Source organism: Manacus candei, unplaced genomic scaffold, assembly GCF_025592945.1.
Source record: "Manacus candei isolate 608988 ecotype Guabito, Panama unplaced genomic scaffold, ASM2559294v1 h1tg000056l, whole genome shotgun sequence".
NCBI classification, from domain to species: Eukaryota; Metazoa; Chordata; class Aves; order Passeriformes; family Pipridae; genus Manacus; species Manacus candei.
In genome coordinates this window covers 10569798-10858155 of record NW_026138104.1, presented here as the reverse complement: position 1 = coordinate 10858155, position 288358 = coordinate 10569798, and the positions used below count along the sequence as shown (strand labels likewise).

At 39.5% G+C, this 288358-nt stretch overlaps 3 protein-coding genes across 7 annotated transcripts; all 3 read left to right on the top strand.

Annotated features, from left to right (window-relative positions):
* The first annotated feature begins 73434 nt into the window (after positions 1-73434).
* LOC127477614 (collagen alpha-1(I) chain-like) lies at positions 73435-75502 on the top strand. Its single transcript, XM_051802122.1, has 3 exons — positions 73435-73575; positions 74650-74826; positions 74999-75502. The coding sequence occupies exons 1-3, from the start codon at positions 73435-73437 to the stop codon at positions 75500-75502; spliced, it is 822 nt and encodes a 273-aa protein (XP_051658082.1).
* A 70-nt stretch (positions 75503-75572) lies between these two features.
* On the top strand, positions 75573-188477 carry NRP1 (neuropilin 1). Of its 4 annotated transcripts, none has more exons than XM_051802327.1 (17): positions 75573-75715; positions 78940-79114; positions 121547-121728; positions 126284-126511; positions 133686-133841; positions 136598-136764; positions 153941-154096; positions 156769-156913; positions 158351-158682; positions 163159-163303; positions 166244-166327; positions 169916-169975; positions 177074-177211; positions 181010-181281; positions 181762-181855; positions 183437-183496; positions 184717-188477. In XM_051802327.1, the coding sequence occupies exons 1-17, from the start codon at positions 75649-75651 to the stop codon at positions 185001-185003; spliced, it is 2748 nt and encodes a 915-aa protein (XP_051658287.1). In that variant the 5' UTR covers positions 75573-75648; the 3' UTR covers positions 185004-188477. The 4 variants fall into 4 exon arrangements, with proteins under 4 accessions (XP_051658287.1, XP_051658288.1, XP_051658286.1 ...); XM_051802328.1 differs by having other exon boundaries at positions 181007-181281; XM_051802326.1 differs by having other exon boundaries at positions 166244-166348.
* Positions 188478-243020: 54543 nt separating this feature from the next.
* ITGB1 (integrin subunit beta 1) lies at positions 243021-287341 on the top strand. 2 transcript variants are annotated; one of them, XM_051802370.1, is made up of 17 exons: positions 243021-243201; positions 262920-262989; positions 263234-263319; positions 264838-265060; positions 266891-267061; positions 267377-267615; positions 268886-269041; positions 269992-270087; positions 270924-271013; positions 271733-271873; positions 272002-272204; positions 274139-274377; positions 275726-275948; positions 276748-276980; positions 278736-278902; positions 279658-279738; positions 286126-287341. In XM_051802370.1, the coding sequence occupies exons 1-16, from the start codon at positions 243193-243195 to the stop codon at positions 279730-279732; spliced, it is 2421 nt and encodes an 806-aa protein (XP_051658330.1). In that variant the 5' UTR covers positions 243021-243192; the 3' UTR covers positions 279733-279738; positions 286126-287341. The 2 variants fall into 2 exon arrangements, with proteins under 2 accessions (XP_051658330.1, XP_051658331.1); XM_051802371.1 differs by lacking the exon at positions 279658-279738 and having other exon boundaries at positions 243022-243201.
* The last annotated feature ends 1017 nt before the right edge of the window (positions 287342-288358 follow it).

Sequence of the window (288358 nt, the reverse complement as noted above, 5' to 3'; positions counted from 1 at the left end):
AAAGCAAAGCTGAAGAAAGTGGGTGACATTTTCCACACTGTGTACCTACTTTAGAACTGTAAACCTGTTTTTTAAGTGGTTTAGATGCCTATAAGTGACATGTTTAGGATGGAGACACTAAAAATTGTGGATGTGCACCAGCGAGTGCAATTTCAGATCAAATATATCTACTCCTGAACCCAGGTGGAATCCATGTAAGGGAGGTTTGTATGAATGAAAAAAATTAAGAACAAAACTCTGGTTGGGGTTACTGCCTTTGGCAGCCTGCTGCACCTCAAGTGCATGGACAGCTGCTCTTTGTAAATCAGGGCTCGACACTACAGCCCTGCTAAGCAAACTGGAACTGGAGACAGCTTCCTCCTGACCATGGGCTCCACTGTGCTGTGGACAGGCAGCTGACTCTGAAAAGGAGCAGCCATCCATGCAGGGCAGCCTGGCAGAGAGCTGACGGCAGCAGCAGTCTCATCCAACCTGTGCCCTCTGCACTTGGACTTGTCGCCTGTGACTCACAGTGAAGTTTGGTCTTCTTTCCCAAATACGTTTTTCTTTCACTAGAAAAGCTGAAGAGTCAAATGCTTTATCCAAGTCAAAACTTTACTTTTGGTAGAATTTCTACATGTATAAAATGTACACAAAAGTATTTTTAAAATATGCCTTCATTTAACCAGAAAAGTTACTATTCTGATTAACTACACAGCCTGTCTCCTAAATACCTCTGCCACTTTATTGTTGTTAGGTTTACCTTGGATATTTTTAAGTTTAAATTGTTTAAAATTAATACATGATGCATTTTTATGGCTCTACCTTAAAGTCCTGTGCATCTCTATCAAGACAGCTACAGAACAAAATATACTGGAGTGGGGAAAAAAAAAATGCTGGCATCCGAATGATCTGTTCTCTACTAGCATGTGGGAGAAACAGGTTCTCTTCCAACCCTCTTGTTCCCCAGGCTGTCATGGGCACCGAGTGCTGCAGAGATAGCAGCAGCAGCTTCTCCAGCTGATTAACCAGAGACAGTGACAGACTTTAACAGGAGTGCTACCCAGCACTCCAGAGCCAGAGGAATAGTTGCCTCAAAATAGAAGCAGATGGATCTGCACAAAATGATGGGACTTTGGAATTCAAAAAAGTGTGTTAGTGGGGAGGGAAAGAGGGAATTGTGCGTCTCATTTTAAAAGGAATATGTACACTCTGTCTCTTACTATCTTTTCCAGCAGGAAGATAAGGAGGTCAAGCTGTACTGAAATATAACGAGCTGTGATAAACCATGATTTTAAAATACGTTGAAACCTTTAATAGCAACAGTAGAAGATATTTACAAAAGTACCATGTATAAGTTATTTATACAGGGCTAATTATCCTGGTAATAAATAAAAATAGAAACGAACACAGGGTTTTTTTCATATTTTGGACAAGTCAAGTGGTCTATGTGAAAAACAGAAATGTCCTATTTTACAAATTAGATCCAAGTATGGATCTGAATTTAAAATTTGTCAACAAGATTTCCTGAGTCTCAAAGACATTTTTTGATGTAAGGATCAAACCCCAGAGTCAGTAGGCCTGATTTTTACACCAGGGTAACTCCTTATACCTCAGTGAAATTACTCTGGTAAATGAAAACAGAATTACCCTCAAAGGATAACTTCCCATCAGTTTATTGATCTGATTCCAACATAGTAAATCTGCTTCCTAAGGCCATGTTGCAGAGTTTTAGGGTTGCTTTATGCTGCTCTGAGAGGAAGTCACTTGTTCTCCCACTATATCACAGGTATGCTGTAACGTCCTTCAAAACACTAACTACAGTTAGCACAGGATTCAGTTCATCTTTGGCTACAGACTTCTAAAGATTCACACTGTATTAGAAAATTAGAAAAGCCAGTGGGACTGGACCCATTCTCCAACTCTAGGCTAACTTTTTTACATCCACATGATTAAACTCCCTCAGCCTGTAAAGCAGACTGACCGCATTTAACACGCTTATTGAGGATGTGTCAGGCCCATGCTGAGCCCTGAACTGTGTGTGGGCACTGTCTGGGGGAGTGCTGGGCTGCTGCTGACGGTGCTCGCAATTTGACCATATGGATGGTCATGCACTGGTGCACAGGGCTGTGTGATAGCCTGGCTCAGTTTAGTGGTGTAAAAATAATCTCACTGTCTAAGCTTGTCTTCTGCCTCTTACATGCCCTTCTTAGAAAAATTGACACCTAGAGATACCCGTTTCTCCTCACTGAGTTTGGAAAACATCTACGGTGACTAACTCAGATCCAGACTTTGACTTTCTCATGCCTAAAGTGAAGGTGCCTGCTAACCAGAGTGTTTCAGGGACACCATGTACATCAAAAAAGAAAGATAAAGAAGGGCAGATTCTTACTGCATGTGCCTGGATTTAGTATCTGGTAAAGCTGAATCTTCAAGTAAAGAAATAAAGAGTGAAAATAAGGCAGTCTCTGACACATGTAGATCGATGCAGAAGCAAGCACTCACTGAGACAGGCCAGATGCTGACACCATGTTTTTCTCCTGTCTGCTCTGTAAGCAGTATAAACAGTAATAGGCATTGTATCATTTTAAATTGCCTCATAGAATGTAATGCTGATTTTAGACTGTTTCGAACCTCCTAGCTACCACGGTGCAGAGAATATTTACTCGCATCTTAGAAGATTTTACCTGGCGAGACAGAGCAAACAGCAGTCAATACCATTAGAGTGAGCAAGACCCTTCTGCACTCCCAGTAATTCTTCAGGGCACAGTCCCTGCGGAGCCCTGAGGGATCTCAGACTCCAGCGGAAAAACAGAGTAATGGGCATGTGTCAGCACAGTGATCAATCATCAGTCAAGTTAAAGTTTGGGGGACACACAGACACTTACCCTAATGTAAGGAGAGTATGCTCCCATTTACTGCCCTTGCTACCTAATGTTTGACATGGCCTCAGTGCTCAGTTAGATCTGGCAAAGATCCAGAGAAAGATGCTGATATTCAAAGCTGCAGTTACCAATTCTTTGAGTGTCCCCTGATGCATCTGATTAAAGCAAATGATCGATACTAAACTTTGAGAAAAACTAGTATGGGGATGTTACGGATGACAGCCCATGAATAAATAACTCTGATAATGGCATTTGTCTTACTATAAAGCTCATTCATAATTTAGCAAGAATAATGCTCATTAAAGAACACCTAGAATGATCACTGCCAAAATAAAGAGTTAATTGGTTTTTATCTTCTGGGAACTCCCTCATAATAAGTTCAGTATGGAAAACCGGCTATGAACTCTATATAGTGATTATAAAAGTATCTACTCTCCAGGTTACCTCCTCCTCATTTAGTCTTTCTGCAGTACTTTTTGGACATCTGCTTTTGATATATGTTCTCTAAGTTGGAAAGGAAAAATTTTGAGAGACGTCCTATCTCTTTTTCACAAAAATAAGGAAGAATTTGACCCAATTGCCACTGAAGTAATCAGAAACTGATTTGGGTCCCAAAGTAAATATCATGGGAACCTTAAAGTAAATATTGCTCCTTATTAAGCAAATAAATGTTGCTGTATGCTAAATTTAGAGTAAGAAATAACCCAGTTATGTCAGAGGAGTTATGTACTTTAATAAAATGTAGCTTGAATATTCATACTGTACGGTCATGTAATGCCTATAAAATGTTTCCTGCCCTACTACCACAAAAACGGTTTGCAGATGTCTTTTAATCTAGAAATACTGTCTGTCTAAGGCAAGGGGAGAATGCCAATACCAGAGCCTTGCTCTAACAAAATACAAGTGGTTTGTATTTTCACATAAGGATTGTGCATATGCACTGGCACATCTGTTCACTACGCAGTCCTGCAACCTGGAATGGATAACACTGACTTTGGGGATTAATGCCAGCCTCACTTGAATAACAAACACTTGTACTCTAACAGTCTTTGCAGCACTCAAACAGGATATACTTTTTTGGATGTTGTGTCAAAATGCAAAGTACCATCTGATCCTGCCCTCACTGGGCGATCACCTGTTTCTATTTAATGCTTTCTATTTAACAAGTATAGTATGATGCTGATGGAGCCAGAGCATTTCAGAAGCATCCTGGAACAATACTCCATGTGGAAAATGATGGTGTCCTGTAGTGCTTCACATCTACCTCAACTATATTAAACACTACATAAAACAATCTGAATTCCAGACGTTCTCTCTAGATATTGTAAGTAAGCTGCGCCAATATTTATGAGATCAAAAACATACCAAGGTTTTAAATCCATGATTCTGAATAGAAACTTTGTGTTTCATGCAAAACCGAACTCTCAGCATACTGCTGCCCTCCCCTCAACATGCCACAGCCTCAACCTTGAATTTGATCCCAAATGTCACCACTGTCACTTCTCTTGAGTCAAAAGACAGAAGAGCAGGAGGGTATATAACAGTGTACTCCAGAGGTCCACTTCTAGAGACCAAGCAATTCAGGTATTGACATCCAGTGACTCCCTACAATTCATCTGATGCCTCTGCACCCAAACCTGGCAATGACTCTTCTGATTCTCTATGTTGGTCAATATCAAAAAAGAGCCATTGCTAATTGGCACTACTTAGCAATCAGGATGGTACGAGAAATGGTTTCATAGGCCTGAAAGAAGAGACCAGGGAGATGTGTGAGAAGGTAGGAGAGGCAGCCCATCTCCCCTCAGGCCCATTAGCAACAAGCTTTACCATGATCTTAAGCAATGCCCAGGGTTTGCACTGCTAAGTCCCTTGCACCATTATCTCTCACATTGCTGAGATTTGTCCTTCCCCTTCCTGGCCATTTCAGTCTCCTTTACCTGCTCAGATCTGTAGGAGTGCAAAGAGCAGGGGCCCAAGGTGCCAGGACAGATGGGTGGAGCAAAAGACAAATCAGGGCCAAGGGTGAAAGCTGCTTGTCCTCAATGGAAAAGTGCTCCCATAGTTCTACCCAGCTGGACAGAAGTACCCTAGGACAAGAAACCACCTGGCATAATGTGAGGGGAACCATCACAAGGCACCTGCACTTACACAAACACACACACAGACACACAGAGGTAGCTGTTCTGGGGGGAAATGACACAGATTGGAGTCCCTTGAGCTCAGGGAGTTTCAACTCAGGCCAATGGGCTACATCATGTGGGCAGTTTTACGGTGGTTTTTCTTTTTCCCAAGGGCAGATGGGGGTTTCCTGGAATAATATGTGTGCACTTCCATGTGCTGAATTACACTTTTCTCCTGTGGCTATCCAGAGTGAATTGTGGAGGGCTGAAGCATGCTAATGTGGAGAGCTTGCACTGTATATACTACACGAGCCGTTCTGGGGAGATTTTGGTCTCCAAGGATAGCAACCCAACATACTTAATGAACACCGTTACCTTCTATTATTTCCTGTAAGAGAAAGTGGAGAGAGATGATTCACTAAGGAAATCTGTATAATTAGGGTCCATCATTTCCTACAGATGGGAACATCACAGGCAAAGCAGAACACTACCCCCCTCCTTTTAGCAATTCTTCTCAAGTAGCTGTTAGCTCCTCCACCTCTGGGAAGGGAGAAAGAAGAGCTAATGCCAAAGAAATCTTCACTAGGAGAACTGCTTCCCCCTTGCTGCAGCTGTCACTGCTCCCCAACTTTCTAACTCCACATAGTTTCTGCTTAGGAAATGTTTGGTTCAATTTCATTTTCTCTCATGATATGTGGTTTTTATGTTGATTTATAAATCATATACTTAACCACTAACTGAATTTTGGTCTGGCAGCTCAGGTATAGTATGTCAGTCTGCTGAGGCCTGGTTTTTGCCATGGGAATGGCACAGGCTGCCATCAAATCAGTCCTTGAAGAAGAGCAGTGTCAAATTTCTGCTTTGTCCAGCTTCACATTTTGCTTTGCCTCTGTCCCCCAGAAGACAGGGTGACCCTGTGTGAAGTTCACATGGAAGGGATTATTCAGCCAGTGGTCACCAAGTGGGGAAGAGGGAGGAAAGGGGGATGCTGAAGTTCAAAATGGTGAGAAACGTAGAATCAAAATTTATATATATTGTATTACCTTGCAAGAAGTTAGTGGCATGAATTTCTTAATACTAAATTTCTAGATAGTCCTGTAGTATGAGGAAAGATTCACTGCTACCAAAAATAGTAGACTCCCCCTCTACTCCACCCTTGCCAGATGCGAAACACTGCGTCCTGTTTAGGGCTAGCTATGGGACACATTTGGACAGCCCTTAACTCACTGCTTGGGCAGAAGACTAATTCAAGGAGGGTGAGGAAAGGGAAGGGAGAGGGTTAGGAGAGAGTTAGATTTCTGTTGGCTCAGTGAGTGAAAGCAGCCCAGGGACACATCTGAAAAAGGACAGAGCAAGTGTAAAGGAGAAAGTAGGGCCATAGGACTAGGAACAGGGCAGGGGAAGAAATTGGAGAGGAGATTAGTATATTTCAATAGCAGACAATTCTTTTATAGTCTAGATTGCTCTTTGAATAGCACTCTTTCTATCAGCATGAAGGTTCAAAATACTACTATAGGACAGCTCTAAGTTAAGCATCATCAGAGTGGGTTTGCTTTTAAAACCACTTATACATAAAAATCATTGGTTGGTGGTGGTGACAGACTTAAAATATGAAAATCAGGCCTGAGTTTACTTTCCTTCAGAAGGTCTGAGCAGCTTAGCAACATCAGAGGTGGAATGTCACACTTCAGGATATCTACTGACATGCTCTACCTTCAAAACTTTTACCATTTTTTCTCATTTGGGTGTTTGCATTTATATTTTGTTTTATTCTGCTATTCTTATTCTGCAAACTGATAGTAGAGGCTTGGAACCTGGATTGCTTGACATCTTTAATATAGTGGTTTTAATTTTGGACAGGCTTTTAAAAGAAATTTTATGACAAGTGAACAACATAAAACTCTTCAAAAGAAAACCCTCAGAATATTACACTTTATGTTGAGTTGATCAAATTAGGAGAGCAAACAGATTTGCTAAAAAGTGTTCTTGTGACAACAGATTATCATAATCTCAATTTGCCAATAAAGCACATGGACTGTATACTTTTCGGTTTGCTTTTCTTTTTTTCTTCTTTTATGTGTGCTAATATTAAATTATTTTATCTCCCATGTTAATCCACCTTTCTCTGATTAGTAGCTCAAAATATTATTTAAAGAATCATTTTGCACAGTTCCACACTCATTTCCAGCAAAAGTGGGAAGTTTCATGGATCATGTGAGGAAGCCTTTCCTTGTAAGGGTCTAAGACTTAATCAGTCTGGATGTGTTTTGTATACAGTCATAAGCACCTCATTTTTTGCACTAAACCTTCAAAAGTTAGAAATTAGCCCCTCTTCCTTCCACCTTTTAAAACAAGGATAATTACCCTCAGCCCTACAGTAGCTGGAAACCTTAAAGCTACATCTAAAACCTGTGCTGCATCTAAAGACAGATTGAAATGTTTTGTGCTTTTTTTTCCTTCAAGTAGTGTTAATATTGCTACTTCTTTGTAGATCAATAGTAGCTGTTCCTAAATGATAGCATACTTCATAAATCAGGATGCGCTTTTGGGCAGTAGTAAAAGTTCAGCTTATGTTACCTATTTTTGTGATATGATTAGTTTATCATAAAGCATTCACCAGCACACCTCTGTGGGAGGAGAGAATTGTGAAGAGGGCTAACAAATGGCAGTGTCACTCACAGAAACCACAGACGTCACTGATTTGCCCAAAATGCAACTGCCTGAGGTTTCTTATCTCTTCTAAAGTTTCACACTAAATCGAAGAGCTCGACAGGAACTTCCTGTTCCCTTGTAAAAGCCCCTCACCTAAAAACTGCTGGAAACTCGTGACCTTCAAAGGTGAGATCTGAATATCAGCTCTCCCCCTGTGCCACTTTGCAATACAAAGGAACCTCTGAGCTTTAATTGTCAGACAAAAGACTCTCTCTTATCCTACACAGTCTCTTTAATTAGGGTCTGCAAGTGTATACATCACTGACCTTTAATGGCAGGCCATTAGCACCTTTAAACATTACACCCTGATTGGTTTAGTGTCTGTGTGCAGAGAATGTTTTCGGTATTAAAGGTCTCTTTAATCTAAGGGAAGGGATAATAGTACCCATTTCTTGGAAACAAAAGTCTGCAGAATTTTGTACCTGTTCCTTTTACATTGAAGACACTTTAACACTGAAAAACCTTCTCCAGGTGTGGTCTCAGAAGTTAAAGCCCCTCAGTGTTGAAAAAATTAAACCAGTAAAGAGTGGTAAACATCAGGAAAGGAGTGTAAACTGTAGAGGTGGAATACATCTGACCACAGAGCTGTTTATGACTCGGTTAACAGAGCTCAGCTGAATCACTGTAACTAGCTCTCCCCTGGGGCTCCATTACACTCCATGGGGCTGGATTCTTTCTCCAACCCTTAGACCAGTGCTACCACCGGTGTTTGTGGTGCTACAGACTGAATTAAGCAAAGGAAATAACTCCGGGGAGGGGGAGGCAGGAAAGGTACAAAAAACGCCAGCCTAGACTTCTGAGTTGGACCAAACTAGATTAATTCATTGATCTGCTTTGTGGCAAGACCACAGCAACCACTGAACCCACAGAAGCAGGAAGAGTGTCCTGAGATACAGGGTGTGGAATCAGTGCTGCGGGCTAAGTACCACAGTATTGCTGCCAAGCATTTAACTTTGTGTTCAATATGTTGTTTTGCAAGGTGAAGTGGTCTAAACATTGAAATTATCAGCTTAGTTATATGGAAAAAGTGCATAGCAAAAACCAGTAAAAGCCTAAAAGGTTAACCTCATTTCCCTGGCCAGGCCTCCTTCTGCTAGAGGATTTTCATCACCTGCAGCTTTCCAGTAAGAAACCCCTCCGTCTGTTTATTGCCAAATTCTAGTAAGCATTATCCTCCATGGTCCTGGTAACCATGTCTGTTATGGTGATGCTTTTTCAGGCCTCTGACTAGGAAATTGTTTACAGTCCATTTAAAAGGAAGTGATCTGAAATAAAAACAAAAGGTGGGAAAAACTTAGTCCCAGTTGGATCAGGAACAAATTTACCACATCAAAATGTAGTAATTGTTATTATACCTGATCCTCTTCTAATTCACCTAATGATTTCCATAATAATTTACCCACTCCTCTGCACCCTTTCAGGACAGGCCTATCTGGTCACCTTCTGTTCTCTAACACTCTGATGTCCCAGAGACTCTCATTTCCTACTTCATATTCTGGCATAGAGGCACATTTTCCATCTCCACAGACATTCTAGTGATGGGGACTCTGGGATCCCACTATGCCTTTACCTCCCTGATCACTGTGAGTATTTAATCTATCCCTTCAGGGCACCTTATAAAGACTTTCAAACTCGCCACTTAGGAGAAAAGCAAAGGCCTAGCAGACCTTAAGACATGGAGTTTGCCAAACCTATTCCACTCCAGGTAGATGCCAGAAGTCCTTGAGCAAGGACTTAGAGGAGTTCTGAGGTGGATAAGAGATACTAAACATCATTTCAGTGTGGAAGGTGCCACCACCACCACTTTCAAACAGGAAGCTGGTACAGACTGCAAAGCCATCATCTCAACTCACATTTTGCTGCAGATTATGCACCTGACTTGGATAAGACTGGGAAAAACAGTGTATGTGTATCCTCAGGAACCAGAACTCTGCCAGCCAGGAGTCTTTTCAGGATCCTGATCCTGCACAACCATTAGATGACCCTTCCTGCCAACACACAAACAGCTGGAACCGCTTAGATTATTGCTATCAGATGTGAGAAAATGTTCCTTTACCTTCCTTTGGCTTCTTATTTTCTTTTCCATTGGTCTCCTCCTCACATACAAGCTGTTGCCCAAACCTACATACAAAGCTCTCCTCCCTTCTCCTAGACTTGTTATCTGGCTTAGGCAGACACCCAAGTCCCTCCATACTTCTAAGTTTTCAGCAGGCATGCCAAGAACCAGCTGTTTTGTGCACTCCTTCTCATCTCAACCTTCCCCTGACTTCCCCAGGCTGTAAAACTCCAAAACAGAGTTTTCAGTAATCCAGAGTCCAACTGTTTATTACGACAATACCCACCAGGGTTCCTGCAGGAGTCCAAACGATGAGAACCAGCATACCCATTTACTACCATAAGCACTGGAGAGAGCAAACATAGGTTGTCTCTTTGAGAGAATGCCCATGTGATGCTGACCCTGCCAAAGCCCAAAATAACTTTTTTTAGGAGAGTAAAAACACAGTTAATCACCAGTCCCTGCAGATAAGGACTTGTAATCTGACAGTGCTGGGTCATGTTTGCTGAGGAGATAAGTTGGAGGCTGAGGCACAGGAAATGCTTTGGCCAAACTGCAACATTTTGTGGGGATGCCTGGTCTGTCCCCAATTCCTGAATTAGCAACATCCCTTTTTCAACCCTGCAAGACATCTGGTGGCACCAGTCTAACCAAAACAGGGCAAATCTTTGCAAAGAGTTCATTCAGCTGACACGGTAAAGCACAATAAAGTGCATATAGAAATCCAAAAGGATGGTCTGCACTCAATTAGAGGGTGCAAGTTAAAAAAGAAATTATATATTTTACACTGTGTGGTGAAGAAAGTAGTCCTACCTTCAGTAAATAAAGTGACCTCACCTTGACTACAACCTCTTGAGGTCATTTCACCCATAGGCAATTGTGCGCTATACCACTGCTGAGATCACAGGTTCTCCGTGGCAGGTAGGGACAATAGCAGTGTCACTTCTAAACATGTTTGAAGAATTGCTTTTTCAGCATTCAGGGTGCTTGTTTGTTCGCAGTACAATCTCTTCCAGCAAATCCACCTTTATTTTCTGTATCCTGAGCAGACCAGAGAGAATATCAATGCAAGACATCTTCATTAAGCGTCTGTTTACATTCCCGTCTTTGGGCAGATTGCTATCATCCTCCCAGAAAAGGATGCAAATGTCTCGTAAATTGTTCCAGAAATCTCCATCTTGGCCCCTTAATCTTGGAGATTTCTGGTTAGACACCTTCAAATATCCCATAAACACTCAGGAAAACATCCCATATTACTGTGAAACAGATAAAGCATAATTCATGGGAATTTTTCCTTCAATTTGAACAGATTTTAGTTCACATCCAATGCTTTCAAATGGAATTACAGTTGGACAGTTGTCCATTTCCATGACATTTGCTAGTCTGGGATATAAGTGGAAAACATCTTAGATATTTGATTTAGTGGCTAATTACTGCTTTGACTAATTTGTCCATTTGAACTCACCAGATGCAAATTTGGACATTTCAGAAAGCACCTGCTGTCTCCAGGGATATTTGTGAAAATGAGGTGCTGTCTCTCTTGAGGCTTATCTTGGCAAACAAAACTCAGTAAACCAAAGCCCAATATTGCAAAACATCTCTAAGTCTTTTACATGTCTGCTTTTGTTGGCAGTGTTTTTTTTTCTTTTTGTTTTTGTTCTTTGGCTTGTTTGTGCTTTTTTTTAAAGTCTATGAGAGCAAATAGATCCTAATTAAGTTGAGTCAATTGAGAGGGGCAGAGAGAGAAAAGGAAAGAAGAATATTTCAAACAAGCTATTTTTGGTTTTGCCTTCACAAAACTCTTTTTCTTCTTCTCTCTTTGTTTATATGGCTGGGCTCAGATTCAGCTAGAACAGCTGATTCCAATAAAGAAGTACTGGCAGCTTTCAGACCTGCTTTCCCCCTTGAATCTAAGAGAAAAACAGAAAAGAGTTTGCAAACTTTTCCAAGTGGACATGGAGGGGCTCACTTTCTAGAATTTGAATGTCTGGCAAAAGAACTCATGCTAATTATAACATCTCAATGCTCTCAGCTTCCCAAACCCTTTCCTGGTCTTTCCCCTGAGCAGGAGAAGGAATGTGCAAGACTTGTATTGCCAGTGAACAGTAAAATCAGAAGCCCCCATTTCTTCCCTTTCTCCAGCTGAACCCACACCTGCCTTGGACAGGTCCATCCATAACAGATGTGAATTGCATGTGTCATCCTTGTAGCCCGGAATTGCTAAGATGTGAGACCACAGCAAATTGAAAGCCTGTATCCTGCTAAGACAATTTGTCAGTCTTCATTTATAGCAAGCTGTGTGGCGATGCCACTGCTAGTTAAAGGGTCAGTATGACTTTCATTTCAGATTACCTGTTCTTTCTGAGGGCCTCTCTGCATCCTCTTGTGGGATATAGAATTCCTTTTGCAACAAACCACGGATCTGTCTTGAAAAGCTAAGCCTATAACAGAGTGCTTGAGAATGCATGCAAGGATGACTTGATTACCTGCTCTTTATTAGGGACTCTATCTTGCCCATGGCTGCATTGCTGCAGGGAAGAGAAGGTGGAAATCCACCGTATATTTTCAGACTAAACCTTTCCTTTGCAAAGGCAGACTGGTTATGAGCAAATATCTAAATGGTTTGGGCTCCTTAAATATTATCCATAACAATGCATTATAAAGGACGTGATTTTTGAAGCTGGCCAAACAACAAATGAGTTCATTGCGAGAGGAGAATGAAGAATCCTGCTGTATATATATTTGGGGAAAACTAGGTACAGCAGGGATACAATATGATTCTGGGAACAGATGAGCATTTCCCCAGGGACTCCAGTTTGGTCTGGGACTGAGTTGTCCTGAGGAAGAATTACACAGCTGGCCTCGCTTCCTTTTCCAAATGTAACTATAGCACATCATCCAGTGCAATCCCTTGGATGTCAGGATGCACCTGTATGCCAAGAGAATCTGCAACTGCCTTGCCAGGGATGCTTTTTACAGCTCTTTTTTTACAGCGGAATAGTGGGTGCCATAACTTGACCCAGAATGTTAATCTTGTAAAAGAATCTATTGTTCAAGTAGAAATTGTACAGTTTTTAAAATATTTCTTAACTATCACTTTAATTTAAATATTATGCCTTCTTTCAAGACCTAGTAGTTTATTTTTCATGTTATGTTTTAACTCTGAACATTGTTTTATGTCCATTTACTTCTCAAGTTTCCCCTTTTTTCATGGTTTTGTATGTGGAATGACATATATTTAATGAAAATGGAAAAATAATTGAAAATGAATATATAGCAAACAATGTTTCAACTGCCATGTCAGAGGGGAAATTGAGAAATCAAATAAGATGGTATTATCTTCTGAGACCTATAATATTGATATATATATATATTTGTATGTGTTCTTCACCTTTTTTGTTGTTCCTACCTTCTGATATTTGTTTGTAATTTGTGTCCTGGACTCCTAATACGTTATTCAAACAACAAGTATCTCTTAATTTCCACTATCTTCTCTGATAACCTTGAGCCTCTTTTTATCTCGAAAACTCAGCAAATGAGCCTGGTTTATTTTTTATATGCTGTTTGCTGACTCTCAGCTAAGCTTTTGGTTTGAAATACTCAGACTTGATGGAACCACAGGTTTGAACACAAGCAAGTTAATCTTTCCAACACAAAAAACTGAAGTGGAACATTGTTCCTCAATGAACAAATTCTTTCTGAAAAATCACACCCAAAATTACAGGCTTTAAATGGACACATTAAAATCAGGTTTTCTTAGAGGCCTTCTCAGAGAAGATGAGTAAGTTCTGAAACCAGAGCCCCTCATGAGTCACAAACTTCCACTAGCCAGCTCTTGTTTTATAGAGCTCAGAAGACAAAATGAGGGTCTGCACAGATTTCTGCTGCAGGAGTACAATACAAAGAAAAAAGTAGTTTCAAGGGACAAATTAAGCCAGTTAGTATATTGTAAATCCAAACCAACACACTAAACTCCACCCAAAAATCAATAAGCAATGAATGTAAATCACAGGGTACCCAAAATATAGTAATCTCAACATTCCTCCAGTGAATAGCTGGAATCCTTTTCTCTGCACCAACAAAATTATTCCCCCAGATTTAAGAAGCATAGTTTACGTAGATTATTGTAGTGTGGGTTTGCACCTATGCATGAAGATTGCACTTGTCCAAATCAAAAGGCAAAAAGGCTGTTCCAGCTGCTTCTGAGGCAATCGTAGAATAACTGAGAATCAAATCAGACTAGTCACTGGTAAACAAAAAAATCAAATGGCCAACAAACACCTGCAATCCAACAGAAAGGTACATTCCCCATAATAATCCCTTTTTTTTTATTTTTGTCTGGTTTGGGTATGAGACAGGATGACAAACTGGCTACAGTGGGACTGGGTCTAGACTATTTTTCTAAAAAGAAATCCTCAAAGACAAAACAAATACTGTTTTTTGGGGGGAAAAACAAACAAATCCCCCAAACCCAAAACAAAGACTAATGCAACTTTTCAAATAGAGAAAATGAAGTAACCAAGAACAAATTAATAGGATTCGGTTTTGTACATAACCCCTTCGCTAATCAACTACATCCTTGCTGCCAGGCAACTCCTTTAGTATGCAGTAGAAACAAACTCTTCCCTGTACAGGGCTTCCTGAGAGAAGCCCTTCTCCCAGGGCTTCTTCTTCCTTTTCAGAGGAAAGAAACCAACTGTCTAATGTGACTCACAAGGACTTTCTCTGGGTAAGGAATAAGAGCAGACCATTGCACACCACTGAGGTTTATAGGCATTTTAACAGTATCCTGTGAATAACCAAATGGATATGCGTAACTCCTTTGACTTCTTCCATCAGTAGAGGAAAAGTCATCTGCCAACTCAATAATGTCAGTCTTCACATTGTGCCCTGACAAGCTTTAATTACATATATATGTGTATATTACATTTGTATATGTGAGAGTATACAGATATAAAACCTGTAATTTTTGTCTCACTGTGACCTTGCCAGTAAGCTTCTTATCCATATAAGCTTCACGAGCCACATCACTGCTGCTTTAAGCAAAGCTACTGGCCTGGGCTCTTGAAGTAACTGTTTCATTTGCACAGGACCTGGTGCCTCCTGCCAGGATTTAATAGCTGTGAAACTCATGGTTTCAGCCTCCAAGTCATGACCCAAATGTCACCAATCTCTTCTGTACTATACAGAGCATGACAAGGAAAAAAATAAAGCAGAAATATTGTAGCATTTCTGCTGGGAAGCTATTGCACTAACTCCACAGCAGCAATGTCCATCTGAAAGCAGTCCAATTTTTCTCACAAGCATCTCATGTCAGTCATGGAGTAGAGCCAAGTAGGACTTTCCTCCTAGATACCTGCAACCTAAAGCAACTGGGAGATTTGGTATGTACTCTAAGAAATTTCTTTGCTTCTTTTATCACATTTTTGCTGCAGTCAGGTAGCTTTTGCTTGACAATCCTCCAGTGAGGGCACTGCCTGCTTTCTGGGACTCTGGAACTGCTCTGGATCATCCCAATCACTGTGATCTCCAAGGGAAAGGTCACAGAGCCAGATATCTTGGAGCCAACTCTGAGCCCAAATCCACCAATAGAGTGCATGAAGGAGTAATTATCTTCCTCAGGATCTAAACAAGAGTTTCATCTGTTTTTTAGAAGAAGCCATCAAAACAGGAATCCAATGCTGACCATAGAGCCATGACTGAATTTCTGATCACCAGCCTAGTCAGTGTCCAAACCTGATCTCAAGTGGAACAGCCCAAAGGTTCTTGAGTCTCCAAATAGCAGCTGACTTGCACCACTGGCTGCCAGAAAGCCCTGCACCGTAGTGAAGCAATGAAACAGAAAGCTTCCCAACTCCTATCCCCTTTCTCCTGTGGCTCCCCAGCTGTAGAGACTGAATGAATCCCCAGCCACCTGTCATGTCGTGCCTTACCTCCTGTACTCTTGGCACCTCGTTCTTTTCTTCCTGTCACAGACGTGCCAGCAGAGTTGGCCACCCAACACCTTCTGCTGTGAGTCATCCCTCTGAAAAATACTGCACAATACTTCTGATCATTTTAAAGAGCCTTGCAATAGTTCTCGCAGTTGGTGGTATTTTTTTAAGAGCCATGATTTTTTTTTTGTTGGTTGCTAATCTGCGAAGAAGGTCAAACCCTCCGTGAATATATACACTGTTGAAAGTTCTATTGCTGGTGTATGTTTAAGTTATCATAAAGACCTGTGAGAGGGGAAAGTGTCTCAATTTCTAATTGCAAAAGCAAAAATCTTCAGAAGGAGAGTAGCAGAGAAGATCAAGGAATTTGGCAGTGTATATATTCTGGAAACAAATGATTTTCATTTCTTTCAAGGGTGAATAAAAAAGAAATATTACAGGGGAGAAAAACCCCCCATTTTACAATAACTTGAGAACCTATACCTCATCCTATTGTTTCAGTAATCAAATACTTTATCAAGCAAAAAGAGATTTTAATTTGCTATTTTAAAAGCTCCCCAGCTGGAAATAGTCTAATCTCTAAAGGAAGGAGTGCCAGATGCATAGGACAAGAACAGTAAAAGCTCTAACCCAGCAGTCTTCCTCTTATCTTCACTGGTAAGAGGAAATGAATGAGTCAGCAGATCAGAGAGGCAGAAATGGAGTGTGTTGCTCCAACAGTTCTAAAACATGAACCCAAGAAAATGTCTGAGTTATCAGGCAAACTTTTAATATCAGTAAAGAATTTCATTGGAAGTCAATGGAAGGATTTCGAGTTTGACAGCATAATAAGCCAGTTTCTTTGTACTAGTCATTATTTTGGTCCTTGGTTCAATAACAATACCTAATCCTCACATAGAATTTTTCATCTTTAATCAGAGACTGCTTTACCAAGGAGTTCAAAAAAAAGGCATTTCAAGAGGTACAGGGCAGTGCCATGTGATCTAGACTAAAAAAAAAAAAAAGGCACAAACGAGTTTCCATATTTGCATTTGATTGATTAGATTGTGCTGTTCTTGCAATGATAAACATGTTAGCTAAGATTGTAACGTGTTTCTTAAATGGCAGGAAACTGTCAAAGACTCTAAGAATTCTTTGACTAAATTAACTTAGTATTGAAAAAATGTTTGAAAAGAAAAACATTCAAGGAGTGAAATAACCAAAGTTATTTTATATAACCAAGTTAAAAGTAAAATTCCAAATGTTTCAGAAAATGTTAGATAAATTTTCTACACATTAAAGGCCAAGCCATTTCTTTTAGCCATAAATCTGATTGTAAAGCTTCAAATCTCAGAAATCCTCACAAGATTTCAAATACTAGTTGCTTTCACACAATCTGGAATGTTCTCAAAATACAAGTCTCTTTCAAAGTACTTTGGCGTTTTCACTTGTGGTCATAGATGCATGTGTTCATTAAAAAAAAAATTCTTCCACTCTGGATTAAAGATATAAATTAAATCACATCAAACCTGCTAAGATAGTTGAATTTTTAGCCCCCCTTCTGTTTATTTAACCTTGCACTGGTAGAATGCAATATATTTCTAATGACCTGTATATCATAGGTAGCTAGAATGAACTCAAATAAGGGCTCTTACCATTTTCCCATATTCCCACAGTAAATAACTTGAAAGATTATTACTAGTTGACCAACTACAAACCTAAATATTGTAGGAGGTTCTTATAATTTGTAATGTCATATTTTAAATGGTACTCCCTAGAAGAAAAAAAAAGTATTACAGAAAATAAAAAATGAATAATCCAAATTGAAAAGGTGACTTCATGAGGCATGCAGAATTTTTAGCTTGCTTTGGTAGCCTGTGAGAAGCTGAAATCAGACCTCAATAGTTTTCATTTTGCTGTGGACTGGTTAGAGAAGCATGCCACAGTGATTAGAGCGTGTGAATTGCTCTGACATTCAGTGCACATGAGAGGAGACATCCTAGCCCCTGTTGTTACACAACAAGGCCTCAGAGATGCAGGGTGAAATTCTCCTGCTTTGCAAAGAGTTACCAGGCAAAAGCCACCAGCTTTTCCAAGACAGTGTTTTCAAGAGCTTGTAGAGGACTCTGTTACCTACAAAAATAAGAGCATTTATATCTCAGCTTGTTTCAACCTTCTGCCCGAGATCTGGTAGAGATCATGGTATTATGCATGGTGATTGCATTGACATTGTGCTCTCTGTGCATGGGTTCCTGTCTAGTTTCACTGGAATCACACCGAGCAGGTACATTTCCTTTACTTAATGAAAATATATAGGTCCCCCCTGCCTTCGTGGTGCCCACCAGGAAAGGTGGCTGTCACAGAGAGAGGACGCTGCCTCCCTGCTCCCCCTGCTCCTTCCTTAGCTGCATTTGCTTGACTTTCACTGGCAAAGTCAAACGTGGAAAGTGTGGACCCATTAACAGATTACTCTCAAGTTCTTACACAGAGAGTCTAATAAGCATTAGACTGGAGAATCATTTTAAAATAGCAGCTCCTGGACACACCATCACCAGTAGCTAATTCTCATTCAAATGAAACAACATGAATGAGGCTCTGGGCTGCTTTATTAGGAGTAGAATCACTCAGGCATGGCATTCAGCTTGGGTCCCAAACGAGCTTTCTCTAACAGAATGCCTTGCTTTAGCAGGGTAAACAGTGACCACCTGCTATTCTTTGAGCTGCAACCAAAGCACAAGGACCACTTTTTTATTTTAACTAGCTTGCAGCCTGAGTTGCATATCCCCATGTATATTAATCAGCAAATTTAGACCTGTAGTGCTATCAAAAACTGTAACATTTTAAATTTATTTTCGTAAACTACAGGGTCAAAGTGAATGTTAATCTTTAACGGGATGAAAATATGTCATTTTCTTGCGGGAATTAAAAAGTAGACACAATCTATAACTGACTTATAAAGTAGACAATAAGGCAGTCAGCTTTATCCAGCAATAAAATATTTGGCATTTTAGAGGAGTATTTTCTATGAATTATTCAAAACACAGATAGAACTACGCCTTGGCTGTGAAATTATTTCCTGGCATTCGTCAAAGCTCTTTTCCACTAATTAACTAAATATCTTCAATCAGTGATTTCTGTGTTTATTTATTAAATAGGCCACAATACATTGTAAGACACATTGCCAAGTTGTCTTTTATTTTAAAGAAATAATATTTAGAAACCAAATCTGGAATTAGAATTCATGCCTCTGAATTTCAGGGTGCAATTCAGGTATTAGCAGAAATTACTTATCTCAGTGTTTCTATCTTACTCTTCTGCTACCTGTGGTGAGATTCCCACTTTGGAATTCAGTGTATTGTCTCTTAGATCATCTCTCTATTTACAAAACAGAAAAATTATTTACAAAACATGACACATGCTTTAAACAACTATTTGATTGGTCATTGTTTTTCTATGGTTTCATCTTTTATAGTGAAATAGGCAAGGAAGTTTAAGAGTCTCTGTATTTCCTGTAAAGAAAGAGAGCATCAGTCCTGACATGTAGTAGGGAAACTTTTTAACTTTAATTATATTATGCAAATATAAAACTGGAGTGGTAGTGCCAGTTACTTTCCCTCGTTTTAATTATGGTTTAGGTGAAATGATTGATTCAGGATTTGCTAGTGAGACAAAATGTTTGTGAATTGTTATTTATTAAGATAATACTTCAAAAGTTTGAAATACTGCAAAAAAATATACACTTCTGTATAGAAATCACTACGTCTTTTCTGACAAATGTTAGCCACTTTTTGTGTAAAGACAAAGCTACTGTTCAACAAGGTACAGTGTTGCTTCACAACAGAATAAGAAAACTGAGGACTCGACTCTCCCTCTTACAAAAAATAACCTGCTTTCATGCCCATTTTGTTCTGCCTATTTGTCTTCATCTTCTTTTGTCTTAAGGTTCAGTTTCAGATGTTCACAGGCCACCACTGCTTGGGACTTCAAGTTGGACTTAGGTTGGAGAATGTGATTTTTTCTCAGGGTAGTAACATTAACCGAGTTTTCCCTGACTCTCTTTGTTTCGTATACATGTTGAGAAAGTAAATGCGGGTGCTGGGGAGCTGTGGCCTGCCTGGAGAGGGGCTGGGGACTGCAGGGGCTCCTCAGGGGTAGGCAGGGAAGGACCTGGCAACTGGGCCCCATCTCACCAGCCCAGCCAGTGAGCAGGACAGCCTCTGTGGGGATGGAGATGGAGATGGCCAAGGCTGGGCAGGATATCAGCCATGAGGCCTTCCTGGGGCAAGAGGCCAGTCAGGACACAGCTGTAGCGGGGCTGGAGACAGCACCCCATGGATGGGGCAGGACCTGATGCCCTGGGCTGGCCTGAGGTGGGGCCAGGGGAGAAGATGTGAAGGCCCATGGGTGCCTTCAGGGCCCTGATGATACAAAAGCTTTTTATGGAAAACAAAGGGAATTAAAATTATAATTATGTTGTTAGATGTTTTTAGAACAAATATTTCTAGGTGAAGCATGAGCAGAAAGGAGACACGAGGGTGAGAGTCTTGACTACCCAAGGGCCAATGCTCTGCTTTGTGTGGGCTTCCAGACCGCGAGGAGCATTTACAGACATCCCATTCTAGAGGCAGGAGGCACAGGCTGGAGACACTCTCACGTGCCTACCAGCTTCAACCAGAATTTGGAAAACCACTTTGGAAAACAGATAAGGAACCTCAACGTACATTAGAAAGCATGGATCTCCAAGCCAAGGAATGACTGGATGGACAGAAATTTTTTGAAAGCAAAGAACATACCTATCTAATTTTATTGAGTACATTTCCACCATTACGTGGTATTATTGACTGATAATCGGTGTCTGTTCTGCTAAACCTTTTTTCTTTAAATAAGCAGGATACTTTTCCAGCTTTGGGGTAGGTGACCTAAAGTGTTCTTGATAGTTTTAATCCTTTTTTAAAAAAATGTGTAAATTGGTCAACTTAAAGAGAAAGACTTTTTTCCACAAATTTTGTTTTGCTCAATCTTCTATTTACCTTTTCCAATGTCATTGAGTATTAGGTTGATGCATTCAGAGAACTACCCACAATTATTATATCTCATAAAAATGTGTTTATAACCCATGACAGTTTACCCGGAGCAAAACTTACTTTTTTGTGCACACTTGCCTGCTTTCACTGACATTGAATTTTATATTGATATAAGTTGTTCTCTAGTTGTTCATGACTTTGAGATCCTTTTGTAACTCTTCAGAGTTGACTTCAAAACAGACTATGCCAAAAATGTAGAGACTTACCAGCGACTGACAACAGATTCATCCTCATTTTCAGATCCAGACTAAATTGAACTTATATGTCTCATGATCTTAAGAAGATTTTGCAAATTTTTGGGTACCTAACTGCTCTCCATTTATCTATTGTATAAACATGTCATTTGTTTCTAACCTTCTTTGATCACTCATTAATCCATAAGAAAAATTCCTCTGTTATCTCAGGAGTGCTTAGTTTCTTGAAAAGAGATGATGTCAAATGCTTTTTGAAAATCCACATACATTGTATCCTTTGGATCAGCTGTATCCACAGGTTCATTTATTCAAGTATAATAAAACTATGACTTTCAAAAAAACCTATTCTCAGATATGTCATATTCCTCACTGCATTACTAGATTTATTCATTATCAGGTTATTTAATTTCTACATTTTTTAGAAATCAGATTTACTGATTCATATTTCCCAGAATCATGAGTGGAGCTTTACTTCAAAGTTTAATGCCATGTTTCCCATTTACCTTTCTCTGACAATAAGACGGATATAAACAATAATCACAAGTGTCAATTAGCATTTCAACACTTTTATATTTACCTTTTTTTAGAATTCTAGAGACAATTCTAGTGATTTGTCACTCTTAAGTGTATTAACTTATTTTAAAACTCTTTCATTGACAGCTCAGTTTGAAACATTTCCTCAGGCTCAATCCCTTTAAAGAATGACTGCGATGTGGGAATGATTCAGGCAGCCTGTCTGCAATCACTATATGTGACACAAATATTCTTTCTTAGCCATATCTTGGAACTAGGCTAGGTTTTTTTTCTGATAGGTTTGTATAAAAAGCAGCTTCTCTGTCACTAAAGATTAGTTTCTCCAAAATTTTTGGCATGTTTTTTGTCATTTTGGTTTGTCAAGGATTATGGTCCTTTCTAGCCTTCTTTCCTGGGCATCTTTTTCACATTTTGATTTTGAGATTGATTTCAGGATTTCGCTATATATTTGTACTTTCTTTTTTTTGTCCTTTATTCTAGCTTTCTCCTTTCTTTTAAAATTAATTAATCTTTAAAACATTCCCTCTTGTTGCCTTTTTTAAAACTTCCAAATTACTTAAAAATTTAGGAGGTGAGGGAGAACTCTTTTTCCTCTCACGTGTGAAATTTGAATACCCAAAATTTCTCCAAGAGAAAGGAGATCCTTTAGGGTTTTTACCTGAGTAGAGATCACACCATCAACAGGTTTATTTATGTCTTCAGGTATGAATGGAGTACCTTTAAGCAAGGTCTTAATCCATTTATGGAAATGAATTAACAGTAGATGACCTCAACAAAACTTAAATCTCTGAGCTGAAACACAAGAGTCAAGCCACTTCTAGTGTCACATGATTGCTAGCTTAAAGAGAGTGGAACCTTATTCATTCCTAGTTTTCCCATTCACCTAAGCCTACTCAAATAATCAAGTTTTTATAGCTTTCTGTATAATTTACAGCCTGATCTCTCACATGTGATAAAACTGTAGAATTAACATAACTAACAGATATAATGGATTCTTTGATTAATAGTTTCCGTATATCTCTGGCAATATTTAGCAGGCAGCAATTAGTATACCGCTTTTTAATTAGCACCTACTAAGCAGAATTTTTTCCATTTCATATTATTATGATTATCATCCATATTAGTTTTAGGGATGAAAACTTCAAAATGTTCAACTGTCTTGTTTTGCAGGAACCATAAGATTACCTGAGAGCGTCCCAGTATTTTTCTGGTTCTTCTACTAACTATTGTCTTCTGTCACACATGTCTCTCAAGGAAGGTTTTCTTTGTCCCATAAAATTCTCTACTCTGCCTTTGAGCACTAGTCTATGTCTTTTTGTCATATTTTTGACTTTGTCGTTGACCTTGAAACCAGCTGTGCCTATTGGTGGAATTCTAAATTCAGTAAGCATTTTGACTGACTCATGCAGAGTCTTCCAATTGCTTCCAACCCTCTTTCAAGGCTTCTCTTTCGCCCTTTGCCACACTTGCCTTCACACAAACCTCACTGAGCTTCTCATCTTTGTCCCACCATACCGTCTGTGTGACAATAAGAGATGTTGTGAAGTCTGCATAATAATATTGAACCTGTATATTTTTTTGCCCTAGATCGCAGTGCATATGACATTGGGCATCAACAGCCAGCCAAAAGCTGATTCCCTTTATGGGTAAGGCCCTTCAACAGAGGGGTCTGGGTTGAGGGAATGTCTGGGTCAGAGGGAAAGTCACTTGTGGGAGGTGGAATTAGAAAACGATTCTTACCAGGGCAGTTATAGAAGCAGGAGGTTAAAATTTCTACTTCAACCTACACTTGTGATTTTTCCAAGCTAATTTTTCCCTCCCTAATTAATGCTAAGTCATGAGCGACATTATAGAGTGCCACCACTTAGGATAATGCTAGTATCCCCTTACCACACATCTATAAAAATTCCCTCTGGGTCAGAGGGAATTTAGCCTTTTGTGCTGCAAAATACAATATTTGCCACTCTGACAGCCTAAAGGTTGTGTTTAATTTGCATATACATCTAAATATATTTGCATATACTTGTTCTACTAATAAACATAAACCCCAATACTTGTTATTAATACTTAACTGAATATAGTAGGTAACGGTTGTATTTAATGACAAAAGAAAGAAGACAAGAAGGAGAGAAAGTTATGCTACTATAAAACTCATACAATGTTCTTTCACAAAATATTTTATTTACAAAAGAATTCTGGCTATTCTGAGGATGATTCCATAAGGAACATTCACAAATACATTCCAGATCAAATAATTTATGCTTAAAATGGACTCAAATGTACCTGGTATGTTACCAGAAGTTATGGATTTTCAATACTATTCACCAATTCTAAACAAAGTTCTTCTTTAACATTATTTCCAGCAAAACACAACAAACAAATAAACAAACCAAACCAAACAAACACATGAAAATAGATACAACTTGTCTTTTTAATTTTATTTTTTCTCTTTTCTTTTTTCTTTCTTTCTTTCTTATTTTCTTCCTTCTGTTTCGTTCTCACTCCTTTATTTGAAACAGCTCTTACACTGTTGTTGCAATTTCAGCATGAGAACATGTTGACATTCCTGGGTAACCACAAGAATATTGAGAAGAGAAAGGGGCATCTCAGAAAAGCAAAGCTCATTATAACAGCCTGTAGTGAGCGCAGGCAGGACCATGCCCTAAGAGCTGCATGTAAATGGCTCTTCAGAACACAGTTTTCTTCCTCCTGCAGGGAAAGGCCGCTTTCCAGAAAGATACCCACAAAACAGATGTGAGCCAGAGCTTGGGCTGCAAACAACGGGTCCAAAAGAATGTGCACTGATGGCTTATGAGCTTTGTAATAGAAATGTAATAAGAATGGATAACATAATACAGTGCTCCTATAACTCATCACTTTATACATTTGGTGATCCCTTAACAAAGGTGAATGTATTGACCTCCTAAGGGAATTCTGGAGTTGCTTGGAAGAAGGTTAGTTGTACTTGATGGTCATTGATTGATGCTTGCTATAGCATAGATATTCCTGTCAGGTAAGCCTCTTTCCACAAGATTTCAGATGGATCACTCAGACTTTTCCCCAAAAATAGGCTTGTGACCTGCTTTCCTAGGAGAACAGTTTTACTTATCTCTTTCTACAGATTTCCTCATGGGAAAAGACAGTAGAAAAAATGCACTTTGTCTTCAAGTTTCATGTTCTTAATATCCTTTGATACCCTCTTAATACCCATTTGCTTTGCTTTACATTGAATTTTAAGATTTAGATGCATGTTTACTTTCACATAGGTAAATATATCTATAGAGTGTCAGCACAATATATCTGTACAGTCCTGTAAAGATACTAATAAAAACAATATTGTTTTCTCTGTCTCAGTCTATGAATTTAGTCATGGACTTTATTGTCTTTAGCTGATAAATGGCCTCTTCCATAAATATTGCTTTCATATATGTCAAGAACCCAAGTCTTACCCATAACATTGACATTGTCACACAGAGGAGAGATATTTCACTTTCAGCAAGCAATGAAGTTAGTGATTTTGTTGATGTGACTAATTAAACTTTTGCTATATTTATGCTGCAACTGAAGTATCATGATTTGGAGATAATTGTTTGAGCCAGTCAGTTTTATTTAACATTCTTTAAACACAGTCAAAGGCATTCAGAGTTTGAGACTGGCATTTATTTTGTTTTGTATTCTCAGATTGTTGTAAATCTGGAGTAATTCCACTGAAAGCAGAGTCAGATCTGTATAAGCACACTAAAAGTAATTTCTTCATTGCTACATTCAATGTCATGCTATGAACTTGGAAAAGACAGATGAGTCTCTGTTTTCCTTAGTGGTAGTTAATAGCACCTTCAACAAGCATGTGCACCTCCACAAACATTTTCATATTTCAGGTACGAAGATGTTCATATTAGCACTGGAATCTGAAATGTTCACAGTATGCTAAGTTTTCTCTCTAAAATATTTAATAATTGTAATAGTTACAAAGATTTTGTAAGGAACAATTTGCAATTCTTCAAAAATTTTGTTAGTGTTTTTAAGCTTTCTTAATCTACATTTCGGCAGATATAGGAACTGTTCAAACCCACATATTACCTTTTTTCAGCTAGAAATTTTGCTCAAATGGAATTTGAGGACTGTGCACACAATCATATTAGAAACAAGATTACCCTGTGCCCAACAATCAAATCAGAGCAGCAACAGAGTAGTAGAGAAATTCTGGTTATGTCCACAGCACGTATGGAGATCAAGAGGGCAGCACATTCATAGTAAGAATGGCCCATCCAGACAACACTGCTCCTCTTGCAAACATATTGAATGGTTGTGGGAGCATGTGAGCATAAATCACATAGATCAGCAGCTGCCAGGACCTGCTGGGCTCGTGAACTTCGTCCTGTCTGAGGAAACCTGGAAAACAATATGCCAGTGAGTCCTTCCCTGCATTTCTCTCACCAGTGATGCAAAGCACTGGGATTGGGAACTGTTCCTGTCCTCCTCTCTAATACAAAGCACAGGCAGTTCCCACAAGGTACAACCTTTGCGTCTGAATTGTCAGGGACTGGAGCACATGATGTGGAAGACTTTTTTCAGTGTCTTTCTTAGATGAATATTATCCAGACTACTAATTTGCACCTCCCAGAAGGGTGTCCTAACCATAGAACAAGAAATTAGTAACCTCTGAGCTCCTTAATGCAGCTCCCAGCCATGCTGGGCTGCATTAAAGCAAGCCCACATCTGTCTCCATGAACAGCAACCACAGTGGTCAGATTATTCAGCACAGTTTGACAAGGTGCCCGTATTTTAAGATTTGGATTTACAAAAGCCTTCTCAGGTTTTCTGTGCTTCCAAGGTACCTAAGGGACTGAGTCCCATAGGTCCCTGGGTATCACTAAGTGTCCAGTTCCCTGTTGCAGCTGATGTGGCTGCTTATGTGCATGTGTCAGTCTTGTATGTCTGCACAACTTATTCTGTTCTGGAGAGTGAGATGGGGTCTGGTATTGAATATGTATCAGGGACACATGGATCTGAGCCCATGGCAACCTTCACAGGAGTCCTGTGGAGCAGACAGAGAGACTGTCAGGCTGACACAGCCGAGTGCCTTGCATATTATTATCTGTTTCTTCCAGTCTCCAGCTGCCTCTTACTGACGTTGTTTGCCACTGGGGTTTAGATTTGTGACCAATTCCCCTTACCTCACCCCACCTCAGACTTCAAATCTATATTTTTGCAGTCAGTTTAGTAAAATGGTATTAAATAGGACCATGGCACCTCACACTTTCACCATTCCTTTATGTCTGTAATAGTTTCACCAGGGTCAATAGCATTTTTTAAATGACTTGCAGCAAATGTGGTAAGTACTTAAACAATAGGCTCCATCAGTTCCAGAGAAGCTGTTCTATTCTACTGCGTCAATTATCAGTAGTTTCAAAACTCCCTAAATAAGTAGTTGTCTGACAGATCATAATGGCTCCTTCTGTTACTCTATGCCAACTCATATACTGCTGCAGAATAATTTTTCTTACTCTTTTGTTTAGAATTTGAAAAACAATCATGTTGAAAGGAAGCAGAAGAAATATTATAATAATGGAATAAGAAAACAAAAGCAATTTTGGGGAAAATAAACTTCCTACTCTGAGTGTTGCTGGTATCTTTTAGCAATGCATTTTACCATATGAGCAATGGATTTAGCAAAGCTTTCAGTTCTCTGGCAGTCACATTGGCTGAAATCATCTGCCCCTTATCCCCATCAAATTGGTATTCACTGCCAGCCCCTCCAGCCCCTTTCACAACTGATGCGTAGCCCTGGGGAAACCACCTGGTTGCTTGTGATGTAAGGGAAAAACCTCACTTCTTGAATATCTTTGACGCCAAAAGCATTGATACTGGAAGTAACACTGCCAAAAAAAAAAAAAAAGAAGTTTCAGTTTTATTAATGGGTTCCCTTCAGGTGTGCTGTATCTTTTCACTTTCCATAATTGCTTTGGGGACTGAGCTTTGCTGAGTGTTCGCATTGGCCAGTCTTCAAGTCAGATGTGCAAGCGGCTGTGGTGCTTGATTTTCCAAGGTTACCCTGTAGGCTGTCCAGTCAAGGAGAGGAAGCAATACTACAAGATCAGTTGTGACTACCCAACACAGTCAGCACACACATTAAACATTAAGTAAACTCTGTATGGTCATTTGCCAGACATTCCTTGGATAACATCTGCAAAGCTACAGGATGCCCACAGATGTCACGGGCTATGGACAGGCAGACAGCGTCTGAGATGGCAGTGACTGGAGTTGTCAGCAGTTTCAGGATTGTGGCCAAGGGAGGAAATGCTGAGCAGTTCTGAGGCAGCAGTGATGTGCTTTTTGCAGCCTATGGTAGCATATAAACTGAATAAAGGCTCTGAAGAGTTTTCATGTGCTCTCCCAGACACAGGAAATTTCACTAATAACGAATGGAGATGCTTATTACATGCATAGCCACGGCCAAATTTTAGGTTGGGAAGAAGACACTGATTCCTACCTGTAGCAAGAAGACATAGAAGAGTGGAGGGTGGTTTTCCTTCCATTGACCATGCAAAGTATCCTGGACTAATGCGTGAGAGAAATTCAGTCATTTAATGAACAGAGGCACATAGTCAGGTTTGGCTCCTTGTCCAAATCATCCACCCCTTTCAGTCACCATTATTTCAGTCCTAAATGTCTCCTGTTGGAGCTACTGCATCTCTGGCCAGTATCTGCAGGCAGTGTGCAAATGATGTGGTTGGAGTAGTGCACAATGTGGCATCCATTTGGACAAGGATGCTTCCAAATACTGTTTGTTTGGACTTCTACCATCCGCTTTTAGTCAGCAAGGACCTGCTAATCCCATAAACTTAGAGGTGGTATAGTAACTGCTATCAAGAACATTATAAAATAAACTGAAATGAACATGTGGAGACCCCTGCCCAAGCAGAAATCCATTTCCAGTAGAATAATAAAAGAGAAGAAGTCAGTAACCACAAGTCTTTAAAGAATAGTTTAAGCTAGTTTCATCTGTGCTTTTTGTTGAGGAAAGAAAAGCAGGCAAAATTTGGGCCTGGTGTTTTTATTTAGCTAATACTTCATGTGCAGTTCACTATTTGCATTTATTTCATAATTATATTATCAGACAAGCCTTTCCCTCCCTGTATGACATATATTCCTACCGTCCAATGGTTAATTTCCAAACATTTCTGGCAACTCCTGGGTCAATTTGTGGAGAAGTTCTTGAAAACCCACGAGTTGCACTTGCAGGTTTGCTTTATTTGTCCTTGTCCTCAGAAATTTTCTCTCTTTCTGTGTGTATTGTGATAGGAGGAAACTGGAGAAAATAATGTTTCCTTCATTAAAATTCAAAAACAAAGTTTCTTTGATGCTTTACTCATTATTTTTATAAATAGCCATAAAGTAGTGCATTCTTTATCCATAATTTAACAGATCACTATGTTTATTTCCATGTACTTTTTTCTCCCTGCAAACTGCAGATAAGGAGTCACTCATATGTGGTATAAAGCTCTTTTTAAAAAAAATTAGTCATGGTGACTAATAGTTGGAATCTTTCAAACTTCTGGCTATTCAGCTACTGCATGATTGAGATGCAGAATCAAAATTCTTAAAAAATACCAAAAACCTTTTGTCAAACTAAGAAAAACAAACAAAGGTGTATGAAGTTGTACTATCTCAGGCACAGTGAGATAAACAGTGGCATACTCAAACACTGGAGGTTTTAAAAGGTTTAGCCAACAGTACTCAACGAACATTGCTTTTTCTTAAGCCAAAATTACTTGAAATATTTGGGAACACTGCCTAAGGTTACCTTTCAGGGCAAAAAAGAGGGGATATTGTATATTATTAGTATTGAGTTTTTAAATACATTTGACCACAGGCCATTGAAGCAGACAATAATTGTTTTTTTTTAGCATGAGCATGTTTTCCATGAATAATAAGCAATGATCAAAAATGTATAAAAAAGGAGTAGTCCAACAATAGGAGACTATTTGTGGGCTTTCTTACTGTAATGGGAAATGGATTTTTATTACTTCTCAGAATTTGTGACAAGGAAGATTATTTTTACCTACTTCGCTGTTGCAGTCCAAGTAACCTCTATGTGAGAGGCTGTGCTAATGATCTCCACACACATCTCAAAGCATCACTCTTTGGAAGAACAAATTGAATTTAGCTTGAAGATATCTGAGACACTTCTAAATTTTTTTTTTTAGTTGAATTTCCAACCACAACATAGTTGGATATTGTCTATGAGAACTGTTGTCCATTGACAACTAATCAGGCTAACACCTTAGGTGCTCACCTATCTTTCTGTCAAGACTCAAAACATTTTATTCTAAGACAAAACATGCTTCCTGGAAGAATATTTGAACCACTAGCAGGAGACTAGAAGACTTTCTACATTTTCTGAAACTTTTTCTTTTAAACATTTGGATGCCTTTCATGGAAAGGTGTTGAAATCCTCAGTTACATCTCATGAAACCAATCTTGTGTCAGAGGAAAAAAAACCGACAAACAAAAAACCCCCAAACATACAAAAAAACCAAACAAAAACCCAAACCAAAACCACAAAAACCAAACCAAAACAAAAAACAAACAATCCCCCCCACCCACCCAACAGCATTAGAAGAAACTATAGACTTATGTGATTTGTTCCTCACAGAAGCCCTGAAAGACACAATCCTCAGTGGTGCTCCCTGGATTTCCCTGCCTGAAACCTATTTGCACCTCCCTTAGCAGCTCCTCTCTCTATTGTGCACAGCCTTTCTCTGTCTACCCCACTTATAAACTTTTGCTCACTGCTTCTCCTGCTGGTTCCTCAGTAACATCACTACTTCTGAATCTGTTTTGAGGATTTAATCTCTCCCTCACATTTTCTCACTCCCTTTCTTTTCTTCAAGACGCTTGTATAACTCCTATTTTCCAGGACACTCACCCACCCAAATCTTCCCTACTTTTTGCATGGCACTTCCTTCTTATGCCTACAGCCATCTCCCAGCTCCTCATTCAGTCCAGCATTTTAAGAGCATATGTATCATCATTAACTTCTTGAGCTTGTCTCTCCCTCCTTGTGCTGCTCTGCATACATTGGCTGGGCAGCTGCAGAAAAGATGAAATGGCCATTCACTTCCTTGCCTGGGGGCAGAATTTATTAGATGCTGAACCTCAGAAGACTCGATTCTCTCAAGATAGTTCAAGACATAGGGCCAGATTGTCAAGAAATGGGTTTTGTGGGCCAGACTCCACACGAGCAGTGCTGGGGCAGGTGGTGTGGGAGGAATGCAGCAGCAGAGTCTCTCACCTCCTGCAGCAGGGTGCTTGCAGTGTGAAACAGAGGGGTTGCATTCTCTTGCTTCCCATCTCAACAAGCCTCATGGCTGAGGAGGTACAGGTTTTGTGCTTTAACTGTTAACGCTGTTTATGACACTGTATTGTGCTCCTCCAGAAAGCATAAAAGCAAAAGCCTTGGCTTTTTTCCCTAGGACAGAGCAACTTTCTTCATTCCCCTGTCAGGCAGTGCTGTAAATACCCCTGACTGACCCAGTCAAAGCATGATATTTCTGTATGTAAACCAATGTTTTAGAGTTCCTGTGGCTAAAAATCTGTTAACTGAAGTCTATTATCTGTATGGGCACATCATCTGCTTGCAAATATACCAGGCAAGATGGAGAAAAATATGAACCTAAACTAATGTACAAATTTAGATTAATACTTCCCCAAGCACTATTTCCATTAGTGCTAATACAGGAATGCATGATCATAAATTGTCCTTTCAGGCTCAGACAATTCTAAATTTAGTGCCAGTGTTAATTAAGCAAGAGAAAATTAGGCAATGCAACAGATTTGGGGAGCAGGCAGTAGAAGGGGAGAGATAGGTCATCAGTCTGTAGATTTTGGGAGGTAATAATTTAGTGAACAAATAATCATGAAGATAAACCTGAATATTTCTGTGTTTTTAATAATTTGTATCATTTAAGGACAGCAGATTATTTTTTAATTATTTGGATTCCACATAACTAGAGAGTAATCTTGATTTGCCCTTCTCCCGGCCTTTTCTGTGTTGACAGAAAGAGTTCATTTTTTACTCTGACATACGTGCTAATTACTATACCCATATGTACACACAGCACATTTTATTGACTACTGTATGAGAGAGATTTCAAGGGGTTAATAAATGTCAAAAAATCTTATGTAAACATTTTCTTCTCTTTTCTCTCATATAATAAAGGAGTCTGTTTAATAAACCCCAAATCACTATAAGGTCACGATGTGTTTGGCTTTAAAACTGAAGTTAGGGTAAGTAATTACAGAGGGTCCACTGTGTTCCTTATTTAGCTGCATATTACACAGAACTGAATGGGATGATTAATAATCATGTTCTATACTGAAAGAATGTAATTTATAAAAGTTTATGTAAATACAGCAGCAGAATTAGTTGTTCATTTACCATTGCCCCGTTAGCACATATGGGAATTCTAGCATTTTTAGAAAGCAACAAAGCCAAGATCCTCACAGGAGTTCTGTGCTTAAATACCTTAGAGAATGTGGGCCCAAGGTACTAAAATAGCTTAGCATTATTGAATGTTTAGTTAAAATTAGACAGAATACTGGCATGTGTAGCAATGTTTGCTAAGAAGTCTGGGTTATACTGAGCTGTGTTGGCAGTGGAAGAAGACTGGAGAGAATGAAAAGCTTTTACAAGATCACTGAACTAAAAATGAGCAAAATAAATAAAAATTAATCATCGGCATAGAATAAATTGCATTTTTTAAATGAACGTAACTCAGAATCCAGTACAGGATGTTCTTTTAATTAATTAAGTAATACCATACTTTTTATTTAAATTATGTTGATTTTTTTTTTAATTGTCATGACCTGTGAGAAGCTTGGGCAAAAATGAGGTGAAGAGCCTTTGTCCATAGCCCATGGTGCACCCTTGTGAAAACAGTGAATTGATACTTACCTGCAGCAAATACCAGCAGGTATGTACTGATCAGCAATGCAATCTACAGTAATGTTGCTCTATCATGTTTCTAATAGTAAGCTAGGTCACTAATTTAGAACACAGCAGATACATCTCTCTCACCTTCTGCATGGATGTTGTTATTACACACAGGTTCACTGAGGCTAGAAAGATTTTGGCTCCAAATATCTTAGTGGATCCAGCAGTTAGCAAGCACTATGTGCAAGGTAATTTATCTTTTGAGAGAGGAGTAAAACTTGCTTCACCATGTCCTTATAAAGACCAAGAACTAAATAGAAAGTATTCTATAATTTTTGCACCATGGCTAGTCTTTTATGAAGATGACCAGATCCTGGGTTGTACTACACTTTAAATTCATTATACTTTTTACTGCTATTCATAGAGGTTCATATTCAGGAAAAATAGCAGGTTTATATCTATTTATGTTTGAGATCATATTAAACTCCCAAATGTGGTTCATAAATAGTGCACTAAATGGGGTTGTTTCTTGAATGAAAAGCCCTTAGTAACTAATTGACCAGGTAATAAATGGAAAGTGCTTATATTCCATACTGAAAAGGCTGGATCATGCACTGCCACGGCCAGTGGGACTTCTGCCACTGACTTCAGTGGGAGTGCAAAGTGAGGCTGTTTTGTTCCTCATTCAGTTTGGTTAATAAGATTTGTACTCCAGGCCCTTTTCACCAAAATGCTGGCAGGCTTCTTATAACATTACTGGAAACTAGACCCTACACAAATTACTAAGGCCTTTTGTATTTTAATGTCTTTTTTGTAATGATATTCAGTCCTTCGGGGCACCTGCCTAAGAGAGACATTTGTCAACTTCACTTTGTTTTTGGGACAGATGAGCCAGAGCCAAAACCATAGACCTGAATAACTTGAAAATCCAGAGGAGTTTGGATCCAGATTTGAGCCCCACATTGTGAGGCCCTTGCTTATTAGTGGGCCTAAGTTTTAAACTCTCGTGGTGTGCTGTGCTTTAACAAACTGGGCTTGTGCTTGGAAAGGGGCTCAATATCTGCTGCCGGCATCATCAGGATTGAAACACAGGGCTCCCTAGCACAGTGACCTGGCTCTGACATTGCCCTACAGACACTGCCTATAAAAGAGTACAGAAACAGGACCAGCACGTAGCAATACTTCCCCAGCATAGACTCTTCATTTTCAGCAGCACACTGAGGTGTTGGCAGAGAGAGTCTGGCAGTCTTTGTCTTGGCAGAGAGAGTTTTCTTTGTTAGCACCAGCCACTCCTTTCTGTATTACCTACTGTTTCTCCTGCTCCTCTTGCTCCCAAGGCAAAGAGTTAGAAGGGAGAGCTTTTAAAATCCCAGTGCTGCTACATATGCATGTGAGAGAGCTGAGAAGGGCAGGTCTGAAATACAGATCACAGGGAAGAACACAGAGAGGATGGGGAATGGCTGCAGATAGCCTGTACTTGGAAAGATGTGAATCTTGGGCTTTAGGATACCCATGATAGCTTTTTCCAAAACTGTAACAATGTCCAGTTAGAAAATGGCTGGAATCAAATCAGTACAGCATTCTTGCTTAGACAAAGCCACCATTTATAAATGCAGTTCTGCCTTTTTAGGACAAATTACGTGCACACAGACCAAAAAGTAGTGATAGTAAGGGCAAAGCGTTTGAAATTATGTCTGTGAAATGCATATGCAAAACTCATTAACTTATAGGTGGCATTTGTCCATATCCCCCATGTGATGCACTTAGAATCTCTCTGGCATTGTAGAATTCAAATGCTTTGAAAAGAAATTGCCCGAGGGATTGAATGTCTTTCCTTTACATTGTTTTTAAAAGGAAGAGTTTCTCACACTGTGTTTATTTGCTGCTAAGATACTGTTACACTAGCACCATCCCAGCCTGTTTCTCACTGCAGCATCCCATAAATTAGGTGGTTGCAGGGAGTATTAAGAATGTGCATACACTGCCTGACTAGAGCAATTTTATCTGAATAATGTTTCATGACCTTTCTTGCAACAAGGTCCTGACTAGAAAAGCATAGATTTACCAGGCATCCTGGCTGTACTGAAAGACTGTAATTACCATTCTATTTTATCAGTATTAGTAGAGAGAGTTCCTGCCCTGACATCTCCTCTCCAAACACAAATGAAAAGTTGGGAAGCTGTATGACTCAAGTAATGAAGTACTTTAAATCCAGGTACCTGTTTCAAATCCAACAATTGTGGAAATGATGGAAGACCCATTGCCATCATGATGACTTTCCAACAGGCTCAGTGAGATGGTTTTGTGGACTCGGTCCAATTCTTAATGGACATAAGTCCACATTACAAAAAGCAACACACAACTGGCAGTAATTGATACTCTTTTGGCACTTAACAGAGAAGCGAAGTATTGAATGAGCATGAAGAATGGACTAACCTTTCACCTCCCCCCTCCCCATTCCAGGTCAGGGATGAGACATCTGATAGACCTACATAGGAAGCTTGGGCTGTTCTCTGTGCTGCCCTGTGCCATACCCAAACAAAGGACTTCCTTCTTAATAAGCATTGGGCTGACACTTTTCATGAACTCTAAATCCTTATGAAAAATCTGAAAGCTTTGGAAGTTAGCGTGTAACCTCAGGATTCTGCCTAAAGAGTACAAGCCCCTGCTCCACATAAAGCTGTGTCTTTCTGATTGCCAGCTGCATTAAAAACTATTATACTAATTCCCTGTTATACATATGCATATATAATGTGTATGTACATGCATAGCACGAGTAAATGTATTAGTTATTCATGTATGTGTATACATAATAGGAGAAGTAAAACCTTTAGCTAAGGTTGCCTAATGCTCATTTATAAGAACTTATACAGTTTGCCAAAATTTAGCTGTTACAGCTTAAATTTTCCATGATGGGTGTCTGTCTCCAACTGAATTGGGTTTGGAAAGTCTTGACTAAAATGGATCAGATTTAGACACAGTTAATAAAAATACACCCTTTTAGTCATGTTAAGAACTCTTGCAACCATCATGTTGAGATACTCTAGCATGTCTGAGTTTTGCAGCTGAAGTTTGAAACTCCGTAAGGAAATTGCTTTGATGTCAAGACTTATCTTCTGTCACTCCTCTAGAAATCTGATCCAGTTGTAATCTTCTAAAAAAACTAAATTCTCACATGCTCGTGTTCTGTTAAAATGTAAATTCTCCAAATACTCTATTTGCAGTAAGCATGCTGTCTTTTCATACAACTATGACATCTGGGGCACAGTGCATATTTGCCTTCTCTATGGAGAATATCCACATATATACATATATATATATATATATATATAAAAATATATAGTCCAAGGGCTCTCCCTGTCATTCACACACATTGCATATATCAGGAATGATAACCCTTATAGACACATCTATCAGTAGCACTGGAGTTCAGCTCTTGTCAGGGACTATGTAGATGATTTTAGTGACAACCATGAGGACAGCAGCACTTGCAACAATGACCAGAAAACACCTGAATCATGGATCAGTGTGCTTAAGTCTATTCTCAAGACTTCATTGGACAGTGAGCCCATTAGATATCAAATGCTTGGTGTCTCAGAGAGGTCAAACCCAAAGACAGCTAAGAGCTACTCTGATTTTTCTGTATGACTACAGCAGCCAACTGCTTTGACCTGAACTTTTCTGAACCCCCTGAGTGGATTGGATGTTGATCACAGGGTGCTTTACAAACAAGTTTAGGAACCCATAGAAAAAAGGATGAGCAGTAAACATATAGAAGGGTCATTAACTTCTGAAGGATTCAGAAGTGAGGAAATGCTTGAATTAACATTGTTTTTTCAAGAACTCTGGTGTGAGCAAGCAAGGTACAAATCCACATTTCTGTAAGCACTGAAAATGAGGACAAAAAGCCAAAGTATCTTAATGAGCTCTCACTCTCTGATCATGATATAAACACACAGGAGGACGTATAATGATTTTCGTTGGTGATAAAGGTTTGAGTAGTGTGTATTAAAAACAAAGGCTTAGAGACATCACAAAGTGAATTGAGTCAGTTAAAAAAAACATCGGCATCTAATTTCTCTTCTGTGATCTCCCTGAATCTAGTGCCTTAAATAACACGAGGGCCAAATGGAAAAAATAAGTTTAACACATAATCAAAGTTCTGTTTAAATGCATTCTTTGTGGAAAGACAAATTAAGGTTATACAGACCACTTGAAAACTAGTTTTTCCTTGCTTTTAAATCCTTGTCTCTGTTAAAAGGATTGAACACGATGACCTCCAGAGGTCCCATCCAACCTCAACCATTCTGTAATCCTAACAATCTCTTAATATAGTTTTTGGTATAATAGAAGTATGTGTTTAATTTCTAGATGCCTCCCCCTCAAAAAAAATAAAATAATAAAAGAGCCCTCTGGACATACTATATAAGAAACTAATGTTTTCTTCCCTTTCTGTGACATATTTTGAATTTTTTTTTGTTTTTCAAGCTAACCCTGAGGTTGCCAGCACTTTCCTACATTGCCAGCCAAATGAATATGATGAAAGGACACCTGTAGGCATATACAGAAGCCAAGAACATTCTGTACCTCTATTATTTATTTAGTTTTCTTCTTTAGGTCTTTTATAAGAAATAAAAAACACAGGTAGAAACAGGAAAAAAGTTAATCTGCTACATGGTTACAGTAAGACAAAGTGTAGAAAGAACTAATTTTGTTACCTTGACAAATAAAATAAAAATATTCTCCACTGTGCAATCTGTGCAAAATAAGTCCCACAGGAATTATGCAAGCACATTGTCATTATGGTAGTTATGATTTATATTGCATTACAAAAGTAAAAACAATCATTCAAATAGGCTTGGGTGCAGTGATTTGGAGAGAAGCTGCCACTCTGCCAAACAGAAAAAGAGAGGGAAGGGGTGGGGGCAATGGAAGAAATAAATCCTGCCAAAGTGAACTCACACAAAGGTGAAGCTAAAGTGCCAAGAGGTACAGATTAAATGTTCTTATGAATGTCCCAAGTGTGTGTCAGCAAACTGCCCAAATAAGGTTTTAAACTGAAAGCTCAGGCTTCTGCTGGAAACACCTAGAAACACACAGATCAGATGTTGTTTGGAAAAAGGGATTCTGAGTTGATCATCTTGAATGAGCATTTTAAAATCACACATCCTCTCACTAGAGCAGATTTTAATGCAATAAAAAATGTTTCCAGGCCTTTTCAGACACAGAAAAACAGTCCTTTAGTAATTCCACAACATGACAGGTAAAGCACCACAGAAATTGCTTCCCTTTAGTTACAGTTGTTCTCCATTTGGGGTTTGGTTGTTGTTTTTTTTTAGTTTAAGGTCTGGAATGGCCATTTTAAAAAATTGTATCATTCAGATAATTCTTGACTGGCCCCTGACTTTAATGAAAAATTCACAGGAGAAAAAAGTTCTTATCTTAAACATAGCTACGGACTTCCAATATCTCATTTTTCTCACACAATAATCCCAGTGTTCAAAGTAGGTATTGTATTTATCATCTTTGTATGGAGCTGAATTTCACTTCACTTTTCTTTATGGTCTTATCACATCGTTTACAAACACTTTATCTCTGTAACTGAAAATAAATGAAATCCTGGGCTTTCGATGAAATGCCATGATGAAATGGATGGTCCAAAAATCTATATTTAGATGACTGACTCCTGTTTGTAGAAGACATGATAAATGTTTCATGCATATAAACTGAAGGATGATGGATTTAATGATTGTAGTCTAACGGGGAAATGTTATTTTAGAATAATTAAGTGTTCTGTCATTTGCAAGTCTAAATAGTCTGTTGTTAGATTGTGCTTTTGTCTGTCAACAAACCATTCCATTTTGTGAGAGTTATTTATCATTAAAACAATTGATGCAATGGAAACACACCACCAGTATGTGTTGTTAACAACACATTTTGTGAGACCTTGATTTGGATCCATATTTCAGGGATAGTTAATTGGTGTATGTTTCTGTCTTACAGAAGAAATATATGACAAGAACCTCTGAGGGATTGGAGGTAGCTTTCTCGTGTGAAGTGTTACATGTGGACTGTATTTATTGCCCTTTCTAGAAATATTTTCAAAGTCAAAAATGGCTTTCTTTTAAGTCTTACATGTGAAAGGACTTTACATGGAGGTGTACTGCCCAGTTTCCAGTTGTAGGTCCAAGAGGGTGTAAGTATCTGCAGATCATGGTTTGTATCTGCTGGCTCTTATAGCTGTCCTGGACACCTCAGATGGTATCTCAAATGGACATTTTTGTTTAGACAGGTGAATCTCTCCATGAGGGATACCTCAATGGGAAATACAGTGTACCTATGCTATTTTTTGATTTTTAATATCTGCATCAACAACTGCAATCAAGACAATTACAGTATTTCCCCTGTTGTGCACATACAATTTTTTTTTGACTCTGTGTACAGAACTGAATGTAAGTGCCTTTTTTCTTGACATTCAACGGAAAAGAAAATAATAAGAAATATAAATGCAGGAAAGTAACATGAAAAAGGAAATTATTTTAACAAAAAACCTCAGTGGCTATACATTTCATTGTGTGAGAATAGTGTGCGATATTTAATATCTGAATGATCACCACAGCATGGAAGGGTATAAAGAAAAGATTAATTTGTATTTTAATTGCAAACACTATTTCCTGGTTTGCATGTTATTTATAAATATTTGAACACTTCATATGTCTTCTTGTTTCCTGATACATATACTTTTTACCACTCAATCCAAAACCAGATTTGAAAACATTTTGTATCTTTTCTTTATGTTATAGTTTAAGGACTGAAACGTATGAAGGTGAGGTGGTTTGCACAGGATCACTGATAAAATTTAACCAAAGGCCTTGGTCTCCTGACTCCCCACTCCACTCTGCTGAGCGGTGGCTCTGTGAAATGTCTTGTCACACCAGTTTCAATACTTTGCCACATATAGAAGCCTTTTATCACAGTTCAGAGAAGCAACAGTTTCTCCTTTACACTGGTAAGTTCATTACTCTGCCATGAGTCTCTACCCTCTGCTTTGTCACATCCACAAGACTAGTGAGACCTACTAGTCAAGTAGAAATCCAAGCATGAACAAGTGTCGAAGCTGTGAAACAGATATATCTGATCATCAGTGATTTGCCCAGTGCTGTGGGCAGAACTGCTGAAAGTATTCCCAGATGTCTAAAGCTGGGATTCATGGTTCAGATCTTGACAAAACTGGCTGATACGTTGTGGCATATATATTTAAGTCTCAAAACTCTTTAGAGATTCTTCTTTCACTTTTCCCCGTGAGAGAGTCTTCTGTGTCACTGCTTTCCAGGTCATTTTGCTAATCCTGGATGTAGACAGTAAAGAATGTCTTCACCAGACCCTTGAGAAAAGGAAAAGGGGTGGCAAGGGGGGAGGATATCTATTCCAAGAGAACATTGAATAGAAGAGTATTGAAGGGGTTGGGGTTTTTTTTCCTTTTAAGAGAAAAACCTTTTTTGGAGTTTTTGTACTGAAGGGCTTTTTCCTAGTCCTAAAGTATACTAAATCCTGATATTAATCATAAGTCTTGATTTAATAAATGGATGGAATTTATCAGGCCTAGATACATTTTGTTTCTTGAAAAACATTTTGTCGCAATTTGGTTTCAATTTTTCCAAAAGCGTATGTAAGGTTAGCAATTATTTAGATGCATTGTATTAATGAGACTAATACCCTGGAGCTTCAACATGGCTTTCAGAATACAATATTGTTACAATATAATTCTCCATTTATCTTTTTTGCCATAATATCCATTTCTTGTTAAAATCAATTCTTTATTTATGGGAATAATCTATTCAATTCTATGCTCCATAGCCTAATTAACTAACAAAGATAAACTTTGTTCCTTTCGGAGCAGACTTCCCTGAAGGCCTGAATTTCAAGTCCATGAAGTCAGGACATTTCCACAGAAATCAGACACGCTTTAGGGAGATGTCACCATGAACTTGGAGCCCTTGTCCTGAAATTTAAGCCAGTAAGGGAGGCTACTTCAACTGGCAACAAACACAGTTCCTTAATGACTATAGTGTAGGATAAAGAACCAACGGGGCAATGTTCACCCTGTTTATGGTGAGGTTGCTACAGGGATGCACAGGAACCTGAGCAGGACCTGATTGCTGCCAGGGCACTGCTTCATTCCTCAATTGCCCCAGATTAGGGGCCTTTGTGCCCATCTTCCAGCTAATGGGAGAAATTGCCACTTGCACGGGAAGAATAATTTCTAGTCTCTCAAGCAAAAACTAGTGAAGTATTGTCATTATTTCTCTGATTGTTAGCACTCCAGAGACAATCACAAGCTAGTTAAGGCAGAAGAGGCCCAGAACATCCCTGATGACCTTGCTCTGTACAGACATCAGCCCATAAACATCCAAGCAAACAAATAACCTTTGAGTTCCATTAGTCACAGAAATTAAGAGGCTGAAATGCTCAAGCTCTTGCAGAATCAGACATTTTGTTTGTAGTCACCTCTAAATATGGCATAAAGAGTGGGTCTGGAGGAATGATTTCAGTATTAAGTCTATTTTTTCATTCCTAAAGCAGTGAAAATCTTACTGGCAAACCCATTAAAATTATTTTCATGGTACACAGTGAATATTTTGAATATATCAAGTCAATGTTTCAGTTAAATATGTTCATGTGGTGTCAAGCTTAGCAATTTATTAGAGAAACTTTACCTAATTTTATGTAATTGATGTTAAAGCCTTTTTTCCTAATACACTGTTTGTGTATTCCTTTTAAATGGGGATAAGAAGAAACGGATTTGTAGAAGATGTTTTTAATTGATTCCAAAGGGAATAGCTACCATGGATTCTGCTGACGAGTTCTGTGGGGGTCTAGACTCCAATCATTCAGCATCTATATTTTAATGGCTGGATGCTGCAATGCAAAAAACGAATTTAAATTATGAGCACAGATAATTAATGTCTGTTCTCTCCTAACATCTTATCAATAACCACCAAACCTCCAGTTAGGGCAGGGACCTCTGTGTTGGCTTAGAGACTCAAATTGCATAAAAATCCAATGGGAGTAATACTACTATCAAGGTCTTTGAAAGGTTCAGTCAGACACTATGTGTTAAATCCCTGATTTTCAGTTATAGAGTAGAGATATCAGCACAACATATGCAACATGCTGCATCGTTTGCCCCCCTTGTTATTTTGGCATTTGTTTTTCCTCAGTTTTCACACAGGTCGATATTCATTCAAAATTAAATAGTGTTAATCCTTTGGCCACCTTCATGGTAATCATCTTCAGCGTTCTCTCAACTGGGAGAACTAGTTGTATGACTGAAAGTTGCCCAGAATTAATAGTGATCAGGCTTATTATTTAAGGCTAGCTTCAGGCAATAGGAAGCAAGACTCTCGGGATGCTGCTAGTATTGATTAACTGTATAACAACTGGGCAAGGTGTTTAACAACATAACTTTAAAGCAAAAGTAGCAATGCTGTTATGCATCACATGGCTGCAGTGTGATTTCATGAACATTCCATATTATGTTATGTAGATTCATCTCTACAAACTGTATATATTTTACTAGGATATGAAGGTGTAAGCAGGAATGTAGCCTATAGGATACAATAAGTAATCTGTCACTTCTCTTCAGCAATGAAAAACTTAGAAGAAATATTTCTACTGGTTTGGGTTACTACACTCCCTAAAAGATCTGTGGACTGTGTGTGGACTAGGAAAGCCCTGAGGAGTGGAACAAAGACAATCAGAGGTACAGAAAATATGAGCTATCAGGAAAGATTGACAGAAGAGGGGATGTACCGCCTAAAGCAGAGAAGTCTGCGCTGCCACACAATAACAACCTTCAGGGGGAAGGGAAAAGGAGACCGAAGCTACCTGTGCATAAACAATGTTCTAGTGATACACAAACAGGGAAATGCAACAGATTTCTTAGGGATAATGTTTTTCACTGGACTGCCGGAAGGATAAGACTCCTGCCAGGAATGGCAAGTATAGTCAACATGATCTTCGGGCAGGGATAGAGCATATGAAAACTTCACACTGCTTTGTAGTGCTACAATTCTACAGCTCTGTGATTGAAGGCTGTTACATAAATGTAAATGGCTTTTGCATTACTGCATTTTCACTGCCACATACTAGGTAGATAAAATTACTGGAGATATAGGCATTATCTGTACATGGAATCTCTGAAAAACATCCTACACATCAGGATCCCACCTATCACTGCAAAGATTTACTGTGGCTAAAAATTATCCAAAAAACATAGCTTAGAAAGTAGGGCAAAATACTGTGCTACTTCCAACTCGTCAAGGACAGATGGAGATGCTCTCTATCCATGTAGGCATGAGCAGAATAGGAGTGACCTGGAGCAGAAGGCTTGTTCAGACTGTCTGACTGTGAGGTCCTGGTGAAAAGAGTCCACTTCTTATTTAACTCCTTATCTCCAAAATGTTTCCAAGGCCTCAAGTATTAGTCAGGTAAAGATCAGACAGAGTATGCCTTTAAAGGTTGAGCAGATGGGCACATCTGTTTGTTTGACAGGAAAACATATGTGTTGCTTGACCCAGCAAACTCTTCTTGGTGCAGTGGAAGCATTGCAGAAAATATCTCAGACAAAAACTGAAAAGGATCCCCCAGAAATAGAACACTAATGGGGATATGATTGTAGTTCTAGCACAGTTAAAAAAGTTTATTCAGCTTGATGACTCTGAAATTAGCTGTAGTACTTATGCTAATGACTCTGTCTTGGTGTGTTACTAGTGAGAGCTGTTCCTCTATTTCTTTCTTTCAGTGGAACAAGTTGTATGAGGATGCACTCTGACAGAAACAACAGAGCTAATATTTTCAGAAGGGTATTCTAGCCATCAGGAATTTGTTCCTTATCTTTGTCTCTGATGATGATTTTGACAGGTCATCAGGCACTTTTCTTGCCCAAGTAATATCGCAGAAGTTGGTTCATACTGACTCAGGCCTAGCAACAGGCCTCCAGTCTTGCCTCTCAGAATCATATAAGGAAGTTGTTCCAATCTAACCCTAACTTTTTTTTCTAAAAAGAGAGATTTCTGTCCCATGTCTAACATAGTGAGAATTGCTGATGTCCTCAATATCAAACAACTGCCTAGCATCAGGTGCTGGCACAGACAAGGAAGATATCTAGCCCTGTGTCCACCAGAAAAGATAATCTTTATCCTCTTTCACAAATGGATCCTTTAACTAGTACTGGCCAATCTGGTATAAGACAGCTCTGATTTCTGTTGGAAATATTAGCTCTAGTCCTAAAAACTACATAATTACATTAGCTTTGTTCCATGCCTGAGGTAATAAGCTCTGCCTCACTGCTGCGTGACCGGCTGAAGCTCAGCACCGCTCCAAATGCTGCACCCAAAGTGGTACCTGGCACTGGCTCAACAATAAAAGCCTCACCTAGAAGAGTTTTTACAGTTTTTTTTCACACCACATTTTGACCCACAAAAGAAGTAGATTGGATTTTTGGAAGTCCAGACTCTCCAAGTCCCCCAATCTCCCCATAAAATCAGTAGAAACTTTAATATTACTGAAAATCAGATGCAATGCCCATATCATGAGGGCATCTGGCATGCTAGTCACACAAGTCTTGCTTACTCACAGCATGTGTCCGGATATTTTTATAAAATCTACATTCTCAGCAATAAAATATGTGTTGCTATGGGGCATCTGTTTATGTTTTTATGTGAACTGATAATTACACTGGAGTTCCTTCTGTCTATAAAAATGGTAGAGTTTTACAGTGGGCCTACAAGCAATTATCATTTAAATGTAAGGACAGTCCTGAATTTATATGAGAAAAAACAAATATATGGGATAAAACAGTGTAAGCAATTATCCAGGTAATTTCAAGTATGAATTTTATGTTTTACAAATGTGACAAAATAGACTTTTGTTCTTTTATAACCTTGTAAGCTCAGCTCTCCTCTGAGCTCAGGACACACATTACTCTACTCACCTGTCAGCTCCCAGAGCTCACAGCAAACTATCCTAGGCTGGGTAAGATCTCACCCTGCATTTCTCTGAGCAACAAATGCCAGGTAAGTGATAGAAATATGACATCATTCAAAACAGGTAGATTTTAAAAGTTTGAGACAATTCTATTATGACATTCATAAACTTCAAACACTGTAAAAATACAATACTATCAATCAGACAGCAAAAGGAAAGCAAAATAAAGTAAACTGTGGTTGCACATAACTCACACACTGCAAACATTAACCCTGTGAGGCAAAATCCAGAAGAACAGAGAGTCTCTTACAGTCTAGCTTCTTAATTTAGGTTTGATCTTATTGCCCCAAAGACACCCCAGCACTACAATAACCACTGGTACAGATGCTATTTGTTAACTGTCCCTTCACATTCCTTTGGTGAACAGGTCATACTTCTTCATATGAAAATTGTCTGCCTCCATCAGCTCACCCCTCAAAGGCACTTACAGAGAAGCTCTCTGAAAATGCTACCAACAGTCTCACAGTTATATGAGGAATTTGTGATCCTAGATTTTTGTCCCTGTGTCACAGGACTCTGAGTGAGGATAAAGCCTTTTCTTCAGAGCTGGCTTCCACATTATATTTCAATCTGCCTCCAAGACCTTCCCTAAAAAAAAATCAAGTATTTACAACCTCCTTATTCTGATTTGAGGTTTCAGTTTGTGTCCGGTTCATTTTTCCTTAAAAAAAGATAGGGTTCGTGTTTTCTTGCAGCTTCCCAACTTTATTCTGTTCTGTGTCCGATGTAATTGATGACAGATTAATGCCCATCTGTCACAGTTCCACACTGTTCATTTTTAGTGTAAATATTCTGCACTTACTCTTCTGGGTGCTACAACCTGAAAAGAACCGAATCCAAATCTGTAATAATAACATTACCAGAATTAGATATCAATGACAAGTCAAGGAAATATTGCATATGCATATACATATGTGCTTGGAACACCATGGTCAGATAGAAAATTACCAGTGGCTCTAGCGTAAGGGTGTATGCAACAGAAAGTAACCACAAAGCTGGGGAGCTTGGAACTACATGAAGAGAAGGGGACCAGAAACCCAGCAGACAGACAGACTGACGGTCATTAAAACAAACGTGTAGTTGCCCCTAAGGATAGCATAGGTAGAGTGTCTTTAAGATTTATCTGTATGACAGCAACAAAAGGAATTTGTTGTCTTTATGCTGTACTTCAGAATTAGGTGTGCAGAACATAGGGTTCAGATCCCATCCTGAACTCCTGTCTCAATGCTGTGGTAACAGCATGATAGTACTTAGTCCTGTGGTATTACTGGCTTACTACCATAAACAAAACTGTGCTTTGGTACCTGGTTGTGCATGACTGATCTGTTCACCTCCTCTTGAGGAGTGACTTGACTCTGCATGCAGCAATTGAGAGAGGATGTAGGCAATCTAGGAAACTGATACTGAAAATACGCCGTAAGGATGGAAACACCCTCTAGATCAGCTGGTGTGATCTAGCTGCAATTCAGTCCCACAGCCTAAACACCTTCCTGAAACATTTGTCTTATCACCTTCACCATTTGGTACTAACAGTTTGTAATATCCAAATATCCTATGCAATGAGGAATTAGTTAGTCAAGAGGTAGTAACCGGACCTTTAATAGAAAAAATTGAGCAATGGATTCAAAGTATCACAAGCTTTGCCTCTCTACCTTTAAGACACTGGAAGATGAATTCTCTACTTGAATCATGGATCTCACAATGGGTCCAAATACATGGACAGGTGTTGTTTTCCATGGGCCATTAGAAAATGCATGATGAATTCTTGTTGTCTAATATGAAATAAGAAATGCAGTTACAAGAATCAAATGTGTTCAAAAGATGATCCATTTGGGTATTGCACTGTACAGGAGAAGAAGGTAGGGCTGGATAGAAGACACTGAAAATAAAACCAAAGAAGACAATAAAAAAAATAAGGATAAAAGAACCCCAACAAATTAGAACAAAGAAGCTGAAGATTAAAGAAAAGATTAAAAATTAATTTGGAACCAAAGACCAGAAGGTGAAATATGGGAAGTAAAACAGAAGGTGATAGAAAATGAATGCAGGCAATGTAGCACAAAAGGATTCTGAGAAGTAGTAATATGCTGAGGTTTCTAGAAAAAAATTAGTAACCAATGTAAGTGGAAGCAAGAGCTAAATCAAAATTAGGTGAAGCTCAGCCTACTTTTCAAGTTGTGCTTGAATATAAAAAGCAGAATCAGAGGAGAAATCTGATCACATGTTGTGTTACCAGGAAATATGACAGTTTGAAAACATTTTATAAAATATCAACTTACAGGCATAAACATCAAAAATAGGTATTGCAACAGCTATACAAGTGGGTAATAACAACTTGAATGGAGATATCTGGTATGACCCAAATTTTGTAGAACTTAATGAGAATCCACAAGAATATCATACACTCTCTCCATTAACAAGAGAATACAAATTAATAACACTAAAACAAAAACAAGAAATGGCAAAACTAGTGGTCACCAAAATAATTTCCAAACCAAGGACAAATTAACAAGTCACTGTTGCAACAAAACTGGATACTGGTAATGTCAGAAAAACCAAGAAAGGACTTAGGATCCTTAAACAGGAAAACCATAAAAATTGGTATGGATATCTTGTTTCAAAATAAAATTTACCAAAGCTTAAAAAAAGTAAACATTAAGTGTTGGCTTTAGTAAGTTCTATTTCAGAAGGCTACACACTCTTATGTGCAGCTTTAAAACATTATGTTTGTGATAGAGAACAGTCTGCATAGTGTTGTATTGGGAATAATTTAAAATAAGTATATATAAGTTAAAGGTCTCATGTTTGTCTTAAGAAAAGCTAAGAAATGGTAGAGGCCATAAATTCCCTAACTGTGAAGATATACTGATCAACAAAACACTACAAATCTGTATGTGTAAGCATGTACTAATTTAGTAGAAAGATTTCTTTTGTTTTCAAAGAACTAATCACGTAGCTCTAGAGGTGTTCAGCAATTGGTCTCCTGTTTCAGGAAAATAGCAGCAAATATCCATCACTATGAAGAATCACTCAATGCAAAAGTTATCTTTTTCAGTCTGAAAAAAACACTCACTCTATGTACTTTGTCATGTGGTATCTTGGCAGTTAGATCACACTTCGTAATTGAAAACCAAACTTTATCCAAACATGTTTGGTGCTCTGTGCACTCAGTCAGATGTCTTCAAATGAATAATCAAACATAAAATTTTGCCATTGCTGTAATTGAAAAGAGCACACTGACTTTATGCTCATTTGAAACTACTCCAACAGAGCTAATGGATGAAAGAAATTATGGAAAAAATCTTATATCTATATCTATAATGACTTATTCAACAACAGAATTCCAGAAAAATTAAGGGAAGATTGAACAAATTCAGGAAAATGTCACAACATGGATGTTACAATTTGAAACAATAAATAGTAATTTTTTTTATAGGGTTATATATTTTGCAGTTCCACAGCATCAAAACCCTTTCATGTATTATTTCATTCACTACTGTACTGTTAATAATACAGGCTAGGAATCTTCTGGGTTTCATTATAATATTAAAATATTTATCAAAAACATTTGGATATTACAGCAAGGTTATTTGCAAATAATTATCAGAAGTCAGTATCTGATGAGGCAAGACTAAAACATTCAAAATGTTGTCCAAGTAGCAGGCACACAGCAATAACCCATCATTGCAGGTCAGACAGTGTATGGTTTAGGCAACTGAATCACACCACCACACTTACCTGAACATGTCCCTGTGGTGGAATAGGTGTTTGTAACCTGAACAGAACCAAATTCAAACCCCTTAATGCAGCAATAATGAGATAAATACCTATAAATTAAAGCATGTTGTGTATGTATATCCTTTGAAATACCATGCTTGGGCAGAGCAAATTACTGGTGGTTCTAGGACAAGGACATATGTAGGAGAAAGCAATCATAAGGCTGCAGCAGAGACCCTCAAGAAAACCAGGTACCAGAAAGCCTGGAATGCAGGAAGAGGAGGGGACCATAGACCCGGCAGACAATGTGGCTACTCAGTGATACAGATGTGTAACAGCATAATGAAGCTGCCTATAACAGGTACCACACGTGGGCTGTTTTTAAGGTATGTTTATCATAAGACTGCCACTAAAGTAACTGTTTGCCCTTACCCTGTACTTCAGAGTCACACATTCCCACTACAAGGTAAATACTGTCTGTGTCGTACCTTTAAAGGGACCTGTGTTTGGATGTTTGGCCAAACGTTTTGTTAATTGTGTTTGGCTGGTTTGGTTGTATGCTTTTGAGCAGTAGCTGTTAAATTTAGATGCATGGGAGATGGCTGGCTGAGAAAAGAGATTAAAACTCTGGGGTTTGTCCTTCATCTTTGAAGTTTGCATTTTTTGTGTTGGTGTAGATCAAGAATTTCAGAGTCCTAAGTATGAATGTTAACCTCAGAAGACTGGTCACCTCAAGACAAGGACAGATTTGAAGGGTTCAGAGGGCAATACAAATGAAAACATTCTGTTTCGGTTGTGGTGAGGCCATCAGCTTTGGCACTATTCATTTAAGAGTAATTTGTCATCAGTGTTAGGAACTCTGTGTTGATGCTTGAGCATTTAATGTGATTGCAGGGATGTTTTAGAACAACTTCCAGTAGAAAAAGGAATCAAAGAAGCTTTTGGAGCTCTTCGGCAAAGAAAAATCCCTACTGAGCTATATAGAAGTGTGTTATAAATGAACATGGAGTGCCTGAGCTGTGACCAAATGTCCATTGCTAGCCAACTTTATTTTGTGGTGGATTGATCTTTCTTCTTCCAAAGCTCAGCATTCATAAATTGTTCTGGAAAACATCAAAGTTATTTGAAAAGGTCTATAGTAATATAAATTTCTCTATGCAAAATGGCTGTTTAACAAGATTGTCTCCTTGAACTTTTCACATGATTGTGACAGCCACTTTCATTAACTAATGGAAGTTTTATAGCGGATTTTCCCACTACTCCCACATCTCTGTTTACTACTATTTTATGGAGAATACTTTACAAATTGGGTCTCTGAAACAAAGGAAGAGACATTTGGTGACATTCCCAGACTGCTATGTGGCTTGTTAGGAGGGCTCCCCAAGAGACAGCATCCTGGAGAACCCCAGCCCACATGGACTGCAAAGTTGGGCTGCACCTAATTGGCCCATGGAGGTTAATTCATCACTCATTATGATCATTGCTGAGAAACTCCTTTTGTGTTAGCCTTGTTTAAATTAAAATTAGAAAGAGCAGAAGGATCCTTACTATTCGTGGTGCAGACAGCAGAAAGATGTGTTTGTAGTTAGATTTTACAACAATAGTGATCAGTTAAGTGGAAAAGAAAGAGAGGTTTATGGAGTAAGTGGTTAGGAAGGCATCTGAGGCTTCCTGAACATCCATCATACTGTAGCTGGATGAGTTTTGGAACTGGTCAATAACTGACTATTTTCTCAACTCACCATGCAGGGAAAGTGTTCATCTGGTATTTTAGGAAATGTCTCACGTATTCCATCTGGAGAATCCCTGGGTAATTTTATGTTAAATGGTTGAATTCCCTCAGGGTAAGAAGTAAAGATGTTTTCAATTGCTTGATGAGAAAGAAGAGAATAGAAAGGAGGAAAAAATATCTGGAGAAAAGAGGAGACAGGTAAGTGTAGAGCAGCATTTAGAAAAGCAGAAAAGAAGTGTGAGTAACAGACGTGAAAGAATGATTTATTTATCTTTTATTTTTCCAAGTTGTATGTCTTTGTGAAGTCTCTGTTGCAAAAGACAAACCTCGAGTTTACCTGATTTGCCATTTTTCATTTTGTGAAGGAAAGACAGTAATATTTCTCCTAGCAACTAAAGATTTTTTTCTTCAACAAGTTATAAATGTGAAAAAAATAAATAATAAATGTTCTGACTTTGAACTTTGGTGAAAAGTCTCATTTTTACAGTCAAGCATCATCTTTCAGAGCAGTAAAAAACAGAAAGATATTTAGAAATATCTTTTTCTTTTTTTTTTTACCAGAAAAAGTAGCTTTCATTTTCAGTGAAGTTTCAAAACTTCATAGAACTTGAATATTTTTTTATCAGTCCAAAAGTGTATTTTGCACATTCCTAAATGTGACATGATGAGCACTGCTCAACTTTTGAAGATGGGTCATCCTCCTGAACCAGGGTCATCCAAGATCAATGCACTATTCTGAGCACTGACAATGTGAAGCTTATGATGAATCATTTCTACACATGGGATAAAGGCATTAGACTGCATTTTTCTTCAAGATACACTCATTAAATCACACAAAAATTAGTGGGAAAAAATCAGTCTTGAAACATGCAAAATGTCACATCTCTAACTGAGATGGCTTGTGCTTACCTCAAGATTAAATTTGATATAGTAGATGCACATTGTTGACTAAAAACTCTTTTGATTCTGGCTGTGTGGTTTTATAGCAGCAACTTTCAATTTAATGCATACTGACATCACTGTAATTAAATTCACAAAAGAAAGATAATTTTAAAAATTTTTAATTTCTTTTTGTTTCTATATAAATGCTAATATTGAAAAATTTTAAGGACATATAGTCACAGCAGGAGCTAAGGAACTAAATATTCAGTTCTACCTCCAGACCCCTTAAATTGCCTACTGTTGAGGCACATCATCTACATCAAAAGGACAGAATTCCAGCAGAGTATGTCCTCATTCATTACTATGGCAAGTGAGGAAATGTACAATCAGATTACAATTGCACTATGTAGATGCAAAGGATCAGAATAGGACCTCAAAGACATATACTCTGGGCTTCTCAAGTCAAAGAGTTCCTAAATGTTATGCAAAATATTATGTGGCATTTAATATTCTAAGAGATTTAAGGAAAATGTCTTCTACCTTATACATTTAAAAGGAAAAGTCTTCTGTTCATCACGTTGGACAGAACTTTTATCCTTAAACTGTCAAGATGATAAAGGCATCAGCATACATTTAAATTCCTTACCTCGAAAGATGGTAAATGATGTATGCAAAAGAAAACCAGATTGCATAAGAAATTTCTTTACACAGCGATTGTACCATGGAAGAAAGTTAATGTAAAAAGTAGGTGTGCTTTTTTAAGCTAATGTTAATGCATGATGAGGTCAAGTGCCAAGCAAATCCAGCCAACTACAGGCTTTTTTTTAATAAGAAAAAGGCATGCTTTTTTTCAGATAGAAGATTTTTTTTGCTTTACTTTTGCTTATATTGATGGACTGTGAAGGTCAAGAAGAGATTGATCTGCAGAGGCCAGTAAAAGTTAGAAGTAATTTAATTAGAGTTGTCCAAATCTGAAATATCTTCTAATCCGATTATATACTTATTTCTTGAGGGACAGTGTGTGGGCATCTATATTGCTATAGAAAGATCCTTTTTTGTAATCTAAAAGGATTCAGTTATCAACTCTTTTTTAAGAAGCAGAATGAGTCAAGAAAATAAAATCCCAAAGTATTTTCCCACAGTTAAAAAATAGAGTATGCTTATATTAATGTTTCAAATTAACTGTATGTATGTGTATGTGCATTTTGTATATTATATCTATACTACATAAAGTAATCTTTTGGAGTCCATAAGTGGAGACACAGTTGCTTACATATGTCCTGTGAGGATCCATTTTCGTACTGTGCTACCTGCCTTAGGTAGCTGGTGTGATTCATTGTAACAAAGGACATACTCTGGGACACTCAAAGAGATGTAGTTTTCTCTAACTGTCTTAATATAAAATAGACAAAATGCTTTCTGTGAAGAGGAAGGCTGTCATCCATCAAACATTTTCAATCCCTGCTTTGCCATGGTCATCCTTTCAGGTCTCAAGGGTACAAAATGTACGTGAACTGTACATGATAAAAATGAGGTGACTCAACGACTCTGAAAGCAAATGTGAAGGTGAATATCCTATAAATGAGAGCAGAGAGGCTGGGAAGCAAACCAGAGTATTCACTGAATAGCAGTGCAGTCTGCTTCACAGAGTCCTGAGCTGTAGAGAAAGGTCTTCCTCCCACTGCCCCAAAATAGTAATGCTACAGAGAAGTTTCTAAGCAAACATCTCATCCTCAGATAAGCAGGTATTGCAGCACAGTAGAACACATCTGCCTGAAAATTGTTCATTGGAAATCTTAAGGTAAAGTAGGTTTGGGTATACTGAAAGCACAGGAGAGTAGGTGAGTCCCTTCTTTTCCCTCTGTCTATTTGTAGCACTAGAACAGAAACAAAGGGGTTTTTTTAAGAATGAATTGCATTTTTTAAAATGCCCCTCCCTTTCTTTTCTTAAATCAAGAGCCAGAAATAGCAGTGCTGAAATTCTGTGAGAAAGACCACTGTTGCCCTCCTGGGAAATACCAACGTTATCTCTATAAAGTCTGTTGCTGGAAGATTTGGAGATGTTTTGCTGACTGCAGAGATCTGTATGTTCTTCAGATGAGGAATTGAAAGTTTGTCTCATTACCAGATGCAAATCTCCACTCTAAGTTTCATCCATTGACAGGTTAGGCTGTTGAAGTACACTGAAGTATAACTATCATACAAATCTGGTAGGGTGTCCTTGACATGAATGTTTGCAGCACAGCTTTCAAGGGCTTTATGAATATGAATGGACTGGTGATGGTAACCAACAAGATTAGGATGCTCCCTAAATCAACGCTACCACTGAGTTGCCCACAAATGACATAGAAATAATTTTATTTTTATAAATAAAATATCAGAGATAAAAACCCCTGTGAACTGAGTGCTGTGCCTCCTGAGCTTTCACTTTTTTTACCTCAGATGAGTAACTGATAAAAACAGCAGTTAGGGGCTTACTTCAAGCAAGAACATAAGTTCCATATACTCAAGTGCTTTGCCAAGCAGGAATGAAGTTACTCATATACTTAAATATTTGTCTTGCTATTAGACAAAGAATTCAAAATTTGAAATTTATATCCATGCAAATCCATCCACATATAACAGTTTTGCAAATAAAGAAATGTACTGTATTTTTGGAGCTTGCTGCATCATGGAAAATGAAGAACATACTCTTCTGTCTCACTGGTTATCTCACTGCACAATTGAATTTCTGGAGGAGTATTGGGCACATCATGCATTTCTAATGATAAATATGCCAGCGTGATGACAACTGGCTTTACCTTGAACATTTCCCTGGATAGCAATTTTTCTAAGCTGCTAATAATATGGCTCAGTCTCCCAGAGGGGAAAAAAATACTTTCCTTGGAGCTGTGTTAGTCCATGTTGAATGAGGGTTCTAAGAGCAACCCCAGGGAGAAGTCACACGAATGTTTTTTTAGACAAGAAAAAAAAAAAAAGAATTAAGAAAAAGGTTGGCCTAAAAGAGTTTACACAGCTGTGAGTGATAAAATATAGCAGCCATGGCAACCCACTCTCCAGTATTCTGATAATGCATCAGAAATGAGGCTATTAGAATTATTAATTCACATTAGTGGTTATTAAAATTACTACCTGCAGATTCACAGCCTGAAAATCCTTTTCTATTGCTAAGAGAAGGTTCAATTGCAGAAGGAACCTTTTTGCTAAATAGGTGCACTGTATTGTATGCTAGACATTATGGGAAGTCCAACAGATAATAAAGCTCACATTGAGCTTTATGTAGCTGCTTTGTAATGCAAGCGTAGCAGATGTAATACTTTATTCTTTTAATGATGGCAAAGAACCAATACAGCCCCAATGGCAGTAACAATAACTGGACTCTTACTGGTTCCCTGGAAGCTAATACTAGAAATCCAAGTTACTGTAGGGTATTTCATTAAATAGCAAGTGACATACAAAATAATCTACATTGGTAGGTAATAAACAAAGCCATCAGAAACCAGCAGAAAAATTGAGCCAAACCCATAGAAAGGTTTTGTAGAGGTGCTGGGGTGAGACTCAGAGAGTCCTGCAGAGATTTGGCTACATCCTTTTCATCCCCCATTAACTTAACTCAAAATGCAATTGCATGCTGTTTTAAGTAAAAGAAGAAACACTATTACACCAAGGCCACAGCAGGAAATAATCAGGGGGAACAGCAACATGGCAGAGAAAGAACATTTTATTTATGGAAATGAGCAGAGAAAGTAACACACAAGCTAGAAGCCAAATAGGTACCAGTAAAAATAACAAACAAGCAAAGAACATGAACTTGGATCACAATCAGTTTTTAGGAATTCACATCACGGTCTATCTCCTTTAAGATCCCATGTACCAAAAATGGATATGACATCCAGTGTTCTTTCTAAAAATTATCATCCTCAGAAAGAGAAGAGGAAAACAAGGGTGACTGTAAAATGAAATTTAGCACGTCATCCCAGGCTAGACACAGCAAATGATGTAGGTATACACAGTGGGGCTCGAGTAGCTTTTACAATAAATGCAATTCTGAATTCTCTTTCCCTGGTCATCACCTAACTCAAGTACAGCCTGAATTCCTTAGGGATTCCTGTATGTTTTTTACAAAGTTCCCTCTGTGCCTACAGGCATTTGTTTCTACATGTGTCCTGCAAAATTCTATCAATAATATCTCTACAGTAGAAGTAGATATTTATCCACTTAAGCTTCTTTTGGAGCATGGAATGAGGCTCTTAGCAAATACAAACACTCTCATTTTCAAAAATGGTGGCAAATACTCTCCTAACAAATAAAAAGGTGGTAATACTTCAGGTTATTAATTAGAAGACCTAGGGTTGATTTCTATCTGGGGATGTTCAGACTGACAGACACTGGATGCCCATATGGAAGTCTCCCCAACACTCTTGGGGTTGTGCCCAGAAAAGTTGTTTAGCTTAGCTGTGCCACCAAAAAACAGCAACTGTGGAAGCACTTACAGTATTAAGATGGTAAAAGTAGAAATTTGGCTTAGTCCAGTTTGGTGAGCAAAGTCAAAGAAATTAGGCATTCCAGAAAATGTTATTATACCTCACAAGAGGTATTATTAGACTTCACAAGAGATGACCAATTAACAAAAATATTTTTCAATGACCTTACTTGTAAAATTTCCAAGGACTACAAGTCTGTGGTATCAGTACCCTGCCCTTTTCCCATTTTTCTTCAGGCATTCAGACAAGCATTGCTGGATATGGTATTACTCATACAGATAACAGCATCTCTGCACAACCAAAGGGCTTCATGCATGAAAAAAGTATTTGTTGGTTTTTTTTCACTACTTGCTGTTCATCAGCTCAAGTTCATATCAGCAGGATGACTCATGTTCAGCACGTGCTTAAGGCTCAGCTGAGTGAAGCAGAGCCTGCTGTAGCCTGCAGAGCTCAGTTTGCCAGCAGGGAGGGGAAAGGAGAAAAGCTCATGCCCCACAGACAGCCCCTACACCAGCAAATAACTGATCTGCCACAGGGGCAAGTCCAACACTGCTTCATGAGATGGGGAGCGCTCGCCCAGGAACCCTCAGATACAGTCATGCTTTCTAAGGTCATAAAAGTGTCAGGGAAATATTTTCACCTAAAAACTTGCTGACTTGCAAAAATTTGAAGTGCTGGCAGAAGTGGTTTGGTTTTGACATTGTGTTTTGCTTTGTTTTGGTTTCTTTTCCAAACTAAAGCTGGAAAAAAGATTAAAATATTAAAATCTTCTACGAGGCACAATCACCTTTCTCTGTAGAGTTTCTGTGTAATGGACTAATGAGCAGTTATTTTTCCCTGCATCAAAGAGAGATTTTTAGGAAACATTTGAAGTGGGAGACAGAAGAAACTTTTGCAGGGAATAGCCGGGGAGATCATGTGAATCAGAACAGGTAGTAGAAGATGATACATAGTCAAGTAGGCAAAAATCACAAAGCGTTTCTTTCAACTTTTTCACATTTTTTCACTCTTCAACTCATAAGGTGGAGACCCCAAAAAGCAGACTGAAGGGGTCAGGGGAACTAGCAGAGGTGATAAAGAATTTCCTTTTTTTCTTCTCACACACCATGAATACATTTGCAGAGATCTTCAGTGTGGCATCATAAGCCCCTAAAAATACACCAGAGTACATATCCCAGGAAGCTACCCTGTACTGGAAGAAGAGGAAAAGTCAAAGTATCCAAGTACATTATTATTCCTTACAAAAGCATCCACATTTTAAAGAAAGAGTCAGGTTTATAGTAAAATTTAGTTGGACAAATGCTGAAGTATACATGATGAAATTCTTCAGTGGGTCAAGGGAGACGGACTCAACGAATGCACAGGTCATTCCAGCCATGACTCCCAGGACATGTTCCCCATGCCCCACATGTGACTGCTCCAGAGCAGCTCTGCAGAGGGACCAGATGCTTCAACACCAAAACAGGCATTCTCAGGAAACTATTTCAGATAATAATATCATCTGACAAAAGCAGCTTAAAATGATTTGCTTCTTTCCACTTAAACATTTTCTGTGTGTTTTCCTTCAGATCACCATCTTTTAATTCACCACAAAGGCACAGTTTCCATACATTGCCCATTGACTAAATCACTGCTGCTACTTTTAGTCATTTTGATTTTAACTTCATCTCATATTAAAATCTAAATGAGGGATGATTTCAATTTTTTGTTGGAGGATGGAAGGAAGAGCAATGTGGGACTGTAGCAGCTGCAGCTTTAGAGCTTTATTTGGAAGGCTACAAGGACACACTTTATTTCCTTAAGGATCTCAAAGGCCTGGACTAATTAGTACTTATTAGAAAACAAATTAGAAATGCATTTTATTTCTCCATATGGTCAAAGCAGGAGCTACAGTAAAGGGGTGGGATATCATGAGAGCTAAGATGGTGATTTGCAATACATAATTTATTTAACTAATTTTGCCTTTTATTTTATACCTATGCATTGTCTATGAGCAGGTAAAGACTTCCTTCAGTGTATCCATTGTTCAAAACAATTTGTCAAATAATTACTGCTACGTGGCTCATCTGTGAACAATTCATTGAATGTATTTGATCACTGCAATTCAAAATTGTAGTGGCAAAAAATAATATATGCGCAGGTTACCTTATATTTTTTAATTTGATAACATGGATACCACTGTGACCTTCTTTATGTGAGCATGCTTGATTTTATTTTTTATTTTTTGTGAGAGTAAATTCTTCAAAATTAACTTAAAACTGTTTGAACTAGAATTGCTATGGAAAAGAAAACAGGCATTACCAGGATTAAGTAGAATTCACAGAAACTTAGACCTTATTCTCACTGTTTTGTGAATGTTTCTCCCAAGATGTACTTCTTGTATGTAGAAGGTGATCCTGGCCAGTGAGTAAATACAGTTATAGGAATCTGATTTTTGAAAGTTAGTGAATACTCAGAGAAAAAAGTAGAAGTTATCTCAGTAGCTACTGTCAGAGACACCTTATGGCAGCTCTGTCATAACCAACACATTATGTCTGTGTTTGTAAAAGACAAGGAATCCCAGTATTTTGAGGCTGGACTGAAGAACTTGATGTTCATTATGCCTTGATTACATTAGAAATGGCAACAGTGATCCCTTAGTTCCCCTCCTCCTGACACTGTTGAGCAGCAGGGTGATGCCAGTACTAACCCCTGCAGAACACCGCCATGTAGATGGCTGTGTCCTGGTGGTATTGGAGGTCAGAGCATTTTAAATTCACAGCTCTTACCTCTCTGCCCTGAGTAGGACACAGTGGTCACCAACCTAAAGCCATGTTTCTCAGCCCAAATCCTCACCCCTAACCTCAGCAGTAGTTAAGAGATGGAAAGATGGTGTTTTCCACATGCCTAAAGTTCAGGTCTTTAATTTCTGAGCAGACTCCCATTCAATAGGTTTTATATGAACTGTTTCTAGTAACCTGCCAACCACAGCTGTGAACTCCATGTGGTGTGGAAGCCAGTATTGCCAACGTGCTAGGTGTGCTTTCAACCCACCCACAAAACAGGGTGCCTTGGGGAGAACGGGCAGAAACGCCAGATTTGTTCGTCCCAAACAATTTCTCACATTTGTGTGCTCTGGGCAATTTCAAAAAGAGAAAATTATGCACAGATAGAAGTAATTATATCTACATGCATGGTGACCATGCAATTGCAAGAACAATTGATTCCAGATATTCCCTTTATAGCCCCTGCACCTGCCTCACTCCAAACTGTCATCTTTAGATCCCAGTAGATTGAGGGCACATTTAGCCTAGTCCCATTATTAAGACATCTAAATCCTTTAGAAACAACCCTGTACCCTTCACACTACCAAATATTCCAAGAAAAGGGATTCTATATATCTACTACTAGAAAGAAATATAAAAAGAATCTATGTAAGCATAAAAATTTTGAGGAATTTATTTTACCCCTGGATTAAATATTTTAGTTCACTATTTGTTGATTCTAGCCAGACATAATCTATTTTATTCCACTGAGAGGGAAAGGATCTGTTATCTTCCTTAAAATGTTTTTTGGCCAGAAAAGGCTTCTAACTTGTATGATGCATTTCTCCATCAATGTTACAGAACTATCTGATCAATTCATACAAACTGTAAGAATCTATGGCTCAAACACAGTTTTTCAGATTGTGAAAGACTTCTTGTTTTATTATGTTGATTTCCTTTACTGACAGGACTGAGCTCACCTTTCAACCACCTCTTTTAATAGCACTTTGCTAATCTATAAGTAGTTTATAAACTCTTGCCTCTTTGAAAATGTTTTCTCCAATACATTCCATATTCAGAACAATATTTCAAAGTGCCACTTTAATCCTTTTTATCTTTCTTATAACTTAGGGATTGGTCATTACTTGGTTATTCTGGTCACATTTCACTGTTCTTCAGTGAAATCTCAATAGAGAAGGAATGCTTTAGGCAAAATGAACTCTGAACTTTTGTGTCATCGAAATCTTAATGTAAGTATATTGAATACAGCCTGCACAGCTAAGCCTAAAATCATAAGAAACACATCACATTTAGAAATTTGAACCAGCACAAAAAATGGAATATTTTTGTGAAAAAGAAATGTAATTTCTCAGTGTTATTTCTTGTAACCCTGGGAACTTACTGAATCTAAAAAAAAAAAAAGTTTTGAAAATATTTATATAAAATCCAAGAATGGAAATGCAGAGAAGATAACACTGAGAACCTCCTGCTCCTTCCTATATAAACCATAACGCTTTTTGCTCTCCATGAGCTATTAAATGATTTGAGTTTCTACAATTACAAAGTTAGGATGTTGTCTTCATGTGCCACATTTGAATACTTACAGGTCATGATGACACCATAAAAGCTAATGTGTACACTCTTTTAAATACCATTATGGCTCAAAGGAAGTAATGCTTATCAAAAAGTTTTGTTTAAATTAAAAAAAGATACTAGCGTGAGTTAAAGTGTCCTTTTCTCTTTCATTCTTTTAATACTTTATCTCTCAGGAATCCTCAGAAAACTACTTGTTTTCTAAAATAGACATTTCTGATACAGGTGCTTCGGCTCATAGTTTTCACATATGTCTCCACATCATTATTACATTAAATCATCATTTCTGAAGAGGATTTTGTCTTCTTTGCTTCATGTTCTGCATTAGTTATCAAACCTGCTGCTTCCTTCTGGTACAGACCAATTTCTCAGAGCTTAATACTCAAATTATTATCTTAAAATTCCTAAAATGCAGTTCCACCATGGCTTAGCCACTTCTGCTGCTTTTAAAATCGCTACTTATTAATGTTAATCATGTTAGAATGCTGGGTTTTCTTAACTAGTATAAGAGCTTAAGTTTTTAATCTGAGTCTTTTTTTCCCCCTCACAAATTTCCAGAAAATTGCTAGGATTAAAATACCATAAAGATTTCCTTTCAATCCATGTGAGCCTGTAACCCAGATTGCTTAGAAGCAAATCTTTTATTCATTCAAAGGACATATGTGCAGACTGATGTAAAGCATGATCTATGGTACGTGTGTCCACTCCATCAGGACATTTGCACACCTTGCAATCTGTTGTTACCAAAAAAAGAAAGAACCGAGGGAATCTTGTTACAAGCAGCTATTTCTTCCCTTCACCCTCATATTATATTTATGTCATCACACATCTTGTGTACACCTTTTGAGTGTCACTCTAGGTGAAATATTTAAGACTTTTAACCTGTGCAGACACCAAAGGGTAGTGAAAGCTGGATCTCCATTCAGAAGAATAAAGGTGACCCTACAGGGGAAGCCAAGCCAACCTACTTCATTGCAACTGATTACCTGTGGGAAAGGAGATGGACAAATGAACTCTTCACCCTCAGTGTTCTCCAAGACAGGCAGTGTACCCACTTGTGGTCACACAACTGGGACTGGAAGAGATAAATGTGACCTCTTCTCTGGCAATATGTCAGCCAGTTTAAGCAGCAGCTTAGAAGTTTGAGGAGTGACTTAATTTTGCAGCCTGGATTTTGGAACTGAGTTGAGCACAAATGCATTGAACCAGATATTTCTGATTCCTCATAAGAACAAAAGACAGCATCTTTGCAAAACTATATAACCAATGGTTGTCTTAAGCAAGCATCTCTCAGGGCTTGCAATTCTGTTGCTATCACGTTACTCCATGATCTCCCTTCTAAGGGTCTTTAAGAAGGAAGATGAGAATAAATAAACCAGTCTGGAACCTTAATCTGTCCTTCAGCCTTTTTTTTCAGGTTAATTTCAGTTAGAAGAATAGCACAGAGACTGTTCCAGTCTCACTGATTGTTGGTTACTCCTTATCAATGGATAAAATTACAGGTGTCTGCTGTGATTTCTTAGATCAGTCAGTGGGCTTTGATACCCGTGGTCCTTGGTTGTGATAAACAGCATAGCTTTTATGCTATCACTCACTTGAGTGATTTTGTTCTTTCCTCTCCAAATGTCAACTCCAGTTCCCACTGAACTCAACTGCAAAACTGCTTTAGGCTTCAACTAAAACAGGTTTGGGCCCCAGGAGATGAAAGAAAGTGATTTTGATCAATTGCTCATCTGCCCAAAGAACACTTTCACACAGGTTCTGCCAGGCTATATTTTAGTGCGCCTCCTCTATGTGATGCTGAGAGAGATAATAACACAATTTGGGCTGTTGTGCTTTCAAGATGCAGATGACACGCAGTTCTCTGCCTCATTTTCATCAAACCCAGATGGTGTGGCATCTTTGCTTTGCCTGTGCCTGGCAGAGATTAATACTTAGATAAGGGCAAGCCGACAGAAGCTTAATTTGGACAAGATGGAGGAGGTGCTATTGTGCGAGGGAAAATAGGTGTGATCTTACTTCTTTTCCACTTCCCATTTGGGAGGATTTTCACCTGGACTGTGTTTGGATTCCTATTGCTATTTGACATCGCAGGTGGCTTTGAGGGTCCAAGACAGCCTTTCATATCTGCTTCATTTAGGCATCTATCACACTTCTTCTTGGCTTCGGACAGTGCCACCTCCAATCCATGCCTTTGTAAATTCTAGACTTAATTATTGTGATGTGCTCTATATGGGGCTACAGATGAGAACCAACTGGAAACAATAGTGCGTGCTGAAACCAGCTGCTTGCCTGGCTGGCAGTGGCAGCCTGTGAGCACATACTAGATAGCTTCTCTGGCAAAAATTCCATCTCCCTCCCCACCAAAGGAATGGTTCCCTCCCTATTGAAACTGGCTCCTACACGGAATTAGTGTTAAATGACCTGGGTCCTGTCTTCTTGAGAAAACATCTCCTGCCAAGTGAAGTCTCAAAGCAATTTCTGACAGTATAATATTAGAGTTCTAGATTTAAACAAATAGGAGGCAGTAGCAATGCTTTTAAAACAAACAGCTCTCAGCTTCAGAATTGGCTCCCCCAACTACTCCAACAGAGCCCAAATGTGTTAAGCTTGGCACAGTAAATGACCCTTCACTTTTCTCTAGCTTTGGATTATCACCACACTTATCACAAAGGACTGGTTTGAGAATCTTGTAGTAATTGCATCTGTATTCATGAGCTTTTTAACATCATCATTAATATTGCACTGGAGTTATGGACTCCTCATGAAATTATACTAAACTGACACCAAGAGTTTGAACTTCAGATTCTTATTTTAAAGATTCCATCTGTGACCCATTGCCCCTCAAAAGTGTGGTTCAGATAAGCACTCTGAGGATTCAATATTTTTCTGACCTGCCTCTTGGGTCAGCAAAGTGGTTTGGAAAGCTCAAGAGAGTAGCCTTATTTATTACATTTCAGCACTTCTTTTTTTTCTAGTTCTAGCTAAAACCAGGACCTACAGAGAGAAATTCTTAGGACATTAAAAAACTCCTTTCAAATTCCGGAAGGCCTTTATGTTTAGTCTTAAGATAGGAAAAGCCTGTCACTTCTTATTGCAGCCAAATCATCCATTACAGAGGACAGCTTAAGCAGAATACCCCCATCAGAAGTTATACTACTATGTATTTAATGCAGAATACTGAAAAATTTTCTATTAGACAAATTTTGTTATCCATATCCCCCTCAGATTCTCCATCAGTAGTAAAACTGCCAAAATGGTGTAAGATACTCAGGACTAAGCTACAACTTTATGAGAGTAACAGTGGTAGAATCTGATTTTTATGATATTAGACCAAGAATAGAATTCCTTCCTCTATTTTTCCGGAAGACCAGTTCAGGCCTTGTTATCTGAATACAATAATTCTGTCTCAAATACTCTGAGTGGATGGACTTTATAATTCTTGGAATTTATAATTCTTAGAATTCTTGGAAGGAAAAATATTTCATTATTTCCTATATAGACTACGTATACCAGTAATAACTCAAACTCCTAAAGATATGCAGGTGCTTGGATGGAAAAAGTAGACAGTTCAATTCCTTAGTCTCTGCTTTGCTTAATTGGATTTTACTGAGCATTTTAAATCGGCTGAGACTTTTGATCAACTGCACATCCACTGTCACTTCCAAGAGCTTTCACAACACTACAGACTTGAATATCTATCTGACAGACATATTTTTGAATCTACTAACAGTTCCTTACTAAGATATTTTCATCAAAAATGTAAAACCTTATAAAAAATTCAAATGTTTTGGTTCAGTTGAGGCCCTCCGTTAGAATAATGTCATCTCATGTCTATATGGCATGGTGTTGTTTTTATTTGGGGGCTTTTAACACTACAGTGATAGTGATTTCAAAGGTTTTAGCTCCTTTTTAAGAGATAACTGCACTATTCTTGATTTTGATCTGTCACCACCTTGCCACAGTATGATATTCCAGGTTTCTTGTTTTGAGTAAATGTATTTTTTTAACATTGCAGCTTGATAAAACAGAAACCCATTTTGAACAATAAAGCATAAGTAATGTATTTCTATTTTTATATGTTTTCTTGGATATGATTGCAATTTATGAGAAAAACCACTATAATTATGAATGCAAATGATTTCACAGTTACTGCAACAGATTTTGTTTATATATGTTAAACTATGCTGAGAAAGAGCCGGCTTTGATCTGGGAAACTCATTAATGTCTTTGCAAAACAGCAATCAGAACATGGTATACAGCAGCGATAGTGACCGTGGTTCACCAGGATGTGAGTCAAATCATGCCAGCTTTGAAATTCAGACACCCTCTTGTGTCAGCACTCAGAGGTGGATCTAGTAAGGGAATCTAGTAAGGTTTTTTAAATTAAATTGTTTTAAATTGTGTTTCTAGCCTGATAGAAATAATACTGTTTTGATTTATAAAATCAAAATAATCATGTTTTCTATCAAGGAAAGACAGAAGTTGTAGGGAAGACTGACAGTCCATATCCATATCCTGTGAAATCAAAGAGGGTGAGTGCTGAAGCTTGAGCATTCGGCCCTCAGTGTCTGCTCTGCATTCTCTTTCGTAGTGGTTTGGACTGCTCCCCTTACATCTCTTCAACATGGAGCTTGGGTTCATCCTGGGGTTAGCTTCCACCAAGAGGCAGTATGGATGAGGCCATACTGTGTTTAGCTATCTCCATCTGTCACCATACTCCAACATTAACCCAGAAGACCTCGGACTCTCACATGCAACCCAAAATATTCACACAACACTCCAGGGCATGTGTATACTCTCCACATCACACTTATTAAAATCCCACTCTTGAGGCTGTAAGGCAGTTTCCTCATTAGCAGCATGGCCTATGGACCCAGGCCTGACGACAAGCGCTGTTAGCACCATGTCAACAGATGTCTGAGGAACACTGTGGAGCCAGCCTGGGCCTCACAGAGACAGCAACTCTCCTTTCAGCACACAAAACAGAAAGCCCAGGAGTGGAAAGCCAGACAGATGCCCTGAAAGAATCATCAGGGTGTTGCACCGTCCACAGGCCGTACTGGTAGCATCACACAAGTTCAAAAAACAGTAGTTACTCTGAGAGGATCCCAACAGTGGTGTCTAAAAGACATTCCTTGACTTCCCCTTATCTGTTTTCCTGACTCTTCAGTGTTTAACTCATTCATAGTTGGCCCAGGTGAGCTTATAAGGATCTAGGTATGTCTTACACAAGGCATAAGGAATATCTGTGGGTGATCCAGCATACAGGTGCAAGATGAGCACCACATTGGACAGGCTTGAGACCTGGAAGAGAAAGGCAGGAGGTATGGCATGAGAAGGGTCATTTACCACTGCCTTCAGTGTTTTCCCAGAACTCACCATCACACGGATGGGCTTCTACAGTGTGGTGGAAACATATGCACGCCCCTCTTACAGCACATGTGAGATCCACTCCTGGTTGTGGTGAGGAAGCAGATTGGCACAGCAATATGGGGTGCAACCCCTCTGTCCCCCTCAAACACACCTTCCTCCCTCCAATAGGGCAGTTGAACTAACAGACACTGGACCCACTCCCCTTTGCCAAAGAGCAAGCAGATCACACTGTGGAATACTGAAACGCTTTCTGCTCAGACCACTTTCTGGTCAAGCAGAGCAGCTAAAAGCCCTCTGCACCCTGGCCTGCCAGCACAGAAATCTGTGCTGGTTATCACCTAGTAGATGAATAATAGGAATTTGGATGGGAGAGGGATGATGAATCCTTTGTATATCCTCATGCTTAAGACCCTCCCAGAAACCATGCAGGGTCTGAACCTTAGGTATCAGCAGAGGGACTGCTCTCCACACTGGGCAGCTGAGCAACAGGTGGTAGTACATAGGGTCACCCGTCACTTTGATTGCTTCCTTTCCACACCAAAAACATGTTCCTCAAAAAAGTAGCACTTCATTTTGGGTAATTCTCACTGTGATAATCTTCTATTTTCTAGACAGCACCAGTTTTTGCGAAGATGTAGTAATTGTCTGTGCAGCTACTAAAACTGTGTCTACACTAGTTGACCAAATGAGCCAGGTACTGTGCTCTGGCCTGACAGCAACAAACACAGTCTCATCTGTGCAGGACAGCTTTGCCCAGACTTTCTATGGGGAATGGTCCTTGGCCCAGGCACTGCCTGCATGCACTAGCTCACAGTGACCAAAACCACACTGAAATCATGATGGCAATTATCAGCAGTGCTCAGGTCCACACAGCACCTTCATTAGTATATCAGTCTAACTGTGGTCTGCTTAATTCATTAAAATATGAATCTATTTCAAGTTGATATGTGTAGAGATTGGAATGACTGCAGGTTTCAGAGAACATTCTTTCCTTGATCTACCCTTTAGAGAAAGAAACTTTTCTTTGGACTTGAAAACAGGTTAACAACCGAACAAAATTATCCTAATCTGTTGTAATACATATGAAGTTGAGTTTGATGAAGACAATATTTCATGGGGCATAGGCAAGCAGCAGAGTCTCTCAGAAAAACTGACTTAGTTCAATAAGTGTTTCTCAGGTAAACCTTCCGATTAGTTGCCAAGGAATTGCTTCTTTTCAATGTTTGTAATACCTTGCTCTTCAATGAGAGCTGACTATGGCTGCACCATTCTCATTCTGGGGCAGTAGGTCAATAGGTTAATATCTTGGCTAAAGAACCCGAGTGTGCTTCACTTGGCAACGCTGCAGCGTGCTGCCAGAATGCAGCCGCAGACGATAATAGTGAGCTTAACTTCCTAATGCTCCTCTTCAACAAGGGAGACATTACACACAAACACTCACAGACTCCTCTAAATACCTGCTGCTTTCCTTCTGCTGGGTTTTCCCATCTACATGCAGTCTTGCCACCATGTCTAGAGATACTAAACTTTTAAGCTACACTTTTATTTTTTAAAGTAGTCACTGTATAAAATGTTCTCATTTCATCTGCAAAAGTGTGGGCCTTTGGAAGGATGAGCACCAGCATATCTCTGGTCTTCTTTAGCCATAAAACAGATAACATTTAAAAGCAGAAATTGTTTTTTAACCCTGTCTAATCACAAACTTCACATTTTTTTTCTCCAGGTACCACATTTACATAATTAAGAACCATTCATACACTTTGATTTTGAATTTTTATTCACCTAAAACTCTTCAGAATAGAGTGTCTATACTTTACTCGAATGGAGTCTTGGAGAGATTCTGAATATACTGATGAATGCAAAATGTATTACATTCATACTGATTACACTAGGTGATATACGTATTCCACAAAATTATCTTGTAAGACAAAAATCAAGGCAGAAAATGTAAAAGAAGAATTTTCAATAAACTCAGTAAATTCTGGTTGTTCTCAAAAATGTTATTTCAATTATATTCAGGGAGTGATATTGCACATTTCAAAAAGTTAATTTCATTAATTTTCTAATGCTTCATCTAGGTACTGTATCACAAAGGTCTGGAAGCCCTTTTCTAATTATGGATAATTGGGTGAAAGAACATTTGAATTTATGTTAATATATGAACTTTCTGCATGGAGGATGCAGAGCTCTCCAACAAGATGCTCAGTGTTTTACTAACGAGCTAAAAAAACATCAGCTCCTATTACGTGTTGCATGGCAGCTGAGGTTACTTACTCTTTTATAATACTGCCTGGTATCTTGCAGGATTAATTTGAAGTGGAGTTCTTGGCCATTGGTCACAGCATGTTATTTTCTGCCTAGCTGAAATCATCTTCATTCCAGTCAATAAAACCCAAGCACTTTTTGGATTCACTACATGCAATCGCCAAGCTGTTAAAGTGGGCTTTGACCTTTTTTCCAGTCTATATGTGGCACCTGGTTTTTGTCTGTTTCTTACTCGTTAAGATCTTTGTGATGGAAGAATTTTCCTCAAAGGAGAATAAAATAATTGAAGGTTTTATGATAGGCTCTTGCATGATGAACAAGCCATGAAGGAAATCTCAAAAACAACACAACATATAAATGTCAGGGAGTTTGCACTGAAACACAAATCTCACCAGAATAAATCAAGGACTGTTACTAATCAGAGTCTGGAATAATCTTAAAGAACAAAGGTGTGTGTAAGACTTTAACTACAGGGATGAAAAAGGAGATTATGTCATATTTATAAATTCTGCAATGATGACAAAGAAGCTTCAACACAATAAAGCCAACAGAGCAGTTGAGAACAAAAAAAACAATGTCTCTGGAAAGAGTTGGAAAAACACTGAATTTAATTTTTTTTCACAGCAAACAAGATGTTCTCTGGCAAATGATATGAATCCTTTGTCAAGGCTGTCCAGATGGCCTTTGCGAATAAAATACTGCACACAGCAGTGACATACTTGTTGGACAGATAACTTACAGATTTGGAAACAGCCTTTTGGAGAGCTTCTCCATTAAACTAATAATGTTTCTGGTGATTTGGTTACAAGAAGCCAAAGGCCTGGTGACAATTTCACAAAAAGGAAAGTTTTAGCTGCTATGACAACCCGGACAACTGTGTTTCTCCTCATGACAACCTGTCTGAATTATATAAAGTCATGAACCCACAATGAAAAATAGATTTCAGAAAGGTCTCTAAGAAATGTTAAACTATACCTGGAAGATGACAAAAAATCTGACACAATGATTCTGTTACCCTTTTCATGAAATAAGATTGAGAAGATTGTGAGATGTGTTGAAAACTGCTTTGGTTATTACATAGAAGCTTCTTTTAAAAACTTTTTTTCTCCTGCAAAGTAGGTAAAGCTCAAAACAGGAGTTCTTCAATTGATTTTATTGGCAATAAAGTGGTCCCAATACAGGTAAAGATAAAGTAGAAAAGACAAGATAGAGAAAAAATGAAAACCACAACAAATTTCCAAGAAAGGTGAGGCCTTTTAGAACATAATTTCCTATTCCTTTTTCAGTCTCTCTTTTAATACCTTTTTCTAGTTAGCTACTAGGGACGTTAGCAGTCCAATTTTTTAACACCTTCATTGGGTTCCTCTGACATCCCTCTACTGCCCCCTGCAAATGCAGTTTCTAAAAAATTTACCACCCATATTCCATAGCCAAAATGTCCTTTTTGTTTTAATTGCATCTTTCTGTTAAAGTAACAAAACAAAATATTACTCTGTGGTGGGATTTTTTCAAAGTAATGTTATGAAACACGACATATTAGAGCAATTTTTCTACTAACATAGCAATAAGGAGGAAATACTGAAAGAAACCAACATCCTGAAAATGAATCTCGTAGCTTTCCAATTTCAAGCCCCAATATGAAACAAAATTCACCCATGTAGACCCTAAGAGCTCCCTCCAGATCTCAGTCCGTATTCTTAAGCTGCAAGACCAACAACAGCAGAGTATAAACTAACTATATTTCATTTATTTGAATAATACTCCTACCATTACATGTAATCACCTGAATAAAGATCTGTGTGTTAGGGGTTGCTTCCATCTCCTCCAATGAAGCTAACCGACTGGAGGTAATCCACTGCCTAAGAGTTAATCCCTTCGAATACAATTCCCTGAATTTCTAGTTAATCCACTATAGTCTACAAATGGGTTCTCCATTGCATGTATAACATCAAAGTATGCCAATGTAAATGTTCTCTAGTTAATAAATAACCCAAACAAGCATTTAGCTGAAAAGCCATTTAACATCAGCTGTAATAAGTGACAAAGAAAATTATGATAGAGAACATCTCTTGAAGAAGATGAGAGACGGCAGAGAAAGGGAATCTGATCTGTAATGAATGCAGTTCGACTGCTTGTTTACCCTGATTGCTGCATTGTAGCTAAAGGGGGTGCATGACAACCATGCAGTGCTGCTGTGACAGCTTCCATTTCCCTAATAACATCGCACCCTTCCTAGTATTATTCTATCAGATGGAGCACATATAAAGTAGTGCATATAATTTTCAATAATATCATATAATCATATGGGCCTTTACAGATGAATAGATTACATGAGCAGGACACTAATTTTCCAGCCAAAAATAGAGCAAGACGAGAAATACAAAGATACATCTAACACTGTTTTTACCTACTTCTTAATGATTATAGACCTTCAGCATGGCAAAACCTTACTTTGAAAGGAACTGCTATTTTTGGTTTTTGCAGTAGTTATCTTAGTGTAAAGACAGACATTGATACACCCATTATGCAAACAAATGGAAACAACTGAAGTTGATAAAAACAAGTTTATAACCTAAGAGTCCATTATCATCATACAGGGCCTGCTTTTCTCCTTTGAAGTCAGTGGGATTTTGTCCATCATCAGTGAAATATAATCAGATTCTTAGTCCATATGGTGGATTTGCTATGTATTACTTCCTTCATCACAGAAACAGCTACTTCAGAACCCCTTGAGTTGATCAGGTATTATTATTAAGGACACTACTGTAAATCATATGTTGTATATGTCCCCTACTTCCTATTTCTGATAACAAGCAGATTACACTGAGAATATACAAATATTACTAAAGAAAGAAAGAAAGAAAAAGGAGTGGGGCAATCTGGAAAAACATGGTTACCGTGCTTAGATTTTGGCAATGTAGCAATGCAAGCTACATTTGCATTGAAGAATTAGACCTTGGAGAGACCTGATGAGCTTGTTGTCACACTGGAAATGGGAATAGAATGATATGTGCAATAATTTGCCTTTGACACAGATAAAAACGTTTGACTTTTGATGATCAGATAATCAGCTAATAAAGCCTTGGGCTGTGCTAATTTTTTGGAGTGGAATATGTTTAGACAGGATGATGAACATTGATAAGGCATTTGTGAGATGGCATAGTTGTGATTCCAAGGAGTCTGGTAAGATATTTGTAAAGTCACTCTAACCCTAACAATGTAGTCAGTGTGGAGATGATGTAAATGCAAATGAATCTGATCTCTAACCAATGGAGTATACGATATGAATGTATATTGCAACACATGGCCATATGTAAATTTAAATAATGTATAAATCAGATGTCAGAGTTTATAAAAATAAATGTATTTGCAGTGGCCCCTTGGAGCAGGGTAAGATGTGCAGTAAAAGAAGGAAGATCATTTAGATGCGTGTGGTTGTGTGTGGAAAAGAGGTGTAACGTGAGAGGACAGGGTAAAAAAGCATTGAGTGTGAGAGACTGAGTAGGAGGATAAAAGATGTAGGAGATAAAAGGGTTGAGAGAGGAGAGATATAGACAAGGGAAAATGTATGTCTGATCTTAAAGATAAGGGTAAATAGCTTTGGTTCAGTACAGTAAGCAACAGGAAGCCAAGCAGTGATTCATGTGGCCAAAACAACAGGAGAGGAGATGACATAGAAGCCTAATTTTGGAGAGATTATTGGGGAAGATAAGTGAAAGAAAAGAAAAACATTAGAGAGAAGATTATAAACGAGCATCAGACTGCATATGAAGATATTAGTAGGTACTAGTCATAAAGTAAATATATTTCTATTCTACACTAAACACTAGTAGGAAGTCTGCATTTTCAGGCTTTTAATATTATGGATGGGTTTAATTTGTTGTGTTTCTTTTTCAAAATAATACCAAATAAAAGTGTCTTAAGCCATTGATTAATCATTTGCCAAACTTAGTTTTTAATTAAATGTGTTACCGTGTTATGTGAGTACATAAAGGAGTAAACATCAAAGTTGCTCTGTTCTGCTATTGTTAAAATGGGAAAAGTGTTTTTTCCTTTGGAATTTTAAGTTTTATATTACATGATTTAGCCCAAGGCAAATATTTTTTTATGGCTGAATTATAAAGTTCTTGAGAAACAGGTTTATAACAGAAGTGCAGACAATCTTCAAAAAAGCATTATAAACACCAAGTCAAATTACGAAGCAAAGATGGGCCTGAACCCAAACCCCAAAGCTAGCCACTCCATTAAATTTTACATACACTGGATTCAGATTCAGTCTTTGTAACACTAACTCATCCTTGCCATAAAATCCCATTACTGATGGGAAAAGGGAGAGCTGAACAAATGTGTAAGCAGTTGCAGGATCAGGACCTAAAATACTGTGACTAAAATGTGAGAAGTGGATTATAAAAAGAGACTTCTGAATGTTTCATTTGATGCCAGTTTATATTCAAGATGATTAAAGATTAAGCATTTTCAGGTAAATATATGTAAACCAAGGATAGAATGCCTTCACTCATCACTTCAGGGCAATTCATACATGGAAGAAGCCGGTGCCTGTATCCATGAACCAGAAAGAAAAAGATGGGTGGAAAAAATAGACTAGTGCCATTCATGTTATGGTAGGAAAGGATATTATTGTACCAGACTCTTCTATATTTGTTAGGCCTTGAGAATTCAACAGAAAAAAAAAAGTCTTCAGTGTGAAATCTAAAATACCTACAGAGTGTTGAGGAAGGACAGAAATCCTCTTCCATGGGCCATGTTAGCCTCAAAAGAGGCCATTCCTGTTCAGCTGTCTTTGCAGCCTGGTGTATATCTGTCTCTCTGCAAGAAGAGGAAGCACAGACATTTGAGACATGAGCATGTTGAAATAAACCTTGATACATGGATTAATGGTTACAGGGTAGGCTCAGGTGATAAAAGCAACCTTCATCATTATCTTAAAATTTATCACATTGTACCATCTTCCCTAATGTACATGTTCTGTTCGCATTTAAGTGTTTTATTTTTCTTTCAGGGAATAGAATTTCTTTAAAATACACTAGCTACCAACACACTGTATCTCTATCTGCAAAAAGCAACCTGTTAATCAAATAAGAAAAAAAATGGGTAAAACACCACAGTTGATTGGTTGGTTGGTTGGTTTGGAGCATTTTTAAAATGTACAACTGGGAATTATTATTTCCTTTCTGCAGATTAGTAGCAATTACCTTACAGACTATGCTAATCTCAAAGCAAGAGAGACATCACTGTCATGCACTAAGTGTAATTTTTGATATACATGCTCTCTGGGTATCTGCTTACTATTTGTTACTTACAGAATTAATCTTGGCTTCTGAGGCTGAGGTTTTAAAACAAATATGTATGTATATAATTCTGCAACCCCTTACTGAGCTACCATCAGCGGATAATTTTGGTTTTCAAAAATACATTTACTTTATTTTAAAACCTGTATTGTTGCTCAGACGGTCGCAAACTAAGATACGCTTCAGAACCAATTTATCTCAAGGACTGTGCAACAGAATGAGAGTTTTAATAATCAGAAAGCACTGCTAACTCTCCCCTTCCCCCTTGTTCTGGGAACTTCTCTAAAAGAAAAAAAATAAAGGGGGCTTAATGTGCTACCCATAAAATATACATTCCAATCAATCAAGGAAATGCATAAGTATTGCAAATGATGATCCAGAGACTGCCTAAAGATGGGGAAATGAGACTGAACCCAATAACTCAATCTGACTAGTTCCAGCCTGCCTGGTTTCTAGCCTGCCTGCAGACACAGGCATGGGCAGGAGCAGGGGCAAGGGCAGGGACAGAAGCTGAGAAAGGAAAGAATGAAGTGTACAGAGAGTATAACAGGATCAAACTGCACTTTACTGCACGATATTACAGAACTGCAATCACAGAAGAGAAGGGGAATATCTGGCAAAAACTCAGAAAGTAGTAGTGAGAGAGTGTGCAGCATGAAAACAGCAGACAGATTTCCTACGGACTTAATCTCCAGACTTCAGCTGACCTTAAAGTCGGGGCTTCAAAAGGGCAGAGAGGGAGAGTGAGAGTGGAAGTCTCAGACTCAGGGCTAGAGACAAAGAGATGGAGGAGACTGGATCTGTGTGTGATTTCTGCACACAGATGTAACACATTTGTAGTTAATCTGTGTGGCTGCAGACTTACAACTATGTTTGAAAACTATTTCAAACATGGTTACATCTTCAGAGTGGACAGGGATTTATTGCTGCGGCTACACTTGGAGGATGACCCTGCCCCAGCAAAGCCCAATTCTTTTCCCACAACATCCCTCACAAAGACTCCTCGTGGAGTAGGTCCTCTATCAGGCCTTTTTTCTGATGAAGCATTAACAGAGTTTGCCTCAACTGTGCACCAGTAACAAATTGTTTTCAAACTGCTCTGGGAGATGAGAGTGGCTGACATCCACCGCTGGCCGCAGGTCATTTTCTTAGCACAGACCTATCTTTGGGGACCATTTAACACTGTGTTTCAGCTCTCAGCCTTGAAGCTCTTCCTCTAACCCCTACCCCAGCGGCTGGATTGCCTCAATGCAGAGGGAGCTCAAAGTACTCCACATAAAAGAACCAGTCGGGTTTGGCTAGGTGATCACTCCCCAGGTGCAGGGACCGCCTGTAAGGCAGGGCAATAGGGCAAGGAAGGAACAGGGCCCATAGCTGGTGAGCACCAGACCGTGCAGCCAAAGCAGCAGGATTCAGAGCCCACTATGTCCCTGGTTAGTTCCTGTCCTCTGTTGCCAGTGGGAGCAAGGAGGGGGAGGATGCTCAGAAGGAGACAAACACTCCCCAATGGGGATTTCATCCTGCATAGCCCCCATGCGGAGCAGAGCTGGCCCTGGGGGACCCCAGCAGCTCTGCAGCCCCTCAAGAGGCTTCATGAGAGACAGATAGAATGGAGGGGCAAAGCCACAACAGAAGCTCAGAAAGACAGGAATGACAGCCAGGGTGGGTGAGAAGGGAGGTGGGAAAAGGGTCGAAAGAGACGGGATGCAGGGAGGCCTCCCGCCGAGATGCAGAAATGCAAAGAGGACGAGGGCAGTGGCCGGATGAGCCTAACACTTGGAGATCCTCTCACGAAGGGTGAGGGCAGCTCACCCCACACCAGCGCAGCCAGCCTCCCCTAGCATCACAGGGAACGGTGGTGTCCCACTGGGGAACAGCAGGGATTCCGAGGGACACGCGCGGAGACGGACCCTTGGCTGCACTCCCGCACGAAATAAAAAGAGAGTGCTGGGAGGGGGGGAAATGTGGCAGAGGGGGCGGCCCGGGAAGGGACGGGACAGGGCTCCCGCGGGGCACCGTGCGGAGAGCGAGCCGGGACGTGGGCGGGGGTGAGTGTGTGTGTGCGTGGGGCCGGGGCACGGTAGGACACGGCAGGACACGGCAGGGCAGGGCAGGGCAGGGCAGGAGCCCGCGGGGCGGCGGGCGCAGGTGGTGCCTCCGCCCGGATCGGCTCTACCTGCCGTGCCGGGGGACGCCGCCTCTCGATCCCCCCTCTCCCCTCGCGTTCCCGCTCGCCAGACCACGCCTCGGCTGAGTGTCAGGTCTGGGGCTCGCCGTGTTTGTTTGTTCGTTCTTCTGCGCTGCCGATGTCTTGGGGGGGCTGAGGAGGAGGAGGAGAAGGAGGAGGGCGGGGAGGGGGAGGGGACTGGGGCTTGGGAGACGGCGGCTCCTCGGCCTCTCTTATTGCCGCTGAGTTGCGCTCCTCTTCCTCAGGCTGCGAGCAGGAGCCGCCCGGGCGCTTCCCCCTTCCCAGGCCGGCCGGGAGTCCCTGCGGCGGCAGCGCTCGCTCGTCCCCCGCCGGGGCAGGTGAGTGCGGGGCGCCGGGCACCGCTGGTACCGCGGGCACCGCCGCCCCGGGGCTCCGGCCCCGCGGGAGAGCAGGGCAGGCGGCGGGGACGCAGTTTGCCAAACTCCAGCGCCCGGCTGCTCCCCGCTCACGGCCGCTTTCCCTTCCTTATTTCCCCTCCGCAGAGCACCCCCGCCGCGTCTCCCGGAGCCCGCCCGGCAGAGCGCTCCCGAGGTGCCGGCAGCAGCCAGGATTTTTGTCTGTCTTGTTTGTGTGTTTGTTGGGTTTTGTTTTTGTTATTTTTTTTCCTCGTTTTCATTTGGCTTTCTAGTCTCGCTGGGAATGGCAGAGGCAGCGGCGCCTGGAGAAAGAACAAGTGTGGGGAAAGGGAGAGGGAGCCGGAGCTAAATGACAGGATGCGGGCGGCTTGAGGCACAGAGAGAAGCCAGCCTCCCTCTGCCCCCGGGACTGCCTTTGCGGACCGTGCTTTCTGCTCCTCACTCCAGTTGCAGGATTTAAGGAAGAGTTGTGCGTGGAGGGCATTTTTATTTTTTTCCTCCTTTCCCCTGAAGGGAAAATGGATTGGGGACTTCTCCTGCACTGTGCAGCCCTCACCTTCACCCTCGCCAGGGCTCTGCGGAGCGGTGAGTGTAACGTGGGACGTCGGGTCTCAGCTTGGGCGGCTGTGGGCGCGGGAGTGGGCGGTGGGAGCCGGGGGGGCGCGGGACCGGCACCAACGTGAGCCTGGCTGGGGGGAACTTTCTGCCGGAGGAGGGACGCGGCAGAGTCCTCACCCGAGGATCGCCCACCCTGGCATTGCCTTCCGATTTTATTTTCTGTTGTTTCGGGCTGTTGTATGAAGCAGACTGCTCATTCTCGTTGGATCAGGACAGCCAATTATCTTAATAATGTTCCGTCCCATAGGCAATTAAATGTCTCTCCTTTCGATATTTGAAAGATAATGAACACTTTAAAGGGAGGGCTTTCTCTCCCCTCCCCCCGCCCTTTCTATTTTCAAAGCGTAAAGTTTTAGATCGTGCCTCTTACTAGCTGTGTGTGTACCTGCGAGTAGTCTTCACGTGGAGAGCTCTCTAGAGTACCCCTTTCCCAAGTCTGCATCTTACGTGCAACTTGCACTGTGCCAAGAGAGGAGCTGAGCTCCTCTGTGAAGGCTCACGACTCCTTTCCAAGAGAAGAAATCCCATAACAAATGAGTGATGTAGCTAGCTTACTGTCAAGCAGCCCTTGAAAACACAACTAATTAAAAGCAGCATGCTCCTCCTTCCCCGAACAATGCCAGGGCACTGCGAATATTTCACTGCATGATGCGTTTTTAAGGATGGTCTAATTGTGGGATTGCTTGACGTTTAGCTCTTGCACATGAAACAGCTCGTGCGAGTCTTCCTTTCCCGGCAAATCCTGAGCAATTATTATTAACTAATTATCAAATATTTACTTTTGCCTGACTTGGTTTTCAATCTAAGTAATTAAAAGAAGAGAGCACCCTCCACTTATACTGGTATATTGTTTTAATAAGGGACCACAAGTGGAGTGTCAAGCAAGAAAGAGTATTAAAATCGCATGTTTTATGATGGAAGTTAATCTCTTTCCCAATATGTTTTGAAGAGGCTGCTTAATTTAATCAGCCAGTGCTGTGGCACAGGAGTAGAGGTGCTAGAGGCGTGCACCAAGCCTGAAGTGGGGATGCTCTGAGAGGTGCACTTTGCTCATCCCCCCAGCCCAGGTGAGGGGTGTGGGCAGCTGCCTCACATATAAACCCATATTGCTGCTAGTCCTGTACCTCTGAGGAGTGGGAGAGAGCCACTCCATGCTTTTGTTGATCATTTATCTCTATTAAAAGAAGGGGAGTAGAGCCAGTTGCTGGGCAGAAGCCTCCACTATGAGTGGTCATTGTGGTGGTCCTGTTGGAGTCACCAAGGCTATTAACCTCCCCTATAACCTACCAGACCTACTTATGCCACCTTCACCTACATGGAGTATTAGTGTCCACTAAATTAATTCGTTAACCTTATTTGGAACTAATGGTCCAAAGTCATTAGAAACTGTTCTTCTTAATCAAGTGTGAGAGAGATTGCACAGAGCCAGAGAGTCTAGCAGACCGCATTATCTTATTACACTGTCACTTTCCCAGAAATCGCAGATTAAGGAGCCCTGGTGGTAGTGAGTCCACCTCAGCGTCCTCTGAAGTGACTCTGTCAAGTGACTAGAGGCAGCACTGCTTTATTTCAGGCATTTAACAGATGCCAGACTCTGCCATGTTGTTTGCAGGGCTGGAGTGGCCTTAATGAGACAGGATCACTTTCCGAGTGTGCTTACACAGGGAGGAAAAGGCAAGATTCCCTGAGAGCCCCAGACAGCGGATTAGCAAGATCACCAGTGACAGCTTTTGAGCTTTGAGCTGCAGTTCCTTTTGTTCTGGTCAGAGGAAAACAGCCTGTTTTGCAAAGGCACAGCGGAAATATAATAAGATAGCCTTTCCCAGCAACGTGCTTAGCAGTATCTGGGTTTTGACCATATAGCTGAGTATGTATCATCCCCTTCTCTTCTAATTTATGGCAAATAATGTCTATAAAGAGTATTGCTTTATGCATTTTTGATGTGCGCTTTCTCATTCATTTCCATTTGACCTGTTTTTCCTACAATAAAATCCTGTACCTTTATAAATTCATGCTGAGAGCAAGGATTGCCATTTTGCTTTCACAAGGAATGTATTAGATAGAGCGCTGCAGCCTGTATATACCACTATTGGGATGTAATGATATATAGTCTTGCCTTTTAGTGGGGACATTCTTCTTGTCCATAGTTTACTGTCATGTTTTATTGCTCCAAATTAAAATCAATGTGTGGAGAATATTCTTCTTACCTGAAGGTCTGTTGAAAGAAATCCATAGTATTAAAAAAGTGATAACACAAACCTGCACTAGACAGTGGAGTGAGTGACTGTGTAGGTTGGATTTCTTGCCCCTTTTTATTTTTTCTATAAACCTTAAAATGAAACCTTTACAATGCTGACCAGAGGAGCAAGATGCAGCACACCACACTTCAGTCATACTTGGTGATTCTTGAAACTTCTGCAACTATTTTCCTATTAGAAATAAATCTTTGTTTTTTGGGAGGGGAGGAAGGAATGGAAGAGACAGGAAGGAATGTTGTTCTGCTCCGTTACTTTGATGCAGTCTCCAAGCATGAACAAACTTCCTTGAAAGAATAAATAGTGGATGATTTCTGCTTCACTAGAGCTACTTTGTTCTCTGCTGCCCTGGGTTTGAAGAGCACAGATAGTTTCAACCTGTCTAGATTTATGGACTGATAAAACAAAGGCAGGGCCTGCTGCGGATGAGCTTGGATCCACCAAGACAATCCCAGTGGTCAGTGACACAGACCAGGCTTATCCCACAGCTGGGCAGGGGGTCAAACGGCATCCCTTTACACCTCCTCCCAGCTTTTCTTAAAACTTCATACTTAAGAAGATTATACTTTTTAGAGTTAATTGTGTCCTATGTACTCTTCTGAGCCAACATTAACGCTATTGTGAAGGTGCAGGGTTTTAACACTGTAAAGGGCACTGTTGGAGAGGAGGGCTTTTTAAAACAGTGTCCTTACTGTTTAGAAATGGGGTATCTTCTACTACATACTGCCTTAAGGATGGGGTTGGAGAAGGAGGCCTCTTCCTTTTGGGTACAACATAGCAGAGATGCCTTTAAAGGCGTAAGGATGCAGCATAATTTTGCCTTTAGAAGGCTGCGGGCCCCGCAGCATTCCCACGGCAGCCAGCCGGTCTGCTTGGGGTGCGGGTGCTTGTTGGGGGCACTGAGACCAAGCCCATCTGTTTGCTTCCCCCTCGCAGATAAGTGCGGCGACACGATCAAAATTCTAAGCCCCGGGTACCTCACGTCTCCCGGCTACCCGCAGTCCTACCACCCGAGCCAGAAGTGCGAGTGGCTGATCCAGGCGCCGGAGCCGTACCAGCGCATCATGATCAACTTCAACCCGCACTTCGACCTGGAGGACCGCGACTGCAAGTGAGTGCGGAGCGCCAGGGCTCCACCTGCCGGCCGCCCGGGGCCGCGCCGCCCGCGCCCGCGGGGATCCCAGTCCTGGGGCCGGGCTGCGGCCGCTGGCGTTCCGAGGAGCGTCCTTCGGGGAGAGGGGGAGGTGTGGGGTGTTAAAAAGATCTTTACAGCTTTCCCAGCGCGTTTGAGCTGCGCCTGCCCGATGGGCTGTGAGCTGGTGGCGATCGGTGGTGATGCGCGCTATGGGGGTGCGGTCGGGGTGAGGCACCGTTTGTTGGCCTGCTTGCTTTTGTGAGTAAGTCTCTGGAGTTTGGAAAAGGAGTTCCTTTTCCTTTTGTGCCCCAGAGCTACGAACGGCCCATGGCAGAGGCAGGCCATTTATAAATTGCCAAATCCTCTTAACGTAGGGTTAGTCTGGCATTTGCTCTCATGCTTTAAAGGGCAGTGGACTGTAGGACTGATAGTCATATTTCCCCCTTTCTGCCTTTGCTGCTGATTTATGGCCAGTAGCTCTTCTTTCCCCTCCTCCTGCTCTCCAGTAGCACCCTGAGAAGAAGAAGGGGAGAGCTGAGGCCGCCTTTGCTCCCTTGTCCTCGCATTCCCTCTGACCGTCTGTTCCAAAAGTGAGAAGGGGAATCAGAACCGCCCAGAAGCTGTTCTCCACTTTCCCCCAAATCTGTAAACTACATAGCTTGCCCAAGGCAACACATGGTCAGATCATTCCCCTCTTCAACATGCCCTCTAAATTCAGCCTGCTTATTTCATGAAGAAAATATTTTAGTGATTCATTATTTAAATATTCCTTGAGTGTCATATTTTTTTCATTCTCTTCTGATAACTGCAGTAGAGTTGCTATTCATTAATGCTACTAGTCAAGATTTTCTCTGCATGTCAGAAAGATTAAACTCAATAGCCAGTGGTTTTTGCCATTTCTTGGGTGTATTCAGGATTTTGCAGGATTTAGTCCCATAAAATGATGTTTAGCTCATCAGGAGTGGTTGTAACAGACCATGAGATTAGAGTGTTGGATTTAGAGAAAGAGAGTAACTGTACTCAAGCACTTAATTTTTACCATGCACGTCTTTGTTCCTATTATTTAATAAATTGATTACTTAGATCACAATTACTGTTTTCTCTTAAAATGAAGTTCTTTAATGATGCAGAGTGGTGCTTAGTTGCTTTTTTGTTGTGTTTTTTTTTTTTGGTTTTTTTATAACCATTTATACAGCCACATTTCACTACCATAGTTGAGTGATAATGCAGGAAAACCCTGTGCTCATAAAACTAAACTGACTCTTCGTTAAAATGAGGTTTTACTGTGGCATTGGAGCTGCAGCTCATATTCACACCATATGTTCACATGCTGACTTCCCATTCTTTAATTTTTAATGTCTTGTACTCGGGTAGTGATTCACTTCCCTGTGTCTTCTTGATACAGGTTTTGCTTTCATTCTGTGGGACGCTGCTAATTCTTTAAAATCTTTGTCACTCTTTGTCTCTTAGACAAAAACTGGAAAATTAAATGAAGTGTCAAATCCTTTTTCTCTCTTTCTAGAATGCATGTTTTTCCAACTCTGTAAAACCAACATGGGCTTTGGCAGCAGTAAAATGGTGTACAGCATACAATTATTTGAAGAACAAGTAATCTTTGTGGCATAGTGTTGTGCTAAACAGTGTTAGACTGAGCTGAACTGGGTCCAGGGAAAGGATTGACTCCCTCCTTCTGTTGCTTCCTTCTCAATGTTCATTGTCCACTCTCCCCCCTGCATTATTTCTTCCTCTGAAACGGAGCCCAGTGCAGTAATGAGATGGTAGTGGGTGGAAGGAAGTCTCTACACAGGGTTGTTTGCATTGTCTTTGTAGTATGTGATGGTGATGACTTTACCATTATTTTGACAATGCTGAAATGCTGATTTTCTAGGCTATGCTAAACTACTCAGCTGCTTCTTCACACACATTGAAAATGGTTCTTTTCAACTTAAGGGGGATTGTATTTGTGCAAAGAAAAAGCTTAGGACCCAAATAACAGAAAATTATTTCAGCACCAGGAATTTGTCAGCAATCTCCGTGGTCTGAAATTTCAGCATCTACTTACAAAATTCGCATTCCTTGTACCAAATATAGGATAAACCAGGAGATTAAAGCAATAAAATTATCACAAGATTTTTTGGATTTTGAGGCTAAGTACACTTTGTTTTTCTAATATACTTAGCTTATTAGAAACTCAGTCTGCAATCTAGAAATGTGTAATTTAGGTTACACTCTAGTTTATTGAAAAGTTTAGCACTGGAAATTAATAAACACTTAAATATGAAATGCAGATAGAAAATGAGAGATAAGGGAATTCGTGTCTGGGAACAAAAAATGTCCCATACAATTAGAGTAGACTAGAGAAGATTAGCTTGCTGGCCTAGCTCCCAAAATCCTCTTTATAATGCTGTTCATTGCATCTTGGACCTTAGTTAGAGTTGAAAACAACTTTAACAGGGACTCCCTGAGCCCAGGAAGGCAAACAATGTGACTTTGGAAAGGTTATCTTCTTGTTCCATAGTGCCAACAAGAAAATCAAGGGGCCTTATCTAACTTTTAAAAATATTACTCTATACAGAGGGCTAGATATATTGAAATGTAAAACTGGTGAAAGGCTAATTCTCTGAGGAGAGTCAAAAGCAGCACATTTAAACATTAGCTGTACTGAAGCTGTTCCCAGTTAGTTTCTTTGTATATTAAGGTTTGGAATTAATTTAAAAATATGCCCTTGATTTACCTACTTATTATGCCATGCTTTAATGAATAAGCATTTCTCAAATGACTGCTAATAAAATTCATATATGTATGTTTTTCTGACAATCAGAACCATTTGAGTTGTTTTAAATTTCAAGTAAACATGGTGAAAATTCCTGTTTCTTTGGAGGCATTCCAAAGGACTGAACTTTCACAGTTTTGAAGAATAAAGACACGTAAATAATTAAAAATATGTTCACACAAGCAAGGTTCAACTAATAGAAAATCTTTTAGACAGAACTACTGTACCAGCTTAATGGAAATACTGGGTTTTGACAGGAAGTATACAAATATGTCAACCACAGATTGTTATCAAGGACATATATAATGAAAAAATATGCAGTCTCTTTTTAACTTTTAACTCTAATGAGTGTTATGCCTCCTCTTGTGGAGGCCAAGACACAGAAATTATGGTTGTACTTTAAGAGAAAACTAGTTTTGGTTTGCCATTTTGTCTTTTCTCAAGTGAGCCCAAATAATAACCCTGCATTTTTGAAGTCAGGAACATGGTTAAAATGAATAGAAGAGACAAAACATATGGCCACATATTAGTTAAAACGCTCCAGTGTTTGTTGCATGTGGTAAATGCTTTTCAGCACTTAGTGCAAGCTGTACAAGTCTCGTGTTGCTGAAATATCCTACTGTGTAAATGTAGCCATCTTGAATCTAGTAAAACTTTATACCTAGATAATAAACAAGAATGTCACTGATACAGTACTTTGAATTATGGAACTTTTCCGGTTTCCCAGCAATGCACACTATCAGCATGATAATTTATAATGGTTTGTGACAAATGTTGCTGAGCAAAGAGGTGTGTGGTTACATTCAGATCAGATGTCATTATCTAGGGAGCAATAAAAATTTCACAGACACTACGTTAAAAACATTAAGAAAATGAATGTGAAGCTTCAGAAGAAAAGGGCTTAAGAAAGGTGGTGGGTTTGGTAGAGAAAGCCCAATAGTGGTTTCCTTACTGACAAATTATTGACTTTGTTGCCAGACTTGACTGTATTGCTTTACAAGGTTTTCGTAGATATGCCACATGGCACTATTGTTTTATTGGCCATCATTTACAGACATAGAGAATAAATATTACCCTCACTTAACACTTATGGATTATGTACACAATGCTGTCAAATCACTCAGAATGGAAAAATTGCCCATTTTGGAAACCTTCACATTGTAGAAGGAAAGATGTCATAGATAATTATTCTTTATATTACCTTTACCAGGGATTAGTTAGAGCGATGAGATTAGAGCTGTAAAGAAATTGCAGTCAGCTACAGAATACAGAGCAAAAAATACCTGTTTGTTTATACAGAAGAAAATGGCTCCTCCAGATCCTTAAGTAAGAAAGCAAGCATAGGTATCCTACAGGGTGAAACTGTAGCTCCATGGAACTCCCACAGACCTTAATGATGTCAGAAATTCATCCATCCATTTTATTTCTAAATAATGTCAATGGATTTATGCTGCAAATCTGTAGGTATAACAAACTGAAGCTGGTAAAATAAACAGGAGCGAGCCAAGTCATGGTTCAGCCGTTCTTTAGTTCCTGCAAAGTTTAAGCTTTCATTTGCTTTTGTCTAAATCCTGGTTCTTATTCTTCCACACAACTTTGTGTGGACTTTGTGCCTCTTGTTCGTTCCTTTTGTGCAGGGGTGGTTCGAGCCCTTTGGGTTGAGCTGATGGGAGTAAGAGTGCACGTGTCCTTGTTGCCCGTCTGGAGAGCCACCCATAAAGGACACTGCTGGGACTTGCCTGTCCAAAGGTTTCTGCCATCAGTGGCATGCAGTAGCTGCTTCCTGACTGCCCAGAGGTGCATCTGGAGCCTGCCCATTCCTAAACTACTCCCACAAACAGCACCAAGGACATCTCTGGCATAATGGGGGGTCTGGGCCTAGTGCGACCCCCCTGCCCTTGGAAGCAGTGGGAACTTTGCCCTCCACTTCCACAGAGCTATCTCCCGTGATTCTTGAAGGCTGTGGAGAAGGGTGCAGCACAGGCCCTGTAGGATTAGTTGTTTGGATGGCAAATATCAGTCAGTGTTTCCTAATTCCCTCTCTCTCTGCTGCTGTTGAGTTCGGCAGGCAGAGAGGTGCCTGCAGGTGACAAGGCAGGGTAAGGGCTGGGCTGTCATAGGAGCAGAGTTGTTCAGGCCTGTGGGAGGCAGAGATGGTGTTTGCCCACGGTTGACTAGAGAGGTCTGAAGGAGTCAAGGCTCCCAACAGATGGAGCTTCCCAACAGAAGGAACTTCCCAACAGAAATACAGCTTTAGTGGCCTGGCCCTGCTCGCCTAAGCATCAGCACGGGGCTTTTAGTGTATTTCAGCAGGATGTGGTACCTAAGAGAGGTGGGAATGCCCCTGCTTGCTCTGATCTGGATTAACTAAACCACCCAGCCCACACCACTGGAGCCACCCCACCGCAGACACTGCTGCCCAGGCACAGGAAGCCATGAGGGGGACGTGGGCACCAACACCCTGCGAAGGTCGTACCTGGACCAAAGGGGCAACATCTCCACCCCTTTGCCTCCCTCAAAAATCTGTCCCTCAAAAGCTATTTGGGGTTACTGAGAGGTTATTTGGAAGTACTAAGGGGATGAAGTCCCTTTATTCTGTCCCTAAACCAAGAAAGAAACAAGTGGTTTTGGTGTCGTCTGGGATGAGTTGTTGCAGTGGATTTAGGGGCCATGTGGTGTCTCGTGTCTGGGCACACTTTGAGGGAATTTCTGTGCTTTATATAAAGCATACAAAATGCTTTCTCAGAGAGCATGCTGCTAGACCCAGACAGTCCTGCTGGTGACCACTGCTGTTTGGTACCCTCTGTAAGGCTGCAGTAAGCTGTGCCAAGGAAAGGAATTAACCCAGAGTCCGAGCAGGATCAGGGAAGCAGAAAACACTTGTTCTGCTCCAAAATCTTCTCCTTAACTTAGAGATTCTGAATTATGAAAATATATACAATGTTCTCTTTGCTATAAAATTCAGCATGTATTTGCATATGAGTATCAGATGCAAGCATCTAAAGAGGATGCTGATATTTTATTGTGCTTTAGAGACTAAATAAGAGTTGAAACAAGTTGAAAATTATATTGTTTTTCTGATTATACAGTGTAATAAAAAGATTCCTTTGTGGTTTATCCAAGCAGTTAACTCTTGTAAAAGTCTCTATTGTCAAACTGTTTAACAATTCCTTCTTTTAGAGTAGTGGTTTGAGCTTGAGTTTCCTCAGGAAAAGGTATTAGGAAATCCATGACCAAACCACCTGGTCATAGCTAGAGAGTTTGTGCTGGCCTGTGTTTAGGGCTGAGGTGTTGGATGCAGAGCCCGATGTTGCACTCTATCTGTATGGGTACATTCCCTGGCACAGTGGAGCCTTGACTTGGGTCTCTTTACAGTAGCACACTAAAACTGTAAAACCAGTCACATGCAGGTGTTTCTATTAATCTGGACAGTTAAGTGAACTGTGAGGAGAACTCTGCCTAGATGCACTACAACCAGATGCCCTTCAGACAAGAAAAATTTGAGGGTCAAATATGGATTCCCTTAAGCCTAATCCTTCATCCTTTCTGTGGACAGAGATAAACAAACTCAGAACAGAGGTCTGAATCCTTTCTAAATTGAAACCCAGAGACACTGGCATTAGCCCCATGAAACTCACAACATGTTTTCAGTCAACCCCACACTGCTCTTCACCCTCCTTTCCTGCGCTAATCTAATTGAAACAAAAACCTATGTGTCTCCGAAAATTAGTTTCTTAATTATAGCTTATTGCAAGCTATAACATTGGATCATAATTTGATAATTATGATATATTTTTATACAGCTGATGCGAAACAAAATTCAATTATTTTCTTTCGTAGTATTTCCGAAGAATGAAATTATATTTGAAAATTGGATATACATGCACTCACATGTATATGTCTATGCTTATATATCACACAGGACTACTTAGATATAGGTATATGTGTTACATGCACCTTTTTAGGACTGTGCCTATATACATGTATTTGTGTTATAGATTTCTTAGTTTATGTAGAAGTTCCTAAAGTAAATCTGCTAATTAAACTGCTAATATCCATCTTAAGGCTGATAATTAGGTATAAAGAGAAAAAGAGACAGGATTAGTGTTCAGATCATGTTCCAAATGCCTCTTAATTGGGTGTTTGTAATCAATCCTGTTTGCAAGAGGCAGTGGTTTGGCAGAATAAAGAATGAAAAAGGCTTAGCCCTGCTATTTTCCTGTTAGTTGACTTGGCCATAGTATTTAGGTCAGGATCCAGTGTCAAACAAGGTAATTTTGTCAGCCTTAGCAATCCTCACAAAACATAAAAAAAATCTTCTCTAATGATATATTTTCAAGCTAAAAACTCTCTCAAGCTAGAGAGCTATTTTTATCCAGAATCTTAAAAATTGTTTTCGAGTGAACCACAGGAAAGACTTTGTTCTCCTGGCTTCTGTCCACCACTGACTTCTGAAACCATGTCTGAGTTCACTGTGGGTCTTTCATTGCATTGACCTTGGCACTTTTCTCACCAAGCCACAGTTTTCCATCATAAAACCACACAGCTTGGTATAATGATTATTTCTTTATCCTGAGTAACCAAACAATTTTTTAAACAGGGTGACAGATTTCCCTCTTGCACTGTGGGAAGCAAGCACCTGGCCATTTCCAAATAGACTTTTAATGAACTTCCTGAAGGAGATTCGAGAGAAGTTTAATAAGTCACCTGCCAACTTTCTGGGAGCATAGGTCATTTGCTTTTCTGTAGGAATTCACAAAAATGTGAGAATAACCCCTTTCCTAAGTCCTAAACTTCCATGGAGGAAATTGATTTTCATGGGCAATATCAAAGGTTTTTAAAAACGTAACCTCAAAAATCAAATTTCTGATTGTTTTTTACACATCAGGTACTGTGAAACTCTGTGATCCACAGAGCTGGTTAAGAACCGTGTGAGCTTTATAGTAATATATTTAAACAGGAACGGATTGTGCATATTTAGACTCATCTTGCATGTTAATATCATTACAAGCATTTTACGTAATGCTATAAAATGAAGAATTTAGATGGCTCAAAAGGACCATTGAGAAAATATCTCCATATGTGGAAGAGACTCCCATTTAATGTGATGATTTCCTCCAGAAGAAACTATGCATATCCCAGAAGCACAATAACCAGCTGTTGTACAGGAGAAACTGGGCGTTTGTCTGCTGCCTTCCATGCTGACGTGGAGTTGCAGTGGCCACATGTCCCATGTCTCCCCTAAACACAGATGGGCTGAGCCTCACACTGAACGAGAGCCTGGGTTAATCTCTTCCTTACACTCCCAGCAGCTTGGGTTCCATTGCACACTTGTGCTGTGGGCTGCTCTGTGCCCCCACGTGAAGACACAGCCATCAGAGCTGTGGGGTGGGACAGGGATTGGAGCACCCCACAGCAGGTAGGGGCACGCACTGACCTTGCAGCTCAGCCCTTTGCTGGAGCCATATCCTGCTTCTTTTCATCTTTGAAAAGAAGATACAGGTAGTTCTTTTTCTTTTTTTTTTTTCCTTTGAACACTCCTTATTAAATTGGAAGTTGGTAACCTAGAGATAACTAGAGAGGTCTGTTCACACCCAAGTGATTATTCTGCCTCAAGCTTTGAGAAATGCTCCCTCACAGCCAAAGTTTTGCTCATTCACATAAACAGTCACGCTGAAGTCAATTAAAACAACAGACTCACTTTGTGCAGGACTAATAGCTAGGACATACATTTCTGGCACTACACAAATTAATAATTGCTTTTTAGAACAGTGGTTTTCAGATGCTTGCAGAGTAATTTACTATACAGTGGAAGATTCAGTTTCATACTTTTTTGTCTCCTCAATTCATAAATCACCATAAATAGGTTATCAGTTCTTCTGCAGCTCTTAGCTCTTAATAGTGAAGGTCTGGGACAAGTTGCTAAGTGCGTGAGTGAGAATCAAAGTTTGCCTTATTGTAGGATCTTGTGCCAATCTATCATTAAGCCAGACAACTTCTACCGACTTTCTTCTGATGTATTCATCTGTAACAAGGGAAGCAGATCAGCAATTTAGAAAAGCTTTAGCTTGATCACCATGCAGAACTGCAGGCTATGCTGCCTATTTCCATAGCGATCACACCACTTTGCCAGATGCAAAATGAGAGGCTTACATCCCTCATGCTAAAAACCCTTCTTAGAGGAAATCCTAGGCTGTCGCTTCGTTTGAGTAGCTTTAGCTAAGTCTAGAAAAATATGCAAAGGTAGCTCTTAAATAAAAACTCTTTTTTTATTCTGTGTCACAGCCATGTCCATAATCTGTTTTGGAGACAGAGGCATAAGATGTATTAGCATGGCAGGCATATGTTCTGATTGCTGAGTGTTTTTTGACATTCCCAGAAAACCCCTGAGACTTTGTGTCACAGTCCTATAAACTTTATCTATTTGTATATTCATATCCGGGCTTAAATCCAAAACTTCTTTGCATGCATTTAAAGCAGACAGTTTAGGTTCATCTCCTTGTGTTTCAGATGGCAAGCAGTTAAATCAGGTACACGTTTTAACCACTCCACATAGTCTAACATTCTGATGCATTTCAGATCTTTCCAATGTGTTTTGATAGCACATAGGCTATATACTGTAGGTATATAAAATAGATACAGGACCACATTGAGCTGTGAAGCAAGTGAACACAGCTCACTGATGCCAGTAGAGTTGCACCTGCTAACAGCTCAACACAAAATACCATAAGCATATCATAATGTTCCTTGCTGGTTTCCATTTTCATTTATCCTCCACAGCTATACCACATAATGGCCTTCCAACAGTATAATAGTCATCTTTATCTCATTTCTCTGACATAATTTTCAAGCTCCTTATTACTGTTGAACAGTGTTGCTAATAGTGCCCAAATTGCTTCTCATTCTTCTCATTATAGTATGTCATTATTCAAAAAACCAATGCTCTTCATTCTTTCCCACACAAATAGCTCTCTCCCAAACTAAACTTAAAACTTACTTCCAAGAGCCAGTGCCATGTTTCCCAGGTAATTAGGCTCCTTCTACTGTCTATTACGTTTATACTTTGGACATTTTTACACTTTTTAATTATTGTACCTGTGTACTCCTTGAGACTTGAATCTTTGTCGTCTAAGCCTAGTCTTCATACACTGATTTTTTAACCAATTTAATGATTTGAATTAAGGTTTTGTTTGTGTATAGTTAAAACAATTCAGTACACACCGGGGAACACATATATTGTAGTATAAAGATGTCTTATGTCAGTGCTTTTGCACAATAAGCCTTGCTAGTATCAGCAGTTTGTGGAAAGGACTGTATACTGCTCTATCTATAATGGTTTCTAAACCGGAATAGTTACAGTGGCTGTAAAAACTTATGTATAGACCTACTTCTCTGTGACATAACTACTCAAAAATGCTAGTAGAGGGTTTTGGATACTGTAATAGCTAAATTAATTCGATTGCCTTACTGATTGCAAGTTGCAAAGTGCAATATAGATGTATATATAGATGTGCATATTGGGGGATTTAGTGACACATCAGTTTTCTCCCAGCTTTTGTTCTTTGTACAAAACCTTAGCCGAAGTGTCTAACCGAAGCAGTTCCTCTGCGTGCTGTAACTTATGCTTTCCAGGAAGGTTTTTTTTTTGAACTTGAATTACCAGGCAGCCACATAAATTACTGTGGTGTGACCTTCAAGCACCTCGCTTACTCCATGGAAATTATCTGTATGCACATTCTCACTCTGTGATCTTCCATATGACATGCAAGGTTCTTAGTTATTCCTCCCCCCCCACCTTGAAATTACAAAGTAAAAACACGCTCATAGATGTAACCGCAGATCAGCTGATGCTCTGAAATCAAACTCTGAGGGCTCTGAAAATAAATATCTGATTACTAGGTAACTTTTGCATGGCCCCATATGCTCAGAATAGAAAATGAAATATATCCTTCCATTCTGCATCCCAGCTTCAGCTCTTTCTCATCTGAAAGATACCAGATAATTTTTATTTAAATATGTGAAGAAAGGAAGGTGTTTTTTCGTGGGCCATATTCTTAATTTGTCTGAAGATCATTCTACTGAAATTAGTGGAGCCCCAGTAATTTACATCAGCTGAATGAGGAGCTGACTCTACATTTCTGCAGTTCCCTAGAAATTCTCAGAAGAAAGGCCAGTATTGTAGCTGAACACATGATAATTCAGAGTGAAGTTCAGTTAAAGTTTTGCTGTTCAGCAAGACTGGACTTTAATACTTAGGCAGAATGGGTAGGAGCTTCTTAAAAGTCGGTGGAATTAAGTAATTCTGTCCTTCTTTCCACTAACAGCTTTAAAGAAGTACATAGGATTGGGTGCTATGGTACTGTGGCTCTTTACAGTGCTAACTCTCTCCTACTGCTTGGTCTTGGGACAGTAAATCATCATCTTTGTGTCTTGATTTCCTTAAAGAGGGTAATATTTCTCTGGTTTTCAAATATGTGAGGATGTGGTTATTAGTGTTTGCAAAATCCTTGGAGACTGCTGGGTGGAAATGTAGTGCAGTATAATAGTTATTTGCCATTGTTTTGCATTGTTCATCTTCTAGCTGTTAATTTTTTTTTAACAAAATACTGCTATATAAGAATGCATGTGGCAATCTTTTTACTTTCAGAGGGTAGCGTTATCCAAACAAAAATAAAGAATAGGACTCACGCTCACAAGAGAGACATTATCCATGATGAGAAGAATCTATAACAGACACGACACTAACTCAAAACTGTGCACCAAATAGCATCCAAATGCAAGCAATTTCAGATGTGTGCATATTGTCAGTACAAAACCAGGCCATTCTGCAAATGCCGAGTCCCCCAAGGAGCAGTGAACCTAGCAGCAGCAACACTAATGGCTGTCTTCTCATGTGCAGCGAGGGAAAGCAGCACTTTAGAGCCGCCTTGGGCAGCTGTTAAGTTATTCATTCTTAACTTACTTCTATAAAGCTGTTACTGGGTGGAAGCAGATGACACAAAGATATGGACCTGTACTGTCTGCTGTGGAGGGAGCATTCCCCATCCTTGCACATAGGGTGAAATTCTGGCTTCCTTCAAGTCAATGACAAAATTTTGCCTCAGTATTGCTTGGACTGAAAAAAAAATACTAGGCTTCACAAAACCCTTTTTTGAAGAGCACTTTTCTAGTGCCAGTGTCTCTCACAGGATTTTTCTCAGTTTGGATGTTACTTTCCCTCCAATGCACGCAGTTCATGTAGAGGAGCAAGCAGACCCATGAGTTTTCAAATGTGTTTGTACTGCTAGAATAACAATTAAATAAATAAATAAATAAATAAATAATCCCAACCAAACAAAACCAAAAGCAACCAAATGAAAAACACAACAATTTTCTGTTGTTGGAGTACATGTAATGTGTGACGTACTGTGCTAGGTCATCTACCTTGTTTCTTAACCTCCTTTCAGAACATTTCAGGCTGGTTTATGGTTGGTTTGTTCCACCTGATGTCTGCTCCTTACCTATTTCCTCTCTGTAGCTGATGTGAAAATTCACACTCTCCTGAGTAAGATACGGGAGTTTTTTTTCTCAATATTACCAACTCAAAGATTTGGACATCATAAGTCAAGCCTTGAAAAATTGTGAAACTTTCTAAAAATCCCCGTGTCTAAAAAATTACTATGGATTTCTGTTTCATTTTTTACCTAGTATATTTTGGGGGATTTCCACTGTGATAACAGTAGCCAGAAAGTTCCGCTGCCCTAAATGAGGAGTTTGACAATACCATGATATCAGCAGCTGATGCTTTAAAATCTGCAACCAAGTTTCATGGTACTCACGCTAAAAATAATGAGAGATTGTGTTAGATTCTTGCTAAAGTCCCAGCTTCCTGATGCTGTTTCTGTTCTCAGTCATAGCCTTGAAATTCTCACTCAAGGGATAGACTTACAGAAGAATAATAGAATCAAAGGAAATTGAAGTATTAATTTATATTGATTTCACTGCATGGCTATGTTTCTTCACCCCTCACTGTATGATCAAAACTTCCAGAAGGCAAAATTCATCCCAGAAAAAAACAAGAACACATCCTGAGAACCTCATCCTTTTCTCTGAGAACACATAAAATAGCATTAGGAGTCCTATTGTTATGGAGTCTACACATTTGCTTGGCTTCAAAGCTAACTTACACCAATGAGACGTAATTTGATTAAATGCCATTAAACACAAGGACATGTCTCAGGAAGACCCTCATGTGCAAATTGCTGGCATGGTTGGGACAAAGATCACACTCGCTTCTCCATAGTCCTTACACTGTTCCATGGCTGTCCTCTGGCAGTCTTGATGGAGATAAACGAGGTGGACTGACACAGAAAAACTTGCTTATGCCACATTCTTTTATGTGTTGAGCAGACTTATGTTTTCAGGGGACTGTTCTCATTCAGATATAAAAAAAAATATGAGGCAAAGTAGCTAACACTGACATTAATGGACTCATCCTCCACCTGACTATACCATTCTTTTGTCTGCATGTTTCTAGTGAAGTCAATGAAGTTGTGACTGACCACTTTGTATTTTCTTTATGGTTTGGATCCTTCCCTGCTGCAGTTACAATAGTTGCAGCGGGTCTAGTCTGATGTGCACAAGCTGAGAAGTAGACGCTTAGCTCTAAACTCAGGGGCTGTTGTGAGGACAAAACTAATTTTTGAAATGTTTTTATAAACTGAAGGAAATTTTAATGTCTTTTTTCTGTTATTACTTTACAATAATAATCCCAAACTGACGTGGGACCTATTACTCAGTGAGTACTGGCCCCTTGGAAAGTTTCAACTTGTCAAGTTTAGCCATTTTCTGAACGCACAGAGGAAGTCATTAAGGCACATCAGGCTGCTGATTGCTATTAAACTCTGCAGAGAGTTCTGTGCAAAAATCAATGCCATAACAGGGCTGTAAGAATCTAAGAGGCGGGAAAAGCATTTCTTTATCCTCTGGCAACTCAAAAATGGATTAAAAGACTTTGTGAAACCTAAAAAAAAATACCCCTATGAGCTAAATGTAAACCTCTGTGACAAAATAATACAGCTCAGAAAGCTCCAAATGTGAAAATGGGTTTATAATGTAACTGTCACTGCTGTAACCTCAACTGTATGTTTCTGTGCTGGAGAAATCTCACACATCTACACGTGTGCGCATGGACATGCTTATTTATTGTATCCCAAGGAACACCTTTTTTGCTGTATTGACACAAAAGAACCTGGAGGGAAAATGCTTTTTAGTAAAGTATGATCTTATATAGCTTTTGCCAGGAAAGTACTACAAGAATTTTCCAGATGAGTTCCATCTCGGCATCGGCGAAAGTGTTATTTAGATGACTGGCGAGTTTTGACTCTGAGGAAACTGCACTGAAAAATGCAACACAGTTGCAACAATTGCTACCAGTCAAAGACTTTTGTAGAAAAAAATCTTTTTTGTGGGAAAAGCTAGTCTAAATGATATTAGGAAGTTTTGTTGTAAACATGTACTATATAAATCAGGCAAAGTCTATTGTCTGACTCCGAGGCCAACTATCACAGAATGCTTTAAATTCCAGCTGTTCAGTTCTCTTCCCCCAGAAAGCAAAGTGGAGGCATTCAGTTCAATTTTTGGCATGAATTTCATTCAATTTTTGATGATAAAATTATGAAGCATCTTTTCAATTTGATTTTTAATTTTTTCTATGAAAATAAAATTTTACTGAGTTGTACTAAGTTTGTTTCACTCTATCATAGGAACATTTGTGTTGGAAGGAGATCACCTTGTCTAACTTACTAATCAAAGAAATTGCATTTTATATAGTACAGAAGCTAAAATGAAGCAATCCATGTAAACCAAAGAAGATCCAGTTGTGATGTTTCAGAACCTTTATTTCATGGCCTGTCCCAGGCTTTCTGCTCAAGTAAATACTGTTTTGTCACCAGCTATGCTTATTAATTTTAGCATTTTAGATTTTATGTTTTTATTGAAAAGAAGTTTCTCTTCTGTTTTTCCTTTTTAAAATACATGGAAGTACCATGTAGGGTTGACCCCACCCAGGAGGAGGGCTGAGGGTTAGGGCCACAAGCATGTCCCTACATGGTGGTTGCAGAGCCCCACTGGGTCATTGTCTACCCCCTCAGCTAAGCCCAGAAATGACTTTTTCAAAGAAAGAGCGTCAGATGAGCCACCTCAGGATTAAGGCTCAGTACTTAGGACCAAAATAACCAGCTTTGGTCCAGGTGGAGGCAAGTTTTGCCCAAAACTCACCAAGGCTGCAGCTGTTTCACAGTTTCCACCCTTCCTGAGGAGTCACCACTGTGCATCCATCCACGGCAGAGCACAGAGCATGCGGTTGTGGCTGCAGCCAGCATGGCAAACCCTCCCAAAGTATCTGGGCCCAAGACTGAGGTCTACAGAAAAATATCAAAAATAGGCTTTCTGTTAAGGACTACATTAAGCACAGTCAATGAAAAAACTCTTAACAAGTGAGTTCTTAAGGCCTGTTCTGGTGCATGTGGTCTGGTCCGACTGCAGCCATGGGGACCGTTTCCCCAGCATGGTGCTGAGGAAGGAGGCTCCTATACTCTCATTATAGCGGGGGGAAATCCACTTTTCTTGCATGGATAATTTAGAAGTTATGAATCACCCTGTTGTTTTTATTTCAGCAGAGTACAGACAAGAGTTGTGTAAAATGAGGCTGCTGCCTGTCTGTCAGGCAGCTGTAGTTTTTTACCCTGCAGCCTCTTTTAATGTTCATTCTTGGCAAATTCTGAAGAGAAGCAGTCACAACTGTGCACTCAGACGTTAGAGCAGATCTCATACCCTAGTCATTGAGCCGAGGACTTCACTCATGCATCGTCCCATGTTTGATGGAGCCATTAAGTACCCTGACCCAGTAACCAGAAAACTGAATTGGTGTCTAAGTTAAAAGGCACTCTAAAAATATGCTCTTGAATCATCTGTTTTTGAAAAGAGATTAATATTTCCTTGCAGTGTATCTACTTTTCCCAGGTGTTAAATAGACCATTTGCTGTCTGCTGGTCTTTAGGATTTTTTAAAGTAGGTGTTAAAGGCTATTCCAGACTAGCTCTACAGGGTTTTAAGGCATGAGAGACAGTTACCTGCAGAAAAATGCCAATCTCTCTCAAATAATTAGCAATTATCTGTCAAAAAAGCTTCTGAGCCTACCACAGTAAGAAAAATACTTTTCATCTTCGGCTTTTTTTGCCTCCCTCCTTCCCCCTCCTCTTCGTCTCCCTCCCACCTTTCCCCTAGCATTTTTTGAGCAGCCTTTGCCAAAGGAAACACTGATGAAAGTAACTTTCAGTGGCTGAGCCGTTCCCTCTGACACCTCCTCCCTGTCCACCCCCGAGATTACAACAGACATCTGCCTTTGTACACACCATGTCAGCATCCAGCAGAGACATTTTATGTCCTTTGTTTCTCCAAAGTAAATAAGAGCAGCACAGCCGATGCAAACTGGCTGTAGACATCCCATTGCTGATAACGGAGCTACACTGGTAATTGCTAATAATGATGCAGTGTTTCAGCATGGGAACACTCTTCTAGCTGTAATGTGGACAGGGCCTGAATAAAGTGACACAGATGGTAACATTATTGCATATTTCTTTGTAGTGGAAGTTTAAATTTTACTGGGGGGGGGGACATTTCTACATTTTGTTCCAATTATTTCTTTAATATTAGTCACCCTGGTATGCTTGATCTGTGAACTGTGTCAGTGCCACCTAAGGAAATATCAAGAGGAGTCCACAAAGTGAGGAGAAGCAATTGTTTCCACTTAGCAAAGGAAGCACTTAGATGCTGTTTGACAGAATTGCATTTGCCTCCTTTGGCAAGGATGACCCATTTTGATCACACGCAACAGCCAAACAACAGCCAATTTGCAATAAATCAGACAGTAAACATTTCTGTAGCTGCTAGACTGATTCTGGAGTCCTCTCTCATGAACCAGAGCTCTCACATCTGTACCTCAATTGTCCGGGAGTGCTCCACTGCCTCTTTGCAGGCTACAAACAGCAGGAACACATGCTCTGTGGGCCAGCTCCTGGGTTTCAGCTTCCTTTGATGCGTGCAAAGTACGTGCTCCTCTGGGAATGCCCGACATCCTCCGTGCTTACGTGCACAACCACTTCAGCACCCTGGTGAGTCAAAACCAGGGAAGCACACACTGCTACTTTGGCCTGACTGCAACGCGTTTCCTTTGAAAGGTGTTTGGAAAGCTGTGGCAGCATGTCAAAGATAAGAGAGGCAGGAATTGGTTGTATTTGCCAAGTGCCTGTCTTTGTTGGCTCTGTCCGCGAGAGCAGATACCCTTGCTTTTGAACTCCCCGAACTTGCTGCATGTTCATCCACAAAAATTCCTAGCTCACCCAGACCTGGAGTGTCAGGACCAGTTGTCCTTCCTGCAAGATTAGGTCATATCATTATATCAAAGTCCTATTATGCCATTTTACACCACGTGGATGCAACAACCAGCCAAGTTTCTAGTCCCAAGCACAGGTGTCTAGTAACTGTATGATGCATACATGAAAAGTAAAGCCATAAGCCAAACTCATAAGCAAAATTTCCTCTTTCCCCAGCATTATACATTTCTCATCCACCCTTATAGCTGCATATCTAATTTAAATTTCAGAAGAGTGCTGCTAATGTTTGAAAATATCCTGCCTGTCATTCCTTTGCAACTTTTTCTCTTTATCTGGCAATTCAAAACTGCTGTTAATAATGCCGTGTTGAACAGTTGAGAAAAGAGTTATCTACGAGAGAGGCTTCTTCCTGGCAAAAGGAGTGCAGCCCAGTATTAATTTACTTGTAGAGGGAACATGTAGCAGAAAGCATTGTCGGCATGTGGGTAGGAAATAAACACAGGGTATTTGCTGCAGAGCTGCTGTGTAGCTGGTAGTCCAAGGCATGAGCAGGAGTGATAAGCAAGTGTCATTTAAAAATTATTATGAAAAAAATAGTGAGAAAGCACCGAAAGAGCACATAATTTCACCTAATTCATTCTTCCAAAAACTTGATGTCTCCTCTAAACTGGATATGTGGGCTTCTCCTGCGGCTTATAGAGGAAAAATAAATCCCACCTTAAAACTGATCACCCGGATAAATCATTCTTTCCAGGTGCCTTTATCTCTCTCCCCAGACTACCAAGGGAAAACTAGCTCAAAGTATCTCCCAGGGTTTTAGACAACTATTGTAAGGTGAAATAAATTCCATGCAAAATCCTCAGAAATGTCTGCCCAAAGTGGACAGGAAAGCTGGCAGACTTAGATAGCTGCTGGAGCTCGTTCCTGTCATGGCAGACACAGAGCTGATTGCCATGGTTGGTACAGGATTGCCCATGTCAATAAGGTAAAAAAAATCTTGCAACTGTTTGGAATTTTTTTGTCATGTCACAGGCTTAATGTACAACAAGCTGTATAATTGGTTTACAAGTGAAAATTAAAACAGAAAATGAGCACAAGACCTATGTGTTCTGCTCATATAAAAGTAAACATTTTCTTCAAGAACTGAAACTGTTGTGTTAAAATATATTACATGTTGATGTACTCAGTAGTGTCAAATTGTGTTTACTTAGGCAGTGTTACCTGCAGCTTCTGTGGCTTGGCTCAAAGCCTTTTTGTGTGTTGGTAGGGCAGGCTGACAGACCTGTGCTCACTGGTCTGTAGCATTCAGTCACTCCTACAGAGCACATGCACCACAAGAGCCCACTGGTCAGCAGTTAGAGATCTTCTGTAGCAAAGATACTTGATAGGACACGGTGATGATATGAGCAACATCCCTGAAGTGGAAGAGAATGGAAAGGAAAATACCAGAGTCCAAGTGCACACAACACACACTGCCTAATTCAGCAAATGCCACTTGTTCACTTGAGCTTCCTCATTCTTCTCTCAGCACACACTAAGTCCTGTTTAACATATGCTTGAATCCTGCTTAATATTACGTAGGCAGCAGGTGCTTACAATTAGGCACATGCTTAGTAATGTGCCTGAATTAAGGCCCAAAATATTCCTGTTTCAACACACGAGCTGTTTCTATTAAGATGGAGCACTGCACGCTAAGATTTGTAATCAGTACAGACCACACCACATGGACAACAAAGCACTAGGAAATGCTTCTGTTCCAAAGGCTGCTCACGTGCATCCATTTGGGTCTGAGCTCAAAACTTGCTTATTCAGGGTCAAAGCCATGACTGTCTTAGACCAATTTATGAAGCCCAAATCCTGAAGTTCCTCTTGCTGCAAAACTCCCACAGACTTGAAACATGCAAACTGAATGCAGTTCATGGACTTCTGGCAGATTGTCAGGGCAGTGTCCTTAAGTTTATGATATATTACTAAATTGTAGTAAATTTGTTACTGAGCTGTACAGTGGTTCTGCAGTTTAAAATTCAGGGAAAATAGAGGACCTGCATTTTCTCTTACAATCTGATTTGTTGTCTCTACCTTATGTAACTAAAATAGGGTGGACTGAAGCAGCAATAGGTTAAGCAACAATGATGCTAGTAATTTCTTTTGCTGAGGCTTTAGCCAGGCTAAGGACACAATGCTAATCTAGGGTTGTTTCTCTTTTTCCTTAAATAATATTTTTATTGAGCAAGAAGCGGATGTCAGAATAGCCTTTTGATCAGCTAAAAACAACAATGTCTCTAAGGGAATCTTTCCTGTTTATTGTATGCTGCTGCATTTGAAAAATGCTAGTCTACAGTAGAGCGAGACTCCTTAACATACAAGAAGCAGGGCAAAACAGGATGAGGCCAAAATGGGAACTGTATATCACAGGAACTTGGAAGGGCAGGAAGTTACAAAACAAGTAGAAATTCTTGATTAAAAGTATAATTGTACCAGCTTGTGCAAGAGGATAATGACTTTCAAATGTCAGCCTTTGTGCCTGTTCATAATGATAAAGCTATTAAACCATATGTACTGTTCTTAATTCCATTTCTCATGGCAAGTCATTTAGGATCCATAACTATTCTGTCCACTAAAATGTAAAGTATTTCTTCAGCATCATAATCAAACAGTAGATTAAAAGGAGTGCTAACTAGAGCAGTGCCAGCCAGGACTGCTGCATGGTAGTTTAAATCATGTTGGAGATTCTGTTATAAGCCCTTGCTTTCAAGGATTTAAATAACAGCTATAAAAATTCACTCCCAGGATAAAAGTCAGCCAATGAGTGCATATTTAAACCCAATTTTTTTAAACTAAAAAGGCATCATTTTTATAGTTTATGAGTTTTATGTATAAAAAGGAATAAGCTCTTAGACCATTTTTTTGTGGATCTGTGACTGAAAAGTAAATTTACTTCAAAAATTAACTCAATGAAAAATTAACCCTTAAAGCAGTCAATGGTTTTGTTATTTCAGAAAATCAGTTATAGTAGAGACAAAACCAAGTTACTAGTTTTAAAACTAGTGCTGCGCAGTTCAGCTTGGTCCAGCTCTGGGTTGCTAGTGGAAAAATCCCATTTGCTTCATTGATAATCAGATCAAATTGTAACTTCCTCCTCAGGAAGTTGGAGTCTGGAAGAAAAACTATGAGCTCAGTTCATCAGTCACAATGCTTGGTAAAATTTTTCAAATGTTAGTAAAGTTGACTCCAAAGGGAGCAAGACAAATACTGTACTGGTGTCACTATGGGTGCTTCAGCCTTCCCCAGCATTTCGGTCACTGTCAGTGCTTAGATCCCAGGCCGTGGGATGGTGTTGCTTCCAGACCAAAGCTGGTAATGACACGTTTTATAATTATAGGCACATGACAACAGGAAAGCTGTAGAATACATTGCCATTACCAGATGGTTCAATGTTTGGGGGAGAAGATGTTTGCAGAGAACTCTGCAGCAGCTTCCACAAGTCTTACCCAGCAGGTGATATTTATGGACTGTTTACAAGATTTTCACATATGGCATTCTAAAGAGGTTTGTAACTTTTATACTCATCCATCCAGTTTATTTATTTTACAAAAATCTCACTACAAAGGTCAGCTATGTTCTGTCTGTCTCAACAACTCCAGACCTAGAGAAAAATGCTGAATGTAATCTCAGCATAACATAGTTATACAAGTGTGCTTTTAAACATGGTAGAGATGGGTTTGTGTCTTGTTCTCATATATCTTAGACCTCATGTCTCTTGCCTTTACACACCATTTAAATGACTGTTTAGCACCTCTTTCACATTCAAATGATATATTTGTGTTCTTCTGTGTGGAAATGTCTGCATATTTTCAACACTGCTGAGTTCATGTGAAAGCAGACAGGAACAAACCAAGGAGACAAAGATTATGTCAGAGGCTGAATAATACTGAAGTGATCATGATGCATCTGTTTTTCTTTTCAAAATCTTCAGAATAAACCCTTCTTTGCATTTCCAGCTTTCAAGAAGTGGGAGGAAACTCATTTCCAACTCTTCCAGCCTTACACTCTGCTCTTGGTGTTGGGTTCCCATCTCCAAGCCTCCTCCTCTGCTCCAGCTGATTCAGGCATGGAGGCCAAATCCTATACTGACTTTCCTTCTTACCTGACAGCAAAACAATACCTTCTCTTTTCTCCACATCTTATCCATATAACTGCATAGATCTCATGCTAAGTAATGAATTGCAGGTGAAATTCAAGTAATGCAAATGCAGCTACTCTCGTTCTGGTTGTTTCATTTTGCAGGTGCAAAGCATGCTTGCACACAAGAAAGCCAAAGATCAACCTTTGTAGTCACTGTAGCTGGGAGCTATTAGCACCTCAAAGTTATATTTACTGTAGGTCTTGGTTTAACCCGGCAGGTAGCTAAAAACCACACAGCTGTTTGCTCAGTCTTTCTCCCACCCAGTGGGATGAGGTAGAGAATGTGGAAAAAAAAGTAAAATTTATGGGCTAGTGGGTTGAGCTAAAGACAGTTTAATGGGACAGAAGCAGAAGGGATAATAATAACAATAGTAATAACAATAACAATTACATACAAAACAAATGATGCCCAATTCAACTGGTCACCACCCGCCAACCAATGCCCAGCCAAGTGCAGACCCTGGCCAAATTTGCCCCTAGTTTATATATTGAGCATGACACCATATGGTGTGGAAGATCCCTCTGGTCTGTTGGGGTTAGCTGTTCCAGTCTCCTCCCGGCCTACTCGCTTGTCGGGTGATGTGGGAAGCTGAAAAGCCCTTGACTTAGTGTAAGAACTGCTCAGCAACAATCAAAACATCACTGTTATCAATATTATTTTTATCTTAAATCCAAAATACAGCACTGTACAACCTACTAGGAAACTGTTATAGTCAAAACTGTAAAAGATCATCTACAACAATTATAAAAATTCGACCAGTTGTTTGAATAGTTGAATCTCTTTTTCACAAAAGCAATATGATACAGGGCAACTATTATTTATGCAATGTCTGATTTGTGATATACGTGTATAATCAATTGCAAATTATGTGCTTTTTAAACATCTGCTGTAGTTTATTGTGAGTCTATTAGAGGATATCTAATATCCAGTAAGAAATGATGTGTAAGAAATCCATCACGTCTTTTCTGGCAGGAGTGCCATGTAATTCAAACACAGGCTGTCTATCTTCTTTGTTATATTGACCTTCTGGATTTGAGGATCTGAGGCTTTGTGTTGAACCATCATGAAAATACATTCATGATGTTTTCATGTCTGCCATAATAAGCCTGGTTTTAGACCAAGAGGACAAAGCAGCTATATAGTATGTGAAAATTGGCACAGCTTTAAACAGGCATTAGTTCAAAGTCATGAAATAGTGCTCTTAGGAAAATAACAAAATCCATGTTTTCAAGTCCAAATCACAAAATTGTTGTTTTCATCAGCTGGTAATATCACAAGCACTATTTCTTTTAGGAATACTACCCAGGAGTATAGATTTCCTTTGCTCTTAGGAGTCTGATATACAAGCTTTAGAAGCAGGATGTCCGGTTGCTCATAAGATGTAGAGCGAGGTTTGTGATTTCTGGTCTTAATGTGAATTTTGTCAAACCAACACAGTTTATGAATTCCATATTCTTTACTGGAGAAGAACACTTGAAAGCACATTTCTGCTGCAAGGTATAAAAGCAGCTATTAAATATACCTACTGTTACATGTTTATAGGTGTACTAGGAGGACTTGCCTTGGGCTAGACCTCAGCAGGTTAAATTGCCTCCACTTAAACTAATAGAGCCGTGTCAGCTTTCAACTTCGGTGGAGCTGGAGCAGCGGGACAGGACAGCATGCGCCAGGAAAGCTCTGTGAGAGGGACTTGAACATATTTTCCAATTGCAGATTTCAAATTGCTCTGTAAGAGCTGAGATTCTCCAGTCAGCAACATCTTTCCTCCTCCTGACAGCAGCACCTGAGTGCTGCCATGCCCTCTGCTACCAAAGTGTGAAGAGTTTTGCAAAATGCCAGAGAGGAGAGTGTGATTGCAGAGTGTAGATTTTTGGATTCCCTGTTGAGTAAGGTGTCTGTCATAGTCCTGTGCCCAGGACAGCTGCTGCATGGCTCCCTTGGGGCTCCTGGTCTCAGGCACGTGACAGAGTCTCATGGGTGCATTTTTCCTTTTTATTCTCTTCTCAGACTGGAAAAAGTTCTCTGTGAGAATTTGACTTATGCAGAGACAGTGGGATCAGGACTGCAGCTTACTCTGTTATACCTAATTAACCTTGGGAATTCATTTCCACAACACAGAACTAGGCCAAGTATATAGGTAGCTTTACAAAGGAAAATTAAGGATTTGCAATGAAGACATGGAATATCCACAATTACATTTCATATGATACAAAATAATTACGGGATATAAGCCATAATTGTTCATGGCACAATCCAAGTTCTAACAGATGGGGATACGATGAAATTTACCCATGGGAAACTGATTTTGTAATTGTAGAGGTGGGTGTTTTCCATTTACTTCTGTATTTATTTTAGATGTATGTTTATATTTGTATAAACATTAAGGAAAAGAATCCTTTTATAACCTCTGGGTATTTTTACCATTTCTATAAAATACAGAAGTAATTGCTGCATACTTCTTAAAGAATAAAAGGAAAAAAAATTAAAACTTGTTTTTTCCCACCCACACATTTCTCTTCACTTCATATATCCCAGCCCTCAGATTACCCCTCCCTTTGCAAAAGCCTGGGAAAAGATTCACAAGCACATCTGAAAAATGATAGTTTCACATGGCTGTAGTAGGTTCACATCCTTATTATGTAAATGAGTGGTTTTGGTTTGGGCGTCTCTTTTGTGGTTTTTGTGCAGATGGTTAAATACTTAAAGACAGTGGGCCAAATAGTTCCTACTGGAATTTCACTGGCTTTGGCCAAACTACACCAGGAATCGAAATAGGCCGTGGAACCAAAATCTACTTTTGCATATAATGAAACAGCAGCCAAATGAGTAATGGGATTACTGCACAGTAGCAGAAAGGAAGAAGCAGCCATGAAGAGATTTTTCTTTGTCTGTTCAGTAATTAATGAAGTACCTGGTGAAAAGGAGATTTGAGAAACCTCGCCTTGCTCCTGGGATCTGCACTTCCTCCAGCCAGGTAAGCACAGAGCTGTGTGTGCTGGAGACTGATTAATTAGCCCAGGCCAGTTGTAAAATCTTTAGGAAACAAGTGGTGTCTGTTTTCTTCTGCACAGGATGCCAAGAGATGTATTTAAAGTGTGAGAGTCAAAGGTCAGTTTGACATCACATACTCCAAGAAAGAGCCCTCGCTTAGATCCCTGTTTTGTGTTAGAAATACTGTCTGCGAGCCGTGAAGCTGTTGTACTTGATAAGAGAAGGAGTAGGATTAATCTGCAGCAAGGAAAATTTAGGTTCAATATTATGAAAAATGTTGTAACTGTGAGATCACTTAAGCAAAGTAGCAGGCTGTCAGGGGAGACAGTCAAGGCTGGAAGTGACACTTTTCTATCAGCGCTGGTTGGGAGAATAATTAATAAGCATTTCCCCGTGAAGGGGGAGTGGCACCCGGCTCCCCCAGAGGCCTCTGCCAAACCAAAGGAGCCGACGGATCTCACAGACACACTGGGAGCTAATGCCTGTGTACAGATAAAATAGAGCTCTCTGAAAGGACTTCTCCAGCCTCTTCTCAGCTTGTGTTATATATTCTAAATGTAAATTGAATGCAAATACTTTGAGCTGTTCGCCACAAAGCAGTTTACAATCTCCTACACTGAATCTGACCCACTGGACATTTAAGGGCCCATAGTAATGGTTCATATAATTCTTTAGAAGCTAATTGGGTTACAACAGCAAAAAGGTCTGCTCCAATCTCTATGATTTGTCATGCCCATTTCTTATTTATTTTCACAAATTTCTTGTTACAGTTTAAAATGTCTAAGTTTTCAAGCATTAACAAAGTTAATGAAGGTGTTAACATTACATCTAGTGAGAAAATGCATAAGCTAGATGCATGGCTCAAGTTCTAAATATTCTGCTAAGGTTTTTATCTTCAAATTGTTCGGGCTTATCTGCTTGCACTGAACCAGTGAAAATAAGGTATCTTTCTTTCTGTCTTTCCTCTGGAAAGACAAAATTTGTCATTTCCTAGCATGATATCCAAGGGCAGCAAATTGCAAAACAAATGCATTACCTCTACATTATTTTTGGGATGCAATGAGTGTTAAATTAATTTTCAAAATCAGATTACAGGAGGTTAAATCTCAGTCCCTAATTTGTGCCAACAAAATTGGCAAATCATCCTAACAAAGGGCCAAAGAATTATTGCCTTGATAATAACAGAAAATTTGAACTTGGCAGTTTTATAGATTGACCTGTGCCTAAAAAGCTTTAGTAAAGGTTGTTCTCCACTATCTCCAGTGGAGTGGTGCTTCATAAAAGCAGACATTCATTTTGTCCACCAACTGGGATTTTGGCAAAGTAAAACAAGGCATAGGCAATATAGTATTTAATCCATAGCTTTCTGTCTACTGCACCCTACAGAGCCACAACCCAGGGAACCAGAAGAAAGAGATCAAAAGGCTTTAAAAATGTCAGGCAACAGGATCTCATTTAAATTATTAGGTGAGATGCCCTCTTGCTTTTGACAATAACAAAACATATCACGTAGGCTGTTTTCTTCTGTCCCTTTGTGCTGATTTTTACAGGCTAGTGCAAATTGTCTGTAGAAATTGTATTTCTACTCTCCAGCATCACTTTGGACATCATTTGAAAACGTGTTTTTGTAAAACAGTATAATATTCAAAGGTATTTGAATCATGTACAAGCTGGAGGATTTGTAACAGATTCTTAACCAGCATTGACTGAAATAAAAAAAACTTGACCAAAAAAACCAGAAACTTGCCTTAGGTGAAGCTGATAAGTACTTGAGGAATATAAAAAGGCTTATCTCTAATACTGTTAAGTGATTCAGCTTTAAGAATTGTGCATTTCTAATTCACATACATATGCTAAAAGGGGTGGGTTTTTTGAGTTTCCAACAATTGAAATTGATACAATCATATAAGAAGAGGGTTTTTTTCCTTGTTATTTGTATTGTCTTTATTGCAGAAAGATAGATACAGTTCCAACCTGATGTCATACTGTGGAACATTCAAATCTTTTTCCCAAGCTCTGTGTGCAACTTCTATGCTGCTAAATCCTTGTGCATGAGTAGTCTCACTGACGTCAGCAAAAGCAGGGCTGTGCAGTCTAATTCTTAAAATACATCGTGTACATATAAATTCTTCCTGCTGTCGTTTTTATCTCAAGTTTTGTACAGTGAAGCATATGGCCTGAATATGAGACTGGCTGAATATTAAACTTCTCTAGCTTACTGATTAATTCATGTTTCTAAATCATATGAATAGGGGATAGTACTGATTTAGTAGAGCACCAATCATTCAAGACTTATGTGCTTAAAATGAAAGAAATACAAATACAAGGTCATCAATATACACATGATTAACGATCACACTTAAAAGCAGTTTTCACCATGCCTCCTAATCATGGATTTGTGTGTGTGTCTGTGTGTATGAAGGGTGGGCCAAAATAAGGGAAAGGAAGGTCTCAGCACCATTCTGTGTTTCTTACTTTTGTCAATGCTTTGGGATTCTTTTACAGAATAACACGGATATTGCAGATAAGGAAAACAGAATGGGCTAATTTTAGGATTCAATTCATATGAAACCATTTTCACTTACCTTATAGCAATTCCCTGATTTTCTTTTCACAGATATGTTGGGTAAATGCAGATGGTCAGGAAACTGCAAAATTGAAGTGAGCAGGACTCACATCCCTAAGGATTAAAAGCATCAGGAGACAAAATGCATGTTGGAGAGGAGCAAACTTAAGTTCTGGGTGTAAAGGGCACTGGTCATACTGAATGAAAGGCATTTCACATTCACAATGCCTCGCCATAGTGAAGTGTTTGCTAATGTGCTTGCTTCCTCTCATGTTGCCCCAGGTATCTAAGACAATTCCTACATGGCAAACGGAGGGAGAGTAATTTATAACGTGACAGACTCATGCTAAGGCTGGCAGGGAATATCGTTAACCTCACAAGTCTTGATGTGACTGAAGAGGCTCTAGATCTGTATGGGAGACAAGTCTGAAAATTAACAGCCTCATTAATCAAATCACAGTGTTTTGGCAACTTCATGGTGTGTATGCAATCTATCCTGTGTACAATTTAGCTAAGACTTTTATGCAACAAGATTCTTTTTGCAATAACTTTATGTGAAAAGACTCCATAGCACAATTACTGGATTGTATGTTGATTGTTAAAGAGTGAAAAAGCGTAGTAAGCTGAGACTCCAATAGAAAATCCTTTCAGGATTATGAAGGAGGTAGTGCATCTCCTTGTTTCTGTTCAATTGTACTGACTTAAGTATAATCACCATCATCACTTATTTAGAAAGCCTGGGGGAAAGATGGCCAACCTCTCACACCTGAGCTCAGGCTCCTCTTCAAAGAGTTTCTTCTTTGAATTCACTTGCCCAGTGTGTTTAGTCAAAAGTGAAACAAGTGTGGATAACCTGTGGGGCACCCTGCCACCACACACTAGTGTGTGCCCCTCAGGTTACCACTTCTCCAAAGCAACAGGTCACTCAGGGTAATTCAAAGTAATTCTGAGTCCCCCGGATGTTAAACAATCATTTTCTGCTTAAATGTAGACTGTGCCCCAAATCCTTTGGTTTTCAGGCTCCTTGTAAGTACCTATCTTAAGGAGCTTAGGGATACATGGTTGCCTCTTCCATACCTGGGGATTTATGCAGAAGGCTTATTAATACTTTTGAGTAGTAATTGTATAAATCCCTACACATCTAGGCAAGGCTACATCAGTGTTTATATCTGGGTTATTGCTTGTTATAATGTGCTTAGTAAAACAAGACTTGATATAGCGACAAGAGTAGCCAAATGCTGTATTTCACTATGAACGTTTTGAAACGGAGGCTCACAAAAAATACATAGTAATTTAGGTCTCTTTGTCCTTCTTTCTCATTGTCCCTCTTCAAAGGTGAAAATTTGAAATCAAAGCTAAAAAGAGTTAGAAGCAAGAATTCAGAACTGTCAAAGAAATATATCTATTTACAAAACATGTATTGAATCACAAAATTAATGACGGTGTCACTAGTACTGTAGCCATTTCAGTTCATCCACTCCCTTCAAACTCTTTCAGGGCAATATCAATATCTGATTTGACAGTCTGGAAAGCTGAGGCACAGAAAAGTTAGCTGACACTTGGCTTCACTGAATAGTGATGGCAGAGGAACAGAGCCTGTGCTTTCAGCCTCCTGTCCAGTCTCTGCCCACTTTTTCCTGTCAACTCCTATATCTCTAAATGACCTAAGACCCATCCTACTGAGGGCCATCTAGGCCCATGTTTGCAGCATGAAATCTCAACTCTCTCTAATCTCACAGCTTTATGGCCCTGTTAACTACTCTGTGAACAGTACAGAGCTGTAACAAAACAGAAAGTATACAGCTGACTGAATGGGCAACCCCTGGGCAGCCCAATTCCTTTCCAATGCTCCTGCCTTCCCTGACAGTGACTCTCATGAAAGCAGAATAACTCACAGCTTCCAACCTGCCTCAGGTTGGACATTTGCACCTGCACTGCAGTCACAAACGTGACTGCAGCATCCATAGTGGTGCCAAATTCTTACCCAGCTAGTGGCAAAGCTATGGTGACATAGGATTTATTGTTCCTAGTGGGAATATTCAGTACTGAGCAGACTCTATGACATTATTAGTACCTCAGCCAGTTAATAAAAATAGTTCAGACATGTGTCCCTGTGTTGTAATCACATCTCCAAATGCAAGAATAGCGATTTTTGGTGGAGTTTATCGCTGCTCTGAGCAGCACCATTAACAAGCAATACTGTGATTTTCCCAGAGCACAGTGCTGCATAGAAACCTTACTCAGGTTCTTTCCAGCTGATATATCCTTTTGTTGCTGGCATGAGACATGTTTCCATGATCCTTATCCCTGTGGGGAAAAAAGAGGCAATCCTTCATCAGTTCCTCTATTATCCCTCACTAGTTCTGATTTTTGTGAATTCCCAGGTGAAATTTTTACAGGGGGAAGGGACTAAGGTTTGAAATATTTCTCAAAGTTGTCTAGCTGGAGTGGTTCCTATATTAGGCATGCAGCAATCATGCAAGGACAGAGGGCACTTTGTGGTAACTCTTTGAGAAGAAATGTTCAGTAATTGAGGAAAAGCTGAAATATGGGATGTCATATGCCAAATATGAGACAGTTCAATTCAGTGGAGCTGTTTCAGGAATCTGTTCATCACAATGTGTTAGTACAGTGAGTCAGACAGGATTGTGCCTCTCCAATGGCCTGTTAGTCTCTTAACATCCCTTTGTTCAGAGAGAGAGAAATAGGGACTGGTTTTACAGCACCCATGAGACTAAATTCAGGTTAAAGCTAATGAGCAATGTGTATGTTTAATTTGTTAAAGGGTTTTTCTGCATATTTCAGGAAAGAGGGGGGGTTATTAACATTTCTCCCCTGTAATAAAAAACAGGATCCTGTATCTTGGAAATGTTTACAGTCTAACAAAATGAGGTTATGTTACGTTATAAAATTTTAAAGGGGGACTACACACTGACACCTAGGCTCAACAGCAGGGAACCCATGAGCTGTTCAAACAGGAATTTTTGTATTTTAAAATTATGAAAATAATGTTTCAGTTTGAGAAAAACAAGTACTTGTGTCACAAAGTTTGAAATACTTCCAACTACAGACCCTTCCCCTGACAGGTACCAGCAGCTTTATTCAGGGTAGTGGCTGAACACAATGCATGTAGCACCTGGCTTAAAGCTGGGTAGGTTTTTGCTTATTTGGGTATTTTAGCACTGAGAGAGCAAACCTGCAGGTTTGCCTTTCATTACCACATGGCAAGGTGACAGTGTGTGGCAGTACTGATGGTGCAGGACAGCTCCAGAAATGCACCATGAGCCCTTGCAGGGCAGCACCCTGGGAGCTGCACAACAGCTTGAACACAGCACCAGGAGGGTTAGCAACAGAAGGATGGAGGCTGTGCTCCCAAAAGGAGTCTCTGAGTTCTTCTGTACAAGTCAGACATCTCTGTGAGCCAGCTCAGGAGGCTCTAAGTGAGGAAAGGGATGGGGCGTTATCTCATTTCCTTCCCAGACTTCCTACTACTGTTTTGGGCAATTTATACCTTTAAGAATGCATAAGGCAAACAAACCTTGTTCTCCCTAGTGTGTGAAAGCCTGTCTTTTGCATTATTAAACCATAAAGGAAAGCGTGGCGTTATCTCACTCAGATTCTCTGCACGTACAAGAGAATCCGGCCCAAATACATTTCACAGCTTGTCTGTCTGAGTTAGTGTGCTGCTTGCCATGAGTGAAGGAGAGGAAAGAATCAATGCTTAATACCACAGAGTCTTATACAGATTGCTCTTGTATGCTTATCGCCAGCAACTAGACAAACAAAAGTAAAAGCATTTCTAGATACCTACTGAAAGTGTAAACTAAACAAAAGCCATCAATTCAGGATTTTATCCATTTAATTGCAGAGTAAGTGCTTTCATCAGCTGTATAATGGTTTATTGCCTTTCAAGGCTTATTTATTGTAACTGATTAAAGAAGACTTAGAACACTACTCTCTTATGGGTTACAAAAGGGAAGAGTTGCAACACCATTTATGTTTGCAATTCATTGAGTTACTTACAGGTACCCTTGATCTATCAAGTAATACAGTATTATAGCTCCATTTCACACTGTCCATTTCCCTAAGTAGAAAGCAGGGATAGAAGTCTGACCCATGAAATGCAAACGACAAATCAACATCATTATCCCGTACTTTCTTGGACCCCGTAACAGCTGTTTCCCGAAGACTGTCTTTTTTTAGACCACAGCTGTTGAAGCAGCCTATACAAAGATGGGAGAGTGGTTCTAGGAGAACATTACTGCTGACCTCAAAAGCAGCAATTTCTGTGTGAGTGTGTTACTCCTGACCTGGATTTTGCACTGCCCTGTTTTCAAAGACAGGGGTCATCTCACAGCCACGCAGCTCCAAACAAGATTTAGCCTCCGCTGAGTATAGGTCCAAATGCTCAGCAGATTTAAGAGAGGGTATGTCTCAAGAAGTTGCACTGATGAGGAAGGAAAAGGAAGTGGAAGGAGACAAACTCTGTCCCATTTAATGAATACTTCCTTGACATTTGTGCAACTCCCGCTGGGGATTTGAGGTGGCACGCATGTATGCAGTATGGTCCCAATTACTGAAGCCATGAGCTGTGTATATGTTTGTGTTGTGTGGACATCCATTACCCTGCTTGCCTTCACAAGTAAGTACTAAGTACCAAAAGAAAACAATGCAAAATTTTTTAGTAGACACTTGTGAGTTCTGGTGGGTTTTCCTCTTAATTTTCCATTTTAAATTAGCATAGGGCAATGCACCTCAGATGCAATGCCACTAAACTCTGTAAATTTGTACCAGAGATGATGCTGATCTGCTGTGCACATTTTCCTTCCTGTAAGTCATTATCACATGCCTCTCTTTCTAAGAAAGACATTTTTATGAGAGATTCATCACTGGGGTGGGTTTTTTGCATGGCTGGTTTGCCCAATGTTCAAGCTGTAACAATGCAGTTTCGCTGGGCGCTGGGTCACATGGCTGACCTCAGCTAACAAGCTGTTCCTGTTTTTAGGCTACTGGGAATGTTTATTGGCCACTGTTTTCCTCCTTTCTAAACACATAGTTATTTCTCAAGACCCTTATAAATCATAAGGTCAAAAACCCCATAAAAACTGTGACATTCTCTGTGATATAGGATACAAATGAGCTAAACTCAGGCTTAGCAGCTTTAAACATCTATAGTATATTTTATCATAATATAAATACATTCATTTAAGTTATATATACTTTTTAGTTCAAGGATACACACAATAAAATGACAATAAAGTTGCTCAATGGGACAAATTTTATATACTGATATTTCAAACTGGTGCACTTTACCTGTGAGCTCTATTACAAAAGCAATGTACTGTAGTTCTGTATGAAACTGAGTTTAAGGGAAATAGTGATCTGTTTGCAATAACTGTACTTTATAAGAAAATGATGCTGAGGGTAATATTGAATTTCCTAGTGTGGATTTCAAGAGCAGATCTCAGGGAGTGCTGTGTACTCATGTGTTGGATTGACACACTTATGTGTGTAAAACCCAACTTACACCTATAAGAAGATGCATAAGTTATCAATAGGAGTTTTATTTATAATGTCTCTACTAAAATTAGACAACAAATTAATAGATAAGAGTTAGTAGCAATTACTATAGTTAAATTTGTATAATGGTTTCCACTCTGCCTCCCAGTTCTCATATGCTTTAGCAGTTTTGAAATGCACATCTTCCAGGCTGAAAGTTTCCCAGGCTTCTTCTCTGCTTGAGAATGAACTTTGGAAAGAAACATCTGAAATTATTCAGGTCTTTTGCTGCATAGAGAATATAAAAAATATACACACAGAAACGCAAACATACGTGCATGCACATGTCCCAGTTCCAAAAGAAAGGAAACCATGGGACTTTTTCAGACAGCTTTTCAGCCACACTTACTAGTATCAGAAGGCTGGAATTTGAAAGCACCATCCTTGAGTAAATGTTCCTTGCACTGTTCTTAGAAAATACCGTTTAGATTTCACAAAGCCAGGGCTCCTTTAAAGTTGCCAACTATAAGGATTACTCATGCTGCTTAAGGGTTGTTTAAGTGGCAGTGTACACAACCAAATGATTTTGTGCTGAGATAACAGGAGACATGCAGACGTGGTAAGTGGGTTGATCTCTGAACTACAAATGTTTCTTATTCAGCTTTGTGTGCCTCCTGTGCCAGAGAGCAGTCTTAGATGCTGTGGCCAGGCACCTTGTTTTTGCAAGTTTGTAATATATGAAAGAAGTAAGGAGAGATGGTTTTCATCTTTAAGTGCTAAAAATGGTCTGCCAAAGGTCTTCTAGGCATTAAGAGAATATTTACCTAATAATACCACATATTTCATAATGCCACATATTTCACACACTTTAGGACTCTGTTTTCAATAGAAAAAAGCCTTGAAAGTTTTGATCTCCCTTATGTAATTTAAACTCATTTTTCCTTGGTGATAGCTTAAGAGAGTCTGCCTCTCCTTCCCCCACTAAAAATCCACAGAAAATCCCTAATACATGTACAGAATGAAACACTGACAAGTCAAAAGTTTCAAAACCAAAGCTGTATTTTTTCCAGTAACTCACTTGTTTGTACATATACCTAGTCATGTAGCTATATACGGGTTTGAGATACGTTCTCAGCAAAAAATCAATCCACTCATTTACATATGTCACATTTTCAGGCAAGGAGGACTCAGAGCAGTCATTTATATCAGTACAGACTAGGTATGTGAAAACATTAATCCCACAGTGGATTTTTCACTTGGCCAAAGGTCTGCCCAAAGGCCATGTGATGGAAAAGGCACATGAAGGAGAACAACACTGAGAAATACTGAGTTCCAAGTGCCTAACACTGCATCCTTAATATTCTCTTAATATAGTTTCTAACTGGAAATAAATGAAAATGCCCGTCATTTTACTGCATTTACAGAGCTTCAGGACATGGTTGCTATGGAAGAAAACTGCCATAACTTTTGTTCTAGAGCTGATATGTATGTCTGCAATTTCCTTTTTCCTTTAGCCTCTTTTAGTTTCATTAATTATAGGTATTGGTCAGAGAGGTTGTAGACAGCCCACAAGGGACAAATATCTGAGTTTTAGAAGTGTGGAACTTATTTTATGTTCTGAACTTTCACAGTTTTTGTGGAAAGCTAACATCTACCTAATACTTTTAAAAGTCAAGTTCCTAAGGTTATGATTAATATACTACATAGATCCCAACAGGGTAATTACAAATTAATCAGCAGTTCAAAACTCCCAAATGGAGTACTAGAAGGTTACCATCACTTTAAAGCATTCCTTTTCTACTTCCATGGAAAGAAAAAGAAATCACAACCGATTCTGAACTTCATTTGATACAACTCTTTCTCTGTTCTTTAGGCCTTCGAGGAAGCAAAACTGACACTTCTATAACTTACCAATTAGGCAGGCTTTTTAGTGAATGCTAACAGCACTAATCCAACCACAAATCATTAAGCTAGTTAGACACTTGAAAAAAATATTTAATGGATATAGAGGTATACAGCAGTGAGAATGTGTATATATGCATGAGTCTCTGTATGCAAGTAATTTAGTCTAGTTCTCCTACAGAAATCACACAAACCTATTTGTGATTCTGTGTGAGACTTTGCAGCCCCTTCTTTCAGTCATTCTATGGCTCAGGAAAACTTCCAAGTTTCAAGCCTCTGTTAAGAAGCTTTATTTGAAACCCACAGAAGCCGCTAGGAATCTTTCCATTATTTCAGGAGGAGCTCTTATATTTAAAACACAGTATCTGGCTATCGAGGCTTTGTTCTTTGCTGTTTGCAAAATTTCTGTAAGACTGATGGCACTCAGTCTCTCTCTTCTGTCTCCACGTATGTAAAATGAGAATGACAACTTTACCTCAGAGGAATGTTGCAAAGCTTCACTTATAAACAGATTGGCATACTTGGATGAAGTTGCTCAACTAACGAGAAGTTTTCTGATTGATGGGCATCTCTTGGGAGGTCATAGAAACAAAAACAAAGCCATATAGTCTAGTTTTTGGACATGTTTTTTTTGGCTTGCAAGAGCCTACTCTTATGCAGGACGGCTGCTTGTGCCATCTTTTTTCCTCTCATCGCCCAGAATATCTTTCCAAATCTACCCTTGTCAAATGAGTGGCTAAATACCAAATTAAGCCAAAGCATAACCCTCACACTTGAAATGTCCACATGGAAGAAACTGAGGTACAGTGAGTAATAAGAAAATTAGTTTTTTAAAAAGGTAATTTTTTCCAATGAGACAACTAAGCTGTCTCAATGTAGATAAAGTAACTACCAAACAACCAGTAAAAATTAGACTGCATTTCATTTTGTGAAGAACACTGGAAAGTTGGCAAGAGGTAAGATTTTGCAGTGAAATAGGGAAGTGAACAAGTTGTAAATGACTCTAATATCTTCCAGATGGCATATTTTACTTGGGAACTGAGTTTAGAGTAATTAGAGGCATGTGAATTTCCTATAAATACTAAACTTCACCAGTTTGACACTAGAAAGCTCCTTGGTCTCTGAAGTCTTTAAACTGCTAAGTGTTTCTTTTTCCCCCACTTAAAGTGGAAGTCAAGCATTTGTAAATTTGTCTTATTTGACAGACAGAAACCTTTTTCGTGAAAAGATAGCATTTTTCCATGCCAGAAAGTTATGAACTGAAGTTCCTCACTGAAGAGGTTTAAAATTGAATGTTTCTTCCCAGAAGAGATTTTCTTTTTTATATACTGGGATCATTATATTATAATTTATTACAGTATGTGGCAAGCAGTGAAATCAGTGGAATTTGCCCTAACTTCAAGATCAAATCTTTTCATTGATAAAATGCTTTTTGCAGATAGAAGTGCTGAAGACCTTAGCAGATGAATTTTGCTTTTTCTTCCCCTAGGACATTGCAATACTAAAATGACAAAACCTGATCCATAAGCTCTGATTCTTCTTCATTTTCTGCATGACATTGTTTCATACATTCCAAAAGTGAATCGTGGTGTTCTCATTTCTGTTGAAGTATTTTCCAGGTTTTATTTGGTATAAATAGAATAGAACTATAAATACAAGGTAAAATATTCTGTCACCACTTGCACCCTCTTTAGCCATATATCAGTGCAAACTGACTTAGATCCATTGACATAAAGGGGCTAATCTCATTTGCAGCAGCTGAATATCTGTCTACTGTTCTCAGTGGAACTGTATAGATAAAAGGGCAGATACAGTCTTGCTCATTTAGTTCAGATCTTCAGTTCTGCCAGTTTCAGGTATTCAAAAGGCATGAGCCAAACAACCAGGAATAGGAATTATTATTTTTATTTCTTTTATTTCTTTTTCTGGGCTTTGAAATTTTAGTGGTTAAGGTATGTTGCATTTCAGACTCCTTTGTTCAGCAGAGAATTAAAAGCTTAATTTCAAAATGAAAGGGCAAATCCCTATGCATCCAATGATTCCAGAAACCAATGTAATAACAAAACTGTTGCTAACATTAGCTGGAATCAAACTGTTACAGTGGGTAACTGTAGACCTTCATCAATGTCTTTGTTACATCTTTTCTCTTTTTCACTGTAGCATTGTCTTGTAATAAATAGACCCTCAGTAGTTCATTCTTAATGGAGACCCACTGTCAGTTAATGGCATTAGTAAATTACTGAACAGTGGCCAAATCCCAATGGCCTTATTCCCAGAAATCTTTTAGGTTGACAGGACCTTTGTATGAGTAACTTCAGTGAATTTTGGCCCTGGGTGAAGACCATAAAAACACCAGCTCACAAAACACCAATGGAAACAAAGGCCCCCCAAACTGACAGTAAATGACAAATCATTAATTGATTGCAAATTGTGTATTTAAATTTAGAGCAATTTAGAGAGCCATAGGATTTAGATGATATGTTCTCTCCCTCAGGAGGTTTCATCCCCACCATGAATCCAGTACAAGCAAAACCAGTTTAAAAGTCTCCTGCCATGGGCACTGGCTCCCAACTCCCCTTTCTCACAGAATTTGGAATGCCTGGCTGATCCTGATTCAACTGTATGTGTGTCCATACATGGATTTGAGGAAAAAAGGGAGAAAGGGAGAAAAGGGGAGGGGGCAGGTGGGAGTAGAGAGAGAAAGAGAGAGATAGAGAGATGAAAGAAAGAAAAAGAAAAGCAAGCAAGCAAGAAAGAAAAGCAAGAAAGAGAGAAAGAAAGAAAGGTCACTTCACTCATCCTGTTAAAAACACGCCCACACCAACAATTGACTTGGCAGGATGGAAAAAAGAATCTCCATTGGGAAGACTGCATTGAGTGACAGCAGCAAGCAGCCAGGCAGGAATGCACCATGCAGGACCCCATGGCACACTGGAAAGGGGCTAGGAAAGGAAAAAAAACCCTTCAGTTCCCATGTCACCTGGTGATCAGAGAGTACCTGTGCCCTGCTTAGACCTGTTGCGGACACAGCAGTCACTCAGGATTCTCCAAGGGCCACATGCTGCTTTCACCTTTATCAAGGTGTGTTTTGAGGCCCATGTGTGAGCAGTTATATCCCCTTGGTGCAGATACCTGCACTGACAGTCCCTACAGGGAGGGCTGTAGAATGTAGCTGCACAGAATGGGGCAGCTTCTCAATGCCAATTAGATGGGTCACCTTCCTAGAGGCCCTGGAGAGCAGTCAGGCTCTATAGAGGAGGCTCAGATGGAGAGAAACCCAACAGATGCTGAGGTTCCAGGCACAAAATCAGCCTGTCTGGGGTTGTGCTTAATTTTTTATTTTTAACAACATGTACTTCTTTTTCTTGTTGCTAATAAACTGGGATTAAGGGTAGTGTCCCTCAAGTGCCTGTAGCTCTTAAGCTTTTAGCTGTGGGATACAGATTGCCTTATGCCACAAGCACTGCAGTAAATCCCACACCTCTAGCCCTCAGTAACTAATGGGGCACAAAGCCACAGTGCAGAACAACTTGAAACTCTTTATTTAGATTTCCTTTTGCAATGCCTTCTGTTCAGCTAAAATGGAGCCCTAAGAGGAATAAAAAAAATCCTTATAAAATAAAAGCAAAAGAAAGATACATACTAAGAAGAAAATTCTCAGAACCAAAGATAGTCCTAGAATTAACCAGGATGGATAATTTGTGTCAGGTAGAAATTTAGCAGCTTGGTGGATATGGAATCAGAGTGATAAAAGAAACAGAGACATGGAAACTTTTTTTATTCTAACAGGTGAATAGCCGAAGTACTCATAACGACCCTATAGATCATAGTAGACTGCAGAAAAATGTGGCATACTCAGATGTAAATTATAGTTGTATATGCTTCACTGATTGCTTCATAAAGTTAAATGGCAGATATTTAGATTTCAGATGAGTTCTTCCTATTTCTTAGGAAGGAATTTTTTTAGGCAAAAGGCATAAGATATTGCTGCCCTAGTAATAGGAAAATGTGCAGAAGCAGAACATAATTTGACAGGGTGGCTGGCTTCAGCAGCAGGTGGGGCTTTCCAGCATTTTCACTTCACTTTCTTCAGTACAACGTGCTATGGTCCATTTCAGGGGTCATCGGCATGTTGAAAACTGAGCCCTGACATAAGCACTGTTATCACCTACTAGAAACTGGAACTGAAGATTCACCAAAATCTATACTCAGCAACTGTTTATATTTTTCATTGTTCAGTGCTCACTTTATAGGTATTGCTTGGCCTTTTCCTCAAAAGCATAACTTGCACTGTCCCAAAAAGAACAAGTTTTTCGCCATTCCCTAAAGAATTTGTAGAGTAGTTCTAAATTCCCTCATTTTTACACTGGGAATCTGTCCCAGATATTGTTTTGCTGAACCACAAAATTAGGACCAACTAGTAACAGTATGTTCAGGCACCAGCTGGGAGGAGCAGGAAGTGTGTGTAAGCTGTTGCACTACAGTCTCCCGTCTGAAAGCCACGCACTGGCCTTGCACACCACAGAGGCTGCAAACAGAAGTGGAATATCTGGAATGACCCAGACAAGCAAAAAGAGAATAGTTTTGGTATTGTGGCATAGAGGCTTCATGAATGTGTCCGCTAATTGTCCCCTCTTCTGGGCAGGCATCTCCTGTTTTCATACACAAACTTTTGCTCTACTCTTTCACCTGAAACTACACTTCATGGTTAGCACCATGTTTATATTTACATCTCTGTACCATAAGCCCCAAAGGACTATAAAATTACAAGAAATATTTGCCACGCCATTGACAGCAGTAACTGAGTGAAGAATTGCCAAATGGGAAATCCAAATTTGCAAACTCCGTTTTCTGGGCTGTTTGCCGAGTCTGTCTGGGCGCTGCAGAGGTGACGCATTCAGTCTTCTCACAAAGGTGCCAATGAGCCAACTGCATCCCTGGCACAGCATCTTCCGACAAACTTATGAAGAAGAACTGCTACCAAGTCCAGAGGGAGATGCAAGCTGCTTTCTGAGCTTCCTTGGCAGCAACTCCATTTCCAAGTTGTGACTGTACTTTCTCCTTTTTACCAGACCAGTTGTTTGTGAGATGCTATGGTCTCCGGCAGGATTTTTGAAAAGTGCAAAAATGAGAGTGGGACATTGGTTTCCAAGTATAAACTAGTAAAATCCAGAGTAATTTCATTTCCCTAAGAAAAAAATAATATAGATACTCATTTGCTGCAACCCAGATATCATATGTTGCCACCAGTGTGGAAGAATCAAAATGCATGTGCTAGCTGCCAAGTGAAAAACATGATCCTTGTAACATAAAGGTCGTGGGGTTCATCTTTAAAGCTTCCTCTTTTCAAAATGTACTTCTTACCTATTGTCTCACAGCTAAATTTCTGTCTGTCAGTAATTTTTCAAAGCAAAAGAAAAAAATTGAAAAAATCCTCAATCTTCCACAGGGTCGCATGACCTATAACTTGCAAAATCCATTAGAAGACAGCCTTTTAGTAACCAAATTGTGTCATTTACAAATGCACAGCAGCCAGAAAGAGCACCATAAATTACAATTCTGTCACTATAAGGGACAATGGAAAGTGTGGGCAGGCTATTGCTATAAAGGAGGAAACCTAGGAGAGTGATAGAATTTAATTTGAATGGGGTTTTTTGCCTAATTTACTTCATATAATAGCAAAATCGGTACTTACAGGTTAGTTATTTTTTGGCTGTATATGGAAGACTTAGTAAGACTATCTAAGGTTGTTTTTTATTAAAGTGTAGAAGAATAAAAACACTGAATTCAAGTCTTTAGAATTTTTTGTCTTCTTTATACATGAAGGAAAAAAGAATGTAAAATTTGCTTAGCATCTTTTCATACCATTTGAAAATTTATCTACTGTTGAGGCTTGAGCAACGAATGGCACCTAGGAAACTGGTGCAATAATGTCATCATGGGGAGAAGAGCAAAGACTGTCACTCAGATGCTATGGGTTTATGCAGTTACTCTTTCTCTTTAACAAGGAGTTTATTGTTTGGAGAAAGTTTGTCTTGTTTAAAATTCTCAACATACATTTTTTTCGTAAACTCTAAAAATTACTAGTGTGTATCCCTCAGTACTTCCAATAGGCTTTGCAGGGAACCTAGGGGCATTCTTAAAGATATTTCTGGGAAGGAGAAAAAAAACCAAAAAACCAAAAACCAACAATTCTGAGATCTCTTTACAACTCTCCTCCTAACTTTCAAATCTTGTTTTACATATATCATAAAGACATTATAGAAAGAAGTCTAATTTTTAAAACTGTAGGCTACTTAAAGTATCTGTGAAATTATCTCAGAAAAGCATATTTCCGCTTCGTATTTCCACCATTCTGCGCTGGGGCAGTGAAGCCAGTGAGCTGAGCAATTGCTACTAGAAAAATCAAATACATAAGAGGAAATGCAGTTAACACAATATTTCACATATGTTAATGCTTACAGTTCCATCAGTGTCAGCTTTATTTTCTACTTGATATACACCAAAGCTGGCACACAATTTTAACTGATGAGGTAATGTCATTTTTAATTTAAGGAGCCTTAAGCCGTCCACTTTAACTAGTGATATCATCTTTGCAGCTGTCTCATGGGACTTCGTGTAAACATAAGTAATGTGCCCTGGATGGTTTGGAGCAGAGTTGTTAAAAATGACATTGGTCATCATGAAGACATTTTTTTCCTTTGATCTCTTTAAGAATGTCAGACACACTTTATTGTCCTGTCATTTTTAGCTCTTCCTTGTATATTAATATGCTTGGAACATTTCAGTGAGCTTAACAGTAGAATATAAAGGTCTAAACAAATTAATGGCAACATTTTAACGTCAGTCGCAGTAAGATAATGAAAAGTAAATGAGATTGTCTGGCTAACAGCAACTTGTTAACTGCAAGGGCAGTGTGGCTGAGACACAGAGACGCAGGGGCAGGGAAAAGCCTTTTGCCGCCATCTGAAAGAGACCCAGAGCACAACCTAGGATCCAAATGCCATCACCCTCTAGGAGAAGATTAAACTGATTCTACAGATTGAGTCTGCTCCTCCTTCCTGTCTGGGGTCAAGTGAAATCATCTGCTGATAAAACTTAAGAACAGACCTGTCTCTGCACCTGCAGCTTCTGCCTCCTGTGACTTTCATTCTTGTTTGTGTTCCCTTGGCTGGTTCAGCACCACCAACCTGCTGGGCTCGCTCTCCTCAGTCCTTGGAAACCAAATCTGTCAGACCAGACTCCACATCTCTGGTGACAGAGGAACCCTAACGTATTGCTCACAGGCTAATTTTTCCTACCAATCATTATCGTATTATTTTATGCTTTTCCTTATACAGTCCTTAGGAATGAAGGAAGCGACCAGGGAGGATTCAGCCCAGTCTGTCTAGTAATCACATGCTGTACAAGCATGAATATTATAACGTGCACTTTTGATTCAAATACCTAAGCAAAGGTGATTTGCATTGAAACAATTTTTGTCTGAGAAAAGCCAAGTGGTGTAACTGACTTGTGGATTTTGTGATTTGCTACAAACTATTTGTCCAGATAACAAGGAAAATAACAGATTTTTCTACCACTGATCTACAACATGGCAGAGTTTTGAACAAAATCTAATGTTTAGGGATTTATTTATTATTCTGTGGACATATGTTTGGAGGACAGCATATGGAAATCAAAGTATTGTTCATAAAGAGCTCCAGCCAAAAAGACATTTTTGAATTCATAACAGAACTTCACAGTTTGAAAAGAATGCTATGCATTATGTATTGATAACAACACTACACAGACAAAGGAACACAATTTAATAATACAGAATTGTGCTCATGAGATTTCCTTTTTTTTTTTTTTTTGTTAATTGGTTACTTTAGCTGACATTGTCTGCAAGCATAATGGACACCATTCTTCCTAATAGTTCCATGTTGCCAGATGATGTCTACAGACATAATGTAGTCCATTTTAATTATTTCATTTTGCTTACATCTTTCAGCATAATGCATTTTCCAAGCAAGCTAGCATTTTTCTTGATTATCTATGTTGTGTTATGGTTTCTAAATTAATTAGGTCTCCTTCTTTCCTGGAAGTTAAAAGTTTCTTCCTTCCATTTATCTACCAGGTATGATTATGTTGAAGTGATTGATGGAGATAATGCTGAAGGACGCTTATGGGGAAAGTACTGTGGAAAGATTGCTCCCCCTCCTTTAGTGTCTTCGGGACCGTATCTTTTTATTAAATTTGTTTCCGACTATGAGACACATGGAGCAGGATTTTCTATCCGCTATGAAGTTTTCAAAAGAGGTGAGAAAAAATTCGTTGTTACATAGTTCATAACCTGTGATTTTTAGTTGCATCAGAAAGTTCACTATAATTCTTTGGAATGGGGGGAATGCATGAAAATGCTTGAAAGAGAAAATCTCTACTCCCCTAGTCATTCCAAGGCGGGGCATGTATTCAACGGGTGTAAATCATTACGAATCCAATGGGTCAGCTGCATCTGAGGGTTGACTCCTCTGTGTGAAATATGATAGTTTTCATCAGCTGTTTGTTTCATCCATCTTAAAACCATTAGCCTTTTTCTTTTTTTTTTTTTTAAATAATAATTACTGTATGGTTTACAATGTTACTGCCTTCACAGCACTGTAACCTTCTGAGTCCCTGACTTATTTTGGTTAGTGTTTTGCTCTGCATTCCCAAGAGATGGTTCTGGGCTTGGAAAGGACCAGAGTACACATGGGCAGCAGATGATGCTGTTGCTTTCACAAATCATGTTTGGGAGGTAAAGGAGAGATGAAGCTCACACTGCTCACAGGCATGACCTGCTAGATGCTCATGCCAGGAGTTCTGTGCTAGTGAACACAATTAGCTGTATGGGCCACAGAGAAAGCGCAGAGAAACAGAGTGAAAGATTAACTAGAAATATAGGCACTCCCTCTTTTATATCACTTTCTGAGTTGATAGCTAGAAGGTCTGTAAGGTCATTTTTTTAGCATATATCTTCCCTATAGCTGGATTAATAGCTGGATTACTAATTCAGGTATTCCATTCCTTGAGAACACAGGACCGAAACTCTTAATTAAGATTAATTTTATAGAAAAAAAATTGACTTTAACATCAATGTTTAGGGTAATAGTCACAAAAGCAGCTCAGAACTCAAAATTTCCAGTGCACATCACTCCCAGTCTATGCCCCATTTCCAGAACCAGTTCAAATCCCTTTTATGCACCTAAACCAGAGCCAGATTTTCAGCTGTGTTCAGTACACACACTTGATGGTAGCTGTACTCTTAATGAGGAGAAGCTCAGTAGTGAAGTCTCTTTTCTATTGCTATTGCTTCTCTGTACAGTGCTAATTGGGGCCACAGACCTCTTGTTCACCATCTTCCCTGTCTGCAAATCCACTCTTGACTCCCAGAAATTCTTTTGCTGACCTTCAGGGTCACATTTTTTGAAAGAATTCAGCATCCAAATGACACCAAGCTTTCCTGAAAAAATATCTCTATTTGTTTTGGTGTCCTTAGGAGGTAAACTCTTGAAGCTGTGTTCTGATGTTTCTCAGTGCTTATATATGCACTACCATCTTTCATAAAGAAGAAGGCTGAAACACAAAATGAAGTGAAAGAATGACCTGTGAAACAATCTATTTTAGTAACTGAGCATTTTCAAGAAAAAAAGGTTTTATTTATTTCCTAATAGTGTAGTGGCAACTCAGAGCTCTGACAGGAACACTATTTATTTCCTTGTATGGTCATTTACATCTCTCAAAGATACACATTTAGAGTGTTAAGATGGCATTATGAATGTGATTTTACACACACGGAAGTCAGGAAACTCGAAATTACGGCTCCCAGAGCAACTTTAGCTCAAGTTCATTCATCTCGAACTGTATATTAAGGCAGGAAAGTTATCACCACACAGTGTTAGAAAATGCCATGTGTACACAAAGGATACAGGTTATCGTTGCTGTGGGAACACAGCCCTTTTTAAGTTCTGAATAGATGCATATATGCTATTCCAATTTTGCATTTTAATATCTGTACCAAGTGGAGCTGACCGGTTCACCCTGTTGCGCAGGTGAAGCTCAGCTGCTCACACTAGACAAGTATGTTTGTTTAGCGTATTCACAACTTGTCATTTCCCAGGTATGAGAAGCATGATCCCAAGCCAAGGGTCCTGTGGTGCTGAGCTGAAGGCTGAGCTTCATTCCTGCACACAGTATATTTTTTCCCATTATTCATATGAGAGTAGTTCTAGTCTTTGAAAAGGAAAAACTGCATTATGCTACCTGTGTTCTAAGCTGGAAGCTTAAAATGTGGCACACCATGGAAATTGTAAGGAGAGACCAGCACACATAATGACCATGATAAAGGAAGTATGGGCTTTCAGAACAGGAGCTGCCTTTACTTCTCATTCAGCTCCTTTACCAGAAAGACACTGAAGAAGTTGAATGCAGGATTAAGAGATGAAAGCCATTTGGCCCAATGTTTAGCCCATGTGAAATAGCATAATTTTGGCTTCAGCAGACAGGCTGTCGTAGGATGGATGAGTGACTTATTCACTAGAAAAGAATCCACATGGTTCACATTCAACATTCCTAACTTTAGTCAACTAAATTTATGGTGTAAACTGAAAGAAAAGTAAGTGTCAACCAAGAAGGCAAATGATTTTCTGGCTCGGTGACACCCCCAGATAGCAGATGAAATTAGCCCCAGTGTCATCTCTTTCTTTGCTCTCTCAGTTGCCTCCTCTCTTTCTTTCAGCTCATATCTCTTACACACATGTAGTTTCTCCACTTCAGAAGTATCGATTTTGTCAGGCCTCTGCTGGAACCTCTTCTGCCAGTTTTCCATGCAGATTGCCCCGCAGAGTTTCTCGTAGCCTTAGTGTTGATTTAATTCCTGTTTCACAGTGTCAATAAAGGGTCAAAATCTGTGGAGGGCATTTTAGTGAGGCAGCTCTTGTGAAAACAGTTTCTGTTTCTTGCACCAGATTGACTCAAACATGTTTAAAATAAAGCAAGCTGGTACTGAGATACCACATGTGACTGTAAGGAGCCTGACGATTGTGCACTCTTCAGAGCCAGGATCTGGCTGTATTTAATAAAGCAATAATGATCCTGGCTTACATTTTATATTGCATCTTTTATTGGATTCCAAGAGGAGTACAGAGCACTTTATACTATGAATGGCATAGCAAAGTTATTTTATCCTGGAACAGCAGCTACTGGTGGGAGTGAGGAGCAACACCAGAATATAACCCTCCCATACATGACAAGGAGACAAGGGAATGACAGGGAGAGAAGAGAAATATCCGACTAATGTGTAAGGGGGTGATTTAATTATAGGCAAAATGTAATTTCCCAAATTGGAATGGGTCAGGTTACATGGGCATCAGTATCCACATCTTCCAAAATATGCCATGAAGTGTTCTGAATATTGATGTGATAGCTCAAGCATTTCCTATCAGTATCTACTGAAGGACAAAAATACCTGAACTGACTAAATTCATTCAGACCCCTCTCTTGCATGCTGAATTTAGCTGGGAGGTGGCCAAATCTGTGGGGGGTAATATTTTTGGCACATTCACAAGGAAAACATTTTCTACAGTGAAATAAGAGTATTCATATATGCAACAAGCCAGACTGTTTTCCTTCAATGATCTGTGTTAAGCATTGGAAATCCTCTAAGGCTCCTGACTACAATTTCTAGGCATCCTCATCCAAATTAAAACCTCACACACATCATCCTCCAGCACAGACCTTTCTGTTGCAAGCAAACTGTGCTCTCCGTGTCCTTCCTCTACTCCGTGTCTGAAGACCTTCATCTGAGTTATCCTACTTGGACTCCCCAGGTCAGCTGCTATTCACCAATGCTCCAAGTCCTGTAAATCACTCTCCATTAAATATGGAGTGTCAAAAGGCAGAGAGGGGTACCTGTGCTGACCTTGTGGGCAATGCCTGCAGCTGACTTCTGAGCACACCTGCAGGTGTGGGATCCACAGAGAGGATTCCTGAGGGACCTAAATAAAGGAGAAATGTGATATTCACAAAGACAAATCCAGTGACCTGGCCTTTTATACCCTTACATCTTTACTGCCACTTTCCTGCTCCACCAAGAGCGCTGTTTGGAGCATCCCATTATGCCATGCTGGGGGGATATCAGGGAAAGCTGGTGTGTCAACATTGACATTAGGTGACTTCTAGCAAGACTGCCTGTAATCACACAGTTTATCATGCCAGCACTAGCAGCAACATTTTACTGGTGCACCTGTGTCAACACCACTCAGAATGAGTCACTCACCCTCTGTACATGTACGAATTACCTTTCACATTTAGTTTGTCAGGAAGGCATAGGTCACATCTGGCAGAGGTACTGAGTCAGTGCTCCAGGAATCTGAAACCACTACTCCCTCTACTGAATTCACCCACCCGCTTTTTGTGAAAAATTCTATTTCACCAATAAAAGCCTGTCAGCCATAAGATTTAAAGATTTGAGCTTGAAGGGACTATAATTATTTCTCTAGGGCTCTGTCGAGATTTCTGCAGCTTACACTTTCATTGTTCCCACATGACTTTGTATTTGTCATAATTTTTTCTAGAGCTGGTACAAGTTTTCATATTGTTCCATACAAATTGAAAATTGAAGATCAGACAGTATATACGAATTGGGCTTTAAAACCTGACTGTCAATAATAGGAACAAGCTGGATGAATGATTAATGCAGCGATTAAAATGAGGTGTTTCATTGAAAAACCACCTTTGCTGCTGGAGAGACAATACAACCTAATTTGTTTCCCAGCTAACTACTTTGCTTTGTAACATAGTGTTAACCCAGTTGATTTTTCTCCTTCTCCTACAGGACCTGAATGTTCCAGAAACTTTACTTCCTCAAGTGGAGTGATAAAGTCCCCTGGATTCCCTGAAAAATATCCCAACAGCCTTGAATGCACTTATATTATCTTTGCACCAAAGATGTCAGAGATTATACTGGAATTTGAAAGCTTTGAGCTAGAACCTGACTCAAATACTCCAGGGGGAGCATTCTGTCGCTATGACCGATTGGAAATCTGGGATGGATTCCCCGATGGTAAGAGAAAAATGGATTGTGATATGCATAACCATTACTATGTGGTGGGCTGCAAGGCATATTCCCATTTTTTTAGATGTCATACTAGAAAGGTCCTTGCTTGATTTATGTGAAGGGAGTTGAATTAAAGAGAAATTGGGAAAATGTTCTGTAAATTCATTCGGTAAAACGTATCACAGTGTGAATGATTTTTTTTTTTTTAATGAAATATGCTCAATCTTGAACAGTTGGCTTGGTGGAAATCTCTGTGTTCAGTCAGTATATGCGATGAACCTCCTACACTAAAACAAAGTAAATATAAGCCTTCGAATGGGTCCCCAAATTTTCACAGCTAACACATGAGTATAGTCCAGACATTTCCAACAAATTGCAGAAATTGGACTTCAGGTACTGATCCTCTGACTTGTGGAGGAACTGCGTTACAGACCAACTGTCAAAGCAGAGAATTTCTTTGCCAGAGAAAGCGTGGTGTCCATACAATTGAAATCATGGTGACGAAATGATTAACCAGGTCAGTAAGCAGTCACTGAGTTATTCATTCAGGTTGCTTCGGCGACTGGGCACTGCAGGGTTCCTCCATTACAGTGCTCTCTCTTCCAGCAGTATAAGCAAATCCAAAGGTTTTATCTTAATTTGTTAATTTATAATCTCTGATTAGCTGGGCACATGTGTCAGGGTGGGTGTGCTGGGTACCCTTCTGGAACGTCTCTGCCATCTCAGTAATTTTCCACTTAGTTGTTGACCACACTTGACCTTATGCACATTCACTAAGTGCATAGCTAGATATCAGCTAAGCCTAGAGAGCCAGAGCCCTCATTTCACCCTCTGCCCAGTCTCATAACCCTGTTTTACACTGAGACTGACGAACAAAGTAGCTGCATGATTCTCTGTGTTTTTCATGTACAGCACTGGGTCCTCAAGATTCAAGTCTCCTGTAGGTTAGGAAGCTGTGTACCAGTTCTCCAAGGACCCAGCGCTGTAGGCTGCAGCTCCAGCCTAAAAGGGACTGTTCAAGCTGAATGACCAACTTTTAGGGTGCCCAAATGCCTATATGAACTGTACAAGCAGCTATGTAAAACTGATTATTTGTGGTGCCTTTTTCACTGGTTCTACATATGGCATAAGCTGATGAAGAGAAACATCTTGGAGCTGTCCTTTCTCTTCTTAATTTTGTAATTTGTAGCAAAATTCAGAGATTGAAGATTTATGTTGTTTGTGTTGGGCACTAATTACAACTATTTCAGTTTTCCACTGGTATGATAATTCTTATTAATAGATTTTTTTCTTTCATGAGCAGCAGCGGCAGTTTTTACAAACTGCTAATCCTACATTAATATTTTATCTAAATGAAAACATGTAACTTAAGGAATATATTATAAAAATACATTTAAACTTGCTTGTTTTCCTAGATAAATTCCCAATATAATTTTGCTTAAAGCTTTCATTGATGCTGCAGTAAATAGTTATATATTTTTAATGTATATTTGGGATTTTTTCCTCTTTGTTTTATGGTTAATGGGTTTATCATGGCTCTTTTCAATCCACTCCAATAAATAGTGAAGAAAGACCCATAATATAGCTAAAAGACTATTTAGTATTTAATATCTCAGTGAGGAAGACAATATTGTAAAACTGCAATAATGATATCTGGAACATTTAATAATGAGTTTACTTGTATATAGGCCAAATCTGTTCAAACTGAATTCCTGCAGAACTTGCATTTAAACTGACATATGAAAAGATGATCCAATCAATCAATTTATGTGTAATATAACCAAAAAGAAATGCATTATTGTAGAGAGTTTCAAAGTGGTAATTTCCTGGTTCAAGAAAGTGGCTGAGCAGTACTGAAGAGCAATTAAAAACAGCCATTATCAGCCTTCCAATTCCCTCACAAACTGTCTAAACCCAAAATGATCCTGACGTCCAGAAAGGGTGTTTACGTGTTTGTAAATATTCAACTGAATTCGTGGGTTGTGAAAAAAGTGTTTTCTTTGATCCAAACTGTTGGAGGTTGCTGCAGTTGCAAGGAAGTGTTTGCTGCGTCATTTCACCGTAGGACAATCTTTAGCAAATAGTCAGTCTCCCCTGTTTAACTTAAGGCTACAAAGGAAGAGAGAACGTGATTGCTTCTCTATAAATGCATCACAGGACAAATTCCTGGGAGGGGGAAGAACTATTTGAACTGAAGAGCAAAGCTGACACAGGAAACCACTGGTACAGCCTGGCCATAAACTGAAGATAGAAATTAGGTTTCTAGATATCAAAACCAGAGCATCTGGATAATCTTGGGGGGGGGGGGGAGGGAAAGGAGAAAGGAAGGCATAATAAATCTAATTTACATCCACATGGAAGTAGTAAATTTCTACACTATGGAAAATTAGACAGAATGGTTGTCTTTGGTGAAGGGAGTCTTTACCCAAGGTAAGTCTTTCAGCTATTTGTCCATTTCCCTTCAGTCCATCAAAAATATTCTGAAGCTGCATCTACACAACTGAAAAAGGCACAAGGCATGGTTGTGTGCACTTCTTAATTGCTGGCATACTCCCTTGCACCGTTTTAGCACACATCAGTTTGCACTTTCCCAGGAAATTCCTAAGCATGGCTGGGAGGACAGGGAAAGCCAGAGGTTATTCCCAACAGGCATGTTGGACACAGCCATCCAGTTTGAGAGGGAAGAGCTCCATAGGGGCAAGGTGCATCACAGTCTGGTCCCAGGAACAGTCCCTGGCCACTGACCGCAGGTTCAAAGGGTGTTCCCTTGCCTGCTCTGTTTAATGACAGGAACAGCATCCCACTCTGATCTGTCTCAGACATCTACTTTAGGACACAGTTAATGGACCTCTGGAGGTTCTTGTCTCACGGACTGTATTGGGAGCTATGAATCACTAAGTCAGATGTAAACTTAAGATACCTGAGTTAAAGCAGAGGAATCCCAGCATAAGTGGAAAATGTTTTCATTGTAGAATCTGATCAGCTACAGTCACTAGAGATCAGCAGGAAATGAATTTGCTGGTTTATACAATTGTGGAAAAAAAAAGGGAAAAAATAAAGAAGAGAAATGTTCTCTTAAACAAATTTTCACAGTGATGTTTAAAAGGATATGTCAAAGTCAGTATGCTTCCATTTAGATTTTGCTTCTACGTAATTGCCGTTTTACTGATGGAAAACAATTTTCTGTTAGACAATTTGACAGCAACTGTAACAGTCATTCAAAAAGACGTTAATCCTGAAATGCTCTGTCACAATCACAGAATCCTCAGCCTACCTGGTTGTCCTTTTAGTGGATTGAAGCTGGCAAGTGCTGAGTATTTGCGTCTTGATTCTGCAAAATATGTGCTTATCTTTGAAGCATGTGAGCAGTCAGATTGACTTCAAAAAGAATTCACCAAGGACACTTACGGGACTGAAGTTAAACAGTGGTGTAAGTGTTTTGCTGGTTCAAGAGGGGAATGGTAGGCATTCAGGAATGCTTCAGAACTGACATTTTGTTTCTGTGTAGCTACATGCCAAGGGCACATTGCAAATATTGCAGAAACAGGACCATGGTTTGAAGGAGATAATAGGTGGATTTAGAGCAGAAGAGATCTCAGAATAGAAATATATGATTTTGCATTAATAAACTAGACACCAAAAATGTCTTTGCCCAAGGCACAGATATACCTCAGACAGGCTCTGCTGAGAACAGTCCATTGATGACTTTGAAGAAAAATAGCCCACTTAAAACAAGGACTGGCTTAAGTGATGAGCTACACATATTCATCATGCAGCTCTCTTTGGAGCTCTATAGACTGTCTACTAGGGCTCAAAAGTAATTTAGAGAAGTTTACATAGGTTTGAGAACCACAACCTAAGCATTGCTGCTTCGGTCAATACCACAAGAGCTTCTACTGAATGACAGAGTGAAGCAAAATGCTTTACTGCAGTCGTTAACATCCGTGCAAATGAAGATTGCTATTAATCTAAGTGTGTTTCTCTTCTGTTGTGGTTCCTTTCTACACTCTTGTGAGAAGCTATTAAGATATAAGGGCATACACAAGCTCAGTGTGGTTGACTACTTGGACTGTGAGAATGGGATTAATTTTTCAGTTGTTTTCTCTTTTGTGTGCAAATATTTTGTCAATAGTACTCATACTGCTATGAAAATACTGTCCACAACACAGCAGCATACTTACAGAAAGCAGCTTTATAATTTAGTAAATGGCTAGTTGACGTTTAAATATTTTAGAGGTATGAAATACCTTTTTTCCTTGCTTCTGTTTTGTTGGGGTTTGTTTAATTGTATTCCAAAAGCTATCATTTGAACTAGAGGAACAAATGTGCACTTCAGTAAGCCTCAGAATTTCTTGATACAGATATTCTTTGTCCAGAAAGGCAAACAGGAGAAAAGTAGAATTGGTAAGGATAAGATTTCTCTTTAGTCTTAAACCACTAACCACATTCTGTGTATTCCACACTCAGATCTGTAAACCTTCAGACATATTAAGATTAATCAAGGATTTATTCAAGTTCTACAGTTAGACTCTGCATTTTGGGAAGTGCTTGTAAAACAGATGTTTTAGTTGTCCTTCCATCTTTTAACCTGAAAGTTACTCAGTTTTCCCCTATATTGTACCGTGCCAGTGGAAAGAGGAGCCAAGGTCCCAGAAACAACTACAGCATGGGCAGTCAAATGAAGTAGCTGGATCCCTGAAATGCCTTTGTTCTGCAGGTAGTGTAGAAATATCCTTGAGTGAGGACATTTCCAAGTGATTTGTATTTGGAGTAGGACTTCCTGGGGAATTCTGACATAGCAACATGATGGTCTACAGGTAGAAGTTGCAAAGAGCTTTCTAGGCCTAAGGACTTTTCAGCACCTGCTGCCCTAAAATTCCCATTTGGAACTGTATATGGTCTATTATGAAATCCCATCTTGGTTCCTAAGGAATTGTCAAGAAGATGGTAAAAAAAAGCAGTGGCATAGTCTACCTAATCAGACAGCAGTATCACCCCCTGAATGACTGCTCAGGTAGTGTACCCTGCACAGCATTTATTTGCTGTGGTGACACCTGAAATATTTGATAATTTATTGTAATTCAAAGGTTTTCAAGACTTGAATTGAAGAAAAAAAAGGAGAACTTTGTGTTAGCTATTTATGGAAGAAGAACAAGAATCTCTATTTCATCCAGTTGTACTCAGATCGATAGCGTATTAGCTCAGCAGGCTAAGGTTTACATGTTGTGCAAAAAATTCAATACTTCTTTATGTAATATTCTGAAAATTGTTGGCTCTTGCATCTACTTAGATAGCAAAGGGAATAGCATTGTCATAGCAGGGCCAATCTGTTGAAGACTCAATGCAGAATCACTAAATATGTTTTAAAAATTATAAACCAGTGAGTCATGGGGAATCTTAAAGCCTGTCTGCTTTAAACAAAGTTCTCTTCTGTTTGTCATTTCAAAGAGGCTTCCCTACAGGAAATGGGAGGAGGGAGGCTCAGAGTACCATAACGTGGTAGCCTTATCCTTATTTTCTTGCAGTTGAGAGCAACAACAGCAGCTATAATGTTGAAAGCCATCATGGGAAGAAGCAGGATCAGAGTTGTTTGCACATAGAAAATGCAAAAGAAAGCAAAAACAAATACAAAAACAAAAACCTCCAGCAATTGGAATGCAAACATTATTTTGTGTTTTCTAAAAGCCACTAATGGTAACAGTCTAAAACTAATTTCTCTCTCCAAATAATAAAACTATGAAGCTTTATTGATTTCTAGGTTGAGGAAGAATTCAACTCATATCCTCTATAGGGTGTTTCATTCTATCAATGCTGCATTAAACAACCTTGGTGGGAAAAGACTGAATTGGCAGGTATTTTAAATGCCATGGGATTGCCAAGGCAACTGAAGACTAACTATGGCCAGAATACAGATAGAAAAGCACATGTTGGCAGCAAGAGCTATAACATCTGAGCTTCCTCTTTCTGGCAACTCTAGGGCCTTACAGAAATGTGTAGCTTACATAATAAAGTTATTCCAAGCTGGAACTGTTTTACTTGTTGTAAAATGCCAATAAATGAGTAGAAAATTATGTTAGCTGTAGATATTCTTTGAACTGTGAATAATTAGGATATATAAACATTTTATATTTTAAACTGAAAGTGTAATGGACTTCCTAGAGACATGACAAGGTGTTAATTTAAGCCTGGAAAGCCAGTGGTGTAAGCATTAGAATGATGCCTCATGATTATTTTCATGATTGAACTCCATGGGTGGGGTTTAGCATTATCTTTTTTTATTGTTTGTAAGCACAGATGTACCACCATTCAACAGCCTAGGGACCTATCTGTAGGGAATGCTCAAGTGCTAGAAGGCTGCATATGTTGGTTGTGAATTGAGTAGTTTAATTAAGGAAAAAGATTATCTCACTGCACAGGAAACCCTGAAAAATATCAGAATTGGGTTTATACATTATTAACACTTAAAGAGATCATGTATATGTATGTGTGTGTGTGTGTGTGTATGTATTCTGTGACATGGAGATATACTTAAGAAATCCTTGCTCTTTTAAAGGGATTAAGATTTTACTCTTAAATTCTTTTGACACTGTTCTTTAATATTGAACATATGGGCAAAAGACCTATGAGGGTGTGATGAAAGCCTAAATAGAGGGGATAAAGAGTCATTGACCATAGCCTCAATATGAGTGCAAAAATGTTTTTCAAAGTTTACTATAAAATTAATAGATTATCTGCAGTATTGAGCATAAAACCTGGCAGGCACTATTTGAACTCCTCAGAGTATCTTGTATACTGGGTGGGCAAATCAGGCCATTCAGTTGTTCTTGTCATAAATAGGTACTTCAATCAATTCAATTGGAAAATACTTGTGGTGTTTTGTACATGCAGTTTTGTGCATCGCTGGCCTCTCTGCACACTTTAAAGGACAGTTTTTTAAATCCTGGTTCTTTACATTTTCGGAGGTTCATGGAGTGCTGTCTGGAGCATTTTCGAAGTAAGATTGCTAGGGTAGGATGAACAATTTACTGCTCACCGCTTAGTTATTGATGACATTGTCATTTTGAACTGTTGCAGAGGTTCACTGTTTCCTGCTGAGAGGCTCTCTTTGGGAGGATATTGTAGTGGCATCTATTGTTATAGTAGGACTGGCAGTTTACTATTGTATCCTGTCTCTTTGCAGTTGGCCCACACATCGGGCGTTATTGTGGGCAGAACAACCCAGGACGTGTCCGGTCTTCAACAGGGATTCTTTCAATGGTATTTTACACTGACAGTGCAATAGCAAAGGAGGGATTCTCAGCAAACTACAGCGTGTCACAGAGCAGTGTATCAGAAGGTCAGTATTTATCTATCCCACAGAGCTTCTTGGAAACTACTCTCAGTTATGTCTTCTTGCACACCAGGTGTTGCCTGAAGTTTTAAAGAAACCTTAAATAAATAAGATGGTGGGGAAGGATTGGCTCTGTTTTCCTTTTTTTCTATCTTTTTTTTATTTTATTTTTAAAAAGAACAGCTGCCCTTTGAAAAGCAGGGCAAGAAGCAGAATTCTCCTTACAGTTTTATTCCACAGTATTGCCAGGAAGTGGGGATAATTATTGTGAAAAACTGTGCTGACCACGGGAACGCAGGAATGCAGAGCAATTGAACACTTGCATTAAAACAATGAAACACGGACAATGAATGCACTATCCAAAGCTGCCTTTTATTACATGGAGTAAGCTTTGATGATCGATTTCTTGAATAAAAAAAAAAACATTTAATATATGTGCTCTTGTTAAACCATTTCATAAGCTGTCTAAGCTTTGTTCCCTAACTCATATTTTTTCCCCAGTTACCTGATTTTCATGGTTACCCTTCGGACAGAGAATGAAACAAAGTGAGGAAGACACATGAAAAAACAGGCTGTGTTACATCACATCCTTGCAGATTTTCTTGCTCTCCTCAATGATAAATCACACACTTTAAATCAGACTCTCTCTTCTTTCTGTGTCTTACTGAGTTTCAAGCAGATTCACCCATATTTAATCTACTTGTCTAGTCAAAAAAGAACAAAAGAAAAATGAGCAAACTGAAGTAATCCCTGTAACTCACCACCTCTCCTCCACTCCTTGCCTCTTTAACAGTTTTCTTATACATGCATAGCTAGGAAGAGGGAATGGGACACACCCAGCCTCTGTGGATGGGAAGCATCCTTCTCCATCTGTGTCAGACTGTACTTTCAGCTAGTTTGGTTGCTCCCTATGTAGGTGCTGCTCCTATCCCTTCATTAGCTAACACAGGCCACTTGGGTCCCCCGTCCATCTCCTCCACAGTCACCCTCCCTGGGATGTAGATGCATCATCACACTGAAGTCAGAATTAATAATATCTGCTACACTGGGATGCCTTCAGCTCTTAAGCACAGGACAATAGAACAGAAGTCAGTGTGTGTGAAAACCCTTTTGGATGATAAGAGGAAACATTTTATATGGTGTAGACTTAAGACAGAGTGAATCCTCTCACTTAATTTCAGCCACCCTTTCTCTTTTTGTTGTCAGTACAGAGAGGGTCACCTCCAGAGGACAGCTCTTTCTGCTTATCTCAGACATGTGAGATGTCCCTAGGAGGTACTTGTCCCTCTCAGTAGACTACAGGGAAAGCCAACATGTCTAGATCAAACTAGACACTTTTTAGATATTTTAATATGACTCCTACCTATCATGTTTTGCATTCTTTGCAGTGGGTTATGGCTCTCCTTCAGATTTCAAGCAGAGGTTAATTTACTTTGAGACTTACCCTAATGTAGTTTGGCTCCAGTACTTCACCCAAGGCTCCTAAAACACTGAAACAGCACAGATTTGGGGGAAAGGGTCATACGCCATGGAAAACACAGCTGACAACAAGTTTGATAATTGAGTTATGGGTCAGTCTAACTACAACTCCTGTAAAATACCCTTTATAACATTTCTGAATGTAAATTTTTGGATTCCTGGTAAAAGATTTAAACACTTTTTGCAGAATATTTTAATTTTCACTTAAAAATTGGAAATTTGGTTTTTTAAATCTCATTTTTCCAACTCATAGATGTTGAAACCTTCAACTCAGCACGCACCCACCCCTCTGTTAGAGAAACATCAGCTCCAGAGAAGGTGTGATAAAAAGGAGTGCATATCCAGCTGTCAGGGCCTCCATTTCGCACACTGGTATTTTATCTTAAATTTCTAATGAAGGAATTAATTATATTTCTATAATATGAAGTCTCTGAACAGAAGCATAGGCACATGTTTGTTTCTCCTACTCCACTTCTGACACGAGGGGAACACGAGCACCTGGGTGTGAGGATCTGTCTAAAGCCATTGGCCTCTCTTGCTTTAGTAGAGGTTGGAGCCTTTTCTGAAGACCAAGAAAAGAACTGAATCTCCGTGCCCTACTAGCCTTTGAACTCACTATAGTGATTAGGATGTCAATTAATTCTAAATTATCTACATAATTTTTGTGTCAACAAAAAAAGATTGAATGAAGATGATCAACTCATTTAAAATACACCACGTTACAGAAGAGGTGGTAATTCCCTTAGGTCAATAAGCTTCTGGCCTGGATTCAAAATTTGTTGCTGTGTTTCACTCCGGTGTCTAGGATCCAAAGAGGATGGATAAAATTTTAACAATATTTTTTTAAGCATTTTGTACTTTTTCTATGGAAGTAAATAGTTTTATAATCAAATTATTTCATACAGTCATCTAATTTGTCTTTCCTGAGTTTATGCATAATTATGAGATGAACATACATTGTTTTATGTTATGAATCCACAGAAGGGTTTGTGCTAGCCTAGAATAGAGAATTCTATTGTCCTATATTGAAATGGCTAAAATGCTGGGCTAAAAATATTTGTATAGCATTATTACTGCAGGAATTGCCATGGCAACTCAAATGACAGTATTAAGAATGACACTATAAACCCAATACTGCCTCACTTAAAGTTGCTAAAGTATTCAAAGTCACATAAAAATAAATTCTTTAGATATTCATATTCAAAGCAGGAAAATGTTCTCATTATTCAAAGTCTAAATCAAAAAGCTGACCATAATAATGATGGTAATTTATTTTTCTTCAGATTTCCAGTGCATGGAACCACTAGGTATGGAGTCAGGAGAAATTCACTCTGATCAAATCACTGTCTCCTCCCAGTACAGCGCTATCTGGTCTTCGGAAAGGTCCCGGCTAAATTACCCTGAGAATGGATGGACCCCAGGGGAAGATTCTATCAGAGAATGGATACAGGTAAAAAAATAACATTTTAAAGATATTATTAATAATACTCTGTGGAGTTTATTGAATGTGGAGGATGAAAAAGAAAGGAAAAAATAACACAGTAAAGTACTTCTACATAATTTAAGAGTCATTGCAAGTGAATATCTCATATTCCCTATTAGACACACAGAAAAAGACTTACTCCCAAAGGTATAGAAAAAGAAAAGGTCAGGAAGATTAATTCTTTTGTTTCCCACATCTATTGTTTTTTCAGTCTTCTGGGCACAAATAACAGAGATTTTGGTTTAGTGGAAAAGTCAATATTAGTTTAACATGCACTTAAAGTGGAATGTCCCAGTAAGCTGAGCATGTGCTGTGTCTCTAGCTGATTACAGTTAAGTATTAATACAACATAGTGTTTTCATGCACTCAGATTTCACCTCAGAAGACCTATGTCTCTTCTAGAACATGGTACACACAGAATGAGTTCAGTGGTCTCTGCCTTGTGGCTATTCTTCCACATCCTTAAACACAACACTCATTAGCAAGATGAGTTGCCTTGGCTTTGCTCTGTTAGTACAGGAGAAATCCTGGAAACATTTATTGCTATGAAGAGGCTCCTTGAGTTCAGTCAGTCTGTTTGGGCTTGTTTTTTAGTATATTTTATCAGGTCCATAGCTTAATGGCACATGATTCCTGAACAGTTTAAGATTATTCATATGAATTACTGAATACAAAAAACCTATACTAATGGGCAAGTATTAGCATCATTATATGAAAAAAACCACTGATTTGCCTCAATTGTACATTGCCTTACACTGCTTAGCTGAAACCTACATTCTATTTCTGTTGGCAAAAGCTAAGAGAAATGCTTGAGTGTATTAGATCTATATTACTAATATTTAAAACTTGTTCATAGATTTTAAACATTCCTCCTGCTTCTGTTGTTTTCTATAGGAAATTACTAACTGACATATAAAAACAATGCCTTATTAGCCTTCCATACGAATGTTCACACTGGTGTTTCCTGTGAGGTTTGCTGTCTGCCAGAAAGCTTAAAAACATGTTGAGTAGTAGTTAGTAAAGGGAAGAAAGAAGGGGAAATCTTTCATTTCTGATCCTTGGCACACAACGGGACTCTCAGGTGTCCTGCTTGGGGGCCCCTGGGCGTCCTGAGCTCCTGGCAACATAGTGATCCTGTACAATGGACCTAATCAGACTTCAGAGTGGCAAAAAAAGAAATCTGTTTATCCTTTCTCATTACTGAGGAATAAACATCAAAATCTCCTCAACCTTATCTAAGTGCAAGGCTTGTTATTAATCATTGCCACTTGCAATCCATGGACTGCACATGGAAAAAGGGTGGAATGCATTAGAATCAAATTCCATGTGTTTCATCTGGTCCAAGGACTGCCACTTTTTTTTGTTTCCTTCTTTTCTGCTGTCATTTGCACATTTATAACTGGATAATCAAAACAAGAGAGCTAGTCAAATCTCATTCATGTGTTCTGTGTGCTTATTAACTTTATTAAGCTATGATAACTACATACCTATATATATAGCTTAATCCTTTCACTTAGAACTAGATCTTTCTGAGAAAAAGTTTCAAAGGACTTTTTTTAACCATTAACTTCTTTAATAACAGACACAACAGAATGCAGGATACTCCAGGGTTTATGCTTAAAACAGCTCAGGGTTTGTCAGGCCTCCTGCCCATGAATTTCTCAGCCTCCTTTGCCTCCTGCCATAAACCAGAGTGCCCAGGGCCTGAAACAACCACTGAGCAGAATTTTTAGCAGCTTTATGCTGCCTCCAGCTACCACATCAACCAAGAAGTTGGTGATGATTTGCATGCAATCTGCCCTTGGGCATCTCCTTCAACTGCCCAAGGCCCATGTGAAGGGACTCCTGTTAGTAGTTTCTACCACTCAACTTCTGTAGCAGAAGCAACCAAGCTAAGTTCAGAGATTGAGTACACCACCCCCTGGCTTTTCACAAAGTACAGCAGTTTAACTTATCTTTGGCTCTGGTGCTTATTTATTGTGGTTTCATTCTATACTAACATTGATAATTCAGACTTCCACTTGTGTTCTAAACGCTTTCCTGTTAATTGACAATCTTGAGATGGGTGCTAAGGGCTTCAGACCATCAGGAACCTCAATAGCAGGGTTCTTGTGCCTGTGATCTGCCATCTTCTATGAAGTCTTGATGCCACTGGCAGTAAGTGCATATTGCAAGTTTGTGTCTGGATAAAATATTGAGATCCCCTGTTTCCTCTATACAAATATCCTCGGGAACAGATGCTCGTCTCCATAAGAACTTACAGAAAAACCACCAAGGACATGTAACTGATAAAATACTCTGAAATTACCCATAGAAAAAAAAAATTGTAACATTTTATAAAAGGAGGAAGGCACGTGTATATGAAGGACTGAGGTCACTTTGTTCTGCTTTGTTGTGCGTGCTATTGTAAACTCGTCATTTATGTGAACTGTTTTCTTTTGCACAGTACAGCATAAATGAATTTTTGCTGCACAGAGCAAGAACTCTAGAAAATATTCAACGGAAAGAAAAAAAGGTGAAGGATACAGCAATGCTGAACTTAGAACTTTTGAAGTGAAAATTTCTGCCTGTATGTCCTTGTCTGAAAGACAGAGATTGTGTATATCAGTTAATCATTAATTTTTTCACGATTGCAGGTTTCCATACCTGCACACACACTGCAGCTGGATAAACAGTGATGTCTGCCTTTAAATTGATAATATGCATATGCAACTAGGGCATATATATGAGCTATGTACAGTCATACATGGGCAAAACAACTTGAAAAAACAGCTCCAAAAACTAATTTCTTCAGTGTATCATTTTTTTTGTATAAGGGAAATAATATAGTTCTCCTTTCCCTTCCTTTTACCTCTCCCTTGAAGGTTAATGTTCTTGTTAAGACAAAAGAAACAGAAAACTTCAGTTAAGTATCAGCCAAGAGAGATTGGTATCTTTAGAGGACGTCTAGAGGGCATGTGAGATGATTGTCTCCTTTGAGGTGTTGAAGTCTTTTGGACCATTTCACTGAAAATAATTAGGAAAATAGTGTTGGCTTGTTGTTAGTAATGAATTTGCATGAATTCCATCTGTGGACCTGAAACCTATTCTTTGGTGGAAAAACTGGATTGCTCCTTTGTGGCTGACAGGTACAAACTACCGAGTCCATCTGAGTGCCACCTGCTTACAGGGCTCCGCTAAACAAAAATTGCCTTTCCATTTATTTCTCAATTGTTTGGATATAAATGTCAAAGTTTAGATTTAAAATTTTCATAACACAGTCACACTATAAGTCTGCGCAGTACTTTCTCCATTTTATTTTTGCCCTCAAACACACTTTTTAAAATTGCTGGTCGAACTCGAAATTTGGAGTCATTCCTTAATCAGAAACAGAGTCACTCCAGATTGAATTTCTTCTTTAAAAACACATTAATAAAGTCCGTGGATTTTCCAATATGAATTGAATAACAATATGCATGAGGCAAAGGCTACCAAAATAAGCATGAAGGCAGTTTATTGTCATATGGGATGTTATTAACATCTCAACCTTAAGCTCAGCCTACTTGTTTATTGCACTTATGTTTCGCACACTTGACTGCCCTTCAGTTTGAAACAGCGTAATCTAAAATAAAAAATAAAAACAGCCCTTTAATTTAATCAAGAGCAGGGAACTGCCATTGCAATGTAAGTCATTGTCCCTCATTAACGTATCCTTTCACAGGAAAAATAGTATAGTGTTTCCATTTATGTAATCTGAACAACAAACATGTTAATAGGTATCAATTACTAGCCAGTTTCAGTGTTTAGAACCAGTAAGAAGGCCCATGCGAGGGTTTGACATCTGGTTTTAGTGAAATTGTTCCTGTCTGTGGTATTTAAAATTTAAAGAACTCCTGTTATTGTGCAATTGGGAATCCTAGGGGAGTACAATGTTAATGAAATCCATAACGTGCAGGGATTTTATGATTGCATTTTCAAGGCATTCCTTCAAAAGGGACAACTGATGTCTGCCATGGCAGCAGTAATTGTGTTTTTACAGAGTAGATTTAATATTCACATTTAAGAACAGCAGTTACGTTTACACTCATCTGAATAACATGCAAAATCTCTATATTTAGGGAACTTTGCGTCTTATTTCTGAATCCTTTGAGCAGGAGCTCCAAGCCATTGTGCATTGCAAACCCTTGCCCCTCAGGGATGCCCTGATGGGTTGTGGCCAGCAGCCCCCACGGCAGCACAGGAGTCAGGGGAGCTCCAAGAGACGTGTCTTCAGCTAAAGATACTTGAAACCCATGTGTGTGTGGTTTTGAGAGGAGACTGATTGCCTATTACCAGGGTCACTGGGAACCTCTGCTACCATCAATCCTCATAATGGTGTGGGTTTTCAAACTCACAAGGAGTAACACCTTCTGGGTACTTTTATTGCAGAATCTGTATGTTTTCTATCATAACGTTTCTTCTAATGCATATAACACAAATCTTTACACTCCCACGAGGCTGGATGATAGTTTCTGGGTGGCACAATTTTTCTCTTATCCTGTAACAGTGAGCAAGACCTCCAACTTGCCCAGAGAGCAAAGCATGTTTGTTAATAACATGAGATCTTCAGTTCATATTATGTCTGGGGTTGGACAAAACCATAAATCCAGTTTTAAGAATCCTAGTATCAGATCAAATCTTTGCAGCCATAAACCAAAAAGCACTACTCTGGTATAAACACACTCTGCCAGTTCAAATTTGTTCGAAAAGGTTAACAGGGGGTTAACATAAATAGACATTATGCTCTGAATTTGGTACTATCTGTCATTCTGCAGCTGACATAAGGCCATACACTAAGGTGAACTCCTTGTTGTGTGTTCTGGCTAATTTGACATAAACGGCTAATCCAGCCCAAATTTATACTGCTGGAGTTTGCAGCGGGACACAGACCTGGTATCATATGCAAACATCCAGACTCAGAGGTTGGCACCAGCAGCAGGTTTTGTCTGCCTCCCTCTGGCCTCTGTCTGCCAGTCTTCACTTCATCACCCATCTCTTTGGCACCTTCAACTCCTGCAGAGTAATTCTAGTCCTTTAGAGCAGCAAGCCCTAGGAATACCAGTTGATCCAGTACAAAATTCTCCCTCTGCATCTTGCAGCATTTAGGGGTCTGAAGAAAGGCCAGAGAGGTAAGAGTAGGTCTCAAAAAACAACCTGGGAGATCCCCCTTGCCTTCACTGATTGAAATATCAGTTGTTTACTTAACACTAACTCTCCCTCCTGTGGAAGGAAAATATACTCCCATGGATTTAAAACATTTCTGTGTATACACTACTTCACCAGAATTGAGAGGGAACTCTGGGGTGGAATTTTCCTTCCACATTTGTCTTCATTCCTTTACATTTTAACCTACATTCTTCATCATTTGCTCCTTTGTAAGCAAAACCCAGGAGCAAACATCACTGATATATACAGGTATATTGATTAATACAGGTTTATTCCCATATCACCTCTGAAAATAATCACAGTTCATCATTTGGTGTCTTGATGTTTTATCGGTGTCGTAGCTTATTTCCTTATCAGATATTCACTTAAAAATATAGGCAGTATTTATATATGCTGCTACACAGCATGTTTGTTTAATTAACAGGTTTATTCCTACATCAGACAGCCGTTTAGGCTGACTTTACCAAGCTAGCTTATCTAAATATTTCACATGAAAGCTCAAGGAAGTGGAAGTCAACAACGCCTGTTATTTTTATTATCATTTTTGTTTCTTTTGGAGTTTGATAGTGAAGTGAAGTGCATCATATTACTGCATAGAATAACATGAAAACTGGGAAATCTCAGCCTCCCAATTCTCCTGGCCTTTGAAGGACTGCCTGAGAGCTGGAGTTCAGAGGCTTCGTGGTGGGGCTTGCCCATCATTAGGGAGCACACTGACATGAAAGCACAAAAACTGTCAGTCCTTTGTCTTCTCTACCACTTTAGAATACAAGTCATTAGAATACAAGTATTTGGTTCATGTCATTTTACAGTTCATAACTGCACTCCAGAAATCACAAAAAGCAGAGTTAGCTTTGTGTGGAAAAGTGTTACAGTTATCTTAACGGCCTTAACATGCTTTGCACATGGGCAAAGAATGACAAAAGAATATTCCTTTCTGGAAATCACAGCCAGTACAGACTGTGACACAGCACAGAACCGAGGTTAATTGACCCAGCAGGATACATTCGTACCTTTATTTACTGTGACATGGGAATAAATGGTAGAGTTTCACAAAGGCAAGTACTGAAATTAGACAAGAGGGAGAAGGAGAAATAAAAGGGCCCTACAAAGTATGAAGGTTTTTTGATTATTCAAAGTGCTTTAAGAGCTATTTTAGTACCAGAAAGTTCCCAGCCATAGATTTATCACTCTGGGGAGGCTGAAGAGATGCTCAGAGAACTGTGCAAAACCATTGGCAGCCTTATTGCTCCAGAAGTGCAGGTGCAAAATGCAGTTTAGAGTAAAATCCTCTCTACCTCCCTCTGACATGTTTCAGCATCAGCCCTAATACAGAGCGGAGTCCTGTGTGGCTTCAAGCAATCCTGCATGCAACATATGGAGGAGCAGCAGAAGTAGAGCCCCTCCGAGCTTCCACTACCAGCCTAATCACTATAATAGTTTCGGTTCTTTCAGAGGATCCATTATGCAGAGATCTGGGTAGTTTGTATATAGCTCTGTAATTACCTATGCATCCACTTCCCAGTCCGGTCCTACATCCCCTCAACGGCTGCAAGACAGATGGTCCTTTAGAGCTGAGATAGTGAATTAAAAATGTGTCCAGCAAAAACACTGATTCAGCAACTACTAAAATAATTTTGTAGATTTACCTCACTATCACTAGTTGGTTCCAGGAGATAAAGAAATTAAAATCTTTAAATTGAAACTAAAACTAGTTTTAAATTAACCGCCACAGGCTTGTTTTGTTTTGTTTTGTTTTTTAAATCACAGCTTGTACTTTTACTTACTTTCACGGAAATTAAAACCACTTAAAAAATTCTGTACAGAATTATTCTTCTCCCTCTTTTGTTTTTGTTTTTATTTTTTCCATTCATTGGGTTCACATTTGGCTTGACTCAGAATATTTGTTATACTTTGTTGGTTTTCAAGCTGCCATCATGCCAAAAGAATCAGTTGTTCGTGCCATTCTACCTGGTATGGGAGCTCTCTCCCAGATGGCTTGCAGACCCCGTGGGGTCTGAGGCAGCCTTGCCCACCCAGCTACCAGGCACTGCAACACATCTGCTCCACCGCAGCCAGAACCTTCTGCAGATGTCAAGGAAGGTGTCTCAGAAGGAGATTTTTCTGAGCCTAGCAGAAATAATTAATCTACAAGACTAGGCAGGTGTCAAACTGAGGGTGAGGTAAAGCTCAAGGCTTCAAGTTAAGTGGCTAAGGCCAGTGGCGAGAAGCACTGCCTTGGGTAGGAACGCACAGCTGAGGTGTGTTATAATAAGCAGAGTTATTACTGAGCTAAAGGTCTCTGTTCTCACGGGGCTGACCCTGGGCTGGAGATGATAGGTGTACTGCTGAGTGCTTTGCAGAGACAATTATGCATTTTTATTCACTCTTTCCACACCTGCACCGTAGTATGAAGCTGTAGAGTTCATGAGTCCTATGGGCCTTTCCCCATCCCAGCATCCATGCTCCAGATTTTCTGTTGCTGAGCTATTATTTGCCTCCCCTGTCTTTCTGTCATCCTGCCTTTCTGTCCCAGTTTCTGTTCTACCCATTAGGTGACATTTTCACAGCAGTAGCAAAATAGGTAAAGTGGAAGGATAAATGAGATTTCTTCCAACTGGTAAAGCAATTCGTCTTCTTTCAAAAAAAAACAAGTATATTTCAAAAAGGAAACACTTCATTTCATTTTGGCTTTACCTCTTATGTTTTCACTTGGGATTTTAAAAAAAAGTCTTTAAAAAGGCATTGGAAAAAATTCCAAAACTGACTGACAAACAAACCTACTAGCAGAGAAAATACAGTTGACCAAACATTAAGCTGAGGTTTGGTTCCTCTGTTTTCAGGAATAATTGGCTTCTCATCAGAGAAGCACTGTTTATACATAACTTCCACCAACCAGCTGTAACTGTATAGTCTGGTCTTTCTCTTCATTGCAGGCTTTTGTGTTGAACGCTTCAGACCAAACTCATTTCTGGTGTTGATCCCCTGAAGCTGATGAAACGATCAATTTGCTCTATCACATATAAAACCAGGGTGTATTTTAACTGGTCAAATTTAGGTTATAGATTATTGTACTAAAGACTAAATTGTCTTTCAGCTTTAACAGACCCAGGAGCAGATTCTTCCATTGCAAATCCTACCAACTTCAAGCTATTGGCTGAAGGGTTAACATAGCACAGAATAATTTTTAAATGCTCTTATCAGGCCTTAAAAATTACCTGTCTACAGGAGTGCTCCCCCCCTTTCATGATATGCTTAACTAAGAAAATACACCCTTGTGTTTATTTTAAAAAGCCACAGCACTTAAAAATCAATCGCTTTGTTCTTTACATAGCTGGAGATAGAGTAACTTTTAGATAGGCTAGTGAGGGTACACAAACCAGGCATCATTAGCTGGCCAAAGAAACCCTGAAAATGAAATCCCTGCAGCTTGAGTTGGAGTGTTTTGCTAAGGGAAGGGCAGAGCTGGGGACAGACAATCTCCCTGGTTTGTTTCAGCGCCTGAGGGAAGTTGTCTTGGTAGTCACTGGCCTGTGCCATCCCTTCTACTGTCCCCCTTCCTCCACCAGCACAGGACAAGAGTACCACTCTCAGCAGCAGGACTTCCAAATCACAACTTTAGAAGTATTTCATCTACCTGTGTGCGTTTCCTCAGAGCTATGAGGGACATACCAGAAAAAGTGGAATAATCTTAGCATGTGCAGCTTGTCACTCATTTTTCACAATACATTTACAGTACCCTCACCACATCATCTAACTGCAGCTACCTGTTATTTTTCAAGAAGGTAGCAAAAACTCATATTTTGAAAAAGCAGTGGCTTGCTTGGTGACCCAGTAGTAAGTTAAAATCATCATATACAATGTGTATGAAATAGAAAATCGAATTTTGGTGCAACAAAACTGACAGTTCCATTTAACAGAGAATAAATGAATGCAGACTGCTGTGGATGAATGACTGATTTAAAGAGACTGTGATGATTTTCCAAGATGAGAAAGCTGATCACAAGAAAATACATACATTTCTATGTGACACAGGTTATACACCTACTCCAATTGCCAGTGAAATTAGGCTTAAAAAGTGTTATATCATAGACACTGGCACTTTTTCCTGATTTTACTGTGATTTTTTATAGAAAACCTAAAGTCTGAACTTTCAAAAATATCTGAGTGTAGTAATTTCCAGTTATTTCAGTGGAGCTGGCTCTGAACACAGGGATTGCACTGTCAGATCTATCTACACCATCAAGGTGTACTGTGTGAGACAGCAGAGGTTTAATTTTGCATAGTGTATCATCCCTTGCTTAACAGCTTCCTAGCCATTAGCATAGGTATGCTGTGAAACAGGAAGAAGCAGAAGTTATTACTGTGTGTTTACACTTGTAACATTGTAGTTATATTCAAAATACCAAAATTATAAATCAATAATAATTTTCTGCCTTTACCCTCTGATTTTAACAGGACAGCAGCTGGCAAAAAAAAAAAAATTCTACAAAAGAACTTAATAGGCAAAATTCAGTGTTTTCTACCCAAACCCTAGTTGTTCATATGTGAAGAAGTCTGATAGAGAAACTTTGGATTACTTGTTTCCCATTTGTGCATTAGTTGCTCAGTACACTTAGGGGAAAGAAAGTCCTACAATTATGCCCTTTTCTCAGAAAAGAGTAGTTCTGCAAGTATTGCTATAGAGTTTCCCTTTTCTATAGTTTCTAACACAAACCGGGGAAGGTCACATTCAAACTGCACTAAATAGTTGTCTTCATTCCAGATCACAGGATTAAGCTCAAGTTTAAAATTAAATGTAAATTACAAATAAGTATTCAGAAAACGTTAATTAAAAGTATTACGTTCCTGACTCATTTATTGCTCAGCAAGGGTTCCTAAGTATCTTAGCTGGAGAAAGGGGCCATTCAAATTCACCCCTTTTTTTTGACCAAGTCATTGTACATGTCTTAGGTTATCCATTTGCAAGTTAATGTAGTGCTGAAGCAAAGGTTTTCATTTTAAAGAAGTAATATTTCACAGCAAGATATGTTCCTGAAAGATGTAAAACAATCTTTTTCTGCAGCACTGGGAGTTAATCAGCCTTTCTTCACTGCTACAGAGAGGGTTTGAATGGCATAGGATGCTGATTGCTTAGATCCCAGAGCCTATAGAAAACCCAATACGATTACATTTTCCTCCCTTTATTATCAGAGTTTATTGTAGCTTGGTGTTCAGGTTTTAAGTAGTTTTCAAGTAAGAAAAATAAATTAAGAAAAAGGTATTTTCTGAGTCTTCTGAATAACAGTTGTGTTGTATCAGAGCACCACATGAATGCAAAAGGTGGAGCTTGCAAATGAATAACATAAGGATCATTCCCTATCAGTGCATGTGCACTGGATGCATTTCACACAACAGAGAGAGCCCATTTCAGGGAGCATTGCATTGCCTTTGCTTGTAAACCAAGCTTCTTCAAAGACCCACACTACAAGTATCACACAGAGCTCGTGTACCAGTGTCAGTGCTGCTCCCGGCCCACTTGCAGCATTTCTCTTTCACATTTGATCTTTATAGTTTCCATACTGGAGCAATTTGGCTTGCTGAATTCTGGAAATGTCTCCAGTTAAAATGCTAGTGTATTAACCTGCTGTACTGAGTCTCTTTTGTTTCTCTTTACCAGAGTGCTGCTTGCCAATTTTTACGACTACAGCAGATTTTACTATTCAAACAGAACCAGATGGAACACCAGTTCAAAGAACATGTCAGAATTAAATATTTCTTTTTTAATTAGTTGCTTCTGATTTATGCAAAAAAAATTAACATAAGAGTGGGAGAATGTGCCATGAATCCAGATGCAACACAGCCCACACAAGCATTATCTTTTCTCTGTCAGAGGCACAGAGGCTTTTTCTTTCATTATTTTCTTGTCTTTTCTTTTTTCCTTTTTGTTTCTGGATTTCAGTTTTCTTATGCTTTCTGCATCTTTTCTTTCTTGAACCAGCTCCATAATGATGACTGAGTTTATCTTATGTTCAGCAGTCACACTTTTTCATCATTATCTTAAATTCTCTCTCATAGAAACTGGTTGATCTGCTTCTAAAAAAAATTATTGTACTCAATACTGCAATCCCAGCATCAGTAGTTCAACATGATAGCATCCTTAGACTTTAATCCTTGTTTTCAGTTGAGGGAATCTTTACACTTATGTTTTTTTCTGCTGCGGAAAAGGACTTAAGCGGAAGGTCAAGACTGTGAGGAATATATATTTTAAATGCTAGAGAAAGTTCATTTCCCTTTTGCTGCCAAGAATTCCTGTTGCTTTGGCATGAATGTTTGCTCATCTCTTCTTTCATGCTTCCCCATTTTTGCCAAGTCACATAAGCATCACTTCAGTAAAACATGCTGACTGGGGATAGTTGTTAAGCACAGACTAGAAGTTAAGCGTGTGATGAGCTGCTTTCCCTTTTGGGGCTCTCAGGATGTTGCTGTCAAGGTCAATGAGAAAGACTTCAGTGACTCAGGAGAGATCTTAATAACGGCAATATTTTCTCCCCACTTTCTTTATGGAGCTGCCACAAGTATCACTGAGAATTTTGCACAAAGATCTGAGATAGTTTACAGGCTTAACTATTTTCACTTAAACCCAGGATGAATATTTACACCCTGTAAATAATCAAAGAGTTGTGCTCTTGCAGTAACTACTTATTTCAAGGATGAAGACTTTTGGAAGTGATTTTCCAACTAAATTAATTAAACTATTTTCAGAATTTCTACTAGAGCCTGTGCCATTTTTACTTAGCATTGTAATCTAATAAGTAAAGGAATTAAGTCTTAGTTGTATATACATCTTGAGGAAGCATGATTGGTCAAATCAAAAGTAATACTTAACAAAAAAAATCAACTCTTGCTTAATTAAATATTTGACAAAAGAACAGTGAAGCATCACAATAGTTAATCTGACTCAGAGCACTGTATGCTATCTAGGGAAATGACACGGTTCTCTAAAAATATTTACTTTGGTATGTTGTGTCAAGTGATGGATTGTACAGCTTTTCAAGCCACAAGAGATGCCCACAACAAAAAGCTTCCTGTTGTTAATCAAACTCCAGCACTCGGTCCTTTATTTTCTCAGGCTGTTGAACAGACCTACAGTAGGCGTGTTAAAAGCTGGCAAAACTGCTCCCTTGCTGCAGTTCCCTCAATGACTGTATTTTATTTAACAAGGCAGATTTTCATTCTGAAAATAAGGTCTTCCATACTTCAACATGGTTATGTATGATGACAGGAAGCAGCAATATTAATTTCAAGCCGTGTATGTCATGTGTTGTTCTTTATCCAGCAGTTTGCTAAGATTTGCTACATGATACATTGTACAGAGCTAAATGTATTTTTTTCCTTCTCTTTAACTGGTCTCTGGTAAAATGCATATGCCATCCCTTGCATATCTATGTCTTAAAAATGTGTCACCTACTAACATTTTTTGGAGACAGTAAGACAGCAATAAAAATATATCTCCTGGATGCTAAAAGATATTGCAGAATAAATAGAGAGGAAGTAATTCATATGTAGCTAGCGCCTTGCAAAATGCTCTTGCAGGAAAGAAATTAATTTCAGAAATAGGAACAAGAGAGGCTTTTTTCTACATGAACATTTCTCTCCTGGAAAAAAAAATTGCACACTTGAGATGCTCCTCATTTCTTTTAAGTTAGAGGCCCATTCCTATAGACAGTTCTGCTCCCACAGTTGTACTTATGAATAAAGACAGTCACACTGCAACACAAGCAATTATCAAAGGCTATGTTTTTGGATAAGACCCTAAGGCATCATTTTCCAAGAGAAATATGCTTTTTAATCAGAATGAAAGTGATGAAAATTTGAAAAAAGAACTAGCAATGTACTGCAGTTAGTCAAAGATGAAACTCTGGTCATGGTAATGAAATGTCAGTATTTCAGGTTTGGAGACATCTGCCTATCTCAGATCACAGCCATACAGCTTGTGGTAACATACAAAATCACTTGTGTTCTCTAAAATAAATACCAGATGTTTGTTTATCATATGTGCAGAAACTTAAATGTCAAATAATTGCAGGGAAATGCATTTGATGTTCATCTTCAAAAGTACTGAATTTCATCACCACCTCTCTCCACAGCCATTTTAATGTGAAACACAAGTTCTTGAAACAAAAAGGACAAGAAGGCCAAAACAAAAAGCTAGTTATTAAAGATTTGTATTACTATCTATTACTATAGTTGGAGGAGCCTGGATCTGAGAAAAATGGGTAGCCTCTGGTCATGTTAAAAGTTGGACCTTCTTTGGAGGTTCCCCTTTGACTGGAACTTACATAGAGAGTTGATCTCTATAAACATAAGCCTCCAAAATGCAAACCAAGTCCTATGTGTTTGGTGACACAGCCGTTCCAGAGCTACTACCCCCTGCATTGATTCATCTGGAAAACATGGAGAAGAGCTGTGTCTTACCACAGCCACACTTTGCTACCTTCAGGTTCCAAGGGTTAATAGCAGTTGATATGGTTGAATTTCTACTCTGAGCAGTTCCTGTGACATTTAGAATATGTGTTTTATGGACAATATTTACATTTTATAGAAAGCAAAGTTTTAAAAGACATTGAAACAAAAAACAAAATACATCACCAAGTGATTAATGAGGGTGAGCTTAACAGCCCAATAAAATGTGTCATGCAGTTTCCAAGGTAGTCTTCTAATAATTCATTTCTATCACCTTACTTAGAGAAGAAGAGTAATACATTTAGAGCTTGATTTGCAAACATACTTAGGCACAACAGAGGGGTGCTCAGTGTTGCAATTCTGTTTGCATGCACCTGGAGAAGAGTGGTGCCTCTCTGGAGGCCACTGCAGAGAACCATCAAAGGGAGGAAAATGCCTTAAGCCCTACCTCTCTCCTGGACCTTTTCACTGACACAGAACTGAAAACTCCAAGAGACCCTTCTGCTTCTCTGCTGCTTAGCCTCAGCTTTCTTGTTTGCACTGCTCCTTTCTCACAAAATAACACTGATGGAGAGATATTATTCTTTTTTTCTCTATCAGTTTACGAACAAACAGCCCCTGGCATGTGTCAGGTCTGGGGTTACAGCTTCCTTTTGCAAGGGGTTTAAAGCTGTGCTGAACACTACAGTTGTCAGACTCCAGGCATTCCAGGAGAGGACTGCTACTAACACAGTTCCAGTTTTCAAGAAGCACGTAAAGATTTGCTGATCCAGAGAGACCACATCTATGTGGAGAGGAGTTCTCCCTAACAAGAAGAGAGACATCCCTCCTGCAGTACTGTCTTACTGTAGTTTCTGTCTTATGTCAGTTACTGGAGGCAGGAGTGCTAATGATGATGCCCTTTCCTTCCTTGCTTGTAGGCAATAAATTAAAGGTCCTCTCAGAGTCTCTCTCTCCCTCCTGGTGAGAGAACCCTGCCATCTTTTGAACGTGAAGATAGATGTCTATATCCCTTGTGTGTTTAGGACTGAGCCCTGGGCAGTGAGATTGATGCTGCAGGATATTCAGTGCCCAGGAGTTAAGAAGGTGTATTGAATCCCAAAATTTGGGACCAAGCAAAATCTGGGGACCTGAAGTTTTCTAATGGGACAAGCCTGAGACACCTGAAGGGTCTGTGACTGGTACCAATTGTTAGCTCAGGCATCAAGTAATCAAACCTTTCCCTAAACCATCAATGTTAAATTTTAACTCAGCTTCAAATACCTAGAACTCTTGTAATAGGCCATTGCTTGACTTTATTCACAATGAAGTACTTGCTGTATATTAAAAAGCCCCTACTAGAATAATTTCAAATCAGTTGGAACGGTACAGGCTTGGGACCCTAATCATTTCAAAACTGAAGAGCTGTTTCAAATTGTGAGAGAAGCAGATCATTTAAATAACTTAGCTCTGCACTCCCTCAGACTTCCAGATTTTCAAGTGCACTTCAGCCTGGAAGTGAATGAGGTATTGGACATAACTCAGTGCAGCACACTTTACAATCAGCAGAGTACAGTTTGGAGAGCATTTGAAGTTAAGCTGAGATTGCTCAGCGCAATGATGCCCAGATTCCCCCATTAACTTTCAGATTGCAACAATCTAACATCTGAGACTCTCCAGTTGCTTTAAATCACTTGATTGTTTTTGTAAGGCTGGGATTTTTTTATTTTTTTTAAGACTGATTTTTTTTTTTAATCACACAAAAACAAGATGTTGCAGTATTTCACCCCAAAAGACAAGGGCTAAAATGTTACATATAGCCTTTACCAGTCTTAAAAACTGGGGCAGGGGTTTTGCCCTGAAAGCCAGTTCTATCTGTCTCACACAAGGCTGCTATTCTTGTGCTGGAGGACTCCAAAATACCTTGTATATGACATGGGCATTGAGAGAGCAGACACTGTCCTCAGTGCCACTTCCTTCAGCCTTTTGGGAGAGAATGCAGAGCATGTTGATTTAACTGCTCCAGCGCCTGTGGATATATGACATACATCCAGGAAAAAGGATGCCTGTGGGACACAGGACACATATATTCTGCCTCCTGTGCACTTTGGAAATAATGAAAAAGCCTGAGACATTCATGGGACAATTCACTTGATAAGGATTAATTCAACCTATTATTATCCTACTGAACTCTGGACAATTGAAGTTTAGGGGGATAAATTACTCTGATTAATATTTTGCGAATAGTGTCATTTTATCATGAAATTAAATGGCTTGCTTTAGGAAACAAAGAGAAGGTTCTAGCTGTAGAGAAATAGGGTGAAGAATTTGATTTTAATTGGTTTGTTGTTACAGCTAAAAAAAGGGTTGTACAGAAATGGCAGGCATTTAAAGCTGTGGTCACCAACCTGACTATGAGAAAGTTTTGTGTCTAGTGTCAGCCATTTGGCAACTGGACTTGTGCACTGAGATGAAGATTTCTTTTGCCAGCAGAACTGACTTTAGTAGTTGTGTTCCTATACCCCACATCATGCTCCCAAGTATACTGATATTTCTTTGATGCCACATGATGACCTAGATGAGGAAAAGATCTAGATGGCAAGTAACGGGGAGGAAGAGCAAGATTAACTTAAATCACTTTTCCATTTGTAAAGGAGAAAGAGAGAGAGCGAGTGAAAAAGAGTGAAGACCTCTAATGAGCATTTGTGTGCACACCATGGCATTCATTTCTCCAAGTTCAAAATTACATTATTTTCTAATGACAGAAGTCCACTACATTTGACAGTTGGAACAGAATTATTGCACTTGTGCTAATGCTTCTTTCTGTTTTCTTCAAATACATCATACAGTAAAAGCAACTAATTTGCCTTTTTCTTAACTAAATCACACAGTGATTTGTAATTATCTTGTGACTAACTAATACATCATGGGATTCTTTTCTTCTCTTCTATTTGCAAGCAACAATTTCCTGAGTTTTAGCAGAATTCTTGTTATCATTCCCTAAGTGCACATCTTTGACATTGTACTATTAAATTTCATCTGATTTCTAATACTGCAATCCTTAGGGTCACTCTGTTCTCACTGCATGAGTCTCCTCTGTATCGACAAGGCCTTGCAGACTTGTGTCCTTAGCAAATTTCATTAGCATCTATGCAAGGTAGTTAATGAAAATATTAAGTAAGGTTTTTCACCAGACTGGTCCTTGGGGAATTTCTCTAGTAACTTCTCTGCAGTCTGTTGGTTCCCACTTGCACTGATGGGGTCTCTGGTTGCTCCCTCACAGAGAAAAGAGAATTCTCTGGCATGTGAATAACCCTTCTGGCTAATTAGACAAATTTTCCCATCTTCTGTGATGGTGCTGTTTACAAAACAGGCGATTATGTCTGTGTTATTATCAACAATATTTTGCAATTTCCTTCATACAAAATCCTTATTATCTTTGTAAAACATGGTGGGGTGGAGGGGGTACCATTTCTGCAGTATTGTTGTCCTCTGAACTGATTGTCTTCACATCCCAAATTATTCTCTACCCCAGGTAGATCTAGGCCTTCTCCGCTTTGTTTCTGGAATTGGGACCCAAGGAGCCATCTCAAAAGAAACAAAGAAAGAATATTATCTGAAAACATATCGTGTAGATGTCAGCTCCAATGGAGAGGACTGGATTACACTGAAGGAAGGAAACAAACCTGTTGTAAGTATTTTTTTGTTTGTTTTTTTAATCGCTCTTCAGCGAAGAAATAGTCTGTTGAACTGTTTAGTTACTATCAGCTGTTTAAAGAAAGAGGAGTAAGGTATCAGAGGTTTAGTCAGGTTGATCAGGGTTAACGATTTGCCAAATCCAAAGCCAGCTATTGTCTCAACAGTGATGGGCCACAGAAATTGTCTATGCAAACCCTAGAGCAGCTGAAAGTGGTACAGGGTGCTGCCTTATCTGTTGAACTCACCATAATTTGAGTGATTTGTTTCTTCTTCCTGGAGTGTTCTACTCTTTCCCAGCTTGCCAGAGATTTTCTGTGTGACCTTGAGAAAAACATTATGCAGAACCTTTCAAAAAATGTGTTGCTCTGTTATCTACAGTGAAGTTCTGGATATGCAACGTGTCAGCACCTCAGCTCCTGTGCGTGGCCATGCTGTCTTGCAGGAGTGCTAGCAAGTGATTAGACTTCCAAGTATCTCAATGATGGGGGTCATGCAGGCAGATGATTAGGCACATCTTTCCATCCTTATAGATTTTTATCACCTTTCCATTTATCGGCACATTTGCCCTCTGTGACCTCCCAATGAAACAGCTTTAGACACTTGTAAGAAAATCTTCATTATCTGCTACCGTGAGCATAAAGCTTATTACTGAGAAATCAGTTCTACTCCAGCTCTCACATGAATAACCCCAGTGAGGCTGTGCCTCCCTTCCCACCTCGCTCAGGATGTGCCTGGAAGCAGCATCCCCAGAGGCTGCCAGGGGCTGATGCAACTGGAAAGGTTTGGTTGGTACCTCCCTTCAGAACAGCTTTTTTGTGACCCTTCTATGAAGACAGAGAAGAGCTGTACAATATCAAACTCTATCAGTGTAATGCTATCTAGCTTTAAATATTTGGTTACTGGTTTGTCCCTGACTCATCTGTAAATGCTCTGCCAAGTCCACATTTATCTAATCAAAATGGTAGTAGTATTTAACATACACCTTTCTTCTTTGAAGCATTTTGTAAAACAATTAAAAAATAGATACTGAAATCTTCTCTTTGATAGGTATTATCCTGGTTTTACAGTAACTTCAGGTCAAATACCACAATGTGGGCACTGTACAATGATATGTAAAGCTAAAATAACTGACTTGCCCAAAGTCACAAGAGGAGCCAGCACTGTGGCTGGTATGAGACACATGGTTTCCTGGCTCTGGATTCTGTAATCTGAACAACTGCTTCTTTCAAAATCAGACCATGCCTGATTTTCATTACCAACTTCAATTTGTAAACTCTCCAAGAGTGTATTTTACATGAGTTTCTCTTGCACATGGTGTCCTTAATTAATGAGAACACTTCCTAAACCTGTGTCACTTGTCCAAAGGCTTTATAAAAAAATTAGATTTCTAAAATGGCAATATTTTGCTGTTGATAGAGACAAGAAAAAAACATGCACCATTCTCTCTCTAATGTTTTAATTCCCATTAAAAGTTCACAGCTACAGATCTCTTCAAGGCACCCTCACCTTCGTATTTTACTAACACCTTATAGGAAGCTGTGTACTTTTGAGAAAAAACTCATTTTCTCTGTCAGATGCAAACTTTGAGAAAACTACAGGAGGTCCTCACAGAGAAAAAAGTTGCTGAAAAGAAATGTAGCTCCATTTAAAATCTCTTACTAGACGTTAAATTACTTGAGATGTAACTGAGCCTGATGAGTTGACAGCTGTGTGCTGTTGGTCACCGATCCAAATTAGTGCAGTTACAGTAAGTAACAAACAGGAAAGTAGACAGTGTGTGTAAGAAATGGGAGAAATGTCCCACAAAAGGAGAGGGGTTTGTATCCATGGAAAACAACAGGAAATTGGTCTTCCCTATGTGAGGAAGAAGCAGGAAGCTGAATCACCTTCTTTGGATTAGAACATTGCAAGGTTTCAGCTCTGCTAGGAAGGAGCAAGTCTGCAGGATCCTCAACATGAAAGCACAGCCCAATCCTGTCCCTTCTTGTGGAAGTTTCATTGTTCATTTAATTTGACTGCCAGCCTCAGGGGATGCAGGGAAAGTCTTAAAGCCTGTTATGTAGATTTTAAATAGACTTCCATCTCAGTATGCAAGGAGAAAAAAAATTCTGAGTACTTGATGAAAAGGATTTGAAAACAAGAGGTTAACAAAGCAAGGTTTGCATGATATCCTCTGCAAAACTTTTAAACCCAAGGACAGCAAAATAATATGTTTTTATCCTAACTCCATATAGGATTTTTTTGTGGTCTAATTGAAATCCAAACCTATAGTTTGAACCTGAAGTTCTGTAGCTTTTGCATTGTTCTACGAGTGTACTAGAGATAAAACTGCCCTAATGGGGCATTGAGGGATTCTTCCAGGACACAGAAGTCCTTGGGTGACAAAGACCAGCGTATGTCATTCCTGCATATAGGCGTTGGGAACACCTTTTTTAGTATCACTGAACACCTTCCATCTTCATTTTTCCTCCCCAAGGAAAGCTAATCTGTCTGCAACAGTTGTTTTAGGAGATTAAGGAGATTTTCCCATGCAAGTCTTTTGTCTCAGCCCCCACAAAATAACCCTGGTTAGACTTTATATCATAACTATGTGTAAAACACAGAATTGTAAACAACATTTAAGAGAAAGCTTAACATATATATACTTTTTGTTTCCACACAAAGGTGTTTCAAGGGAATAGCAATCCCACTGATGTTGTTTACAGACCTTTTGCCAAACCAGTTTTAACCCGGTTTGTGCGAATTAGACCTGTGTCTTGGGAAAATGGAGTTTCACTGAGATTTGAAGTCTATGGCTGCAAAATAACAGGTAGGTCTTGGGAAGAATTATAAAATCAAGGGAATTTATTGTGCTTATGCTGTGAGTTTTATTTTTATGAGTGAAATGCATTTTCACAATCTGCAGTATGGTCTGAATCTAGAAATTTAAAAAAAAAAAAAAAAAAAGAAAACACCACAACCCAAACATTTAGTGTTATCTGACTGTTGTTCTGACATTATCTTTTAGGTTTAATTACTTTCCTTGCAATTACTTTACAGGTCCATGTAAATACCTGAGATACATGGATATTTTGCAAATTCCCATGTTAGTTTTCCTTCCTAACCCCCCAGTCCCTCTGTCTCATGCTTGCTATTCATAGGTAATTCTCAGCAGGTTTCCCAAGGAACAAACATACATAACTAGATACAGAAGCATTGCGAGGTACAAACACTCAGATCTGGAACCTATGCAAGCAATGGTATTTATAGTCAATAATGATAAATATTGGAAAGTAACTCCTTTATATCACACAGTTTCCTATCAAATTTTTTTTTTAGAAATCCTTTTTTTATAGTTTTACATTTCCTATACTTCCTACAAAATGGAGGTGCTTTTATACGTAAAGTAAAAATACAAGTTATAGATGAAAGAAAATGTTAATGAGTTATTATATTTTACAAAGCTGATTCTTCTAGTGCATTTTTTAGCAATTAACATAGTTAATTGGAGTGATTTTTAATACTTCTAGGGCTTTTTTTTTCCTTTTAGGGTTTCTTTAGTCTTGAAAATATTTCTTAGGACTGGTTTTCCTACAGTAGGAAAATAAGATTACTAATTACTTTGTCAGAGAATTTCAGGTCATTCTGTGAAGTCTTTTCAGATTAGATGTCAGCAGGACTGCTGTTACATTTTATATTGGAAATCTTCATTCCTTGTTAGCAGATACTTCTAATTTACTTTTATCTAGGATCGTAAAAGAAGCAACTATTTAGCTTCTGTTTCATCTGAAAAAGTCTGAGAGACCAAGGAAATACAATAGGAAAATCTCACACACATCAATAAAATTGTGTTTTACAGAATCTATGAAGATTTCCATTTCCAATGCCACCAAAATAAAGCAATCTGCACCCAGGTTTTGGCTGATTTTGGAAGTTTTCTCTAGGGAAAGATTCACAAATTCAGATGACCCTGCACTCTTTGCCTTAGCAAGAAGAATAGAAAACAAGAATAGAATAGGATTTTCTGATCCTTTTGGTTCCCACTAAGCCAAAAATACTTGTGGTATTTTGGTACTTCCTGCCAAAACTAGGATGTGCAAGTTTGAACAAATGAAAATTATATACAAATCCAAACAGGTTCTTTTGGATATAAGAAATAAATAAGTAATTACTTATGATAGTTGATTTGACTGATGTGTCCTGTTTCTGTTTTATTGCTTGTTCAGATTAACTATTTAATTTATTTGGGGCTTTTTTTTCTCTGTAGATTATCCTTGCTCTGGGATGCTGGGTATGGTGTCTGGGCTCATTCCTGACTCTCAGATTACTGCATCTACACAAGTGGATAGAAACTGGATCCCAGAAAATGCTCGACTCATAACAAGCCGTTCAGGTTGGGCGCTGCCACCAACTACTCACCCATACACAAATGAATGGCTTCAAATAGATCTTGGTGAAGAAAAAATAGTGAGGGGTATAATTGTCCAGGGAGGCAAGCACCGAGAAAACAAAGTGTTCATGAAAAAATTCAAAATTGGCTACAGCAACAATGGATCAGATTGGAAAATGATTATGGATTCCAGCAAGAAAAAGATAAAGGTAAGGAGAAAAACTCTACACTAAAGAAAAGTTACATTAAAAAAAAAGTTTACATTACATTTCTATGCATCTGTCTCTGACCTTAGAAAAGGCACACAACTGGGACAAAGCCAAGCAGGGGAACTCCAAGGGCAGCAATCCTGAAGGGGTGCTGTGAGAGCCATCCCATGCCTGAGGGCAAGAGCTGACCTTGGGACATTTGCCTCTCTCTGGTAGCAAAGGTTTTGCTTATTCAACAGGTAGTTCAGGCTTGATTCCTGAGAACTTGGTGCTTCCGTGGCCCCCAGGTTACTGCAAAATCCCATGCAATGGGATTTAAAAGTATACTCTAAAAAACTAAACTCCACACTAAAATTGAAAGTGAACGAATTTATTTGAGAAACTGAATTACTTTTCTTTTTATCTATTTTTGTCAGAGCTGTAGAGTAAGAGTGGGGTTATTTAACTCCATGGAGTACCTGTTGTATTTCTGGACTGCCTATAGATTGCTCTGAGAGTTTCATAGGCTCTTTGTAATGATCTGATCCAAGTCCCTCCAAAAGAAAGTGAAGAAGTTTTTGACAAGTTATCCCCTCCCAAGTGAAAAGTACTATTATATTGTCACAAGTGAAGCATCTTGGCAGTTGCTTGGGAATAAAGGGCAGCTCGTTCATGGGCTCAAGCAGAAACTGAAAGACGTTTACAGAGGAGGACCAAATGAATTGCTGGGTGACATGCCAAGGAAAATGAGTGTGGCCCAGAAAAGCTTCTGGGAATGTACCTGTTTCGGTTTGTCTTTGCATGTATGTGTTTCAGGATCTAAATTGCACTGTGTTGAACTTGTTTATACCAAATCTCATTTTAATCTCCCATCCCATTTTGTTATCATTGCTCACAAAGTGCATTTTTGCCTCAAAAGGCGCAACTTGTTTTTTAGTCTTTCTACGCAGTTCCTTGAAGAAATGAGTAGGCATGCTGGTGCTGTAGTACTGGGATGACCAGGCAATTGCATACCAAAATGTACCCTCAAAAGGCAAATCATTGTGGTGCTTGGCAGATGGAAATCCTGAGAGTTGCTTCATATCTCATCTGTGTTAGTTTGAAAATTAGATGTAAAAGCTGTTTTGCTATACAGACTCATCCTTTGGACAAACCTGTGTTTCCTTAAAGGAAAAGCTGAGTGGGCCCATGGATGTAGCTTTTCCAGGCACATTTGGTAAATATTGGACTTCATTCTCTCCTGTTTTAATCGCACTGAATATGTCTGCATTTTCTCACTTTTTATCATTTGTTTGGGGGATTAAAACTAAACGGATTCAGCCTTTGCAGTCATCTCCTTTCTCTTGTTACCATGAGTTTTGACTTCATCATAAAGTGTGAAGGGAGTGTAAATCAACAATGGGATCTAACCATTTTCGTTCTAAAATAGATGTTGTTTTGACATGTACTTCTACACTGTGGCTCAACGAGGGAAAAAAATAATGCCATATGCTTTCAAAGCAGCGCGCCGTCTGCTGCATGGCTTTCTGTTTTCTAATACAGGCACTTGCCATCATTGTCAGAAGTTAGAGTTTGACAAGAAAACTAGTGTGCTAACTAATGCACTGAGCCCATCCTCAGCTTTCATCACTACCATAAATTAACTTTCAAGATTAATGGAATGGAGAGGGCTGGAATTCGAATCTCTCGTGGCATAATTATAATCATTCCTCAAAATTCAAGATATTTAATAAACTTTCTTCCAAAGCACAAATTTTCTTTAAAGAGAATCAGATAAATCCCATGATTTGTGAGTCTGATGGATTTAAAATGTTAATACGGAATGTAGTATTTTTAAATGTGAGTAGAGTTGGATGGGACAGCATGATATAATGAGTCACAGCAGGAACATGGATTAGAAACAGCCCTGTTATATGAAATGAAACACGTCATTTCACTTGGTTAAAGTCATGACTTTCAATAAACAAACAACTGCATTTTAGGAAAAAAAGAGCAGTGACAGGCTAAACATAACAATAGAATATGTCCAACGGGTGAAACATCCCCTTGTTTCTCAGCACGATCTTGTCATTCGTGCCTGCAGCTCCTTTCACAAGGACTACCATAACTCCTTCCTCTTTGGCTGACCCAATTTCAGCAATTTTTGAGTGTGCAAAATGTTTCCCCCTGTAGCCTAGCTCAAGCACTCAAAGGAATGAAAAACACAAATCCCCAAACTACCATGCAGAACTCCATTTTTATGTCATACTTCTCTCCTCCTTCCACTTTTTCTGGGGACAGGGTTGGTTGGTTTTGGTTTGGATTTTTGGCTTTGGAGTTTTTTTGGTTTTTTTACACTTCCTCTCATCATTTCTGGTACAAGACACTTCAGAACATCCTGTCATTTGGAACATCCTTTTAAAATTTTTCTGTCGTGTTTATTTTGATTTTAAAATATGTTAGGCAGAATTTTTTTCCTCTCACCAGTTTAGCTTCTCTTTTGTTTAACTATTATTTATTATAACTTATTTTTGTAGGGAAGGAAAGCAATTTGTGTCATAGCCTGTATAAAAGACACTCACAAAATGAAGTTTTGCTGTATACTCCTCTCTCCTCTCCCACAAAGAATATCGGTGTGTTTTAAATGAACAGTCAAAATTGAATCACAGGCAGCTCTGCACTACAAAGGACAATGATTCAATATAATTCTAGATGCCTATTGAATTCTAATGTCTATGTGTCAGTACTCCAGTAGTGATGTCTTTTATAAATCAGTTTTCATTATTATATGTTGCTATTAAGACTACTATTAAAAAGGGAGCAAGGATTCCTCAGATACATGTGTCTGTCTGCTTTGTATACATAAAACAGCATTCATTCTTTCTCATGTGGTAGGTAGCTTTTCTGATCATTTGCACTATATTGTTATTCAAATATAATAATATGCAATTCCACGTCAGTTAGATCTGACAGGCCCTCTACACATGAATTCTTGACAACTGTCTTCCAAGCACTGGCAATATACTGGGTCAACTGGTGCCCCTTGAAGGCACCTTGGAGGTGCAATTTCCCTAGGAAGCAGCAGAAGCAGCATTATGTTGAAGTTATTTTAGTTGGTCATAGTCTACCATCACCGTTGGCTTTTGCCATGTGCACTCTATAACCAATGGCCAGAAGGGATTGTGGACCATTGGATCACAATGCCAAGGTAAAAACGAGCAAGGCTTTTAGGACTTCACTGAGCATACAAGTCACAGTCAGGTTTACATATGCTGATTTTGTGCCTTGGGAAATACAGCCAGCTTTTTTCCATGGCATCTGTTTTCTCTGTTCCAGATCAGTAGAAGGAGTTCATTGCAGGCTGGGTTTTGTTCTCATCCAAAATGAAGAGCATCTGATAGTTTGTTCCTGAAGAAGGTTTCAGGTTTCACAGCTATGAGTTAGAAGTTTCTTATAGTAGTGCTTCTAATCCCAAATTTGAACTGCAGTTCAAAGAAGATGGTTTTTAGTGTGTTGCCATTTTCCTAATTCATAGAAAAGGATGAGAACACTTTACTTTTACTTCATAGTTATATACATTTTCATATTTTGTACTTTAGAGTCTTCTGTACCTGATATTCTGAAGACATTTTTTACCATAAAATAGAGTAAAAATAACTGGTTTTGCCTATCTTTGGTTATTAAGTGTTCATGCCAAGGACTGTTTCTTTCAGTTAATTCATTCTAGGGATTGATCATCTTCCTGGAGGCACCTGAGGTGTTGCTATAAGTAAAAATTGTAACATGTTCTATATGCAAAAGATCACTGACAAGAGAAGCTGAAGGTATCAATCAAATGCCATTGACAGTTGCAGTATGTCTGAAGAACCCAGATTGTAACTCAGAGAAGAGATTTTTGTCTGAAATGTACATTTGCTGACCTGCCTTGCCCGTTGGATTATATCGCAGTTTTGTCAGGAAGCAGCTTTCTTCTTTCTTTCTTTTTATTCTTCTTCAATAGCAGGCTCCCTGGAAGAACTCTTGCAGCTACTGCTCCTGAAGTTTAATTTATGCCTTTTGAAATAACTACAACTTGTGAAACTCTGTCACTGGGGGAAATCAGATTGAAATTTTCTCTTGAATAGTTGGATTATTATTGCAACCACTTAAAAGGTGACAGGATCTTCACCTCAGCCATTTTTTTTCCCTGAGAAGTGATGGAAATGTCACCCAGTTAAACAGCAGATCAGAGCATCATTTAAAAACATGTCTCATTAAACACTCAGCTCTTGTTATGACCCTCATGGATTGGTTGCTACTGAGTTTATGAAAAATGAAATGCATTACTTTTTTGAGAAGCTTTAACAGTGTATTTTCCATTCTCATTCAGGACAGGAATGCCTGCCACTTATTAATCAGTTAGAATCTGGCCTACTGCTCACCTAATTCAAAGACTGGAGAGTGAAGGAAAAAGGATGAGTGTTGAAAATAGCTTTTGCCTTTTTTTTTTTAACAAGTAGTATTTGTCATGCTTTGCAGACTTTTGAAGGCAACACCAACTATGACACGCCTGAACTGAGGACTTTTGAACCTGTATCGACGAGATTCATCCGTGTCTACCCTGAGAGAGCCACACACGGGGGACTGGGGCTGCGAATGGAGCTGCTGGGCTGTGAACTCGAAGGTAATTGCTCTGATAGAGATGAATGCACTTTATTATTTTCACAAATACATTCTCTACTTGGTCTACTGCAGAAGACTGCTGTGTCTGCACAGGCAACACGTTGGACTCTCGCTTCCATGACTGCCATTAGTGCTGTTTCTTGGCCTAATCAGTTCCTTCTCTGCAGACATTTGAATATACCCAAGGCACAAGTATTATTCTTTTTTTCCCATTCCTTTGTTGAATCACGATTATATTCTCCACATGGTTTTCCGTTCCCTTAAGCAGCTTTATGATTATACTTTTGAGAATCATAGAACTATTAGGAGAGAATAAAGACAGGAACTTTAATTTTATGTTACCACAATACAACCCTGTAAGAGATGTTTTGTGATTGTGCACAGGGAACTCTGCACTAAATATAGTGATTATGTCCCTCTATCCTTCAAAGAACCTGAAAGTCACACCAGAATCTATGGTGGGCAAAGATCACTTGGCTGGACAGTGTCTGTGCTGTTCCTTTCTGGGGGTAAAAGGGGACCTCTTTATCCCTTTCCAAGCTTCAGTTTTGCAAGAGTATATAGGAGATGAAAGACCAGGAAAAGCAAAGTTTAGACATTTATCCTTGGACTGTGACATGAAGTCAGCTTTGATTCTTGTTGTATAAACAATGATTATTTACTTTCATAGATAACTACAGGCAACACTATGTGAATTTCACAATTTTGTCTCCTGAGTGATGGTGTAGTGGTGAGGTTTATAAACCACCCAGCTTAACAACACACTGAATAGCAAACCATGTTATTTGGGGTTTCATGTGACACCTTGTATAGAAGTAGCGGAACAGGCTCCCAAGATGAATGGAAGCAACTGCTCTGCCTCCATTCCTTTCTCACCATTTCTCCCCCAAGGGGGAAGTGTGGGAGGCATTTGCTGTGAGAACTGAGGAGTTCTGTGTTGTTTTTTTTAGTGAAGGCCAGATTGAATAAGTATGCTTTTACTTGGCCCGGAAAGTGGAGAGGTTGGAAATACTTCTTAGTTCCTGCAGGAAGTCCTCATTTCCTGTGGGAATACTTAGTTCCTGCAGACTATTGTGCTACTTGCTCAGGAAAAAAGAAAACCCAGCACCTGCCTTATGTAAACTAACAACCTGTGGGCAAAGTCCTTCAGCCACAGGGCTCCTGTAGCCACCTAGACATCAAGAAGTGAGTCTTTGGACCACCCTACAAGAACACATTGCTCAGTGAGATGGACGAGAGTGCTTTTAGGCAAACTGCAAAAGCAAGTACAATTTTTTTTTCCCTGGGACGCTTTTTTGCATTTGTCTTTCTTCTGTGGTGTACTTTTGATGTATGCTCACCTGTAGGTCACCCATGTGACCTCACAAGTGAGGTCAGTTCACACTTACCCATGGGAGAAGCATAATACGAAAACTTTGTTGTATAACTGTATCTTAAGGAGGGAGTTGAATGAAGAGAAGTCACTTGAGATTTACTGAGCAAGAAAAGAGATGAGAAAAGAAGCATGGAGGTTAGCACAGAGAGCAGTAGAAATTAGCTCTCCGGCACTAATGAGCAAGGGCAAGTTTTGTGTGCTTGAAGCATCCCGGAGGGGCATATATGGAATGATGGCAGAGATGTGGGCAAGCTTGAGGCTATACAGGGACACAAAGATCAAGGTAAGAAACTTAACTGGATGTAGAAAGGCAGAGGGACCAACCCCAGAGGGTTTCTTATAGCAATGTGAGGAACAAACGCTCTACATAATTCATAATAAGTACAGAACTTTTTCTTTTACTGGGGGTAGATTAAACCTGTAAAGCATAGGTCTGAGTCTTAAAGAGGCATGTTTCATCCCAGGATATAGCTGCTTCAAAAACTAGCACCTCTCCTGACATTTTCAGGCCAAAAAGTCAGTGTATGTGATCTTGTGTGGACAGCAGGAACTGGGGGCAGTAGAAGGGAAAAGATGAATCTGCAAAGGACATGCATTATTGCATAGCTTATAATGAGTGATAAAGATTGCTAATGAAAATAACAATAGATGAGAACAGACAAAAGCCTAGATCACATTCCAAGAGTGCTTATCTTGAGCCAGGGAACTATACGTGCGGCATAAAACATAAACTTAAACACAACACCAAATATCTGTATTCCGATTTTCCAGATGTGGTATGCTTTGCAGATACTGGGCTATAGGTGTGTTTTCTGGCATTTTACACAAACCTGAAGCTTTAACTGCACTAACAGAATTCAGACTTCTGTCGGTTAGGCAGCAGCTACCGGAAAGTCATCACCAGTGAGAAGCAGGCAGGTGGCCGGGAGGGATGACTGACATCACCGATGTCTTATGTATTTATAACTTCAACAAAAAACAAAAGAAACTCCTTCCAGGTCTCCTCATTGAGCACAAAGTGATTCTAAATCACACTGCCTTCCTGCCACTGTTACCAGGACTCTGCTCAGACATTTCCTCTCTTACGTATGTTCTGCAGAGAGGTTTCTTCAGCAATGTGGTGGGTGTTGGAGAATTACCAGCTTGAGCATGAGCCCCTCCTGCTCCTCTCTACAGGCCCACTGACAGGCACTTTGGCCAGCAATAAAATTATGGGGTTTCTACCCTCCACACAATCCCCCAAGACTCTCATTCTGCCTTGCCCGCCTTTCACTGTTCCTTCCTAGGAGCAATAAACACTCATTAGCCAGTGAATAGAGAGTCCGGGGCTTTGCTGCCCAACTCTGCTCAGCCCTTGATCTCAGATACATCAGAGTGCCTTAGTGCAGGAGTCAGAACAGATGCTCCCCATTCCAGAGAAATGCTAACTAACCTGCAAGGTAGAGTTGCTTCAATCCTCAGATAGAACACGCGAAGACAGCATATGGTGTTCATCAAGAGGTTACTGCCAATTGCATGCTGGTTCTCCAGCACATGTTTTAACTGAATGACTGGATCTTGTTTCAGCTCCTACCGCTGTCCCAACTGTTTCTGAAGGCAAGCCCGTGGATGAGTGTGATGATGACCAGGCAAACTGTCACAGTGGCACAGGTGATGACTACCAACTGACAGGTGCAGAAACCATCCTCATTCCATTGCAGCTTCATTGTAGCTCATATCCATCAACAGCTAAATGTTTGCACTGATTTAATCACTCAACATTAATGGATATTGGTATGCAGTTCATATTGTTAGTGCTGCCAAAACATGGGCATCTGCCTTTTACATACAACAATACTTTTGATTGTTTTCTCAGCTATGTAATTTTTGAAGCAAATAACAGTGACTAGATGGAAGAGAGGGCAATTTTTGTAGCCGGAATTGTGTCTAATGAAATGCCCTAATCAAACTCTCTCTTATTAACAGAAAAGCTGGACAAACCTTTTGGGGTTTATTGCCTGAGGTTGAAGAACTCCAAATACTGTTTAGATTTACATATCTGCTCCCTACCTAACATTTAGTATAGGAGTCGAATCTCATCCCCAAACCTTTCCCAGACAGAAACAAAACACATTTGTTTCATCAAAGCATACTTACACACACTCATGCTGCCAGAAATATTTCCATGAGCTTTTCCACCAACAATGCATTACAGCCACAGAGGGGCTAATGTTCTCCAAGCTGCCATCACTAGCAGGAAAATGGGGGGGGGGGGGGGGCATAACATAGTCTGCATCTGGAACAGAGGAAGCTTGCTAGGTTTCATATCCTCACAGTTTTGCACAGAACCACTAGTCTTTCTAGAGAGCTGACACTGCACCTCTCTGCGTTTGATCTCTTCTTGGAGGTCACTTGTTCCGCAAATCTCTGGGTCTGTTTGATGAGATCTGTACATCTACATTAATTGAGTTTATTTTTAGATGCAGCAACACGAGTTATTTCATCACTGCTCCCTGATGGGCTTATCTAATAAATGTTTATTGCTTCTTATATCAATGATATAAAATAGTATTAAAATCTGGCAATAGCTGTCCCAGAGGACATTGAGAAAGCTTAGGTAAGAGATTGGCTTTTTGGACAGAGCCAAGTAGAACATCAGGCAGCAGATACTAATGAGAGTACAGTTTCAGCATCAAACCCTTTCTGAGTTTTGCCAGTGTCTCCTGTAATTGCATGTTGCAAATCATAAATTGAAAAAAGAAGTCTTGAGTGGAAAAGACAGTGCATGGTCACTGTCACTGCTTTTCAAATCCATGCCCCAGATGAATCTTATTCCCTTTGAAAACAACCATGTGGGGAGTCTGACAAAACACTCTGTATTGTGTTTAAGGTAACTCAGAAATCTTTCGGTGTTTAAACATGGTAATTTATTAATCTTTTAGAAAAGAAAGACCCAGGTCAGGAAACACTGGAGCTTTCCTGCAAAGCCTTACACGGTCTGGGAAAGCCCAATAGGTAGAGACATATTTTACATAGATGGAGGCTGTATGAGGGGTCAGAGAGAGATCTATTCAAGCACTTTCCATGTTCACTCATAGTCTCTGCACTTCAGGGAGCTCAGGAATGCGTCCAACATGTCTCTTAGGGAAAGCTCACTGAGCAGAAGAAAAACCTTATGGCAGTTTTTGCAGGTTGAGCTTATGGAGCAGTTTATAATCTCTCAGACGAGGGAACAGCCACTGGCCTTTCTGAGCACCAGTTCTTTTGGGGAACTGAACCTGTTTCAGTACTAATATTGAAAATTACTACATTGCCCTTCTACAAAGGTGCAGACACTTTAGTATAATTTATTATTCATGGCTAGGCTTCGCGAACGAAGATTTAGGAAGGCTCTATCCACGTTTTTTACAGGCATGCTGGTGACTTATGAGGCCAATACGAGATAGACATATCCAATTGCAAAAGGCACAGCAGCTCCCGGACAAGATGGTTTAAGGTCTTGGTGTGGACCTTCAGTTGCCTTAGATTGAATAGACTTCCATCAGTACGATATCAAATGTAGATACCGTGCTGATCATCAAGGTCTGCCGTGGCCCTTTGGAGCATCATGCTGAAAAAGAGTGTGAATAGGGTTGGAGCAAGAACGCAGCCTTGTTTCACACCGTTCTTTATTAGAAAGGGCTCAGAAAGTGCATTGCCATATCTGACTTGTCCGTGCTGATCCTCATGGAGTGAGATGATCATTTTAAGGAATTTAGGGGGATAACCTAAACGTTCCAAAATCTGCCACAGACCTTTTCTGCTCACAGTATCGAAAGCCTTGGTGAGGTCGACGAAGGTTACATAGAGACCTTTGTTCTGTTCCCTACACTTCTCTTGCAGTTGTCTGAGGATAAATACCATGTACCAAATACCATTTGGTATTTGGTATAATGTATTATTACAATACCTAGAAACCCCAGGCAGTGGTGCCCAGTTGTTCTGGACACTGGAGAAACACTTCATTGTACCTTTGAAGTTACTTAAAACACTAAAATGCACAGAACTGATTTTACCAATAAATTAACTGTAAACTTGCCTTTCTTCTGCCAAAATCATTGAAGGCAAGTATGTAAGTCTTGTGGCCGGTTAAGGATCTCAGGGCAGTGCAGAGGGGATTTCATCAGTGCATTACCCTCTTTTATCCTTTCCCAATGCGAGTGTGGCACCCGCGTTCTCGTGGGTATGACTGTTAGAGTTGCTTTCGTGACAGCACTTGCACATATGTGAGTACCACAATGAAGCCTCCCTTGCAATTAACTGTAATTGTGCTGGAGGCCAGATTCCTTCCTGCTCTATTTGGACCCCATACAGAGCTACTCTATTTGCGTGGCTTATAGCATTTCCCATCAGATTATTCTCACAAACATAAAGCTGATACAGCTTGGGCATTCATTCTCATTGGAAGTCATCATAGTCATCCTTTCTATAATGCTTTAAGCACTTGCTTGCTGGAGAAAAGAGGAGCCATTGACTGGTAATCAGCACCCCACTGTGCATTTATAATTGTGCTAATTTCCTTTTTGTTTCCTTTATCAATAATTTGAGGCTTGCTTTAAAAAGTCAAGTATTTTAAAAATAACAATTAGTGAGTTTAGGAGAGGTCCATGACCCCACTCACCTCTTGTTTATCTGCTTGAAGAAAAGGACAAAGGGGAGGTCTTTAATTCCTCCTTCACTTTGAGACCTGCCTTAGGTTAGATCCTAAAGTCAGGCAATTCCCATGTACTTCTCTTGTGAGCTGGTCTCACAACACAGCTGTGAAACAACATATGAAACAACTGGTGAGGAACCAGTATGGCAGAGGCTGGAGGACCTCACATCCCTGATATGAGAAACAACATGTAATGAGTAAATGCACACAGTAATGACTCCTAGGAGGTACCATAAACATCAGTCGCTGACTCCCCATGTCATTTGGAGCAAATCTGTGTCTGTAAACCCAGGACAGCCACAGGGACATGGTGAGGATTACTTAGTTGGTGTTTGCAACAACTCCAAAGATATAGAGGTTTATTTAATGAAGAGTCCTTGTGTTCCTTTTTGATAAAAGAAACCAGACCTTTGATGTCATATTTTCATGCCTAAGCTCACATACTCAGTTACCTACATGTCTAATAAAGATGGCAATATTTCAGGTTTATATATAGGATATTCCTAATGACTGCTGTGTCCTTTGTTGTGTCCCATGTATCATGATACGCATAATTTCTTTTCCAGGTGGGACTACAGTGCTGAATACAGAGAAGCCAACAGTAATTGACAATACATTACAACCAGGTAAAAAAGAATTCTTTTTTCTTATTAAAACCGCAATAAATTCCATACCCAAATTTCATGCCAGAGACAAAATAATGAATTGCAGCACTTCCTGACTTCCCATTCCTTAAAAGTCTCTGAAGTAAAGAAGCATCTGGTCTCTTAGCTCTGTACAGTAAATATTTTATTCCTTTCATCCACATGTAGACACAGCAGAGAACAAGATTTCTTTCTGCATCAGCAAATGCCAAATGCTGACAAAATTAAACTAACTTAATCACACAGTGCACTCCTTAAATGTGGCATGTCAGTGACACAAAGTGTGTTTGCAAACTCTGGGAAAACAAAAACAGAGCCACACAGGCCCACTCACTATTTATATCCATGGTTTTACAAAACTAAGACAAGTAAAGTTTGCCAGTTTTCTCCACCAGGGAGCTGGCAGTTTTACAATATTGTTTTCTAGCAAGTTTTCTCAAAATAAACTGCTACCGTGAACTTGAAAAGGGAAAACCAAGTTGTCACTTGCGGCGAGTCCTTTTTACTTAATACAATAACTGGCAGCTTTTAAATTCCTTAGTTTGCTGCTTCCACAGCTTGCATACCATTTTTTTAATATTCTGTACAATTTACTGGAACTGGGGGAGAGGATAGATTTGGGCAGAAAAGCCAAACTCGAAAAACTATAAGCACCAGTTAAAATCCTTTGTAACAATAACTGTGAAACAGTAGAGGTCAATTTTCAGTTACTCCCATTTCCTCCATTAAAACACAGTCAGGCACAGTCTTGCAAATGATTTATTAACAGGGTCGGTAAATGTTTATCATTGTTTCCTCGACTATGTGACAACAATCCTCTCTTGCTTCAAGTGAAAGAAAGGGACTAATAATGCAAAAGTTTCCTAGAGGACAGTGATGGTGTCGACCTGATTAAGAGATTGAGCTGACTTAGCTAAGGTGTTGTTCCCACTCTCAGCCTCTGCATTCAGATATTGCAGAGGCCAAGCTTTTACTCTCCTCAAAATTTGTCTCCAGTGTCATCCAGCTGGCTTAGTCAGCATACACTATTTCTAGCTCTACCCTGCTTTATGAGCAGAGGGGGATTGTGGTGCAATGAGAAGCACAACAGCAAACTAGCCCAGCCTCATGGGACACCTCTCCACCCTGCTCTTCCACAGTCAGCCTTGCTGAAGGGCTGGAGGGCTGCTACTGATCCCACAGTTTGGAAAGGGGTGCAGCATGCTAAGGAAGAAAGGATTCTGTGCAACGGATTTAGAGTAAAGCACTCTGTTTTTTATGTCTGAAATTATCTTTTAGGTTTCTATTTTGATGAAATTAAGAATTTATTTACAGGGTTTTTTTTTAAGTATCTTCTAGCATTTAAGCAAACTGTAAATTTAGAAAGTGCCTCTGTGCAATACAGTTTCGCTCCCTCCTCTCTAGTGCCAGCTGAGTTTGCAAGTTGTGTTTAATCCCCCTGGCTTGGGCGGGACTCCCCAGTAACAGGTTGGCTGTTACTGCCAGAGATTAAGATATACTCATTTCTCTCCTTACTTCCCTCCTGCACCACCTTTGCTTACTCCGTGATGTGCCAAGATTTTTCTCTTTTAAAGGAGTTTCTGGGGCTCTGTTCAAAGTATGCCAATGTTACTTCCCTGCATTGTCCTGCTAGGAACCATTTCCTTCCGGGGAATAAGGGACGAGTTCACATCCCAAACTCCAGGCTCCCACATGGCAGCACATTAGAAAGATCATAGATAGAGATCAGTCAGACGCTAATAAATAAGAATAAGGTTTCCAGAATCTCCAGTTTAAGACATAAAGGTTTCCAGCTGCCTCATAATCCCTCACTGAAAAGCAGCCAAAAAACTCCCAAAAAGGGGCAGACAGAAATTTCCCTCAACATGGGGAAACCCCTCCTGGCTTGGGGGTGGTGTAAACATTTCCCTCTGCTGAAGGGGCATGGCTGGACCTGACTGGCACGACGGAGCACATTGGAGTGAGGGGCCACGCAGCTGGGAGAGAGTCTGCTGTGTCAGCTACAAATAATGTAGTTTAAACTGCCCTTGAAGTTACAGGGCTGCTCAGGGGGCCCCTGGCCCTCAGCTGCCTGAGGATAAGTGCACTCATTCAGCTATTCTCAAGCTGAAAGGTATCAATTTAACATACCAAGGAGTGAACCTTCAGTTTTGGCCTTAATTCCCTCTAAGGCGTGGTTTACCTTAAGATGCTAATGCACCATGAGGTAAATTATGAACTCCAAGCCAAAGAGCTATTCCAGATCAGATGCAGTTTGCAGGCTCCAGTGGGTAACCCTGCACGAACTACACGGTGCCAGTGCTGGCCACAGCAGCTCATGCCACAGTGAGTAGGGACAGAGACTAACCAGCCCCCTCGGTAGCAGCACCTGCCATGGCACAGGTACTTTGCAATAGGTGCCAACGCCATATATCTCTGTCCTACTGCCTGCATTCAAGCCTACAAATATCCCTAATCTTGTTATCCCAAACTAACATGCTTGCGTGTGTCAAAGCCTGAGATTATCCCATTCCAACCAGCTTTCATACACTGTGGAAACTGTTAAGAGCAAATAGCTGGAAAGCCTCCATGTACAAACAAGCTTTCCATCAAGGCGACTTTTACAGTTCATTTCAAGGAGACTGAATTGAAAGAAAATAAAAAACTATTGTGATTTCAAACTGCTAAAAATGTTTAAGGATTTGGATTATTTTTTATTTTTAAGAGAGGATCTACTTTCCTCCTCAAACTTAAAGATGCCTTTAACAAATCTGTCTGTCAAGGTAAATACCTCTCAGGCCTCAGCCTTAAGACTTGCTAACGTGTAGTCTTTTTGAACACATCTTTTTCAATTCTAAAGGACTATTTGAAATGCTTGTCTCCTAGCTATTTACATACAAAGCAAGCTGTTCATTTACAGTACGTGCTCTCAGTGTATAAGTCAAGTCTCTTGTAAAGCAGACTGTTCCAAGAAGCAAAGTACCTTGTTTTTTGAACATGTAACAGCTATTTCAGAAAAATATAACTAAGAAATCTTGAATTAAAATCTGTGCTAAGAAATAAGTTAAAGGTAAAACAGGTCTGATTCTAATTTATGATGGGGCAGTTTTGCATCAGTACAGGGGTATTAAAGCAGTTATCATTTACTATCGTTTAAGGTAATTCTGTGCTGCCAGCATAAGTGGTATAAAAAGGTGACATGCAAATATGAATCCAACCACATATACTACTTTGAAGTGGTCCAAATTATGTTTGTAATTTCCTATTTTAATGTTGATTTACCCTTTGGCGAGAGCATCTTATAAGAGAATTTTCATAGCACTTTTAATGCCATCTTGCTCCTTCTTGCCTTTTGTTAGAGTATTTATAAAAATATATCAAAGTCTGTGGGCCACGAAAGATTGATGGACTTGCAAGGAACTCACTCAACTAGATTTTCAAATTACTTTCTTGTTCATGTGCAGTAATGGTCCCAGCTGTGAGCAAGATGTGGTCAAAAAGTACAGCTGTTGGCTATTTTTTGAGAGGATAAATCTGTTTTAATTCAGTATCACGTACCCTACATCTTGAAAAAGGCATATGGGATTTCATCACACCTCCCTCTTAGATTCTCATCTGAGCTGCTATTTGATTACATAATAGCTGGTTTTCTTCATCCTCTCAATACACACAAACCAAGAGATCAATCACCTATTGGCAGGAGAATTATCCTAGCAGGGGAATGGGTCAGTGCTGCAGAGGGAGCACAACAAATGCTACTTGTCCCTAGTTTCCTTCCTTCCACCAGAGCTGCCAAGCTGTAGTTCAAGGACAAAGAGCACAGCTTGCCTGTAGCTTGCTGTGAGCTACTGTATCAGCCCCCTGAGACCTTTAATAGAAGTGTTGAACTAGTCTGTCTTTTGCTGGGGCAAATCCATTGTCCATACTGAACCTTAATGAACCTATCCTCATGCTACAAGTGTCCTTTATTAATTGGCTAGCAGGTCTGTCTTTCTTTTTATGAGTCCCTGGGAGAAAGATTGGAAGAGACATAAGAATAGGCAATAAGAGATGGCATGTTTAAGGAGCCCATAAAATAAGAGCACTCTGAAATGGCTTGTCTTTGACCTTCAATCCCATTGCTGTGATTGTCTAAGGAATATATTAACACAATCACTTTTCAGAAAACAAATGGAACCTAGCAAGGAATAGCTAACTGAGAGCAGGTTACCAGTCAAATTCTTCTCAGTTTCAGTGGAAACTTCTGCATGGAAAACAAGTTCATTTTTATGCTACACCATGCTGTCTCTGAGTCTGAAGCCAAGGAACACAGGCATGGCCAAAGCATATCAGACTTAGGCTCTTTGCCAATTTCCTGGACTATATATTTCAAATGAAAGTGTAAGAAACTATTTATTAGATGGGGCTTTGAAATTTAGCTCTGTTTTGAAACTCTCCTTCTAATCTCAATGTTCAGAGCTGTCCTCAGAGCATAAAGTGAAAGGCTTTGGTCACTTCCTGCACTTAAAATTAACAGTTAAATTCTGGATATTTTCCTTATTCATTTCATTGTCCAGTTCTCTTTGAATTGTGTTTAGGCTTAGCAGCATTTGAGGGAGCAAGTACAGCTCACATCATGTGAGAATTTTTTCCCTTTGATCCACATTGAACTTCAATGAGTATCTCACAGTTCTTGGGCTATGAAATGGAAAAAACAGAATATCGTATTCTTTTTTGTCTGAATTCTTCACTCAGTTACATACTTCTCCTGTGTATTCTGCTATTTATTTTTATTCAGAGTTGAACAATACTAGTCCTTTCAATCTGTTTGTGGTATGTGTTCATTTATGCTGTATGATATCTTCAGATGAATGCGATCTATCTACTACTGTTCTCCTTTGCTGTGGTTTGAATACCACACAGGCTACCACTAGCTTTGCATAATATAATCCTCTGGGATTAATAAGATTAATTTTGTTTTACGTTTTCTAAAACCTTTTCTACAGTTCTCTCTCATGGCTCTGATGTCAAAGCCATGCAATATAGCTCTCCCTAGGCCTCCTTGACAATGAAAGGCTATTTTTCATGATCTTAAAACCGTTTAATTCATTGCAATGTCATTCTATTTCTTTAAAAACTCCCCTTGATTTTCAGATGTCCCCTTTTGGGCAAATGTCTTTGATCTTAGCCCCATTGTCTAGAAAAAAAAACCATATACTGAAGAAAGAGCCATAATGGATTGCCTTTCTGCACTCATGTGCTTAGGCTGAGCTCTGCTTCTTCAACGTTTTGAGCCCAAAGAGAGATTATTCACCACAATCTGCCTCTTTCCTAGAAAGGGCTAGGGTGCTCCAGGAAACATCTTTTCTCCACATTGAATTCCTGTGCCAGACATTATCTGTTTAATTCATTTGTTCCCAACTAGGATGCTGCATTCGTGACAATGTGGAGTAGACCCCTCTGGAGGCCAGCGGGAGAGAGGGGGGAGGCAGGAGGGATGGGGAGGATGAAAGGAAGGAGTGAGGAACTAGAGCTCGGTGCAGAGAGAGCCCCAGCACAGCAAAGGCACTGACAGGCAGAGGAGAGGGGCAGGAACTGCCATGGCTCAGACCTCTCTGCTGACAGAATGAAGTTTTCTAGGGGCCAGAGGAGAGAGGGCACAGTGGCTGCAATGCAGGAATCCAGTGAGTTGAGTTAAAACTATGTCTGGGAGCAAGGACCTGCCAAACAAGGACACAGCGGGCAAGGAGAGAATGATAGATGAACCCTTTTTATATCCATTCTGTCTCAACCTACTCACCTGAGGTTTCCTCTGTCTTGATAAAATGATTATTCTAGTTTAATTTCCATTAAAATCTGGGTTGTGAGTTCAAAAGCCTTCCCAGTCTTCCCTGGCATCTCACTACATGGAGGAGGTCTTTGCTTCTTCAGACTGGAAGAGCTCCACCTCAAAGGTCAGGCCAACCACAGGTCTCAACACACTTCTCATATTTCTCCTTATTTTCCCACAATAAACGAACTCATTCTAGGGGTTGCATTATCTTTCATGACTTTTCTTATTAATAATGGGCAAGACACACAATTCTTCCCCCAGAGCTGATATTGATGGGAGCACAGAGTCCTTTGTTCTTAGTTTATACTTGCACAAAGCATCACATTAAAGTAAACCTAAATTATTCCTTTAATAAGGCGTGAGTCATGACTGAGAAAAGACTCCAGGATTTGGTCACATTGCTGTGGGAAGGGTATTGCTCTACTAGGAGTTGTCATTGCTCAAGGTGAGATAAAAGTTCACACCAGTGTGTTAGGAAGCAAAAGCTCAAAAGATTTCAAACTGCTTCTGAAAATGAGAAATGCAAGGGATTTATGTGCTATCTTCATATAATCTTTCCATTTAAATTCCAAGTTCTATTGAAGAAAATAAGCTACTATGTATTAAACCTTTGGGCAGAATTGAAAAGGAGCTAAAGACAAGATATGATCTCATCCTGACCATAATGCCAGACTTCCCTTGTTTTATGCAGAGCTTGTTTTGAAGCTTATTTTGAGTTCATTTGGCAATCAGCCACATTTGTCCCTTTTCCCTTTCAATTTGTCCATTTCAATGCTGCCATCTTGTGGGCCTACTTAACCGTCTCGAAGATGCTGAATGAGTTCCTTATTGAAGCCACGTACTGCAGATTTCACCCGAAATTCTTTCCTTGCCAAGGACATTCCACTAATGTTTCTGTCTTTTCTAATTTTTGTCCAAATCTCATTGCAAGTTGTTGCAAAACGTTGCACCATTACAGGGCAAAGAAATACCAGAAAGTATATCTGATAAGTAAGCCAGATCTTTCTTTGTGAGTCATATATGTTACAGTGTGGTTGTCAGCTAATGTGGGCAAATCACAAGAATCAATCAAAAAAATCCCAAAATATGGGTCATAAAGAGACAGGAAACAATCACATCATTTACAAAAAATAGTAGGTTTTCATCTGTTTCCCAGGAGGGATGCCCTTGCTATGGCTTCTCACAGTTTAAGGAGGAATGGTTCCATTAATGGTCAATTGTGTACATTTGTTTTGAAGTACAAAATTAATCATCATATGTTGTTCCCCCTTTTCCCTCTTTCATTGCAGAACTACCACTATACAATTTCAACTGTGCCTTTGGCTGGGGATCCCAAAAGACTTTGTGCCACTGGGAGCACGACAACCAGGTGGATTTAAGGTGGGCAATCCTGACCAGCAAAACCGGGCCAATTCAAGACCACACAGGTAATCATGAGTTCATGATTTAGCCATTTTACATGGGAAGAGATTGTTCTGTTTAATACCAGTATGTCTTCAAAAATGACAGGAGAGAGAATTATAATTAAAGTATATTATAAGGTATCTTATAGCTAAAGTTGAAGTATGTAAAGTCATACATGGTTCTCTAGGAAACCTAATCTATTATAGGTAGTTACAGCTGACTGTAATTATACTTTTTGTTGGGGAATAAAGATTATTTATTGTTAGGAACTGAAGATATTCCCTTGACTTGCCTTTGGATAACCATCATCTGGTGTAGAAAAATATTTGAATGAACAAATATTTTGCAAATATCACTGACCAACTGATACAGTCATGCACAAACCTCACTTTATTCCTGTTTGTATTTAGAGGGACTACCCACCACAGCAAGGTATTCTAAGTGAAACTTCCCAGATTGATGTATTACCATGCTCTTCTCCTTTCCAGCAGGAGTTGAAGATTATAGCCATCCTTTGCTCACACTCAGTTTTTCCAGAAATATCACCCTGGGAAATTGATTGGTTTGTTTTGTAGTATCTAACTCATGGCTCTGCATAATTAGGCAATAAATATGCTGCAGGGTAGTGGAGAAGGGAGGGCATTGTGTGACCTGCACAGCCTCTCACTTTAGTGTTCTCGCTTGCATACGTGCAGATTAATCAAATGTGTTGAGATGAATCCCCCTTCCCACTTCTGCTACCCTTTACCTAATGAGAATGACAAGGAAATTAGACAAAATTGGACTTTTTAAATCCTGAGACACTTTCAATTGAATCTTAAGACAAGTACAGTAGTTTCAGGGAAAAAAAAAAACTTGTAATACTTTGACTGTAAATGGCATTGTACAAATAAATGGTATCAAATTAACTAAATGCAGTTAGCTGAAGTGAAGGCTGTAATGGTGGAAAAATTGATGTAAAGTGAAATGGCTCAGTAGGATCTGACATTGAAAAGAGGTTAAAAGCTATGTTAGCCAGAGACTGACAAAATCTAAAAGGCATGCATAAGTAAAGCTCTAATTAAGACAATGAAGAAAGAGTTCCTGACCTAGCTCTGCAATAATATTCTGAAAATGAGAGCTATCTGCACTTTGCCACCAAAGATTACTGAGAGACTGAACCTGTCTTCAGTCAAGAGATGAAGAAATTATATTCTTCAAATGAGATTTTGTTGTTTCCCCTGGGCCTTGCTAGCACAAAAAACTTATTTGTCCCATGAGCTTTAGTAAGTCTTACAGGCCACCCTTTTTTCTCCTACTGCACTAACTTTCAATATTTTCCAAAATTTTCCTTAAAGAACACCTTCACCTGCCAGGTTTGCCATTCACCTGCCAGCAGGTACAGAATGAGTGGGGTAGATGTGAATGCAGACCATGAGCAGTCTGGATGGCACTGATGTCCCAAACAAACCCTCAGTGTCACCACTACGTAGCAAGGCCACCCTATGTGTTGGGAGAACCACAGTGAGCAACTCCCAGACACATCTTTCTCTCAGCCACATGCACAAAGCTAAAGAAAATCCACAGAAGTCATCTTCAACAGCAATTGCTTTAAGACAGCAGGATACACTGTATGTCACTTCAAATTATACATGTTGTGATTAAATCTGGCCTGTGTTAGGTCTTCCAACTGAGACAGTCATCCTAATGCTGTGATTATTTTCCTTTTTTCTTCCCTCTGGATTTCCCTATTACCATTCTTTGATGAGATTTGCACATGTTGTGCTGCTCTCTGCACAGAAGCAAAGTTGGAAAGAGCATATAGATATAACCACTCCTGCTTAAGAAGCTGGACAAGATGTTACTGCAGTAAGACAGGAAAAAAAGAAGGCATAATTTTTTTTGACAATTTAATATCATCTTTCCCTGTAAAATTCTTTCAAAGACCAGATACTTCAACATGCATATTGGGCAGGATACTCTAACTGCCCACAGAAAAATCCAAGCAAAACATCCTTGTCTCATGTTACAAGAAATATTTTCCATTCTCATTTATTAGGCCCACTTCTTCCACCCACTGGGTTTATCCCATTCCTCTTTGTTTCTGGTTCACCTTTTACTACCCTGTCCTTATACTTCCCAGAGTAACAATGCTCATCTTCCCATCTTCATTGGACTATACCATTGCTATCCAGCAAGTATCAATTATATACTATTTCACATGAAATTCAAGAATATCATGTATAAACAAACACCAATGCTGATTAAAGACCACCCTTCCAAAACATCTTTTGCCTCTTTTTAATTTCCTTTTGTTTAAGCATTGGTATAAACAGAGAAATGTACACTTATTTCAGCATTTGAGCAATAGTATTTCTTATTATTACTTTTGTCCTACCTACTTTCAAAATATCTTTATACCAATGTTAGTAAATGTTGTCTCCATCCTTTTGTGTGAGTGCATTGCACATGCAGTCTATTCTTAAACACACCAGGATGAACTTCATGTTTTTCCACCGTAATTCCCTGCAAAGAATCTGTTCAAAAGCTGACTGGAATGGATGTCTGGCTGGTGTAAATCAGAACCACTTCTCTATAGTCAGTATCTTGCTAAGCAATTTTCTGTTACCAAACTAATCACACTCCCACATGCTTCTCTCCCAGCGTGATTAAGAAAGTAATTTTCCAAGTTAAGGGTATTAGGTGTTCAGATTTCAACATGTATAAATCCATTATGCTCTTCAGAACGTACCAGTCATAATCTTCCTCTTTCAAGAAATGTCTCACAAGTACATAGTGCCCAGTATATTGTTAGAAAAATCAAGGGCGTAAGTCAGACACCATCTGTGACTCTATTTAGGAACACTATTTAGATCTCAGTTCCTGATCTCTGACCATGGCTATTCAAAGCCATTTCATCCTTCAGTGTTTTCCCCATTCTAATCTTGCCTTCTCGACTACAGATTACTTTAAACAGAGGTTTTTTAAGAGCTCTCTGCACAATTACCATACAGTAGGCCCCAGGGACTTTTCTTTAGCCAGCCTAGTGTTGGCTGCCTTCAGGAGGTGCACGCTGAGTAATGGAGCAAATGCTGTCACACCAAACAGGCTTTTGCCTCCTTCCCTGAGCAAAAGCAAATGCCTTGTGTGTGTCATGTAGTGAGCATGTTCTTACAGCTCACTGTCAGCACAAAGCATCCCAGTGAACAGCACAGGAGACGGGGAGAGGAAATCATGGAATAACAATGGTTTGGGTCCTGGACAAGACCTTTAAAGGGCATGTAGTCCCAGCCCCCTGCAATGAACTGGGACATCTTCAACTAGGTCAGAACCCCTTCCAGCGTCATCTTGAGCATTCCCAGGAATGGTGCATTTACTCCTCTCTGGACAGCCCGTGCCAGTGTTTCACCACCCACCATTTTTCTTCCTCGTGTCTAGTCTGAATCTACCCTCTTTTAGTGTCCATTACCCTGTGTCCTGTCACTAAAGGCCCTATTAAGAAGTTTGTCCTCATCTTTATTATAAGTCCTCTTTACTTACTGAAAGGCAGCACTGAAGTATCCCCAGAGCCTTCTCTTCTCCAGGCTGAACAACCCCTACTCTCTCAGCCTGTCCTCATAGGTCAGGTGCTCCAGCTCTCTGAACATCTTGGTGGCACTCTCCTTGCAGCATATGAGCTTTCCTAGAGCTCCCAAAACAACCCACTCTGACTCTCGTTTGTGATGCTTGACCCATCAGCATGGAAAGAAAGCAAAATGGTCAGGGCTGGTCAGGGATTCTTGTGTTAACAAAGAAAATTAAAGCTGGTGGCTATTCCTAACACAGTCCTTCTGTCACAGTAGGAGATGGCAATTTCATTTACTCACAAGCTGATGAAAGCCAGAAAGGCAAAGTCGCCCGACTGCTGAGCCCCGTGATTTCCTCGCAGAACTCTGCCCACTGCATGACTTTCTGGTACCACATGTCCGGCGCACACGTGGGCACCCTGAAGATCAAACTGCGGTACCAAAAGCCAGATGAATATGACCAGGTGCTGTGGACCCTGAGTGGGCACCAAGCAAACTACTGGAAGGAAGGACGTGTTCTTCTTCACAAATCTGTGAAACATTACCAGGTGAGCTTGGCTGCTCCCCGCTGAACTACCAGAGCTGAGGTCATGTTTTATACACCATAGCAAAAGATGTCACTGAAGGATTTGTGTAGACAGTATTACACCTACAGATGAGGTGGTTTGCTGTGATTAATAATAGTGAAATATTTCATGGTATCTCAGATTACAGTGATGCAAGCAATTTGTTATCGAAGGCCAAATAAATACTTTGGAAATCGTTTATCATCAGTCACAAAGCTGCCTCTTTGCCACAGTTTTGCTGATGTAGAAGTCTGTAATAAAGTTATGACAGTATATAAATTTACATTTGCGTGTATAAGTTCATAAAGGCAGGCAATGCATATTTTCAGGCCGCAAACAAAGTACACGTAGATGTGACATCATGGCAGGTGAAGATATGTGTTAACAACTAATTAAGAAATCCTGAAAGCTGCAATTGTGTGCTAACATGAAAACAATGTTAATATTATCTTGTTTTGCCAGGTGGTTATTGAGGGAGAAATTGGAAAAGGAACTGGAGGAATTGCTGTGGATGATATTAAAATTGACAATCACGTAGCACAAGAGGATTGCCGAAGTAAGTGTAAAAAACAAGAACATAGAGCATTCTCATCCAAAACATTATTTATTTTGTTTTGATAGCTGCTTTTTTCTCTGAGAAAGAGATAGATAATTATAGCTATATGGGAAGTTTTCCACTTAAAACATTCTGATTCAGCCCATAGCTTTATTCATAGTAAGTGCCACTGCTTTCACCTCGGAATGGCAGTGTTTTGGATCAGAACCGGCATCCTACTGACATGGGTCACAGCATGTTCACATTCTCACATCTCTCCCTGTATTTCATATTGATGCCCTCTTTAAATTTCTCTACTTTTCCTAATGCTCTTCCCTGTTTTAACTAATGTTCAAAATCCAGTTTAATTTCTTCACCCTTTTTAGGTCACTTACTACCAAGCCTACTTAAATTCTTTTTTAAGGGAGCATATGAAGCCCTTACAGGATAAGTAGACAGAGTGAAATGGCCCCTGCTCTGTCCTCTGCTGTCCTGTCATTCTGAGTTTGCTGTGGCTCATTTGCTGTAGTCGTCAGCTCCCAGACATGCAGGACACAAAGTAATATTAGGACATGGCCTTTCTCACATCTGAGCCAGGCTATTCCTGAGATGCTCTTTGAGTCCTTTTATTTCTGGCCAGTCTTGGGTTATTCCAGTCACTGCTGATCATATGCACATTGCATACTGCACGTAATTTGGCAGCAGTAGCCCCAAATAAACACAAGCACTGAATGCTGTCCTTCGCAGTGGAGATGAAGCAATTACTTTTATGTAAAAGAGGGAATAGAAATTATTAGATTTAGGAAGATAAACTTATGCCGTGTGAGTTGGCAACATGACTGAGAGCAGTAATAGAGGGTGCTCCTCACCTTTTGTAGCTAAAATACATTTAAGGGTAACGTGACAGCCTTCAGCTATCTGGTAATTTCACTGCAGGATAAGAAAACTGTACAATCTCTTTTTGTCACACAGTCCAAACACTGGGGTTCATCAAATGCCACCAGAGTGACAGTTAGCAGGAAAGAGAGGCAGGACACACTGCTTGGTCCTCCTGCAGTGCCAAGGAGGGTGCTGGGACCGCAGTGACTGTACTTACCTGGCTCCAGTATGAGAAAGAAAATTGACTCCTCTCCTACCTTCACATGTTTTGGTTTTTCAGACAAAATGTTGAGCAAAGATTTCTGGCCTGAGGGACCTAAATCCAAAAGCTCAGCCTGAAACCCAAACACAAGTGGTCTCGCTGCAGTCAGTGAAACTATTCTTGTGATTAACTATGCCTATGCTGATGAAGTGTTATGGAATTGGGCTCCAAAATTGTAAATACAGTGAATGAGATGCTAATTCATCACACTGATTTCTCTTTTCCAGGCATGGAAAACCCCTGCTGATAACTAAAACTGTGCCAAGACTGGGCGGAGAGGAGTTTTTTAATCTTTCTTTTTTCCTCCATTAATTTTCAGAGCCCATTATAATGAGCAGTTCTGTCAAGCCGCCATAATGATGCTCTGACACAGGAAAATCTGCTATACCATTATTGCCAGCATGGTAGTCAATCAGTGTTTGTAACCCTAATAATCAATGTCAATTCTTTTGCTTCATTAGAATCAACTGATGTGGAGAATGAAATAGATGAAGAAGAAGAGCCAGATATTAATCAAACAGGTAAAAATTGTGTTATTTTTTTAAAGGGAATTAATTTTAATGTGTATTTTAGTGTGAATTCGTACATTCTGTTCATTTATTTATAGATTTGCTCTCTAAATGCATATTGTATTAAGGTGTTTTGATTTATTTGGATCAGACACTAAGAAGGCTTACATTTATTTAAAGGAAGTAATAGTTTTATTCTTCTATGTCATAATCTTATGGACTTTTTATTATTTTTACCTATTTCAAAACTTCACATTTTTTACACAGAATTTGTTACATTATATACATATATATGCATGCACTTTTTAGCTCCTCAATATTTGGTTATCTAGAAGGCTTGTCCACTCATGTAGAAAGCACTGTCATTATATCTTACAATTTATGACTCACACCATGCCTCGGTAATTGGGCTCAAAACTCTTCAGGTTAATTGTTTCACAGACCTGGCTGAAAATGTCATTTTATGACCAGTCTAGCAAAGCATTATCATTTTCGATGATGATAGCTGTAAATGGATCATTAAATGAATCATAATTGTCATATTGTCCCAATAATAAAATATATTTACATTTTTCAGGCAATGAGCTTAATTTTTTTCTGTCACAGTCAGTGGGATTGCTGTAATTGGTTTCAGTGAAAGAGGGTTTGTCCAAAAAGACTTTGGGGCTTTTCCTGCAACAACTGCTATTGGATCATTTTCATAAACTGAAAGGGTTGAGGGAAAACATTATGATACCCAGTGAATATTTTACACAAGGGGGCAGAGTGCTCTTCTGTGTCAGTGCTGCCACTATTTCTACTTCAAGATCCAATCCTAAAGTCATTGAAGCGGAAAGGATGCAAAGGACATTCCCAACCACTGTCTTAGGCTATAAACTCTCACACTGAGCTGAATAAGATTTGATTAACATTTTTGAGCTAAATACTGCAACCTGGTAAAATATAATCAAAAGGCCTGGTTATTTGCTCCTAAGACTCCCATTTAATCCAAGGCAGAATCAGACCTCTACTAATAGGCAGCAGATTCAAAGACTGGAGAACGGTTTGGAAAAAATCAACAACTATTTGGGTCACACTATAGTTTTCAACTATTTTTTACTACCTCCAAGAAGCTAGGTTTTAAAATTATGTAGAAACTCATTATGTCAAAAAAAAAGTGTTCTTTCTCAAAATTTCCAAAGTTTTAACTAGGATTGGTTCTGAAAATTTTGCAATTCTTCACTCCATTTCAGGGTTTACACCTCCATACCGTACGGGTGAGGACTATGATGACATCTCCAGGAAACCAGGCAATGTCCTGAAGACCCTAGATCCAATCCTTATTACTATCATAGCCATGAGTGCACTCGGGGTGCTTTTAGGAGCCATCTGTGGAGTTGTTCTGTACTGTGCCTGTTGGCACAATGGGATGTCAGAGAGGAACTTGTCTGCACTGGAGAATTATAATTTTGAACTGGTCGATGGTGTAAAACTGAAAAAAGATAAACTAAACACACAGAATTCATACTCGGAAGCATGAAGGTGTAAAGCGACTGGAGAAGTTTCAGAGAATCTGAATCGGGATAGAAGGACATAGCTCGGTCATGCTGGGGAACTGTTGATCTTTTACTGTACAGGCTGAAAAGTGCATTGATGACACTGAGCCAAGCTTTTCTCAGGAGCTTCAGTGAGTGTGTAACCGATGAACATGGACAACAATCTGTGTTAACAACCTGAATCATGTACAGTCTGCTTTTTCTGTTGGTTTTATTTGAAATAATCGAATGCTGGTGTTGAGACCAAGTATGATTGACTTATAGTTCATTTTGTCTTTCTTTCTCTCCCTCTCTTTTGTTTTCCGTTAATGGATAATTTTGTTTTTACTGTGCAAAATCCAAGATGCTGTCACAAAATGTATTCAGTGGGGTCCTTTGGATGGACATGCTGTCTGTAGCTCAGTGCCCAGAAAATATTGGAGTAACAGCAATTTAGTGGACTTCTGCACCTGTATTTGTGTATAATTGCTCGTGTTGTGCATAGGCAAAGAAGGGTTAGGATGTTTTTGAAAGTACTGCTGCATCAGTACCGATATAGTGTGTCAGCTCTGTTTACGAAGCAATACAGTCAAATTTTATTGATGTTTTTCAGTGTTGTACTAAATTTTGTGCTTGTGAACTCCATAAAAGAGTATGTGCCATCATCAGACACAACTGGTAACCAAGTGTACTGCCTAAAAATGAAACAAAAAAAGTCCTTGGCACTGGCTAGTGTATGTCCTCTCAAGTGCCTTTTTGTTTGTACTGCTTCTCATTGTGTTAACATTAACTACAGCTTCTCTGCAGTTATGCCCTTGTCTTTAATCATATTCTGATGGCTCACTGACTAAAAGAAAAGTATATTTTAGAGTAAGAAAATAGCCTCAACAAGGCAAGGGCTAATCAGATTTGACAACCTGGCTCGATTGTTCTGCTTTCTGTATTTCAACTTCATGTCTCTTGACCCTTTTGTATAAAGCTGCAATATCCCCTTTTATTGTTCTTTCATATAGAATGTATTTTCAAATGTAAAATTTCTCTCCCTTTCTCTTCTCTTTCTCTCTCTCTTTGTCTCTCTGAGTAGGTTGCATAAGCATTTGCCATTGCCAAGGAAAGAAAACTTCAGCTTTAACTTGCTGGTAATGGCAAAGGATTTTACTAGAGTTTTTGTTAAAAAATAAGGGAAAATTCTTAACTTTATCCTCCAAAGTCGAACTTTGGGTTTCTTCTTAACAGCATAAAGTGACAGTATCTTTTTTCCTGATATCATGAAACATGTCTTTTATCCTGAACAGCTTGCCTGTTAATTACACTGGGGAAAATGCTTCCCTTACTGAGAAGATTGCCTTTAAAATGAGAAACTTTCCTCCTCCTGCCCCTACCTGAACTCAGAGTTCTGTTCTCTCAGTGTACGTGTATTTTCATGCTAATCAATGCTAATTGGGCTTAGTGTGGGTACTGAGGGCAGAATGAAATCCCACAGTGTATGTAAGGTATGTTCTTACCATCATGTTATACCCAATTGGCATTTCATACCAGGTGGTTTCTGTTTGACCAGAAGTGTAGACAGTGACCAATTCAGTGAACTGAGTACTATAAGCTGTCAGAAAAAATGTGTTTGACAATTATGTGGCAATTTTTTAAATATTTTAGGGCAAATATTATTGGACAAATAATATTCAGCAGCCTGTGCAGCTGGTCCAACAGGGTAAAATGAATCAAGAGCGTTTCCCACAGGGGTCCATAAGGACAAGGGAGCAGGGGGGTCTCTCCCCTCCTACAGGTGTAAGGGGAGCCCCAGGGTTTTCTGCAGTGACCTGCACACAGCACAGCCATAACTGGGGAGGCAGCTTCCACCTTCCCCTGGGTATCTACCAACCAGCAGATAAAACCAGTGCAAACACGAGTAAAGGAACATCCTGCCAAAGTGCTGGATACATGTTTTTCGTCATTGAATTTCCCGAGTAGAGTCAGGGAAGTGATTGGGACTTTCTGAGTTAGTCTTTTCCAAAATTGCTTTTGTAGAAGAACAATGAAATATCCTCTCCAGGATTAGGATTAAAAAAGGGCTAATTCAGCCTTGAATTACATGGAGCAACAGAATCCACCCTTATTATTTATCAACTAAATGTTTTGAGGCATATAATTTCACCAATATGAGCTATAAAAAAGAGAAATATGTAGAAAATCCACCAGTAACCCAGAAACTTAAGAAAAGAGAGGGAGACAGGAGGTAAAAATTGAGGTTTGAAGTTGAAAATATTTTAAAAGAAAATCCAGTAGAAAAAAAAGTGGACAGTTGCTACTTCAGAGGAGTCCTAAAGGCAATGACTATCAGGAAAATCCAAATACCCACTTCAGGTCATCAAACCTTATATTCATGAAAGAGTTACCTCCCCAACCTCTCAATCTTGGGTCCTCCAGCAGGTGAGACAGTGCACCTAGGGCCTGAAAGTTTTGTCTAAGAATTAGTCTATGAGATGTCCCAAGTGACAAACTCAAAAAAGGTAGAATTTTCATTGATTTCTAACACTGTAATTTGTCCATAATGGTATTGCAGCAGCTAGTTAATTAACCCAAAGAAATAAGGATTTTTCAAAACTATTTTCAGCACACCACCACTGTGTGAGTCAGGAGTTAAGGGCCTGCTCTCCTTAGTTGAAAAAACTTCTAGTCCACTAACTTGACTAAGAGTTATACCCTTATATTGCCTTGAAGAGAAAATCCCATTGGGGAGCCCAAACCCAAAACCTTTTGAAATATTCCCACTGATTTCAATGGATTCTGGACCAGCTCTGGGTCTTAATCTATTTGAACAGAAAAGCTGGTAGTTGGTGGGTTTTTTCCTTCTTTTAACGTACTGATAATAATGAACATAAAAAGAAATATATCTCCTTTGTGTTCTTCAGACCTTACTATGATAATGAGGATCTAGCACTGAAGATTTGATTTCTCTGAAGGTAATAGAATGAAAGTTGCCCTTCAATAAAGGAAAAATGATACTGCAACTTTACATTGAAAAGTATCTTGCACTGATAAATATATTTAAAAAAATTATATGTTTATAAAGTTATTAATTTGTAAAGGCAGTGTTACGAAATGTTCAGTTTATATTGTTTTAGATTGTTTCATAATTTTTAAAGTGTAAAATAACATATTTTTTTCTTTATTGAAAAACTATAAAAATCTTCAGTAGTAAAATGATTTCATTTTACTGGTATATTATTGCTTCATGTTTTGTACCATCATAAAACTTTGTGCAAATTTTTTTTACAGAAATTTTTATTTTCTATGACAATATGACACTTGTAAATTGTTGTTTCAAAATGAACAGCGAAGCCTTAACTTTAAATGACATTTGTATTCTCAGACACTGAGTAGCATAAAAAAAACACATAGAACTGAACTGTAACTTAAATTTCCAAACTATGACTACTACATTCCAAAGAAACAGTTGAATTAAACATTTTCATAAAATATCCCATAGCTGATGTATTTTATTATACTAAAATGGATTGGTATTATTAAATGGTTGGTTTTATTTAGCATCTTGCAACAAGCACGTTTTAATCCCAATTACGTTTGTTGGTAGGCAGCTCCAACAAAGAGACACTTTGGTGGGTTCATTTGTGGTTTAGGATAGAGAGATTCACCTCTGCCTGCCTGTTTCTCTTTCCTTGCTGGAGTACACTCCGACAACATGCCTAACTTTTAGCCAAACAGCAGGAATTTAAGAGGACAAATCTGCCACCCCTGTTGATACACCTTGGGATGCCCAATGTAACACCCTATGCAGGTGTTACACCCTCCCTGTGGCATGTTCTTGGGTGGGGGTGAGATTTACTCCCAAGTAATGTCTGTTTTAATGTGTTGCTCCACTAAGTCTCTGCTCTGGTGGTAAGGTTTGTACAGATAAGGTCCCTTCAAATTTCCACTGGAGTCACTGGGATTTACCCAACCATGGCTAAATCTTCCAGTGCAGAGCACAAGTTGCTGATGGGAGCAAATGCATCCAGGGCAGCCCATTGGGCCTGATTTGTCATTCAGTTGGGTGCTAAACTCATCTGAGGAACAAATGATTGTGTGTAGAGAGATCTTCAAGAAGTTTGCATCCAGATCAGAAGCTATAGATTGCACATTTCCTGTTTTATGCAATACTTACGTAATTTGCTTCTTTTTAATACTCAGTACTCTGCACATTAAAGATTGGCAAATCTTTTCTTTACATTGCACACATGAATAAGCACATACTGTCAGGATGTCATTAGGTTGAGTACAAATATTTTACTTCAGCTACTTTACTACTCCTGGGAGTATTGTACTTATTACCATATATTTGATCATCATTAACACTTGAAAAGAACATATTGAATCTTGTCTCCTGACAAGAGAGCAGCGTTGTGGGTACCTGTTTAAAACATGACATGGAACTACAGCAAGCACCTGAGCAAAACTTTGCTTTCTGATTGGAGTAGGGATTGCTCTCAAAAGGCAGTTGTGAAGGTTGTTGTCCATAGAATCACTAAACCTAAATTCCTTAGAAATGTACTTCATTGCACTCTGTTTACTTCTGTGATAACCAGCCACAGGGCTCTTTGAGGGAAAATAAATGGCAATGGAATTAATTAGTGGGAAAAAAAAATCTATAAAGTGAATCCATTGAGGATGAAGTTCAGGAAAGAGAGACAAGTATTTAAAGTTAAGAAAATTCTCTTTCTTTCATTTAGGGGAAATTGATTTGCCTGGAAGCTAACAAGCAATTAGCACTAAATCTTCAGTTTTCCACACTAAATAGGCTGCTTAAAGGAAAGACAAAAATAGTGCAATGGGATCTGAATTATATTTTAGAAGATAACTTGTAAACTTGAAAGAAAAAGAAGAGCAGACGGAAGTAACAGATGGGTCGGCTACAGACAACCAGTGCCAGGAGTGCATAGCTCTGAGGCACAGATATTAGGGTCATGGTCTGTAAAAAGGGTCTTTGGCAGGTAGCGATAAGTAAACCCCATTATTATTTCACCAATCAAATGTAACATCCCTGATCCAGCATCCACATGGTCAGTCCCATTTCCTTTACTTTTGGCAGGGCACAGGAGAGGGTGGGGGCAGCACCACTGGCCTGTGCTTGGTGGTGGGTAGGGCCCACTGGCACCATGGAAATGGTAGCAGTGCCAATCTGTGCAAACCTACCCTTGGGACCAAGGCTGCCAGTCCCAGTGGAGATGAAGGTCCTCCATCCTCATAACCTTCCTTTTATGAGGCATATGAAGACCTTACAGGTGTGTACTTTTATGGTTCTAATTTTGACCCTCATAGGTCTTTTCTTATGTACAATTAGTCCATTTCCAGTTCAATTCTTCTAAACCAATTTGTCAAAGTCAAATGTCAAAGTTGGGCTTGATTTTCGGATCATAGCATCTGGACATTAGATCCCAGAAGTAATTCCCTTCCCATTCCTTAACTGTGCCGTCCTTTGCAATACATTATGCCTCACAGCATATTGGTTCAAGCAACATTAATTTATTAGAGCGTTAATTTCTTCTTTTATATCATTTTGTGCCTCAAGTCACCCATAACCACAATGTTATCTACAAGTGTCTGTTAAATTATAACAGAGTGTATCTGATTTCTTTTTTGCCATGGGATACATTGAATAGCTGTTTTATTTTCCGATTAGTCCCCCTGTACTCCCTAATTGCTTTTCCACAGTAGGTCAGTTCTCTATATACATTTTCATTCTCATAGCTACACACAATCAAGCTCTAATCTTATCACCTCAGGACTGATGGTGTCTCAACATTTATAACTGAAAATCTCATTAAAAAGTCTTCTGGCATTTTTCACAGATGGATGGAGCCTTATCATGTGTCCAAACCTAATTCCATCTTCAATAATCATATTCTCCTATTTAAACTTACATTGTTTTTATTCATCTCTCAGACATTTGATTCATGTCCCTGTCATTGTGCTGCATCACTGTGCACCATGCACTGTGTTTTATTACAGAGAGTTGTGTTTCCATAATGGGTGAGGTGGGTCTTATTGAAAAAGGGAGTGTAACCTCACTGGAGCACTGCTGATACCCGAGAGAGAGGTCAGGTGTTACTTTCAAGGGTAGAAGGTAAGGAGAATGTCTGGCAGGGTTTGTCAGGTGCTGCCATAACAAAGACTAAGGGATTTAATGATGAGAGCCTGGAGGATGAAGGACTTGCCTGAGGAAAAAAGTACTTCAGATGGCATGAGCTGCAAAGAGAATTGTCAGAAAAGTCCCTTGTTAAATGACTTCATTTTTCCCTGATTAAAAATAAAAACCAACCAAACAAACAAACAACAAAAACCCCATTCACAATTCTCAAAAAATATCTGCAATACAGAAATGTCTATGGCGGCTCCTATGCAGTTCTAAATTCACAGTCATAGAAAAAAGGAAGGCACAGGTAGCATCTCAGAGCTATAGACTGGCATTCTTCATCAATCCTTTTCATCTTGAAAACCTTAATAAATATTACCTTCCCTCTGTAATGTTGTTTTATGCCACTTGTTTCAGAAGTAAATTGCCTGGGCCAAACTAGTGTTTTTTATGATTTTCTGCTGTTAATATATTTTTCTGTAGTGCAATTTATGCTTCCCTCACTGCTCAAATACTTCTATAGCATCTCTCTATGCATTACTAAGGCATGCACAGCACGAAATAAGCCCAGCCAGTGCCCTACATACCATATGTCAAAAGAGAGAAGAGCCCACTTTGTCTCACATCTCCTCTTCCACATCCTTGCCAGGGATGTATACTCCATGTCAAACACACAGATACTACATCTTTAATAGATAATCTACCTTTCAGGGAGCCTCAATGTTTTCTACTTGGGGCCTGATATCTTTGCATTAATTAAATATTGATATCAATCTTCTTACTAAATATTTACTTACTAGTTACATAACTGTTAGCATACCAGAGTGGGTCAGTGGGTCACTCTCATTTTGCCTTTTGAGACTACTAACTAGATCCCAGTATTTTATCTTTCTCTCCTTTTAACCTTCTGATCAGACTGTGTTTCCCACAGCTCTATCAGGAAGAAAAAGAAGGGAAAAAAAACAACCAAAAAAGATAGCTGTCCAATTTCTATCTACATGACTGAAAAAAGTCCACTGAACATGTAAAGAAAAATAAATTTCTTTTTATTTTGAAACATGTTTTTGTGGAGTAAAGGAAAGTCACCAGACTGGTTGGAGGTAATATCTGAGATGTCTGTGAAGCAGTGAGGAGACAGTCACTGGAGCCTTATAAAAATTACCCTGTAACATCTGGAAAGACTTAATAAGTCTGCAAAGTGATGGGAGCACAGGATTATCAAAGTAGGCAGGTTGTGAAGGTATTGGTTTACCCCAGTCATAGCTGACAAAATGGAAGAAAAGCAGGAAAATATTTCATGTTAAGAGTAGATCAGAAAGAACCTTCTTACTCTAGGTTCCAGTTACTAATTTGTCTTTTAATCAGTCCTCAGAGGATGGGAAGCAAAGCAAGGAATGAACTGAACTACAGATCAGTCCCACCTACGGCTCATGTTGACTAATTCACGCCCTGTTGTTATCATGCAGCTCTGAAACTGAGGCAAGGAGATGCTGGGTGCCACCACCTTCCATGTGAAAGATCTCTGACCCTCAACACCAACTCCTTTTCACGTTCTCCAAATTGTTACCTGCAGGAAGTCATACCACCTTGTACCCATTGAATATATTTCAAATGTATTTTTATTGTTGTTGACCATATTATCTCCCTTTTGCATATCTTAGGCCTTTCTTCTTCTTAAGACGACACCTGCCAATTAAGCCATGTTTCCCCAAGCTCTGTCTTGCATGGTGCTGAGCACTCCAGTTCCCATTTACCAGCTTAGAAAAGCCCAGTGTGGGACCAGACCTCCCATTCACTCAGCTGGTGCTGCTCTGCTACCCTAGTCTCTCCTGGTTTGCTGGTTGTTTTGCACCACTGTCTTGTTTGCAATAGAAGGTCATTGAAAGTTCACTTGAAATCTAGACTCTTATTTCAGTGCCATAATCTGTAGGCGACTAAGGATCATCTTTGCTACTTTTAACAAGTCTTTTCACAATCTATTCCCTTTTCTTCATGCATACTGAGGTCTTAAAGTGGTCAACTTAAAACCATATATCTTGATAAAGTGGCTGAATTACTGCTGCTGAATGGTGGACCATTATCTACAATTAGTTTATGGCTCTTAATAGCCATTATTGCAAAAGATGGATTTCTCTATAGCGTAAGTGTCTTACCAAAGATCCCGTTAGTACTCTTGCTTATGAAAAGTTAAATGGTAGTCGCTTTCTGGAAAAGATCACGTTGCTCTTAGGTTGAAATAAACCATTACCAGCTTATTTCTCTGGGTAATAAATAGGTTATATGCATTATAATAGTCATTATAATTTAATATGAGCACTATTTGTTTCTTCGTGTACTGTATGCAAATGTGTGCAGCACTATATAGACAGAATGGAGAAATACTGTAAGGATGTCACCATCTAGTTTAAGAGAAAAATACCAGACATCTCACAAGTTACTGCAAGGATGTAGTGACTTGCCTCAGAGTAGCAGCTTTTCTTTTTCTGTTCATAGAAGTATGGTGGTTAGAAGAGTTAGAATAAGTGTGTGCCAATTCACTGGAGAAAAACTATGGATTTATGAATCTCCTTGAGGAAGTGCTTCCTGATGAAGGACATGAAGGAGCAGAGGGTAGAGGCGTAGTAGATGGGGTCATGAACTTCATTTTACTTCTCATCATGAGTAATAGTGCTAAACTGATAGTCAGTCAGATCTCTCATTTTCTTTAATTTAACGCTATACTTCTTGCTCCTTGCATTACTGACCCCACATTATAACTGAACCATCCATTTCATTACAATGCTAAGCACTGCTTTAAATGCACATGAGAAGATTTCAGTGCTTTTTATACTGCACAGTTACGTGTGGTGAGATTTGTTCTTTTCAAATAAAGAACCATCTCAGAGCTAACAACCTGTATTATTTTAATCAAGTCTCGTTTCACACAGGTTGTGAACTTTAATACAGACTGCCACTTCTTCTGGGCTTCAAATATAATGTACAGCTCAGCACAAGTCTGACCTTTGTGGTTTCATATTGGCACATACTTGCTGAAAGCGCTTCATTAGACACCAGTGGTGATGCAGCTTTCAACCTTTTTAGCAGCTTTCTTTGGAGCTGCTGCTGATTAACAATATATACATTTTACCAATGACACATTGGTTGTGCATTAAATATGGCAAGCACACATATATACATATCTCCTGAGATGGAACCTGGATTCTACAATAGAAGGTGAAGAAGCATTAGTAGTAGAATGGAGGGTTTTCCTAAAGGTGGAGGTGTGTGCAATTATTAAAGGTCTGAATGTTTTAGTCCGGTTTGCGGATTCCTTGTGACAGTAATGCACTTAGAAATGCAAAGAGCATCTCTGCAGGCAAAATCATTTTCAGACTGCTCTCACGTTGCTCTTCTAGCTCACCTCCTAGCTCAGATTTGAGAAAGTCTTTAATATTCAGCAAATACTGTGCTCTACTACTTTATGCATACAATATTCTTTGAGTTAAAAGAATTTGTATTTAATGTTTATATTGTGATAGTCCCCACAGGATTACAAATCGTGTTCACATAGTGAAAAACAACATTAAATGACACAGAAAATGTACATTCCAACCTCACAGACAGGAGCTGTAACGTGGCTGTGCAATCACAGATGGTTCTCAATCCAGTGTCTTTGTCAAGTACCTTTATCATCAGCTCTGTCTCTTGTATTTTCCAGACCTGTTGCTGGATTTTATGATCAATATATCAGTAGCATGGGATGCTACTACAAATCTAGCCAATTAATCTTCAAGGGTATAATTTAGCTTATCTATCACTGTCTAAGGTGGAATCATCTCCAAAGTGTGAGTTAAATTCACTGTTTCTAACACCTACCTGAATTTTCCTTTTACAGTATCAATTTCTCTTGTCTATAGAATATCTTAAATTAATTGTTTGAATTTAAAGGACTACGTTTTAGATGGGCAAAATGAAATTAATTATCTCTAATCATGTACAAACTAGTTGTGGGTTTGGTTGATTTTACCAAGGACAGAGATCTGAACTTCTTTGGTTGATTTTTATCATAGCTCATTTTGACATCTGAAAGCATTGGTTCACCTGCTAGCTAGCTAGCAGAAGCAAAACTTAACCACTTAAGTTACAGTGGGATTCTCAAAACCTACTGGTTCAGTTTCAGTCGTGCAGGCAAATTCATAGTGTGAAGGTAGGTAGAACATTGGATCCTTCATCACTGTGTCATTCGATGCTACCTACAGAATTATGATAGGCCTTGAAGAAGTTTTATCCTACCCTCATACTTAGGTAGACTTGTGTCCAGTCATGTCTTTATTCAAAGCCTAGAACTAAGAATTCAACCTGGATTTTTACAGGCTTATTAAATTTGCTTCTTAAATTGGTTTTGCTCTGGCTGCTACAAGTTAATTATACTGTTTCCTACAGTGCTGCGGTTCAGACTGATCATTGCCTACTTCACAGTCGTCTATTCATTTTCTCACTTCTTCTTCTTCTTGTGTTTTGGTTTTGTTCTGATCTACGTGTGTAACATCACATAAAGCTGGGGTTTTTTTCTTAGAGATTTGATCTACCTACAGTTTTATTCTCTCATGACTCTGCGAATAAAAACCACCTACTTCAGAAGTGCAGCTCAGTTCTCTCCAGGAAGTTTCAAACTTCTGAAACTTACAGCTGTATTTCATAGCTTTGCATGCATTTCAAACCATTACTTTAGATGGTTTGTTAAGTATTTTTCTCAGCAACAAGCACACTTATGTCCATGACAGGCAGCGTGAAGGATGACCCAAGATCACAATCTGCTTTTAATACAGAAGGAGACTTAGTGAATATATTAATGAAACCTGACAGAACCTTGAAATTACCTGGAAGAAACTATCATCAGAAGTGTTAGTAAGCATTATTACAAATATTGTTATTGACACCACTGTGCTTGCAGTGAACCTTGAGATCTTTTCTGATTGTCTTTTATTAGGAAAAATCATATTTCTTACCTGAATATGCATTTTAATAAAAGGTTCATGACATGTCTTCCTTCTTTTTGTGTTTATATGGGCAAATGGGACAGGTCCCAGAATATGCCATGTAAATCACCATCTCGGTGAAGTTTGTTCTGATTTTTGAGTGTCTTGCTACATCAAAAAGACAGAGGTATTTGTATTATCTTCATGTTACTCTTCAATATATTTGCTAACCTCTGTGTTCCGGGTGCTTTGAGTTTCATCACTTCCAAGCACATTTTCAGTTTCTCCATCCTCTCTGTGAAGAATGAAGATAAAGATTTTCTGAGTCTCTCTTCAATCATTCTAAAAATATATCTTTTTTCTTTTATGATTCTTGCTTCAGGTCAGTGTATGTTTTAAAACATGCATAAAAATATGAATGCATACAAGAGACATCTGTGATCCCTTGGGTGCGTATGTTATCAAATGTCTGGAACATATTGTGCAAATAAAATGCACAAATTATAGAGAATAGGAAATGGTTCATCATTTCCAAGCCCTTTAAATAGGAGTAATCAGACAACCCCAAATCTGCTAAGCTATGTTGAAACTAGAAAAAGGGCTGAGCAACCAAAATGTCCCTACTCTTCCTGTTAATGGAGTTGCCAGACCCAGTTCACTGGGCCTTTTACTCAAGTAAAACAGAACAGAAAGTCAGAGGGAGCCTTGAATGCAGCAGAAATGTTCAGGGCTGCTGTTCACTCTTGTTAGCTGAAAAACAGTGCCAGTGTCCTAGAGGACTATTAGCAGACAAGCAACAAGTGCCATAGTAAAAGAAGACTGTAGAAAAACCTGAAAAATGCAAAGTAAATGTTAACCAGTTGCAGCAGCAGAGAATACCGGTCATTAGCATCTCACAAAGACTTTCAAATACGAAATAATCATTATCACTGTTTGCACAGATCTCAATTTTAGCTTTTATCATTACGGCTTAGTTATAGCTCCCAACACTGAAACTCTTTTGTATTCAATGCAGTATAGTAGTTGATGCTACTATAAGAAAATCAGGATCAGTAAGTTCATAATGTACATTTAGAATGTAAGAAGCCCCCAGATAGCAAGTTTCAAACAACTGCGGGTGCTAAAAAACATACAAAACCACTTTCTACACAATTTTCTAAAGTTAGTAGCTCCTCATTCCTCAAGAAATTGAAACAATTTCTGTTCCCTAGATGTGCTGTTTGGTGCACAACTGCAGCAGATACTGGTTCACTTTAGGCACATAACTCACAGAACTCATTAAACATCCAATTTAGCTGCTCTGAATTAGAGTTTGTGAGAGCTTACTTCTCTCAATACAAAAGAAACATTAGAATACAAGTCTCCTCCTCTCTCCCAAACCAGTTCCAATGCTCAACTCCTGCTGTAAATTATTATGCAGTGTAAGCCAAAGCTTCAAGAACTTGCTGGCTTGTTTGCTATTGGCAAGCATGTCACAGTCATTCAGCAGTTTTTCAGGTTTTTTTAAACTTTTATGCTCTTTATTTCACTGGAAAGGATGAAAACAGAGGTGGTTGGTTAATATGCACAAAGGATCTGTTCAAGATTTTTACCAAAAAACCTGGTGACCATCATATGCATCAGCAAAAAATACTTTAAAATACACCTCTAAGATTTGGCATTATCTCAATATTCCAGGCACACCAAAACTATATAACTGTAAAATGTACTTGATAGCCATTGATAGTGACAGGACTTGTCTCTTTAAATTCCCTCATCTCTAGAGTAACTGAATTCTGGTGCAGCTGTTAGAAACTCAAGTTCCACCTTTCAGTACCTCATTATCATTTGATTGTAAAGACTTCACTCTTTTCCAAACACTGAAGAGCAATGCAGGTCCAACTCTGAGAACTAATATTCCAAAGATCATAGATATTTTTAGACCTTTAAAACAAACTACCCCTATGGACTTAATAAAAACATATCTTGTCAGCCAATAAGGATGAAATGATCCCCTGAAGCATGAATTTGGCACTGTGGGAACATTTTTGAAGCTTGCTTTGAAACCTACTTGAACACAAGCTCAAGTATATCGAAAGAGTTACTGAAAAGTAGTTAAAATACTATATATTTTATATATGACTCTAGATTCTACATGGACAGAATGATTAAATATAAGTGAAGATAAATAGTTCATTAAGCAAAGAGTGTGACTGCAGTTTCCTAACATACATCTTCATCTCTGTACAAGGAACGGTTTCTACTGTTTTCTTTAGCTTGTGAAGTAGAAACAGTTGTCACCAACACTGTCATCTTTTCAATGAAATGAGTATTTGGCTGTAGCAAATTGTCCAGTTTTTCTGACTGTTCGAAGTACAGGTTCAGCTGTCTGTTTTCTGAAGACTTTGCACTGAAGGGCTAATAAGAAGATACACAGCTTAGTTATATTACTGCCTTCAGCACAATTAAAGAGGGTGCTACTAGAAAAGTGAATTTAATCCCAGTGTTTTAATTAAATTCTGGCTTGGCACAAGTCCACCTGTCTGGATTCAATTGGATATAGTTCTCTTTCCTTCTTGCTACAGACATTACCGTTGCCTGTTCCCATTGAACTGCTGCAGTGATTCTCCCCTGGCATTTGAGCATATATAAAGGCAGTCCTCAAATACAGAAAACATCTTGCATAAAAGGGCTATAACATCAAAGCTACTATTTAAGACTAAAGTGTTACACAATTTACATGTTCAAATTGTCTAAGGCAGGCAGTTGTGTTCACACTCTGATCCCATACTGAGTGTGATGGTGTAGCCACACATGGAGCTCTGCACGGACAACTAAAATTAGTTTGGAAAGGCATCATTTGTACTGCAAGAAAAAGCCACATTTTCATTTCAAAATTGTACTGGACAAGTTTATACAAGGTGCAGTGACTTCATAATGAATTACAAAGGGGACAGAGTTTTCCCACTCAGAGTGGCAGAGAGGGTGAAGCCAAAATTCTGAATGTCTTGAAGGTGGGCAGTATTGCACAGCTTCATTTCGCTTATCTTTGAAGATCCAAACTAGCTAAACAAAAAGGCTTTCAGAGAAGTAGATTTCTTGTAGGTAGGGTTGTAACAAGAAAGTTTAAAAACTTCTACTATTAAAACTCCTATGTTAGTAGTCCATAGGTGGTAAAGCTTCTAGAAGTGGAGACGAAATGAGTACGACTGAAGGTTGCAGTTCAGTTGATCTTATGGTGGAAAGGGCTTTGAATCATGTAGATAAGTACAGTCACCAGGATATCAGTCCTTCACCAAAAGGAAAACAAACAACCCAAAATGGAAGTCTTATTTTTTTCCACTTCACACAACAAATTTTGAAACCTGACAATGCAGGTCTCTTCTAACTCAGGACATTCTGTGATTCTATTCTACGATTCTATTTGCTGTCTCTAGCCAAAGAGTTGCTCAGGCAGATCATGAGGAAGAGGAGAGGACAAGGGTGGAAAGAAGCAAAGAAAGAGGTTTGGAAGCAGGCAACTTGCAAGGAATGAGTTATCATCATCCTGCAAAACACCAAAGAAAGAGGTCAAACACTGAGTCACAGCAGTGGGGTTCATCTTCATCCTCTCTAGTCATCCAAAAGTGAGGTTTAAGCCAGCCATTCTGTTTCTTTCTGTGAGTAGAGATGGACACCTCCAGATGGCAATATGGTAATTCAGCTCACAGTTTTTGGGTGTCTGTCTCAGTAAAAGACGAATCACTGGTGTGTTCCAGCAGCCACGTAATTACACGCCACCACTGACTCAAGGCTTCTTAGTTCATTAGAGTTGAAATGTCAACATATGCATTGCTCACTACTCACACAGCCTTGCTCCTCTCTCATATTTAACTGTTACTACTCATGTTTTTAGTCTTTCCTTCAGGCTTAGGAAACAACTGTTGAAAGATATTTGAACTTTTAGAGACAATATGGCACAGAGCATGAGATTAATTATATTTCAGAAGCACTGAGAAACAAACTAGTCTCAGCACAGGCACCGGTACCAGTGCGATGGCTCTGTTTCCCCTGAGGTGACACATGTGAAATACTGAGACTACACCCCCTCCCCACATGAAAGCAAGTACTAAGAAGTGCACATGTTTACCAGCCCAAAATAACCATTACGACCTGTCAGGCACTTGCCAGTTTCACTTTCTGAAAAGAGCCTTTTGCCACTCTCGGTTTGCCTTCCCTTTCTGCCGTTAAAAAGAAGACTTTTTGACAAAGAACATTAGTGGCAAAGAAGGAGATATTGGGGTGGGGGGAGGAGGGGGGGAAAGACATTTCTTACTGAAAATAAGTGCATAATTGACTATCACAATGAGCATTGCTAGGCTTGTTGAATTTACTGGCTCTGACACATTATGAAACTAAACTCAGCCAGTTGACAGGCAGCAGGCAAACATTTAACTCAAACTTACATATGCCCAGATCCATCTTCATAGAAAATTATAAGATAGCCAGAGGACTGTTTTGTTTTGTTGCTTTAATTTAGGATAGATCCACAAGGCTTCATAGTGAGCAAATTCTGGAGATTAAAAAGCGCCTTCTAGACTCATTTAAATCTCAAGTGCCCAAAAATCCCACGCTGTTAGGAATCACCCTGGCCTCAGCACTCAAATAGGTGGTCCAAGGAGTGGTTTGCTCTCTGCTCCCCTCTGCACAGAGCCACATGTTCCCAAAGGTGAAGCCATGATCCATGTCTGTGCTTTTGCCATGCTTCTCTCTTTCATGACTTCTATTTTTAAGAAAGACCAGTACCACTGGCATGGAATTTTCTTTTCCTCAGAGAGGCAATTCCCTTCTCTCTATCATATTGTAGAGACCTTCTTATTTTATGAGTTACTTTATTGTTGTGATTGATCTTCAAAGGCTGGACTAGGGGCTGACTGCCCTTAGAGGCAAATAATATAGAAGTATTTTTATTCTCTAAGCTCGCCTACATTAGTTAGAATATTAGTTGGGTTATTTTTCATTTTTAACTGATAAGGGGCCATGTCAAAAAAGAGAAAGTGATAGCTCTAATCAAATGAGCACCTAAGGAGTCCCAGTGATCTTTCACCAAACAGGACAAGTTGCAGGCCCTAAATGCAAGTCCTGTCAGACTTTCATAGGTCATTTTTCCCTGGTTCTTGGAATAACTATGCAGCTTTTCCTCTCCTTCCCTACCTACCAATCCCACCATGTCTGCAGCAGACTCAAGTCTGGTCCCACACCTTCTGTGGCAGTGCTAAGACTGCAAGAGGATTTAGGAATGAGAGAAGCTGCAGGTGGACAGATTTCCTGCTTGTGCCCAACACGGGGATCATGTCAGCTGCACATGAAGAAAAAAAAAACACTTCTCGAAGTGCAAATAGCCTCTTCCCTTTCAGAGGTAACCTCCCACAATGGCACCTCTACTTTGTAGTCCCAGCACTTCAGGACCACAATGCAGACTGGCCAAAGTCTGTGATCCACACACAGCTTGCCATCACACCCAGCCTGCTCTCATTTTCTTACACCAGATGTGCCAGAGCTGGGGGAGAACAGCAGGTCAAATAAGAGGACAGGGATGGTTGTGCTTGGTAGGGAGACCCATTTGCTCCTGGAGGCCTGCTGGAGGCAGGAGGAATGATTCACACAGGTTTGCCTCTCCAGCTGGGGAAGCTCCATGACACGTGCAAGGTGCCAGCAGATTGCAGAACACGCCTGTGCCATGTGGTGCCTGGAGGGAGCAGCACGTGTCATTGCAGGTGCTGGAGGTGCTGCTGCTGCCTGCACCAAGCAGGCATCAGCAGGGACCTACAGCAGAGATGGTGGGCTAACAGCAAAGTGTGATGGCCCAGGCTGTTTGGAGATGTGGGAGCTTGGGAGAGACACTGAGGGATTCAAGTTGTTGAGAGAGTTAGGGGGAGGCATAAGGGGATTGTGTCAGGGTATGGGAGGACATCTGAGTTAGGGCAATGGGACTCACAATGTGGCTGAGGGAGTCACTGGGGAGGGAAAGGCTCTCAGCTGGGTGTACATGGATTGTGGCTTGTAGGACCTGGAAATATAGGCACCCCTGTCAGAAGCATTTAGAGGCACTTCAGGTTCTGTCTTTCCCAAGCGAGTACTTGTAAGTCGCCTTGATGTTAATGAGAATTACATGCACGCATCAGGGAAAGAATAGTCCCTCTACAATGGGCATGTGACAGCTAAAGTGCATCAGTCAGCAGGGAAACAAAAGAGGTCATAATTTATGTAAAAGGTTCATTTTTAATGTAAATTCTGCCCCCAAATGCTCTGCTTACCAGCCTGAATCTGTGGTATTTGGCAGCAGAAAATGAAAGGGGTGAAAAACTCATTGCTGGCAGGTAACTGCATAATGTGATAGATTGATTTAAAATCCTTGTCATCTTTCTTTTTCACCTGCATACATAACGATCCTCTGTTAGTCATTAGGGCTCCTTGTACCTTCAGCACTCTAAAAAAATATTGGCTTTGAAATGATACTTCATTGTTAAGGAATTTTTGTCAGCTAGCTCCATTTATCGATGTATCAAAGCCATTTTACAAGAGATAGGCTCCACTTTGGCACGGGTAGTGCATACATTACGTGCCTTGCGAGGACTCGCATCTGATTCCAGCCCTGAGTGGAAGTGCCAGTTGCCTCTGCGGCACATAATGAGACATGTCACCCGGTGTTGGGGACAGCAAGGAGACGTGAATGAATTAGCCTCCAGTGTTTTCTCCTGGCCAGAGGATGAGAGGAGTGGGGATGTGAGGGGTCACAGCAGACACATGCTTGGGGTACTCCTCTGCCCAGAGGAGCTGAGGACTCTTGCTGTCAGAGCCCCCGGGCAGGGGGAAACATATGTCGTATGCGTTTGTCTGTTGATCTATTTACACCTCCTCCCCAGACAGCAAGAGCCAAGCCAGGAAACACTCTCTTCTGTAACCATATGTGTGTCTGCAACAAGGAATTTTTTTCAGCATATCGGTGATAACTGGGGATGTCACGCTGCTTTGTGAGGAAAATTTTGTAGCATAAGCCAAACCACCGACAGACTACTACCAGCAGCTACCTCCAAAGCTGTTCAGGCTGTCTTGAGAATTAAATAATTTCTCTTTGTCCTTTTGTTTAGATCTTCACCTTGTGTTGCCAAGCAACTGCACGGGGAAAGTTAATGGCAAAGCTCTCCTTTTGAACCAGGCAAGTAGGAGGTCTTTGAACTGAGGCAATCTGGTGTGGAAAAGACAAGGGTTAAGAAAAGAGAAAAAGCCCACGGTCGTTTGGATCTTCCTATATCTTCCATGCATCCTAGAAACGGGGGATGCTGCAACAGAGGTTGCCAAAGACAGGACCTTCCTCTGCATAGTTTATTACTTTGTCAAGGAAACTGAACCCAAGTGCAGGCTATGTCAAAAAGAAAATACTGTCACACTAGTGATTTCCACTCTGAATTATCCTACCAACAATCCCTCAAAAGAAAAGCCTCAACCCAACTCTCTGCCACTCAAGCACTCATAGCCTAAGCCACCGCAGCCCAAGAAGGAATCTCTATCTGCATTAAATCACACTGAAGCTATAAACGATGCCACAGTTTCCTGCCAGCAATACCTACTTCACCTCCTTGGTGATAAATTCAAAGCCCCCAGAATCACTGTGAGCTGGGACATGAATTTTTTTCAAGCTGAAGGGTCATCGCTTAAATAGTAAAAGAGGGGCACAAGACACAAGGAAACTGCTGTCTCATACTGGCTCCCACACGCAATTTGCACAACTCACTGAACACAGTCACAGGACTCGAGGAGTCCTGACCATTAGGCACTTCTACCCACCACCATCAGAGACTCCTGAGCCTCGTCCTTTCCATTCATTGCCTTGCTTTTTCTTTTAGAAATATTGTTAACGATCCCAGTTCTGTTTTCTAGTTACACCACATAACATCCATGCCTCTCAAGGCTGGGATTTCAAAGGACTCATATTATTTCTAATTACATGCTTCATTTTGTAAATTCTTGGGTTTAGAAGGTATTAATTAGATTGGCCTAGTTAGTAGTATTTTCAAGACATGATTTTACCGTGCCCTGGATATTTGGCATTACTCCCAGGAGCTGCTGGACTCAGGACACTGCACAGGGACACTTGCAGCTCTTTTTGCAGAGAAGAAACCCTATGAAAGTCAAAGCCTTTGCACCTGAAGACTCAGAAAAGCACCAATAAAATCTTAGTTAAAAACAAGCCTCTTAAGTTTTTAAACCAAACAAGTCAGTACAATGGCATTAGAGATCCTGTTTTAAATACCAGTACTACTAAGTTGATTCAGTGTGAGGTCAGCTCTTTCAGCCCTAATCCAGACATAGACAAAATAGAGGAATTCACCTCCAAAAAGCTGTATGTGCTACTTGTGCCTCATTTAATCTCCAAGAGCCAATAAATACATCAGTAGGATCATGCAAGAGCTGTGCATGGAAGCCAGACTCGGTAAGAAGATGGTTTAGTGTCTGCTGGCTATCGATGGGAACCAGAGGGAACACAGAAAAAGACATAAAAAAGGCAGAGAACTGCAGAAGGCTCATGGGATGAGCTTAGCAGTTCCAAATGGAGCATGAGAGAATTTGTGCTTCGTAAGGATTCAGACCTGGAAACAACCTCTCCCTCTCTTTCTGACAAGCCCATTTAGAAGTGAACATTATTCTGAGTTCATCATTCTTCACAATAGAAAAAAAAAATTACTATTGCAGATGAAAAACTTTATCATGACAAACAGAGACTGCAATCAAGCCTAATTTTTGTCACACAGTATTATGGGTACAGTCATGAGAATTGTGCTGAGGCTTAGCTAAAAATATTCCTATGGTATTTTGCAAAGCTTGTAGGCTGATCTGACCCGGCAGTTCCTGTGTTTCTATCTAGTCTGGTATCCTGTCTCTGAGAGACACCAGCACCAACAGCTTCAAACAAGAGCTGAAACCTCTCGGTCAGGTGGCACAGTCTACCCTCTCAAATATCCAGAGCCATAAAAGCAAAAGATTGATTATCAAACCAGTTCAGCTTTTCAACAAATGCCCCATATGCAATAGTAGCATACTAGTTACAGCTCATATGTGTTAAAAATCAAGAAAAAGAAGCCTTTGATTTATCACTATCACATCATGAACTTTTAGCAGCCATAGAACTGTACACAGATACAACAATCTTATCCACAAACTGTCAGCTCTCTCTCACTACCTTTTCCTGAATACAGTAAAGGTTAGGTTATTTAACCTAGGGAGGAAAATTCACTTGTGAGCTATAAGAAATAGGAAATATTCCTGTATGGTTAAAATTGAGGAGGTACAAATTTAAGATCTCAGCAAAAATTATGGAAAGAAATCCATCAATGTGTCAACATCATAATGTAATTGTACACAGTCCAACTTATGGTTTAATATTTCCTGCAAATTTTGTCTGAAATTATCAAACATTTTATTGTAGTTTGAGAGTGCTTTATTTTTTCTAATTCAAAGTATTTGTGTTCATATATATCATATATGACTGAAAAACTCATTTCTCTTACTTCTGAACAGGAAATTACACTGTAGAGTTTTCTTCTAAGATCTCTGATAAGGTTCACAAATACATGTACATATGCATGTTGTACAGATTTGGGCTGGGATAGTAGTAGCTCCTTAGTAGCTGGTACAGTGCTGTGTTTTGAATTCAGTATGAGAATAATGTTGATAACACACTGACATCTTAGTTGTTGCTTATAGTTCTTGCTCTATACAGTTTCCTGTACTCCACCAGTGAGTAGGTGTGCAAGAAGCCTGGAAGGAGCAGAGCCAGGACAGATGACCCCAACTGGCTACAGGGATGTTCCAAGTATTAGAACATCATGATCAGTATATAAACTGGGGGGAGTTGGCCAAGAGCCATAAGTTGCAGCTCAGGGATGGGATGGGCATTTGTCAGTGAGTGTTGAGGAATTGCACTGTGCATCATGTGTCTCTCTTCAGTTTTATTCCTATCTCTCCCTCCCTCTTTTTCATTACAATTATTATTGTTACTGTTATTTTCATCAATATTACAGAATCACAGAATCATTAGAGTTGGAAGGGACCTCTGGAAATCATCCAGTCCAATACCCCCTGCCAAGGGAGGGTCACCTGAAGCAGGTGACACAGGAATGTGTCCAGGTGGGTTTTGAATGTCTCCAGAGAGGGACACTCCATGCCCTCTGTGGGTAGCCTGTTCCAGGGCTCTGCCCTCCTCAATTTAAAGAAATTCTTCCTCAATGTTGAGGTGAAACATCTCGTGTTTTAGTTTATGGCCATTGCTCCTCATCCTGTCACTGGACACCACCGAAAAGAGTCCAGCACCATCCTCTTGACACCCACCTTTGAGATATTTCTATGCATTAATGAGATCCCCTCTCAGTTTTCTCTTGTCTAGATCAAACAGGCCCAGCTCCTGCAGTCTCTCCTCATAAGAGTGATGTTCCAGAGCCCTAATCATCTTTGTGGCCCTCTGCTGAACCCTCTCCACTAGATCTTTGTCTTTAGTAGGAGTAGTATTATTATGTTTTTAATAAATTGTTACAATTATTAAACTGTTCTCATCTCAACCCACAAGGTTTAATTTTTTTCCAGTTCTCCTCCCCCACCGGGGGTGGAGGTGTGTGAGCAAGTGGCTGCATGATGCTTAATTGCTGACTGGGGTTAAACCACAGAATATAAATATGTGCCTGTGTATATAGTTGGTTTTGACTTGTATTTCTGTGTGACAAGATGTGTTAACACCTGACAAATCCCTTTAGCAGGAAAGACAATAATAAATTTCTTTTTGCAAGCACTCTGCTTCTTCAGAATTCCCTAAACACCATTAAATCCTTCCTTCTTCGCAACCCATGTTAATTAATAGTAATTATATATTAATAAGAATACTCTGTGGCAGACATTAAGCTGCATCTTTAATTGTGTTTAAAACATGCAAGGCATAAATTCTATACAATGCCATTGAAACTAAGAGGGCTAAGAGCATGTCACAGTGGCCTCTGTCCTCCCAAAGAGATATGAGATAACTCACTGACAGGAAACCACCAGGTAAATATATACACACAGCTCAAGGAAAGTGTCTCATGAGTTTCATGTTAATCACTCTCCTCCCTTTGGTTCTTAACAGACAAACAGACCAATGTGGCTGACCACATTTCAGGTACATGTAGGCCATTTGCCCAGAAGTTCCAAAGATCTCTGAAGGCATCAGACATAGCCTGAGAGAGACCTCTGCACCAGGGCCAGCTGCCACAAGAGTGCAGAGAAGGCCATCTCTGAAGAGACTTGTGAAATAAAACAGAAAAAAGTCCTTGGAAAGGCTGGCAGGCAGAACTGGCAGCCCATGTTGCTGGAAGTCTGAGCTGCAGAGCCTTCTGGTGCCCAGGAGATAAGGACAGCTACTGAGCCTGCCAAAAAAACCAAGATGCACGATCTAAGGATTTATACTGAGCAATTACATGCGTACATCAACAACTGTATTACACTTCTGTGGCCAAACACGTTGCCAGACACTGCTCAAAAGTCATGGTCTTCTCTGATGAATAAGAATCCTTCTTCAGATGGTATTCAAAGATGAGGCTTCAAGCACTATTGGGAACACATAGATGAGATATGGAAAAGTGTCTACAGCCTTTTGGCCACCTTTGTGGATGTTCAAAAAAGGATTTCATCCCCCTCTGAGAAATGCCATGCAAACAGCTGAGCACTTGGTGTGTCGTCCCCCCCCACCCCCGACGGTTTTACCACTGGTTTCTCATGCTAATAATTTTTAATTTATCAGAGTACACTAATTTTGCTGTTTGAATCCCCCGATTATCCTTGTGTCATTTTTCCCCCAAGAAAGGTAGTTGGTTAATGCAAAACACTTGCAGCCCCAAAATCAAGGGCTTTTCTTTCTGTTCCCAGTTCTAGCATTGCCTCCCTCTGTGCCATCAGCATTGTCTCAGGGCACTCATCCTCACCATGCACACAAAAGATTGCAACTCTTCCACAATTGGAGGAACTTGCTGTTTATATTTGACCAGCCTTATATAAATACCAGGAATTTTAAGAACAAGGAACTCTCTATAAGCCATATGGCATTGATATTAATATATCAATAAATTCCTCCCTAACTGCAACAGATGCTCAAGTCAGTAGTTTCACCATACAATACAATGCACTGTTATGTCCTTTTCTGTGAGCAAGAATAAGCCAGATGCTTTTCCACAACATATTGGCAGAAATATTGTGCTATACAGCCAGAAAAAGCAAACTTTACCTCATCTACAGAAGAACCTCTACAGAACAGCTTTTTAAATCTTGCTTTTTTAAAGCTGATTAATTTTGACAAAAGATTTATCTACTGATAGCTATCCAGATGATCAAATACTGCTGGAACTGAGACTGGTGCATCATCAAGGAATATGAAATTCCCCTAATGTCACAATTATATTTTTTTTATTTCTTTTTATAATACCATTAGACAAAGAAAACAAATTACTGATTTTCATTTTTCCTCCATTAACTACTTTTTTGCTTTTTTATCTTCTCTTTTCATTCTCATTTATCTTCCTTCTCATTTCCTCAGAGAGCAAACAGTGCTAACCTGCTTTCCTGCTTCTCTCATTAAATATAATTTTAATTATTTTTACTTCACCCATACCTATTAGTTCTCTAAAGTTCTCTTCCATATTTATTAACACCTCACTGTTCTAATCATTCTCTGTTGCAAATATCATCACCTGATTTTGGCACTTGAATCTTTGCTCTTTGATAGTTTAATTGGCATCTACTGCTGAATTCCTGTGGGGCTACAGACCTCCCAGTAATTCACAACATCAATTCCTGAGCCTCCCAACCTGACTATATTTCAGGATATGCTTTTACAAATGATTAAGCCACCTGAAGACTACGCAGCCACCAACAAAATGTTATCTCACCATCGCAGCGTCCCTGGGTGCACGTTACCACCGCTTTGAGGATGCTGGTATTAACACTTGTGCAACCAAACAGTCAGCCAGACCACAACTGCTCTTTCAGTTCTTTGTGCTTTTTTTGGTAGGGTAAATTTTCTGCCAGATCCACTAATGCCTGTGCAAAGAGGGCAGAAGGGAGAGGAGCAGACAGAGGAAGGCAGGACTGCCTCTTTTGGTGGTAGGGCATATGGGTGGACTCAAAGCCTGTATGAAACTGCTGTCTGGTAAATGCAAAAACCACACAGTGACAGGAAGAAATGTGCATTTAGATTCTCTCCAGCTACCACTTTTCTGTTTTAATCACAATTGCAGTTTCATGTGGGCAGTGCATTACCCTTTTGGGGAGGGGGTTGCTGTTTGGTTCACTGAACTGTTGAACTTTGCCAGGCCTTCAGTTCAAACAAAAGCAAAACACAGGACAAGAAACAGACAAGTTTTGCAATCCTTACTCATCGACTTCAACGGGAGTTTGCCTGGAGGGGAGGAGGGAAAACCGTTAACGAATAGGTCTAAAAATAAATTCAAGGGTTTCCTGGCATTGTTTTCTGGTTTTCTGTATTTCCCCTATGAAGGAAAAAGAACAGTGGGATTCAAACTGCATTTTAGTTTGTTGATAAAATTCAGAACCCAAGAAAATATGTAAGTAATAGCAGGACTCAGAGACAAGAGCTGATCCTGATAGTAGCCATGATGACCTTCGCTTTTGTTGTTCCTGGAGTTTGTGAGAGAGAAAAGAAATCACCCATCACTACCAGTATCTCTTCGAATTATTAGTTCCAAGTTTAGGTATCTAAAGACTTTACATTTGGAGGATGTTTTTCCTCCAAAGACTAGACCACTTTTATAAAAGAAACCAGCATACTATATTTATAGGTAACATCTTAAACTTCTTCATACCAGAGAATAATAATGAAAGCTCTAATTGTTTCTTTCAGTATCTCCAGGGAACCTATCAGCAATTCTCACATCTGCAGCAGCCAAATATACAACTTTTCTAGCAGTGTATCTATCTATGTCATAGGAGAGGCCTAAAAAAGAAGCAGCAATATTGATCTTTCTGAAATCTATACAAAAACTATTTAGGTTCATCTGTCTTGGATACCATAATTATAGACCACAGCTGGTCTATAGCTGGCTGTTAGATTCCTCGATATATGCTAAAAGCTACTAGTCTGAGTATTTATTTTCTCCTTTGGAGTATCTCATTGCAAACTGCCCTAAATATGTTCAAAGAAATCCACAAGTTTTCCTAATGGTTTACAAGAGCAAAAAAGCCCATTTTTAGGGTTTTTTTTGTGTTATACAAGATGTATACAACAGGCAAACTCCATTGGGGTCTGGACATATCTGGGATCTGTTCTACTGGTGTAGCAATGTACGAGTTTTCTCACTGTTGACCTTCTGATATCCTCCCCCAGCTCTTGGGAGGGGGGAAGGGTGAGGCTGTGCGGGGCTGAGCTGTCCAGCAGGGTTAACCTAAAACAACTTATTTCACATTTTTTTGCTGTCCTAGTCAGCTTTCACTTCATTTCACAGAACTTAAGATCCCAAATTATTATTGGTTGACCTTGTAAGACCTTCAATACACAGAAAGAAAGTGTAATCCACTCATAACATTAGGCCAAAGATAGTTGCTTGAGTGAAGGCTTCCAGCTCAAGGAACAAGGGTCAGTTTAACTGGTATGATTTGCTGCAGGGATGACTTCTCATCTGGCTTGCTGCTTGCTAGGTGCTCATCCTGGTCCTCTGCCCCTGCAGCACTAACAACTCTATTAACTGTTTCCCCTCAGCGCTCTCTGGCATTTTTCTATGCCTTGCACATCTGCTGGGTTCCTGAATCTTTTTGACCTGGGTAAGCAGCTATCCATCAGCACCCTGACTTCTACTAGACAGGAATTACAGATACCCAAGGCCACAGCACTGCATTACCTGCTACTCTTTCATCCTTTTGTTTCTACCCATCAAATCACACTGCTCTTGTTTGTTAGGGGGCAGAGTGCCTTGAACACAAGACAATGATGCTATCAGCATTATTTCTGTGTATGTATCCTGTTTTGGTCCCTTTTTCTTTAGGTTCTGCCCTCCCTGTGACTTCTCCATGACCTTACCACTTGCTCTGTGCGAGTGCCTCTGGTTATTGTATGTCTGTGCTTAGATGCTTTCCTGTTGTTGTCTTACCTTGATCTGCTGCATGTGCTCCCAGCAGACAAGCTAGTGAAAAAGGCTGAAGCTGTAATCAAAATGCATTAATTTGGAAGTATAGTATATCTGTTCAAGGGACAGGGGAATGAAAAGGACCTCAAAACCAAAAAAGTGTACTAGATATAAGAAAGTATGTCGACAGTTTCCCAATTTTCTTTTTTTCTTTTTTTAATGCAGTTTAATGTGAAAGTTCAGCTTGCAGAGATGATCTGGGTGCTGCTCTTCACCACTCTGACCAGTGAGCATTAGCTCAGGAAAGTGGCCAAATATTACATAAACTATCATGAGGGACAACTTTGTAAAATATTCATCTACAGACGTAGGGCTGCCACTGTCTCTTTGAATTTTTATTCTCCATCTCTCTGGCTCAAAGCCTGTGTTCTGCTGAGGGCAGTGGGCACCTGGCTGGCTGGTGAAGCTAGTGAAACTGGAACATGATCAGCGGAGCTAGCTAGGACAGGAGGCAGCTGGCATCTTCTGCACTGATCAGAGACCATCCACCAGCTCAAAGCCCTTCTCCAGCTCCTGCTCATCTCCTGGTAATATACCTTGATCAAGCCCCAACTTCAGCAAAGACAAACTAGATCTCTGAACCATGATGTGCTCTTGGGACAGTGACATTTTTACAGCCAGGATGAAGCAGACAAGAGGAGATTTTACGATCAGGATGGACTGGGAAGAGAACATTTCAGGATGCTGAGCATTGACTACTGACATTCTTTTTCATGAGAAAAGACAAGCCTCAAGTCTGATTCATTGAATAAAAATAAAAATTATACATGAATATAAAATTGGGGAGTATTTACTATAAAGTTATGAATATAATTTCAAACTGGAATGGACTGCTGTGATCATGTAATTTTATCGCCAACAGGATATTAACTATTTGAATTCCCTGAATTTTTTATCTAAAATATAGTTTGACAAGATTTATTGCAAGCCTGTGACTAATTATCCTCCTTACTAAATTGAACTTTTATCAGTGAAAATTGAGATAAAATATTGTAGTCTTACGGTGAATGTAGCATGGTAATACGTTGCAAATTTTCTTGCAAATTTATGAATATAAAGGTTAAAATTCATATCAAATTGCAAATATGTAAATAGAGATTTTCACTGTTGTGACAGCCTTTAGAAATAGTCAAATACATATAGTGCTGGCATCACTGAAAACCTGTATAGAAACCTGATTTGTATCCAAAGTTAGTTAATCTCTTTCCAAAATGCATTATAAATAAGAATTGATTTGGTAACATTTTAAAATTGTATTATCCAGAAAGCCAGGTCTAAACGTACCATTTTAACTTGATTTGCCATTTCTCATTATCATTTTACTATTTATTTTGTCCCATTTTTCAATTGAATGACTTAAGTATTGCCCTTGAGATGCTCCTATTTATAGCATATCTTAGAATTTATTAGGTTCACAAAAATTCAGTCGATGATGTTGACCTTTACAAGGAAGAATCACTCAGACTCCTTAATTCCATTTCACTGCATTGCAGTGGTAGCTATCTTTCTCCATTTTATCTAAATTTTACTTATTTATTTCACTATCCTAAGGCTGCCTCAAACTGGAGGACATTTTCAAGCTTCAGTTTTTCATAGCCTCTTTATTAAATGCAAATTTTCTCCTTTCGTAGTTTTCATTTTTCACTGAAAACCTAGGACAACAGACAAAAAAAACTACCTGAGACAAAAATGTTGGTTAGTGAGCTCACATTGTAAGGTATGTTCTGCAAAGATGGAGAAGCCTTACCTTCCACAAAAGCGTGGACAAGTCCAGACTAGGACTAAGAATCAAACTGAAAGAACGACCATCCAGGTCACCTTACAGTAATGTGGGTTTTCTGCTTCAAAATTAACAGTAGGACTAGTAAGACTATGAATACCAGCATACAAGAAATAAAAACAATCATGTGAAACTGAATTAACTTAGTAGACTACAAAGAGGTTAAATACAATGTCAGCACAGGGAGGAACATACATCACTGAAAAACTTCAGCATACCAAGTAGATGGTGTGACTGTGGATTCAAGGAAAGAGGGTGATGGCAGGTTAATTAACCACATTTCATGTAACTGTAGAAAGATCACAACAGGAGCAGAGGCTCAGAAATGGTAGTAAAAGCTCCTATATTTTAACTTTCAAAGCCAGAATTGGCACGGATTTTGTTTGTAATTGCTGTCATTAACTGCTGACTGTTTCATTCTGGCATTCAGGAGTCCGTGCTCAGGGAGCAATGCCTCAGTACAGAGGTTCATTTAGAAGCTCAAGAGAAGTTAAAAGGGTGGCGAGCCCAGACAGAATCACAATATTTACTCAACCAGAGCCAAATTCAAAAGCAAAGGTCTGATGCAGTGACATACCACATAGAGGAGGCAGGTATTTATCATGGTCATAAAGTGATTTTGCCATATGTAAGGGTCTGGAGAGTTCATACTTCCACCCTTCTTCTCACTTCCTTATGAAAAAAAGTGGCCAAGTAGCTTCCTCATTGCAAATATAACCCCCTTTCTACTCACAAGCCATCTCTGCTACCCAAAGTCACCCCATAACCTTGGCTGCTAGGAGAGTCAGAGGAGCAGGTAAGCATCCCAGCCCCATTTAGGCATCACGATGCAAATGAAGTGATGCCCAGATCCAGCCCCCCAAAAACTCTCCTCCTCTTCAGTTTAGAAAATCAAACTTACCAGTTTGCAGCAAGCATTTGCGGACAAATGGACACCACCTTACAGACTCTGCAGGGACCCTGCCTATGGGGTGTGGTACTCAGGGAGAAATCCAGAAACTTTAGTGATCACACTCACAGTGCCCAGTGTCTACCTGGTAATAGCAGGTGAGTTTATTACTACACAAGATGAGGACCATTTCATTTTGTAATACACAGATTAAAACAGAGATCTGCAATAATAAAATTGTGATAGAAAAATACAAGGTGGGGGTCTTCCAGAAAGGACATCACCTTCTCAACTGTTCTGATTAGAGGTGTCTGTCCCTGTCTATCACCTTTGCCACGCTGGAAAAGCTTCCTTCTTTTGTATCTGGATTTTCCTGTGGCAGTATTTTCTATGACAAGTCACAAGGCAGTGTGAAAAACTATGTTATTATCCTTTCCATTCTTCCTCGATGTTTCCATGAGACACATATCCACTGGATTTCTCTGCTACTTTTCCCATTAAGAGTAATTTTAGTATGGAGAGGGTGAAAATGAAAGGAGGGTGAAATTTGTCATCCCGTAGATTAAAAACTCCAGTGTGCTATTTATGGGGCACAACTACCTTCTCGCTGACCTTGCCTTCTTTATATATTTATATATCCATTAGAATTTATTAACTATGAATACATTAGGCTCCAGGTGCATAACAAAGTGTCTAGAAAATATATTTTAATAAAATATCCAAAGAGCATGTCCAGATAATGCGTGCAATGTCCCCATATGTCTCACTACACAGATCACACAACTTAGTATGTACTGCTAATATGATCTGCAATAGGTATCATCAGCTACACTCATTACCATTTAAGATAGGACAAAAAGGTAAGTAACTATTAAGTGTTTTCAGGTTTCTAACTGTTATATTTAATACTTAAGAGCATAATATTTTAATTAAGGGGTTTGTTTTCCCATTATGGAAATAATTTCGTAGCGACTTTCCTCCTGGTTGCTTAAGCAGGTTCATTACAATGCAATGCAATTTACCCAGCTGGACAGGTCTGCAGGTGGCCTGAAACCCATTAGAGAGGTAGCAACCTACTACAGGGGAAACTAATATTCAGGAGACAGGAAATCTCACAGGGACTTCGATTTTGCCAGCCATTAACACAGTTGACTGGGTAGCAGGTGGCTGGAAGCATAAATTTCCCCGTAACTTATTTATTAGGGCTCCCTTGCCTCCCTTCTTTTAGAATTATAACATGTTCTTGGCATTGATAAACCCTGGCAAGGGCACACTGTAAAGACACAAGTAGCAAAAAGTCTTGATAAATATTTTTTATCTATTTGACTTGAACTATTTAAGCCAAACTGCAGTCCTTTTCTTTTCTGAGGAGAAGATAAAGTATGACGCAAACCTCCTCATTTAGAAATAATTTATAACTGCCTTTCTTCCTGAAAGAATAAGAGTCAAAGAGGAATTACATTCTTCTGTCACAGCTCCAAATCTCCTTTCAGACAACTCTCTGCCCGGAAAGTTTTCCTTCAGCTTTTTTTCCCTACACAGTAATCTGGTTTTCCTCTCTGGCTTTTTCCCCTCTCCATATTTCCATGATGTTTTCTCTCCCACTAAAGCCCTAGCTCCCATGCTTATTCCTGTGGAAATCATTTGAGCTAGAAAGTTTGGTTTTCACTCATCATACGCCTGTCTACTGTTTATATGTTTCAGTTATCTAGTGCCCCCAAGGAGCTCATCTGTAGTTTACGCTCCTGTGGAAGGAAAGCTCACTGCCATGATCACCAGCTCTAAAGAGGTTTACTCCTGTGTATAACCAGACCACAGAAAAGAAGAACATTTTCCATTTGTTCTGGGAGGAAAAGCTTAGAAAGTTCTCTCATGAGTGCTTTGGCAGAAGTTATGCAAATTCCCCAGAATATTGTGAAAATTTCAGCATTAATTCACAAAAAAACAGGCTCTGTATGACTGCACTGCAACACACACAGAGCAGCTTGTGAGCCAGCACTCACAACACCCTCAGTTTCACAGCACACTCACCTGTTCTGCTACAGCAAAGCAGAAACATTACGTTGTAGGTATTTTTTTCATGGTTCATTCAGGGCAATCTCATATTCCCTCTCTATCCCTGTCACCACATGTGCCACATGTGGATGGCTGTGGACGTGATGGACTGGTCAAGGGGAGCCCCACCCTGCCAGGATCCCTGCTGGCTGAACAGAGCTGCCTCAGTCCTCTCTGCTCCATGTGCCACACGTGTCCCATGTCACAGGGTCTGACACACCACTACCTCCCATACTACAGAAAGAGAGGTACAGGAGTATATGGAAAGCTGTGGTATCCACCTTTCAAGCCCAAGAGTTTTTTGGAAAAAGCACTGCCTTATACATACTGAAGAAACACTTCTCCCTGTTAACACCCACACATCTTTTCCTGGAACTCATAGTCTCCAAGTAAGCAACAGATCCAGTAAGTGGTTTGGAGAATGGAAGTAGGTCTTATGGCTGCTTCTTAGAAATTTCATTAATAAGTAAACATATCCATAAATATTCTGAATAAAGACATGTATTTCATCCACTTGGCAGCAAGAAAGGATTTCTTTTCACAGGCTTTTCCTGTAAATTATATGGGAGACCTGCATAAATCTTCTTTGACCTGGTTTAGCCATACACTATGTTTTCCTGTTAAAATATTCACATACAATTAAGTATCCACTAGGCAGACAGAAAGGAATAGAGATCTTGAAGATGTAGGAGGAGTCTGCCACAGAAACAGACTCCTCCTCACAATACAAATTACAAAAATCTCTAAAGCAGTCAATGTAAATTGAATCTGTTGAAAACTGGCTTTAACTTATTGTCATTTCCTTCGTCATTTCTCCCAAATCATTCCAACTTTTCTCTGTTAAAGCTGGCACACAGAAAACAAATCATTACAGTACCACACACCATTACTAGACAAATCCTGCTGGCTTTGTTCACACACATCTCATCTAATGACAGTCTATGGCCTTTAAAACAAGCTGTTAAATAATAAACTCAACTACAAATATACAACCATTGCAATAAATTCACATTAGACATTCAGACACTATGGCAATAAGAGGTTGGATGACTAGAAAGATACAATCTTAAAGCCACTTGAAACACAATTACAAAGGAAATACTATCAGTTGTGTTTTCCTTTTTTGAAAAGAAAACAATGCAGTGTTTCTTCAACACCTTCAGTTTTTGCCTTCCTTCCACATGGAAGAGAACAGGGCGATTTTGCAACCTCTTGACCCCAAAGGAAGCATCTACATCAACTTCAGGGACTCCTGGATTTGGCCCCAAAATATTTTCTTCATTGCTACATTTCATGTAAATGAGCCCCATTTCTCCTTTGGAGCACATGGGGCAAACAAGTGCCTCCAATGTCTGTGGAAACCTGCCCTCACCCTGTATAACAGGGTTCAGCCATGAGAAGGGGTCACCATGATGTGACTTTGGGCAGCCTTGGGCTGGTGTTTCTCAGCATATTGGAACTGCCTGTCCCAGAAGTTCCCTCTGCTCAAAACACACCTGGGGGAGAACAATTTCTTTGGACCACACAGTGTTCAGAGCCAGAGACCAGTTGTGTTACCTCCCAAGAGTTGCTGAGCACAACATGCAGTCAGGACTGATGGCAGGTCCAGTGCCTTTCTTTTGCTCCTTCCCCCTCCCCATGTCCTGTGCTTCCCACTGTACAGTGGCTCTGCAGAGATAGGAGAGAGGGAGAGCACTGCCCCACTCAGACTGTCCTGGATGTTTCTGGTAAAAGCACTGGCCTGGGGGTGGTAGATGTCTCTTAGCAAACCCCCTGCCTCTGAGCAGTGTCCTGAGCAGCTTCAAGGTAAGCAAATGTCATCACTTCCTCAGCAAGTGGGCACCTACCCTCAGAAGAATCAATGTAGTTAATTCCAAACAATCAAGACACCAACTCCAAATGGAGCCAAGAGTCAGGCACATCAGATACATCCAAAAACGTAATATTTGATGCTGGCTAGTCTCAGAGCACTTTGTTCCACATGCAGGAGCCTTACATCAACATACATAAGATACTATACTCCCTGTTTAAACAAAGGAAAAAGCATTTCATTCACATGCTCTACACAGATCTGCAGAGGTATTTGGTCTCAGCAGTGATTGCAGAAGCCTATGCACCTAATTTCAGCAGTCTGAATTCCCCTGCCAAGACTAAACACTCACAAGGTTTTTTACTGCCTAAATAATCATGGTAGGTGATCAGAATCTGGCTTAATACCATGTAAAAGTCCTTGAAGCTGAATCATCCCCAAAAATGTATTCAGCTTAATCCTCTGGTAGGATAAGTGACTTTGCTCATGGTGTTGACTCTTTGTGGAGTGAAATGGTTGTAAGCTATACATTTTCCTTGTTTCTTCTCTAATGTTTTATCTTAATTTTTCTACTTCTTTCTATTGCTTTTCCCCCCTTTGTATTTAGGCACAAGTATTGTTTACTATCTCATTAAGCTCATCTGAGAACAATCACAAACTCCATTAGACCACATTGGCAATATATGGCTTTAATTATTTTTTCATAGAAAATTCTCACACTGGAGCAGAGTAATAGAGTGGTTGTGACATCTTGCTACAAATTCTTCTATGGGAGTGTATGTGGTGGGAAGAGGGTTTAGGAAGGGCTGATGGAGAGGCAGGAGAAGGCAGAACTGTTTTTTGGGGGTTCTTTAAGGAGAAGAATCTTGATGAAATATTTCTGTACGCCACGTATGTTAAAAGTATTTCTATCTTAATGTCATCTGGTCAGAATTATAGATTCATCATGCACTAAAATCTAAATCACCTCACTAGCTATTTCTTGAGATGATAGTCACATTTTCTAAAAAACTTTTAAGCAGTTTTAATCCAATAAACTTTCATAATACTTGATTCGTAATCCATATTCTGCTATTCCTGTATTTGCTGTTTAGTTTATCTTATGGCACAGTAAAAAGTCCTGCCATCTGGCAGAACAATCAAAACCTTACAAATTAGAACATAATTCTATACTTTCTTTAATTGTTTTGCTGGCAAAGCTTTTGTCCCAAAATATGAATTCTCCTTACAAGCTAGAAAATATTTCCTAAGATATTTACAGCCAGAAAAACTTTGGTACAACGTGTCTCTTTTTACCTACTCATGCTGCTTCTAAAAGCAGGGGAAAATAGGCCTCAAAATCCTTAATGCTCTTGGCCTTCACTTCATCAAGGCTTTTCTGTTGAAACATCCAATATTGTCGATATGAGAGTTCTTGTGCTGGCAAGACTGTTTTCCTCTTTAAAGAGATCATAAAATAGCATTATGCATTGAGAGGACCTTTATTCAAATCCTACATAGTAGAGGTTATTCCGCTGCCAAGGTTGCTGAGATCTAAATCTTGGCCTCCCTTTTCCATCTCCAGGATGTTTGCCATTACTTCATCTCCAAAGAACTACCTTTTTTTTCTCCAGTCTCCCCCAAACATACCTAAGGAAAAGACTTGAATCCTCCAGTAAGTCAGTTTAAGAGCGTACATGAAGCCTGTGTGTGCTCCCCAGAGAAGCCAGAAGAGTCTTTGTAAAGCCTCCAGCTGGGATGAGGACAGCTGGTTTTTCTGCAGGCAAGAGGCTGCTGACCTTGAAGGGTTAGAAGCAGCATTACAGGGGTCTGTGAAAGGCTGGGTGGAAAGCTCCTTATTCCTTCAGCTTCCTCACAGTTTCCTGATATTTTTAAAACTACCTTGCTAGGGCCTGTGAATTGGCATTCACCATTGACCTTCTGGCAATTTAATGAGGACTTCAGACCCATTGTTTCAGTTCCAGATTCCATTTTCTTAAAACAAATAGTTGGTGTATAGTAAGTATATAAATACACACAGAAATCTAGAAATTTCCAAACTTGCAATTCCATTGTTCTACTGTGATTTCTGGTTCTCAGGGGCCCTTAGCCCTTTTCAGTAAAATCCTGATGGTAAGGAACCAATAATTACCTTGAAATTAAAGTTTCAACCTCAGTGTTACCTAGCAATGTGTGCATCAAAAGCATTGTGTTTCAAAAGCCATTTGAAAGCAGGGGAATTTTGCCAGCTATTCAAATATTGTCATAGTTCTGATTTTTTTCAGCTCCCCTGATAGGCATTCAGAAATGAGACCAGCCTTCCAAGGAGGAAAGACAGCTGGAATAAAGACAAATGAGACCAGCCTTCCTAGGAGGAAAGACAACTCAAATAAAGACAACTCCACTTATATATTCTGAAAACTTTCAAAGAACTGTACCTGGCTTCAGTTTGGTCGTGTGTGTGCACTCACTTCACACTGGGGAATAAATGCCTCCCTTCACTCTCTGCTTCCTGGAAGAGGCAGGTTCCTGTGGAATCAGTTGGTCAGGAGCCTTATAAACGCACATTTTTAACAGGGAGCTTCATCAGAGTGTGTTTCTGTTATGCCCACAAGATTGCCATAGTGATATACTGTGTTTACTGTGGATTTCTGCCTCCTAGTCCTCACCGTGAAAACTCAATCTCAAGGAAAATGGAAACCCAGGAAGCTGTGGAATCCTTGAAAGATTCACCTTCAAGCCCCGATTCATCTTTCTCACCATCACTTCATAGTCTACCTGCCTGCTCCAGGCCTGTTATATCTCTTCAAATGAAATCCTGATGATGGACAAAGGCCACCAGCTGTCAGCTTGGCTGAGGTGCTCTCCTCACCAGATGGTTGTATATCCCTTCACTATGTCCCAGCACAGCTTTTGCAGACCGTGAAGTAAGGTCTGTCATTTCATACTGGAGCTGCTATGATGGGGTCCTGCTCCAAGGTGGAGGCTGCTAAGCTCTACCATGAGCAAAATACATAAATGAGACTCTGGGCAGTCTTTGTCTCACTTCACCTTACAGAGCTCAGAAGATCTTTATCATATGGTTTCTTCTACGTATGTTTGTCCAAGAGGAAGAGTTACTCATCACACAAATGTGACTGGCCACAATAACTAATCCTGAGAAGTGTAGTGTTCTTTTCCTTGGAAGTTCTACATTTTAATATGTTGCATTCTCTTCTGTGGAAGCATCTTCAGAGATGGACACAATAAAGTAGGAAATGAAGGATCATTGACATCAACCAATGTGGAAGGTCAGAGGAAAGAGTAAATAACCTCATAGACATTTACTCTTCCCGTCCTGTCCCAGGAGGGAACAGTCCCTCTCTTCAGAGTGATGACAAAGCTCCTCTGCATAACAGTCTTGCCATTCCCCCTTCCACAGCTGCTAACTGTCCTATAGGCACTGCCTTAAAGAACGTGCTCATTTGAGCTAAACCCCTGTGTTTGTACTGGAACACAGAAGTAGCTCATTAAACTTTTCTTAGATAAATTGTTTAGACTAAGTAATTCTCTCCTTTCTTCCCCTTACATTTCCAGCCTATTGTTTATAGCCAGCATTCCAGGCTGCGTGTGATGAAAATGCTGATGTGTTTCCTGAGTAACAGACCCAAGCTTTATCTCATCTTTCATTTAGGAAACTGGCTGCTTTATCATTTTATGCTGCTGTGTGCAATGTTTATTTTTTCCCCATTATTAACATTGTATACGAGGAAGTGCCCTGCCCCATCAGCTGGTAGTTGCATTGTACATACCATGCACACAAACACTGACAAAAATTAAAAGGAATACATTGTGTAAAAGTTTGGATAAAGCTACATACACAGTTCACAAATTCCCTTTGATATTGGAGACAGCCTCTGGGTGACATTGTCAATGTATATTTATGTCCTTCACACACTATCTTGATGTGGAGTTTGCTGGTATCCTCTGCTGTCTTTAACTTCCATTTTTCAATCAAAGTCCACAGGATGTGACAAAAAAACTCCTCCCTTTGCACAGACTTAATGATGATCACCTATACTGAGAAGTGACTCACCCGATGCATCTTGGAAGCAGCAAAGGGGATATGGGTTGCACATAAATCTTTGACTAGATGTTCTGGTCAATAACAAACTAATTGGAAAAGTCAGAGACACCGTCCATGGTTTAGGGAAGCTATGTTTAAGAGAAAAATTTCCAATAGGATTTTGATTTAAATCCAAAGAATGCAAAAGTGGTTAGTAAAAAGAGGCACACACTTATTCTTTTGTCTACAGGAGCTATCTCTTGGGCTAGTTCAAATGCATTGATTTTTATTTTTTTTTAATCAGTTTTTGCAAAGCCTCTTTAACTTTTTACTTTAACTACTGAAAGTGGTAAGTACTGGGAGAAAGAAGGTATTTATTATGATATTAAAAAGAGGATAAGCAGAGGCTGTAGGGGCCAGAAGCAATTGAATTAAAAGATTTCATCACTGTGGAGGTGTAAAATTGCCTGTTTTGAGCTTTGTACTGCCTGTGAGGATAGTTTCTAAATCTGAAACAGTCTCATATGTGGTCATCACCACAAGTATTTTCAGTTACTGCTTTTATCAAGTGGATTCATTACATTCACACAGTGGATTGACATAGATTTCTGAAGGATCCCAAAACTAAGATTACCATACACTCTTAATGTCAGGCAGTTCAACTCTTCCTAGTGATTCTATCAATTGCTCTTCTTGAACCAGTTTTCTTCTCATAACAATAAGCATTTTAATAATAAACATTCTACTAATAAGCATTTTCCTTCTGAACTTTTCCTACAACCATAGAATACCCAGAAAATGAGTTACCAGTTCAGTCTTTCTTTTTACATGGTTTATCTGCATTTGCTTACGCTGACCTCCCTTTGGAAATTATCTCTCCAAAATAACTTAAATTTACCTAAACTGAAACAAAGGGGTCTGATAAAACTATGGCCAGTCAAAATCCAGCTTGAACTTAGACTTGCTGCTCAGGTCTGCTTCCTTCCCTCCCCACACCCAGTAGTATTTTTATTTCTCTAAGTCAAATGTTTTCAATTCCATTTAATGTTCCCTTTCTCAACACCTCGCTTCCTCATTAATGCACAGAACAATGTGTGGTTTCAAATGTTTGCCCTGTGGTCATCCACAAAACTCAAATAAACAATGCCAGAGCTACATGACAAGCTCCAAGGCTTAGTTGTCAGAGCCTTGGGCCATGTGGGTTCAATTTTCTGAATTTTCACAGACTTTTCTTTATAACCTTGGCAAAGTTCAAACCAACTTGATGTTGCTGCATTCCTTGCAAGTTTCTCAGCTCTCCAGCCATATTCTGTTTACACCATTTAAAATTAGTCTCTTACTATGACACCCATCCCAAGGTATTTGGTTATTTTGGGATCAATAAAAACAGAAGTGCTGGAAGAGCAATAGACCAAACCAAAATAGTTCATCGAGATGAAGTGTGTAGACTGCTCTTCTCATGGTGAGGTTTGTATGTCCTGCAGGGACTCTGGACATGAGGCTGATACAGCACCAAAACAGGATCTGAGTCTATATTAGACTTACACTATATCCAGCTGCAGCACAGGGACATTCAGTTCATTTGCTTTAAGCCAAATTTCTGTTTCAGGGACTGTCACAGCATTGACGTGCTACATTCTAATGCATTCTGGCTGTGATGTGATCTAGTGACTGTTATAATCTAGTGTGAACTGGAGGTGATATTTAAACTGTGGCATCTATCTATAGTCTGAAAGAGCTGTTTTAGTGCTCTCCCCTCCCACCGTTCCCTTTCTTCCTTTCCTTTCCCAGCCCTGGTGCCAGCAGCACGAAAGACACCGAGGCTTCCGACCGCCCGCCTCGCCAGCGCTGTGCACGAGAAGCAGGATTACAATGGTCCTACACGGGCAAGATGTGAGACATCCGTCCCGTGGAACCCAGGCAAGCCCGCTCGGGAAGACTGTTTCATATGAGGAACACTAGATGGCACACAACAACCGCTGTATTACTGCTTTTCTGGTTCAGAAGCCAAAAATTGGTTTCAAAGCATCAGCCTGGAATGTGACTAAAGGACCGAGCAAAAACACAAGCCTAAGTGCGCTATAAAACCCCACAGGGCAGATAACCTTTCCCATAAAACCTCACCCCGCTTCCTCCATCAGAATTATTTTTCTATTTATAACTCTGCCTAACCTGGCAGCTTCAAAAAGTAAACAGATATTTTATTTAGTGGCTTGTCAAGAAGCAAGGGAATACTGTCATTTTGGTGCAATGTGAAATAACAGAGTGGCACGCAAAGTAAAGCCCCCTTTGGCTCAGCAAAGACAATTGCTGGGACAAGGTTCAAGTGATACAACTTCCTATCACAGGGATTCTGTTGAAGGACCTGTGCTTCACTTTGTAAGTAAAATCAAGTCCTCACTTTCACTGTTTATATAGATATAAATATTTTTTGCCTGTCCCAAGAGACCTAGAAGTCCAGAGAAACAGAAATTTTCCTACTACAACTTCTTATGCTGTATTGTATTTATGCTTACCACGCATGTGTTTTAATTTGGGGCTGGGGGAAAGGAACAAGGGAAAGCACTTACAGGAGAGCTCTTCAGACTTTATTTCTGAAATATTGAAGCAATCAGTTCCTGGTGCCACTTCACAGATTCATCACAACAGCATAAAGTGATGAAGAGTCTAGAGTATAAGTCATATGAGGAGCAGCTAAGGGAGCTGGGGTTGTTCAGTCTGGAGAAGAGGAGCCTCAGGGTAGACCTTATCACTCTCTCCAACTACCTGAAAGGAGGTTGTAGCAAGATGGGGTTTGATCTCTTCTGCGAAGTAACAACCAATAGGAAAAGTCGCACCGGGGGGGTTCAAACTGGATATTAGGAAAAATATTTTCACCAAAAGAATTGTCAAGCCTTGGAACAGGTTGCCTATGGAAGTGGTTGAGACACCATCTCTGGAGGTATTTACAAAATGTGTAGGTGTGGCTTTTAGGGACATGATGTTGTGGTGGACTTGGCAGTGCTGGGTTAATGGTTGGTAGACTTGATGATCTTAGAGATATTTCCCAACCTAAATGATTCTATGGTACTATGACTCTAACTTCTATGCATGCGTGAGGTTATGATTTAACTGAAAAGATGTTTCAATTTCCTGCCTCCTTCTAGTAACTGGCACACCTTCCTTGGAAAAGAGAATCATGTCCATGATTACCTAATGGCAGTTCAATCCCAAACCCGCCTAAGCAGGATGCCGTAAATGTCGGTTTACTGGCAGAAGGGTGAAAATCCTTCTTTGCCTGCATTACTAAAAACTAGCTGACATAGGGGTGTGAAAGGGAGGTTTGACTCTGAAGTGGGCTAGGAAGATACCTAGGGGTCCCCTAAGAGGTGACTTTTCTGAGAAAGCAACCTCAAGCTGTAGAATCGAGACCAGTGTAAAGCACCCACCAGGTCGAGAGATGACTCATCCAGGGAGAAAGGACATTCAGTGCTAACCAGACCCCTTGACAGATATGAGTGTTGGGTTTTTTTTTTTTTACTTTCATTTCCTTTCACATATTTTTACATGTTCTGCATTTCATGCTACCTTTTTCCAACTACATAAATAAGTAGTTTTATTTGTTTTTCATTTACTCCTGTTTGTATCAAGAATAGACTGAGTAATTGGCTGAATCTTATGGTATTCCAGTCCTCTGGGATGGCCATCCTAAAAAAACAGTCTTGGACATCTCTCCCGTTTCTCCTCTTTGCCTCACTTAACAAGGTATGTTTCTACATAGTTGCAGGGGCCAGTCTGAGATGGAAAAGTAGATGCCTTGGGAGGAGAATTTATGCCTGCAATTATCATTAACCTAGAAAGTTCTTCAGCATTAAGTAAAAAATAGGGGAGGAAGCACAGATAAATTCACAGGCTTTTTAAGGGACATGTAATAGTAATTACTGATATCTTATTTTCAGTTTCAAATTAAATTCCTGTCCTACCAAACATTCCAGTCAATTTGAGTTATGTAATATCCGTTTCAAGGATGCCGTGATAAGCAAACTGATGAAAAAATTTTAGCACTATGTAAATCCAAAATTCTGGCTTACAGGATATACACTTCCAAAAATACTGCGACAAAGCTGTGTGTGTTTGTTTGCTGTAACAGCTGTATATAATTAATGGAAGTACAGATAAACAATTCTCCCATCTTTTGTAAATAGTCATAATTTTTTATGTTCCTTGGAACTGTAGTTGCTAATTTTGTATTTGTTGCTTGAAATGGATTTTTAATGGCATCACAGGGGAACTTAACATCATCAAATTAATGAAGAGTGATAGTAAACTTCCCAACAGCATGGGAATGCTTGAACACACCTGTCTCATACACAAGGACAGACAGTGAGAATCAACTTCAGGTACCAGAATCCTTTGCTTGGGACCAGGTGAATGCTGATCCAGCTCTACCATTTATAGAGCTACACTTGTACCTCCACAGGATATTGACCTGCTCCAGTTGTACTGGACTGATGGGAAATGAGTGAAATGACAGACACATTTCTTTTCAAAGGCATTGAGATCTCAAATTCCTACAAGTCCGTCTGAAAATGCCCTTGGCGTTTACCTGTATTTGTAACCTGTATATGCACACCTAAATTCTCCTCACTAATATTCTGTGGTAAATCTTGAAAATTTATATTAAAAGCTTAGTAGCATGTATTTTCATAAAACTGTACAGAAATTAAATATTAATATTTTTACTAACGTTTTCTCTAAACATATCATATTATTCTACTCTATATTTTGTTCTATCTACTGTACAAAAAAAAGTAAAAAATGTGAGTTGGTCCCAGTCCAGAGGAAACAAGAGCAGATTGGAAACACGAGCAGTGAGATCTAGGCTGTACGTTGGCAACAGACTTCAGGCTGTAAATTGCAAAAACTAAAAGAACATGCAAAGGCTGGCTGTGGTGGATTCCCCATAAGTTGAGGCTTTCATGCAAAGAGTGAAAAGCTCTCTGAAATATATGCTTTATTCAAACAGGCATTTATGCGAGGCTTGTGTTATGTAGGAGATAAACTAGATGATCTCAAGGATCCCCTTATGGCTTTACACTCCATGAATAAAGAGCCTCTTTCACTGTAACAGACTCAGTATTTCAGCTACTTTGGACCCAACGTGGTGTAAGCAGGACTGCTACAAAGCAGGAATTGTGTCAAATATTTCTAATGCTGTGAAGGCCCCTGCAGAACACAATGGGAGACAAGTGTGTGAAAGAAGTCCTTTCAGTGCCCCATCAGGTCAGTTGTTTGAGCACAAAGCCGTGCTGAGTAAAGAATTACAGTATCTTAGTTCTATTCTCACATTATGAATCTCTTTCACTGACATATCCACAGACCCATTAAATGTGATATTATGGCTGCACAAACATGAAGTCCTCCAAGATTGGTGAGAGGTATATAGGTCTTCCATGGTGCCATTTCATGTGATCGTTACTGTTTGGAGAGAAAAAGGAGAATTCAGAACAGAATTGAAGTTAGTTTTCAAGAGAATCTTTCAGACTCAAGAACCAATCTGAAAAGCGATTTTTTTTTTAAAGGGTAAAAGAGAAATACTGACAGGTTGTCCACTCTGAATTCCAAATTAGAGAAAGTTTGCTCCACTAATACAAGCTATCAGTAATAGTGTCTAGACAATGGAAGAGCTGGATTATAAAATGAGATCACAACTGACAAAAAAAGATGCTTTGTTTCTTATTATAAAAAATTAAAACTATTCCATAGATGTAATCTGCAACAGCTTGATTTTAGGAAGCATTTGAAACAGTGACTGTGATATCTTAGATGCAACTCTTTAATGGCTTGAAGAAAACCCACGTATGGCTTGGCTGTAGCTTCTGCAGTAATTTTGGTTGATGTGCAGATATGCATAAACTAGCTCTTCCCTATCTACTTCAGATATTACAAGGAACATAACCATGACACCAGAGAGCTCAGCTCCAGTTAACCACAGAGCCTTCCTAGGCGTGTACTGAAAACCTTTCTGTATATTTGGCCATTGCTGTAGAGGTATCAGTAACCAAGCTAATTTCAACTGGAAGCCAGTTCAGATCATTTTTCATTTAACACTAGTTACAGCAATAAGCAAAAGACAGACATACTCAGAGTAGCTGGAAATGAAAAACAAATTAATTCTGAATAAAATAATTGTGATCTCGAAGAGAAAAATAGTACACGTCCAACAGGAAACTTGTTATAAGTCTTATTTAAAATATTTGTTAAAGATTTAGAAGAGGGATAAACACTACATATTTATAGGAAAAGTATAGTGATTTAGAATGGGTTGCATATGTACAGCTCATATAAATCACCAGTTATTTCTGGAATGCAAAAAATATTTCAAACAGAAATATTTACTCTCACAATCCACTCTCAAAACTCCAGTTCCTGTCATGTTTACTGGAGTAAACTTCAGTTCAAAGGTTACTTCTTGATGTCCTTCAAAAATAAGTATATTATATACTTCCTTTCTGGTGTAGGTTAGCTTCATGGGGGTTTATGATTCTCCTGTTCATTAATCGTGGGGATAAAGTCCCTAGTTCAGCAAGGCAAATGCTAGGAAGAAGCAGAAGAGGAATGGTTCCAGCGCAGGCTGGATTCTAAACATGCACATTCTTTCTCCCTTCACCATATTTTTTCCCATCTTGCTGATAGTGCCACACCATTTCATGAGTAAGAGCTTCCTCTTTGTTTCTGCACCCTCATTTCCTGTAAATGTCCTTCAGGATTTTTAAAATATTTTTCCACTCAGGCTGGTAGAATACACTGAACTGAACAGATGGTGGGGGAGATGATGTGGAAGAAAAATAGAAAAGGAAGTAAAAGAGAAAGAGATGAGAAGGTATGGAAACAGGGAAAAAGAACTGTCCCTCTGCACGCAGAGTTTCTAAGGTGGGTTTAAGGAGAAACAAAGGAGGACAGCTGTGAATGCAGGTCTTAAGAAAGTCTCATACTGTACAATTTCATGCCTTAAAACCAGATAACTTTATGGCATGGTTGCATCTCCAACACAGTGTGCATTTCTGATCCTTCAGTGAAAACATTGAAAGATTGCCTGTACTAAAATTCATGTAAGACTATCTCAAGAAGCAATACTGAGATCATTACTGATCTCACATCTTCATCTTAACAGTGCAGCCTTCGTATAACTTCAAATATATTCCCTGAATAAGTTATGGGGTGGAGATATTCCGGTTACAATTTTTAAAAATAGAAAACTTCGACTTTCCATACATGGGAAAGTAAATGTCCAAAACTAAAATAATGTGCCTCCAAGCAGTTTTCTGTACAGTTTCTGTATGTTAGTCCCATAACAAGACAGCAAGCATAGGTTTGGGGTTTGTTTTGAGTTGTCCTGTAATCATCCGGTTTGCAAAGGCTTCTCATTTTCCTGGAAAGGGACTAGGAGGCCAAGCCACAAACACTTTCAACAGTCAACCGTTTTAAGACAAGTTACTCTAAAAAATTAAGGAGAAGGGCAGTTTCTCCTCTCCTCACAGATCAGGTTAGTCAGGCAGACAAGTCCATTCTAGTACCACGTAAGGATGTCTGAACACGCAACAGCACCCTGTGTACCTGATTCTGGGCCAGTGAGCACTCTTCAAAACTGCCAGGACTCTTTCTTTCACCAGTATTTCAGGAGAGTAGTATCTCTGCCACTTTTTAGAACAGGAAAAAGGCATTAAATGGGAGAGTTGAAGCAGATGGGTATTTTCCATCAGCAATTAAGTCTCCCAGAGCTCCACATAAAACACCTGAACACCCAGGACTGTGCTATCTGCACACTTACTCACTGGATACAAGCTGAAGCTGGGTCTCTTGACATGGGTCTTATTTTGCAGCCAGATAGTGCCATCCTGCAGAGCCCTCCAGGCACTAGAATTCCATCATGCCATGTCTCCAGGGTTCATCTCTACAGATACAGTTGCAGATCAGAGCTTTAGGCTTAAGTTCTATCAGGACATGGGTGGTGCCCCCAGAAAACAGTCTTGTTTTCTGTTTGTAGATTGCCATCACATAAATGACCCAAATAACAAATTTATTTCCAAAATCTTTTTTGGGGTTATCTTTTCCATCCTTCTACTGCATGCTTCCACCTGCAGAATTCCAGGAAACTCTGTAAATGATGAGGCATAAGGGTTTTATTTCTGAAGTGTCTTCCACAGAGCAGTAAACCTGGGAATCTTTTTCCTTGTACTTGTCCAAAAATACATTTTTGCTCTGTTTAGTTATTCTTGAGTCTAATATAAGCTCTTGGATACTCCTAGAGAATTCTTCTCCTTCCTTGATGTCAAAGCCCTTTGAATTCTTGTAGACATTAATCCTCCTTCCTCCATTTGCCAGTCAAATTCTGCATATTTAGATTGTATCATTTTCTTACATAGATTGTAACAAAAACTCAGCAGAGAGACAGAAATCTCTTTAGAAAATTAAGTGCCTACAAATTAAACAAAAACACGTAGAGGAGAGAAATTTGTCAACTCTCCTCACAGAGGCGAAGGCTGCAAAATCAGCCAATGTCCTGGTAAGCAGCAGAAAACATATTTGGAAGCAAATCAAGAGGAAATATTTTATTGCTCTTTATAGCAGAAGAGGCTTCAGGAAGGCTTGTAGACCTTGTACACCATGAAGGTAAGAATGATTATACCGCAGCTACTTAAACTATTTTATGTCTCCAGCAGTGATCAATAGTCTTGGGAAGAACCAGAGCAAGGAGGCACTGTCACTTCTCCCAAAGTCTTGCTCCAGAGCCATGTGGCACAGGGTCACAGTTCCTGTTCCTACTGATGACAGGGAAAGGATGCTGGTAAGCTCCAGCAAGCTGATACCTGCATCACAAATTTTATGAAGAGACTGAAAAGCAAAACTCTGCTTACAAGCACTATTACAAATATTATTTAAGCTAGAATTAGTCCAAGGTCACATGAAAAGACAGTATCTTTTATCTCCATGTTTGGCGCCACAGCAAAAGCAAAGGAATTTAAGCTAGAGCTATTTGTAAGATTACTTCTGCAACCAAGTTTTGTCAAAAAAATTCTGCATTGTTGAATGTAAAATGATCTGTTTGGAATACCTCTTACTCGGCAGACCTTCACCAAAGCTGAAGTTTCTGAGGAAGCCCAGTGGATGTGGGCTGGACAACACGGGGGGCTATAGAGCTTTACAGTCCTGTGCTCAGGTACAGCTCTGACCTGAGAGACAGGCAGGTCCAGCAACTTCTGGCTCACCAAAATGTTTTCAGACTAAGCTGGAAAAAAAAAAAGGTTTGGGTTTTTTTTTTTTTGTTTTTCTTTTTTTTTTTTAATACAGATGCACTGCAAATGGAAAATTTTCTTTTTAATAAGTTGCAGTAAACTCTGTTGACGCTATGTCAGTCCTGATGTACATCTCTCCACTAAATTGGACTCAATTTAGTGCAGCAATGAAGAAGAATACTAGAGTTCCAGGTCTGCTGGCACTATTTCATTTTTCAGAAAACTGTGGGAGGATCATTTTCCATTTCTTCCTGCTCAAAAGACAGGAGGACAGCCCACTGCCAGCCATGCCCTTCCCCTGCTCTCCAGTGGAGGATTAGTGTCTCTGTATACTAAATGCAGGTATTTTTAATTCTCTTTAAAAAGTTGCTGCCTCTTTTTTTCTAATTATTTGTGTGTTAGAAATTCTGACCTGTTCTAATGAAATCCAGTTTAAAAAAGATTTTGGCAATATTTAGTGGGAAAAGAAATCATAGTGTAACCACTCATTTAGCAGTGTTAAAATGAGACGATCCCACACTGCCCTGCCTTGCAGAATTATTACCCAGAGGAAAGTACACCACACCTATTGTACAGTTTCTATCTTCAGAAGCCTCTGCCAGGACCTGCAGGGTGTTATTTTCTTTCACTGTCTTTACAAGTGAGTAACATAAAAAATAAGAAACTAGTTCTGTTTTATGAAAAACAGAAACTTAAAATATGACTCAAAATGGTGTATTTAAGGTATTAGAAAAAAATTCCATTTTTTCATGTGAAAGGTAATTTTACTATAGTCCCTACATTTTCTTTTTTTTCTTTATACTGCTATTATATTACATATATACTCTGGCTAAGATACCAAACCTTGCAGGGAACTCTACATTTAGGAGCTCAGAGGAAAACGAGCCCAGCATTTGCAAAAACAGCTGCACAGGATATCGTGCAAAAATCAAAAACATACTTGATTTTAACTAATTTCCCTTTTCAGTATTGCAATTTAAGTCAGCCTATGAGGCCAATTGACTTCAGACTAAACAGGTTTACCAAACTATTACAACCAAACTGGTAATTTCTGATAGTCATACCTTAAGTTCATGGACTTGTAAAGGACCTAATCAAAATTTTCTGCAAAGTAGAAATGTGAAGGGAAAGACTTGGAAGTCTGTCAGGGAGGAAAAAGCTGGACTTACACTTTAATAGATCGGGTGGTTACAATAGAGATGTGGATGAGGACAACAGCTGGAAACTGAGCTGACAACCCCTCAGTTTCCATGGAGTTTCCACCAAGTCCTATTATTTATTCAGAAGTTATTTTCCAAGAAAACAGCCAGCCAGCCTGCAAAAGTGTTTTCAATGACATAATTTTCAAAGGATGGTGGAACAACAGAATAAGCAGACCACAGAGAACAGGTGGCTAGGCTTTTCTTTTGTGTTACCCAATTTGCATGTTTGAATAATAATTTCAAGCTGACAGTAGTATATTAGAATGTAGTATACGTGTAATATTTCAACTTCGTATGGCCAAATTTTATTTCTACGTTATTTGCTCATTTTTTAGCCCAGTTTAATATGGAAACATGAGAGATCTTTCATCACATCACTAGAAACAGTTGCATTTAAGTGTGTCCCATGGTACTTGGACTCATTAGTGGATTTCCAGCAAATGCGGAAAGAGATGAGACATGAATATTTTTGGTTGTCTGAGGAATATTTTTAACAGAAGAATTTATTTTGAACTATTAATGGATTGGGTCTTTTCTTTTCAAGGGATGCCTTTCTTTCTTCTCTGCCCTCAGATCTACTCAGATGGAGCTCTAGTTCTGGCTGCTTCTCTCAGGAGCTCTGAAAGCCTTGTCTGAAGGCAGAGGTGGGACGGAGGCTGGGGGAGAATGAGAGAACATGTCAGGGAGATGCAAGAGTTGGCCAGCAGCATCAGTAACCAGAAGTACTGCAGCAGCTGAACAGCTGGGAAAGCTCTCATGCACAGGCACAATGCTCAGAGCAGCACCAAGGCTGAAGGCAGCAGCCTGGGACAAGGGTTTGTGGGGAGGCTGACCTGGAGTGGGGACACAGGGCACTAGCAGAAAAAGGGCTGTGAAACAAAAAGCTTTGGCAGTTATCATGGGACATTTCCTCACCGAGATAACTCAAACCACGGGGCTAATATGGGGAAAATGGCATAAGCACAGGACTGCTGTGCTATGCCAGCAGCACAGCATCCTTCCTGCTGTCAGAAACAGGGTGCAGCAACCATAAGTACTGCAGTCTGCACACTGCTGCCCAAACATCATACAGAAGAAGGGAAGAACAATTTATCTGCACAATAAATTTTGATATCAAACTGAAATATTACCATAGCTCATTTAAACAGCAATGTAACAATACAGGTACAAACACCTAGCAGAAGAGGCTTCACTAGTTTCTCATGACCTCACGTGCACATGAAGGTTCATGTTTTCCTTTGAAAAATCATGAGTAGCAGTGGCATCCAAGGGTCATCTGGTATCATCAGTTAGAGCAATTTAGAGCAATTATCTGTCCAAAATCCAGTGCGACAAATCTTACTTATTCGTAGAACAAATAGGAACACCAGTGGTGTATGAAACATGGGAACTTAAATGCTGATATGAAACTTGTCGCTCTTCTCAGAGAATATTGTAACAATACTGCTAAAGAAATTAAAAGCAGAACTATTTTTGTCCTGAACTTATCCCATAGAGTTTAGCCTACAAAGTTTTAAGGAATTATTAAATAGCTACTACATTTAGAGTTGTTTAAATGTTCTGAAACGGTATTAAAACCATGTAATATAGACAGTTACCTCACTGATACAGTTCTAAAAAAGAAGGTTTTTAGCACAGAGGAGAAATTGATTGCTTCCTGGAAGAGGATGAGAGCAGAAAACTTGGAAGGCTTTATAAACCACACACATGAACACATACGTATGTGTACCTATGTGCATGTATGTATAAGTACAGACATAAACGGATCAAGATTCAGATTCCATTCATGTGATAATTAATCCACTTCTTTTCCCTCACTTAAAGAAATGTAATCATATAAAATTTCATCTTTTATTTACCAGTACTGGAAAGAAAGGAAGATGATGAGGGTGACATCTAAAATTTAAGGAGCAAGACACAGGAATTCCCATTCCTTCCTCAGCCAGGAAAGCACTCTGTGCCATTGAGGGGACACTCTATCACTGGATATAAGCTTAAAGATATTAAACTCTAAATACCATACGAGAATACCATGTGAGAAGTCAGTCAGTGGACTCCTACAAGAAATTAATTGCATATTGTGTAGTTGGATGAGATCTCATCTGTCATATAGCAAGATATTTAATATAACCATCCTGGGATTTCCTTTTGGACATAAATGATCTCATAATTGAGCATTTCTTTTACTAGATGATTCAATACTTTCTGTGAAAAGATAAACTTATAAAAATGATCTAGTGAAAAAAAATCTTTTAAATTAGTTCACTTTTCTGTATTACAGGAAAAAATGTTTTTCCAGGAATACCACAGTGCTCTTAAGGTAGTAAGTCCAGTAAGAAGAAGAGAGTAAGGTGATACAAGCAGCTCGGTATATGGATTTATCAGTGCTGTGTCATTTGGTTTTACTTCAACAACTGAATCAGAGCAAAGGACAAACCTTCCATTGCAGGTAAAGTGTCACAAGCAAGTTTGCACCTTTTCCCACAAGTGACTCAAGTTCCTGTTTGAACTTGGAAGTTGAGGTCGAAAGTATGACTGAAACAAAAATGTCCACATAACAAGAATGACAACCTTCATTTGTACTTCAGTCCTATCCTTTCCCAACAAACAATAAAAAAGCCTCCACACAAACATTACACCACTCATATTCAGTTTACATCTGCTAAAAAAGACAAGGTGTATCACACTAAATAGTTACAGAATTATCCAAGATCTGCGAGGTATAAAATTAAATTTTAAATAAGGAAGAATAAACAGGTCACTTGAAAGCCTTAAACACATTGTATAAATAACCTGTGATGCTATCCAGAATCAGCTGAGCTGTACACATCATCTGCCCCAACCATGAGTCAGCTTGAGTCAGTTCACTGTACTTTTATGGTACTTTCAAAGTCAGAAAATAGATCTCCCGGCAGCATGAAAGAAACTCCTGAAACATGGAACAAGTATTTGGTAGAAAGGCATTATCTACTATAAAATGCTATGAAATTAGTGGAATAAATAAAATGGCAGGATATTTAACATTTCTGTCTCTTTATTTTTAGCCCAAACAGGGGACTGAAATCAAAGCATAAAACAAAAGGTAAATCACGTGCTCTTAAAGCCAAACAATTTGAAACTCTTAATTCCTTCTGCAAAGCAATTCTCTGACTGAGCAAAGCAGCACTGTGGCAATACGGATTCAGTAACCAGGGAATGCTTCCAGCTGTTTGTGTCCCTCCCACTCCCAGTATGCATAACATCCTGGCTGGTAGAAGTTATATTTGTGTTTAAACATGATAAGACTGATTTATATTAGAGGAATGTTTCTGATCAATCATTCGTGCTGAATAGCCAGTGACTAAGTGGAAATGTTTAACAGAGAGCACTGCCAAAGAGAACTGAGTAAGAAGTTTATAAAACTTCAGGACAACAGTCTCTAGTCTACTTAGGAGAGAGAGCTCACAACCTCCTGTGACCGCTTACACTGGGCATGCACACACTTCTCCCAGCACTCAGAAGAGATCCAGTGTTCAGAACTGTGGGACATAAAGGTAGGGAGGGTTCTCCACAGTTCAATTTGCCAGTGAACAGGTAACTGCCAAGTACAAACTGGTTATTACAGTCACAGAGAGAGACACAAGACTTTTCAGGCACCTATCTTCAGGCAGCATAAATCACTCTTGTCCACTGACTAGTATCAGTCTAGAAACCAATTATCTGCCTCTGGTTGAGAGAGATCTCAATGAAAGTTTGGTGTTGTCTGCTTGCAGGATCATCATCTGATGTTCTTTGTCAAACTATCAATAGCTACAGGCCCAGCAGAGGCAAAGATCTGTTCCTAGGTCTTTTGCCAAATTTACCACCCGCCTGCCTGAGTACAGTAGAAATGCTCCTGAGGGCTTCTTGCAGAGTAGTCTTACAGTGCATAAACAAATATTTACACCAGTAAAACATTTCTCCTTTGATATTTGAAAAAATAATAAAGGAAAGTGATTGAATCTAAAATAAAGTGTTAGCCTCTTACAATATTTTCATAAAGAAAAGATTAAAAGGAGGGAGGGGTGGCAAAAATGTTACTTTTTTTTTAAGAGCTGTGCTGTCAAAAGATGTTAAACTATCAAAATGGATATGTTTCAAAGCTAGTTTAATATTTACTTTTAATCATGGCTTTTAAACTTATTCTGTCAGCTCTGCTTAGACAATAAAATGACACAGTAAAGACTAACTTTAATTTAGAATTTACATGTTATCTCAGTGCTATGGCACCTAAGAGAAATATTTAATTTGAACAGCATCTTCTTTTCATTTTACAGTGTTTTACAAATCTCAGTTCTAGGAAAATTATTAATATTACTTCAGCAACATCCTTATAAACCTACAAAACCAATGTGTAAGTATTATTGCATTTAGTCAAGCCAAATTTCTGTTTATAACACCTTTTTATCTATTATACAGTTTTGCTATATTTATACATCAGGCTGAATGCATCTAAGAAAATCATCTTCCTGCAGTTATATGTTTTCCCTTGGAAAGCAAAAACAGATTTGCCATTTCCAACAGTGTAAAACTAAGATACAGAAATGAAGATAAAACATTTCCTGCAACCTTCCATCTTTGGGGCAAAGGTCTTAGAGCGACTAGAGGTATCCTTTCTTATGACAGCTTAGCAAATCAGGTCACTTTATGAGACTGGACACATGCATTTGATATAAACTAGCATTTGACATTTTCCAAAGCTTTGCAGACTCCAATTTGGAAAGTTGCTTGGTAGAGTTTTCTTGGAACCTGCAGATCCATCTTCAGGGGACATTGTGTGACTCAGTAGCCCTTGAAGCTCATCCTTCTTGAAGGGGAATCGGGGACAGACCAGTGCAGGTAGAACGTGTAAGCACGAGGGTGTAGGTGCCACCAGTGAAAGGGAGAGCCCAGAGTCCACACTGCAGAGCAGAAAAAGAGGACTGTTCAAAGCAGATGAGGAAATCTGGAGGATCATAGATGAAAGCGGGGAGGACAAAAAAGGAAGGACAGGGTAAGATGGAGGATGGATCATATACAGTACAAGTTTTTTGTGACACAGGTACTAGCCAAGCAAAGAGAATTAAGATTCATGTTTACAAGTTTGAAGTCAGTTTAATTTTAGCTAAACCTCAGCTACAGCAGGAAGGCAATGCCACGTATTCAAGTATGTGGTTACAGAAAGTACCACAGATGCTGAGTAAGTTGTGAGGCAGGAGGCTGAAAGCCAAATGCCTTTCCACTACCTGAGTGGCCAGGATGGCCTACATGTGCATTAGAATCATAGTAACTTTAAAATACTTTTTAAACATTAACTAGACTGATAAATTCACCTCCTTGCAATGTTCCATCTTGCTCTTTTTGAGCTTTTCTCAAAATTGCTTGTGAATCTCTCCATTATAGTTGTTCATCGACAACTATCTTTTCACTTTCATTTTGCTGGTTCATTACACCCAGCTAAAATCAGAACTTTGTGTTTGTTATTTTAATGTCAGCTGTGGCCAGAATATCCTACTGCCAAGGATACTAGCAGACTACAGTACTTCCTACTTAATGATGAATTTCATTTAAGAGTCTGCAACTGCAGACTGAGAAACTGAACTCTTTGCTTGCTGAGTCCTCTGAATTACACAGTTTAATGTTGCAAAACAATGGTAACTGATGCCAGAGTCATAAAGAAGGGAAGAAAAGCTGGGTGCATAGACAACAGAAAGTCAGAATTGCTTTGTATTAGATGACAAGGCAGTGGGATGAATCAATATTCACACAAAATTGCTATTAGCGTCCAGACATAACCTCTTACGAAAATTGATGACACTTGTGCTAGAAAGATGACAACATGCAGGGATCATTGAGAGTGTGCCAATGAGAGATTTTGGCTGTAAATCTCTGGCAATTTCAGCCAAACATCATTACTGCCAAAGCATTTTAGATACGAACCTAGGAAATAAATAAAATAAAATAAAAAAAAGAGTGAATGAAACAAATTATTTGAAGAAACACAATCATGCAAATAAGTTCAGGTGTGTAGTAAGGAGGAGGATATATGGGGGTCTCAAAACTATCAGTATAGGACTCTTCTACTTGACAGAAGCAGTATTATAAAAATATTCTGTCCTGCCTTTTTTGCCATTGTTTTCTAGTAGAACAGCCAATCACCTTATACACAGTGATTCTATTTGCCCAAATCTCCTTTCACAGTGGTATCATTACTGTTTATTTCCTTCACACTGTATTTGTCCTGTTTCTTGCCTATTAGTCTTGCTTAAAATATGCTGTTTTCCACATAACTCCTCTTTCCTCTATATACCAATGAACATGAAATTTCTCATTAGTCCTGCTCTCATGACACAGACTCTCCCTGCTAGAAGGCTGTTCCCAGCTCCTACATTTTCTGCAGCAGATGATATCAAAATACTTCTTTTTCATTCCTTCCTTCCTCTCCTCTACAAAAGCATAAATTTCAGTAACTTTATGCACGAATAACTACTGCATTAAGCTTAAAATGTTGCAGGATGTCCCTCAGGGCAAAACCAAAGCAGAAGAATTCTGCAATGAAAGCTCTAACAACCCTCCTTGCCCACTTCTTTGGGGACAGTGGAATTCATTTTTCCCCAGAATGAGGATGGGCTGCTTGTCTAAGCAGTGGGAATCCCCTGAGAAGGAGGGAACGGAATATGTAGGCACGTGATCTCAGAGACTCACAGAGTAAAAGCAGCACATGGTAAGAATTAACTAAGTGCTGAACCTCAGAAAGTTATTGTGCATTCAGAATTACCATCCTTAGGGATATTTCTAATCTCCCCTAGGCATCTTTTTGTGGGTAATTAAACACTAAAATATCTTCCAGCCTGAAGTTTTTAAATCTAGTTCTCTAGAAAACATGCATCATTTCAAGCAACATAATGAGCTGGAGCTGAAGTTCTCCGCCTTGCATTACCATTATCATAAGCGTTTGAACATAAATCTCAAAGACTTTATTCTCTTCACTTAACTCCTGCTCACTTCCTTACTTTGGAACACAGAGGGAACCTGTGCTCCATGCCTAAGGATGAAACAAGATTCCTGCCTTGCTTACTGAGAGTCAAAATATCTAATAGACTATCTGTATAAAACAAATGATCTTCACAATGGCATAGGAGTAGCACCAAACTCCTTTGGAAGATATAAATCCATGTGACAAACAAGAAAGAATGTGCATGCTAATGTCAGCAGGAACTGTAACAGCACCAGCTCAGCCTATTCAATCACATGCACAAATAGAGGAGAGAGCAGCTTTTTAGGTGAAGTGCAGAAAAAGAATCAGAGGAAGACAGAAGTACCACAAGGCAGAGTGCAGCTCTAACAAAAGCTGCCCTTCAGCCTCTCTACCCTAACAGCCTGCTCTGTGCCCATGCAGTCCCACCAGAATGTGCTCTGGCTGAACTCTCCTTTCTTCTGTCCTGACAGCTAAAAGAGAACAAGTTGCTTTTTAAACACTAGTGAGCTGAAGTAAGGGCTTGGTGGACTCTGACCTTTTTAGGCTCATGTCAGATGCAGGACTGTGGATTGAACTAAGGAGAGATCTAAGTGTTGATTATAAACCAGGTGTTAATATATGAGGTTTATTGCAGCTAAGTGCTGAACGTTGCTCCTGTGAACAGAAGGTAACTCTAGCAGGTAGACAATCGTGCAGAGCAAACCTTTGCCCACAGGATACAATCTACTGCAACCTCCCAGATGAACATTTCTGTGACTCACTTCACTCCAGCCCTTGTGTGGCGCAGGAGATCCTGGATCCAGTGTAAACATACCACTCTATATCTTGGGCACATTGTACATGGCTGACAAGCTGCTGGGTTTGCTCACTGCCTGCCTTCAGAGAAGTGGTCCTCATTGCTCATGAGAAAAGGAGATAAGTAGAGGCAAAAGCAATTACCACAACCATTTTGCACCATCACTTCCTGTACTAAGTGACCCTGTCTTCTAATAATGCCTTATGGATGAATCTTGTGTCCATGCCTAACATTTCCTTCATCCTCTAGTCTGGAAGGCAGAGCCCAGTGCAGGCCAGGGAGGCCTCAGTGCTCACTTGCCCATTGGCAACTGCACAGCTACTGCTGGAATAAAACAGTGGCTGCAGCTGCTGCTGCTCTGCTCCAAGGTCAGGCCAGAAAAGCTCGGTGCTCCTGCAGCCAGCACAACCCAGGTGGCTGCAGCCTGGTCTGGTCCCAGGAGACCGGCCTTCTTTTCCTGGCTCCATTGCTGTCCTTGGGAAAATTACTCTGACTTTCTGTTTTCTCTCCCACCTTTTATCTGTCTTTTTTGTTTAGACTGTGATTTTTCACCTCAGGTTTATAATTTGGTTTTCTTTAGTTTGGAAAGAAAAAACAGGTAGGGTAGGAGCATTTTGAAGAGGCGGGGAAGGAAAAGAGGAGGAGTTGAAAGAGAAAGTACTCTGCTCTAAGTTGAACAAAGTTTGTTGGGAAAGTGAAGCAGTGAAGATAAAAATTAACACTGCCCAGGGCAGAGGTGGGTGAGATATCGAGTACAGTATGAAGAAGTAAAGGTGGAAAAAGCTTGTGCTAGTGGCTGGTGAGATTATGCAGTTGCCTAGGGGTGCCGTGATGGGAGGCATTTGCATTTGGGGGCTAATTTGCAAACCATGCTACTCCTCATTCTGTTTGATATCACCATGGCTCCAGCTGCAATGTATCTTCCTTTAAAAGTTAAAATAACATCTATATCTGCAAAACAAGCTAACAGTGACCCAAAAACTTCCTAGCTATCTGCTCAATCCCTGAAAACCTGTCTTTTCTTGAGCCCTTCCATGCAAAACTGTTCACTCGCTCTCTCAGTGTCATGTACACTGCAGTGTGGAGATGCTACGTTAAACATTTTGACATCATTTGCAATTGTGTCTGCTGGCTCAGATACCTCCAGCACTTTTTTTCTGACATCTGTAGTACTTCAGAAGTGTTGGAAAATAACAAATGGTTTCCATACCCATCTGTGCTCTCCAAAGGAGTCCAGAAAGCAGCCAAACAATTCAGTGATTTTTTTTTTAGCCATTTGGGAGATTTTTTTCCTGCCAATTTCCTATTGCATAGCACAGCCAGCCACTGTTTACTTGACACACAAATGTCTGAGCAGAGCATTGGGTAGTACTTGAAGCTCCAGGGTGTTGAGCAGTTTCATTTACTCCTCATAGCCCCAGCAACCTCAGGCACATTTTTGCCATTGCTCCTTTGCAGTACACTATAGTGGACTGCTGCAGCTTACCATTTGCATATTCTGGCAAATTCACAGAATATTCTGAGTTGAAAGACCCACAAGAATCATTGAGTCCAATTCTTAATTGAATGGCCTGTACAGTGATCAAACCTGCAACCTTGGCATTATTACCAGCAAATGTGTTTTTTTCCCACTGCAATAAAGAAGCAGAGAAGAACACCTCATTTTTCTCTTCCAATAATTACATTTCTTATATTTTTGGCAGATCATTACACCCCTCCAGCATTTGCTTTTATTTTGCATGGCATTAATTCCTAGCATTTTAAAAGTGTTGGCTTTATGGCAGCTTTCTTTTTCCCTGGCAGTATTAATATTATATACTGATTTACCAGCTGAAACATATGGTCTCTGGTTTCCTTATCTCTGATTGTCAAAGTTATTTATTTACCATTTCATTTGTCCAGAGTTTACTTTTGATGAAGCTGCTTGGAACAGTAGTCTATCACTTCAGTCTCCTTTTCCAATACCACTAAAACAGTTCTTCAATTATAGCTGTACCACCTTAAAAGCTTCTGCTATCACAGCTATGTTACCAGACTGCACCCTAAACAACTGCACTGCACATGGGGTTGAATCACAAGCCATGCTTGGGTAAGGCAGAAACATAATTCATTTTTTTAATTTCAAAATGTAGCTAGAAAGAAAGCAGGGGAAAAGTGATTAAAATTATTAACAAGTTGCAGCTCTGCTTGTTTAGTTAACCATACTAAAACAAGAACTGACACCAGCTTCAGTGGCCACACATAATAGCACAGTGCTGTGAGCGCATAGCTTCTGTTTCCCAACACCTCACCTCCAAAAAAGTGTCGAATGGCACGTTTTAATTTTTTTTTTAGTCAATATATTCTCCACGAACCTACTTTAAGAAGCACTTTAAAATGTCAAAAGCGTGCTCCGAGGGACTTTGGGAGAGCTACTTTTTAGCTTGGACCGCGTGTTAGCATCACAAGCTTCATCCATCGCCTATTGACCCCACATCCATCAATCACTTAGTGACCTCCATCGCTTTTGGAAACAGTTGCCAGCAAGAGGGGCTGGCGATTCCCCCCACCCTCCTCCCTCAGTGCCACCGCTGTCCCCACGCGTGTCCCGGTCCGTGGAACCAGGCAGGGAGCAGAAGACGCAGCCCTGAAAATGTCGAACATTCCTTCGACACCGGTGGGGAGCGGGGCGGGCGAAGCAAACACTGCCCGCCGCGGGACAGCCCCGTCCCGTCCCGGGGGCCGCGGGGCGGGGGCCGGGCCGCCGGTAACCCCCAAACAAGGCGCTGGCGGGCGGCACCGGGGGAAGCGGGGAACAAGCGGGAGTCCCGCCTCGGGGAGAGCTCTGCCTTCCCTGCCCGCCTTCCCTGCCCGCCTTCCCTGCCCAGAGACACCGCCCCGGCCCGGCCTGACGGCAGCGGGGAGGAATGTGTTTCCGGGGCGGGCAGAGCGGCGGAGCGCGGCCCTCCCCTTCCCCCCCCGCGGGCCGGGCTCCCGCAGCAGCTCGGAGCGAGGCGGCGGCGGGCAGACAGCGAGCAGCGAGCCCGGGCGTCCCGCCGCGCCCAGCCCAGCCCAGCCCAGGACGCCGGGGCAGAGGGAGCCGCAGCGAGCCGGCGGGCCGGAGCGCGCCCGCTGCCCGGAGCCATGGCCGAGGTAGCGGGAGGACGGGCGGGGGTCGGAGCCGGCCGGGAGCGGGGTGAGCGGTGCCCGTGTCCGCCCGGGCGGGTTCCGGCGGGGGGCGAGGGGAGGCGAGCGCCGCTTCCCACCAGCCGCGCCGGGAGCCGTCCCGTGCCGCTGGTCCCCAGGCGCCCGTCCCGGGCGGAGGAGGGGGCGCCGCTCCTCCTGCCGTGCCCGCCCGGCGCGGTGGGCGGGAAGGTGCCGGGCCCGGCCCGCGGCTTCCTGTGGCGGCGGGACGGCGGGCTCGGGCCTCCCGGGCAGGGGGGGCGGCCGGGCCTTTGTCCGCTCGGGGCGGCCCTGCCCGGGCAGCGCCCCGACCCCTCCTCTCCGAAAGGGACCGAGCCGGTGCCGGTGCCCGAGGAACGGGCAGCGCTCGGCTGGGAAAGTTTGGTGCGGCTTCCCCGGGAATGCGGGTGAGGGAGGGCTCTGTCCCCTCCCTCCGCGCCCGGTCCGGCGGCGGCAGAGCCGAGGGGGACGGTGCCTTCCGCGGGAAGCGGGCACTGGAGTTACAGGAATGGGAACGTAAGGAGTGAGGCAGTGAAGGAACTTGAACACCCAGGGGTTTGACCTGCACATGTCAGTGGAAAGTGACCGCTGAGAGCGGGGTATGTCCGGTTTGAATGACTGGATGATCGCAGTGCAGCGTTTTGACCGCTCAGTGCGGTCAAGCGTGTGTGTTTTCTTCTCGAGGATGGCTCTGAACCTCTATAGCTTGATGTAAGTTTGTGTCGGGCTGGAAGTGGGAACGTGAGACCTCTGTATGCCATGTTTCACGTGGAGATTTCTGAAATTACTGCAGTAGGAGTGCAGTGTTTTGTCTCCAGTTATTGGCTTCCTAAACCGATGGTTGGACGGAAACATGAAGTGATAGGAAATTTTTTCTGACTCACTGTTTAGCTCATGTCAGATGTCTTTATCTTATGGAATAAATGTCTGACTGTCTGTTAGATTCATCAGGTAGTCTTTGTGACTATTTATGAAAAAAAGTTGAACTACTTATGGTTCCTTCTGCATTTGTCCTGGACATAATACAAGAGTCCATTCATGCCAACACATGTGCACATACCTGTTGGGTGAAAATGTTGATTTTTCTGGTAGACTTGCCATTGGTGCTGCAGTCTTGTTCATGCCAAGATACACAAACCTTCAGGAGTAAGGATTGTCTCCATTCAGATTCGTAGAACCACTCACGGCTAGTGCTGCTTGTGTGCTGAAGTGTTGAAATGGAGCAGAACTTTACATATGTGAAAACAGATTTAGATAATGTCTACTCCTGGCACATTAATTGTTTGGTAGGTGATGCTGGCAGCATGAGGAAGAATTAGGAAGTATTGTGCTACTAGAAAGATGTAAATTAGACTAAATTAAACAAGACTTTAAAAGTAGTGAAGACATTCATTGTCCACATCCATGCCAGTGATGAAACTGATGATTCATTCTCCTGTCACAAAAAGTATAACTTGCCTCTGGCAAATGATTAAGTAGCATTTTGCAAGCCTGCCTAGGGCTATATTTATAAGGGTTGCAAAAACAGCGAGCCATTGGCAATAGGTTGGCAAGATGAGACAAGTTTAGGATGTGAACACCTTCAACTTTTGTCCTTTTCAAAGATGTTTCATCTGAAAGGTGCAAAGCTGACAGGCATGCAGAATTAAATCTTACCTTAATCAAAGTTGGAGCTGGTAAGTGCTGTATCTGTTTGCCACCCATATGATAAATGAACCAGATTTATTTAAAAATTAATTGTCAGCAGTTAAAACTCTGGTGTTCTTCATATGTGCAGCCAGGGAGCTCTGTACGTTCGGTCATCTGATCTGTGCCATGCCATGTTCCCAGTGATGCCCACCCTTGTTAAGAAGTGAATAGGAGGAATGCTCATTTCTTTAGAATATGCATGAATTTCTGATTTAAGTGCAGAATTCTAGTGTTTTGTCTTGAGTTTTAAGTGACTCAAGTGGTTAGTCTTCTACCACTTCCTTTGGGAAGTGATTCCCAAAGCTGAAAACAAACTGTCCGGAAACTTTTCCTGCTGTTCTTTCTTCCTGATTCATTATTTCATTCCTCTGCTCTTAACCATCCTCTCTATACCTCTCTTAGGGATTTGAAAAAAGCTTGTTTGCTGTTGCAGCAGCTCAGGAAGTAGATAACTTGGGTAGCATAAAGGCAAACTTGGGGAGAGCCATGCACACATGGGGTGGACACGTGCTATGGTCTCCCTTGCCCTGAATATAATTCCCTCGCTGCCACTGGTATGAGTGCTCTTTAGTTTGTAAATAGTTGTCATGCCTACCTTTCCACCCAGTCTTGATTTAGTTGTGTGATGTGATGCACACTTAGCTTGTGGTTCTCCCAGCCTCTCATCAGCCTGCTACAGGCTTCCTGGCTGGCTGTGGCTCTTGGTAACGTGGCCTTCAGAGACAAGCTACTGCAGCAGGACTGCAGCTAAGCAGGCTGTTAAGTGCCTCCTCCTGATGAGACCCTTTTTGCAAGCCATCAGCAAAGGCTGTAGTTCTGGAACAGATTCCATCCCTGCTCTCTTTCTTTCTAGTGGGCAGACATGCCGAGTTCCTGCTGCTGCTCTCCCGCACGCGATCCAGGTGCCTGGGCTTCTTCAGTGTGGACCTGCCCGTGACCCTGGTGCAGCCTCTGCTCATGCAGGGAGTGGGTGCTGAGCTGTGCTACCTTCTGTTCTCTGATAGTTGCACCCATTGCATGGTACAGGGGAGTGGGTTTTGAGGGGGGGAGTCTGGATGGAGCTTTGCTGGCCGTTGGTATACCTGACCATCCTCTTCCTCCTCACTCCTTTCCAAATGCATTTTGTACCCCTTCCATTTAAGAGAGGCTAGTATAATCAGTGAGACATAGCAAAAATGAATTTAAAGCAGGCAAGGATTTTCCTAATCGGTATTAATCACTAGCTTTAAGATTGCTCATGACACCTTATGTGGCACTTTTGAAGAGATACAGATTAAACAGATCCAGAAAAATCAGAATCCAGACTGCACAGTAGCAGAGCCTATTCTGCTTTACTTGCTCTTCTAGAACTTCAAGTGATTTATTTTTTCCATCATTTTTTTTAGAATGGCCGATCCCCTTGGCATCCTTTTAATTCTTAGGAGCTTCAGTCAGCCCTCTGAGAAGCAATCCTTGTTGGAAGCGCCTTTTTTTCTTTTTTTCCTTTTCCTTTTAAGCTTCTCGGGATCTATTGGTAAAGCTCATAAAGCAATTACATAAATTAAATAAATCTTAAAAATGTAATTAAGGCAATATGTAGTTAGATTTATTTTGGAAGTGTCATTAAAAAGTACTTGCCAGTATGTGTACTATTCCCCTGTGACTAGATTTTTAAGTCATCTGCTATATTCTGTGCCCTGTAGAAAATTGCCTGTCTCCCAGCAGTAGAAAACTCAGAGTTAAGTCTGTGTTTTCCTACCTCTCATCTCCCGTCTGTTTTTGTATTGCTGATTCTACAAATTGTTCCCACTCACTCCACTCGCCTTGCTTTGAAGTCACGTACCAGTAGTAGCATTTTCCCTGGCAGTTTTAACATTGCTGCTTAGAGGACTCAAGATTTTTCAGGCTACTGCTGTGCTATATGTGTGCGTGGATGTTTTTTAGACAAACACGTGCATCTCAAAGTTATACAAGAAAACAAGTTCTTTGTGTTGGGGAGAGTTAGCTGTTGTTTCTGAGGAGGATGTTTCTTAGCTTTTCAAGAGAGAGTGTCAGAGATTCATGAACAAATTCTGCAGCTCTCTCTCCTGGACAGATATTGGCAATATCTGCATCTGATTTAATGCTATTGTGTCAGAAAATTGAAATTTTTTGGTTAGCTGCAGAATATTGTCATTTATGATACCATCTCCTCTTTTCTGTATAGTTCCTCCTTGCTCCGTGTTGCTCTGCTCTGTGGTGTATTCTGTTGCCAACATTCTGAGAAAGATGATGTTACTTGTCATGGGGTAACCACAGTTAGACCACAATATTGACCAGTATTTGTCGGTTGTTGTGGTTATAGAGTTTCTGGGGTAGCTACAAAGCCATTTTTGTGTTTACCCACAAATGGGAAGAAAAATTTTAGTTCTTTTGTTTGTTTGTTTCTCTTTCCTAATTTGTCCTGCCTAGGTGTGGTCCAGTAACCTAAACATCTAAAACTGTAAATCAGAATAAATTTATGACTGTTCTCTAAACTTTTTTCTCTCCCACCACTTGGATTAGTGAAAGTACCAGTGAAAAGTATATACGTCTTCATTGTAAGAAATTGTCACGTGCTTTAGCTGTGTGAGTTTCTGGCCCAATTTAAGATGTATGTAGACTTGCTGAATAGCTTCTGTTGGGAATGCCACACAGAAAGCTCTGACTTCTGTGAATGAAAAATGAGACACGGGGCACCTCATTATACATCACTAAGGAGTTGGTTGTCTTTTTCAGTACTAAGGGTGCTCTCTTTAGCAGAATGTTGTTATTAAACATCCTGTATTTTTGTAATAACCACCACCTTCCCTTACTTTTCTATTCTTAGACAAATCAGAGTGGTTAGTGGGGTTCCTAGACCATTGTATTCTGCCATTAACAGATTGAAGATGTTCAGAGAGATGGTAAAGTCACTAATGTACTACAAAATTTGCACATAACCAAGCACATGGTAGGGATATTAGCCTGATTAGACTAAAATATTAATGTTTTCTTTTGGGAAAGGTGATAAAATTCCTACCTGACCTGTAATCCTCTTTGGGATGTCACTGAACAAAGGCTCTCTTTAATGTATTAGTGAATTTTTTTTTGCTGTATCTTTCTCATTTCTCTTTACAGTCTGCTGCAAAATGGGTTATGAAACATGCTTTCTGTCTTAAAAGCAGTTTCATGTGCTTTTTTTCCTTTTCCAACAGCAGCAGCAAAACACCATGAGTATTCTTGTGGTTTTTATTGGAGGGGAAGGTTTTGAGTAACAAAGTTGAGGCTGGAATCTTAAGTTTGTTATTGCTAGTAAGAGCTAAGAAGATACTGATGTTTTCTCACTATTCTTTTAATTCCTTTCTTTTTACCACAGAAAAACATTTTGTGTATCTGATAAATTAATGCAGTTCTCATGTTCTGCCAATAAATCATTAGTTTTCTGTTTATAGCTGGTTTCTCTAAAATTCTAATCTGTAAGACCATGTTTAAGCACACATTCTTCTTAAAATGCTCGTAAACTGTAACATATACAATATCTAATATCAGTCTTTTCTCCCTCAAATGATTGGCTTCATATTTGTAGTTCACTTATTTCTGATTTGTGTTTTGTATGAAATCACTTACTTATGCTTATCTTAGTCCTAGTTTTGACTCAGTTTTTTAAGTTCTGTTATTGGTACATCCTAGGGCATAAGCAGGAAGGAGGGCTTTTGTTTATATGAATTCTTGTTGGTTTAAACTATGATTTCTGTTTACTACTTAGAAGTACTTACATGCAGTTAATTTTCTACTGTAGCTATTAACAAATTTTTTACCTTTATAGATGTGCAAGTAAAAGCACTTTAGATGTGGAAGCTGAATGGAAAAAGAGAAAGCTTTCTTCTTTTCTCATCCTTTGCGGCAGAATGAAAAACAGTAATTATATATTGAGTTGAACTGAAACACTGAACTTAACCCTCATTCAAAGATGACTGATTTGTGGTTATCTAAAAGAGAAGAAAAATGATTGTATTAGATTAATTTAGAAGGAGTCAGTATTTCACTTAGGAAGTGGTGCTAATGTGATTCAGAGGTGGTATCTTGGATATTAATGTGTACTTCATCCCTGTTTGAAAAACACACCTGAGACTGGGACATTTAGTTTGGCATAATCTTGACATTGAAGTAAGTATTCAAATAAGGATGAGGAGGCCATTCTGCAAAGGAAAAAGGAGGGTAAGCTGTCATTCTAGGGTTTCTTAATTTTCTTTGGTGGAATTGTAGTTTACTGTGCCCTGATGTGGTGCTACCCTTGGGCGTTGGCACCGAGAGCCGTGTCTGTCTCTTGTGCAGCTGCTTTACGAAGCCCTGTGATCTGCCCTCACCTGCTCTGGGTCTTTGCAGGCTGGTAGGACCTGCTGGGAGTGATCTGCTCTAAAGCACAAGATCACAGGATGCTCTCCCAATGAGTAGTGGGATAACCAGTGTCAGGAGCCTATTGGGGACCATAGGAGGTCGTCTGAAGGACCTGGCATTCTAGTAGCTTGACCAGCATCCTCTGCAAATTCAGTTGCTTAAGTACCAGATTGGGCAACATCCAAGTTCTGCCTAGACCCTCAACTGTCTGGTTTTCCAGGTCTTGGGTGAGAGGGGGTTTGTGTGAAGATGAGTACAGCTAAAAGGAAAGCCTGTTTTTGAAGTGGAGATAAATACAAAAGAACGTAATCTTTTTGATGTTAAAAAAAAAGCGCTCTCCCAGGCATTAAAAGGTGATATGTTTTAGTAGTTGATTATCATTAAATTTGGATTAAATTTTGCATCAGGATGACTTCTTATACCACATCTTTGATAGTGGAGTGGCTGAAGACTTTGTGCTGTCCAGTTAGCAAGTGAAATGCTCCCTCTTCTGATAATGAAAAGGAGAAACGAGGAAATCTTTGCTAGCACCATCCACAAGGTTGGCTAGGGTAAGCAAGGTTGATGTGCTGCCAGTGTGTTCTGGCTGGGTGGTTTTTTCATGTTACACTGATATTTTATTTTCCTGTGCATTAGGAAATTGGTTTTAGTGGGCATAGGATAACGTCAGAAATTGCCTTCTCATGGGTTCCTTTTGTGCTTTTGCAAGGTTGTATGCAGTGAATGTACTGTGCTCACTTTCCGGTGCTAGCTAAAGATTGTCCCAGCGCTGGAAGGCACACTATAGCCCATCTGCACAAAATACAAGTTTGCTGGTTTTGTGTCAGAATAGATGAAAGATCTGTCTTTCAGTTGGGTGTGAATATAACCTATGTGCATTTCCAAAACATCTGTCAGTGTAACATTTTAGAAGATAGCATTTGTTCTTTGCCTTTACTGTGCAGTTCAAAAGCAGGGAATATTTTTTGTGTTGTTTTTGTCACTTGTATGCAAATACAAATCTGCATGGGAAATTAGTGTTCAAGAATTTCAGTGTAATTTTTCCTGGGTGTGGACTTGAGCATAAAAAAGGAAACAGCAAATTTCCTTTTTTGGAAGAATGTATTGTACACATCGGCTATAGGTTGTTTAAAATTAGTAAGAAAATCAATAAACAGTGATAAACATTTTTTTCTATGTGTGTGTTATCTCCCTCCACTACAGATGTTGTTCACATAACTTTTCATGTTACATAACCATGTTGCAGATACCTCCAGTTTCAGAGAAAAACTCAACTTCTAGATTAAGGGGTAATTATACTGTGTAAGATTCCTGTCAGCATTTTTACCACTGCCAGCTTACCAATCTGGAGAGTGTTTGGATAGTAATAAAAGAGCTTGCACAGATACTACTTATTTTTGGTGCATAATTCCCTATGCAGTTTCACTTTCTAAATGAATAATGTCCATTTAATATGATTAAGATTTGCTTGTAGCTGGAAGCAGTTTTGATACTATGTCTCTGCAGAGTTTAAAAAAAAAAAAGAGCTCATTCATTAGTGATAACTCAAAACTCCGCAGTAGGCAAGTGGTTTGCAAATTTACCTGAATTTCATATTCCATGAAATGTTCCAATAGCCTTTGGACCATGAATTCTACTAAATATGTGTTTTGTTTTCATAGGAACATGGCTCTGTAGCAATTTATACCAATGTATGTCTTAACTGTCCCTCCTGCCTGTAGCTGCGCAGTTTTGCCATCCTCCTTGCACCATCTGCACCAACAGTGGAAGTCATAAGAATGTTCATTGAGTCATGGAAATAGCTGTTCTGGTTGAAAAATAGCTTGGCAAAAAATTAATTTTCATCTAGATCAGCTGTTTCATCAGTGACCATGTGCGTTACGAGGAACAGGAAAATGTGCAGCTCACAGCAAGAGAGTGTGGCACTGTGGCAATCCAGAGATCAGTTGTCATAAACTGCTGTGAAACCTCACAGCATCTGTTCATGCCAGTTTTAGTGCTCTTCTGACTTGAGTAATCCATCTTAGCTTGCTAGATCAGGTGAGAAATAACTCAGCAAGGAGTTATTGCTCAGCTTGTTCCACTGCCTCAGTTTAGAGGTGAAAGTATCGACCACAGTTGGCACGAGATAGATGAAGGGTGCCAAGGGGAATTTTAGGGCCTGGAGAAGCTGAACTGTCTCCTCTGTGCACACCTACTTGGCTACTTTGAGAAACCTTATCTTTTATTATCTTTTACAGAGCTCTTAGAAGCAGCCTGTGGACTCCAGGCTTAAAATCCTGCTCTGGAAAGCAGCAGAAGTATATGAATAGGCAGATTGTTCAGGCAAGGACTGTGTTTTATAAAGTACTTTGTGATATGTCTGGATCTTTTTTTTTTTTTTTTTAAAAGTCTTTTAAGGTTGAATTTATTTTTTCCTGAGATTGGTGAGCTCAAGTGCTCAAAGTGCTCAAACTTCAGAATTAAAATCTGGATGAAGTCCACTGTTTGTTTCACTATGTGCTTCTACCTAGCCAATTATTACTGCCATTGAATTAATAGTCATCATTAGTTATATATATAAAAATATATAACATGCATATGGAAAATTAAATATAGAGAGAATTAAATGTATATTAAAAATCTCATAGATACGGATTTAGAAGGCTGTATGTAGTTCTGTGGGATGATCAGATTTTTATTATTTCTGCATGTTCATTTTTCTGGACATTTACCTGACATTAAAAGAACATTGAGGATAAGAGTTGTTTCGTGCAAGTGGCATTCTAAATTGTGTTTGAATAGTGAATATATTGCAAAGAGTGAATATACAGTGAATCTTTTTAAAAACCTGCAATTAAATATTTGGATCCCATCTGTAAACATTACTCTGTGTACTTGCCATTCAAATACTGAATTAAAATATGAACAAACAGCAACAAAATAAAAACCTTCAGTATTTTATTCTCTGCTTGTCCTAACTTTTTTTGCCAACTAATTTATTCTAATAATCTGTAAAAATAAAATCATCATAGTTCCCCAAACCGGCTGGCTGTGTTACAGAGCGTTCATAAGCAATTCATCCAAGGTCAGCAGGGAAGGAAGGTTGGCCTGTGACAGCCTGAATTTAGGCTGGTTTAGCAGCAAAGAGCCTGGTGTAATTTTGAAAAGTAGTCAGTCCGACAGCCACCTGTCCCTTCATAGGAGCTGTTTCCTCAGCACTCCTCTGTCCATGTGGAGGTCTGATTTTTGCAGACACTTACAGAAAGTGGCTTTTGACGTGGAGGGAGATGGGATGACTCAAGGTCCAAGCTGACCTGACTCGGGATAGTAGTGGGGAAGGTCTATGAGTGGGAGTGCAGGGTCAGAGGTTGCTTTTTTGGAGATGCTGTAGCACTGCTGTTCCTTTCAGCAGCAGTTAACTCATCTTGGTTTTGGTTGCTGAAACTATACCCTGAGTGTTAATGATAGCTCCTGGTGGGTGAGCACTGCCCTGCAACGACAGACGGTTGCTCTTTGTGGTGTGCCAACTTCTGGCTTCCTGCAGTACCTGCAACAATAGCCAGTGAGACATTTGCAACTGTTTGCTCTTAAAGAAATAGATGAGCAAGACATTGTATTAACTGAAATTCTCTAGCTTTTTACTTAAGAACATACAAACCTCTGTTCTTCTTTTCCTTTAAAAAAAAGCTTGGATTAAAGTAAGTTTAGCCAGATGTTGTGACAGTCATGGAGGCAGTACAGCCTCGGAAGCATCAGTTACAGTCAGCTGTGTAAGAGCTATATTTATATGCTTAACTAAACTTTTTGTTTCCCCCTGTGTGGATAAACGTGAGGTTTAAGTTGCACAAAATTAAATAATCTCTTTATGGGAGCAGTAAGTGGTGCAGAGTGTGCGGGAATTTAATACCATCACAAGGAACAGACACACGTGTTTTCTACTAGAATGGCTTAAATCATTATGTGGCATTCCTAATTGTAATCTGTTTGTGATGGAACTGCTAAACTTAGCCAAGAAGTCTTGTAGACTGGCAAGACCTATGTAAACAAGCTAAATATTCAAATCACACTTTTTCTCGCCCCAAAAAGGTGCCACATTTAAGCAAGAGAAGAAATTAAATTATTATAGCAAAAACGACTGATGGTTCTAAAAACTTTTGAAAAGTAGTGAAACAACAGAGATTTTTTTTTTCTCTGTTCTAATCACAGTTGGGTCAAGAGGTGCTTGTGATAATGAAAATTCTGAAATATTTGTTACGGAAAAATGCCTACTGATAACAGTGAGATTGGGTACAATGATAATTCTTACAAATTTGTGGAGACAATATGCTTGGAGTCTGTAAGGCTGTGAAGTACTCAAACTATTGGAAACTTCTGTTGGAAAGAGCATGAAAAGTGGATATATTCGACAGCAACAGCGTTAAGGGGAAAAAAATTACGTGTTTTTGTTAGTGACACATACTCATCATATATTTATCCTTAAAGAGGAAGCTGTTTAGTTCTGCATGTATAAAAGTGCTATAGATGTAGAAAACACTTTCAACCACAGTATCGGTTGGTACCCATGGGCTTGGCGTGTTAGTGGTTTAGTGTTGGAGAGGTGCTGCCTTTGCAAGGTGCTTGCACACCAGCACAAGCAGCATATGTACAGATTTGATTGGTTTGTCCTTGCTTAAAATTCATAGAGCTTCATAATGTCCTTGTAGGAATCCCAGCTTTCTGTGGGCAGGATGCACCCACATGGGATTTCATAAGCACAATAGTTTGCGAAGTGTAGAGTAGCAAGTAGCTGCAAACTGGATTTTCAGGAAAAAAGATATAAATGTTTTAGTTTAAGCTAGTTATAAGTTATAGGTAACCAAGAGTTAAAGCACATTGCTGGTGTTTTAATTAGATGTAGCTGCAGGCTTCTGAGTGCTCTGCTGGAGAATATGGAGTTGTATTTCTCTCCTAATTTAATGTGGAACATTAAGCACAATACACCTGTTTGTTAATCTAGTTTTCCAAAATAGAGTTGTCGGAGTTTAAGCTATAAATTGCAGTCTGTGGATAACTGCCTGGGAAAAATAGTTACATAAGCTTTGGTGGAAAAAAGAATATTTTTCTCATGAGAAGGAGCACCTCACTTGTCTTCTAAACAGTTTCCTATATGTGGTGATCGTACACAGATTGTTCACATGAGCTGTGTCTAAGTACTACCTGCCTTTCAAGCATCAAGATGCTTTCCAAAGCAACTCCTAAACTGTAGAATCTAGGTTTCAAATTATGATTCAACAGACCAAGAGAACGTTATGCAAATAGTCTCTTTCCTTAACACCAAGCCTGGGACAAGGATGGATAATACAGCAAAGAGGAGCTCTTAAATTAATAATTATTTGGGGTATAGTAGTGCTACAGAGGTCTAGTCATGAATTACAAACCATCTGTGCAGGGTGGTGTGTAAATACACTTTTGAAATAAGGTCCCTCCTTCAAAAGTGGTGCTAACTAACCAATGTTAGTCCTGCCTGCACCACAGTGCTCTCCAAAAGTCACGAGAACAAAGGGAAGAGATCAAGGTTGCACTTGGGGTTTGCTGACTAGACAGCTTTGTCAGTAGCAGTATCTTCATGTCACCCCTGTGCATCTTTTTCTCATTCTTTTACCTTCTGTCACCATTGTCAGCGTGTCTGGACATGTGTGGCTTCTGAAGTAGAAATATGTTACTAAAAGACAAATCACGGTGTTATATTTGGGGCTGTCCTGTGCAGGGCCAGGAGCTGGACTTTGATGATCCCTGTGGGTCCCTTCCAGCTGTGAATAAATGGAGTGGGCTTCAGCAGCACTAGTATTCTTTACAATTTGCTGTGGAACTTGTTTTTGCTTGTGATGAGTATTATTTAGGTTTGCAGGATTGCAGGAGTTTGTCATTAAGTAAAATTATCAATGGATTTTGCTAATGAAAACAGTTACAAAAATGCAGTGAAATGCAGATAAAAGTACACTGAAATAAAACATGGCATGTAATGTATCCTAAAAGTCTACATTCTGTCGGTTCCTCCTGATTTTCCAGAAGCTACCTGGCTGCCTTTAGTTCCTTGTTGGAGGATAGGTATTCACTTTAAGTCCCTAGAGAAGTCCGTATAGTTCAGATTGGTCGGGTCTGTGTTTAGAGAGGGATTTCAGCTCAGTGTGCACTAGTCAGGGTAGTCATCCATGATACAGGAGATCTGCAGTTCAGGCTCTCTTCTGTGTCTGAGTGTGAACATACATCTGTTTCCCTTCACTTTCCTACAGGCTAGGGCATTTGGTGAGAAAGAAATAAAATTCATGCTCCAAATCATGATCCCAAGACTCTCTTTGTTTGTATGCATGAACAATATGCTGTAAATCTGTATATATTGCAGGGAACAGGATCTGGGACCCCACTTATATCTTTCTTCCACCTCCCACCATATGAGTGCTTCAGTAGATAAACAAGGGACAAAGCTATCAACTCATTTTCTGTCTCTGTGCCTTTCATTCTTTGTAGCAGCCTTGGTTTAATAAAAGAAGTGGAGATTGCTCTTTCTAGTAAATCCTGTAGAATGATAGAGCATTCCCAGGAAATATGAATGCAAACCCTTTGGGGCTGAGGAGGGACTTTAGCCCAGTTATCTTACTTCCTGTGTATGCCTCAGTACTGTAAAATATCTGGGATCCATTACCACCTTCTGTCGTGCAAATTGTGTCCTAACTGGATCTACCACTTTTTATCTTAAGGTGGAGAGATGTCAGATAGCAGAAAACTTTATCATCTGCAGTTGTTCTGAAATCAGTACCACTGTTTTTTCTGATTATAGAGGAAATTTATGCCTTCCATCAAGAAAAATCTCCTTCCTCACCCCCCTTCCCTGCAGCCAGGCACCTAACTTGGGCAGATTTGTTTCCACTCAGTAATTCAAATCAAGACCAAAAAATACTTTTCATGAAAATACCCAATTGCTTTTCATTCTGCTATTTAGAACTGTCAGTAAGTTGAGGGCTCCTGTGAAATCCAGGAAAAAATACCAGTAAATTCTCTATAAAAGCAATAATATGGTCAAATGGTATGAGTGCTTGTGAAGTTAGTGGTTCTGTCTGGAAGCAGCTGTGTCCTATATAAACTAACAAACCCCCCATACTCTGGGGACACAAGCTAATACCATGAACAGCCTTCCAGATCTGTTCTCATGAGCTGTGGCCTTGTACTTTACATGAGTATTTTCATGTATTCAGCTGAAGAGGCCGTGTGATGCAGGTGCCCATGCTGGGATGTCAGCAAGATCCACAAGTCTATTTTAGAACCTAACACTTACTGATTTTTCCCACTGAATCCAGTCTTTTTTGTGAAATTTAAGCTACTTGTTTTCTTGGCAAATTTTTTAGAGCTGTATGAATAAAGTATGGGTAATAATGTAGTATAACTGAGAATATTAGCAAACCAGTTGTGTTACTCTGTATGTTTGTCCACTTTACTAAGCATGGGAGCAAGGCACAGTAGTTTCCATGCCAAACTTGAAGAACTGTGAGATGTTTTCTCATGGATCAGGCATGCAGAAATGTGTATTCTCATCTTTTTTTGGACTCCCAGCCTGCAGGAGAATCTTCTGAACTAACCAGTGTGACATCCACTAATTACAGCAGATAACCTCAGATAACTGTACTGGAATGAAGGAGATGGTCTCCCTAACCTAAGCAGAAAGTCAGCTTTCTGTAGATTTTAACTCTCTTGTAATTAAAACTTCAGATCTTTATTATATATTATTTTGATATATGATGCCCCTCTAAAACAGAGTGGTTATGGAAGCGCTTTTCATGAGTATTTGGAGACTATGCTTGTTTTATTCCATTAACTTAGAGATAATAACTGACAGAGAGAAATTAGGTCCAGTGTGAAATACTGTTGTTTCTTTTAGGCTGTAGCGTCACAGTAGCTGGAGCTTTCTCAGTAAACATTTTGAGTAAGCAGTTTTGATGTGCTGCATTTTTTGTGTAAAACCTATTTCAGTGCTAAAGAATTTTTTATTTTGCTCTTTAATCTGGGTCAACATCCCATTCTTTCCATATTATTGCAAGCAGTTCAAAACCTGCTTTAACATCTGTGAAGTTGCCAGGACGAGAAAGAACATTGTGGTCTTGATGAGCCTTGCTGTCAGTAGGCTGGTAGGTAGGCTATTGAAGGAAGGCTTACTTGTAGCATTCCAGTTTGGATTGGAATGCTACCAAGTCCTGCTCGAGACTGGACTTAAGTTGTCCATCTTGACTGTTCCCATGAAGTTCATTTCTCCTACATGGGGTTACACTGCTAGCTCATCTCTGATGATGCAGGGTAGAAGTTGGGCCTCTGTGAAGGGCAGCCATCACAGGGCTGGTCCACATTCAGGGAACAAATAGTTTCGCAGGCTGAGTTAAGGTTTTGGTTCTTTGATTAAAATTTCTGGCAATTCAGCCATCAGTGTTTATCCCAAATCTCCATTTGTGTAATGAAGAATGCATCACGTAGTTTCTTAATGGTGGTCCTGGAGTTTGCTGTGCAAACAGTGTATTCCAACTATAATTCAATGTTACAGTAGCACTGATTAATTAAGTAAGATAGCTGTGAAGGTCACCAATGAAGGATTACCATTTTAAAATTTGTTGGAAAGTCTGCACCACAAACTTGGAAGTTTTAAATGAAAGTAACTCCTTGGTGTAAAACACTTTCATTTTTTATACTGTGCGTTTCTGAGCAATATACTTCTCTCAAGACAGAGCAGCAAGATACCATTTTACCACTTTCTTTTTCGACAAATTGCTTCTTTGCAGTGAATAGTTGTACAAGGAGATATGTTTGGAATTGTTGCATGTCCAGGCAAATTCAGGATTGTAATTAATGATGTCTGTTTGGGGAGTTCTGCTGTCAAGGGTACTTACAGGTCGTTGCTAGAGGTTTGTAGTATCTGTGTAATTGATGTCCAGTGTCACTAGGGTGGTTTGGTTTCTCCAGTCCGTTTTTTTTGCCCTTTTTTTTTGAAATGTGAATGGGATTCATCTTGCCAGTCCATAAAATTCACACTGAAAAGCATGGCCCTCAGCTACCACCAGGAGTGAGGGAAGAGGGACCTTTTTTAGCAGGGTAGCCATCGAGTCCTGAAGCAGGCGTCTCCAGAGACTATTTAATTCTGCTTATTTTAGAAACATGTCTCTTCCTGCTCTTTTTTTAACCAGAACCTTCATGCCTGGGGGTGGGGGCTTGGCTGTGTGACCAGTGTAGTCCAGCACACAACCACAGGCTGTGGCTGAGGACCAGGATCTTTTGCTCCTCCTTTTGCCCCCCACCCCCCCAAGTTCTCTTTTTCTCCATCCTCATCTCACCTCCTCGGCCATGCCAGGACAAGTGTTTTTGAAGCCAGAGGGCAGAAGCAAGAAGCAATCCACTTTGTTGGATTAGTGTTTTGGCCAGATCTTTTCCTTGTTCCAGCACTCCTTGGTGGCCACACTAATGCTGGCATTGGTCAGAAAGGAAAGTAGTAAGAATAATCAACCAGGATGTTGATTCACGAGGTCGAATAATCAACAAGGAAGATAGGGCAGCTCTCTGAAGTGACTTTCTATCCATATACTACATGAAAGTGGCTGTAAATATAATCTCAGCTCTAAGAGGAATCAATTCCGTACAGCGTTTCTGAATCAAGATTTGATTCTGTGGAAACACAGCTGATGCAAAGAGGTGTCAGTCTGCAGGAAGCACGAATGCTAGTCCAAAAGTGTGAGTTGTATATTCATTTCTAGGTTTGTAAGTGTAATTAGAGTGGTGTGTGGGCACGTGAGTAAGCTGGCTGGCTGGTTATGGCCTCAGAAAGGTGGTGTCTGCTCAGCAGCTCAGCTCTTACTGCACACTTAGATGTCTCCCTCGTGGTCTGAAGTGTGGTTGTGTGTTTCAGTAGAAAACTTTGCAGTAAGGCACGATTCAGTATGCAACGGGGGCAGATTGTGGTGTTTTCCTTTGCTTCCATTGACTTGGTGGATGCTGGATTACAGCGTCACATGAGGAGTGGCTGGGCTGAGGGGAATAATGCTGCAGCAACCCAAGGTGTTGTTCTTAACATGGCCTTAATTATCAGTATAAACTGTGGCCTGTGTCAGGTGGAGTGAAGTGCCAAGGTGGAGGGTGATGAGAGGAGGGCAGCATAGCCATCAGTATTTAATTTCAAAGGAATAAATGTGTCTCTAACTCTTATCTTTTTTTCTTCATCCTGTTTGCCCAGTTAATTTTCAATAGCAGAGATGCTATTGGAGTTCTAATAAATAAATTTAAAAAGCTGCAAAAAGCTTTCGTGCTGTGGAGTAGTAAACTTAATATCTAAATATCTTGATGATTAGCAGAATACAAAGATTCTAAATGTTCGATTTGCAAATTCAAAATTCCATGGAGGAATAATCCTTCCTTTTTCCTGTTATCACTTAATGAGTCTTTCATTTCAAATTAAAAGCTCCAGAGATTTCCATCAAAGCTGGTTTTATAAATAAAAAATTTTCTTCAAGCATTGCTGTTTGTCAAGACAGTAAAAAAAAAAACCAACGTGGAAAGCAAGGAATCCAAGCATTCAAGGTTATGTCCATATTTGTTTTTCTAAAATATTTAACAAATACAAAGTATGGTTCACAAATGTGCAAAAATAATTTGAAGATCAGTTTTTCAACAGCACACCATTTGCAGCCTTTTAAAAAGAATCCAACTGGTGATATAGTTGTTAAAGAGATTTCAGTTCTTGGCAAGCTTACTTTCTGTAAGCTTTGAGCTGCTTTTTTCAGGGAGGAAAAAAATTACTTTTTCAAGGATTCTGGAATATTTTTCAATGACTTAAAAAAGGGGAGAACAAGTATAACAGAAAATAGTTAAATGTTGCACAAAAACATTAATTTATTTCTTGTAACATTGGGGTTATTTTTCTGTGCCTGTCATCTGTGGCCGAATACTGACACAAAGTTGGGTTCCAGGGGTTTCCAAAGGCTTCCTCTAGCTGTCTGGTGTAGTTAGGAGTTATTTGTTTGGGTTTATTCCCTTAATGGAAAAATCTCCAACAGAGCAGTTCGTGGTGCTGTCTGGTGACTTGCAGGGAATGCATTTGACACCTCTGGGACCGGGCTGCTGCAGAGGCCAGGAGGAGGTTTGCATCTCTTTGCTTGCATTAAAGAACAATCAGAACTGAATCCAAATGAGCAAATCTCAACTCGAGTTTTTCCAAAACTCAGCAGCTGGATAAGCTGTTAAGCCACGGCGGCGAAGGAAGCGAGAGAGCTCGCGTGTGTCGGAGGGCAGGCGCTCGCTCTGGGAGAGGCATTGGCTTAGCCATATATGGAAAAGGACATTTTCCTTGTTAACTTTACAGGGAATCTGTGCCCAGAACTACATTCATCATGCGGATGCATTTCCACTGGAACGTTTCTCTTCCAAATGGTCTTAATCATAGTTTTAGCACTGTGTCACATCTTTGCTGACTTATTTATATAGTCTGTGTGGACTTGCTGTGCTTCCGCTGTTAGTCTGCCCTAAAAAGGTGAACTGTTTATAATTTTCTCGTTTTGGCTAACAGAAAGGATGGTACTAAACTGATGCCAGCAGCTTTGGGTTTCTTTTTCTCTGAAAAGCCCACGCCGTCCTGGGCTGTACTTAAAGCAAAACTGCTTCTCAAGTAACAAAATATCCTTTCACTTGAGGGAAGTAAGGTTTGCTGAACAGAGAACATACCTACCATAAAACCAGGAAAGAAGGAACCTAAAGGTTGATCAGCCTGGTAAGGCCTTGCCCTCTAGACTCCTGGTCCAGTAGGTGAGCTCCCACACCGTAACCACTGTCTTTCCTAAGCTTTGGTTCAGTCCCTTGTTCTGTGTTCCACCTACTCTCGTTTGTTTGGTATTGGTTACCCTCTGATTGACATTCGTAGTTGCACAAGTTGAATTTAGGTGATCACTTATAGAGGAGGCTTAGTGAAAAAGTGTTCCTGCAACAGAGTTTTTGCAAATGAGTGATCACCTCTGCAGCAACGGGCGGAGGGAAAAACTGGAGTTACATATGTGCCATAGGTAATGTTCAAAAGTTAAGTAAGATATAATATATTCACAGTTCAAACATTGGGGGTTTTATTATCAGTAATTTCTTATATGCATATGCATAACATCCAGCAGAGCCATTCCACAGCATATTCTCTTAATTCTTCTGAGTCTAAACACCACTGCCTGCCCTCTCACTGCAGCATCCACTGAAGAGCGGGCCAAAATGATTTATCAGAAAAACATGAACTGTTGTTGGATACAATTTGTTAGCAAAGGGTTGGCTTCTGTTCGAAACTTCCTCCATCAGCAGCCATCCCTTCTCAGTTAGGTCTGGCTGGATGTGCAAAATAACAGCTATGTTACAACCCTAGATCCGTGTGGGAAAACCAAAGCTCAACTGCTGTACTAATTTAAGCATTGCTCACTTTGTTGCTAAGTTATATGAAAAATAGTACATCTTCTAGAAAAATGACGTTAGTTTTTGAAGGGTCTGCCAAATTCACTTTTCCTTGGCTATATTGCAAGATATTTTTTAGAACAAAAAGTTATTAAGAATATTGTTTGCAGGATGACTGGAAAGGCTTTAATTAGCAATAACATTTTAGGATGACCAAGGAAACTGGCAGCTACTGTCCAAGTTCTCAGAATTCTTACAATGAGTAAAAAAGAAATAGAATTTAAAATAGTACCAAAATTTAAAAGATGTGATAACTGACTCTGGCTGACTACCCACTATTAGAGTAGAAGAAAATTTCAAAAAAAATGGCCTACTTGAAACCTATTTTAGACCTTAATCCTCTGCAGTACTAAGTGAAGTCTCTCAACTAATTAGGGAAAATGACAAGTCAATAGTTTATAAGTATTCAAATCTTGTCTCATAAAGCATGTAAATTATATAGTTTTGATGTAGGTATTTTTTCTGCCAGGCTTTCATTAATATTTATAGCACTGAACAAAGGGTAGAGTGTTTTTTCTTTGATATGGATGGTATCCATTAATTTTCTGTTGTCTAAAGAAAAAAAAGGGGGGCAGATTTTATATCAAGGATGCTTTATAGTGCATATTGTGAGAGAAAATTTCTGGTTTGGAGTATAAAGTGCAAAGTTAAGCTGTAAAATGCCCTTTGAATTCTGAGGAAAATGCTTTGGAAAGGGCCTTGGTATTTATCTTAGAGATTGGAATATCAAAGCTCTGTTTCCATCTTGTATTTCTGTGGTGTCTTTATTTAGAAGTATTTCTCTGATAATGTTCAGAGCATAAACATTTTTTTATAAGAAGTTAAAAGACTGGTCTGGGTTCTTCCCCCCTAACTGAATAGAATTTCCTTATTTCTCATAGCTTGCTGATTTACCTAGCATAAGAATATATCAAAATATTTCAAAGTAATTTAAGAAGCTCCCCTGTTTCATGTCTTCTGAATACAGTGTAGCCCACAAACATGTCAAGCTGGTACATCTAAGATAATTTGATTTGCATCTGCTCCGTGTTCCTTGTCTCCTGTGAAACACAGTTACATGTCTGCAGTTTCACGCAATTTTTTATTTTCCTTTTTGGTACTTAGTCATTACAATAAATCATACAATTTGGTTTTCTGGTTTTGTGTTTCAGACTACTTTAAAATTGTTCACATATGCTGGGGTCCTCTGTTGCTTGATATGGAATGGATTTGCTCAGCAAGGTGAGTCACTTGATTACAGTGCAGTAGTTTAATGCTGCTTTAAAGCTGCATCTGATTAGCAGTTATTTATGTAGATAGATGTATCCTCATTAGACAAATGCTAATGGCAGTAGGTCAGTCATATCTCATGTTAATAACCTGTTCATAGTTAGAACTTAATTTACAAAGCCGGAATGAAACAAAGTAAAATTTCGTTGTTAACACCTTTTTATAAATGAAACGACCGATTTGTGTTCCTTGCCAGGTGGAAGCGACTGCATAAAAGCGAATGCAAAATCGTGTGGTGAATGTATACAAGCAGGACCAAACTGTGGCTGGTGTAAAAAAACAGTAAGTGTTGCAAAATTTCTTTTATGGTTTGGGGTTTCAAATTTTAGTAACTAGTTTAACTGCATAGAAATGTCTGTTTTCTTTACTAATAGTTCCCCCTAGCTACTCAATTTGATAGTTATTTGTACTTGAAAAATCAGATACTGTGATTTTCCCGATGTCCTGATTTGAGTCTAAATGCTTTTCACAATGTGTTTACTTCTCGTTTTCCGAATCTTCAGGGTATACAGACCCTACAGGCCATCTTCATGGTTACTTAAAATGTTCCTACATGGAATATGTCTGGGTATGCTTAATTATATTCTTCCAGTAACATTAGAGTAAGAGCTAATTTTAGACAGATGTAGGTGGAGTAGGGGAAGAGATTGAAGGGGGTTTTTTTATAAAAGAAAGATGTTCAAATTTTAGTTTTCTGTTATTGGTAGACTTGAGGGGTAGGAGATTGGTTTGTGTGGGTGGGTGGTTTGTTTCAGTATGAAACAAAAAGAGTACTTTCTTATGTTAGTAAAAATTAAGTTCAGGAAATTACAAAATATAAGGTGATCTGAATTTGTGTGACTTAACCAGTATATGCTGAAGTATCTTCTTCAGGTTAGAAACAGAAGAAAATGCTTTCTGTAGTTTTTCTTTGGTTTGTTATTGAAAACTGAGAAATCTTCCTGTTTCTTGTTAGGAGATAATAATGTATATTTATTTCCTTATAGTACCTACTTACTATCCCCCAAACCAGCTTGTAAACTTTCAATGATTAATTAAACTGACTGACTTTAAAATTTGGTCTTGAGCTGTCAGATTCCTGGTAGGTCTTTGTCATCAAGAACTAACAAGCATTAAGATACATTTATTTATATGCATATTTGGGAGGGGGCAGAATCAGAATTGCCAAGTATGTCAATTAGAGGCCTTATGTATTTATCTTTGAGGTTAAGAGCTTTTTTTATGTTTTGAGGTAATTTGTTGTTCAGAACAAAGTTACCAGTTGGTTTTGCTTATGGATCTTACTTTCGGATTGAACTTCCCCAAAATAAGAGTTGTCTGTCTTTGCCCTGCTCTGTCAGCATATGGCCATTATTTTGTTGTAGAATACCAAGCTACGCTTACATAATCTTTAATTAAAAAAGAAAAAGAGTTAAAAGGGAGGGTAGTTGCCAAGCAGGCTGTACAAGTGGGTTCACGTTATTGATGACTATGTGAAGATGAAAGCTTTTTCCATCTGCTGTCACTTTTAGAGCAGCCAATTTAAATGGATGTCCTGCATGTGATGGAGGTGACATTGCATTTTATTTTTTTCTTTCATCTTATTTACATCTTACACACAGATAAGTATAAGTAGAATCAAATTCCTGGACTAAATAGTAATCACTGATGTATCATTTAATACATTTCAGGACTGTGTGTTTTATTACTAAACTTCGGGGAAAAAAAACACAGAGTCATTGTGGAAGGAGTTACTGTGGATAGAGTGCAACAAATTGCACATAGCTGTAAACTTGATTCTCTTTTGCCTGTGTTTTCTAGGACTTTTTGCAAGAAGGAGAGCCAACATCAGCCCGCTGTGATGACTTGGCAGCACTAAAGAGTAAAGGCTGTCCTCTGGAAGATATAGAAAATCCCAGAGGAAGCAAACAGGTGCTTGAAAACAGAGAAGTAACGAATCGTAAGAAAGGTGCTGCAGAGAAGCTGAGACCAGAAGCCATTACACAGATCCAGCCACAAAAATTAGTACTGCAACTAAGAGTCGGTAAGGACAGTTTCGTTCTAGTCTCAGGATGATCTTTCTGCCACCACCACATCTGCATTTTTTGATTTGAGTGTGTAACCATTTTGTTACAGAAATTACTATTGCTCAGATAACCTGAATTGATAGCAGAGCTATTCAGGTCAGCCCCGGGTGTTTAGATACTTCAAGTACTGTTTGATTTTTATGAAAGATATTATTACTTGTTCCCAATAGTACTTAGGAGAAAATTGATACAGCATGGACTGATACATGGATGATAAAGGTAAAATTGTTTTGCTTTTAGTATTCTGTAGTTGTTTTTCTTCAGTGTGGTTTCTTAGAATGAAAGTAGAGCAGTGAGCAAAAACGTAGAGAAGTTATGAGAGCATTTCCTTTTGCTTGAAGTACTGCTGCTACCTAAAGTCTGTGTGTCTGAATGGAATGGTTGTGTGGTTATGCAGCAAGATTTTTGGATTGCTGTGTAAAATACTTTCCAGAGGCTAAAGATGTGGACACAGGACTACAGTAATGAAAATAAAGTAGATGTGTACCATTTCTATCCCCTAAAGAGAACTTTCATGCAAATGGTGGGGATCGGGAGGAACAGGACTGGTGGATCACAGTTCTTAAAACAATGGAGATTGTCCTTAAGGAGATCTCTCAGGTACTGTAGACACACTGAATAGCTGCCTTGTATTTCCCTGGAGTAAGAGCCTGTGCTTGGGGTCAGCTGCTTAGTGGTGGTTGCATGAGTAAGTGGAAGGTGATTGTGAAGCAGCTCAGCGTGATGTGGAGAGGACAGAAATGAAAGTTATTTTGCAGTTTTGGTATTGCCCATGTTTATTTCTAATGTGAACTTTTTCACTTCAAACTAAATTATTGTTTCTCTGTTGACACAGAATTTTCTTCATCAGAACATACCAGGGACCTAAGCAACCAGAGTATAATTACCCAAAAGATTATTACTCTGTTTATAAGCACTTCTCTTGGTATAAGTTCTCTGATGAGAGACTGTGTACTGGCAGAGGGGGATACTTGCTTTTTGTGCAGGCTCTTTCAAATGAAAATCTAAATAGGTTTTGGTGGTTGTTTTTTTGTTAAGCAAATGTTTCCTAATTATTAAGTGAACTTAAGCAGCAGCAATATCACCATTTAAGTTCAGTGACTGAAAGGAGCAGGGGGGAAAAACTTGGAATTCTGTTCCTTACTTCATATAGAATACTTTTCCATTTTCCAGGGAAGGGGATGTGTGGTATGTGTGTGCAATTCTTCTGCACTGTCTTTCAACATCAGAATGAGAGTACGTGCTTCTGTTGGTAAAATGCAGGGTCTGGGCTTACAATCACAACAAAGAGTAATTTGCCGTTCTCTCAGTCACATTTCTGACCTCTCAGCCTGGTGGTGCAAAGTAACTTGCAGTGTTCCATCCAGAACTGATTTTTCTTGTGTAAACCTATTTAAACAATGTGGGTTTTTTAACTGAGAACTTTTGGAGTCATCGCGGATGAAAATAGGTGTTGAAAATTTGTGCTATTAGATCTCACAGGAACCTTGTTAAAATGATTTCAAGTGTGAAGATTTGAAATTGCAGCAACTACCTGAGGCTTGATTTTTGGCAGGCTAGTATTTTGTATGGGGAGATAAAGTATCTTGGAAATATGAAGTTGAACATGGGAAAGAAACACTTCTTGACATTTTCTTCATCATGATTTGATGTTAAGCATTTTAATTAATCAGAGAAAATTAAACCTTCATAAGTGCTTCCAAGCCTTTTCTTAGAAAGGATTTTTTTTGTCAGTGCAGTTGTGGAATTATTAATGGTTTCTATTTGTTGTTTAATCTCTGAAACAGGGGAACCCCAGACATTTTCATTAAAATTTAAGAGAGCTGAAGACTACCCCATTGACCTTTATTATTTGATGGATCTCTCTTATTCTATGAAGGATGATTTAGAGAATGTGAAAAGTCTTGGAACAGCTCTGATGTTCGAAATGGAAAAAATAACTTCAGATTTTCGAATTGGTAAGAAAGATTTGCCTATTCTAAAAAAATAATAATTAAAAACCCCAAGTTTCCTTCCTGATGTTTTTCACATGATTGTATACAAAGAGTAAATTTTTTTTCTAACTTAGCACTATTACATGAGATGTTCTAATACATAGAACCTGTTGAACAACTTAAAGAGTACTTAGTTTTGGTGGAGAGAGTGGAACATAAACAAGTATGAGAGCTATTTCTAATGCTAGCTCAGCTATAATGTATTTGAATTCTGTTGTGTCATAATATAAATGAGACTTCCATTCTTCAACTTACAGAGATTTTATTGTTCTTTCTTAGGATTTGGCTCTTTTGTGGAGAAAACTGTGATGCCTTATATCAGTACAACACCAGCCAAACTCAGAAATCCTTGTACAGGTGACCAGAACTGTACAAGTCCATTTAGCTATAAAAATGTGCTCAGCCTTACCAGTGAAGGAAACAAATTCAATGAACTTGTAAGCAAACAGCACATTTCTGGAAATTTAGATTCTCCTGAAGGTGGATTTGATGCAATAATGCAGGTTGCAGTTTGTGGGGTAAGTGTGTGTTACTTTTTTTTACTACTCTGTTAGATGAAATTATTTGAATACAGCCTTAGTGTTTTGTGGTGGCTGATGTTGGAACATGTTATCTCACGTGAACAAGACAGGATAGATGAGACAAGCTGCATGGATACCTGTGTTTGGCTTTTGTGGAGAGCTCTAGTGAATGAATGAAACTGGGAAATGTGAAAGTGCCGAACAGAAGTCATGCTGACAGCAAATAGATATGTTCCCAAGACAAATTTTTTTAAAGTTTGCTGTAGAAGAAAAGTCAAGTTCTGCTTAAAAGTGTGTGAAATCCTGAGTATGCAGCTATTCTCAGATTATTTCAAAGGTCTCTAAGCTTCTTGTAATTGTGGTTGCAGAAATTTGGTTTATTATAACTTCTACTGATTTCTCAGAAGTAGATGGAAACCTTTATTATTTATTTTTGAAGACCTGAAGATTCTTTGATGTTTGTGTAGCCTTGACAGACTATTCTATGCTCCTGTACAAAATGGACTCCCAAAAAATCAATATCCAAGTTTATTGCTTTGTTAACATATTATTTTTGCTGTTGAGCAATGGAGTGGGGACCTCCTGAAACAATCTGGAGTCTTGTTTTAAAAGTGCAGTGTAAGCCTTCTAGATTTTTTTGGTGGTAACTGGTATTATATGACACTTTTACATGGTCTTCTCTCCTTCAATTAGTTAGGGCTTCAGCTCCATGGAATAATTTAAAAAAAATAGGGAAGGACACGTTACAGAATTAGGCCCTGCAGCTGTGGGACAGGATGCTCATGGGACAGTCCTATGGCAAGCACTGTGCTGGGTACAAATCTGCATTAGATTGGCAAAGCCTGGTGATGAGGGGCAGTCCAGACTGCAGCAGTGCTGCTCACCAGCATTCCCTGTGCTCGGGCTGCGTGGCTGTGGCTCAGGAGTGGACTTGGCATTAAAGAACTGGACTGATGTGCCTGATTTCTAAAACCCTGTCGCTCTTCAGATACTCTAGTGAGAACTGAACAGATCAAAGTCTGTCACAAAAAGCGTTTCTTGCCTTTGATGCAGAAGCTGTGGCAGATGTTTTGGAGCAGACATTTAATTAAATGCAAGCGCTCTCAAGGTTTGTGTGAATTAATGTTTTCCAGGGTGATACTTGTGCAGTGGGGCTTCTCTTAAATCTGTCTACTTTTACATGCATTTATCTCTCAAGTGTTGGTCCCCAATGCTATAAAATAAATCGGTACAAAATACCAAAAATCCATTTGTGTTTTTTCCCAAGGAACAAATTGGCTGGAGGAATGTTACAAGGCTACTAGTGTTTTCCACGGATGCTGGATTTCACTTTGCAGGAGATGGTAAACTTGGTGGAATTGTTTTACCAAATGATGGGAAATGTCATCTGGAAAATAACGTGTACACAATGAGCCACTATTACGTAAGTCTTTACCTCATCTTCTAGGGAAATTAATATTTTGTGATGCTTAAGCTCAAAAACCTCATTAGGTCATCTGATACAGTTTCAAACCACTACATTTTATGAACTTTACCTGTTTACCTCTATATTACATAAAGTGATATTAGCTTAACTAAAGCAAATGTGCAGGAATTAATCCAGTCTTAATTGGAAAATTTCAAGAGATGGCAACTTTCACACTATGATTTGTGCTGTTGGATTTTAACCTTTTTGATAACTAATAATCCTAGGTGTCCACTGTAGGATAATTGCAACGGCTATGTCCCATTATTTTACCATTTCACTAGTCTTTGTGTTTAGAATATTTTACTACTGTAAAACAGCATTTTGGACAGTTTTTTTTAAGACTACTTGAAATTTTATGATGCAAAGTTTATGGTAAAAGTATTGTTAGCATTGCCTTTGTTTATTGATAAGTAGATCAGGCAAAAGGTGGAAAAAATATTTACTGGATGACGTGAATACAATAAGCTTTACAAAGTTTGTGTGCTCGTATATTCTTAACTTTAAGTGAATATTGTTCAATAAAACCCTAAAATTAATTCAGTTTTATTTCATCTTTTCTTTATGAAGCAGTGCAAAAGGTAGTGGTTTTCAGGGAGATAAGTCATATGGAAAACTACTGAAGGTAATTTTCTGAGAACATTGAGATTAAGGATTTAACTTGGAGACTTTGTATGGCAGGAAATAGGATAATGTCACTGTCAAGAAACACCTGTCTTCATGGGGCATATATGGAATCAGTGCCTGTTTGTTTTCAGAGGTTGTTTTGCTTTAGGACTGTGACATGAGCTGGCTAGTTAGGAGTATATTTCTAAAGATTATTTGTATCTATGATGTCAGAGTATTTCTGATTGTTTTCTGGCAGTGTGTCCCAAATTTGAATTATATTTTATGCTTGATTTTTATAGGATTATCCCTCTATTGCTCATCTGGTACAGAAACTTAGTGAGAACAATATTCAGACAATCTTTGCTGTTACTGAAGAGTTTCAGGCAGTCTATAAGGTAAAGAAATTGCTCTGAAGTCATTGAAATTTCTTTATTTTAAATTAAAATAGTTGTGGAAGTAAGTGATATGCAAGAAATATTTTGCTACTCATGTTTTTATTATTAAGCCATTTTTACTTGTTCACATCAAAAGTGACTGTGTGTGTAATATCCGGGGAAAGAGTGCCCTTTCTCCTTGCCATTTTTCAGACTTTACAGGTAGGAGGGAGTGGAGAGCACATTTGCAGTGCTAATTTTTGTGAACATTTTTACAGCAAAATAGCTGAGAGGGGCGTGGACACTGAATCAAGAGACACTCTTATGAAAGAACATATTTTGTCCCTTGTGGTCTATTTATATTCCTGATGTTTAAAATTAACTAAACGGCTGGATGTGATTGTGCAATAGGAAATAACTGTGTAAAGGACATGCATATTTTTCCTTGTTTTTACCTAACAAGGTGGTTTTTTGGTTTTGGGGGCTTTGTTTAAAGTGTATTCATATTGTAAGTTTTTTCTGTTGGAAAGAGATACCTTCCTATCTTTAATGTACTCCAAGTGTGGTTGGAGACATGTTGTATGTGGTAAACTTGTGCAAGAAAAGGTCTTAGTGTTCTGTTACCAAATTTAGCATGAAAATTCAAAGGAGAAGAAAGGGCTGGGTGTTTGTTTATGCAGGTAGTGCTGTGTATAACCTGAAAAATCTTGATGATCTCTGGCAACACTTCAGCTTTTGAAGTACTTGATCTTGACTAGTTAATCCACTAACACATTATATCACCATTTATACTACAAATTATACTTTGTTTGCTAGTAAGACTGTAATTTTGCTTCTGCTTTTGCAAATATTGAAAGGAACTGAAAAATCTGATACCAAAATCAGCAGTGGGAACATTGTCTTCAAACTCCAGCAATGTGATTCAGCTGATCATTGATGCATACAATGTAAGTTCAGATTTTATTTGGGATGTATTAATTTTTCTTGCTCCTAAATTGTTATGAGTTTTTCAAGCAGACTCCAGAGTGGATTAGTTGATATACTACACTGTAAATATGCCCCGTTGCTGTAAAACCACATTAGATATTCAGACACTATGACAATAAGAGCTTAGATGACTAGAAAGATACACTCTTAAAGTCATTTAAAATGACATTAGAAACAGTTATCATCCACGTTTTCACTTTCAAAACATAAAAACCCACAAAACAACCAAAACCCACATTGTTCCTTCAACATCTCCACATCTTGCCTTGCTTCCAAGTGGAAGCAAAAAAAGCTGTTTTGCAACTTCTTCAATCCCAAAGGAGGTGTCTGTATCAGCCTCAGGGACTCTTGGGTCCTGTTCCAAAGTATTGTCTTCATTGCTGTGTTGTGTAAATGAGCCCCATTTCTCCTTTGGAGTACACAGGGCAAACAAGTGCCTCCAATGTCTGTGGAAACCTGCCCTGACCCTGTATAACAGGGTTCAGACATGAGAAGGAGTCACCACAGAGTGGCTTTGGGTAGCCTTGGGCTGGTGTTTCTTGGCACATTTCTTGGAACTTACATAATTCCAGTGTGCCCGTGGGATTGGTGCCTGACCATGCCTAGTTGTATAATGTCTTTTCTTCAGCAGAATGCATATGCAACTCAATCTGAAGTTAGCTAATAACTGTTGTTTTAGTCCCTTTCTTCAGAGGTTATCCTGGAAAACACTAAGCTACCAAAAGGAGTGACAATCAGTTATAAGTCTTTCTGCAAAAATGGAGTGAATGATACACAAGAAGATGGAAGGAAATGTTCTAACATTTCAATTGGAGATGAGGTAACTTACAGTATATGTGCTGCTACTGAAATACAAAATTCATTTAGTGTTCAACACGGCATTTCTTTTTAACAGTACAGACAAAACTCCTTTTAGTAATATGGCTCTCCATTTATTTTTCTTTGCAGGTTAGATTTGAGATTAATGTAACAGCTAACGAATGTCCAAAGAAAGAACAGAATGAAACAATTAAAATTAAACCACTAGGATTCACTGAAGAAGTGGAAATTAATCTCCAGTTCATCTGTGAGTGTCAGTGTCAAAGTGAAGGAGAACCTAATAGTCCAGCCTGCCACGAAGGAAATGGAACATTTGAATGTGGTGCATGCAGGTAAATAAAGAGACATTTTGTTTATTTTTGCAAAAGAGAACTATGAGCAAAATCTTTGTTTCCTTAATTAGGGTTTAATAATTTTTTTAATGAAAGGACAAGAGTTACTGTTACAGGCCTATTTCTTTTAGGGTGTATTGAAATACTGCTGTATCTCTGCAAATAATCCTTATGCTGAAATTCATAGTATTGATCATTAGATCACCAGTACTGTACAAGTCACAATTCAAATTTGACCTTGAGTCAGTACTTTAAAGAGTATAGGTCTTATTGCTTTTTCCGTTCTTTTAGTTTTGAGGTCTGTGCAATAGGGCAACATTATGGATTTATGGAAAAAAAACGTGATGTTTTTGCAAGTATTCATACTGATCTAATTATATGCTTCCAATATGACATTTCTTAATTTTGAGAAATTCAAAGACTTTCTAGTTTTTTGGTATGAGCTCCTACCAAGATTAACATCAGTTGTTTCATAGCAGGAAAGAGCAACACCTCATAAAAAAACACCTTTTGTTTTGTCCCTTCTCCCTGCTTTATTTTTAACCTCTTGGAGTCTTGTTTTAATGTTTCTTCTAATTGCATATATGTATAAAACTTTCAGAATATAAATAATTTTTTATGTACTTATGCCTCTGAAAGGTCTATTATTGCTCATCGTGAGGATTAGATTACAAATGTATTCCTTATTACGTATTTGAAAATTAAGTAAACTTCTATTCAATTTTCTGGAGTTAGCACACAAATGAAAGCAGTGCAACATCTTAGAGTTTCAGTGGAGACTGGTTAAAGATCAACCTAGGAAGTCAAAAAGGTTTGATCCTTATTTTCTTCCCCAAGAAATCTACAACAAAAATGAAAACTGTTTCTTGGAAACCCTTGAGATGAGAATGGTAAGAGACAAATGGAATTAAGATCTTCTCTAGCAGAACACAATCTAGGACTTTGGAAGACTCCAAGTTTTTGGTTCCTGCTCAGTGAACTGTAATTGAAATAAAAGAATCCTCATTCCTCATGGTTTAATATATGACTTAATAAAAACAAAGCAGAAGGTACTGACTTCACTCTTACAGGACTTTTGGTGTGAGATGGACTCACATCTGCCTGGTGAAGTATTGGTAGTTAACAAGATTCTGGAAAGACCAAGGTGTGGCCCCCTAACTGCTTGCTTAGTGTTCTGTAAGTTGAAGAATAAGCCATTTTGTATCCAGTATTATGGTCCATTGCCTCATTCTGCAGTCAATTTTTGATGTTCCTTTTAAAGAAGGAGAACAGATTTTCCCATCTTTCTGTAGAAAGACTTCTTATACTTGGTGTCACTGTCTCTGGTGTCCCCGTGGTTTCATGTGGGCGAGAACAGGCCTGTGGGTAAGCACAGCCTTTTGTTTTTGTAACAGTAGCAGTTTCCCAATGAACTGTTGACTCTGATGGACACCATATAACAATCTGGCAATCACTGATGGGAAGGAAAGCAACTTCCATTTGTTCATCAACATTTTAACCTTGATAATGAGAAGGGCTGATCCCCAAGGATCTTGGTTCAGCAGCTCTGAAGATCATCTGTTTAATTGCTGTTCATAGGAATCTTTTCACTGAAATATGACAGCAGCTACAGTGAACAGTCACTGTCACCTAAAAAATAATTACTGTTCTGTCACATGAGAAGCATTAGGAGTGATTATGTGACAATTTAGTTAGAGGTACTTTCTCACCTGGAATATCAGGTAAGATAATCAGCATAAGAGCAACTTAGTCCAGTTTGCTCCTTCAAGAATGGGTACATACATGTCAGTTGGAAATCTCATTTGAAATTTAATTTGGAACATCCCTTGAGAGAGGATTCACTTTTACTCCTGTTCTCTGTGCATTTTTTGAGGGCTTTTTATTGTGTGACTTTTAAATGAGGTTAAAATCTCAGTCATGTTTTTACCTTGCAGATGTAATGAAGGACGTATTGGAAGACTCTGTGAATGTAGTACAGATGAAGTTAATAGTGAGGATATGGATGCTTACTGCAGGAGAGAGAACAGTACAGAAATATGCAGTAATAATGGGGAATGCATCTGTGGACAATGTGTATGCAAGAAAAGAGAAAACACCAATGAAGTGTATTCTGGCAAATACTGTGAATGTGACAACTTCAACTGTGATCGATCGAATGGTTTGATTTGTGGAGGTGAGAAACTACTTTGGTTTTCTGCAGGCAGAGCTGGTCAGCAGCATACAAGTCTGTCATCTCTACCTAAGAGAGTAGCTTAATCATAGCCACTTGGTAACAGAGATGAGAGTATCCACAGGTTTAGTGATTGCAAACATCTATTAATGAAACAGCCCTCTTACCAAACAGCATTTTAATACACATTTCACCTTTCTTGAATCACAGCTCCAGGAAGGATGTGAAGTGAACTTCACTTCTGCTGTTTTTTACAGAATTACCTTCAGATATTGTAGTAAAGAAAAAGTAGTAAAGAAAGCTGGCTCAGTATAACCACTGTGTCAATAGAAAGAGAGAATGACCTCAGCTTACTTGTAATCCAGAAAAACACCTTAAGCACTTGAAGCAAGACCTTGATGCCAGGTAATTCCTGAAATCAAAAGCAATTTAAAAAAATCATTCAGCAGCCAGTATCTAAGTTATTTTGCTGCATATATCTTTGTCCTATAACTTCCTTAGGTTGCTTTGCACATGGAAGTGTCTGGTAGGACTATAACTACTACCTCAGTTTTGTCTGTGATACAAAAATAGAACAGTGAAGCCACTAAGTTTTAACAGCGTAATGAGATGCCTCATTCTGCTCAGAATACACTATTGCTTACCAGCTCCACAAAGGATGGGAGCAGTGGTGGTGGTGTTCCAAAATATATGGTGGCAGGTAAGTATTGACTGAAATACTTCATTCTCAGTGGAGAAGGAGGAGTGTGACCAAAAAGCTTTTCATGTCATCTAGATCACCTTTCTGGAGATACAGGCATCTTGGTTCCTGCACAGGGAGTGTGAGGAGCATGAAGTTGGGTTGGGTGCATGAGGTCAGAAGTACAGCAGCTGAATGGTGGTGTCCTGTGGAGCCAAAGGTGGTTCATTTTTCTGTGTTCTGAAGTCTCAGTGCATTCCTCATCTTTTTAGGTCTTGCTTTATACATTTGCTTAGTGATAGACACGAAGACAGAAGCGATCAATTTATCTTTATGCACACAAAGTTGTGAACTGAAGCAGTGCTCCAATGCTCTCCACCTACGTGATATGGTCATCACACTATACTGTTGTTGATCAGATTTCCCTAGTCTTGTTCATGAAAGGAAATCTGAATGTAGGAGAATGGGAAAAGGGGAGAAATGCCTGCAAGTGGTTTTTCAAGGAGCTAAAATTTATTTTGTACCTCTTAATTCGTTAGAATCTTCATTATCTCTCTATCAGGGTTTCTTTTCCTTTTATCTGCCCTGAGATGGCGAACATTTATTTCTTACTGTCACAAATTTTGTTTTATGTTATACTTGATTTCACTGAAATATCTTTCCAATGCACAGGAAATGGTATCTGCAAATGCAGAGTGTGCGAGTGTTTCCCCAACTTCACTGGCAGTGCCTGCGATTGTTCCTTGGATACTACACCATGTATGGCTTCTAATGGGCAGATTTGCAATGGAAGAGGAACCTGTGAATGTGGCACCTGCAATTGTACAGATCCCAAATTCCAAGGCCCCACATGTGAAATGTGTCAGACTTGCCTCGGTGTCTGTGCAGAGCACAAGTACGTACCTAGAACACCAAGCCCCAGCTTCTGTGCATTTGAGTTTGTGATACTTATATGTGAGGATCTTTAAAACAAAGCCTTTGATAGTTAAAACTTCAGCTAAGGTTTTTGCTTGAAACTTTTATTCTGAAATACTGTTGAAATGGACTAACCTGACTGTCAAAAACTGAACCTAGACCTGTGTGGGCCAGCGAAATTTGCATCCCTCCCTTTGGAAATCCAGATTTTTGGAAGCGAAACGTTTTCTGCACGAAAACTTTGAAGTAAATTTGGGATTAGCGGCTGAGCTGATTCCTGTGCAGCTAACTTTGTGCTGAGAAAAAAACTTAGTCTTTTTAGTATAAAAATCCCGTTCAGTCTGCTTTTTTCAATGAGTTATTCAGAGTGATACCCCACTGTAAGGCTTGTCACTCAGTTTGTTCTTTTTAATCTGTGTCTCAGATACTGTTTCACTGTCAATATCATGTTCCTACACTACCTTCTCTGAGAGTATTCATTTTCCAGGTAGAGGTGTTGAAAAAGTTTGGGGTTTTTTTCTGCCTTTGAAGTTTGTGGGTCATCTAGGGAAAGAGGAATTTATTAAAGGGCTTTTGTTAATCCCAAGGTGCATAAGTGTTCTGACTGCTAAAAAGCAGTGTCTTCCTTTATTTTTTCCTGACCTTTATGGCAAAAGGATTGTTTTTTCATGGTTTCTTTTTTTTCCCCATGTTTTCTCCTTTGCATTTCTTTAAATTAAATGCCAGAAATCTGTCATGAACATATTAAAAAGCATCGCTTCTGGTTTGTTCCTCCACAGGGACTGTGTTCAGTGCAGAGCTTTTGAAAAGGGGGAAAAGAAGGACACCTGTTCCCAGGAATGTATGCATTTCAATATGACACTGGTGGAAAGCCGGGACAAGTTGCCGCAGCCCGGACAGCCCGATCCGTTGTCTCACTGCAAAGAGAAGGATGTTGATGACTGCTGGTTCTACTTCACTTATTCTGTCAACTCGAATGGTGAAGCCAATGTCCATGTGGTGGAGACCCCAGGTATGAACAGGATGTTGCCTGTTCTCCCTTTGTTGTTAATTGTCCTAGTTAGATAAATTTTCATGATTTTTTTACCAAGTTTGTGCTACAGGTTATAAACAATTGTGTCTTTGAGGTTTTGTTGCTTTTTTTCTTTTCCTTTTCTTAATAATTCGGGACCAGTGTACATAAAATTGTGTACTATGCTGCAAACTGCTTGAATTATTTCATGCTGGCAACCTTTGCTTTTATTTAACTGAGGTACCTTCAATAATAGGTTCCAAAAGCCTTTTACTTAGTTAATCCTTAATAGTTCAATCTTCTGATACAAAAAAGCGAGAACAATTTTATAGCTCAATCAGTAATTTACCATTTATTTACCAAGACCATTGTTAGTCTGAATTACTGAATGTTGCATCTAATAGTGCAAAATTTCTGATTTTGTGCATTAGCAGTGTGTGGTCTCCTGATTTTTATAAGCCTGATATAAAATGCACACCTTAAAGGTTTAGTGCTGTATTCCACTCAAGGAATTTTCAGAATTGATCGTTTGGGTGACCATCATTTAATACAGACCAGTGGCTCTTAGACATAAATACTGCTTCAATTCAAAATGTTTAAAATTCTCTACAAATGTAGTCCACAGTGTAGAGGAGAATCTTGAGCCCTGTCTCCTAGGGCAAGTCAAACACCTCTTGCACTTCTGGGGCCTGACCTTTTCTTCATGTATAAACTTCTGTTTCCTGAGCTCAGAGGTGAATCAAGCCCATCATGCACAAGGAGGCACCTTAATTCTGTGCCATACAAGTGCTGAAGGAACCAGCTCTGGTCAGTAGAGCTGTATTCAGCGGAGCAGACACTTGTTCCTTACTGGTTCCCAAGGAATTCCTCTCAGGACCCTTCCTTCACCCTTGCAGCTACAAAGATAAGGAGTCTGCAGTGGGGGAGGAAGCTTTGGTCTATTGACTGCACAGGAGTTGCATTTATTTGCTTCTGACTCCTTCACTTTGTGCATTGACCTCTGCAAAAGCCTTTCTTCGGTTTGTGATTATTGAGAATTTTACATTAATAGTAGAATTGGGTTTTAATCTGGAGGATTGTTATTTCTGTGTCAGTCACCATAAATCACTTTGCATCTGTATGACTCTTTTCAAGCACATAATTCACTTTTTTTGAGAGTGTATGATATTTTTATCCAAAGAAGATGTACCTTTTTGTAAACTTGATTTCAGCAGATATCAGTTCCCTAGATGAGGAAATACCCTTAAAAAATAAAAATCTGTCTCGGAAGCAAAGTTATTGCTTATCTCTATATATTAACCACTAACAGCCATTTGAGGTAAAATGGGAAGCACCCTCTTTCTGTAATGCTGTGACAGAGTACATGGGGCCTTTTTTGCCAGTCTGTGTTTGTACTCCAGCTGGTTTATCCCTCCTGCACTACCTTTGACTTGTATGTTTAAAATACCATTGCCAGTTACTTTGCTCTAAATACTCTAGATCAATAGCTTAACGGGTTAGCAGTATATTGACTTTATCATCAGAACAGGATTTGTTCTATTGCTAAACTCAAACACAAATTAGAAGGATAAAAATAAGCTGGAATGTTACTGGATGTACATATTCAAAAAATTCTGTTATTTGAAACAAAAGTAGTATTGGCATACCTGATATTCAAAATACTGGCTTCAGTACAAAATCAAATGTTAAAAGCATCTGGATATGCATTGCCTTTACCATTTTGTAAAATCAAGTTTCCCTTGCCTTGTTCCCTAGAGTGCCCCAGCGGTCCTGACATCATTCCCATCGTAGCTGGTGTAGTTGCTGGAATTGTTCTTATTGGACTTGCATTATTATTGATTTGGAAGCTACTAATGATCATTCATGACAGAAGAGAATTTGCTAAATTCGAAAAGGAGAAGATGAATGCCAAGTGGGATACGGTAAGTCAAGAGGCTTCTCTGTGTATAAAAGCTGCAGTAGCAGAGAAGAATAGAAGGGTTTTGTTTATGTGGCTTAAGTGTTTCAGATTGTAACCAACCCCCTTAGAGAAGAACTACTTGAGTTAGAAAGGGGAGTAGTAACTTGGGTTTAAATAACATTTCAGAGAGAAGATGTGACAGCATAGTTCAGCTTTACAGTTCTACCACACATAACAATGTATTATTGAAATATTTGTTAGAAAGATGAGTAACTTCTGTATAAACAGAGAAGAAACTTTTGTGCTCATTGAAGAGATCTTGTAAATACTCACACAGAGTTGAATGAGTAAATACTCATTGGGAGGCTTGAATAAAAGTCACAAAATCATGGCTGGTACTGGTGTGTTGAAATCTTCTCAACTCTTTGTCAGCAGAGAAGTGTGCAAGAAAAGCAAGCCCATGGTCTATAGGTTTTCATAGGCTACTGGTTGCTGCCTCTGGTAAAAGTTAGGAACTTTCTAATCAAGAACCCCTTCAATACGATTCTGTAGAAGGCAACTCCCACATGTGCTTGATAAGAGAATACTTAAAAAAATGTCCAAGGAGGCCTTTTGGTTTTATTTAAGAAAATTAATTAATTCTGTTTTGGGTAAAAACAAAATTACTAACACTTTTCTGTATATATATAGCATGATTTTTTTCAGTGATAGTTGAGAATGTTACTTTTTTTTTTCTCTTGTTGAATTATTCGATATTGACCATTTCTTTTACTTCAGCAAGAAAATCCAATATACAAGAGCCCTATTAACAATTTCAAGAATCCAAACTATGGACGTAAAGCTGGTCTCTAAGTCTCAGTTTGTATCTCCTTTCATTTTCTTTCTTTTTTTCCCCTTTGCATGTCATTTCAAACTCACTGTGTGTCACAGTCAGTTAATCACAGTTTATGTCTTACTCAGTTTATCTACTGCTGCTTTGAGTGTGGGGTTTTCAAGAATGCAGCTTGAAAATTTTTAACTGGTTTTGACAACTAGATTACTTACTTACTAATATTACCAATACTGGCTTAAACTATTCTACAAGTGATTATTTTTATTTTATTTTTTTTGCTGAGTGTGTGAACAGCTCTTATATTGTGGAGAGACAGAGGGGGAGGCTTTGTCTTCTATTTCCTCAAATCAGGAGTCAGTTTGCTTTAATTTGATATATTTGCTAAGATTAAATACTCGTAAGGTGTCCCAGCCTATAAATATCACTGTTTTTATTAGAATAACTCTGGGAACATTCAGAGTAACCTTACAGATTTTTCCTTTTTTGTAAACTTCTTCATCTTATTAATCATAAAATGCATATACTCTACTAATTTTAAATTAAATATGCATCTTACTTTTTTTGTCCTTATTTCTATTGACACAGAAATATTGACACAGTGTTTCCACTTGTTTTCTTAAGTCCCTCCTAAACTCTACCTGAGCACCTCACTTCTGTTTGGAAATGCTGAGTTCAGTTTTCTATACACCCAACACACCAGGAGAAACAGGAGAGCAAGTCAGTAAAGCAGAAGTAATGAGTAGTTACCTTTTGTAGACTTCAAGGTTTCACTTCCTTGGGTGCTCTAGGTGTTCTCCTCCTTCCCTGGGATCCCCAGCTGCTCAGGAAGGAATAAGAAAGGGAGGATGAGATAGGGAAGGGATGTCAGAAGAATACTGAGTGATAAGTAGTACAGAGATCAGATTAGAGGAAGGGGAATGAAGAAGCTGGGAAGGCAGCACATCCCTTAAATATCTGTAGATTTTCTTCAGAAGCCAGTGGAAGGGATGATCTCTGTCTCTAATTTTGTACTGTCTGCTGTCTCCCTTTTTCAGTGTTGCACTCAAAAGATTTTGTAAAGAAAAAAATGAGGGGAAAAAGCAGGAATTGAGAGAATTTAGGTTTCTACTTGTTCTCACTGTGACAAAAATTCCGAAAAGTACTTTGTCTAGCATTCTGAGCCCTTCCTGATGGAATACACTTTCCTTTTCTCTTTGCATTCGTTTCACTTTCCAGTGTGTCCAAAATGGATTGTAGAAACATTCATTTTACTTGCTACATTGACCACATTCACTCCTTTTCATTTTTCTTCTCAGAGTCCATTATTCTGGGGAGGAAATTGAGTTCTTGGTCCTTTCTAACACTTCACATACTCCATCTGGTTAAGTCTCTGTTACCTGCCCTTCTGCTGTTCTCTTAGCTGTATACTTTCTGTTGCATGCAGGACAAGCATCTAACAAACCATATGTTGTGTAATTTCCATGCTCTCATTCTCTACTCTGTGCCTCTTCAGGATATAATGTCTTTAATGCTACCAGTTCTCCTGAAAACGTATTTCCTGCAGAAAGCTTTCCTCTTGTGTAAATGGAGAGGTGGACTTCTGCCTTTTTGTTTCACTCAGATATGAGGATGAAAAGTATGAAAGAGTGTGAGGTTTTTTAAACATGACTTTATCATTTTTGGATAGAAATATCAGAACTCTGGGGAGAAAGGGAGATGTGTTTAGATTTATTGACCCTAGAAAGGAGGAGGTCAATATTGGCAGAACAGGTGACCCACAGGACATAAAAGAAAGTCCTCTTTTTCCCCATAGCTAAGATTTTCTGGTGGTTTTAGATTATTGCCAAAGCTTTTCATTTAAGTGAAGAGTTGCCTTCGTATCACCAAGGCAAAAAAGTCATCTGAAATTCCATTACAAGAAAATTACATCGCAGTAGGTTCCCTGCTGTGCACATGTGTATGAAATTAAATTAGCTTTGTGCAGGTTGTGTGACCATTCCCTGGTCCCACAGCCATCATACACACATGGGCTGGGGCTCTGTGGTGAGGGAGCTGCAGCACCTTGTCATGATCCAGGTGCCCAAGTACTTCCCTGGTGCTGGTCCCTGATGTTGCGAAGGACGTCACCGCGGCATCCTTGGGGCTGATGCTCGAGGCAGCTGGGTCAAACCATGTTTGCCCGTGTTCTACCCCAGTCAGCCATGAAGGGTTTGGTGCAATCATGCTTGGAACGAGTCTAAGAAAGGATGAATTCCTTCTGGACTGAAAAGCTACATCACAAATTTAAAACCCAAACCTGCTATTTGTAGTGAATGCCATTTACCACTCCTGCTTGGGGATAGCTTGTGCATTGCTAAGCATCCTCAAACAGACTCCACATTCAGTCATCTTGCATTTCACAAGTGATAAATTCATTTATATGAGATACTAAATCTGTAGTAATTTGGCTAGCCTAATTAGCAGCTACTGATAAGAATAAAAACCCACAAACAATTCAAGGCGCTGAAAATCAGAGGGATGTGTTCTCCTAACTTAGATTTTTATGTCTGTAACTTACCTTGCTGATCAATGATGAACATATGCTGAGTGTGGGAACAGAGATGCCATGTTTTCAATTGCTTTCGTATCAATTAGTATATTCAATTAATCCTGATTTGTGGCACCAAAGATAGATAGAAACTGTATTAAACCAGTTATTTTTGCCTTTATTTATTTTTTTCTTTACTTTACAACTCAGTACCACTAGAGATGTAGCTGTAATCACAGCTGGTGGCCTATTTAGTAATGCAGCGCAAAGAGGGGATGTAGATGGAGTAACAGCGGCGGTGCCCGAGGGGCTTTCCCCGCTGTTCCCGCTGGGCTCCATCCCGGGAAAGGGCTGGAGCGGGGCGTGGCGCCCTCTGGCGGCCTCCCGGCCCCTGACCTGGGCCTCGCCTCTTTCCCTGGAGCCGCCGCGTGTCCGGGCGGAGCGGCCCTGTATTCCTGCCGGATAGCGCTGGGGGTTGGTGGCAGCTGGAAATGGTCAGAACCAGCTCTTGAACAATGCATGTGGATGAGTTTAAATACTCCAGAGTCCAGCTTCTTACAGTGGCCTAGCTCTTAAACCCACTGTGAAGGTGACTTAAGTGACTGTTGAAACAATAAGTCCCTGGAGAAAAAGGGAAAAGAAGGTGACTCAAACGTCCTATATAATAGGTTCATCTTTATGCAGCACTGGACTGAACTGTTGTTCTCTGAACAGCCCATTCTAGTTGAAAGTGAATACTGTTGCAAAAACATAGCTCTTTATTCGTGGCTGAAAGTACTTTTTTAAAGTACTTCCATCTTTATTTTAACGTATGTCAGTCAATCTTATATATAGTTATTGGTTTTAATTTTGGTTTAAGTGTGCATGGAGTTCTTAGTTATAGGGGCATGTGGTAAATGTGTTTTCCCTAACTTTGCATGCTTCAACCAGTGTGTTCTCTGCAGTGGCATAAAGAAAAAGGGTTTATTTAAAACCAGTAGTGTTTGTCTAAGACAGCAAGTTTGTTTTAGTGGCCAGTTAAAAAACTGGGATGCTGCTAATCTTGGAAAGTTTATACCCTATGCCAGCTGTGAGGGGCCCTAAGCGAGATGAGCGTCATGCTGGATTAGTGGATATTTATTTTAATGATGAACTGTCTGCAGAAAACCCTGCCAAGCCAGGCCCAAGACAGGGTGATGGAGTATGGCTGGAACAGCCAGGGCTGCTGCTGTCTAACAGAAGAGAGCAAGAAAGGAATTGCAGATCCATCAGGTGCCTGTGTTGTGGTTATAGGCAGTAGAGCCTTAAGAGCCATTTAGCTGATCAAGTGTCAGGCTGAACAGTTGTGAATATTGACTAAATCTCCATTATTTGTAATGGGAACCAAGACACTCACCTGACATATGGAGACACTTAGTCATGTGCTTTATTCAGTGACCTAAATCCTACTGTGTGCTTCTGAGAAGCACAAGTACAAGGGAAGGCAGGACAGTGTTTCAATATTCTTGTAAATAGGGCTTATGCTAAATAAAGAGCATGTAAATTTCAAATTCTAACTTCAATTCAAAAGTATTGTAGTAAAAAATTTACAACCTTATTATGCAAATTGTATTTTAAGCCTGATTCCAGGTTCAAATTAGTTGTATGAATTCCACCTAGCAAATTTCTAAGCTTTAGTCCTAACCTTTAGACCCATTCCTGCACTATCTGATAGAAGTTATCTCTCTTTTACAAACTAGAAAGTGTAAGCATATACCTTCCTTTTTGTGCTGGGGATAGTCTGTTTTGTAAACTGTTGAAGGTTAAAAGCACCATATAGCAAGTATTACATAATGCCTTGCCATGGAAGAGCTGTACAATAACTTCTAGTCTGCATATGACACAGCCTATTAAGCTCAAAGACTTTCTCTGCATCATAAACTTTACTGATTTATATTTATATTTTTAAGAATTTTCCATTAAAACTTGTCAAGGAAATAAACAATGTACATTGCCAAGAACTTTGAGACATAATGAGATACTTCAGTTGCAGATTAAATCCCTCATCCCTGCATGTTTTTCCAGTTTTGTTTACATCTTACTATTGCAAAGCTTTTTACTGAAAATATTTGGTTAGGTCATAATTTTGCATTGATTAATTAGTCTGGCTGAGAACTAATCACATCACACTATTTCTGTGATTTACAATAAAGAAAAGAACAACCAAACATAATTCCCCATCCATTTCCAGACCAGTAGCTGATATACTTTTAACTAAGACAGCATTTGCCTGGGAACTGCTAGAAGGAAGAAGGGTCTTTTACTGTTACACTGTATTTGTGAAGGACAGCCAGCACTGGACACCCAGTTCCTCCTTCATCTCTGTCCAGATGGCATTGACTCAGATCTTGAGAAGAGTGAACAGAGAACCTTGACTTCCATTGTCCAGCAATCCAGGTGCTGGTTAGACAAGTCTCTGAGGTCTAAGCAGGATTGGATACACCTCCTTGGTGTTTGCATGTTAAAGAAGCTGGCTTTGAGGAGAAATACCCTTTTCCTGTGAAAGGAACACAGCACCAGCTACATGGTCCTCCTCAGCAGCAGCTATGGTTGTTGGGGTAGCCCAGTTAACTTGACCAGGTCTTGCAAATAGAAGGCAACAAACTTCCCAGGAACTGTGATATGAAAATTTCACACCAAGTTAGTTACTTGCTTGCCTTGTCATTTCTGGCACGTTCTGTGGTATTCCTAGTTGATTTTCCAGGTTTATGACCCTGAAAAGTAGACACCTGGTGTTTGTGTGTCCTTTGATTGACTGTAGGAAAAATTGGTTTAACCTGAAATATTTTAAATGGTGTGTAACTTAATAGAGTTGAATTAATATGGTAATATAGGCCATCTCAGACCGGGGGGGAACCTTAAAGGGAGAGAGATTCCCTTACTGCTGAAGAAGGCCAGATACAGCCCTGACCACAACAGCACTCCAGCTGACAACTGCACTGTGCTGAATTTTCTCAGGAATTATTTGTGTATGCACAGAAGAGCTTCATGCTGGCAAACAACATTCATTTAGGTTGACGTTCAGGCTGTGATAAGAGCTCAGCACTGCAGCTCCAGGCTGTACCTCACAGTAGCCCTTTCTCCTGCAAAGATTTATCTGTTCATTTTCTGTTCAGTCTGTTCGTCTGAGGTGTACAAGGATGTCATAAACGGAGTAAGATTTACTGAGATAGAAGGAAACCTGGGAACAAAGGAAGCTTAAAATAAGCTTAATTTAGAGGTTTTTAAATCTCAGCAACAGCGATGTAAGCAGTTGTTCTGTAGGCTTGTCTCGTGTCAGTAGAAGTAATGTTTTTATTACAGTGTCTGCACCAATACAGAAGTTTCTTTGTTTTATCTGTGCATTTTGCCCATATGGGGGATGGGGGGACCTGCAGAAATAAAATGAGAATGACAAGTACTGAATGTTCAATATAAATAGTGACTGTGTATTAGCAAAACACTAGAAGTCTTTCCACTTTGTTTCTAGAATTAAATTGTAATGTGAGATAAGCTATTTAAATGCTTATTATAGCAGAGTGTGGTCTGTGGTCAGTCTCGGTGTCAAACAATGTTGTTTACAATTCTACGCTTCCTTAAAAACACTGCCCTGGACTGCAGAGCCCTGGGTGATGGCTCAGCCCTGAGATGAGCAGAGAGGTTCAGCTGCCTCCAAGGAAGTGTGTGGTGCAAACAAAACAGGATCGTTCTAACCCTTTGCTTTATTGATCAGCTGCGCATGCCCTGGCTCAAGTTGTTAGAGGGAAAACTAGTTTGACTTGAGCTGTTTGTGTGTACAAATGAAACATTAATGGGGAATTTCTTAAGCTAATTGTTACACCTCTTGCAAACACGTTGTTTTTCTCATCTCTTTAAATGTTAATATGAGTATTTTTTTTTCTTTTTCTAGGGTGAAAATCCTATTTACAAGAGTGCAGTGACAACTGTGGTCAATCCTAAGTATGAGGGAAAATGAACACTGCTTGTATGACTTCACAACACTGTATGCAGCATAGCAATTTTTGTAGTCACAGTAAGATAGATTTAGGGCAAACTGCGGTGATTTTACTAATTCATTACATATAGGTTTGTTTTCCTGTGTGAAAATGTACCATATGTAATTTTTTACTTTTAATTTTATTTTATTTTTATTGCAAGTAAAAGTAATTGGTGCCAGAGGTTGGACAAAAAAAAAAACTTGAGACTGTGTAGCCTAGACAGCCCAGGTCACGTGGTGCCTTTCTGACCTTTCCCATTCCCGTGCTGTGAATCCAGATCTTCTGCAGGGCACGATACTATATGGAATGACAGGGAGGGAAGGGATTAAAGCAATCAGCATGAGGGCTCTGCCTAGCCATTTAGTATTAAATTTTTTAGCTTTACAGGGAAATCAGGGCTTGAGTTTGCAGATGTAATTAAACTTATGTAGCATGGAGCTGGTGGGTAATTGGTCTTCGAATTGCTAGATGTGTGATTAAGTACATGTTAAGTTGAGAAAGCTGGAAGTGGGCAGTGTAAAAGACTGAAAAGTGTGTGCATACTTATCTTTGTTTTTGAAGTTGCTTATTGCCAGGTTATGGTTAAAATGAAAGTGTTTGAGAAGAATGTTAAGAGGGAAAAAATAGCTTTAAAACACGTGCCATTACTGAAAAAGTTGCTGACTGGTAACTTGCTTAGTTTTATTTTGTAAATTCAAGCCCTGGGTGGCAGTATCATGAAGTACCTTACCAAGACATCCTCAGATCACCTAAGGGCCTTACGTGATGCTGTGTCTTTATTCTGTAATGTTTTCTTTGAAAGCCTGGTGCTTTGTCACCCTTCTAACATTTTTTATGTATTTGGTTGCAATTCTTTTTGTAATATTTTTGTATCAACACAAGCTTTTTTTCCTTTTTTTTTTTAGCAGTCTTAGCTGTAAATTTGCCTTTACCCTGTAGCTAAGATTGCATAGTTTGTCATGTGATGAGTCACACATCATTCTTGACATGTGCCATGTACATTTGCCTCTGACCATTCAAACTGCATCATAGTCATATTCTTGTTTTAAGTGCCTTTTTCTGTTAACAGATGTTCACTTTTTACAGTGCTATTACTGAAGTTATTTATTAAATAAAAGTACCTTAAAAGACTTGGATCTCGTCTCTTTATCTTGTAGAAGTTGATACTACTCAAAAAACCTGAGAATTTTGTCTGCACAAGAGGTAATAGACATTGTAATAATGCCAAATATGTCCTGAGAAGAGTTAAGTTGAAATGATCTTGGGTAACAAACAGGAGCTGTTGTATAAATGCCCAAAGGCCGGGTCAGCGCTGTGGTACGTGCAGGGGCTGTGGATGTAAAGCCCCCAGCATTCATTTGCATGTGTGCTAAAGAAGTTTTGTAGTTTATTGACTACTCCAGGAAATGGGCTCTTTGGTTAATACTCTTTCACAACACGTGAAAAAACGAAAAAAAACACTGCATTTTGTAGGAAAATAAGGTCTTCTGGATTTTTTTTAGGAGTATAATGTTCTAGGTAGATTATCAAAGCACCTTTGTAATTAAATACATTCCTAAAGTATATTCCTGAAATCTGTATGATTCCTTGGGGGTTTTTTAACTTTTGGTACTTCAGGTTATCCTGAGACACTATGGGGATCTGTTCTGAACGGCCCTGTTAACACCCATCTGAGGGCAGGAGGAGTCTGCTTTCCATGAAGTGGGGGATGAGGGAGAGGTTGGACTCGGTGTGTGTGTGTGTCTGTCTGTCTCCATGTCTCTATGAGGGAAGCAACTGGAGATAAGAGGATTCAAGGGCTTGATACAAGGTAGACCCCACACGGGCAGAGACTCAGGGGCAGGTGCTGGACAGACTGAGTGTGCCAACCCAGCCATGGGAGGGATGGGCACTGCAGGGATGTCTGCACTTCCCACTACTGGGCCTTCCTCCTGGGCAGTGGGAAGGGCGATGGGGAGGAGGCCCTTGGTCCTGTCCCTGTTTCCCCGAGTGCTGTGCTCTGCCTGTGGTGCTCTGTGTGTGTTTCTGGATGTTCTGTGTACGTGAGGGTGCACCTGCCTGCACAGGCTCACTGGGAATACACCCTTCAGCTCACTACATGATGGACCTGGGGACATGGAGCTGCTGCAGTTCTTGCTTCCTTTG

Coding starts and splice junctions, on each gene's coding strand:
- ITGB1 (XM_051802370.1), top strand. Junction 267,062..267,376: donor AACTTCAGATTTTCGAATTG/GTAAGAAAGATT, acceptor GTTCTTTCTTAG/GATTTGGCTCTTTTGTGGAG. Junction 271,014..271,732: donor TGATCATTGATGCATACAAT/GTAAGTTCAGAT, acceptor CTGTTGTTTTAG/TCCCTTTCTTCAGAGGTTAT.
- LOC127477614 (XM_051802122.1), top strand. CDS start 73,435: ATGTTTGAAAACTATTTCAAACATGGTTACATCTTCAGAGTGGACAGG. Junction 73,576..74,649: donor TCACAAAGACTCCTCGTGGA/GTAGGTCCTCTA, acceptor GGGGCACGGTAG/GACACGGCAGGACACGGCAG. Junction 74,827..74,998: donor ACGCCTCGGCTGAGTGTCAG/GTCTGGGGCTCG, acceptor CCTCTTCCTCAG/GCTGCGAGCAGGAGCCGCCC.
- NRP1 (XM_051802325.1), top strand. CDS start 75,649: ATGGATTGGGGACTTCTCCTGCACTGTGCAGCCCTCACCTTCACCCTC. Junction 126,512..133,685: donor CTGGGATGGATTCCCCGATG/GTAAGAGAAAAA, acceptor GTCTCTTTGCAG/TTGGCCCACACATCGGGCGT. Junction 158,683..163,158: donor CCAGCAAGAAAAAGATAAAG/GTAAGGAGAAAA, acceptor CATGCTTTGCAG/ACTTTTGAAGGCAACACCAA.